Here is a 288,358-nt window from a genome sequence, read left to right as displayed (position 1 = left end):
ATCCTCCAGATGCGACTCACGGTCAGGTATCTCCGTGGCTATCTATGCGAGTCTTTGCGTTACCCCCCTCGGGCCATGGTGACTCAGTGAATTCGGGTAGGCCTACCCTCTCGATCAGCAGAGTTTCTAGGTCCAGAAGGCTTCTTCGCCCCATGTTCCGGGCGCCAGAATGCCCTGACCAGCAGGGCGGTGAACAGGGGCTAGGAACCCAATGAAACCTGAAATGAAGAAACATGAGACATGAGAGAACGACAGCAAGACAAGTTTCTGATCAAGCTGTAAATTTTTATTGAGAATACAGGCATTATAAGGCTTTGGGGAAGGAGAGGGAATGCTGGAGGAGGAGAAGGGGGAGCAAACTTCAAAGCGGAGTGTTCCTTGCAACAAATGGCAGGAACCAAACTGTGTGTTGACTCACTTGTGTTGACTCACTTGATTACTGATAAATGGTTTACCTAAGGGGAAATGGCCTGCCCAGAGGGGAATTAACATTGGTCTTGAGGGGTTCCATTGTCTCAAAGCTTATCATCTATAAAGCAGAGAAATGGCTCCTGGCACAAACTGATTGGGCTTTTCTGTGTTTTGAATTTTTTCTGCTAGCTGAGGAGAAGTTTTTAAGTCAAGGTCTTTCTTCTTCAAATTCAAGGCCTTGCCCAAGCAAGCCAAGCAGAATGGCACATGAAAATCTGTGGCTGTCTATGTTCTTCCCTGCACTCATACAACATAGTAGAGTAAACCCTCCTTTCATCCTCCAAACCCCTCCCCAATGCATTTATATAAGCTGTGAGGAGATCAGAAAGTAGCATCAGCTCCTAAACGTAATGCACCAAACATGCCTTTAGTCTGTTCCTAGAAACCTGTCCATGACCCAGTCTTCATTCTCACATGAAATTTGGCACCAGTCAGGCAGAAATTCGAGGGATATCTACAGTGGCCTTGTCTGCTGCGCCCACTGCACCGCCTCTCAATCAAAGCATTGCACTACCTGGTTCTGGTTCTTGAACACTAATTCTTTCTCCTTAAGCTTTTGATAGCTCCATAGAATCTTGTCCTCTAATACTTTTTTTTCCCCACACTGTAGTATACCGCACTGCTGGCCTTGGCACACTGCATGCACATATAACATTGCTCCTAGAATGACACCATGGGTCTGTTCCTACCTTTTGCTTTCTTACCTTCATACTTCTTCCTGTGGCCCCCAAGACTGGATTTCTCAAGAATGTGTTTGACCAAAGGATGTATGAACAGCCATCAGCAGGATGGGTTTGATAGGCTGAGCCCCTTGGTTTGCAGAAGTGGCTACAATTCTTCTTGTTGTGCAGTGTCCACATCAACTCAGAAACCTGTTCTCACAGCTGTCCCCTGGGAAAGGTGTCAGAGAGATAGCAGGATCGAGGGTCTTTTCTCAGCTTAGTGAGTGCCCAGAGTTTCTGTTTGACTAGGCCAGATTCATTGCACAGTAACAGCACTCTCCGTGTAATAAAACACAGGTTCCCCCTCTCTCTGCCTTCAGAAGGTCTAGTGCTTCCAGTTTTAAGTGCCACCTGGGCATGTGAGCTTCTCTGGTGCTGGAGGGAAGCCAGTCAAGCTGTGGTGGAGTTGATGGCTAGCTAGAGCTTGTCTTTTAAGTCTTGGGTTGTTACAAGATTGTTATCTAAGGCTCCTCTGGCTACTATATGTAAGGCCAGAGATATGGATGGTTGTCGTGAGGTACACGTCACAGACCACCCGAGGCCAGTTCAGTGACATTTGAGAGCCTTTTTGTTTTTGTAATATTCATTTAATTAATTAATGTATTCCCTTTTGTTTCCTTTGTTGTTTTCTATTGTTGTAGCTAGTATTATTGCTATTATTGATGTCGTCATTGCTGGGTAGGACAGAGAGAAATAGAGAGAGGAGGGGGAGAGGGGTAAGAAAGACACCTGCAGACCTGCTTCACTGCCTGTGAGGTGACTTCCCTGCATGTGGGGACCTGGGTGTTAGAACCGGGACTCTTCCACCGGTCCATGAGCTTTGTGCTATGTGCACTTAACCTGTGGTGCTACCACCCAACTCCCAGAAATTTGGGAGTCTTTATTAAGCCACCAGTGACTACACTCAACAGCTAAAAGTACTGCTCATAGTGCTGTCTGGAGCTCAGTGTAGCACAGCCATTTATAGGGGCAGGTGCAAAAGCAAGCTAGGTTACAGAAGCCCAACATGTGGTGGTTAGGGTGGTCTGTTGCTGCAGTCAGGACAACCCGTTACAGAAACAATTAACAATGGACAATTAATAATTTCAGAACACTAGTATCTACTTTTTTCTTGGCAAGTAAAGTGGTTGAATAGGTTGAGGTTAAGTTAAGATGGAGTCAGTTATGTTAAGGAAGTGGGAAGTGTGACCCTGTCACATTTCCCACTGGTTTTAGGAGATGATACCTAAAATCTTTGGCCTACCTTGAAGATTGTCTTTGCCTATTTGACTTTTGGTGTAATATTTTCAGTAATTCTATACAATCTGGTTTTTAACTTGAATTCAGTTCTAGAAGTGGGTCAAAATGTTTGTCTGCTCACTGGACCTGAATAGGGCACAAGAATTCTCAGTTCAGAGCAACACCCCAGCCAGCCTGATAATTCTGAAGTAAGCCTGCTTGTCTTCTGGGAGTGAGTGTCTGGACTTGGTTTTGCAGAAGTCACAGACTACTGTCTAGTGTTTCATTGATGCTTTTTAACTTGAATTCAATTCTAGGAATGGGCCAAAATATTGTTCACTGGATCTGAATAGGACATTAGGAGAATTCTCATTTCTGAGCAGCACCCCAGCCAGCCTGATAATTCTGAAATAAGCCTGTCTCCCAGGATTGAGTGTCTGGATTTGGTTATGCAAAAGTCACAGACTTACTCTCCTTCTCGTTTTAGGCTAAATCTGACTGCTAATGGTCTCTTCTAAACTGAGGTCTGAAAAGGTACTCTTCTGCAGGGTGGGTGGGGATGACTTTGGGTTTTGGTTTCAGTTTGAACATCCTTTTTCTAGTTCTGTCACCAGATCCAGTCCAGTGGTGTCAAAGTGTACTTGGCAGAGAACTTTGGAGGCCAGTGTTGTTAGACACTGATGGAACCTCTGGGGTATTGCACTCATCTAGGGAAGGAAGGAACACTGTTTGGATGACTCTTTGAAGCTTCTGTGTTTGCTATACCTGAACCCACAGTTTGAGGTTTTTGGAGACTAAGGAGAGAGGAGAGTTACACCTGGTCTATAGACCAGGACCTGGATAACTCATAGGCTCCCTGGAAGCAATGCTAGTGGAAGACTTCCTTGGTGGGTGCTCAGTGACTAAAGCCTTGAACTTACCATCCAATAAAAATTTTTCTCCCTACTCTTTTCCTTGATCTAGCTTTCTAGTCTTTTTTTTCCAACGATGACACAAAATCCCCAGAGAGCCTGCATATTAGATGTCAGGCTCAGGAAAAAATTCCTTCTATCTCCTTCCAAGATGGGTCAGAGAAGGTGGACTTATTATGTTACATAAATGATCCCCATAGCACAAGACTTGATCCAGTATTTGGTTCATTAGAGGACTTTATGACACCGGTGTTTAAGAGACTCCATGTCACTCTGGGAAGTTCTCTCTGCACCTTTGAAAAGCACACAGTTTTATTGAGGTCCCCCTCAGCAGGAGGGTGGAGAGAGCAGGTTTTTTTCATTATTAAAAAGTAGGCAGAAATAGACAAAGGCAATCTTTCTGGTTATTGCTATACATCTTCCTTATCTGTGGTGTGCGTAAAGAAAGGGGAGACCTAGTGCCTGGCATGCATCAGTCTAGAGACAGCTCAATTTACTCCCTAGTCATCAGTTAACCTTTAGCACTGCTGTCTGGGGCCCATTAGCTTAGCAATGTGGAGGGAAGGGAGGGATAGCAACTATAGCCACTGTTTTAATTGCCAGGAGAGCAAGCACAAAGGAAATACAGTGTGAGGCTATGTCTCCATATCAAAGAGGTAAGGCACTTCTTCACCAGGCACATAAATTAAAATATCCACATGGGGTAAATCAGGAGAGTATGCACTCTGTGTTCTTCTATCTCCCATAATTATGGGAATAATAATTTTAGCTTAATAGCTATGTTTTATTCATATATATATATATATATATATATATATATATATATATATGTATGTATATATCAAATTGTGCTGCTGAACATAGGTGTACACGCATATGCCCTTGAGGTTTAGGTGGGAAAGTGTTTCACCAATGTTTTCCTCTAAGTATTTGATAGTTTCCAGTCTGACATCCAGGTCTTTGATCCATTTGGAGTGGATTTTTGTTTCTGGTGAGATAAGGTGGTTCAATTTCTTCTTCTGTATGTTACAACCCAGTTTTCCCAGCACCATTTATTGAAGAGAGTCTCCTTCTTCCATTCAATACTTTGGGCCCCCTTATCAAAGATTAGATGTCCATAGGTGTGGGGAGTTATGTATATTTTTAATATTCAAGTTATTTTATTCAGTGTTATGTCCAGGCTTTGGAAATCTATTGTTGGGCACCTGGGTTCCTTCCATGTTTTAGCTATTATGAATTGTGCTGCTATGAACTTAGATGTACACCCATCTTTTTGGTTGGGCATTATGGAATCCTTGGGGTATATCTCCAGGAGAGGAATTACTGGGCCATATGGAAGGTCTTTGTCTATCCTTGTGAGAGTTCTCCAGACTGCTCTCCAGAGAGGCTGGACCAATTTACATTCCCACCAGCAGTGTAGAAGGGTTCCTCTGTCCCCACAGCCACCCCAACATTTGTTGCTGCTGTCCTTTTTGATGTATGCCATTCTTACAGGAGTGAGGTGGTGTCTTCATGTTGTTTTTAATTGCATTTCTCTGACAATCAGCGACCTGGGACATATTTTCATATGTTTGTTAGCCTTCTGCATCTCCTCTGAGGTGAATGTTTTATTCATATGCTCTGCCCATTTTTGAATGGGGTCATTTGCTTTTTTGGTACTAAGTTTGCTGAGTTCTTTGTCTATTTTGGTGATTAGTCTCTTGTCTGATGTTTGGCACGTGAAGATCTCCCATTCTGTGAGGGATCTCTTTGTTTGTGTGATAGTTTCTTTGGCTGTGCAGATGATTTTCAATTTGATGTAGTCCCATTGGTTTGTTTCTGCTTTAGTCTTCCTTGCAATTGGATTTGTTTCATCAAAGATGTCCTTGAGGTTTAGGTGGGAAAGTGTTTCACCAATGTTTTCCTCTAAGTATTTGATAGTTTCCTGTCTGACATCCAGGTCTTTGATCCATTTGTAGTTGAATTTTGTTTCTTGTGAAATAAGGTGTTTCAATTTCATTCTTCTGCATGTTATAACCCAGTTTTCCCAGCACCACTTATTGAAGGGAGCCTCCTTCTTCCATTTAATACTTTAGGCCCCCTTATCAAAGATTAGATAACCATAGGTGTGGGGGTTCAGATTTGGGTTTTCAATTCTGTTCCACTGCTCTGTGTGCCTATTTTTCTTCCAGTACCAGGCTCCTTTGATGATGATGCCCTTATAATATATTTTGATCTGGGAGTGTTATGCCTCCATTTCTATTTCGTTTCCTCAAGATGGTTTTGGCAATTCTAGGTGTTTTCAGGTTCCAGATAAATGAATGTATTTTTGTTCTATTTTCTTAAAGAAGCTTGGTGGAACTTTAATGGGTTTCGCATTAAGTTTGTGTATGGCTCTGGGGATAATATTCATTTTGATTATATTAATTCTTCCAATCCATGAGCATGGGATGTCTTTCCATTTCTTGGTATCAGTTTCTATTTCCTTAAAGAGTGACTCATAGTTTTCAGTATACAAGTCTTTCACTTCTTTGGTCAGCTTTACTCCTAGGTATTTTATTAATTTTGTTTCAACAGTGAATGGGAGTGATTTCTGGATGTCTTCTCCTTCAGGTTTAGTGTTTGCATAGAGAAATACCACAGTTTTTTGTACACTGATTTTATAACCTGACACCTTGCTATATTGCCTAATAACTTCCAGTAGTTTTCTGCTGGATTCTTTAGGTTTTTCTATGCATACAATCATATCGTCTGCAAATAGTGAGAGCTTGACTTCTTCCCTTCCTATCTGTGTTCCTTTAATTTCTTTCTCTTGCCTGATTGCTATGGCAAGAACTTCCAATACTATGTTAAAGAGTAATGGTGACAGTGCACAGGCGTGTCTAGTCCCTGATATGAGGGGAAATACTTTCACCTTCTTTCCATTGAGTATGATGTTGGCTGTAGGTTTGCTATATATGGATTCCACTATCTTGAGGAATTTCCCATCTATTCCCATTATTTGTAGAGTTTTGAGCATGAATGGGTGTTGGATTTTGTCAAAGGCTTTCTCTGCATCTATTGAGATAATCATGTGGTTTCTGGCTTTGCTTTTATTGATGTGGTGAATGAGATTGATAGACTTACTGATGTTGAACCAGCCTTGCATTCCTGGGATGAATCCCACTTGTTCATGATGAACAATTTTTTTGATGTGCTGCTGTATCCGGTTGGCCAAGATCTTGTTTAATATTTTGGCATCTATGTTCATCAGAGATATTGGTCTGTAGTTTGCTTTTTTTGTTGTTTCCCTATCTGCTTTTAGTATCTGTGTGATGTTGGCTTCTTAGAAGGTGGAAGGGAGTATTCCTGTTTCTTCAGTCTTATGGAAATATTAAAAACTATGGGTACTAACTGTTTCCTGAAAGTTTTGTAGAATTCGTTTGTGAAGCCATCTGGTCCAGGACTTTTGTGGTTGGGGAGATTCTTAATAATGGTTTCAATTTCTTTGTCTGTGATTAATGCATTTAGGTTTTGTAGTTCTTCTTGATTCACTTATGGGAGGGCATATGTTTCTAGGAATGCTTCCATTTCTTCCAGATTCTCTAGCTTGGTGGCGTATAGTTCTTCATAGATGTTTCACATGATTTTCTGGATTTCTGTGGTGGCAGTCGTGATATCTCCTTTATAGTTTACAATTCTATTAATTTGCGTCTTCTCTGTTTTTTTTTTTTTTTTTTTTTTTTTTGAGGAGTCTGGCTAGGGGGTTGTCAATTTTGTTTAATCTTTCAAAGAACCGACATTTGAATTCATTGATCTTTTGTATGGTTCTCTTATTTTCGATGTTTATTTCTGCTCTAATTTTAGTGATTTCTGTACTTCTGGTTGCTTTACGGTTCCTTTGTTACTCTTCCTCTAAGTCCTTGAGGTGTGCAGTAAGGTCATTCATTTGAGCTGTTTACTGTTGTTTAATATGTGATTTTTATGGCTGTAAGTTTCCCTCTCAATACTGCTTTAGCTGTGTCCCAAATATTTTGATAGGTTGTGTCTTCATTTTCATTTGTTTCAAGGAACATTTGAATTCCCTGCTTGACTGACTCTCTGACCCAGTGGTTCTTAAGGAGTATGTTATTTAGTTTCCAAGTTCTTTGACTTTTAATAGTTTTCTGTTTGTTGTTATATGTTAGTTTTACTCCACTGTGGTGTGAGAAGATACTTTGGATGATTTCAATGCTCTTGAATTTATTGATGCTATCTTTGCGGCCTAACATGTGGTCTATCCTTGAGTATGTGCTATATGGATTTGAAAAGAATGTGTATTCCAGTGTTTTGGGGTGAAGGACTCTGAAAATGTCCAAGAGGTCTAGTATGTCAATCTCTTCATTTAATTATCTTCTATCTTCGTTGATTCTCTGCTTTGTTGATCTACGTTTGAGAGTCGGATATCAAAGTCTCCCACTATTATTGTATTACTATTGATGTATTTTTGAACTTCTTTCAGTAGGTGCTTGATGTATTTAGATGGTCCCTCATTGGGTACATAGATGTTAACAATTGTTAAGTCTTCTTGGCTCATTTGATCCTCTAATAATTATGCAATGTCCTTGTCTATCTTTTATTACTTTATTTAATTTAAAATCTATTGTGTCTGAGATGATAATTGTTGTTCCTGCCTTTTTTTGTGGTCACTTACCCTGTATGATAGTTTTCCATGCTTTCACTTTAAGTCTGTGTTTATCTTGTAGTGTCAGATGGGATTCTTGCAAGCAGCATATGATTGGGTTATGTTTTCTGATCCATCTCCCCACTCTGTGCCTTTTGATGGGTGAGTTTAAGCCATTGACATTTATTGATATTATGTATTTAATGTATTGTAGTGCCATTGTTCAACAATTTTTGTTTGCTCTGATATATTGTAAGTATTATAGTGATGTTCTTGTTTATAAGAGGTCTTTTAGAACCTCTTTCAGGGCCGGTTTGGTAATGGTTGCCTCCTTTAGCTGTTGTTCGTCTGAGAAGGTTTTGATGACTCCATCTAGTTTGAATGAAAGTCTAGCAGGATACATTATCCTTGGTTAAAACCCTTTTTCATTCAGGGCTCCATAGATATCTTGCCATTCTCTTCTGGCTTTTAGAGTCTGAGTGGAGAAGACTGCTGATAGTCTTATGGGTTTTCCCCTGTATGTGACTTTTTGTTTCTCTCTTGCAGCCTTTAGGATTTATTCTTTATCCTTACTTCTTCTCATTGTGTCTATGATTTGTCTTGATGTCTTCCGGTCTGGGTTGATTCTTTTTGGAACTCTCTGGGCCTCTTGAATCTTGATGTTCTTTCTGTGGTTCAGGTCTGAGAAGTTTTCTTCTATAATTTTCTCTAGAATTTTTCCTTCCCCTTCCTGTCTTTCTTCCTCTGTCAGGCCAGTTATACAAATGTTATTTCTTTTATGATCATCCCATATGTCTCTGTTGTTGTTTTCAGTGTCTCTCAATCTCTTTTTGAGCTCTTTCACATCTTTATTAGTTCTCTCTAACTCATGCTGTGAGTAATTCTGTTTTCTGTTTCTGTTAGTCTGCTTTCCCTTCCATCAACTTCTTTCTTCAGTTCAGCTATTTCAGCTTTCAGTTCTCTACTATTACTACTAGCGTTTGCCCTTCTTCCGTAGCCAGTCAACAGCATCAGGTTGAGCCTGATGTAAAGTTTCGAGACCTCCTTTGAATCTGGAGAGGTGGCAGTCATTGACTATGCGGGTCATAGTCTGTCTGTAGCCGCAGGGGCAGTTCGGGTCGTCTCTGGCTCCCCAGCGATGGAACATAGCGGCGCACTGGCCATGGCCTGTTCGATAGTGATTGAGGAGAGCCCAGTCATAACGTGCTAGGTCAAAGCCGGGTTGACGCTTGCAGGGGTCTGTGATGAGGTGTTTGTTCTTTACCTCAGCTAGCTGCCAGCTCTGTTTCCAAGAGACTGTAACAGAGAAGTTCAGTGTAGGCATAGGGGACCAGATTGGGTGACGAGACGTCAAGCGTTGGACAGGGTGGGCGAAGATATCCGCGTATATTGGCAGGTCCGGTCGAGCGTAGACGTGGGAAATGAACTTAGATGATGCCGCATCCTGATGAATATCTGGCGGGGCGATGTTGCTAAGAACTGGCAGCCATGGAAATGGGGTGGAATGGATGGTTCCAGAAATTATCCTCATGGAGGAATATAATTTGGAATCGACCAAGTGGACATGGGGGCTACGGAACCATACTGGGGCACAGTATTCTGCAGTGGAATAGCATAATGCCAGAGATGATGATCGTAGTGTGGAAGCGCTCACGCCCCATGAGGAGCTGGCCAGACTTGCAATGATGTTATTCCTCGCGCCCACCTTTGCTGCAGTTTTTATGAGATGTTTGTGAAATGACAGAGTGTGATCAAGAGTAACGCCAAGATAGACTGGCTGGGCTGCATGGATTCTCGTATCGCCAAGCTGCACATTAAGCTCACACGAGGCTGAGGCATGGTGTAGATGGAAAACAGATGATACCGTTTTTGCAGTGCTAGGGATTAGTCGCCATTTTTTACAGTAATCAGATATCAGAGACATGTCTTTCGTGAGTGTTTCCTCGAGGATGTCGAACTTGGATGCCTGAGTTGCAAAGCAGATGTCATCGGCGTAGATGAACTTCCTTGAAGAAGTTTCTGGGAGGTCATTGATGTAGATATTAAATAGCGTAGGAGCCAGAACAGAGCCCTGGGGGAGGCCACTTGAGACAAGTCTCCAGTTCTCTAATTGCCTCTAGATAATCAGTTTCATTGGGAGTCTCAACTGTTGTTTCCCTAATACTGCCATTCCTTTCCTCTAATGTTGTTTTCATTTCTGTGATTAATAAGTTTGTTATTGCTTACATACTTTTCTTATCTATGGTTACTTCTTGGTGATTTGTAGTTTCTTCTGGGCTCTTGTCTTCATTCTTTGGAGTATCAGTTTTATTTGTTTTTGATATACTCATTTTTTTGATTTATGTGTTTCTTATTTTTATGTTCTGTTGTTCCTCAATTGTTTTGTTTTGAGTACAAGCAACACTGTACTAAATACATGACAAATGCAATCACCAACCTCAGGAATTATAATAGCAACTGAAGCAAGGATTGAAATAATTTGTTCACTACCAGTTAGCCAAACAATGTCTCCAGTCTGTGAAAAAATGGCAAACAAGTCCAAGTGTAGAAGACAGAGAAAGGAAAGAAGGAATAGCAATAATAGATAATTATGCAAATCCACTATTCACTGTATATTCTAGGGGTAGCAAGAGGAGAAAGGGAAGTAGAGCAGAGATACACACATACAGAGTCCACTCTGAGTCAGATTTCTTTAAATTATCAATGTAAGAAAAAATAGCTTCAGTTTAGTCTTAGGACTCCACGCTTTGTGGTTAACTCTAGTCTGCTGGGGCTGTGTCATACAGCAGGCCTGACTTTGCCTCCATCATTGTCCTCAGGTAATACTTGTGTATTTTCAATATTGCCAATAAGTGTTTAAATTATCAATGTAAGCAAAAAAGTTTCAATTTAGTCTTAGGACTCCCTGCTTTGTGGTTAGCCCTAGCCTGCTGGCGCTGTGCCATACAGCAGGCCTGACATTGCATCTGTCACTCTGCTCTTTTGATTTCTCTCTGACCTATCCAAAACAACAACAGCAATGGCAACAATAACAACAAGAAAAAGGGCAACAAAATGGGAAAAGAATGGCTTCTAGGAGCAGTGGATTCCTAGTGCAGGTACAGAGCCCCAGAGATAACCCTGGAGGCAAAAAAAAATGATTAGAGACAGAGAACTTGAGAGGGGATTAGGACAATAGATAGGGAAAGAGTCAGAGAGACACCTGCAGCACTGTTTAACCACTTGTGAAGTGTTTCCCATGCAGGTTAGGCCAGTGGCTTATACCCTGGTCCATGTGCATTGTAGCTTGTGCACTCCACAAGGCTTTTCATGACCTAGACTCATCTTCAACCCTATCTCTACCTTTATATCTCTAAAAGAGAGGCAGAGTGAAAGAGACCACAGCACCACATCTTCATTTAGTGCTATGGGGACTGGGCTCCAAGCTGGGTTCTGCACATGGCAAAGCAACACACTTTCCAAGTGAGATATTTCATTTCATTGGTGCCCCCCTATATAGTATATGAAAAAGCTACTCCATTAGCATTAAAATAATATGAAAGACAATGCCATCTTTATAGATTTGCTTTTCGCTTTTAATGAGCAGAATCAGAAATGTATAAATTTTCATTTTTGTTCAGTAGCAACAATTAACAACAGATGGAAGCATTTCAGTTGTTGGTTAGATCAGAAATTGAATACAAAGAGCAACGAGCATTCCAGACTGATAATGAAGATGATCATATAAGCAAAACACTTGTGAAAACTCAGATGATCTTTCTTTTTTTATCTATAAACTTACCAGAAAGTTTTCATTAGTGATTTAATATTGGTTTACAAAATTAGAAGGTAACTGGGGTACACCTTTCCCATCAGCATAACTCTGTATCCCTATTCCCTCTACTAGAAACTGCGATATTTCTCCAAAAACACAGATAGAGGTTGACTGTTCTTTCTATAATTCTCTATATTTATATATATTTGTGCCCCCCCCCCTTTATGCTCCTGCCTACTCTTCCTTTCCAAGGCACACCTACTACTTCTGAATGGTTTTATTTTCCCTTGCCCAGTGGGTCCTGGTGGAATTGGAATTCAGAGTCCTCTGTTCATCTTTCCCTCTGGGAGGCAGACAATCTCTTAAATAATTTTCTGTCAAACTGTAAAATTGAATAGTACATATCTGAAGGGTAAAGAGAAGAATATTTTATGATAAAACCTTGGATCTGTGATCAGGGATGTTTGTTGGTATTCCTCTATGTCTCATGGCCATGTCCCAAAGTTGAGGGGACTCAGTGTGTAAATGGAAATTTGGAACATATGTTCTCAAAGAGCATTGGAAGGATATGTATAGAGGTATATTGCTCATTCTAAGCTATGCTTTTAACTCTAAAGCTGATGGTGTTAGAGGCCAGGTGGTTGTGTATCTGTTAGAGCATATGTGTGACCATGCAAGAGAACCCAGGTACAAGAACCGAATTCTCTACTTCAAGGGGGAAGCTTCACTAGTGGTGGAGCAGTGCTACAGGTGTCTTAGTCTTTCTCTCTATCTCTGTATCTCACCCCCTATCAAATAAATAGAAGGGAGAAGTGGCCACTGTCAATAGTGCATTCATCCTGCAGGCATGGAGTTCTAGTGATAACACTGATGGCAAAAAAAAAAAAATTCTGACAGTTTTGTAAATTTTGGATCACTGATGGAACTGCAGGTGTTTTTCTCCCTTCTTCTCCCCCTTTCTCCTTTGATTCTTTTTAAATTTTTAATTATAAAAAGGAAACATTGACAGAAACCATGGGATAAGAGGAGTACAGATGCACACAGTTTCCACCAACAGAACTCTGTGTCCCATCCGTTCCCCTGATAGCTTTCCTATTCTTTATCCCATAATGACCCAGCGTCATTATTTGGTGCAGAAGGTTGAAGGTCTGGCTTCTTTAATTGCTTCCCCACTGAACATGGGCATTGACAGGTCAATCCATACCCCCAACTGGTCTTTCTCTTTCCCTAGTGGGGTGGGGTTCTGGGGAAAGGAGGGCTCCAGTTTGTATTGGTGGGGTCGTCTGTCCAGGGAAGTCCGGTTGGCATGGTGGTAGCATCTGGAACCTGGTGGCTGAAAGAAGAGCTAACATATAAAGCCAAATAAATTGTTAACTAATCATGAACCTAAAGGCTGGAATAGTACAGATAAAGATTTGAGGGTCTTAGTTTTGTAGATAGTAGCCCTATTTTAGTTATATTTCAAAGGGTCTATGACTATACTCCTGTTTTTTTTATTTTTATTTATTTATTTATTTGTTTTTTGTTTTTCTGAGCCTGACATCTGACATGCAGGTGGGCCCATGTTATTTTCTGGGGAGATGTTGTCATGGCTATAAAAAGGACCAGAAAGCTGGATGAGGGATGAAAGTACTCCCAAATATGAGAAACTTTATAAATATTATTGACTGTAAACCCCATCGATTTGATCTGATGTGGGTCCCATATTCGGATTAGGATCCTATGTGATCTCAGCGTCCCTGTAGATCTAAGCTCACATTCTGTGTCATGAGTAGGAACGTTCCAAGCTACCCCAGTTTCAGGAACCATCTTCCTCATGTGGAGCATGGAGTATGATGTCTAGTCTCCCTTCAGAGGATGGAACATTCTCTGCTGTTGCTGATCCACACTGAAAAAATGGTTGTCTAGAATGATCTCATGGATTTGTGCAGACACTGAGCACCTTGGTGACATTGAAGTAAAAAATAAAAAGTATGACACAGTCTGAAGTGAAGCATGTTGGGGTGGCAATCGTTGCATTGATTAGATTGTGATCGGCAGATGCAATATTATTTGATATGGATTGGGAGAGGCATATGGGAAAGTGGGCCCTATCGAAGGGTTCCAGGACTGGGGGAAGTAGATGCTCATAGTGGAGATGTGAGGTTCCTGCTGTCTTAGGGTTCAAAAAGACAATGGATAGTTAATGTTATCATCACATTATTTGGCAATTGGGTTAACTTTGAAAAGTCCTTTTGTAAGGGTTTGCTGTACAGTACCCAGTATCTTGTATACAGCTGTGCTATTGGCTGCTTCTGATCTACTTGGTCTAGGCTTTTGAGAGAGTCTGCATATCAAATACACAGCCTATATATTAAAAAGATTCAGTCTGTGTTTTAAAAAACCTCAAGACATACAATTAATTTCCCCCTCTCCTATTAACTAGTGATTTATATGACTACATTTTACTAGGAGTGTACCTAAACACCATTCCCACCACCAAAAAGACTGTGCCCCATCCCTCCCACCCACTGCCACTCCCCACTGTCCCAGGAAGCTGCATGTCTACCCCTCAGCACAGGGTTTTTACTTTGGTGCCCTACTTACAATTTGGTCAGGTCCTGCTTTTAGTTTTCCTTTCAGATCTTCTTACTCAACTTCTGTTGATGAATGGGATCATCCCATACTCATCTTTATCTTTCTGACTTAGCTCACTTAACATAATTCCTTCTCACTCTGTCCAAGATGGGTCAGAGAAGGTGGGTTCATTGTTCTTGATAGTTGCATAGTATTCCATTGTGTATATATATAACACAGCTTTCTCAGCCACTCATCTGTTGTTGGGCACCTGGGTTGCTTCCAGGTTTTAGCTATTACGAATTGTGCTGCTATGAACATAGTAATACACACCTTTTTTTGGTTGGGTGTTATGGAGTCTTTGGGGTATAACCCCAGGAGAGGAATTACTGGATCAAATGATAGGTCCATGTCTAGCCTTTTGAGTGTTTTCCAGACTACTCTCCACAGATGTTGGACCAATTTACATTACCACCAGCAATGTAAAAGGGTTCTTCTGTCCCCACAACCTCTCCAGCATTTGTTGCTGCTGTCCCTTTTGATGTATGCCATTCTTACAGGCATGAGGTGGTATCTCAGTGTTGTCTTAATTTGCATTTCTCTGACAATCAGTGACCTAGAGCAGTTTTTCATATGTTTGTTAACCTTTTGGATCTCCTCTGAGGTGAATGTTTTGTTCATATGCTCTGCCCATTTTTGGATGGGGTCATTTGCTTTTTTGGTGCTAAGTTTGCTGAGCTCTTTATATATTTTGGTGATTAGTTTCTTGTCTGATATATGGCATGTGAAGATCTTCTCCCATTCTGTGAAGAGCTGAAAGGGAAACTAAAAGCAGGATCTGACTAAATTGAAAGTAGGGCACCAAAGTAAAAACCCTGTGGTGAGGGGTAGACATGCAGCTTCCTGGGACGGTTGGGGGTGGGGGTGGGTGGGTGGGATGGGACACAGTCTTTTGGTGGTGGGAATGGTGTCTATGTACACTCCTAGTAAAGTGTAGTCACATAAAACACTAGTTAATTAATGAGAGGGGAAAATAATTGTATGTCTCAAAGTTTTAAAAACACAGACTGAGTCTTTTTAAGACAGGCTGTGTATTTGATATGCAGACCCTCTCAAAAGTCTCGACCAAGTGGTTCAGAGGCAACCAGTTGCACAGCTATTTACAAGATACTGGATACTGTACAGCAAACCCTAACAAAAGGACTTTTCAAAGTTAACCCAATTACAAAATAATGTGATGATAACCTTAATTATCCATTGTCTTTTGAACCCTAAGACAACAGAAACCTCACATCTCCACTATACAGCCTATATTTCTCCCAGTCCTGGAACCTTAGGATAGGGCCCACTTTCCCGCATGCCTCTCCCAATCCATATCAAATAGTATTGCATCAGCCAATCGCAACCTAATCAAGGCAACAATTGCCACCTCAACATGCTTCAGCTCAGACTGTGTCAGAGACTTCACGTGTGGAATGACAACCCTTCATCTTCATTACTCAGGTGAGAACTTTCCTTTCATAGCTTTCTCTAATTCCATCCCAGGTGGATCTCTTTCTGACAAAGTCCCCAAACCTAGATATACACAAGGTTCTGTGAGAGAGAGCATATGTTGACACGTATCCATAAACAAGTGGAAATATATACCTGAAAGCAGAAGTACACTGGAGTTTGCAGTGACTACCCCCCCCCCCAACACTTCCTCTCCACTATTCCCACCTTTGGGTCCATGATTGCTCAACAATTTGTTTGACTTTGTATGTTAACTCTCTTCAGCCACCAGGTTCCAGATGCCATCAGGATGCCGGCCAGGCTTCCCTGGACTGAAGACCCCACCAATGTGTCCTGGAGCTCAGCTTCCCCAGAGACCCACCCTACTCGGGAAAGAGAGAGGCAGATTGGGAGTATGCACCGACCAGTGAATGTCCATGCTCAGCGGGGAAGCAATTACAGAAGCCAGACCTTCCACCTTCTGCAACCCACAATGACCCTGGGTCCATTCTCCCAGAGGGATAGAGAATGGGAAAGCTATTAGGGGAGGGGATGGGCTATGGAGATTGGGTGGTGGGAATTGTGTGGAGTTGTACCCCTCCTACCCTATGGTTTTGTTAATTTAACTTTTCTTACATAAAAAATAAATTTTAAAAAAGGATTGTTTCCCAGGACTGCTAATATGATTTATACATAAGTGCTTATAACTATACAGCATAGCACATGTTGTGTAATATTATAATTATAACAAGTACCTATGATGTCATTGCAGTTTTCCTAATAATCAAAATTATGATATGCTACTTTTACTGGGTGGTTAGATGTATAGATGAATTACTAGGAATATTAGACATGGAAAATCCTATTCACAGCTGGGGGGACAGCATAGTGGATCTGCAAAAGACTTTATTATTTATTTTTATTTTTTAACTTATATTTATACAAAGAAAACACTGACAAAAAACATACTAAGAGGGATACAACTTTGCACAGTTCTCACCACCAGAACTCCATATGCCATCCCCTCCCTTGAAAGCTTTCCTATTCTTTATCCCTCCGGGAGTATGGACCCAAGGTCATTATGTGGTACAGAAGGTTGAAGGTCTGGCTTCTGTAATTGCTTCCCTACCGAACATGGGCATTGATAGGTCAATCCATACTCCCAATTGTTCTTTCTCTTTCCCTAGTGGGATGGGGTTCTGGGGAAGCAGGGCTCCAGTGTGTATTGGTGGGGTCGTCTGTCCAGGAAGTCCGGTTGGCATAGTGGTAGCATCTGGAACCTGGTGGCTGAAAGAAGAGCTAACATATAAAGCCAAACAAATTGTTGACTAGTCATGAACCCAAAGGCTGAAATAGTGCAGATGAAGAGTTGGGGTGTTTCCATTTTGTATATAGTTAGTAGGTCTATTTTAGTTATATTCGAAAGTGTCCATGAGTGTACTCATGCGTTTTTTTTTTTTTTTTCCTGAGCCTGACATCTGATATGCAGGTACGCCCAAGTTATTGTCTTGGGAGATGTTGTCATGGCTGGGAAAAAGAACCAGAAAGATGAACTGGGAACATTCTCTACCATTGTTGTTCCATGTTGAAGGCAAGGTCTTATGGGGGCCTGAAAAGGGGTCTATTGTGTTGTTCCTGATAAAGATAACCGGTAACAATGGAGAGAGGGATTTATTTGAGGTCTAGGCCCATCATGTCTGTTTGGGAATATGAGGACTCCCAGACTAGGACCCAACTGATTGGGTGGCCTGATGACTAAAGAGTCATTGTTAATGTATGCCAGTCTCTTGCCCTTATTCGGTGCAAAAGACATTCATTTTTGTTTTCTCTGTTGTCTTTTTTTTTTTTTTTTGCATCCAGGTTTATTGCTGGGGCTCAATTCCTGCACTATGAATCCACTGCTCCTGGAGGCCATTTTTTCCCTTTTGTTGCCCTTGTTGTTTATCATTCTTTGTTGTTACTATTATTGTTGTTGTCATTGTTGGGTAAGACAGAGAGTACTGGAGAGAGGAGGGGAAGACAGAGAGGGTCAGAGAAAGGTAGACACCTGCAGACCTGCTTTGCCACCTTTGAAGCAACTCCCCTGCAGGTGGAGAGCCTGGGGCTCGAACAGGGTTCCTTACCCGGGTCCTTGCACTTTGTGCCACATGCACTTAACCCGCTGCACTACTGCCCGGCCCCCAGACTTTCACTTTTGAGGGTCTGAAGTCCCAGGTTTGGTCATGAGCACGACCATAAGCCAGAGCTGAGCAGTACTCTAATCTTTCTGTGTCTGTATTTTTCTCTCTTTTTTAAGAAATTATTTATTTGTTCCCTGTTGCCCTTGTTTTTTGTTGTTGTTGTTGTTGTAGTTATTCTTCTTTTCGTTGTTGTTGGATAGGACAGAGAGAAATGGAGAGAGGAGGGGAATACAGAGAGGGGAAAAGAAAGATAGACACCTGCAGACCTGCTTCAGTGTCTGTGAAGTGACTCCCCTGCAGGTGGGGAGCCTGGAGCTCAAACTGGGATGCTTATGCTGGTCCTTGCACATTGTGCCACATGCGCTTAACCCCCTGCGCTCCTGTATTTTTCTCTCTTATTAAAATAAAATATTTTTAAAAGAAGTGATATTGTGAACATTCCCCATTACCTAACATTACAAAACCTTTTCTTCATCATCTTAGTTCAGGAGAAAGCTAAACTCTCAGCCATGCAAGTACAGCTGTGACTATGGTATGCAATATATCGGCAACTTAAGTATATGGTACAAAACTTTTTTTTTTTTTTTTTGAGAGAGAGAACCAGCTACCACTTTGGTACATGTGCTGTCAGGGACCAAACTCAAGGCCTAATGCTTGAGAGTCCACCACTTTATCCATTATGCCACGTCCCAGAACTGGCACAGAACATTTTGACTAATAACAAGTTATGACTACTCACAAGGTAAATAATTAGTTAGAATTATAATTACAGGGGCTTGGCTGTGGTGCACCTGGTTGAGTCCACATGTTACAGTGTGCAAGGACATATATTCAAGCCCCTGCTTTCCACCTGAAGGGATAAAGTTCACAAGTGGTGAAGCTGTTCTGCAGGTGTCTCCTCTTCTCTCCCTCTTCCCTCTCCACTTCTCTTAGTCTCTATTCAATAATGATAAATAAAGTATAAATAAAGTTTTTTACAAGTATTTTAAACTATTGAGAATATAGTAAGGGCCAGTATGCTGTAGCCTTGGGTGATGGACACTTGATTTGTTCAATAGTTATTGATCCTTGTGAAAGTTGTGAAGAGATCAGAGCACTGCCTAGTTCTGGCATATGGTGGTCTTGGCATATGAAGCTGAACCTCAGGGGTTTCAGTCACACAAGCTTGGTGTGCCTCTTGCAGGGCTACCTCCCTGGCCCTGGCTACTGTTTGGGTAAATAAATTTCATAGGTACACAAGCAGTGTCTGGCTGTCACTGCAGAGCTGAGTAGTGAAGCAAAGAGCCAAATAATAAATATTGAGTGGAAGGCATTGCTTTTGTATGATCACATGCTATACTTTTTTTTTCTTTTTGCCTCCAAGGTCATTGCTGGGACTTAATTCCTGCATTACAAATCCAAATCCATTGCTCTTGGTGGCCATCTTTGTTCCATTGTTGTTGCTGTTGTTATTGTTGTTGTTTTGGATAGGACAGAAAAATTGAGAGGGGGAGAGGAAGACACCTGCAGACCTGCTTTGCTGCTTGTGAAGCAACCCTCCCTGCAGGTGGGAGCCTGGGGCTTGAATCGGGATTCTTGAGCCGGTGCACTTTGCACTATGTACACTTAACCCTGTGTGCCATCACGTCTCCTCACCCCCGTGTAGTTTTTTGATGAAAAGGCTTGTTAAATCTAATGGTATAAAGAGAAATGAGAACTTCTGTGTCAGAAACTTTTATCAGTTCTTGAGAACCCCCATGTGTTGAATTGTAACCCTTTTATTTTTTGAAAACAGTGACTTCTTAACTGACACTAGGTTGATGAAAATGTTTACACTTGTGGGTGGACATATGATTGCAATACCAGCCATCTTCTGCTGGCTGTGGCTGGATCTAGAGGCATAGTTAGCATTATTAATCCCATAACAATGCAGTGCATAAAGGTAGGTTTCTGGTTCAGTTGTAGTGCAGTAGTACTCCCTCCCTCTCTCCTTCCCTGCTTGTCCCCCTTACCCTCTCAGTGCACCCCTGAGTACTACCTCAGAAGTATTTCTCCTCATTCGGGATAGCTTCCTTCAGTACTAGGAGGGTCAGGCTCAAACTGGGGCCAAGTTCATGGCCACGTGAGCATACTATGAAAGTAAGTTATGTTTGCCTGTCCTAAAATATTTTTAAGACCTACAGGTATATTTTTTCTGCTCATGAAAGTTTGAGCTCATACCTTTAAATTTACATGAGATATAAATATTTAAAGTTACAGTATAATCTCATTTTTGTTCTTTACACAGCTGATGTCCAAGTTTTTTAAAATATATATATTTATTTATTTTTCCCTGTTATTTCCATTGTTGTTTATTGTTGTTATTATTGCTGTGGGCGCGAGGAATAACATCATTGCAAGACTGGCCAGCTCCTCATGGGGTGCGAGTGCTTCCACACTACGATCATCATCTCTGGCATTATGCTATTCCACTGCAGAATACTGTGCCCCAGTATGCTTCCGTAGCCCCCATGTCCACTTGGTTGATTCCAAATTATATTCCTCCATGAGGATAATTTCTGGAACCATCAGTTCCACCCCGGTTCCATGGCTGCCAGTCCTTAGCAACATCACCCCGCCAGATATTCGTCGGGATGCGGCATCATCGAAGTTCATTTCCCATGTCTACTCTCGACCGGACCTGACAATATGCGCGGATATCTTCGCCCACCCTGTCCAACGCTTGACGTCTCGTCACCCAATCTGGTCCCCTACACCTACACTGAACTTCTCTGTTCCAGTCTCTTGGAAACAGAGCTGGCAGTCAGCTGAGGTAAAGAACAAACACCTCATCACAGACCCCTGCAAGCGTCAACCCGGCTTTGACCTAGCACATTATGATTGGGCCCTCCTCTGTTCGCTATCGAACAGGCCATGGCCGGTGCGCCGCTATGTTCCATCGCTGGGGGGCCAGAGATGACCCGAACTGCCCCTGCGGCTACAGACAGACTATGAACCACATAGTCAACGACTGCCACCTCTCCAGATTCAAAGGAGGTCTCGAAACTTTACATCAGGCTCAACCTGACGCTCTTGACTGGCTACGGAAGAAGGGCAAACGCTAGAAGAAGAAAGGAGTGAGCCTACAGGACTAACTCATCATCCGGTGCTAGTGCCGTGACGAGAGATGACCCGGGGACTTGTGTCTGATAACAATCCATTTATTGAACAGCACATCCAGAATTATAAGGGGTCATAGGAGGAAGTAAATTATCCATTCCAGATATGGTTTGGGAGAACAGGGGCAAAGAGAGGTAATGGGTTGGGAACAGATCAGAGCATTCCTAGCAAATGTTGAGCAAGGGGTTTAGTTGATCAATGGAATGAGGAAAGTAAGGTTATCAATAAATGGCAGACAGAAAGGGTCTTAAGGGCAGAGAGAAGATAGATAATGTAAAATTAAAGGGACCCGAGTGGGTGGAGGAGTAAGGAAAATGCTCCTAGTTATTGTTTGACGGAGCCAAACAATAATATATGGGTCATATGTGATCAAGAAAGATGAACTCCCATTTACCTCTGAGTAAGTAAACCATCTGGTTTGGGAACAAGGAAATGGGCTGCGTTCAGAGTCTTTGTGAGGCAGGGAGAGTGACAGAAGGGACATTTCCTGGTGGTCGTTTTCTTCCATGCTCACTCTCAGGTAGAGAGAGACTAATAGGAAGGTCATGCCATCTAGACCCCAATTTTTCAACAGGAGGTCCCACACCATGCTCAGCCGTATCCTCACAATTTCCCTACACTAAGATATATACATTTAATCCTACACTGGATCATCAGGTAATTTCACTTTTATTAAAGGATCCTTCAGTCTTCCAAAGGAAGAGTTTACATTCCCATAAGCAGTATAATAAAGTCCCTTTGTCTCCACTACTTTACCCAACATTTGTCATCTCTTGTTTTGTTGATGTAGTTCATTCTCCAGGTTTAATGTGGAATCTCAGTGTGTGACTTTAGTTTGTGTGTGATCAATACTGGGTCACAGGAAATTAGAGGACATAGTTCTACACCACACCCACCACCAAAGTTCTGTGACCCAATCACAACTGTACTCACACAGTATGGGTTTTTTTTCCTTTTTTTTTTTTCTCTTATTCATGAGTATCAGTTCTCTAGATTCCACAAGATTCTAACTATCTGGTAATTGTCTTTTATCTCTTTACTAATTGTCGAATCATCAGGTAATGAAATCTCAGTGGTAAGGTAAGTGGAATCACAGTGTAGTTTCAATATGCAATTCTCTAATGTTACGTATTTCTTCAGGTGTCTGTGGGCCATGTGAACCTCTTCTTTCAACAACTGTTCAGTTATTTGGCCACATTTTTGTGTTTGTTTTTTTTCCTCCAGAGTTATTGCTGTGGCTCAGTGCCTGCACCATGAATCCACTGCTCCTATAGATTATTTTTTTTCCCTTTTGTTGCCCTTGTTGTTTTATCATTGTTGGGGTTATTGTTATTGCTGTTGTTATTGATGTTGTTGTTGTTGGATAGAACAAGGAGAAATGGGTAAAGGAGGGGAAGACAGAGAAGGGGAGGGAAAGATAGACACCTGCAGACCTGAATTACCTCCTGTGAAGCGACTCCCCTGCAGATGGGGAGCTGCGGACTCAAACTGCGATCTGTGATCCGTGCCATGTGTGCTTAACCCACTATGCCATTGCTCACCCCCCTTGGCCACAATTTTTTTAAAAGTCTTCTTAGTGATTTCATCATGATTAACAAGACTACAGAATAATAGAAGGACAACACCACACTTGCCACCACCAGAGTGCCACATCCCATTCCCTATGTTGGAAGATTCCCTATTCTTTATCCCTCTGGGAGTATGGACCAAAATTCTTTACAGGCAATCTATAACCCCAGGCTGTTCCTATCTTTACCTAATGGGGCAAGGTTCTGGGGAGGTGAGGTTCCAGGACACATTAGTGATTCTGTCTGCCCATGGAAATCAGAATGGCATCATTGTATAATCTTCAACGTGGTGGGTGAAAGGCATTAAGATATAAAGCATGACAAATTGTTTAATGAACAGGAACATGAAAGTAAGAAGAGAACAGATAGCAGTCCGGGAGGTGAGGCAGAGATAAAGCTTTGCACTCGCAAGCATGGGATCCCGAGTTCTATCCCCAGCAGCACATGTGCCAGCATGATGTCTGGTTCTTTCTCTCTCCTCCTATCTTATTCATAAATAAATAAAATCCTTTTAAAAAATGATAGAACAGATAAAACCAGAGGTCCTCATATGGAAAGAAACTAGGAAAGTCTATTTTAGGTAGTATCCAAGGCTTGGGTCAAAATTTTATTGCTTTTTTCCCCCTTGTAATTTGTACCAGTTCCCTATAGATATTTAGGATCAGTCACTTCTACAAGTAGGAAGTGCAAATATCTTCTCCTAGTTACTGTGTCACCTGGTTATCTTTGGATAGCTTTTTCAATGTGTAGAAGCTTTTTAGCTTGACGCAGTACAATTAATTTACTCATTTTCATTCATGTCCATAGAGTTGAGTCTCCAAATACATTTTGAAGTGAAGATCCTACAAAATGTTACCAATGAAGGTGACTGTGACAGAGCCCACAGCGCACAACTCTGGATACTTGCTTTTATAGAACACATTCTTGACATTAAAGAAAAAAAATTATTGAGTTGGGGTAGAAAGAAATTGAGATAGAAGATAGAGATGCAGAGAGAAAGAGACATCTGCAGCACTGCTTCACCTTTTGTGATGCATTCCCCCTGCAGGTGGGGGCAGAAGGCAAGGACCTAGGCTTGAACTGAGTGTTTGTGTATTGTCATGTCTGCCCTACCAACTGTGCCACTGCCTGGTCCCCATTCTTGACATTTGTAGATCAACACATCTCTCTTTTCTTTTCCTTTTTTCTGGTACCTGGGACTTTGGAGGCTCAGGCATCAGAGTCTCTCTGCATAACCATTATATTATCTATCCTACCTCTCCCCCTTTATTATCTCTTTAACACATTTGTCACATAGTTTATAACCCATATTTATATCTGTCAGCTAGAGATTATGTGTCATTCTTTGGAAGGCACCAGACCCCAGAAAGAGTGTTAACTTCACTAGAAGGAAGAAGAGTTTCTGTTGCCAGCATGGCTCTCCATTATGTTTCCCCAGAGTTCTCACCCCTGCCTTGAGTGCCTGTGCTCCTGGTGAAACCCGGCTTCCTGTGTGCCTCCCTGAGGAGACTTCTTGACTCCCAAACCTCTCTCTTCCTCTGTGGATCTGCATGAAAAAGGTCATCATGGGGAGTATGATGGTAGTGCAGCAGGTTAAGCGAACAGAAGAACCAAGTAAGGATCCTGGTTAGAGCTCCCTGCTCCCCACCTGCAGGGCAGTAGTCTCTTCACAGGCAGTGAAGCAGATCTGCAGGTGCCTACCTTTTTCTCCCCCTCTCTGCTTTCCCTCCTCTCCATTTCTCTCTGTCCTATTGAACAATGATGACATCCACAACAAAATCACTACAACAGTGTAAAAACAAGGGCAATGAAAGTGAAAATAAAGAATAAAAAATAAATAAAACATTATATATGAAAATAAAAATAAAGGGCATTTAAAATTGTGAAGAAAAAAAGTTTTGGCTGGTATTTCATGTACTTTTTATTCTTACTTCATAGTCACTTAGGTATCACTGGTGCTCAGTGCCTGCACAAATCCATGAGAGCTTTCTAGACAACCAATTTTTTCAATGCGGATCAACAATGGCAGAGAATCTTCCATCCTCTGAAGGGAGACTAGACAACATACTCTATGCTCCACATGTGGAAGACGGGTCCTGAAACTGGGGTAACTTGGAACGTTCCTACTCATGACCACAGAATGTGAGCTCAGATCTACAGGGATGAAGAGGTCACACAGGATCCTAATTCAAATATAGGCCCCATATCAGATCAAATCGATGGGGTTTACAGTCAACAATATTTATTCAGTTTCCCATATTTGGGAGTACTTTACTCCCACATCCAGCTTTCTGCTCCTTTTTATAGCCATGACAACATCTCCCCAGACAATATCTTGGGCCCACCTGCATGTCAGACTTCATACTCAGAAAAACAATAAATAAATAAATAAATAAATAAAAATAAAAATAAACAGGAGTATAGTCATAGACCCTTTGGAATATAACTAAAATAGGGCTACCATCTACAAAACTAAGACCCTCGAATCTTCATCTGCACTATTCCAGCCATTAGGTTCATGATTAGTCAACAATTTATTTGGCTTTATATGTTAGCTCTTCTTTCAGTCACCAGGTTCCAAATGCTACCACGATGCCAACCGCACTTTCCTGGACAGATGACCCACCAATACACACTGGAGCCCTCCTTCCCCAGAACCTCATCCTACTAGGGAAAGAGAAAGACGGGCGAGGAGTATGGACTGACCTGTCAATTCCCATGTTTGGGGGGAAGCAATTACAGAAGCCAGACCTTCAAACTTTTGCACCACATAATGATGCAGGGTCCAGATTTCCAGAGGGATAAATAATAGGGGAGCAGCAGCAGATCTATTTCTCTCCTCTCCTCTCCTCTCCCAGATCAACTAGGAATATCAAAGGGGACCACATGGGACAGAAACCAGACAGGACAAGAATGACTATAGGAACCCACAAAATGACTGGGGAGTACAAACACGTGTGGCTGGTGGCGGAGAGGTGCCTAGGGAAAGACTAAGTGGTTGGTAACAGTCCCTCAGTTGATCAGTTGAAAAACCACCTCCAGTCTTTTCCACCAACAAAGGGAGAGCTGAAGGTAGGAGAGGACTTCCCGGAGACTCACCAAGTGCATCTCTGAGTCTTCATTGCTACTGCACTCAGAATATGGAGCAGGGGCAGGGAGGGACACCAGATATCTAACTGGGAAACCTATACCTCCATGGCAAAGCTGTCAGGCTGTGAAAGTCTCTTTGCATAATCACTGGAGTATCTCTGCCACACTCTGCTTTATCTCTTGGTCAGGAGTCAGTGAATAAGCTAAGAAGCCTATTTGTAGTTTAAAAGCCCTCAGGCTCCCATAGGTAACAGGGAAGAAAAATAAATAGTCTTTTAAACCACTGAGCTCCAACTCAGGGATTAAAAACTATTGAAACAACAGTTAACTTTCACCACTGTGAATCCTTTAATTACCTTATGTAGACACAAGTCAATCCAGGAAATAGTGATCAGTAATTTGAAAAGTATTGAGAGAGGGAACTCATAACATAATATATAAAATGGTTAAACCAACAAGAAGAAATAATGGAGAAACAAACCACGACAAGAGTCCAGTTAAAAGCTCCCCAAAGTGTGAAGTACAAAATAATGAGTTCAACATCCAAACATTAGCCAAGGAAATAATCACAGCAGTGAGTAAAGAGTTTGAAACAATTGTAATCTGAAATACAGGAACAACAAATGAGACTCTGGAAGAAAACACTAACTATCTCAAGGTTATCAGAGAGCCAAAAGCTGAAGTAGCTGAGCTAAGAACACAACTAGCTGAACAAGCTAAAACAGTATCAGAAAAGGGTAACAAAATAGATGAACTCCAGAAAAAAGTAGAGGGCAGAGTGAATAGAACAAATGTGGCTGAAGACAGAATTAGCAAGATCGAGGATGAATTAGAGACAACTCCAAAAAAAAAAAAATAAGAGCTCTCAAAAAGAGATTAAGAGATGCTGAAAACAACAACAGAGTCCTATGGGATGACTTCAAAAGAAACAAAGTACACATTATTGGCTAACCAGAAGAAGAAAGAGAGGGAGAGGAAGAAAGCATTTCTCAGGCCATAATAGCAGAAAACTTCTCTAGTCTAGACAACATCAAAGACATAAAGATTCAAGAAGCCCAGAGGATCCCAAACAGAATTAACCCAGACTTAAAGACACCAAGAGACATCTTATTTAGAATGGAAAGGAAGAAGGATAAAGAAAGGATCCTGAAGGCTGCAAGAGAAAAACAAAGAATCACCTACAGAGGAAAACCCATAAGATTAGCAGCAGAGTTCTCCACAGAAACACTACAAGCCAGAAGAGAATGACAAGATATCTATTGAGTGCTCAATGAGAAAGGCTTTCAACCAAGAATACTATATCCTGCTAGACTGTCATTCAGACTAGATGGAGGCATCAAAACCTTCTCAGACAAGCAACAGTTGAAGGAATCAACTATCAACAAGCCTGCCCTGAAAGAAGTTCTAGAAACATTCAGACCACCATAAATAGGTCATTTATCAGAACACTCTAAAACTCTACAAGAATGGCATTAAAATATCATCAATCTTTGAGAAATGCCAATAAAGTTCAATGGACTGAATTCACCTATTAAAAGACACAGGGTATGAAGATGGATCAGAAAACACAACCCAACAATATGCTGTCGACAGGAAACCCTCCTAACTCAACAAGACACAGACTCAACGTGAAACGATGGAAAACTAACATACAAGCCATTGACCCACAAAAAAGGGCAGGAACAGCTATTCTCATATCTGACACGATATACTTCAAAATAGATATGATTAAAAAAGACAGGAATGGACACTACTTAATGCTCAGAGGATCAGTCAATCAGTCAGTCAAGAGGACTAAACAATTATTAACATCTATGCACCCAATGAGAAGCCATCTAAATACATCAAACATCTACTGAAAGAGCTATAGCAATATATGAACAGCAACACAATCATAGTAGGGGACGCCAATACCACACTGTCTCAACTACAGATTATCCAGGTATAAAATCAATAAAGACATAAGGAAGCTAAATGAAGAGATAGATAAACTAGAACTATTGGACATTTTCAGAGTCATTGATCCCAAGAAACTGGAATACACATTTTACTCAAATCCACATGGGTCATTCTCAAGGATAGACCATATGTTATGCCACAAAGAAAGCATAAGCCAATTCAAAAGCATTGAAACCATCCCCAGAATCTTCTCAGACCCCAGTGGAATTAAATAAACACTTAACAATCAACAAAAGATTAGTAACAGTCCCAAAATTTGGAAGGTCAAAAGTACACTTCTTAACAACTTCTGTGTCAAAGAGGAAATAAAGGAAGAAATCAAACTGCTTCGAGACTTCAATGAAAATGAAGACAAAAGCTATCCAATTATTTGGGACACAGCTAAGGCAGTACTTAGAGGGAAGTTCATAGCTATACAAGCACACATTAGGAAACAAGACAAAGCACAAATAAACAGCCTGACTGAACATCTTAAAGACCTAGAAGAAGAACAAAGGAACCCTAAAGCAACCAGAAAGACAGAAGCCACTAAAGTTAGGCAGAAATAAATAACACTGAGAATAAGAAAACCATACAAAAGATCAATGAAAATCAATGAAAGTAAATGTCAGTTCTTCGAAAGAGTGAAAAAAATTGACAGTCCTTTAGCCAAACTTACAGAACAAAAAAAGGAGAAGACAAAATAAATTGGACACTAAAAAAGAGACACAGCAGAAATTCAACATATCAGGAAAGGCTTCTATGAACAACTATATGCTACCAAGCTAGAGAACCTAGAAGAAATGGATGATTTCCTAGATACCTACCAACTTCCAAAACTAAGTAAAAAGGAAGTGGATAACATGAACAGGTCTATCACAGCTAATGAAATTGAAACAGTTATCAAAGGTCTTCCCAAAAATTAAAGTCCTGGGCCAGATGGTTTTGCAAATGAATTCTACAAAACCTTCAATGAAGAACTAATACCTCTACTTTTAAACGTCTTCCAGAAGATTGAAGACACTAGAATACTCCCTGCCAGCTTCTATGAAGGCAACATAACTCTGATACGAAAAGCAGACAGGGACACATCCAAAAAAGTCACCACAGACCAATATCTCTTATGAACATAGATGCTAAAATATTGAACAAAATTCTAGCCAACCTGATACAGCAGTATATTAAAAAGATTGTTCATCATGACCAAGTGGGGTCCGGCATGCAAGGTTGGTTTAATATACATAAGTCAATCAATGTGAGCCAACACATCAACAAAAGCAATATCAAAAACCACATGGTCCTATCAATAGATGCAGAGAAAGCCTTTGACAAAATACAACATCCCTTTATGATCAAAACAGTACAAAAATGGGAATAGATGGGAAATTCCTCAAGATACTATAGTCTATATATAGCAAACCTACAGCCAACATAATACTCAATGGTGAAAAACTGGAAGCATTTCCCCTCAGATCAGGTACTAGACAGGGCTGCCCACTATCACCATTGCTATTCAACATAGGGTTGGAAGTTCTTGACATAGCAATCAGGCAGGATCAAGGAATTCAAGGGAGACAGGTTGGAAGAGAAGAAGTCTAAGTCTCCCTATTTGCAGATGGCATGACAATATAAACAAAAAAACCTAAGGAATCTAGCAATAAGCTTTAGGAAATAATCAGGCAATGCACTAAGGCTTCAGGGTACAACATTAACATACAAAAGTCAGTGGCATTCCTCTATGCAAACGCTAAATTAGAAGAAGAGGAAATCCAGAAATCAATTCATTTTATTATAGCAACAACAACAACAAAAAAGAACAAGAAAACATCTAGGAAAAAACCAAACCAAAGAAGTGAAAGACTTGTATAATGGAAATTATGGGTCATTACTAAAGGAAATAGAAAAAACACAAAGAAGTGTAAAGACATTCCATGTTCATTGGTTGGAAGAATTAGCATCATCAAAATGAATATACTACCCCCAGAGCCATAGAAAAAATAATTCTATCCCCATCAAGATCTCAACCACATTTTTAAGAGAATAGAACAAATGCTTATTTGGAAGCAGGAAATATCTAGAATTGTCAAAACAGTCATGAGAATACAAGTCCATGAAGGATGATAGAGGGCCTAGTGGGGATTGTATTGTTATATGGGAAACTGGAGAATGTTATGCACGTGCAAACTATTGTATTTACTGTTGAATGTAAAACATTAATTCCCCAATAAAGAAATAGAAACAAAAAAGAAAGAACAGAACTGGAGGCATCACACTCCTAGATCTAAATTGTATTATAGAGCCATTGTCATAAAAACTGCTTGGTAATGGAACATGAATAGACACACAGACCAGTGGAATAGTATACTGAGAGCCCAGAAGTAAGACCCCACATCATGGAAATCTAACCTTTGACAAAGGTGCCCAGACTACTAAGTGGGGAAAAAATGAGTCTTTTCAATAAATGGAGTTGGAAAAAATGGGTTGAAACATGCAGAAGAATGAAACTGAAACTCTATATTTCACCAAATACAAAAGTAAATTCCATGTGGACCAAGGACTTGGACTTGGATTTTAGACAAGTAACTAGCACAACTTAGAAGAAACTATTGGCGGAACTCTTTTCTGCATAAATTTTAAAGACATCTTCAATGAAACTAATCCAATTAAAAAGAAGACTAAGGCAAGTAAAAACCTATCAGACTTCATCATATTTAAAAGCTTCTGCACAGCAAAAGGAACCAATGGGGTGCATTGGATCGACCTTCCCGTGGTGCACCCCCTGAGTACCCATTCATTGGGGAAACTGACGATCCTTCCTAGCCGACTGAATCCACATGGATCCCAGTCACTTTCAAAGCCATTTAACTGGCTACAGAGGAAGGGCAAACGCTAGAAGAAGAAGGAACCAATAGCCAAAGAAAGACAGCCCTCTTTACATGACAAACATCAGAGAAGAGTTTAATAACCAAAATATATAAAGAGCTTGCCAAACTCAATCACAAGAAAACATATAACCCCATTCAAAAATGGGGAGTGAACAGGGACAGAATATTCACCACAGAAGAGGTCCGAAAGGCCAAGAAACACATTAAAAAGTGCTCCAAGTCTTTGATTGTCAGAGAAATGCAAATGAATATAACAAAGAGATACCACTTCTCTCCTATAAGAATGTCATACATGAGAAAAGGTAGCAGCAACAAATGCTACAGAGGTTGTGGGGTCAAAGGGACCCTCCCGCACGTCTGGTGGGAATGTGAATGGTCCAACCTCTGTGTAGAACAGTATGCAGAACTCTCAGAAGGCTAGAAATGAACCTATCCTATGATCCTGAAATTCCACTCCTGGGGATGTATCCTAAGGAACCCAACACACCCACCCAAAAAGATCTGTGTACACATATATTATTGGCAGCACAATTTTTAATAGCCAAAACATGGAAGCAACCCAGTTGTCCAAGAACAGATGAGTGAATGAGCAAGTTGTAGACTGGAGTTGGTGTATTGCACCAAAGTAAAAGACTCGGGGGGGGTGAGGTGGGGTGGGCGGTTGTAGAGTACAGGCTCAAAAAGTATGACAGAGGACCCCGTGGGGTTCTACTGTTATATGGAAAACTGGGAAATGTTATGCATGTACAAACTATTGTATTTACTGTCAAATGTAAAACATTAATTCCCCAATAAAGAAAGTAAAAAAAATTTAGAACAGAAAGACTACATGCTTGAAGATTGGGGTTCAAGCCATTAGCCCCCAACTGTAGGGGGGAGATTCACAAGTGGTGGATTAGTGTTGCAGGTGTCTCTCCTCCTTCTCTATTTGTCTCATCTTTTATCAAAAAAGGAAAATATGGTGGGTAGGAGTGATAGATTTTCTGTGGAGGCAGCAAGCACCAGCAATAAGCTTAATGGGAAGAAGGAAAGAAGAAGAGAAGAAAGAGGAGGAGGAGGAGGAGGAGGAGGAGGAGGAGGAGGAGGAGGAGGAGAAGTAAAAGAAAAGAAAAAGAAAAAAAAGGTGTTTTAGGTTTCATAAACACGATTACAAATGGGAGTGAATCATTTTAAGGCCTTCCATTGTAATGCTCGATGACTTACTCCATTACTCTACTTGGTGAGCATATGCTCGGTTTGTGTTTTGTGTAGTGTCAAGCACACTGTACCATCTTTACAAATCACTAAACACTGCATGAAAAGAATGATCAATTATGCACAGTCAGTAAGTAACTTTTCTTTCTTTCTTTTTTTTTTTTTTGCCTTCATGGTTATTTACTTTTTAAAAAATTTCTTTATTGGGGACATACATTCATTTATGCTGATTGTATGTCCTCAATAAAGAAATTTTTCAGTATCCACACTTGAGGATAAGTAGTCTGATTAGCAACAGAATTTGATAACACAAAAGCATTACATTGTATGGGGTATTTATTTTGGAAATCACAATTTTTCCTCTATCAGACAAAATCACCTTCAGTTCTAGGCCCCTTGGTGTCCAAAGACTTCAATTGGTTTATAGGAGAAAGAAAATTACAAATTGTGTCTGAGAATGCATGGTTCTTCAATATGCGCCCTGCTACTTCACTATTTCATCTTTCCCCACCCAAAAGCTCATTGCATTTGTAACTCCAGGAAATTCACTTCACTGGGCAACTGTTTAGTCATCTTAAGATTATTATGAATACTTACAACTTTATTTAAAGCCTCAGCAAAAAAAAAATATGAAGAGACTTGTAGTCATCTCTGAAAGTAGTGGCTGTTTCACTGCCATAATCAGTAAGGATGTAGGCAGAGAGTGAGTTAACTGCCAGTACCATGCACAAGAATAAAAGCAAAGAGGCAAAGAAGTAAGAGTGAGAACTGATGTTTGCAGAGGACAGTCAGCAGTGTGCATAGGAAATGTATGATTAGAAGCAATGCGTTTTGATGGTGTAAAGAAATGTCACATCAGAGGATCTGGAGAAATACCTCACATGTCACACTGGCTGGTGTTTGAGACCACTGGGGTAACAAAGCTGATGTCATGTGCATAGTGGAGATGAGGCGCAAGCCTAAGAGTATATGGTGAACTTCCAGAACAGGGTAAAGGCAGTGAAAGCTCCATGGTCGTGGAAATGATGATGATGAAGACAATGTGGTAGCTAAACTGAACTCAAGAGTTCGTGAAGACAGCTCTACTATTTGTATTCTGACCTTAATCAGTGCTGAGACACTGAAATGTCACTCAGAAACAATAGGATGCTCCGGATTTCTCCACCCCACCACTACCTTGTATTAAGAAATCAATTAAATAATTTTATAAATCTTTTTCAACCTTATATTTATTTATTATTGAATGCAGAGAAATTGAAAGGGGAGGTGGGGCTAAAAAGGGAAAGAGGGGGTCGTGCAGTAGTGCAGTGGGTTAAGTGCACATGGTGCAAAGCACATAAAGATGATGGTACACAGCCCCCAACCACCACCTGCAGGGGAGTCGCTTCATAAGTGGTGAAGCAGGTATGCAGGTGTATATCTTTCTCTCCACTTTTCTGCCTTCCCCTCCTTGCTGGGCTAGCTTCACCAAAGAAAGAGACGAGGAACTCGTGGCAGTGTGGTCATACAATTCCTTATTGATCCGGTTATCCCAGAATCAGGAGTGAGCACAGTGAGTTTAGGCCACATGGAGCTAGCAAAATAGCCACCTCCCGCTATGCACTCCAGCCCATCTCCTGGTCAGAACTTGGAAGAGAAAGAGAGTGAAACCAGAAGAGCAGCAAGCTTTATAGGGTACAAAACAGAAGTGGCAAGCCTGAAATGGAAATTGCTAGGAAAGGAGGTGGGGAGAGTAAAAAGTATGCTGGGAAGATGGAAACATCCTTAGCAACTGCTGCAATGGTTTTAACTGAATTAGCAATACCCTGCGGGTATAAATTGGTGGGGATCTTTCAGGCAACACAATGATTATGTAAATAGACCATAGTGTCAACAAGGGAGCAGGGAGCAGAGCAAGGAGGACTGGCTTTAAGGCCTGACACCTCCTCTCTTGATTGATCTCTGTTCTATCCAACAACAATGACAACAATAATAATAATAACAATAAACAATAAGGGAAACAAAAGGGAAAATAAATATGTTCTAAAAAGCTTGGACATCAGCTGTATAAAGAACAAAAATAGGATTGTACTGCAACTTTAAATATTTATAACTCATGTAAATTTACAGGTATGAGCTCAAACTTTCAAGAACAGAAAAAAATATACCTCTAGGTCCTAAAAACATTTTAGGACAGGCAGAAATAACTTACTTTCATAGTATGCTTACTTGGCCATGCACTTGTCCCCAGTTTGAGCCTGGCCCCCATAGTACTGAAGGAAGCTTCAGTGCTATAATGGCTTTCCCTAATGAGGAGAAATCTTCTGAGGTGGTACTCATGGGTTTAAGTTTATACTGATATTTGCCACCAGATACTAACCACAGGCATGATAACAAAGTAAAGGGGGTAGCTCAGTTCATTAGATCACTAGTCCATACATCTGAAATCCCAGAGGCTGATGGTTCAATTCCTGGGATTTCTTTAGGTCACAGCTGGACAATGCTCTGGTATATCATAACAATTTAAATAGATAAGTGAAACTTTTAAATATTGTTGAAAATTTTAATTTGACAGCACAAGGAAATCAAGAGAGGAGAAGGCATAATGGTTATGCAAAAAGACGTTCATTCCTGAGGTACCAGAATCTCAGGTTTAATTCCTAGCACCACAAGCCTGAGCTGAATACTGCTCAGGGGGGAGGTGCAGGGGGAACTTCCCTAGTGTGGGTGGAAGCTATGGGTGTGAACCTGGATCTGTTCATAATAATGTGTACACTTGACAGAACAGTAAAATCTTGGGGAGAAGGTTGAAAGGAAGGGGATCATGTAGATGTATAAGATTCCTATATTAAACCCAAAATACCAGGTGCCTGCCTGACACCCTAGACTCAATTCCTGGCATCATACATGACAAATCTCTGCTCTGCTCTTATGTATTCTTTCTCATGAGAAAATACAGGAAGTATTTTAATTCCTTACCATCACTTTTATGGTCCTGTCTCTACACAATGTTCAGATAACAAAGCTCCCAGAGAATTATTATATTATTCTTTAGAGACTGGGAGATGGGGAGTGAGGGGCAAACAGCATTATGGTTATGCAATGAATCCCTTATGCCTGATGCTTCCAAGTCCCAGGTTCATTCCCCCACACCACCATAAACAAGAGCTGAGCAGTTTTCTGGTAAAGAGAGATGGACAGAGAGATAGAGATAGAGATAGAGAGAGAGAGAGAGAGAGAGAGAGAAGAGGATGGGTTAGGGAGGAGAGGGGAAGAGACACCACAGCATTTCTTGACCCTTGTGAAGTCTCCCCCAAACAGATGTTCCCATGTGCTGGTCAGGGGCTTAAATTCTGATCCTCAAGCATGGTAATGTACACTGCTGTCTACAAGGTAAGGTGTCTCCCAGCCCCACAAAAAATAAAAAATTAATTTAATTAAATAGATTTTAAGGAAAAGTCATGGCCCAGAAGGTGGCACAGTGCCAAAAGTGTCGGGTTCAAGAGCATCAGGTTATGTGCAAGAATGATGCTCTAGCTCTCTCTTCTCAACTACCCATGTGTAAATAACTACATCTTAAAAAAAGAAAGAAAAGAAAAAGGTGGGGTACATTGTCACTGATAACCACCAGCAGCAATCTTGATGACAAAAAAGAAAGAAAAAAAAAAAGAGGAAATCACAGGGTCAAAGAGTCAATGGAAAAACACATGCCGACCATATGTGAGGCCCTGCATATAAACAAGGAAAAATAGAACAGAAAAAAAAAATTCAGGCCCAGGTAGTGACACAGCTGCTTAGGCACACACACTATAGTGAGAAAGGACTCAGGTTCAAGGCCCTGGTCCCTACCTGCAAAGGGAGAGCTTTACAAGTTCTTCTAGCGCTTCCCCTTCTTCCGCAGCCAGTCAACAGCGTCAGGTTGAGCCTGATGTAAAGTTTCGAGACCTCCTTTGAATCTGGAGAGGTGGCAGTCGTTGACTATGTGGTTCATAGTCTGTCTGTAGCCATAGGGGTAGTTCGGGTCGTCTCTGGCTCCCCAGCGATGGAACATAGCGGCGCACCGGCCATGGCCTGTTCGATAGCGATTGAGGAGGGCCCAATCATAAAAAAAAAAAAAAAAAGCCGGGTTGACGCTTTCAGGGGTCTGTGATGGGGTGTTTGTCTGTTTGCTTTACAAGTAATGAAGCAGGGCTTCAGGTGTCTCCCTGCCTCTACACAATAAAAAATATTTTAAATCTTTGTTTCTTCTTTATTTTAAAAAGGTACTTATTTATTTATGATAGGAGGGAAAAGAAAGAGAGAGAGCGGGAATTGGTCAGTAGTGCAGCAGGTTAAGCAAGTGGTGCAAAGTCCAAGGACTGACAAAAGGATCCCTGTTTGACCTCCCATCTCTCCACCTGCAGGGGAGTTGCTTCACAAGAGGTGAAGCAAGTCTGCAGGTGTCTATGTCTATATTTCTCTCCCCCTCTCTGTCTTCCCCATCTCTCTCCATTAATCTCTGTCCTATCCAACCACAGCAGCAGCAATAACAACAATAACTACAACATAAAACAAGGACAACAAAAGGGAATAAATAAATATTAAAATATTTAAAATAAAAGAGAGAGAGAGGAAGAACCAGAGAGCATCACTCTGGCACAGGTAATACTAGGATTGAAGGAAGAACCTCAGACTTAAGACTCCAACACATTACCCACTACACCACCTCTATAGTCAACAGAAATTTTATAATTGTGGACAGAAGCTACAGTCCTCTAGTCTTCTTGCTCTCATAAAAAAAAGAAAATAAATAAATAAACCATACCCAAATAAATAGGACTACACGTACTTTTACTTTTCTTACCTTTACTTACTGACAGGAGAAGATTTGGATCCCTTGGGTGGAATTTCAGCTCATTAATAGCATTTCCATGACCAACATAGTACTAGAATAAATTAAACATTTCCAGTTTCACATTTAGACATCAATAAGTTTTCCCTTAGTCTTAAGAGAATGGGGAAATAAGGGTGAGGTAGATAGCATAATGGTTACATGAAGAGACTCTCATGCCTGAGGCTCTGAAGTCCCAGGTTCAAACCCTCACACTACCATAAGCCAGAGCTGAGCAGTGCTCTGGTGTAAAAATAAAAAAATAAAAGAAAGAAATTGGGAAAATAGTTTCACTTTGAACAATACTTCTTAGTCTTGATTATGACTTGAAGTTACCCCTATTCTTAGATGGAAAAAAACTCACAAGACTCACCTATAGCCACTCCAGTTCGGGTTAGATTAGCCAAGGCACAAACAAAGATTGAAAAGAGACTCCAATGTGCCCCAGGATGAAACCTTTAGATTGGCAAAAGTTCTTAGCAAGTCCCAAAACCTAGATAGACACCAGTATCTGTGAGAGAGAACATATGTTCAAATGTATCCATAAACTAGTGTAAAATATATACCTGAAAGCAGAAGTACACTAGAGTTTACAGTGAGTACCCCCCTAACACTTCCTCTCCACTATTCCAACCTTTGTGTCCATGATAGCTCAACAATTTGTTTGGCTTTGTACGTTAACACTCTTTTCAGACACCAGGTTCCAGATCCCAACAGGATGCCAGCCAGGCTTCCCTGGATTGAAGACCCCACCAATGTGTCCTGGAGCTCCGGTTCCCCAGAAACCCACCCTAATAGGGAAAGAGAGAGGCAGACTGGGAGTATGGACCAACCAGTGAACGCCCATGTTCAGCTGGGAAGCAATTACAGAAGCCAGACCTTCCAACTTCTGCAACCCACAATGACCCTGGGTCCATGCTCCCAGAGGGATAGAGAATGGGGAAGCTATCAGGGGAAGGGGTGGGATATGGATATTGGGTGGTGGGAATTGTGTGGAGTTGTACCCCTCCTACCCTATGGCTTTGTTAATTTATCCTTTCTTAAAAAAATAAAAATTTAAAAAATTAAAAAAAATTCTTAGCAAAGCTTCAAGGCAGTGTAGTTCATGTGAGTATCTTGTAATATGGAATCACTCTTCTGTTACTAGTGATTTACGCTTTCAGAATAAGGCAAGAGTGGTCCAGGAGGTGGCACAGTGGCTAAGGCACTTGACTCTCAAGCATGAGGTCCTGATTTCAATCCCTGGCAGCACATGTACCAGAGTGACGTCTGGTTATTTCTCTCTCTCTTGTATCTTTCTCATAAATAAATAAATAAATAAATAAATAAATAAATAAAATCTTAAAAAAAAATAAGGCAAGATAGGAGGGAAAGTGCTTCACAAATAAAAATCTTTGCATTTCCACTTTAATTTTTATTACTCAAAAGTGAAAATTTTTACTAAGGACCTTTCTGAAGGTAGAAATAAGCTGTTTAAACAAAGTCAAATGAGAAATTTTACAGACATTATTCCACTAGCTTTAAATTCAGCACAAGAAGCTTTCTTTCACAGAGATGCATTACAGGGGTGAGGGGGAGGAAGGGGGAGAGAAGAGAGGGAGGGAATGAAAGTGCACTACAACAGAACCAGAAACCTACTTTATGCACTGCATTGTTATGGTGTAGGGAAATTGTGAGATTGTGGTTGAGCTTGGTGTGGGACCTCCCATTGAAAGATGGGTGCCTGGATGGCATGACCATCCTGTTAGCCTCTCTCTCTCCACTAGAGACCAAGCAAGGAGGGAAACAACCAACAGGATCTGCCCCCCCCCCATCAGTATCCCTGCTTCACAAAGACCCTGTAGCCCCTGACACACAGCCCACTTCCTCGTTTCCAAACCAGATGGTTAGCTCTGGGGTTACTGGAAGTTCATCTCTTTGATCGTATATGACCCATACATCATTGTTCTGCTCTCTGTCAAACAGTAATTTCAGGCCCTCTCCCAACCCACTCCGTTCCTTTGATCATACCTGATCCATCTTCTCTCTGCCCTCAGGACCCGTCTCTGTCTTCTGGTTATTGATAACCCCATTTCCTCATTCCTCCAACCAAATAAACCCTTGCTCAATAGTAACTAATCAAACCCTGACCTTTTCTCAACCTCTAACAATTCCCTCGTTCCTTAGATCATTCACTAGAGAAGTCCTGACCCCCTCCAGGCCTCTTGACTTCATACTATATATGGAATATACATGTTACTTCCTCCTATGATCCCTTAAACCCCTGCTTTGCTGTTCAATAAACGGATCATTCCTAAACACAGTCTCTGGGTCATTTTATGTCATGTCACTAGCAACGGACACAGAGAATCCCGTAAGGCCCTACCCCAGCTGCCTCGATTCACATTTTCCTAAGCACCCACTCCTGGTGCACAACAGGGTGGACATGCCAGGAAATCTGTGCCTGAGAGAGGCCTCCCCACAAAATCCTGGCATTATGGTATAATAATCCTAATTATGTCTCTAGATCCAGCCACAGCCAGCAGAGGAAGGCTGGTATTGCTATCATATGTACCATCCTTCTCTCTCTCTCTCTGTCTCTCTAAATTTTACATATATTACTATTTATTTATTTACTAATGAACAGGTACAAATTGAGAGGGGAATAGAGAGACACCTGCAGCTCTGCTCCACCACTCATGAAGCTTCCCACTGTAGGCAGGGACCAGGGACTTGAACCTGGCTCCTTGCACACTGTAATGTGTGTACTCAAACAAGTGTGCCTGGCTCCATGAGGCCTTCTACATGTAGTTACAAGTCACTTCATTCCATAATGACTAAGGAAGACTAAATGGACATCCTTGTCTTTTCTTATTTTGCAAACAGATATGGAAGAAATATCTCATCAAGCATTACGTGGTATGTCTAACCTTTTTTAAAGAATATTTTTACCCCCTTTAAAATCTCAGTGCAGTAGTGTATGCAAATGAGCACACAAGACCCAGGTTCAAGCCCCATCTCTACCTGTGAGGTGGAAGCTTCCCTAGCAGTGAGCCAGTGGTGCATGTGTGAGTCAATGTGTGTCTCACTCTGTCTCCCCCTTCTCTCAATTTCCGTATCTATCCAGTAAGTTTATAAATACAAAATACTATCTATCCATTCAACAATATTCTGTAGTTTTTTTTCCTAGATGAATTTTTTTTCTCTTAAGTCTTTTGAATTAAATATTTTTAAAGCAGCCCATTGTCAGGCATTAAGCCAGCCCTCCTGCTCCCTCCTGCATTGCTGACAGTATGGCCTATTTACATAATGATTGTTTTGCCTAAAATATCCCCACCCATCCCATTGATGTATCTTCTTTTACCTCCAGACCTGCCCTGCATGCAGGGTAACATCAATCCCAAAAGTGTGGTTGAGATCTTGATGGGGAGAGCATTAAATTTGTATATGGCTCTGGGTAGTATATTCATTTTGATGATGCTAATTCTTCCAACCCATGAACATGAGATATCTTTCCACATCTTTGTGTCTTTTTCATTATCCTTGAGTAGTGACTCATAATTTTCAGTATACAAGTCTTTTACTTCTTTGGTTAAGTGTATTCCTAGATATTTTTTGTTTTTATTGCTATAGTAAAAGGAGTTGACTTCTGGATTTCAACTTCTTCTAACTTAGTGTTTGCGAAGAGGAATGCCACTGACATTTGAATGTTAATTTGGTAGCCTGACACCTTACTGTATTGCCTGATGACTTCTGAAAGCTTCTTTTTGGATTCCCTAGGTTTTACTTTTTTAAAAAATATTTTTGTTAATATTTATTTATTCCCCTTTGTAGCCCTTGTTGTTTTATTGTTGTAATTATTATTGTTGTTGTTATTGATGATATTGTTGTTGGATAGGACAGAGAGAAATGGAGAGAGGAGAGGAAGACAAAAGGGGGGGAGAAAGATAGACACCTTCAGACCTGCTTCACCACCTGTGAAGAGTCTCCCCTGCAGGTGTAGAGCCACAGGCTTGAATCAGGATCTGTATGCCAGTCCTTGTGCTTTGCGCCATGTGAGCTTAACCCGCTTCACTAGTGCCCATCTCTCTGGTTAGATTTTTCTATGTAGACTCTCATGTCCTATGCAAATAGGGAGAGTTTGACTGCTTCTCTTCCAATATGTGTTGTTTTAACCGGGCTAGCTTCACAGGTGGGTAACAGAGACGACCAGAGACACACGGCTGAGCTGAGAACGCAGTTTAATCTTTTTTCACGAGTGGGCAAACATGTGCTCCCTTGTCTTTCTCCTCCAGTGGCAGAGAGAGACTCTTAAACTAATCACCACACAGATCTGTCCTGCATTCTTCTCCTCTGGAGGCTGAGGCAGGAACTCAGGAAATATGTAGGGTTGGGGGCAGGGAGAAGGGGAGGCGAGAAACTAGCAGGGGCTAAACCACAATCTTCCAGAGGCAGGGTAGGGGAAACCAAAACCAATGAGAAGCATACAACAAATATGTATGCCTTTAATTCTTTGTTCCTTCCTGATTGCCATGACAAGAACTTCCAACACTATGTTGAATAGCACTGGTGATAGTGGGCAGATTCCATTGCACTTGATGATGACAGGACTTGGGACCTGGTGGTGTCTCATCTAGAAGAGTACACTATCTGCCATTTGCAAAGACCTGTGTTCAAGGTCCTCACGCACAATGGAGATATTTGACAAGTAGTAGAACAGTTTTGCAGGTGCCTCTCCTGCTCTCTGTTTCCCTCTAGTTCATACATTCTATCAAAGAAAGGACTGCCCGAAATAGTGGAGCATCAGGACACCAAGCCCCACATAATATAGTAGTAAATATGGAAGGAATGAAGGGAGGGAAGGAAAGAGGGAGCAAAGGAGGAAGACAGAGAGAGAGAGACTAGCTTTATGGAGGAAGGAACTACCTCCATTTGGGGGAGTCTTCCCCACAGCAGTTTCTTTCACTGTTCTCCTAACCTGCTCCCTGACCCAAATGCTCAGCCTCAGGCCAAGAGCAACTAAATACTCTCTTTCCTCAGGAAATGAAAATGAGAGATATATTCATCCCAGGGTGAGCTGCAGAAGAATGGGAGGTATGAGTATAGGGAAGGCTTTCCGTGATGGCCTGGCCCCTGCTTCCAGTTTGGGACCCCACACTCCTGACCCTGGGTCCTGGGCCCCCAACAGACTGTTGATAAAACTACACTGGGAGGGGTTCCTGCTTCAGACTGGCCCCTTCTTCCTCTACTAACACCACTGATCACAAAGCCAAAGGACATGATGCTGATTGACAACTGTTCCTGGCCACCAAGGCTGTCCTGACGCTAAGCATGGTGGCGATGAAGGGCTGCGTGGAGACCCCAGTTGGCTGGCTGAGATGTGCTGAAGCACTAGCTGTGATGCCCGAACCTTCCCCACTGGAGTCTCCCTGCAAATCCACCAAAACTCACTCTTGTTTGAGTTGCAGCAGTTCTAGTTGCTCCAAGACTTCCTGGTTTTGTTGCTTTTTCTTGGCCAGTTCACAATTGGCATCTCTTTGTTTTAGCAAACTCAGAATAGTCCTCTTGTTTTTGCAGAGATGACAGCAGCATTGGTGATTGGTCTTCAAAGATGTATGAATTCCAAGATGAAAGAGGGGCAGTTCATTTCTTTGAGCTGAGCAAGAAAACAACTGATGGGCTAGTAAAATAGCTGGCTTATACAGTGGCTGCTTTGTCATTGGAGAATTGGGTTTCAGGCCCGGCCCCTCCACACTGAAGGAAGCCTCAGTGCTCTGGTTGCATTTTCTATCTATCTAAAAGAAAAAATAATAATGTTTAAATGTGCGAATGAAGCAGCCACATGTTGAACTCACGTGCTCAAATGAGACTCTGAGCAAAACTTACCAGAAGCAACAGTTCTTTTTTTTCATCCCTATGGTGTGTGTGTGTGTGTGTGTGTGTGTGTGTGTGTGTGGTGTGTAATCAAACCCCAGGGCCACAGGCATGCAACCACAGAGTCTTCCACTAAGCTCTACCCCTGGCCCAAAGTCCTGCATGTTGAACAAAGGCAATACTCTGGACTATTATGTCCAGAATTGTCAGTTTAACTAGATAATGGTTTGAAAATAGGATGATTTAGGCAAATAAAAAAAGAAGCCATAGTGACGAAAAACATGAAAATGATGGTCAGATATGTTCACTACCATCTGAAAAGAGGTTTCTTGAACCTTCTGCACCTATAGCTCACCTGAGGGTCTTAGTCAGGTGGAGACCTCAATTCTGGGGGTGTGGGAAGGGGCCCAAGATTCTATGGAATGAGCTCCCACCCAGAGAGGAAGTATCACTCTTGTAAAGCCCACTGACATCCCTTCAATCTGCCCTCCAGAGGGTGGGTTCAAACATTCCCAGACAGGGTTATATGCAAGAGTGAGGCAGAAACAACTCTTACAGAAAAAGTGGCATTTCTGGTTCCTATGTGCCTTCATAGCATCTGTGACTCCAAGGTTATTAGCTGCATTCTTCATGAACTGTTTTTTTTTTTTTCTGATTGTAGGCCAACATTACAGGGAAAAATAATATAAATAAAAAATTAATAAGTAAATAAAACACATGCTGGAAATGTAGTTCTTTTTGTGGACTACTAATATTTCTCTCTACAAAGGCTATGTTTCATAGGAGTCCAAATTATGGGCTTTTCTGTTGTTGTTTTTTTCCTAGCTGAGAAGAGTTTTTTCAGTCAAGGCCTTTCTTTTTCAAACCTAAGGTCTGGCTCAAGCAAGCCAAGCAGAACGGCACCTGAAAATGTGTGACTGTCTATGTTCTTCCCTGCACTCATGCAACAGAGTAGAGTAAACCCTCCTTCATGCTCCAAACCCCTCCCCAGTGCATTTATATAAGCTGTGAGGAGATAAGAAAGTAGCATCAGCTCCAAAATGTAGTGCACCAAACATGCCTTTAGTATGTTCCTGGAAACAAGGTCATGACTCAAACTTCATTCTTACATGAAATGCATGATTTGGCACATTGCCAGGCAGACATGCACAGGATATCTGCAGTGACCTTGTCTTGTCTGCTGCCCCCAGTGCACCACCTCTCAATCAAAGCATAACACTACCTGGTTCTTGAACACAGCGTCCTTGTCTTCATTATCTGGTATCTCCATAGAATCTCTTGGTCTCTGGATCCTTTTTTTTATGTTTCAGCAGTACAGCAGGCTGTTGGCCTTGGCACGATGCATGCACCCATAGCACAGCTCCTACAATGACACCAAGGGTCTTTCTTACCTTCAGAATTCTTCCTGTGCTCTCCCAAGTCTGGATTACTCCAGGACTGTGTTTGATAAAAAGATGTATGAACAACGATCAGCACAGTGTGTTTGATAGGCTGAGACTTCCGGTTGCAGGAGTGGTCACAATTCTGATTGAAGTGCAGGGTCTACATCAACTCAGAACCCTTATTCTCCCAGCCCTATTTGTGTTGAGTGGCAGACACCCCATCATTTGCTTGTCTGGGGAGACCATTACCTGTCCTGCTTTCTCATGATCCCTACAAGTTGTAGTCTCAGAGGTCTGAAGTTCTGTTTTGGTGTTCTTTGATGAACTATGTGGATGTAGTATGCTATAAGAAAATAACAACTACACAATTACACATCTAGAGTAATGATCATCTTAGAGGCAAATACAGCCAATGGAAGTTGTCTCAGTGGTTCTTTTCTGGGATCTGCATTGCAGAGGTTAGGGATCTATGTGTCTGATAAGACTGGACCTCAATCCCAGCATGCTTGCTTACAACTTGACTTTTGAGCATTATGGACAGCACTGTCTCAGGCATAGAAAATGCAGTCAGTACACACACACACACACACACACACACACACACACACACACACACTGCCTGTGTAATTAACATTTAAAGCAAAGTTACTAAACAATGTAAGTGAAATTTCTAGTGTATTTGGAACTGCTGATGACCATGCAGCCCTAGCTTCCTGCTGAGAGACTGTGAGCCCTGGATATCTCTGCTGTCCTCACTACGGAGCACAAACGCTGGGACACTATGTGAAGGCATGAATGGAAATATCTAATATTCCTGAATCAAGATACAACTCAAAGTACATTTAGTAAAGTGTGCGCCTTTTGGTTCTTGTTTTTGTAAAGACAGACTTATTAAGCTCCAATGTGATAAGTAATGCTACGGGTGCAATATTTCCAGAGGCTGGGATGGGTTTTTAACCTGGAGGTCTAGGTAGAAAGTTGACTGCAGAATTAAGAGAGAGAGTTGGTTTACTTTCAATCGTTTCCTTTGAGGCTTTAGAGGCCATATAGATATACTGAAGAAAGAAAAATAAGATAGGAACGTATAACACATTCTTACTCTACACCAACAATGCTAAGTGCTTAATATAATGCAAAATGGACCAGAGAAATAGCATAAGTGGTTAGGCAAAATTCTTTTTTGTGTCTGATGCTTTGAGGTGTCAGGTTTAGTCTTTGGCATAGAGGGGGAAAGATAGTGAGAGAGGGAGAGAGAGAGAGAAATAGGGGGGATAGGAGAGAATGAAAGAAGATTGCATAAATAGCAACTTAAGATAACAAAGAAAATCTCTAAATCGAAGGACCAGTCCTCAAAAGGTTGTCTGACAACTTCTAGGTATCTCTAGCACTTAAAAAAAAAAACAAAATTGGATTTCTCCATATACTTTAAACAAAGTCACATGAGCCACAGACATGAGGACCCTACTATTTTCTATTAAGCCGCATAGCTCAGTTTAAAACTACAACTCAGGATATATATATATAATGGAACATGTTACATTCAGCTCACTTGATGCATTACTTTTACCTACCTAGGCCATCCTCCTTACCCAGCAGACACCTGAACTTTGACTCTTTTAAGTAGTAGAGAGTCCGCAAAGAGTCTTAGTTGAGAATCTCAGGGATTAGAGTTAAGGTGAGATAGAAAATTCTAGAAACCTCCTAGCTGGCTTGTTCATTAAGTCTATTTCATTCTGTACTTCATGGATATATTCCATTGCTTCCTGTTGCTTTTTTATCAAGCTGCTTTCTGGGGAGTGACGATTTTGAAGGTAGAACAGAAATATAACAAACTCTGCCAGCCATTTTTTCAGAAGAGATCGGAATTGATGGTCAATATCCCAAATTTAGGATTAACATTTGTCAACCACCCACAAGTGTCTACACTGCTTGGAGAAGAGGATGAAGAGGCACTGCATTACTTGACAAGAGTTGAAGTGACAGAATTTGAAGATAGTAAATCAGGTAACAGAATAGACTTTTATTTTGTTGAAAACCCTTACTTTGAAAATAAAGTTCTCTCCAAAGGATTTTATCTGAATGAGAGTGGTGATCCTTCTTTTGAAGGATCCACTGAAATCAAATGGAAATCTGGAAAGGATTTGATCAAATGTTCAAGTCAAACACAAAATCAAACCAACAGAAAGAGACAGCATGAGGAACCAGAGAGCTTCTTCACCTGGTTTACTGACCATTTTGGTGCAGTCGCAAGTGAGTTAGGAGAGGTCATTAAAGATGGTATCTGGCCAAATACACTACAGTACTATTTGGTTCCTGATATGGATGATGAATAAGGTGAGGGGGAAGATGATGATGATGAAGAGGAAGAAGGATTAGAAGATATGAAGAAGTGGGGGCCTGGTGGTGATGCACATGGTTGAACTCACATGTTACAATGTGCAAGGACGTGGGTTCAAGCCCCCAGTCCCCACCTGCAGGGGGGAAAGCTTCTCAAGTGGTGAAGTAGTACTGCAGCTGTCTCTCTGTCTCTCACCCTCTCTATCCCTCCCTTCCCTCTTGATTTCTGACTGTCTCTATCCAATCAATAAATAGATAATATTTTTTTTAAAAAAAGAAGATATGAAGAAGGAGATGAGGATGAAGGAGAAGTTGATAATGAGGGGGAGGAAAGAGAGGAAGATGAAGGATATGACTAATGAAACACTGATGAATTCCAGCCTTTTATAATTTTCTCCTGTCCCTAGGAGCAAGTTGCAGTCTTTTTTCCCCCCATTTTCCCTGCCCCTGTGTGCAGTCACCCTGTCTTTAAGGTCTCCTCTCTCCTTTATACAATGGCTATCAACTTATTTTTTGGGGGGATACCTTGAGAAGAATAAGTTGAATAGATTATCCTTTTCTCTTCCAAACTAATATGTTTTTTCATTTAAAACCTTTTTAAGAAAACCTGTATCTTTCTGCAGTTAGCAGAAAGACAGACAGCTTTGTGGTTTTTTTTTTTGAATTTTTTTATTTATAAAAGCAAACACTGATAAAACCATAGGATAACAGTGGTACTACTCCCCTATCCTTTTTCAACAAAAACTTTTGGAATCAATACCACCATGCTCTGTGGGAACAAAGACCAACTTTCTGCTCCCTTAGCTCTGCTAGAATCTGGGGGCTGTTAGGCCCCTGTGTAGTAGTGCATAGAATTCTAGCTGTTTTCCTTCTTTCTCTCAGATCTTGAATCTGAGAGGATCATATAGCAAAGCAGACACCTTCCCAGTTTTTGTTTGCTTGTTTTTATTTTTGCCTCCAGGGTTATAGCTGGGGCTCAGTGCTGACACTACAAATTGACTGCTCCTGGTGGCCATCTTTTGTCCATTGTTGCTGCTGTTATTCTTGTTATGACTGCTGTTAGACAGGACAGAGAAAAATTGAGAGGAGGGGAAGTTAGAGAGGAGGAGAGAAAAACAGACATCTGCAGACCTGGTTCACGGCTTGCAAAATGACCCCTCCCCCCTTGCAGGGAACTGAACTGGGATCATTGTGCAGGTCCTTGTGCTTCACACTATGTGCGCTTAACCCGGTGTGCTAGCGCCTGGCCCTCATCCTAGTTTTGAGTCATCATTCCCAGACTATTCCAGTCTGACTATTCCAGTCTATTTTCAGTCTGAAAATGTAATTCAGGAACTAGGTGGTGACACACCAGTAGAGTGCATATAACAGTGCAGAAGGACCTGGGTTTAAGCCTCTGATCCCTAGCTGCTGCAGGGAGGGAAGCATCATGAGTGATGAAGCAGTGCTCCTGATGCTACTGCTGCAGATGTTAGTGCTGCAGATGTTCCTTTCCTCTCTTCTCTAACTCCCCCATTCCCTCTCAATGTCTGTCTCTATCCAACAAATAAAGATATGAAATAGTAAAGAAGTGAGTGCAGATGTAAAAATAAAAATGCAATTTCATCAAACTTTGAGCTGTGGGAGTATCATAGACAATGAGCTTTACCAGAGTTTAACTACTGTTAACTGGAAAAGAAAATCATCATAAAATTCCTTTTCAGAATCCAAGTGTTACAAATAATCTTCTCAGTCAAACTGAAAGTCACAATAGATTCAGAACCTGCTACCAACTGCATATCTATCAACAGAGCTTCTTGGCCCATGACAACTAACACTTTCAGTGCAGGTTAAGAAATGTATACATTGGGAGTCAGGGGTAGTGCATCGGGTTAAGTGTACATGGCGCACAGCACAAGGACTGGTATAAGGATCCAGGTTCAAGCCCCCGGCTCCCCACCTGCAGGGGAGTCGCTTCACAAGTGTTGAAGCAGGTCTGCAGGTGTCTAACTTCTCTCCCTCTCTCTGTCTCCCACTCCTCTCTCCATTTCTCTCTGTTCTATCCAAACGATGACACCAATAACAACCACAATAATAACTACAACAATAAAAACAACAAGGGCAACAAAAAGGGAAAATGAATAAATGTTTTTAAAAATCTTTTAAAAAATGTACACATCAAGAGCAGGGTGGTGGCACACTTGGATTACACATGACCATGCACAAGGACCCAGGTTCAAGATCTCAGCCCCCAACTGCAGGGGGTGGAGGAGGGGGGAAGCTTCAGGAGTAGTAAGGCAGTAATATTAGCAGGTGTCTTTCTTCCCACCTCAGAATTTCTCTCTGTCCTATAAAATATAAGAAAACTAAAATAAAGCAAAAGAAAGAAAAAAAAAAAGCAGACACTGTATTACTGAGTCTCCTTGCATAAAAGTTCCTAAAATACTGGTATCTTCCCTTAAAAAATAAATGAACAAAAATGTATAAATTGTTCAACAGATCCTGACAGTATACCAGAGGTTATGAATACACATGCTCACACATAACATATACTCATGATTTCATATCATTACTTAAAAAGAAGCATTATTCTTGGAGGATGTTAAATGGAAATGAACTCCATTTCTGTACTTTTTCTGAAAACCAAAATTATTTATTTATTAGTAAGACAGAGGTTATGGAGGAGGAGACAGAGACAGAGAGAGAACCAGAGCATCACTCTGGCATGAGATGCCAAGGTTTGAACTCAAAACTTCTTGCATGAGAGTCCAAGATCACCTCTCAGGTGCACAACGGCCTTTTAAAAAAAGATTATGTCACCCAGCGTATGACCTCTGATCTCCCTCACAACTAGCGACCTGCCCTGAGGACCAGTACTTCAAGGGCATGTGCCAAGCTCTGCCACTATAGGTGAGTGACAGTCACCTATAGTGATTTTCTTTGGGAGGTGGGAGGGTGCATTCAATTTTGTAAACCACTACTAATCACAATTTTCAAGAAGGAAAAAATAAATGTGCAAGAGGATGTATTATCATGGTCGTTGTTATATAAATAAGGGCCATAAACCTAAAACAAACTTGTCAAAAAATCAGTCTTTGTATTTTGTAGTCACCTGACCTTTCAAACCTGGCTTCAATACCTGGGTTTCATACCTTGGTTCAAACCAGGTATGAAACAGGAGAACCAGAGAGCATAAGAGAACGGGAGGAGTGGGGGGAGAGCTCCATGAATGGTGGCATGGTGCTAGGTGTCTCTCTAGATAAATGGAAAGAAAAAATAGGCTTGGGAGTTTGCTCAGTATGCTCACAGCCAGAGTTTACTCCTCAGGGAACACTTATAAAAATTATATATACATATATATATATAATTTGCAGGCCATTAAAATATCTCACTTTAATAGTGTGGTGTGGGTGGGGGGAGATAGCATAATGGTTATGCAAAGATCATAATGGTGATGCCTCAGGCTCCAAAGTCCCAGGTTCAATCACCCATACTACCAAAAGTCAGAGCTGATCAGTTCTCTGGTTAAAATAAATAAGTAAATAAATAAAATAGATTAATACTGGGATGCTCTGACATGCCTGCAACCTAGGTTCAAGCCCAGCTCCCTCTGCATTGGAGGAAACTTTGGTGATGAGTCTATTTGAAAGCCAGGTCAGAGTAGTGCAGCCATGCTGACAATATTTTAAAACTAAAATTTTTAATAAACTTAAAAATGTATTTACGGTTTAGTGTAGGCTGCATTCCAGGTACTTTACATGTGTTAACTGACTGGATTGATACAATAACCCTATGAAGCTACACTGTAGCTGATTATCCCTGTTCCATACATAAGGAAACTGGAACAAATTCTAAGATACTTATCCAAGGTCAACACATGGCGGCAGCAGAATCTCATTTTTGTTTTGTTTTGTTTAGAAGTAAATAATCCAACCTTTATTTGGCCTGGCAGAAGCACAATTTATGTCCTATACGGAGCTTATACTTTACTACATTGCATTTCTTTTCCAGGAAAAAGAACTACAAAAATAAAGATCATTACAAAAAGGTAAGGCATACATTTATTGCTTTCAACCGTTCTTTTCATCACAATGAAGCAACACAATTTTACAAAAATAAAATTTTATTAAAAGCAGTAGAGTCTGAGCAGGAGACAGTACAAAGAATGTGAACTGTGTAAACATCACTACATTCAGCTCACCTTGATTGAATGCTGACAGACAACTTTAATGGCTCTAAGTGCCCTTACTAGCAAGATACATTAGTTCTCCTGTACTCAGAAAACACACCCTAATTTTGATTAGGAAAAGGTATTTTGTCGAAGTCGGTCCCATCGGCAAATACTGCCATTGACACAAAAAATGGCTATGAGAATGTTGCTGTCTCTACTAAAGCTGGTTTGACAGATAGCAGCACCACATTTATGATGAGACAATGTTGTACATCTAGGGAGAAAACATGACAACAGGTTATACTATTCATGCAGAATGCTGTCATGTTTCATTCATTTACATCTAACTCACTTAAAACTGCGAATGAGACAGTGAACAATGTTCCACCTCATGTAGAAGGCATTCAAAACAAAACAGACTTCACACAAAGACTTCTGTGCAAAATGAGCATATTTTAAATTTAAGATGTACTGTGTAACTTACATAGAGAACTAAGTTTCCTTCACTATACTCCTGAAAAGCAATTAAAAAAAACAAAAAAGTAGGGCTGGGGAGACAGCATAGTGGTTATCTGAAAGATTTTCATGCCTGAGGCTCCAGGCCCCAGTGTTCAAACCATAGCACCACCATAAGCCAGAGCTGAGCAGTGCTTTGGTAAAAACTAAATAGGTGCATCAAAATGACTCTGGAATGATATAAGAATCTCTAAAGTGATAAAACATTTTAGAGAAAAGGGTATAAATTATGAATTTCTAAATATTTACTTAGCTTTGTGAGGATCTTCAGCTTCTAAATCCCAAACATAGAGTCTGCCAACCCAATTGCCCAATGCAAGCATCTGTATAAACCTATTTTTTATAACATCAAATTATCAAAATAAGGCCACTGAGTAGTCAAGTTGTCCAAAGACACCTTTCTAACTTTAGAAAAGTCACCTCTTGAAAATGAGTATATTATCATTCAATTGTGTTTTTTACTTCTGATTTGTAAATGGGTGCGAGAACCATTGTAAATGGACTTGAAATCTCATCTGAACTTTTCCATTCCAGTAATTGTTACCCCATGGCCAATTTTGATAAGAAATTACATGCTATTTGGTGGCAGAGAAACACAGCTTTTATTACAATAATATTGCAACTATCCCTTTGTTATTGCTATTAATCTCTTATTGTGCTTAATTTATAAAACAAACTTCACCATCAGTGTGTATGCATCTTAGGAAAAAGCAGGATATACACAGATGCTACTTGAACTTTGAAAATTAAGGTATTATGCAAATCATTTGGCAATGACTTTACAACTTGCACCAGCTAATTGTTTCTTCTGCTTTAACAGTATAGCCAAAGCTATAGAAAACTCTTTCAATACTTTCATCCTAATATCAAATGTTTTAAGAATTTCAGATGGCTGCTATTTTTGTCTTTGCCTTATATACTGATTCTTTCAAGTTTTTCTGGTAATGGTACACAGATGGATTAATACCCTAGCCTCCAATATTAAATCTTAGTACAGATGTTATGGAAAATATACACCAAACTGCCACCACTGGCAGCTATCAATTCATTCATAATAGCAGTACAGATGGTGAGTGAAGTCACAAAGGTAGAATAGCATCTAAGGTGGAAAAAAAAAAAAGAGAAACATGCAAAGCACTGAGTAAGTTCTTACATGAAACAACAAAAGATGTGCAGAAGAGAAAACAATAATCATAATTTTGTAATTTCATATGTAAATTTTGCTACCTTTTTTCAGAAATCCATAAAACCTCATGTACCAAATGTCATACCGACTGTAAACAAATCACGCAAGGATAGTCACACTGTATTTAATTATTATTTAATTTATTTAGATTCATTGGGTTTAATGTTATCTATATCATCTTCCATCTTGTCAGGTTACCAGGCCACAATGGCATTTCACAAGACTTAAAAAAACAAAGGAGAGGGAGTCGGGCGGTAGCGCAGTGGGTTAAGCGCAGGTGAAGCAAAGCACAAGGACCGGCATAAGGATCCCTGTTCGAACCCCGGCTCCCCACCTGCAGGGGAGTCAACAATACTAACTACAACAAAAAAACAACAAGGGCAACAAAAGGGAATAAATAAATAAATAAAAAGGAGAAAAAAGAAATGTTACGGGGGTTGGGTGGTAGTGCAGTGGCTTAACGCACTGGCGCAAAGCTCAAGGACCAGTGTTAGGATCCCGGTTCGAGCCCCTGGCTCCCGACCAGCAGGGCAGTCGTTTCACAAGCGGTGAAGCAGATCTGCAGGTGTTTATCTTTCTCTTCCCCTCTCTGTCTTCTCCTCCTCTCTCCATTTCTCTCTGTCCTATCCAACAACAACGGCATCAATAACAACAACAATAAAAATAAAGAAATGTTTGCAAAACTCATTATTAAATATAAAAACAAAGTAGCAGGAGTCGGGCAGTAGCGCAGAGGGTTAAACACACGTGGTACTAAGCACATGGACCCTGTTAGGATCCAGATTCAAGCCCCAGGTTCCCCACCTGCAGGGGAGTAGCTTCACAGTCAGTGAAGCAGGTCTGCAGATGTCTGTCTTTCTCTCCCTGTCTGTCTTCCCCACCTCTATCCATTTCTCTCTGTCCTATGTAACAATGACAACATCAATAACAATAAAAATAACTACAAGAAAAAAATTGATTTTCCCGTTGTCATTTTATAAACAAGAAAAAAAAGTTGGTTTTCCCTTTGTCATTTTAGAACTGACAGTTCATGAAACAGGGTAACCCATCTACCAAGAGACAATGACATATATTCATTTAAGCTGATTCAGTATCCACACTTGAGGATAAGAAGTCTGATTAGCAACAGAATTTGATAACAAAAAAGCAATACATTGTATGGGGTATTTACTTTGGAAATCATAATTTTGTCTCTGCCAGACAAAATCACCTTCAGTTCTAGGCCCTTTGGTGTTCAGAGACTTCAAGTGGTTTATAGGAAAAGAAAATTAGAAATTCTGTCTGAGAATGCATGGATCTTCAATATGGGCCCTGCTACTTCACTACTTTCATCTTTTCCCACCCAAAAGCTCATTGTATTTGTAACTCCAGGAAATTCACTTCATCTGGGCAACTGGTTAGTCATCTTAAGATTATTATGAATACTTAAATTTAAACTCTCAGAAAAGAAAAAAAGATGAAGAGACTTGTAGTCATCTCTGAAAGCAGTTTCACTGCCATAATCAGGAAGGATGTAGGCAGACTGTGAGGTGTCTGCCAATCCCATGCACAAGAATAAAAGCAAAGAGGCAAAGAACTAAGAGAGAGAAGTGATGATTGCAGAGGACAGTCAAGAGTGTGCGTAGGAAATTACTTGTTAAGAAGTGTATGATTAGAAGCAATGCATTTTGATGGTATAAAGAGATGTCATATCAGAGGATCTGGAGAAACACCTCACATGTTACACTGGTTGGTGCTCCAGACCACTGGGGTAACAAAGCTGATGCCATATGCACAGTGGAGAGGAAGCTGCAACCCTAACAGTATATGGTGAACTTCCAGAACAGGGTAAAGTCAGTGAAAGCTCTTGGTCATGGAAATGATGATGATGATGATGATGATGATGATGATGATGATGGCAATGTGGTAGCTAAACTGAACTCAAGAGTTTGTGAAGACAGCTCTACTATTTGTATTCTGAACATAATCTGCTGAGACACTGAAATGTCACTCAGAAACAATAGGATGCTCTGGATCTCCCCACCACACCATTACCTTGTATTAAGAAATCAATTAATTTTATAAATCCTTTTCAACCTTTTATTTATATATTATTGTATTCAGACAGAGAAATTGAAAGGGAAGGTGGGGATAAAGAGGGAAAGAGGGGTGTTCGTAGTAGTGCAGTGAGTTAAGTGCACATGGTGCAAAGCACATAATAATCCTGGTTTGCAGCCCCCGACACCCATCTGCAGGGGAGTTGCTTCACAATCGGTGAAGCAGATCTGCAGGTGTCCATCTTTTTCTCCCCTTCTCTGTCTTCCCCTCCTTTCTTGATTTCTCTCTGTCCAATCCAACAACAATGACAGCAACAATAATAATAAAAATGACAATGATAAACAACAAGGGCAACAAAGGGGAAAAAATAGCCTCCAGGACTAGTGGATTTATAGTATGGGCACTGAGCCCCAGCAATAATCTTGGGGGCAAAAAAAAAAAAAAAGAGGGAATGAAACAGAGACACCTGCAGCCTGTGTCATAACTCGTGAAACTTTCCTCCTGCAGGTTGGGACGAGGGGCTCTGAACCTGGTGCCTTGAGCACTGTAATGTGAGCACTTAACCAAGGTGCACCACTGCATGGCCCCCAAATCAAATATTTTTCCAGTGTAATTTGTTGTAACCTGGGAGGTGGCACAATAGATAAAAATCTGGGCTCAGAAGCACAGTGTCCCCAAGGTTGACCTCCAGCAACAGCGTGTGCCAGAGTGACCATACTCTGGTGCTCTCTTCTCTCTACAATAAATATTTTTAAAATAACTCTTGTTAAAACGCACTAGTTTTAGCTGAAAGCAGAAGCACACTAGAGTTTGCAGTGAGTAAGACCCTAACACTTCCTCTCCACTATTCCAACCTTTGGGTCCATGATTGCTTAACAATTTGTTTGGCTTCATATGTTAACTCTCTTTTCAGTCACCAGGTTCCAGATGCTATCAGGATGCTGGCCAGGCTTCCCTGGATTGAAGACCCCACCAATGTGTCCTGGAGCTCCGGTTCCCCAGAGACCCACCCTACTAGGGAAAGATAGAGGCAGACTGGGAGTGTGGACTGACCAGTCAACACCCATGTACAGTGGGGAAGCAATTAGAGAACCCAGACCTTCTACCTTCTGCAACCCACAATGACCCTGGGTCCATGGTCCCAGAGGGATAGAGAATGGGAAAGCTGTCAGGGAAGGGGATGGGATATGGAGATTGGGTGGTGGGAATTGTGTGGAGTTGTACCCCTCTTACCATATGGTTTTGTTGATTAATCCTTTCTTAAATAAAAAAAAAAAAAACACTAGTTTGCTTTCATTTTTACATTTTTTCTAAAATTCACACTAAATTATCTAATATACTGTTCTATAGATGTATTAGATTTAAAAGCAAAAAAAAAAAAATCCCTCTGTGAGTGCTTTACGTGCACAGTTAATGAATGCTTTGGATAAACTGCCTTGCCACCATGGAATATGATAAACCCTTTTCAATTAATCTGTTTATTTTACAGAGTCCATCTGTATGCTCCAGTTACCTAGTTATGTCCTTGAATGTTTTGATAAAACTTAAGGGAGGCAGAAATTTGCACTTCTTATTTTATGTTTACTGCCACCAGGGTTATCACTGGGGCTAGGTGTCTACATGGCCAAAGCCACCACTCCTGGAGGCTATTTTTTCACATTCCTTCCTTCTTCCCTCCCTGTTTTTCTTTTAACTTATTTGACATAGCAGATAGAAATTGAAGGGAGGAAGAGATAGAGAGGGAGAAAGACAGACATTGGCACACCCAGTTAAGCATACTAGTAAAAAGTATAAGGACTCCCTCCTAAGGTCTGAGTGCCCACCCCAACCCCCACAGGAGAATACTTCACAAGTGGTGAAGTAGGTCTGTAGGTGTCTATCTCTCATTTAAAAAAATTTAAATATTATTATTTGTTGGTATGCTTCTAGATTCTGCTTGTGAAGCCTTCTGTTTTTATCATCACATTGGTTTCGCTTTGTGTTGCTTGTGATGAGTTCTGTTTGTGTGTCCACTGTTAGCTGGGCACCCCCCTGCCTCCTGGATATTGGTTTGGCCCTCACTTCCCCTGCCTCTGGAACATTAAGTTTAGTCCTCCCTGGTTCCCCCTCTTCCCTTCTCCACGTCCCCTATCCTATGTACTTCCTTTGTTCCTGACTCTTCCGCCAGAGAAGAGAGATGCAGGACAGAATCGTGTTGTGATTAGAAGAGATTAGTTTTTTGAACTGCATCCCCACTCTTGAATAAAGACTGAACTGCGTTCTCAGCTGAGCCATGAGTCCCTGGTCGTCTCTGTCTCCCGCCCGCAAAGCTAATCCGGCAATTAGTTAGTATTATTGGATAGACAGACATTGAGAGGGGAGGAGGAAATAGAGAGGTGGAGAGACACCTGCAGCTCTATTCCTCCGGCTGAAGAAACTAATAGGGCTCCACGAAGAAGTCCTGCTGTTGTAGATATCTTCTGCGCTCTGGCACCTGATTTCCACTACTAAGTTCATGCCATGGAAGTTGCCTGAAGTGAGGCAAACAAACTGATATTCTTTTTTAAAATATTTATTTATTTATTCCCTTTTGTTGCCCTTCTTTTAGTGTTGTAGTTCTTCTTATTGTTGTTATTGATGTTGTTGTTGTTAGATAGGACAGAGAGAAAGAGAGAGAGGAGGGGAACACAGAGAGAGGAAGAGAAAGATAGACACCTGCAGACCCACTTCATCACTTGTGAAGCACCCCCCCTGCAGGTGGGGAGCAGGGGGGGCTCAAACTGGGATCTTTACACCAGTCCTTGCACTTTGTGCCATGTGTGCTTAACCCACTGTGTTACTGTCCAACTCCCGAACTGAGATTCAATTGAGATGAACACTCATGAACTTCTGAAGAACAGAGAGTAGAGGACTGAACTCAAGTACAGTGTACGCAACCAACTCACCCCTTTACCTAGTCACCCATGACTCACCTATTAAGAACAGCTTTTTTCTAAGTATGGAAAGGCTGTAGAGGTTACTACAGTAAAAGACAGAGGTATTGGGTTGGGGAGATGGCATAATAGTTGTGCAAAAAGTCTTTCTGGCCTGAGGCACCAAAGGTCCCAGGTTCAGTTCTCAACATCACCATAAGCCAGAGCTGAGCAGTGCTCTGGTCTCATGAGACAGGGCCTATATTCACATATATCCATAAATTAGGGCAGACTATATGCCTGAAAGCAAAAGGGCACAATAGTCTGTAGTGAGTCAGTATATGCAGCAAGCAAGTATAAAGACCTAAAGAGACACCATAAAGTTCCTAATGAAATAGTGTCTACTTAGAGTTAGATACCCTCCTCACCTACTTCCTATGATACTTCTCTCAGTCACTCCAAAGCTAACCTTATCAAAGTAAGGACTCCAAAAACTGAATAAAGGCAAGACACAGCGCAAGGACTGCCATAAGGATCCCGGTTAGAGAGCCCCTGGCTTCAGGGGAGTCGCTTCACAGGCACTGAAGCAGGTCTGCAGGTATCTATCTTTCTCTCCCCATCTCTGTCTTCCACTCCTCTTTCCATTTCTCTAGGTCCTATCCAGCAATGATGACGACAATAATAACTACAACAACAATGAAAAACTAGGGCAACAATAGGGAAAATAAATAAATAAATATTTAAAAAAGGCTAGAGACTATTATACTCTAATAATGACTCTTTAGTCACTATCAGGCCATCCCGTCAGCCGATGCCCTAGTCAGGGAGTCTTGAGATTCCCAAACAGACATGATGGGCCTAGATCTCAAATATAACCCTCTCTCCATTGTTAATGGTCATCTCTATGAGGAACAACACAATAGACCCCTCTTTGGGCCCCCATAGGACCTTGTCCTCAATGTGGATCAACAATGGTAGAGAATGTTCTGAAGGGAGGCTGGACAACATACTCTATGTTGCCTGAGGAAGATGGGTCCTGAAACTGGGGTAGCTTGGAACGTTTCTACTCATGACCACAGAATGTGAGGTCAGATCTAAAGAGATGCAGAGGTCACATAGGCTCCTAAGCTGAATATGGGACCAGGATCACATCAAATTGATGAGGTTTACTGTCAACATTATTTATAACCTTTCCCATATTTGGTAGCTATTCTCTTCCCTGATTTGCAGCTGTCTGGTCTTTTTCAAGCCATGACATCATCTCCCCAGACATTAATTTAGATCCACCTTCATATCAGATGTCAGGATCAAAAAAATAAAAATAAAAAACTAGTATAGTCATGGGCCCTTTGGAATATAACTAAAATAGGCCTACTAGCTAACTACAAAATGGAGACCCCCCCCCAACATTTCATCTACACTATTACAACCTTTAGGTTCATGATTAGTCAATGAGACCTCCTGGACAGATGACCCCATCAATGCGTCCTGAAGCCCCACTTCCCCAGAACCCCGCCGCACTAGGGAAGGAGAGAGACAGCATGGGAGTATGGATCCACCTTCCAATGCCCATCTTCAGCAAGGAAGCAATTATAGAAGCCAGACCATTCACCTTCTGCACCCCATGACGCTGGGCCCATACTCCCAGAGGGATTAATAATAGGAAGCTATCAAGGGAGGGGATGGCATACAGAGTTCAAGTGGTGGGAACTGTGCAAAGTTGCACCCCTCTTATTGTATGGTTTTTTGTCAGTGTTTCATTTTTATAAATAAAAATTAAAAAATAAAACTAAATAAGGAAGAATGAAATAGCCACATTTGTTTGTTTATTTACATAAGGAATACACAAACTACAAGAGGCTATAAACAACAATTATTTGGTAGTAATAAAAGCAAGTGCTCACTTCACTGAGCGATTGTAAATGTGGAGTGGGTACATTATATCCATCTTGGAATTATGCTTGGGCCACATGAAGCTCCAAGGAGGGAAGAGAGAGAGAGAAAAACCCCATACCAGGAGAAACGGCAGAAGAAAGAAGTTAAGTTGAAGGGGGGGAAGTTCTGCTCATGACTACCTCTGTCAGGCCACTTGCCAACAAACTTGAAGCCACCCATTCTGGGAGGTACTGTGACATCAAATGACTCACAACACCCAAGTATAAAGAAGTGTACCTATTTCAGTGAAGAAGAATTAACCCAGGGGAAGGGGAGACTGTAAAATGGTTCTGCATAAAATTTAATGCCTGAGTCTCTAAGGCCCCAGACACTACCATAAGCCATACTTGAGCAGTGCTACAGTAGATAGGTAGGACACACTCAGTATTTAAAATTATGTTATGTGGGATCAAGAGAGAGTTCATCACGTAGCGCAATGCCCCAGTCTGAATCCCAGCAATATATGGTGGGTACTATGGAAAAAGTAGCTCTGGTGCTGCAGTGTCTACAGATCTGTGCTGTGGAATTTAGAGATCTGATTTACATGAATTTGCCAAAGTGGTGGTGGGGGAATCCAAACAAAACAGAAGCAAGGAAACTGTCAAGAATTATGAAAACTACAGTGATTATCTTTGGGAGGAGGAAGGGTGGAGATGGTATCGAACTATAAAGTGTATATCTCATAATCTTGTAACTAACGATTAATAATAACTTTTAAAAAGCAGTTCAGAAGGGTGGAATCATTCACACACCAGGTGCAGTACCTAAACACACAAACCTATATTATGTCTTTGGTTGTAGGAAAAATAATGGAGTATTTTCCTATGAAACATGTATCATAACTTTTCTGAAAACCCAATAAATATCATTTAAAAAGACTATCAAGGAAGAATTAATATCATTGACATGAATAACCTACCCAGAGCCATCTACAAATTTAATGATATCTCCATCAAGATCCCAACCACATTTTTTAGGAAAATAGAACCAATGCTACAAATGTTTATCTGAAACCAGAAAACACCCAGAATTGCCAAAACAATCTTGAGCAGAAAGAACAGAACTGGAGGCATCACACTCTCAGATCTAAAAATTGTATAATGGGGTCAGGTCATCAAAACTGCTTGGTACTGGAACATGAATAGACACACTGACCAGTGGAATAGAAGTGAGATCTCAGAAGTAAGCCCCCACATATGGACATCTAATCTGTGACAAAGGTGCCCAGACTATTAAATGGAGAAAGCAGAGTCTCTTCAACAAATGGTGTTGGAAAAAATGGGGTAAAACATGCAGAAGAATGAAATTGAATCACTATAACAATAGTTTAATAATCAAAATATATAAAGAGCTTGCTAAACTCAACAACAAGAAAACAAATGACCCCATCCAAAAACGGGGAGAAGACATGGGCGGAAAATTCTCCACAGAAGAGACACAAAAGGCCACGAAACATGAAAAAAATCCTCCAAGTCTTTGATTGTCAGAGAAATGGAAATAAAGACAAACATCAGATACCACTTCACTCCTGTGAGAATGTCATACATCAGAAAAGGTAGCAGCAACCAATCCTGCAGAGGTTGTGGGGTCAAAGGAACCTTCCTGCACTGCAGTTGGGAACATAAATTGGTCCAACCTCTGGGGAGAGCATTCTGGAGAACTCTCAGAAGGCTAGAAATGGGCCTGCCCTATGATCCTGCAATTCCTCTCCTGGGGATATATCCTAAGGAACCCAACGCACCCTTCCAAAAAGATTTGTGTATACCTATCTACATAGCAGCACAATTTGTAGTAGCCAAAACCTGGAAGCAACTCAGGTGTCCAACAACAGATGAGTGAATGAGCAAGTTGTGGTCTATATACACAATGGAATACTACTGAGCTATTAAAAACAGTGATTTCACCATTTTCAGCCTATCTTGGATGGAGCTTGAAGAAATCATGTTAAGTGAAATAAGTCAGAAACAGAAGGATGAATATGGAATTTCAGGCAGAAGTTGAAAAACAAGATCAGACGAGAAGACACAAGTAGAACCTGGAGTTGGTGTATTACAGCATATTAAAAGATTCTGGATTGGGGAAGGAGGGAGAGTGCAGGTCCTGGAAAAGGATGACAGAGGACCTAGTGGGGGTTGTATTGATATGTGGAAAACTGGGAAATGTTATGCAGGTACAAACTATTGTATTTTCTGTGATATGTAAAACATTAATCTCCTAATAAAGAAATTTAAAAAAGAATATGAAAGAATATGGATCAAGGGTTGGGGTAAACAGCATAATGGTTATGCAAAGATACTCTCATGCCTGAGGCTCTAAAAACCCAGGTTCAATCCTGGTACCACCATAAGGCAGAACTGAGCAGTTCTCTAGTAAAAAAAAAAAAAAAAATGAATATGGCTCAAACACCAAGGAACTTCCTTCAGGTCTTCAACTGTAAGATTAAAAACCTCTATGTCATAAGTCAGTGAAGCTGGCAGATTTCATGAGCAAATCACATTCTTCCTTCTAAGGGAAGAGGCCCACAAGGGTCATGCCCAGCTACATACACCTGAAGGTCATTGCCCTGCAGCTCTCAACTTACAGCACTGAGAACTTCATCTCTGCGCCCTTCCACACCACCAAATATTGCCACCAGAGTGTCTGTCTAGCACAGACAAAAAAAAAAAAAAGGTCAAAATCACTTACATTTAGATACTGACTTTTGTATAGTAACTTGAAAAGTATGGACTTTGGGAGTCACGCGGTAGTGCAGCGGATTAAGTACATGTCTAGTAGAGTACAAGGACCAGCATAAGGATCTCCTATGGAGCACATGGCTCCCCACCTGAAGTGGAGTTGCTTCACAAGCCGTAAGGCAGGTCTGTAGGTGTTTATCTTTCTCTCCCCCTTTCTGTCTTCTCCTCCTCTCTTGATTTCTCTCTATCCTATCCAACAACAATGACAACAGCAATAATCTTCTTCTTCTAGCGTTTGCCCTTCTTCCGTAGCCAGTCAAGAGCGTCAGGTTGAGCCTGATGTAAAGTTTCGAGACCTCCTTTGAATCTGGAGAGGTGGCAGTCGTTGACTATGTGGTTCATAGTCTGTCTGTAGCCGCAGGGGCAGTTCGGGTCATCTCTGGCCCCCCAGCGATGGAACATAGCGGCGCACCGGCCATGGCCTGTTCGATAGCGAACAGAGGAGGGCCCAATCATAATGTGCTAGGTCAAAGCCGGGTTGACGCTTGCAGGGGTCTGTGATGAGGTGTTTGTTCTTTACCTCAGCTGACTGCCAGCTCTGTTTCCAAGAGACTGGAACAGAGAAGTTCAGTGTAGGTGTAGGGGACCAGATTGGGTGACGAGACGTCAAGCGTTGGACAGGGTGGGCGAAGATATCCGCGCATATTGTCAGGTCCGGTCGAGAGTAGACATGGGAAATGAACTTCGATGATGCCGCATCCCGACGAATATCTGGCGGGGTGATGTTGCTAAGGACTGGCAGCCATGGAACCGGGGTGGAACTGATGGTTCCAGAAATTATCCTCATGGAGGAATATAATTTGGAATCGACCAAGTGGACATGGGGGCTACGGAAGCATACTGGGGCACAGTATTCTGCAGTGGAATAGCATAATGCCAGAGATGATGATCGTAGTGTGGAAGCACTCGCACCCCATGAGGAGCTGGCCAGTCTTGCAATGATGTTATTCCTCGCGCCCACAGCAATAATAACAACAATAAACAACAATGGAAATAACAGGGAAAAATAAATAAATATATATATTTTAAAAAACTTGGACATCAGCTGTGTAAAGAACAAAAATGAGATTATACTGTAACTTTAAATATTTATATCTCATGTAAATTTAAAGGTATGAGCTCAAACTTTCATGAGCAGAAAAAATATACCTGTAGGTCTTAAAAATATTTTAGGACAGGCAAACATAACTTACTTTCATAGTATGCTCACGTGGCCATGAACTTGGCCCCAGTTTGAGCCTGACCCTCCTAGTACTGAAGGAAGCTATCCCGAATGAGGAGAAATACTTCTGAGGTAGTACTCAGGGGTGCACTGAGAGGGTAAGGGGGACAAGCAGGGAAGGAGAGAGGGAGGGAGTACTACTGCACTACAACTGAACCAGAAACCTACCTTTATGCACTGCATTGTTATGGGATTAATAATGCTAACTATGCCTCTAGATCCAGCCACAGCCAGCAGAAGATGGCTGGTATTGCAATCATATGTCCACCCACAAGTGTAAACATTTTCATCAACCTAGTGTCAGTTAAGAAGTCACTGTTTTCAAAAAATAAAAGGGTTACAATTCAACACATGGGGGTTCTCAAGAACTGATAAAAGTTTCTGACACAGAAGTTCTCATTTCTCTTTATACCATTAGATTTAACAAGCCTTTTCATCAAAAAACTACACGGGGGTGAGGAGACGTGATGGCACACAGGGTTAAGTGTACATAGTGCAAAGTGCACCGGCTCAAGAATCCCGATTCAAGCCCCAGGCTCCCACCTGCAGGGAGGGTTGCTTCACAAGCAGCAAAGCAGGTCTGCAGGTGTCTTCCTCTCCCCCTCTCAATTTTTCTGTCCTATCCAAAACAACAACAATAACAACAGCAACAACAATGGAACAAAGATGGCCACCAAGAGCAATGGATTTGGATTTGTAATGCAGGAATTAAGTCCCAGCAATGACCTTGGAGGCAAAAAGAAAAAAAAAGTATAGCATGTGATCATACAAAAGCAATGCCTTCCACTCAATATTTATTATTTGGCTCTTTGCTTCACTACTCAGCTCTGCAGTGACAGCCAGACACTGCTTGTGTACCTATGAAATTTATTTACCCAAACAGTAGCCAGGGCCAGGGAGGTAGCCCTGCAAGAGGCACACCAAGCTTGTGTGACTGAAACCCCTGAGGTTCAGCTTCATATGCCAAGACCACCATATGCCAGAACTAGGCAGTGCTCTGATCTCTTCACAACTTTCACAAGGATCAATAACTATTGAACAAATCAAGTGTCCATCACCCAAGGCTACAGCATACTGGCCCTTACTATATTCTCAATAGTTTAAAATACTTGTAAAAAACTTTATTTATACTTTATTTATCATTATTGAATAGAGACTAAGAGAAGTGGAGAGGGAAGAGGGAGAGAAGAGGAGACACCTGCAGAACAGCTTCACCACTTGTGAACTTTATCCCTTCAGGTGGAAAGCAGGGGCTTGAATATATGTCCTTGCACACTGTAACATGTGGACTCAACCAGGTGCACCACAGCCAAGCCCCTGTAATTATAATTCTAACTAATTATTTACCTTGTGAGTAGTCATAACTTGTTATTAGTCAAAATGTTCTGTGCCAGTTCTGGGACGTGGCATAATGGATAAAGTGGTGGACTCTCAAGCATTAGGCCTTGAGTTTGGTCCCTGACAGCACATGTACCAAAGTGGTAGCTGGTTCTCTCTCTCAAAAAAAAAAAAAAAAGTTTTGTACCATATACTTAAGTTGCCGATATATTGCATACCATAGTCACAGCTGTACTTGCATGGCTGAGAGTTTAGCTTTCTCCTGAACTAAGATGATGAAGAAAAGGTTTTGTAATGTTAGGTAATGGGGAATGTTCACAATATCACTTCTTTTAAAAATATTTTATTTTAATAAGAGAGAAAAATACAGGAGCGCAGGGGGTTAAGCGCATGTGGCACAATGTGCAAGGACCAGCATAAGCATCCCAGTTTGAGCTCCAGGCTCCCCACCTGCAGGGGAGTCACTTCACAGACACTGAAGCAGGTCTGCAGGTGTCTATCTTTCTTTTCCCCTCTCTGTATTCCCCTCCTCTCTCCATTTCTCTCTGTCCTATCCAACAACAACGAAAAGAAGAATAACTACAACAACAACAACAACAAAAAACAAGGGCAACAGGGAACAAATAAATAATTTCTTAAAAAAGAGAGAAAAATACAGACACAGAAAGATTAGAGTACTGCTCAGCTCTGGCTTATGGTCGTGCTCATGACCAAACCTGGGACTTCAGACCCTCAAAAGTGAAAGTCTGGGGGCCGGGCAGTAGTGCAGCGGGTTAAGTGCATGTGGCACAAAGTGCAAGGACCCGGGTAAGGAACCCTGTTCGAGCCCCAGGCTCTCCACCTGCAGGGGAGTTGCTTCAAAGGTGGCAAAGCAGGTCTGCAGGTGTCTACCTTTCTCTGACCCTCTCTGTCTTCCCCTCCTCTCTCCAGTACTCTCTGTCCTACCCAACAATGACAACAACAATAATAGTAACAACAAAGAATGATAAACAACAAGGGCAACAAAAGGGAAAAAATGGCCTCCAGGAGCAGTGGATTCATAGTGCAGGAATTGAGCCCCAGCAATAAACCTGGATGCAAAAAAAAAAAAAAAAGACAACAGAGAAAACAAAAATGAATGTCTTTTGCACCGAATAAGGGCAAGAGACTGGCATACATTAACAATGACTCTTTAGTCATCAGGCCACCCAATCAGTTGGGTCCTAGTCTGGGAGTCCTCATATTCCCAAACAGACATGATGGGCCTAGACCTCAAATAAATCCCTCTCTCCATTGTTACCGGTTATCTTTATCAGGAACAACACAATAGACCCCTTTTCAGGCCCCCATAAGACCTTGCCTTCAACATGGAACAACAATGGTAGAGAATGTTCCCAGTTCATCTTTCTGGTTCTTTTTCCCAGCCATGACAACATCTCCCAAGACAATAACTTGGGCGTACCTGCATATCAGATGTCAGGCTCAGGAAAAAAAAAAAAAAAACGCATGAGTACACTCATGGACACTTTCGAATATAACTAAAATAGACCTACTAACTATATACAAAATGGAAACACCCCAACTCTTCATCTGCACTATTTCAGCCTTTGGGTTCATGACTAGTCAACAATTTGTTTGGCTTTATATGTTAGCTCTTCTTTCAGCCACCAGGTTCCAGATGCTACCACTATGCCAACCGGACTTCCTGGACAGACGACCCCACCAATACACACTGGAGCCCTGCTTCCCCAGAACCCCATCCCACTAGGGAAAGAGAAAGAACAATTGGGAGTATGGATTGACCTATCAATGCCCATGTTCGGTAGGGAAGCAATTACAGAAGCCAGACCTTCAACCTTCTGTACCACATAATGACCTTGGGTCCATACTCCCAGAGGGATAAAGAATAGGAAAGCTTTCAAGGGAGGGGATGGCATATGGAGTTCTGGTGGTGAAAACTGTGCAAAGTTGTATCCCTCTTAGTATGTTTTTTGTCAGTGTTTTCTTTGTATAAATATAAGTTAAAAAATAAAAATAAATAATAAAGTCTTTTGCAGATCCACTATGCTGTCCCCCCAGCTGTGAATATGATTTTCCATGTCTAATATTCCTAGTAATTCATCTATACATCTAACCACCCAGTAAAAGTAGCATATCATAATTTTGATTATTAGGAAAACTGCAATGACATCATAGGTACTTGTTATAATTATAATATTACACAACATGTGCTATGCTGTATAGTTATAAGCACTTATGTATAAATCATATTAGCAGTCCTGGGAAACAATCCTTTTTTAAAATTTATTTTTTATGTAAGAAAAGTTAAATTAACAAAACCATAGGGTAGGAGGGGTACAACTCCACACAATTCCCACCACCCAATCTTCATAGCCCATCCCCTCCCCTAATAGCTTTCCCATTCTCTATCCCTCTGGGAGAATGGACCCAGGGTCATTGTGGGTTGCAGAAGGTGGAAGGTCTGGCTTCTGTAATTGCTTCCCCGCTGAGCATGGACATTCACTGGTCGGTGCATACTCCCAATCTGCCTCTCTCTTTCCCGAGTAGGGTGGGTCTCTGGGGAAGCTGAGCTCCAGGACACATTGGTGGGGTCTTCAGTCCAGGGAAGCCTGGCCGGCATCCTGATGGCATCTGGAACCTGGTGGCTGAAGAGAGTTAACATACAAAGTCAAACAAATTGTTGAGCAATCATGGACCCAAAGGTGGGAATAGTGGAGAGGAAGTGTTGGGGGGGGGTAGTCACTGCAAACTCCAGTGTACTTCTGCTTTCAGGTATATATTTCCACTTGTTTATGGATACGTGTCAACATATGCTCTCTCTCACAGAACCTTGTGTATATCTAGGTTTGGGGACTTTGTCAGAAAGAGATCCACCTGGGATGGAATTAGAGAAAGCTATGAAAGGAAAGTTCTCACCTGAGTAATGAAGATGAAGGGTTGTCATTCCACACGTGAAGTCTCTGACACAGTCTGAGCTGAAGCATGTTGAGGTGGCAATTGTTGCCTTGATTAGGTTGCGATTGGCTGATGCAATACTATTTGATATGGATTGGGAGAGGCATGCGGGAAAGTGGGCCCTATCCTAAGGTTCCAGGACTGGGAGAAATATAGGCTGTATAGTGGAGATGTGAGGTTTCTGTTGTCTTAGGGTTCAAAAGACAATGGATAATTAAGGTTACCATCACATTATTTTGTAATTGGATTAACTTTGAAAAGTCCTTTTGTTAGGGTTTGCTGTATAGTATCCAGTATCTTGTAAATAGCTGTGCAACTGGTTGCCTCTGAACCACTTGGTCGAGGCTTTTGAGAGAGTCTGCATATCAAATACACAGCCTGTCTTAAAAAGACTCAGTCTGTGTTTTTAAAACTTTGAGACATACAATTATTTTCCCCTCTCATTAATTAACTAGTGATTTATGTGACTACACTTTACTAGGAGTGTACATAGACACCATTCCCACCACCAAAAGACTGTGTCCCATCCCACCCACCCACCACCACCCAACACTGGCCCAGGAAGCTGCATGTCTACCCCTCACCACAGGGTTTTTACTTTGGTGCCCTACTTTCAATTTAGTCAGATCCTGCTTTTATTTTCCCTTTCAGCTCTTCACAGAATGGGAGAAGATCTTCACATGCCATATATCAGACAAGAAACTAATCACCAAAATATATAAAGAGCTCAGCAAACTTAGCACCAAAAAAGCAAATGACCCCATCCAAAAATGGGCAGAGCATATGAACAAAACATTCACCTCAGAGGAGATCCAAAAGGTTAACAAACATATGAAAAACTGCTCTAGGTCACTGATTGTCAGAGAAATGCAAATTAAGACAACACTGAGATACCACCTCATGCCTGTAAGAATGGCATACATCAAAAAGGACAGCAGCAACAAATGCTGGAGAGGTTGTGGGGACAGAAGAACCCTTTTACATTGCTGGTGGTAATGTAAATTGGTCCAACCTCTGTGGAGAGTAGTCTGGAAAACACTCAAAAGGCTAGACATGGACCTATCATTTGATCCAGTAATTCCTCTCCTGGGGTTATACCCCAAAGACTCCATAACACCCAACCAAAAAAAGGTGTGTATTCCTATGTTCATAGCAGCACAATTCGTAATAGCTAAAACCTGGAAGCAACCCAGGTGCCCAACAACAGATGAGTGGCTGAGAAAGCTGTGTTATATATATATACACAATGGAATACTATGCAACTATCAAGAACAATGAACCCACCTTCTCTGACCCATCTTGGACAGAGTGAGAAGGAATTATGTTAAGTGAGCTAAGTCAGAAAGATAAAGATGAGTATGGGATGATCCCATTCATCAACAGAAGTTGAGTAAGAAGATCTGAAAGGAAAACTAAAAGCAGGACCTGACCAAATTGTAAGTAGGGCACCAAAGTAAAAACCCTGTGCTGAGGGGTAGACATGCAGCTTCCTGGGACAGTGGGGAGTGGCAGTGGGTGGGAGGGATGGGGCACAGTCTTTTTGGTGGTGGGAATGGTGTTTAGGTACACTCCTAGTAAAATGTAGTCATATAAATCACTAGTTAATAGGAGAGGGGGAAATTAATTGTATGTCTTGAAGTTTTTTAAAACACAGACTGAATCTTTTTAATATATAGGCTGTGTATTAGATATGCAGACTCTCTCAAAAGCCTAGACCAAGTAGATCAGAAGCAACCAATAGCACAGCTGTGTACAAGATACTGGGTACTGTACAGCAAACCCTTACAAAAGGACTTTTCAAAGTTAACCCAATTACCAAATAATGTGATGATAACATTAACTATCCATTGTCTTTTTGAACCCTAAGACAGCAGGAACCTCACATCTCCACTATGAGCATCTACTTCCCCCAGGCCTGGAACCCTTCGATAGGGCCCACTTTCCCATATGCCTCTCCCAATCCATATCAAATAATATTGCATCTGCCGATCACAATCTAATCAACGCAACGATTGCCACCCAACATGCTTCACTTCAGACTGTGTCGTACTTTTTATTTTTTACTTCAATGTCACCAAGGTGCTCAGTGTCTGCACAAATCCATGAGACCATTCTAGACAACCATTTTTTCAGTGTGGATCAGCAACAGCAGAGAATGTTCCATCCTCTGAAGGGAGACTAGACATCATACTCCATGCTCCACATGAGGAAGATGGTTCCTGAAACTGGGGTAGCTTGGAACGTTCCTACTCATGACACAGAATGTGAGCTTAGATCTACAGGGACGCTGAGATCACATAGGATCCTAATCCGAATATGGGACCCACATCAGATCAAATCGATGGGGTTTACAGTCAATAATATTTATAAAGTTTCTCATATTTGGGAGTACTTTCATCCCTCATCCAGCTTTCTGGTCCTTTTTATAGCCATGACAACATCTCCCCAGAAAATAACATGGGCCCACCTGCATGTCAGATGTCAGGCTCAGAAAAACAAAAAACAAATAAATAAATAAATAAAAATAAAAAAAACAGGAGTATAGTCATAGACCCTTTGAAATATAACTAAAATAGGGCTACTATCTACAAAACTAAGACCCTCAAATCTTCATCTGTACTATTCCAGCCTTTAGGTTCATGATTAGTTAACAATTTATTTGGCTTTATATGTTAGCTCTTCTTTCAGCCACCAGGTTCCAGATGCTACCACCATGCCAACCGGACTTCCCTGGACAGACGACCCCACCAATACAAACTGGAGCCCTCCTTTCCCCAGAACCCCACCCCACTAGGGAAAGAGAAAGACCAGTTGGGGGTATGGATTGACCTGTCAATGCCCATGTTCAGTGGGGAAGCAATTAAAGAAGCCAGACCTTCAACCTTCTGCACCAAATAATGACGCTGGGTCATTATGGGATAAAGAATAGGAAAGCTATCAGGGGAACGGATGGGACACAGAGTTCTGTTGGTGGAAACTGTGTGCATCTGTACTCCTCTTATCCCATGGTTTCTGTCAATGTTTCCTTTTTATAATTAAAAATTTAAAAAGAATCAAAGGAGAAAGGGGGAGAAGAAGGGAGAAAAACACCTGCAGTTCCATCAGTGATCCAAAATTTACAAAACTGTCAGAATTTTTTTTTTTTGCCATCAGTGTTATCACTAGAACTCCATGCCTGCAGGATGAATGCACTATTGACAGTGGCCACTTCTCCCTTCTATTTATTTGATAGGGGGTGAGATACAGAGATAGAGAGAAAGACTAAGACACCTGTAGCACTGCTCCACCACTAGTGAAGCTTCCCCCTTGAAGTAGAGAATTCGGTTCTTGTACCTGGGTTCTCTTGCATGGTCACACATATGCTCTAACAGATACACAACCACCTGGCCTCTAACACCATCAGCTTTAGAGTTAAAAGCATAGCTTAGAATGAGCAATATACCTCTATACATATCCTTCCAATGCTCTTTGAGAACATATGTTCCAAATTTCCATTTACACACTGAGTCCCCTCAACTTTGGGACATGGCCATGAGACATAGAGGAATACCAACAAACATCCCTGATCACAGATCCAAGGTTTTATCATAAAATATTCTTCTCTTTACCCTTCAGATATGTACTATTCAATTTTACAGTTTGACAGAAAATTATTTAAGAGATTGTCTGCCTCCCAGAGGGAAAGATGAACAGAGGACTCTGAATTCCAATTCCACCAGGACCCACTGGGCAAGGGAAAATAAAACCATTCAGAAGTAGTAGGTGTGCCTTGGAAAGGAAGAGTAGGCAGGAGCATAAAGGGGGGGGGGCACAAATATATATAAATATAGAGAATTATAGAAAGAACAGTCAACCTCTATCTGTGTTTTTGGAGAAATATCGCAGTTTCTAGTAGAGGGAATAGGGATACAGAGTTATGCTGATGGGAAAGGTGTACCCCAGTTACCTTCTAATTTTGTAAACCAATATTAAATCACTAATGAAAACTTTCTGGTAAGTTTATAGATAAAAAAAGAAAGATCATCTGAGTTTTCACAAGTGTTTTGCTTATATGATCATCTTCATTATCAGTCTGGAATGCTCGTTGCTCTTTGTATTCAATTTCTGATCTAACCAACAACTGAAATGCTTCCATCTGTTGTTAATTGTTGCTACTGAACAAAAATGAAAATTTATACATTTCTGATTCTGCTCATTAAAAGCGAAAAGCAAATCTATAAAGATGGCATTGTCTTTCATATTATTTTAATGCTAATGGAGTAGCTTTTTCATATACTATATAGGGGGGCACCAATGAAATGAAATATCTCACTTGGAAAGTGTGTTGCTTTGCCATGTGCAGAACCCAGCTTGGAGCCCAGTCCCCATAGCACTAAATGAAGATGTGGTGCTGTGGTCTCTTTCACTCTGCCTCTCTTTTAGAGATATAAAGGTAGAGATAGGGTTGAAGATGAGTCTAGGTCATGAAAAGCCTTGTGGAGTGCACAAGCTACAATGCACATGGACCAGGGTATAAGCCACTGGCCTAACCTGCATGGGAAACACTTCACAAGTGGTTAAACAGTGCTGCAGGTGTCTCTCTGACTCTTTCCCTATCTATTGTCCTAATCCCCTCTCAAGTTCTCTGTCTCTAATCATTTTTTTTTGCCTCCAGGGTTATCTCTGGGGCTCTGTACCTGCACTAGGAATCCACTGCTCCTAGAAGCCATTCTTTTCCCATTTTGTTGCCCTTTTTCTTGTTGTTATTGTTGCCATTGCTGTTGTTGTTTTGGATAGGTCAGAGAGAAATCAAAAGAGCAGAGTGACAGATGCAATGTCAGGCCTGCTGTATGGCACAGCGCCAGCAGGCTAGGGCTAACCACAAAGCAGGGAGTCCTAAGACTAAATTGAAACTTTTTTGCTTACATTGATAATTTAAACACTTATTGGCAATATTGAAAATACACAAGTATTACCTGAGGACAATGATGGAGGCAAAGTCAGGCCTGCTGTATGACACAGCCCCAGCAGACTAGAGTTAACCACAAAGCGTGGAGTCCTAAGACTAAACTGAAGCTATTTTTTCTTACATTGATAATTTAAAGAAATCTGACTCAGAGTGGACTCTGTATGTGTGTATCTCTGCTCTACTTCCCTTTCTCCTCTTGCTACCCCTAGAATATACAGTGAATAGTGGATTTGCATAATTATCTATTATTGCTATTCCTTCTTTCCTTTCTCTGTCTTCTACACTTGGACTTGTTTGCCATTTTTTCACAGACTGGAGACATTGTTTGGCTAACTGGTAGTGAACAAATTATTTCAATCCTTGCTTCAGTTGCTATTATAATTCCTGAGGTTGGTGATTGCATTTGTCATGTATTTAGTACAGTGTTGCTTGTACTCGAAACAAAACAATTGAGGAACAACAGAACATAAAAATAAGAAACACATAAATCAAAAAAATGAGTATATCAAAAACAAATAAAACTGATACTCCAAAGAATGAAGACAAGAGCCCAGAAGAAACTACAAATCACCAAGAAGTAACCATAGATAAGAAAAGTATGTAAGCAATAACAAACTTATTAATCACAGAAATGAAAACAACATTAGAGGAAAGGAATGGCAGTATTAGGGAAACAACAGTTGAGACTCCCAATGAAACTGATTATCTAGAGGCAATTAGAGAACTGGAGACTTGTCTCAAGTGGCCTCCCCCAGGGCTCTGTTCTGGCTCCTACGCTATTTAATATCTACATCAATGACCTCCCAGAAACTTCTTCAAGGAAGTTCATCTACGCCGATGACATCTGCTTTGCAACTCAGGCATCCAAGTTCGACATCCTCGAGGAAACACTCACGAAAGACACGTCTCTGATATCTGATTACTGTAAAAAATGGCGACTAATCCCTAGCACTGCAAAAACGGTATCATCTGTTTTCCATCTACACCATGCCTCAGCCTCATGTGAGCTTAATGTGCAGCTTGGCGATACGAGAATCCATGCAGCCCAGCCAGTCTATCTTGGCGTTACTCTTGATCACACTCTGTCATTTCACAAACATCTCATAAAAACTGCAGCAAAGGTGGGCGCGAGGAATAACATCATTGCAAGTCTGGCCAGCTCCTCATGGGGCGTGAGCGCTTCCACACTACGATCATCATCTCTGGCATTATGCTATTCCACTGCAGAATACTGTGCCCCAGTATGGTTCCGTAGCCCCCATGTCCACTTGGTCGATTCCAAATTATATTCCTCCATGAGGATAATTTCTGGAACCATCCATTCCACCCCATTTCCATGGCTGCCAGTTCTTAGCAACATCGCCCCGCCAGATATTCATCAGGATGCGGCATCATCTAAGTTCATTTCCCACGTCTACGCTCGACCGGACCTGCCAATATACGCGGATATCTTCGCCCACCCTGTCCAACGCTTGACGTCTCGTCACCCAATCTGGTCCCCTATGCCTACACTGAACTTCTCTGTTACAGTCTCTTGGAAACAGAGCTGGCAGCTAGCTGAGGTAAAGAACAAACACCTCATCACAGACCCCTGCAAGCGTCAACCCGGCTTTGACCTAGCACGTTATGACTGGGCTCTCCTCAATCACTATCGAACAGGCCATGGCCAGTGCGCCGCTATGTTCCATCGCTGGGGAGCCAGAGACGACCCGAACTGCCCCTGCGGCTACAGACAGACTATGACCCGCATAGTCAATGACTGCCACCTCTCCAGATTCAAAGGAGGTCTCGAAACTTTACATCAGGCTCAACCTGATGCTGTTGACTGGCTACGGAAGAAGGGCAAACGCTAGTAGTAATAGTAGAGAACTGAAAGCTGAAATAGCTGAACTGAAGAAAGAAGTTGATGGAAGGGAAAGCAGACTAACAGAAACAGAAAACAGAATTACTCACAGCATGAGTTAGAGAGAACTAATAAAGATGTGAAAGAGCTCAAAAAGAGATTGAGAGACACTGAAAACAACAACAGAGACATATGGGATGATCATAAAAGAAATAACATTTGTATAACTGGCCTGACAGAGGAAGAAAGACAGGAAGGGGAAGGAAAAATTCTAGAGAAAATTATAGAAGAAAACTTCTCAGACCTGAACCACAGAAAGAACATCAAGATTCAAGAGGCCCAGAGAGTTCCAAAAAGAATCAACCCAGACCGGAAGACATCAAGACAAATCATAGACACAATGAGAAGAAGTAAGGATAAAGAATAAATCCTAAAGGCTGCAAGAGAGAAACAAAAAGTCACATACAGGGGAAAACCCATAAGACTATCAGCAGTCTTCTCCACTCAGACTCTAAAAGCCAGAAGAGAATGGCAAGATATCTATGGAGCCCTGAATGAAAAAGGGTTTTAACCAAGGATAATGTATCCTGCTAGACTTTCATTCAAACTAGATGGAGTCATCAAAACCTTCTCAGACGAACAACAGCTAAAGGAGGCAACCATTACCAAACCGGCCCTGAAAGAGGTTCTAAAAGACCTCTTATAAACAAGAACATCACTATAATACTTACAATATATCAGAGCAAACAAAAATTGTTGAACAATGGCACTACAATACATTAAATACATAATATCAATAAATGTCAATGGCTTAAACTCACCCATCAAAAGGCACAGAGTGGGGAGATGGATCAGAAAACATAACCCAATCATATGCTGCTTGCAAGAATCCCATCTGACACTACAAGATAAACACAGACTTAAAGTGAAAGCATGGAAAACTATCATACAGGGTAAGTGACCACAAAAAAAGGCAGGAACAACAATTATCATCTCAGACACAATAGATTTTAAATTAAATAAAGTAATAAAAGATAGACAAGGACATTGCATAATTATTAGAGGATCAAATGAGCCAAGAAGACTTAACAATTGTTAACATCTATGTACCCAATGAGGGACCATCTAAATACATCAAGCACCTACTGAAAGAAGTTCAAAAATACATCAATAGTAATACAATAATAGTGGGAGACTTTGATATCCGACTCTCAAACGTAGATCAACAAAGCAGAGAATCAACGAAGATAGAAGATAATTAAATGAAGAGATTGACATACTAGACCTCTTGGACATTTTCAGAGTCCTTCACCCCAAAACACTGGAATACACATTCTTTTCAAATCCATATAGCACATACTCAAGGATAGACCACATGTTAGGCCGCAAAGATAGCATCAATAAATTCAAGAGCATTGAAATCATCCAAAGTATCTTCTCACACCACAGTGGAGTAAAACTAACATATAACAACAAACAGAAAACTATTAAAAGTCAAAGAACTTGGAAACTAAATAACATACTCCTTAAGAACCACTGGGTCAGAGAGTCAGTCAAGCAGGGAATTCAAATGTTCCTTGAAACAAATGAAAATGAAGACACAACCTATCAAAATATTTGGGACACAGCTAAAGCAGTATTGAGAGGGAAACTTACAGCCATAAAAATCACATATTAAACAACAGTAAACAGCTCAAATGAATGACCTTACTGCACACCTCAAGGACTTAGAGGAAGAGTAACAAAGGAACCGTAAAGCAACCAGAAGTACAGAAATCACTAAAATTAGAGCAGAAATAAACATCGAAAATAAGAGAACCATACAAAAGATCAATGAATTCAAATGTCGGTTCTTTGAAAGATTAAACAAAATTGACAACCCCCTAGCCAGACTCCTCAAAAAAAAAAAAAAAAAAAAAAAAAACAGAGAAGACGCAAATTAATAGAATTGTAAACTATAAAGGAGATATCACGACTGCCACCACAGAAATCCAGAAAATCATGTGAAACATCTATGAAGAACTATACGCCACCAAGCTAGAGAATCTGGAAGAAATGGAAGCATTCCTAGAAACATATGCCCTCCCATAAGTGAATCAAGAAGAACTACAAAACCTAAATGCATTAATCACAGACAAAGAAATTGAAACCATTATTAAGAATCTCCCCAACCACAAAAGTCCTGGACCAGATGGCTTCACAAACGAATTCTACAAAACTTTCAGGAAACAGTTAGTACCCATAGTTTTTAATATTTCCATAAGACTGAAGAAACAGGAATACTCCCTTCCACCTTCTAAGAAGCCAACATCACACAGATACTAAAAGCAGATAGGGAAACAACAAAAAAAGCAAACTACAGACCAATATCTCTGATGAACATAGATGCCAAAATATTAAACAAGATCTTGGCCAACCGGATACAGCAGCACATCAAAAAAATTGTTCATCATGAACAAGTGGGATTCATCCCAGGAATGCAAGGCTGGTTCAACATCAGTAAGTCTATCAATCTCATTCACCACATCAATAAAAGCAAAGCCAGAAACCACATGATTATCTCAATAGATGCAGAGAAAGCCTTTGACAAAATCCAACACCCATTCATGCTCAAAACTCTACAAATAATGGGAATAGATGGGAAATTCCTCAAGATAGTGGAATCCATATATAGCAAACCTACAGCCAACATCATACTCAATGGAAAGAAGGTGAAAGTATTTCCCCTCATATCAGGGACTAGACACGCCTGTGCACTGTCACCATTACTCTTTAACATAGTATTGGAAGTTCTTGCCATAGCAATCAGGCAAGAGAAAGAAATTAAAGGAACACAGATAGGAAGGGAAGAAGTCAAGCTCTCACTATTTGCAGACGATATGATTGTATGCATAGAAAAACCTAAAGAATCCAGCAGAAAACTACTGGAAGTTATTAGGCAATATAGCAAGGTGTCAGGTTATAAAATCAGTGTACAAAAAACTGTGGTATTTCTCTATGCAAACACTAAACCTGAAGGAGAAGACATCCAGAAATCACTCCCATTCACTGTTGAAACAAAATTAATAAAATACCTAGGAGTAAAGCTGACCAAAGAAGTGAAAGACTTGTATACTGAAAACTATGAGTCACTCTTTAAGGAAATAGAAACTGATACCAAGAAATGGAAAGACATCCCATGCTCATGGATTGGAAGAATTAATATAATCAAAATGAATATTATCCCCAGAGCCATACACAAACTTAATGCGAAACCCATTAAAGTTCCACCAAGCTTCTTTAAGAAAATAGAACAAAAATACATTCATTTATCTGGAACCTGAAAACACCTAGAATTGCCAAAACCATCTTGAGGAAACGAAATAGAAATGGAGGCATAACACTCCCAGATCAAAATATATTATAAGGGCATCATCATCAAAGGAGCCTGGTACTGGAAGAAAAATAGGCACACAGAGCAGTGGAACAGAATTGAAAACCCAAATCTGAACCCCCACACCTATGGTTATCTAATCTTTGATAAGGGGGCCTAAAGTATTAAATGGAAGAAGGAGGCTCCCTTCAATAAGTGGTGCTGGGAAAACTGGGTTATAACATGCAGAAGAATGAAATTGAAACACCTTATTTCACAAGAAACAAAATTCAACTACAAATGGATCAAAGACCTGGATGTCAGACAGGAAACTATCAAATACTTAGAGGAAAACATTGGTGAAACACTTTCCCACCTAAACCTCAAGGACATCTTTGATGAAACAAATCCAATTGCAAGGAAGACTAAAGCAGAAACAAACCAATGGGACTACATCAAATTGAAAATCATCTGCACAGCCAAAGAAACTATCACACAAACAAAGAGATCCCTCACAGAATGGGAGATCTTCACGTGCCAAACATCAGACAAGAGACTAATCACCAAAATAGACAAAGAACTCAGCAAACTTAGTACCAAAAAAGCAAATGACCCCATTCAAAAATGGGCAGAGCATATGAATAAAACATTCACCTCAGAGGAGATGCAGAAGGCTAACAAACATATGAAAATATGTCCCAGGTCGCTGATTGTCAGAGAAATGCAATTAAAAACAACATGAAGACACCACCTCACTCCTGTAAGAATGGCATACATCAAAAAGGACAGCAGCAACAAATGTTGGGGTGGCTGTGGGGACAGAGGAACCCTTCTACACTGCTGGTGGGAATGTAAATTGGTCCAGCCTCTCTGGAGAGCAGTCTGGAGAACTCTCACAAGGATAGACAAAGACCTTCCATATGGCCCAGTAATTCCTCTCCTGGAGATATACCCCAAGGATTCCATAATGCCCAACCAAAAAGATGGGTGTACATCTAAGTTCATAGCAGCACAATTCATAATAGCTAAAACATGGAAGGAACCCAGGTGCCCAACAATAGATTTCCAAAGCCTGGACATAACACTGAATAAAATAACTTGAATATTAAAAATATACATAACTCCCCACACCTATGGACATCTAATCTTTGATAAGGGGGCCCAAAGTATTGAATGGAAGAAGGAGACTCTCTTCAATAAATGGTGCTGGGAAAACTGGGTTGTAACATACAGAAGAAGAAATTGAACCACCTTATCTCACCAGAAACAAAAATCCACTCCAAATGGATCAAAGACCTGGATGTCAGACTGGAAACTATCAAATACTTAGAGGAAAACATTGGTGAAACACTTTCCCACCTAAACCTCAAGGGCATATGCGTGTACACCTATGTTCAGCAGCACAATTTGATATATACATACATATATATATATATATATATATATATGAATAAAACATAGCTATTAAGCTAAAATTATTATTCCCATAATTATGGGAGATAGAAGAACACAGAGTGCATACTCTCCTGATTTACCCCATGTGGATATTTTAATTTATGTGCCTGGTGAAGAAGTGCCTTACCTCTTTGATATGGAGACATAGCCTCACACTGTATTTCCTTTGTGCTTGCTCTCCTGGCAATTAAAACAGTGGCTATAGTTGCTATCCCTCCCTTCCCTCCACATTGCTAAGCTAATGGGCCCCAGACAGCAGTGCTAAAGGTTAACTGATGACTAGGGAGTAAATTGAGCTGTCTCTAGACTGATGCATGCCAGGCACTAGGTCTCCCCTTTCTTTACGCACACCACAGATAAGGAAGATGTATAGCAATAACCAGAAAGATTGCCTTTGTCTATTTCTGCCTACTTTTTAATAATGAAAAAAACCTGCTCTCTCCACCCTCCTGCTGAGGGGGACCTCAATAAAACTGTGTGCTTTTCAAAGGTGCAGAGAGAACTTCCCAGAGTGACATGGAGTCTCTTAAACACCGGTGTCATAAAGTCCTCTAATGAACCAAATACTGGATCAAGTCTTGTGCTATGGGGATCATTTATGTAACATAATAAGTCCACCTTCTCTGACCCATCTTGGAAGGAGATAGAAGGAATTTTTTCCTGAGCCTGACATCTAATATGCAGGCTCTCTGGGGATTTTGTGTCATCGTTGGAAAAAAAAGACTAGAAAGCTAGATCAAGGAAAAGAGTAGGGAGAAAAATTTTTATTGGATGGTAAGTTCAAGGCTTTAGTCACTGAGCACCCACCAAGGAAGTCTTCCACTAGCATTGCTTCCAGGGAGCCTATGAGTTATCCAGGTCCTGGTCTATAGACCAGGTGTAACTCTCCTCTCTCCTTAGTCTCCAAAAACCTCAAACTGTGGGTTCAGGTATAGCAAACACAGAAGCTTCAAAGAGTCATCCAAACAGTGTTCCTTCCTTCCCTAGATGAGTGCAATACCCCAGAGGTTCCATCAGTGTCTAACAACACTGGCCTCCAAAGTTCTCTGCCAAGTACACTTTGACACCACTGGACTGGATCTGGTGACAGAACTAGAAAAAGGATGTTCAAACTGAAACCAAAACCCAAAGTCATCCCCACCCACCCTGCAGAAGAGTACCTTTTCAGACCTCAGTTTAGAAGAGACCATTAGCAGTCAGATTTAGCCTAAAACGAGAAGGAGAGTAAGTCTGTGACTTTTGCATAACCAAATCCAGACACTCAATCCTGGGAGACAGGCTTATTTCAGAATTATCAGGCTGGCTGGGGTGCTGCTCAGAAATGAGAATTCTCCTAATGTCCTATTCAGATCCAGTGAACAATATTTTGGCCCATTCCTAGAATTGAATTCAAGTTAAAAAGCATCAATGAAACACTAGACAGTAGTCTGTGACTTCTGCAAAACCAAGTCCAGACACTCACTCCCAGAAGACAAGCAGGCTTACTTCAGAATTATCAGGCTGGCTGGGGTGTTGCTCTGAACTGAGAATTCTTGTGCCCTATTCAGGTCCAGTGAGCAGACAAACATTTTGACCCACTTCTAGAACTGAATTCAAGTTAAAAACCAGATTGTATAGAATTACTGAAAATATCACACCAAAAGTCAAATAGGCAAAGACAATCTTCAAGGTAGGCCAAAGATTTTAGGTATCATCTCCTAAAACCAGTGGGAAATGTGACAGGGTCACACTTCCCACTTCCTTAACATAACTGACTCCATCTTAACTTAACCTCAACCTATTCAACCACTTTACTTGCCAAGAAAAAAGTAGATACTAGTGTTCTGAAATTATTAATTGTCCATTGTTAATTGTTTCTGTAACGGGTTGTCCTGACTGCAGCAACAGACCACCCTAACCACCACATGTTGGGCTTCTGTAACCTAGCTTGCTTTTGCACCTGCCCCTATAAATGGCTGTGCTACACTGAGCTCCAGACAGCACTATGAGCAGTACTTTTAGCTGTTGAGTGTAGTCACTGGTGGCTTAATAAAGACTCCCAAATTTCTGGGAGTTGGGTGGTAGCACCACAGGTTAAGTGCACATAGCACAAAGCTCATGGACCGGTGGAAGAGTCCCGGTTCTAACACCCAGGTCCCCACATGCAGGGAAGTCACCTCACAGGCAGTGAAGCAGGTCTGCAGGTGTCTTTCTTACCCCTCTCCCCCTCCTCTCTCTATTTCTCTCTGTCCTACCCAGCAATGACGACATCAATAATAGCAATAATACTAGCTACAACAATAGAAAACAACAAAGGAAACAAAAGGGAATACATTAATTAATTAAATGAATATTACAAAAACAAAAAGGCTCTCAAATGTCACTGAACTGGCCTCGGGTGGTCTGTGACGTGTACCTCACGACAACCATCCATATCTCTGGCCTTACATATAGTAGCCAGAGGAGCCTTAGATAACAATCTTGTAACAACCCAAGACTTAAAAGACAAGCTCTAGCTAGCCATCAACTCCACCACAGCTTGACTGGCTTCCCTCCAGCACCAGAGAAGCTCACATGCCCAGGTGGCACTTAAAACTGGAAGCACTAGACCTTCTGAAGGCAGAGAGAGGGGGAACCTGTGTTTTATTACACGGAGAGTGCTGTTACTGTGCAATGAATCTGGCCTAGTCAAACAGAAACTCTGGGCACTCACTAAGCTGAGAAAAGACCCTCGATCCTGCTATCTCTCTGACACCTTTCCCAGGGGACAGCTGTGAGAACAGGTTTCTGAGTTGATGTGGACACTGCACAACAAGAAGAATTGTAGCCACTTCTGCAAACCAAGGGGCTCAGCCTATCAAACCCATCCTGCTGATGGCTGTTCATACATCCTTTGGTCAAACACATTCTTGAGAAATCCAGTCTTGGGGGCCACAGGAAGAAGTATGAAGGTAAGAAAGCAAAAGGTAGGAACAGACCCATGGTGTCATTCTAGGAGCAATGTTATATGTGCATGCAGTGTGCCAAGGCCAGCAGTGCGGTATACTACAGTGTGGGGAAAAAAAAGTATTAGAGGACAAGATTCTATGGAGCTATCAAAAGCTTAAGGAGAAAGAATTAGTGTTCAAGAACCAGAACCAGGTAGTGCAATGCTTTGATTGAGAGGCGGTGCAGTGGGCGCAGCAGACAAGGCCACTGTAGATATCCCTCGAATTTCTGCCTGACTGGTGCCAAATTTCATGTGAGAATGAAGACTGGGTCATGGACAGGTTTCTAGGAACAGACTAAAGGCATGTTTGGTGCATTACGTTTAGGAGCTGATGCTACTTTCTGATCTCCTCACAGCTTATATAAATGCATTGGGGAGGGGTTTGGAGGATGAAAGGAGGGTTTACTCTACTATGTTGTATGAGTGCAGGGAAGAACATAGACAGCCACAGATTTTCATGTGCCATTCTGCTTGGCTTGCTTGGGCAAGGCCTTGAATTTGAAGAAGAAAGACCTTGACTTAAAAACTTCTCCTCAGCTAGCAGAAAAAATTCAAAACACAGAAAAGCCCAATCAGTTTGTGCCAGGAGCCATTTCTCTGCTTTATAGATGATAAGCTTTGAGACAATGGAACCCCTCAAGACCAATGTTAATTCCCCTCTGGGCAGGCCATTTCCCCTTAGGTAAACCATTTATCAGTAATCAAGTGAGTCAACACAAGTGAGTCAACACACAGTTTGGTTCCTGCCATTTGTTGCAAGGAACACTCCGCTTTGAAGTTTGCTCCCCCTTCTCCTCCTCCAGCATTCCCTCTCCTTCCCCAAAGCCTTATAATGCCTGTATTCTCAATAAAAATTTACAGCTTGATCAGAAACTTGTCTTGCTGTCGTTCTCTCATGTCTCATGTTTCTTCATTTCAGGTTTCATTGGGTTCCTAGCCCCTGTTCACCGCCCTGCTGGTCAGGGCATTCTGGCGCCCGGAACATGGGGCGAAGAAGCCTTCTGGACCTAGAAACTCTGCTGATCGAGAGGGTAGGCCTACCCGAATTCACTGAGTCACCATGGCCCGAGGGGGGTAACGCAAAGACTCGCATAGATAGCCACGGAGATACCTGACCGTGAGTCGCATCTGGAGGATTGTGTCACAGCGGCTGAGGTAAGCAATACCATGGGACATGAATTTAGCAAACAAGATTTATTTATTAAAGGAGTCACTCAAGACACGAGGAACTAGGGTTAAAAAGAAAGAATTAAAGAAGTTTTTAGATTATATTAAAAATATTTGCCCCTGGTTCCCCCAGGAAGGCACTATAGATGAGAAGCGTTGGAGGAGAATTGTTGATTGTCTTAACGATCACTATCAGTCTTTTGGTCCTGAACGTGTACCTGTTTCTGCCTTTTGTTACTGGAATTTAATTAATGATATCTTAAAAATCTATAATCACCCTGATATTAAAAACCTTATTACAGAGGGTGAAAAGGTCCTCCGGCAACTTTCTAGTCCGCTGTCCAGGACAAAGTCCCCATACCCATGCCCTTCTGTGATTATTGATCTTGATCCCCCAGTACCCAGTCAAAATGAAAGCCTCCCAGCACCCATTGAAAGTAAAAGCCCTGTTCCCCTCCCTACAGGTTCCACCTCACTCACTAAAGTTCCCTTTATTGACCCTCCTATTGCTAATTCACATGAGAATGAAAACCAGCATTCTTTCCCCCACCTCTATCCAGTTTTACAAAACCCTCCCTCTCCTGAAGCACTTCCCGCAGAGAATGAGGCTTTGCTAGAAAAAGAGGCTGCCAGATACTACAATCCCGATTGGTGTCCTCTTCCCTTTAATTCCCCTCCCTATATCCATGACCCTGCTCTCCAGCCTGACCCTCTCCTTGACAATCCTTCTGTCAGGTGGGCATGCTCAGGAGCCCTTCCAGGAATTTCCACCCTCCGCAAGGTCCTTGCTGACCGGAGAGAGCAGCTTCAATTAATGAAAGAAATAGCTGCAGTCACAGAAGAGCTTACATTTTTAGCCTTACCAAAAAACCCAATCCCTAAAACTAAAACTAAGACTAAACCATCCAAATCAAAACCGGTTTTGGCTTTCCCTGTTACTTGGAGCCAGGCTCAAACTGGCTAACCCTAACACCTTCACTCTTCCTTGTCCAGACTGCCTCCCTACACCACCGCCCCTCCGTTTTGTGCTCCGGTCCTTGACTTGGCCAATAATACTGATTTGACCACTTTCTTTAAAACTGTAAAATGTACCTTAGCCCAGAAAAAGAATTCCAAAGATTTTTCTCTGCGTGGCGGCGGTAAACTAAGCCCGCCTGTTCCGCCCTCGCAGCCAATCATGGCACAGAGCTACTGCTCCACAGATTGGCAAATTCAGTCAGTCAATCATTCCCCTAATCCACAAAGCCCCCTCCTTGGGGGGGGTAGAGAGTCTGTGAATTAAGAATCCAAAATCCAAAGCGGTTTTTCAAAGGGAAAATTTTCCTTTCACCAAGAATGTATGTTTTAAGTCTGTGCTAACCTTGTTTTCATTATTGTGTGTTAACCCCTAAGTAACTAAAGTTTGTTTTAAGTTTTAAACAAGATTTAGTTAAGCTAAATGTGGTTTTAAAGATCCAGACTCATAGAGTTGGCACACCTTTACCAGAGTAAAATATAGGACAGTTTCGTCCTTCTGATAGCTAATATCAGCATCAATTCATTAGTTGAAAAGATTTTCTGAGATATCTATGCATGGTAAAATGCCTCTACAGTCTCTCTCACTCTTGTGAAAATTGTAGATATTACCAGCACCTCAATATCAACTGCCACTGTTTGTTAATTTAATTCCATGCTTAAACTGACTTTCTAATAACCCAGTCAGTGTAGAGCAGTGGCCTTGCCAGGAAAAAAAAGGGTTAAACGTGCTATTCCTGGTCTGATAAAAAAAATTTTTATTCAACAGATGTGATTCAACAACATTATTTAGTGTAAAATGGTCATATAAAAGAAATGTTAACAGTAAAAATTTATTTTAACATTTCAGCTATAAGGTTTATCTTAGCTTTTTAAGTTACCTATCCAAATCAAAGTGAAAGATCAATTAAGTTGTGTACCCACCCTTGTTCATAGCTGCCCTAAGGGTGTGATAGCTTTGTGATAAACAAAGGTCCTAGCAAAGAAAGTTTAACATTTTACTTAAAATTGTTTTTAAGACTGGCTTGGGTTAGTAAAAGATAACACAATAGTTATGTTAATTATTTACATGCCAGAGGCTCTTGCGCTGGTTTTCCTCTTTATATCTTCCTGCTTTTAAAAATTATCTGGTTTGTTTTAAGACACTGCCAGAGGTTTATTCTTGATAAATTAAGGTAATACATTGTGTTTTTGGTCTGATAAAAGATTTGTTTTGACAAATCCTGATTTAACAAAATTAATATTTTGAACATTTAAACTATGAGGTTTTATTTTAGCCTTTTAAGTCGCCATATTAGAGTTCTAATAAACAAAATCTATTAAGAGTTTTATATCTATGCTTACTCATGATAGCCTTGTGATGAGTAAAGATCTTTGTAAACTAAAGGTATAATAGTGTGCTTAAACTGTCTAATCAGTTTAAAATAATGCCAAAAAAAATGGTAAACATTTTAGCATGTCAACACATTAGGTATTGACTTTTATAACATATTGGTATATTCTAATAAAGAGCCTTCTAAAATCATAGAAAGTCTCAAGTCAATTCTAACCATTAGATCATCAATTAACTTGGTACAAGTTCTCTCCCTAAGTAAATAATTATAGGTACATCTGCACATGAAGAACTGACTGCTCATATGGTAAGATTTAAAACTAAACATTTTTAATTTTTTATTTATGGGTGTGTGATGACTCCTAAAGTCACTCATATCCTAAAATTTTTCTCATTTTTTTACAAGCCTCTTAAAAAAATTTTAACGCTTGACCTGCCATAGTGAGAACACTTTACTGGCTCCTACATTGTTTAATTAAGATCTTGCTATTCAGACTTTTAAGATTAATCTCCATTGATAAAAGCCAATGCTCTCTGACAGATTGATGTAATTCACCTGCCCATGTTTAGTAAACAAAAAAAACTTTTTTTTTCTCAGTTGATATTTTTTCTAAATTTGTATGGGCTAGAGCTCAAACAAGAAAAACTAAAACCCTTAAGCTTAATTAATAAAAAAGAAGGGAAATGCACCCCCCAGTATTCAGTTGGCTAAAGTGTCAATGAAGTAACATACTAAACCTTTTTAATATTTACAAAAATTTGAATTGTCCATTTATTATATCTCATTGACAAAGCCACACACTTTTCCAGTCATAGAGACATATTCTTTTTATCTTTTTTCAACACTGGATGTCCATGTTTGTTTTCCTTTTATTATGCTGGATGACATTGCTGTTGCAAAATCCACAGAGTCCCTGTTGGCAAGTCCTTACCACAAAGGACGCCATGGCAGTATATACTCCAGCTAACCTCACCAGCTTATCCAAGTCTTCTCTTTTTGCTGACCTACCACTGCTGACTTCATCTTTGCATGTTTATTGACTGCTCAGTTTTCTCAAAATATTCCTCGATGTTCAAGGAACCTCACCTTGACTTCTAATGTGTATGCACCTCCTCTGTGTTTTGGTAAACACCATCCTATATTTTCATGTCAATTCTTCTCTACCTGGTCCTTGCCTCCTAGTTTTGCTTGTTCCACAGCTGACCAGAAGAAGAAACTTTCATCAGTTGGCGCTGACCAGAAGACCAGACGTTCTGTTTCTTCCCCTGGACATCACATCCACTGACTGCTTCCCTTAGACTTGCTGGTGGCACGCTAGGACACTCTATATATTCCTCCCATGAATTTTCTGACAAATTACAACAGGTTATAGACTCCACCATAAATAGTCTTGAGTCACTACAGAGCCCCTTATGAGAACCTTATTAGTCTTTTGTTAATGATTACCTTAAGACCCTTTATTTTTAATAAGATTACTGATTTTATAAAACGGCAGATTGACTCCTTGGCATCAAAACCTTTGCAAATACATTATCACAGACTTGATTTGGCTGACAGAGGCCTGGATGAACCTGAGGATGACAGACCCCCTTTTCGGGTGGCATAAAACTCAGAATTATGCATTGAGACATCCAACCTTGGCAGGGTAAGACACATGGAGAGTTCATGACTGGCCCTAGCTCACCCCACCCTGCTTCTCATCTCACTCTCCCCAGTCACCCTCTTAGGCTGTCCCTTGTCACTCACCCCCTCATGAGATGAGGTTTTAGATCAGTTAATGGAAACGAGCAGCTTTGTGTGGGAATTCATTGACCAGAAGAGGGTTTTGGCTGAAAGTAAGCAGTCCTGGTCCCTTCAATTATCTGAGAAGTAGGGTTCACTGTGTGGGCTCATGGCATTGACTTTTTCTTTCCCTTTTTTTGTTTTGGTGAAAATTTTTATTTATTTTGGATAGAGATAGGGAGAGAGGCAGAGAGAAACCTGCTTCACTTCCCTCCTGAAACTGAGGACCGGAGGCTTGAACCTGGGTCCTTGCACACTGTAATGTGTGCCTTCAACTAGGTGAACCACCACCTGGCCTCCAACTTTACCTCTTATTCAAAATAGTGAGAGCAAAACTAGATTTCCCACTGAATCCAAAGGAGAGAGGACTTGGGGGGAGATGGTGGCAGTGGATGGAGTCAGACTCTTGCCTTCCCTCCAGGCATTTAGCAGAAAGATGTGCAGAAGAAGATCGAAGGAACACCATCAATCAACGCCTGACAAAAGAATGGGATAAAGATGTTGTGCTGAAGCATCAGCGAGATGAAGATGCCAAGGCCTTTGACAAGTAATTGCCTTCTGGGGTTGCAAGTTGCCTCCTCTCCCCATTTCCTCCACTCTGATCTGGGGATCTATAGAGCTTCATGCAAACGAGTGGGGATTGCCAAGGGAACTCTATAGAGGACAGAAATCTGGGTTTAGTGTGGGATAGCTGTGCTGCCTGCTAAATGTCTACCAACTGTGTTTTGGTCTGCCTCTACTCTAGGAAGCTTTGTTTTCCTATTGTGGAGGGTGAGGGATAGAGTGTGGGCATTTCTCTTTGGAAATAATAAGTTTGAAGCAGAGAGAGTGACTTTCCATCCCAGGCTTACTGAGTGTTCAGTTAAGAGGGGAGCTGAAGAATCATGGGTAAATGGGCAGTCAGTTAGGAATGGAGTCATGGGTAATGGGTGCTATACAAAGTGAGACACCCAGCAGGGAACAGGCCCAGACCATCCACCCAGAGGGTGCCTGTCCCCTCTCCTCAGCCCTCTCTCTCTACTCACCACCCAGGAGCAGAGCCTCTAGCCCCAGGCCATGAAGGCTGACAGCTAGCCTGGGAAAGGCTGATGATCTTTTGTCTTATGTTCATTTGTCAATGGGGAAAGTTAACATGTGCCTGACTGAGAATGTGAAAAACTTGACAAAACAGATGGAGCCTATCCCTTCAGATGCTATCAAAGCCTCAATATGCCAAACTTAATTTTTCTGCCCAGTGCTCACCTCAGGCTTATAGTGGAGTTGGGGATCAAACTGGAACATATAAGGAAACAAAAATCATTTGCAAAACCTCTATGCTATATCCCCAGCCCCCAAGTATTCTAAATGACTAGTTAATAAGTTGTTATTGTGGGTAACCCATGGATAACTCCTCATGTTCCTCCTTGCTCTTCTACTCTTCTTCCTCTCTCTACTCCTCCTTCACTCTGGCTGATGATGATACAGAGGATTGAACTTGGGATCTCAGAGCCTCAGACATGCAAGTCTTTTGCAGAACCGTCATGCTATATTTCCCACTAGGATATAATCTCTTCTAGAGAAGATGTTTTGATTTTAGTGGAAGGCATTTTCTCCCCCTCTCCCATGTAGGGCCCATCATTTGTGACAGTGAGTGAGAGGAAAAGGGCAGGCTGGGGGCAAGGGGAACAGGTACTGGGGGGGGGGTGTCACTGTCCTTGTCTCCTTTTCATAGTTTTGAGGAAGGCCTCTCACTATTGCCTGTGCCTCCTCCCCAATTGTCCTGGTATTAGGGGCTAGAGGGTTGAGAGTGGACTGGGGGGCTTGAGGGAGGAGGCACCCAACTGAAGAGGAGGCACCCCACTAAACAACCCCAAATACCACCCCCTACTGGGGATTAATTGAACTGCCTCTACCCCATTTAGTACCCCAAAGCACTCTATCCCATTCAACATCCCCCACCCCAATCACCATCCTTCCACCTTCCCAGTCCACACTCAGGGCAGCTGGGGACAAGACATCCAGCCTAAGACTGGTTGTGGTGTGCTCGCCTAAACCCCTACATCCACCAGTCCACCCCACACCACCCCATCAAACCCCCTCCAATTAGGCCACCCTCTCTCCCCGCAGTCCCCATCCCCAGTCCACCCTCAACCTCACAGCCCTGATACCAGGACAGCTGGGGAGGAAGCACTCAGTCTAACTTTGGATTCCCTATCTGTCCTCCCCCGCCACCCCCCACACCACAGAGAGGAAAAACAAAAGAAGGATCTAGAGGATGAAAAGATTCTGTGGAGATACCACTCTAATCCTAATTTCTTTGCTTTTTCTTTTTGCTCCCTGCCTTATTAGGTCCATTATGACCTGCATTCAAGAGCTATGCTGAGTATCTGTCAACCAGCTTCTCCTACACTCTTACATTCTTCTGCATGTTGGGCCCCGGAAGACCTATTATTACTTTTAACCCCACCCCCATATTGCCCCTGTTTAGCAGGAAGCAGCCAGAATGACCTTGGCACCCTATATGACCAAAAAGGTCAGAATGATAAATCTGGGAGTGCCTGACCATTGAAGGCACTTGTGGCTAAAAACACTCAGTCATAAGAATGTGTTACCCAGCAATACTAGCCCATCCCTGGAATGCCTGCTGGAGGCTAGCAGTTTCCTAAATCACAGACTCACCACACTTAACATCATGGAAAATACCCACTGAACTCTCACCTAAGTTTCTTTTTCTCCTCACCTATAAGAATCTCCCTCCTTGACCCTGGCTGCGACTTCATGCCCACCCCCACCCCCGGCCCACTTGGACCTGAGAACCTTGCCTCAGGAGCACACAAATAAAGCCCTTGTTGATAATATTCATGGCCCGACTTTTTCTGTCAGGTCCATTTCGCCACCACCCACCAGACCACACAATCATGAGATAGCAGGCAGGCACTGGTCTCCACAGACAAGCAAATGATGGCGTGGCTTCCACTGAACACACACAGGGCTGTGAGAACAAGGATTCTGAGTTGATGTAGACACTGCACATCAAGCTGAATTGGGGCCACTCCTGCAACCCGAGGGGCTCAGCCTATCAAACCCATCAAGCCTGGCCGACACTCCTACCTATGATGGTTGTGGGCTTCTCCCACCACACCACCTCCTCCAAGGAGCCCATCTCAGCATTATCCTGGGCAAAAGTCTCTTTCTCAGGGCTCAGATGGCTCCTCCCCTGCAAGAGAGAAGGAAGGCATGTGGCTGTGGGAAACCTAGGCAGTGTTGCTGCAGCTGAGTCACAGAGAGTACTCTGTGTACTTCTGAGAGAGAAAGAAAGAGAGAGAGAGAGAGAATGGGAGTTAAAGAGACCATAGCTCCTCCAGTGTGGTGGGGGGCTGTGCTCAAACCTGGGTTGTGCACAGGAGAAAGGAGAGCACTATCTGAATGAGCTATTTTGCCTGTCTCCCTCAAAGCCCCCACCCTAACCCTGTTTCTTTTGAATATGTGTATATATTTCATATATGCAGTTTATATTTTTTAAAAGATTGTATTTATTTATGAGAAAGAAGGAGAGAGAAAGGACCAAACATCACTCTGGCACATGTGCTGACGGGGATCAAACTCGGGACCTCATGCTTGAGAGTCCAAAGCTTTAACACTGCGTGACCTCCCGGACCACGTAGTTTACATTTCTTTCTAACATTTATTTATTTACTTTATCTTATCTGATAGAGCAGAGAGAAACTGAGAGACAGGGGGAGATAGAACCTACAGCACTGCTTCATCACTTATGAAGCTTTCCTCTTGCATATAGCACAGACCGGGGGCTTGAACTTGGGTCCTTGTGCATGATAATACACACACTTAACCAGGTGCATCACCACCCATACATATATATATATGTGTGTGTGTGTGTGTGTGTGTGTGTGTGTGTGTGTATTTCATATATGTATATTCTAGAGGGATTGCATTATTTACCCATTTATTTTTTTAAACAAAGCACTGTTCAGTTCTGAGTTTTGGTTGTGCTGGGGACTGTACCCGTACCTCAGAGCCTCAGGAGTAAAAGCCTTTTTGTAGAACCACTGCAATGTCTCCTCAAGTTGCTAACCCCCAGATTCTTGGTCACCTGACAAAACCTTCAGACCAAATGGGTCAGGAGGGCTGATTAGTGGGCCAGCCTCCAGTTGAATTATTTATTATAGAAAGGTGGGCTTGTTGGAGGCCTGCCATCATGACTGGCCAGCTGTCACTCTGGGTTCACTGTCAACCCTGTGTCACAGTGAGGCATAGTTTGGGCCACTTAATGGAAGCCACAAGTGGACAGTGGGAGGCATAAAGGTGATGGGACCTGGTGTGCACCCCCCACCCTCCCCCCATGGATTCCCTGGCAGGTACCACCAGGGCAAAACCAGGGAGGACCTGATGGGCTTCCCTCTACCCAGCCTGGTGGGGAGTTGCTGGCCTCCAGCAAGGACTCTCCTGTTACAACCCCCTTTTTGGTGGTCGCTGGGACATTCCAGGTCCCAAACAGAACAGCAGTAATCCCCTGAATCAGAGCCATGCATTTCCTCTAAAGTTCTGTAGAGAGTCAGCCCAAGGATGAAGGACCCAGGCCCCCACCTCCACCTCCCAACCCCAACACCAGGACTGCTTTACTTGGCCTGCTCTGTCTCAGCATGGTGGCAGCCCTGACAGGGCAAGAGGGAAAGGCAGGGGGCAGCAGGTGCAGCATGCCCAGCCACTGGGTTGGTAGTGAGCAGAGCTGCTCCCCAGAGACTCCTGTCCCTGTAGTGTCCCCTGCCTGCAGTCACAGGCCCATGTTGGCCCTGGGGACAGCTATCCAGTCCCCATAGTTGAGGGCTCTACTCTGGACCCTCCTGGGTACTTCCCTCCCAGGACATCCTTGTCAGTGTCTGCAAGAAGCTCCTCCCACATCCTGTAGGTCTTCATGGCCACCAGAAAGGGAACCCATTGCTCACACTTCATCATTCCCTGCAAGTGTAGATACCAAGGATATCTGGTCTTTCGAGACAGAGAGGAGAGGAATCTGTCATATGGCTTCACTGCTCATGCAGCTTCCTGCTTCCTGTTGCAGGAGGACTGTGGTCTTGAACATGGGTCCTTGAGCATGATCACCTGTATGATCTACTGGCCATGCCACCATATGACCCCATATATTAGTGCTTTAAACATTTACTGTATCTGCCCCAGGTCTTTGTTAGCTTTTTCTGTGGACAGAGGCTGAAACTGTGGCTCACAAAGGTGCTCTTGTACTAGCTGGCTGCATTATTTAGAATGCCCTTTACATGTTTCATTCCATTTTTTTTTGCCACCAGTGTTCTTGATAGGGTTCAATGCTTACATGATATATATATATATATATATATATATATATATATATATATATATATGATAGATGTTAAGAGACAGAGAGAGATTAAGAGTGAGAGAGATAGAAAGAGGAGACACACCATGGCACTGCTCCATTGCTCAGGAAGCTTCCCTCTTGTAGGTGCTCCCATGTGGTGTCCAGAGGCTCGACCCTGCGTCCTTGTACAGTCACAGATACATGCAGTCATGTAGTACTCATCTCCCTGGATGCGGCCATAGTCTCCAAGGTCTAGACCAGGGTGCAGTGGCTTAGCAAAGCCCCAGCACTCTCTCCCAGGTCACAGCGAACCCTCAGCCATGAGGCACTGGAGGCCTAGTGGCACGCTGGCAGCAGGTGGTCTACATTCAGCATCATAGGCAGGCACTGGCATGGGATGATGACCCTGCATGCCGTTTAAAGCACCAGCTTGCCCACTCGGATGCCCATGCCGTAGCAGCCCAGGTCCCCCAGGCCAAGGATGTGTTCCCCATCTGTCACCACCACAGCAAGCAAGACAGGGGGAGTGCTCCTGCAGTGGTCCTCCTCTGGATGCCAACCTGCCTGAGCCAATGTGGGCCCTTGTACCCTCGACTCCCTTTTAAGGGTTGGTGGTTGCTGCAGGCTCAGTGGAGGAAACCCATCTGCCATCATCCTTCAGAGAAACCAAGGCTACCCTGCACCAGGATCTGGGTTCAAATCCTCAGCCCCCGCGATACCTGGAGGCCTTGTTCTGACTCACTCTCCCTCTGTCAGGCCTTCCTGTGCGTAGCTGACAGGTGGGTGAGTCAGGCCTGACAGGTGTGCTGACTCTTCCCTTTGGTGCTCTGGTGGCTTTCTTTCTGGTCCAGGCTGAGAGGACCAGTCCAGCACAGAGCAACAGCACAGAAGAGAAGATCCCTACCTTAATGTCATCCTCAGGCCATGAGTTGAGTATGGTGGCAATGTGGCCTTTGTCATGAATGGTGATGAATAGCCCACTAGGAGAGACACAGCCACAGTCACCAGAGGACTCCAGAGCCCAGGCATGCACATAACCAGGCTCTGTCCTCAGGTCTGGCTAGAGGTTGTTATTTAGGAAGCCACATCTTGAGTGCAAACCTCCTCCCACTAGACTGTCTATTCTGTGGGACCAGAAAATACCTGTCTTCTCACCGGTGCCACCCCAGAGCCTACCCTACCATCACCCTCCACAGGGCACTTGTGAGCTTGTTGGATCCAGGACACTCACATACACACAAGTGTACAGGTCTACATCTTACTTTTTTGTTTTTCGTTTTTTCAGTGAATAGAGCCTCTGGACATATGATCAGAGTCACCTCAAAATGAGGATGACATGGGACCAGGGGCATGACCTAGCAGTCCATAAATGAGGGTGGAGTAGCGTTACTTTTGCTAGAGAGTGATACCATAGCCAGGTATTTCCTGCTAACTCCCTGGGGGACTGGATCCAGCTAATAGGCATTTGGAAACCCTAATCCCAGTGAAATTACTTGGAAACTGGGTTTTTTTTCCTGACACATTCAAGGTAAGAGCACCTGTCATCTAGTCTGTTGTTTGTCTCCAGAGAAGAGGGGAAGAGAGGGACACACAGGGAGAGACTGTGGTGGTGGTGGGAGACTGGGTGAATGCAGCAGAATCCACAAACTAAGGAGGGAATAGGCTTGCTTGTGAAGTTCAGAAGCTACAGAGGCAAGACAAGACTCCACCCCCCCCCCAACCCCTGGCATATTTTTTAGAAAGCACATGACCCTGCCAATACCTTCATCCCAGGCTGCATGCCTCCAGCATTGAGATGAGACATTTCACTGTTTGAAGGCAGAAGTTTCTGATGTATTTTTCAGAAATAAGATGCGGAGGAATCAAACTCAGGGGCTCATGCATGTGCTCTGCCTCTGAGCCAGCTCTGCAGACCATCCCCCGCCCCAAGCAATTTTCCTGGGAGAAATAATGGTTTATAGGACAGTTATTGACATCTGAGTACCATTTCTTATATCCTTGTGATAGGTGGAGATCTCCAGGGCCAATAGACACATGAATAAATGTCCAGTCACTGATTATCAGAGAAATGCAAGCAAGAACAACAAAGAGATGCCAGCTGTGAGAATGTTAGACATCAGAAAGGACAGAAACACCAACTGCTGGCAAGGGGATGGGGAGAGGGAAAGCCTTCTATACAGCTGGGGGGAATGAAAATTGGTACAACTCCTGTGGGAAGCAGTCTGGAGATTCTTTTTACTGTTATTATCTTTTCCTTTTATAAATCATCCACATGCCCCATAGGGTTGAGTCTCCACCAATACATCTTGATGTGAATGTTACCAATGTAGGTGACTGTGACAGAACCCACAATTCGCAACTCTGGCTACTTGTCTTTGTTTATAGAACATGTTCTTGACATCTTTTAATTTTTTTTATTATTTATTTATTGAGTAGGGGCAGAAAGAAATTGAGAGAGAAGACAGAGATGAAGAGAGAAAGAGCCACTTGCAACAATGCTTCACCTTTTCTGAAGCTTTCCCCCTGCAGACAGATATGTGTGTGTGTGGACCAAGGGCTTGAAATGGGTCCTTGTGTATTTTAACTATTGTACTCTGCCAAATGCACCACTGCCTGGTCCCCATCCTTGACATCTATAGAGCAACACATCTCTCTATTCTTTTCCCTTTTTTTCTTTATTATTTTTCTTAATGGCTTTTTTCTTAATGGCTTTTTCTTAATCTCTTCTTCTTATTGTCTACTGTGAACAGTAATGACCATTAAAAAAGAAAAAACCGGGATTTCGGTGATAGCGCCGCAGTAATTCAGTGCAAGTGGTGCAAAGCGCAAGGGTAGGAGTAAGGATCCCGGTTCGAGACCCTGGCTCCCCATCTGCAGGGGAGTCGCTTCACAAGCAATGAAGCAGGTCTGTAGGTGTCTATATCTTTCTCTCTCCCTCTCTGTCTTCTGCTCCTCTCTCTATTTCTCTCTGTCCTAATGACGACATTAATAACAACAACAATAATAACTACAACAACAATAAAACAAGTGCAACAAAAGGGAAAATAAAAAAAAAAGAAAGAAAAAGCTTGTAAATGTTGGCACCTATATGGAAGGATTGCAGGGGATTTTGTTCGAAAGATGCCCTGTGGGAGTATGGAGGTAGCGCAGCAGATTAAGCACATGCAGCACAAAGCACAAGGACCTATGTAAGGAGCCCGGTTCAAGCCCCCAGCTCCCCACCTTCAGGGGAGTCACTTCACAAGCCATGAAGCAGGTCTACAGGTGTCTATGTTTCTCTCTCCCTCTGTCTTCCCCTCATCTCTCCATTTCATTCTGTTCTATCCAAAGATGATATTAATAACCATAACAATAAAAAAACAAGGGCAACAAAAGGGAATACATATTAAAAAACAACATAAAAAAATAAATGATGCCCCGTATGTTTATGGTTTTGATTTAAAGCTTTTAAAAAAAATTTTAAATATATATTCCCTTTGTTGCCTTTTTTAAAATTGCTGTAGTTATTATTGTTGTTATTGATGTCATTGTTGTTAGAAAAGACAGAGAGAAATGGAGAGAAGAGGGAAAGACAGAGGGGGAGAGAAAGACACCTGCAGACCTGCTTCACTGTCTGTGAAGTGAATACCCTGCAGGTGGGGAGCCGGCAGCTCAAACCGGGATCCTTACACAAGGGGAAAAAAGGGGGAATAAAAACATCCAGGAGCAATGGATTTGTAGTGCAAGGACCAAGTCCCAGCAATAACCCTGGAGGAAAAAAAAAAAAGAGAGAGAGAACTTCTCTAGTCTAAATAACATCAAAGACATAAAGGTTCAAGAAGCCCAGAGGTTCCCAAACAGAATTAACCCAGACTTAAAGACACCTAGACACTTCATATTTAGAATGGAAAGGGATAAGGATAAAGAAAGGATCCTGAAGGCAGCAAGAGAAAAACAAAGAGTCACCTACAGAGGAAAACCCAGAAGATTAGCAGCAGACATCTCCACACAAACACTACAGGCCAGAAGAGAATAGCAAGATATCTATCTAGTGCTCAATGAGAAAGGCTTTCAGCCAAGACTACTGTATCCTGCTAGACTGTCATTCAGACTAGATGGAGGCATCAAAACCTTCTCAGACAAGCAACAGTTGAAAGAATCAACTATCACCAAGCCTTCCCTGAAAGAAGTTCTGAAAGGTCTCCTATAAACAGTCAGAACACCATAATTATGTCATATATCAGAACACACTAAAAATCTATAACGATGTTAAAATATATTCAATCTATGATATCAATAGATGACAATGGTCAGAATTCACCTATTAAAAGGCACTGAGAAGGAAGATGGTTCCAAAAACACAACCCAACAATATGATATCTACAGGAAACCAACATAACTCAACAAGAAAGGATCCCAAAGGCTGCAGGAGAAAAACAAAGAGTCACTTACAGAGGTAAACCCATAAAATCGGCAGCAAATTTCTCCACACAAACACTAAAGGCCAGAAGAGAATGGCAAGATATCTATCTAGTGCTCAATCAGAAAGGCTTTTATCCAAGATTACTGTTAGACTCTCATTCAGAATAGATGGAGGCATAACAACCTTCTAAGACAAGCAGCAGTTGAAAGAATCAACTATCACCAAACCTGCTCTGAAAGAAATTCTGAAAGTTGTATAAACAGTCAGATCACCTTAAATATGCCATATAACAGAACACTCTAAATATCTACAATAATGATGATAAAATATCTTCAATCTATGATAACAATAAACATCAATGAGGGAACCAGGCAGTGCCACACCTATTTAAGCACTCACGTTACAGTGCACAAGAACCTGGGTTCAAGTGCCTGGTCCCCACCTGCAGGGGGAAGATTCACAAGTGGTAAAGCAGGGCTTCAGGTGTCTCTCTCCCTCTCTATCTCCCCCTTCCCTCTCCATTTCTGTCTCTATCCAATAGTAAATAAATAAATAAATGTCAATGGCATGAATTAACGTATTAAAAGGGGCAAAGTAGAAACATGGATCAGAAAGAAAAAAAAGTCCTATGTTGTCTGTAGGAATCCCACCTATCTCAGCAAGACAAACACAGACTCAAAGTGAAAGGATGGAAAACTATCGTATGAGCCAATGGACCACACAAAAAAGGACAGGAACAGCTATGTGTATATCTGACACAACAGACCTTAAAATAAATAAAATTTTAAAAGATAGGGATGGACATTACTTAGTGCTCAGAGGATCAATCAAGAGGACTTAATGATGATCAACATTTATGCAACCAAGGAGAGGCTATTTAAATATATCAAATATCTACTGCAAGAGCTACAGCAATATATTAACAGCAAGTAACACAGTCATAATAGGGAACTTAAACATACCACTCTATTCACTTGAAAGATTATCCAGGCAGAAAATCAATAAAGAAGTGAGAAAGGTAAATAAGGAGAGTAAAAATGGTGACGTAATCATTTTCAGCCCATCTTGGATGGAGCTTAAAGAAATCATGTTAAGTGAAATAAGTCAGAAACAGAAGGATGTATATGAGATGACCTCATTCACAGGCAGAAGTTGAAAAACAAGATCAGAAGAGAAAGCACTAAGTTGAACCCCAACTGCAGGTGGTATAATGCAGCAAAGTAAGACTCTGGAGTTAATGAGTGGGAGAGGGAGTTCAGGTCTTGGGACAGGATGATAGAGGGCCTACTGGGGGATGTAGTGTTGTGTGGAGGAGTGGGAGGTGTTATGCATGTACAAACTGTTGTGTTTGCTTTTGACTGTAGAGCATTGATTCCCCCCAATAAAGAAGAAAAAATGAATTTGCATCTACAGGGCTGTCGTCATTTGCATTTCTATTAGAGAATGTGCACTAGGTAGAAACCACCGGCTTGCATTAACTGGAGCAGTGGAGCACCAGTCCAAAGACAGTCTGCACTAGACACACCAGTGAAGGGTTTTGTGATCTGGCCTCTGGTTTCCAGTCTAGGGGTCTGGGACTTGGCAGCTCTGTTAGCATGGGGTTACTTACATTTTATCATTTTCAAGACAAGTTCATGCTAACTATGCAGTGAACAAGGGTGTACAAGGACATCTTCAAGGGCCTAGACATGAGTTTATTTGGAAGTAGTTCTACTTTTCCTTTTGTGAGCAACATCTAGTCTGTTTTCCACAGGGACTGCTCCACTTTACCTACCCATCAACAGTACACCCAGGGCCTCTGATTTCTTCTCCTCTCAGCACTCATTTCTGTTTGAATAATATCTACTCTAGCAGGTACTGAGGTTTTGGCTTGCATTTCTCTGGTGAGTACTCAACTTTTCCCACAATCCTGTTGTAGATCTTCTTTGGAGGAATATCTGGTCAGTGGTTTTGCCTATTTACAAACTTGAGTTATTTGGTGTCAGACTCTTTGAGTTCCATGAGTTCCTTTAAGTTATCATTTTGAATATAAACCTGCATTTAGATATATGATTTGCACAGATGTTATCCTATTACATAGGTTGCGTCTGGAGGAGTCACAGATTCTAACTCAACTTAAAATCTAAGAAGAGTAAACTTTTTCTTCCTTTCTCTGCTGCTCATTTGTCATGTCTGCCTTTCAAGTTTTTTTTTTTTTTTAATTTTATTTAACACAGTTCTGGCTTGTGTATGGGGAACTGAAACTGGAATTTTAAAACCTCATGGAAGAGAGTCTCTGCATAACTATTATGCTATCTTTCCATCTCTCAATTTCTATATCTGTAAATTACAATTCTTTTTTTTTTTTTTTTACCAGAGCAGTACTCAGTTCTGGATTATGGTGGTGTGCGGGACTGAACCTGGGACTCTGGAGCATCAGGCATGAGAGTCTCTTTGCATAACCATTTTGCTATTTACTCCCACCCTCTAATTCATTTTGTAAAATATTTTTTATTATTGAATAGAGACTAAGAGAAGTGGACATGGAAGAAGGAAATAGAGAGGGAGAGAGAAAAACCTGCAACACAGCTTCAGCACTTGTAAACCTTTCCCCCTGCAGGTGGGGACCATGGACTTGAATCCAGGTCCTTACACATTGTAACATGTGCACAACCAGATGCAACACAGCCCATCCTCTGTAAATTATAGTTCTAACTAATAATTTATCTTGTAATTAGTCATAACTTGATACTTGTTAAAATGTTCTGTACCAGTGGTATGGGATTTAGCCTACTAGGTAAAGTGTTGGACTCTCAAGCGTTAGGTCTTGAGTTCGATCCCCGGTAGCACATGTACCAGTGATGTCTGGTTCTTTCTCTCTCCCCTATCCCTCTCATAAAAAATTTTTTAAAAGTTTTGTACCATATTCTGAAATTGCTGATATACTGCATACCACAGTCACAGTCTAACTTGCATGGCTGATAGTTTTGCTTTCACCTGAACAAAGATGATGAAGAAAAGTTTTTGTAATTTGTTATGTAACAGGGAATGTTCATAAATAGGACCTCTTTTTTAATATTTTATTTTATTTTAATGGGAGAGAAAAATAGAGATACAGAAAGATTAGAGTGCTGCTCAGCTCTGGCTTATGGTGGTGCTCAGGACTAAACCTGGGACTTCAGATCATCAAGCATGAAAATCTTTTGCAAAGCCACTATGTTGTCTCCCTAACTATGAATATGACTTTCTGTATGTCTAATCTTTCTATCAATTCATCTATACATCTAACCACCCAGTAAAAAGAAGCATAAAAGATCATTTTTATCATCAGGACAACTGAAATGACATCATAGGTACTCGTTATAATTGTAATAACACATAATTTGTGCTATGCTGTATAGTTACAAACACTTTTGTATAAACTGTATTAGCAGTCCTGGGAAACAATACTTTATCCCTATTATGTGTCTCTCACTGACAGTAACCCACTTAGTTGCAAAGTGACTGCCTTTCTGATGAGAAGTAGAGATGGAAGACTTAAACTTTTATTTTATTATCACACTGTCATTTTTTTTCTTTCTTACCAGAGCACTGATCAGCTCTAGTTTATGGTGGTGCAAGGGACTGAACCTAAGACTTTGGAGTCTCAGGCATCAGAATCTCTTTGCATAACCATATGTTACCTATCCTACCACCCACCCCGTCTGTCCTTTATTATCTTCTTAACACAGTCATCACATACTTTATATCCCATATTTGTATCAGTCAGCTAGAGGGTGTGGGTCATTCTTTGGGAGGCACCAGATCCAAGGAAGAGTGTTGACTTCACTAGAAGGAAGAAGAGTTTCTGTTGCCAGCATGGCTCTCCACTGAGTTTCCCCAGAGTTCTTACCCCTGCCTTGAGTGCCTATGCTCCTGGTGAAATCCAGCTTCCTGTGTGTCTCCCTGAGGAGAACTCTTGACTCCCAAGTCTCTCTCTTCCTCTTTGGTTTTGCATGAAAAAGGTCATCTCACTCTCCTTAGTGTCCTAAGCCCACTCACTCTGTACATGCACATTGATAAAATATCTTGTTGGCTGACGGAAGAAAACTATGTAAAAACTGTGTCTTCACCCCTAGCAATAGTCCTGATGGAGGGGGCTGGAGTGAAGCAATTTCTGGGGAAAGCCTCTGCTCTGGGAGGTGAGGGACACTAGTGATAAAGTGGCACTAGTGTCAAGAGAGATCAAGATGCTCTCTGCACCAGTGTTCCCAGTCCATTTCCTTGTGGGCCATATGTATGTAAACTATTCTATTTTACTGGGCCAAGAGCTATGAAAACCTGTGTGTGTGTGTGTGTGTGTGTGTGTGTGTGTGAGAGAGAGAGAGAGAGAGAAGGGGGGGGGGATGGGGGAATAGAGTGGGAAGGAAAAAGAGAGATACCTGCAGCACTCCTCTGAGCTAGTCAAGGCTGGGAGCTTGAACTCAGGTCTTTGTGCCCTACCTGGCATGTCACTACCTGGCCTCCATATAGAATTTATTCCTATAACTCTTACAACAAAATCTGTGATGAAAGGTAGCTGTGCAGGTAGAGTATAGGACTTTGCATTTGTGGTGCAATGGTTTTGTGACCTGGCGTCAAGTATGGGAGAGTAATGCTGTTCTTTCTCTCTTTTTAATAAATAAACCAAAAACCCAACACAAGATACCAATGTCCATGTCCAGTGGAGAAGCAATTACAGAAGCCAGAACTTCCATTTTCTGTACCCCATAAAGAATTTTGGTCCATACTCCCAGAGGGGTAAATGTCAGGGAAAGGTGACTACAGGGCTCTGAACTCCAATTTCATCAGGAACCAGAGAGAGAAGGAAAAGAAAGAGAAAAAGAAAAAAAAAGGGGGGGGGGGGACTCACAAGTATTAAGTGTGACTTAGAAAGGAAGAGGAAGCAAGATCATAGGGAAAATGGGGAAATATATATATAGAGAGAGACTGACAGTTGTACAAATAATAGTCAACCTATATTTGTGATCTTGGGAGAACAAATGCAGTATCCTATGGAGGGCATGGGGATAGAAAACACTGGCAGTGGGAAAAGCATGGAATTATACTCCTGTTATCTTATAATTTTGTAAATCAATATTAAATCACTAACAAAAATATTTTTAAAGTTAGGCATAGAGAACCTATAATTCTATTCTTGAAAATATATGCAAGAGAAATGACAGCACATGCCCATTAAAAAAACATGTATACAGGGGACTGTGAGATACTTTACCTGGGAGGGTGTCTGCTTTGCCAGGTGCACCACCCAGGTTTGAGCTACTGCTACACCACATGGGGGCACTATCACACTGAGGAACGTTTTGTTGCTGTGGTATCTGTCCCTTTCTTTACAGAAAAGTGAGGCCCCAGAGAGGACAAAACAAAAACAAAAAATAAAATAAACCTTGTACATGAATATACACAGCAACATTACTCATAACAGCCAAAGATGCAATCAACCCAAAAGTATGTCTAAAATGCAGTCTATCCATCTAGAGAGACAGCTCAGGATCTAGGTAGGGGACATGCCTTGTCTAATTGTGTGGGTGGGACTCAAGCACTGGCACCAAGTACAAGGTGACATGGAAACAGGGGCAGCTCTGGAATCGTCTGTCTCTCCCCCTTTCTAGCTGAATGAAAAATCAATCTAAGAACAATGAAATTACATATAAATGAGGCCCCAGTTCCACTGAGGGAAATGTGGCATAATCATGAAATGGAAAAGATATTTTTTAGCAAAAAATATGTATTATACATGCTGAAAATGAGTAAATCGGGAAAACATGCTAAATGAAGGAAGGGACTCACAAAAGACTGTACTGTGTGTTTTTGGTTGCATAAAAAACACTGGAAAGGGAAATTTGGGTTAGGAGATTGCATAGTGGTTATGCAAAAGACTTTTTTTTTTCATTTTTAATATTTATTTATTCCCTTTTGTTGCCCTCTTTGTTTTATTGTTGTAGTTATTATTGATGTTGTTGTTGTTGGATAGGACAGAGAGAAATGGAGAGAGGAGGGGAAGACAGAGAGGGGGAGAGAAAGACAGACACCTGCAGACCTGCTTCACCGCCTGTGAAGCGACTCCCCTGCAGGTGGGAATCCAGGGTCCCTAACCAGGATCCTCATTGCAAAAGACTCTTATATCTGAGGCTCTGGGGTCCCAATGAATCTCTGGAACCACTTTAAACCAGTGCTAAATAAAGCTCTGGTGAAAAAAATAAATAAAAATAAAAGGTGATCCAGGAGCTGACACAGTGGCGAAATTGTTGGACTCAAGCATGAGGCTCCAAGTTCAGTCAGTACATGGTAGTGTACATGCTGGAGTGAGGCTCTGGTTCTCTCTTTTAACAAGTAAAATAAAGATAAATTTATATTTTTAAAGACAGATTTGGAAAAAAGTACTCTGGGGGGTACTGGGACACCAGCTGCAAACTGTATTATGTTTTCTAATGTATTGGATCCAGAAAATGGAGACTATTTCTTGCCTTACACATACTGTTTACTCGTATTCATTCATACCTTGTCTTCTATGACAGCTCATTGAATTTGCCTTTCCCAAATCCAGTCACAATAAAACTGCTAAGATGCCTTTCTGCATGAGCTCTTTGGGTTTCCTTCACCTTTCAGAAGAGATAACAGGAGAAATTTAGTTTCTTCAGTATTCTCCAAATCTAAACTGCCTAAACGCTAGCTGAGCTCTCCATTAATAACTGAACTTAACAGAAGATAACTTGGCATATTACCAGAATTTAGCTTGCCTGGGTTAACATATATATATATACATATATATATATATATATATATATATATATATATATATATATATATGACATTTATTAATAAAAAAAATAAGTGTCAGTGTATCTTTTCCCATTCAACTGCTATCACAAATGACCTTAGACTGGGTAGATGGTAACACAAGATTTCTCACAATTCTGGAGACTGCAAGTTCAAGATCAAGGTGCCAGCTTGGTGTGAGCCCTCCTCTAGGCTGCAGACTGCTCCACGTAATCGACATACCAGAAGGCACTAGGATGTCAGTATTCACAGGACAAATGCTTCCAGGCATTTCAAATACAAAGAAACTCACACACATAGATAAATGTACTGATTTATGGTACAGATTCCAGATCTAGAAGTAATGCCACTATCCACTGGAACACAGATAAAAAGGTCTTATCAAGGGAGTAGGGTGGTAGCACAGCAGGTTAATCGCACATGGGGCAAAGCACAAGGACTACATAAGGATCCCGGTTCGAGTTCCAGGGTACCCACCTGCAAGGGGGGAGGGTGGTGGTGGTGGTGGTGGTGGCGTTTTGGGTGTCGTTTCACAAGTGGTGAAGTAGGTCTGCAGGTATCTACCTTTCTCTCCCTCTCTGTCTTCCCCTCCCTTCTCGATGTCTCTATCTTATCCAACAATAATAATAACAAGGGCAACATAAATGGGAAAAATGACCTCCAAGAGCAGTGGATTTGTAGTGCAGGAACCATGTCCCAGTGATAACCCTGAAGGCAGAATAAATAAATAAATAAATAAATAAATAAATAAATAAATGTCTTATCATAAAAAAAAGACACAGAGCAGATATAAGGAGGGAAACGGAAGGGCAGTGGACCATATGTGTAATTTTGCTTTTCTCTTTTTAAGAAGAGAACTGCTTGGAGTCGGTTGGTAGCGCAGTGGTTAAACATACGTAGCGCAAAGTGCAAGACCCAGCATAAGGATCCCAGTTCGAGCCCCCGGCTCCCCACCCTGCAGGGGAGTCATTTCACAGGCAGTGAATGAAGCAGGTGTCTGTCTTTCTCTCCCCCTCTCTGTCTCCCCCTCCTCTGTCCATTTCTCTCTGCCTGTCTAACAATGATGACATCAATAACAACAATAATAAGTACTACAACAATAAAAAGCAAGGGCAACAAAAGGGAAAACAATTAAATAAATTATATTTAAAAAAGAAAGCAGGGAAGAGGGTAAATAGCATAATGGTTATGCAAAGAGACTCTCATGCCTGAGGCTCCAAAGTCCCAGTTTCAATCCCCCACAGCACCATAAGCCAGAACTGAGTAGTGCTCTGGTTTAAAAAAAAAAAAAAAAAAAAAAAACAGAGAACTGCTCAGCTCTGGACCTCTGGGGCCTTTTACATGAAAGTCTGTTGTGTAGATTGCTAAACTACTTATAGCCCAATATTTTATCTTAAAAAAAATGGAAGTAGTGAGGATGAACCTGATAGCATCAGACCTGTGTGCACAGAGGGTCTGAGATTGAGCACTGGCACTATATACACCAAAGATTTTATTGTTTTCTCTCTCTCTCTCATCCATATGCTCTCATCAGTAAGTAAAATGTAGAGAAAAAAAAAAGTAAGTAGGATAATGGTTATGCAAAGAGGCTCCAAAGTCCCAGGTTCAGTCCCCCGCATCACAATAAGCCAGAGCTGTGTCTTGCTCTGGTGTTTCTCTGTGTCTTTCTCTCTCTGCAACTCTCTCAAAAATAAAATAAATAAAATAATTTTTAAAATTTAGAACATATATGTAAAGTATAATAATTAAGCCTAAATGTCATAGAAATCACTATAAACAGAATTCTCTTGTTCTAGCACACATACAAATAAATGTTAAAAAAAACTCATCAAAACATTTACAAATACTAAGATACTTAAGCATATACAAATAAACTAAAAGCATTCATAAAGTCAGTAATTAATGTCATATATCCACCTTCATTTTTTTAACTTTCCAGTACCAGGCTATTTTTTACTATATAAATTTTTTATATTTATTTATTTTCCCTTTTGTTGTCGTTATTTCTCATTGTTGATGTAGTTATTATTATTGTTACATAGGACAGAGAGAAATGGAGAGAGGATGGGAAGACAGAGAAGGGGAGAGAAAGATAGACACATGCAGACCTGGTTCACTGCCTGTGAAGGTGGGAAGCCGGGGGCTCGAACCGGTATCCTTATGCAAGTCTTTGCACTTTGTGCCACGTGTGCTTAACTCACTACCCGACTCCCCACCAGGCTTATTTTTAAAGTATATACTGTTTTTTAAAGGAGTAAGGAAATAAGATGACATTACCTGAGTGAAGGAGTCAACTGAGGACACAGCAGCATTGCCTACAGGAGTTTGCTGAGCCACGCTATCCAGTTATTCCACTGAAATTCCAATCTGAGCAACAGATGGAGTCCACACCATATTCATGGCTCCAAAAGGATGCTGGCTCCCTTCTCCTGGAAAAAAAAAAAGAACATATACACATATTTCAAGCCTAACTGGGGTCCATATAAATTAATTCATAAATAAGTAAGAACTTCCAGTGTAAATGCAGTAAAGTTCTGATATAAGCAGTCAGGGAAATAGCTCCATTGGTAGAGTGCAGGACTTACATGCAGGAGGCTCCTGATTCAATTCCCAGTGCCACACACACCTACTGGAGTGGCACTGTGGCTTCTGTCATGTGAATATAATGGTCTACCACCTATGGAATAAACTCAACCCTTTAAAAATCAGTTCTGAAGCAGACTGGGAGATGGCTAACAGTGTTGGAGTCTTAAGCACGAGGACTTGAGTTCAATGCATGGATTGCCGGAGCAATGCTCTGTTCTCTCAGTTTCATGTTAATTAATAAATTAAGTGGCTTGCTAGGTGGGGTCGGGAATGAAATACTGGGCTTGAAAGCATAAGGTCCGAAATCTTGATCCCTAGTTTCACATGTACCAGAATGATGCTCAGTAGTTCTTGCAGAGTAGTTCAGACAGAGAAGAGGAGAGAAAGATAGACACCTATAGACCTGCTTCACCGCCTGTAAAGTGACTCCCCTGCACGTGTGGAGCTGGGGCTCGAACTGGTATCCTTAAGCCAGTCCTTGCGTTTTGCGCCACGTGTGCTTAACGCACTGCGCTACCACCTGACTCCCAATAAATGTATTTTTATAATTTTTATTTGCCCAGAATTAATCATCTACACCACCATAACCATAGCTGAGCAGTGTTCTAGCTTAAATATATATATATGTGTGTGTGTTATTATTTGAAAGTTTGCTTTTTTAACTGTAAAGAACGAGTTTTTACCATATTGCTAAATAAAAATACAAATCATCACATAACATTTCCCCCACCATAAAAAGTAGCTTTTTCTAAATTGTATTAAATTAGTATAGCTGGAAGTTGACAGAATAAAAAGAGAGAAATCAATGAATGAGAGCAAGTATCAGATAAAAGATTTTCAATGTTAACTCTGAGGGAAGAATGGTTTTAAAGACTTTAAGGACCAGTTTTTAGGGAAGGCGAAGTCACACCAGCTATCTAACAAGATCCAAGCATGGTGGGGGGCCTCTGCAAGGTGAGTGGCCATGGATTGAACTGAAACCACTCTGCCTTTTGTTCCACTAATCATGATATTAATATTGGGTATTATTGGCTATTTTATAAGATTTATTGGTTAATTTCCAAATGACAACTGAGAAAATAGCAAGTTCCTAAGAAGAATGCTGTTTAACAAAAAACAACCCCTTAAAGACCCCCAGACTAAAGAGGTCCAAAACAGCAATTGGCCAATTATCAGATAAGCTGTCTGTAAGGCAATTCCTAGCTCCCCCCGCCCCTTTATCATCCCAGTACCTACACCCCTAGCAGAAAAGGTTAGAGGGAAATATAGAGAGCAGTGGGTTCTTCCCACAGCCTTGAGAAGCTTATAGAAAAGGGGTAGACTGTTAATTTGCTTCATAAAAACTCACCTTTTAGAAACAATAGCTACTCCAGGAAGCTTGCTTAGGGATAATTAATCATAGTTAAAATTAAAGCAAAAACAACCATAAGAGCTCAGAGAGCTTAGCTCAGTGATGCTAAGGCACAGCATCAAAGCCATTTCAATGAAACATGAAAGTTTCATTTACAAAATAAAAAAATGGCACAGGCACTGTCATGCGACCTGCTTGACACAGTAACAGCTTTGCAGGAAGTTCAGCTAGGCTGGACTCTCAGGATAAACTGAAACCATCTTGCCTTTTGCCATGTATAGGTCTTGGGATTAAGCTCTGTGTGGTCTTAATAATATTTACCTATTGCCAAGCTCAGAGCCTGACCAATAACAAAAGTAATGATAAAACCTGCATTGCACCCTGTAAGATTGATCATAACGGAACAAGCAATATCAGTAATGCAGAATTTTTCAGGAGACTCCAAGAGGAAGAATTGTTTCCCCATTTATCTACACCACTTCCTTTAGTAGTCCCCCTAAAACATAGAGAAAGATTGGTGGTTCCCACAGTGGAGGGGGGCACCTTACATAGCCTAATTAATAAATGGAAAGTTAAGGTACCTGCCTAGATACAATGGGCCTTTTAAGCTACCACCCACCATGCTCCCACTTCCTTATACAGGAATAGTACATGAGAACCTAGGTCACATAATAAGTATACAAGAAAGCGAGCTTAATTTTATGGAGTAAAATTAAGTATCACCTTGCTGCCTTCTCAGTAAGGAACAAAACAAAACTCCTTGATCAAACAATGGAACAGATTATATGAAAAATGGGCTGTTCAATTTGTTTAAGGCTCCTAGAAACATAACAAGCTTGCGATGCCTAGGGGCAAGAGGATGGCATAAGCATACTTAATAGGTAGAATATTAATCTTAATCAAAAAGACATCTGACTAGCACACAGGTACAGGAAATAACAAAAGACCTAGAAACTGTGATGTGATCTGTAGGGAGAAAAGTGCCCCTGGAATGTGAATATTCCACAAAGCAGGTGTTCCCTACCTGTGCTGTGCTTACTTGGTGATTTTTGTTTTAATAATCTATACCTTGGTGATTTCTGTATTAATGATCTATGCCTTATGAGACTATAAAAATAAAGTTCTGCTTGAGCATGACAGAGATGTCTGCCTGAGCTTGATTCAGCATCAACTCACTCATCTCTCATTCTTGGCCAACACCCCTCCTTTGGGATCCCTGAGACGTGCTGGGGCTGGCCCCTGGCAGGTTTTAACATTTCCTGAAAATTTCACCAAAGAAAGATCTATAAATGGCCACTTCTACAGATTATACCTCTTAAGAAAAACATACAAGGAAGTTACAATTTTTTACCAATTACCTGATCTTCCTATAACTGTAAAACTTTTAGGTGTTTTACTTTGGTTTTGAATTTAGTTTGGAGAGACCAAAGCATCACTGCAGAATTACAGAGCTGAAGGTTAAACCCAGGGCCTTAAATATGCAAGTCTGTGTTCTAGCTGCTAAACAAACAAGGAAGCTTGACTAAAAAATTAACTAATTAATTAAGTAAGACACTGAGACAAAAAAAAAAACACCTAGTTTTTAGAAAAGTGATCCTAATAACTAGAATATTTACTGAAAATATCAAAACCCTTCTTAAATTTTCAAGCAAATGAGAAAAACCATAAATGTGTTTAAATGCTCTAAAAAACACATTCAATATACATAACTGGTCTGAGATTTTTCAGTGCTTTTAAAATTATTCTAAATTATTTATTTATTACTATTGGATAGAGACAGAGAAGTTGAGAAGGAAGGAGACAGAGAAGATACCTGCAGCGCTGCTTCACCACTCATGAAGCTTTCCCCCTCAGGTAGTGACCAGGGGCTTGACCCTGGGCCCTTGTGCATTATAACATGTGTGCTCAACCTGGTGCATCACCACCTAGTCCCCTTAAAATTATTTTAATTTTACATGTTAACTTTCCAGATCTGTTATTTCTATCAACACTGAGAGAATATACTTCATATAGTCTACCTTTTAGAATATTTTGAGATTTACAGTTAATTCTTTATATACATGGTATGTATTGAGAATTTCAAAATCCTTCTTCCCAGTCTTTTCTCCTGAGCTTTTGTACTTGGTTTGCAGTCTGAACCAATGATACTGCAGTCTCAGGCAGCAATGATGAATACATGCACCCATAAACATTCTGCAGGGACAGGTGACATAGATGCAACCAGAAAGGATGCTTCAGTACTGTGATTTCTTTCATTATAACTCTCAATAAAATTGAATAAAATATTTTTTAAACTTTAATTGATTGGATTTAGACCAAATTAGCAGGGCAGCCTAGCAGAAAGGTTCAAAGAAGACACATCCCCAAAACCTAACTCTGGTTGAACTCAACAAATGATACTCAATGCCTGAACAACTGAGAGAAAATGTAAGATCATCAGATAAAGAAAGGACTACAAAAGTTGGTTAAGGGCAAGAGATTGGCCCACTTAATAATGGCCTGTTTGGTCAATATCGTACCATCTGATCATCAGGGGCCCTACTTAGGGAATCCTTGGATTCCCATACACATATACTGGGCCTTGAACACTAAAAGGTCCCTATCTCCACTACTTCTGGTCACGTCCATAAGGAACAGCCTCTTGGGGGCCTTCCAGGACCTTGGCTCTACCATAAAGCAGTGATGGTAGAGATAGCCCCAGACTCTGAAGGGAAGCTGAGGGTATCCTGCCCTTCCACTTGAAAAAGATTGATCCTGGAATGAGTACAGCCTGCAATGGTCCTCAGATGTGACCATGAGCTATAAGCTAAGACCAACAGGGACTTAGAGGTTACACAGGCTCTGTGCTAAACATAATATATATATATATATATATATATATATATATATATATATATATAGGCCCTGGAAAAGATGGATGGAGGTAAGTAGTTAATTTTAGGCACATATTTTTTCCATAATAATGGGAGCTACTCCCTGGCTTTATCCGACTGTCTAGCCCTTTTCTCTACTCAGACAATATTCTCATCCAACCTCAGACTAGCCACCAAACTCAAGCGCCTTGCCTCTTTGTAGTCAATATCCGATCTATACAACAACTGAAATGCTTCCATCTGGTAATTTTTGCTACTGAACAAAATATGAAAATCTATACATTTCTGATTCTGCTCATTAAAAGCGAATCTTAAGGATGGCATTGTCTTGTATATTATTTCACTGCTCCTGGACTATATATATATATATATATATATATATATATATATATATATATATGAGAGGGAGAGAGAGAGGAAGAGGGAGAGAGAGAGGGAGATAGAGAGACAGAGAGAGCCTGTGAAACATGTCACTTGGAAAGTGTGTTGCTTTGCCATGTGCATAACCCAGCCTGAAGCTGAGTCCCCATAGCATTAAAGGAAGCTTTGGTGCTGTGGTCTCTTCACACTGCCCCCCCCCCTCTCTTTCTCTCTTTTTACCAGAGCACTGATCAACTTTGGCTTATGGTGGTGCGGGGGATTGAACCTGTGTTTTAGAGCCTCAGGCATGACAGTTTGTTTGCATAACCATTATGCTATCTACTCTCACCCATCACTCTGCCTCTCTCTCTTTTTTAAATATTTTATTTGTTTATTTATTTATGTTCCTTTTTTTGTTGCCCTTGTTTTTTTTTCATTGTTGTTGTAGTTATTGTTGTTATTGCTGTTTTTCTTGTTTGATAGGACACTTAGAAATGGAGAGAGGAGGGGAAGACAGAGAGGGGGAGAGAAAGACAGACACCTGCAGACCTTCTTCACCACCTGTAAAGCGACTCCCATGCAGTAATTTGAAAAGTGCTAAGAGACCTCATAATATACTGTATAGAATGGTTAAACCAACAAGAATAAATATTGGGAAAATTAACCAGGATCACAGTCCAACTAAAAGGGCCCCAAAGGGTGAGGCACAGAATAATGAGGTCAACATACAAACACTAGTTAAGGAAATAGTGACAGGAGTGTGTAAAGAGTTTGAAAGAATTCTCACCAGATATGCAGAAACAACAAATGAGACACTGGAAGAAAACACTAATTATCTCAAGGTTATTAGAGAGATGAAAGCTGAAATAGCTGAGCTAAGAACACAACAGGCTGGAGAAGCCAAAACAGTATCAGAACAGGATAACAAAATAGATGAACTCTCACACCAAAGTAAAAGACGCTGGGGTGGGTGGGTGGGGAGAATACAGGTCCAAGAAGGATGACAGAGGACCTAGTGGGGGCTGTATTGTTATATGGGAAACTGGGGAATGTTATGCATGTACACACTATTATATTTACTGTTGAATGTAAAACATTAATTCCCCAAGAAAGAAATAAAAAATATATTTAAAAAATAGATGAACTCCAGAAAACAGTAGAGGGGAGAGAGAATAAAATAAATGAGGCTGAAGACAGAATTAGTGAGTTGGAGGATGACGTAGAGACAACTAAAAATGAAATTAGAGATCTCAAAATGACATTAAGAGATACTGACATAAACAACAGAGACGTATGGGATGACTTCAAATGAAATATTATACGAGTTTTTTGTTTTTTTCCTTTTTGTCCCTGAGCCTGAAATCTGATATGCCAGTGGATCCAAGTTATTGTCTAGGGAGATGATGTCATGGCTGTAAAAAGGACCAGAAATCTGGATCAGGAAAGAGACTAGCTCCCTAATATGGGAAAGGTGTATAAATATTGTTGACTATAAACAACATCGATTTCATGTGATCTGGGTCCCCTATTGAGTTTAGGAGCCTATGTGACCTCTATATCCCTCTAAATCTGAGATCACATTCTGTGGTCCTGAGTAGGAACATTCCATGTTGCTCCAATATCAATCCATCTTCCTCAGATGTAGCAAAGAGCATGTTGTCCATCCTCCCTTTGGAGGACAGAACATTTTCTACCATTTTTTAAAATATATTTTATTTATTTATTTATTTTATTTTTGATAGAGATGAATACACAGAGTGAGAGAGAGAAAGAGAGGGAGAGAGAGAGAGATAAAAAGAAATACCAGAGCACAGCTCAGCTCTGGTTTATGGTGGTGCTCAGGGGGATTGAACCTGGGACTTTGGAGCCTCAAGCATGAGAGTCTGTTTGTATAACCAGTATGCTATCTCGCCTGCCCTCTATATCATTGTTGATCCAAGTTGAGGGCAAGGTCCTACGGGGGCCCACAAAGAGGTCTATTGAGTTGTTGCTATCAGAAATGACCCATAAAAATGGAGAGAAGTATTTATTAGAGGTCTAGGCCCATCAAACTAGTATAGCCACAAGCCCTTTCAAATTTAACTAAAATATTCCAGCTAGCTATCTACAAAATGGAGGACCCTGCCCCCAACTCTTCATATGCACTATTTCAGCCCTTAGGTTCATGATAGGTTATCAATTTGTTTGGCTTTGTATGTTAACTCTCTTTTCAACTACCAGGTTCCAGATGCTAGCATGATGCTAACCAGAATTCCCTGGACAGACAACCCCAACAATGTGTCCTGGAGCTGTGCTTCCCCAGATTCCTTCCTCACTAAGGAAAAAGACAGGCTGGGAGTATGGATGAACCTGTCAATGTCCATGTTCAGTGGAAAAGCAATTACAGAAGCCAGACCTTCAACCTTCTGTAGTCCATATTGACCTTGCGTCCATAATCCCAGAGGGTTAAAGAATAGAAAAGCTATCAGGGGAGGGGAGGGGATGTCATACAGAGTTCTGGTGGTGGGAATTGTGTGAAGTTGGTTGCTCTTATCCTATGGTTTTGTCAATGTTTCCTTTTTATAAATAAATAATTAAAAAATTAGAATAATAATAATATATGTATTATTGGCTTACCAGAGGAAGAGGAGGAAGGGAAGAAAGCATTCTTCAGTAAATAGTAGCTGAGAACTTCCCTACTCTACACACATAAAAGTTCAAGAAGCCCAGAGGGTCCCAAACAGAATCAACACACACTTAAAGACAACAAGACACAGGATATTTAGAATGGAAAGGAAAAAGGATAAAGAAAGGATCCTGAAGGCTGCAAGAGAAAAACATAGAGTCACCTACAGAGGAAAACCCATAAGATTAGCAGCAGACTTCTCCACACAAACACTGCAGGCCAAAAGAGAATAACAAGATATCTATCAAGTGCTTAATGACAAAGGCTTTCAACCAAGACTACTGTATCCTGCTAGACTGCCATTCAGATTAGATGGAAGCATAAAAACTTTCTCAGACAAGCAACAGTTGAAAGAATCAACTATCACCAAACCTGCCCTGAAATAAGTTCTGAAAGGCCTCCTATAAACAGTCAGACCACCATAAACATGCTATCTATCAGAACACTCTAACAATCTACAATAATGATGTTAAAATAATTTCAGCATATGATATCAATAAATGTCAATGGCCAAAATTCACATATTAAAAGTCATTGAGTATGAAGATGGATCAGAAAACAGAACCCAACTATATGTTGTCTATAGGAAACCCACCTAATTCGACAAGACAAACACATACAAAGTGAAAGGATGGAAATCTATCATACAAGCCAAGGGCACACAAAAAAGAGCAGGAACAGCTATTATCATATCTGATACAATAGATTTTAAAATGAATAAAATTTAAAAAGATATGGATGGACACTACCTAACTCAATCAATCAAGAGGATTTAACATTATTAACATTTATGCACTTATTGAGAAGTCATCTAAATACATCAAACATGTACTAAAAGGGGTACAATAATATACAGACAACAACACAGTAATATTGGGGTATCCAACACCCCACTCTCTCAACATGACAGATCATACAGGCAGAAAATCACTAAGGAAGTGAAGGAGATAGGGAGATGGGCGGTTGTGCAGCAGATTACGTGCAAGTAGTGCAAAGTGCAAAGACCAACATAAGGGTCCCAGTTTAAGCTACCGACTCCCCACCCGAAGTGGAGTCACTTCACAGGTGGTGAAGCAGGTCTGCTGGTGTCTTTCTGTCTCTCTCTGTCTTCCCCAATATCTCTATTTATCTCTATGCTATCTAACAATTATGACATCAATAACAATAATAACTGCATCAATAAAAAACAACTAAATAAATAGATAAATAAATAAATAAATAAATAAATAAAAGAAATGAAGGTGCTAAATGAAGAGATAAATCATCTAGAACTATTGGACATATTCAGAGTCTTTCACCACAAGAAACTAATACACATTCTACTCAAGTCCACATGGGTCATTCTCAAGGACAGTCCACATTTTAGGCCACAAAGACAGCATCATCAAATTCAAGAGCACTGAAATAATTCCAAGTTCTTCTCAAACCACAGTGGTATGAAACACTTAACAATCAAGAAAAAAATGACTAATGGTCCCAAAATGTGGAAGCTCAACAGTACACTACTTAACAACTACAGGGACAAAGAAGAAATAAAGGAAGAAATGAAAATATTTCGAGACTATATGAAAATGAAGACACAAGCTATCAAAACATTTGGGATACAGCTAAGGAAGTACTGAAAAGGAAGCTGACAGCCATACAAGCACACATTAGGAAACAAGAAAAAGCACAAAGAAACAGCCTGACTTCACACCTTAAAGACCTAGAAAAAGATGAATAAAGGAAACCTAAAACAATCAGAAGGACAGAAATCATTAAAGTTAGGGCAGAAATAAATAACACTGAAAATAAGAAAACTATAAAAAAAGATCAATGAAAGCAAATGTAGGTTCTTCAAAAGAGTAAACAAAATCCACAAACCTTTAGCCAGAATAACAAAATTGAAGGAAAAAAAAGGGAGAAGACCAAAATAAATCAGATTGTAAATTGAAGAGGAGATATCAAAAAAGACAGCAGAAATTCAACATATCATGTGAGGTTTCTATGAACAACTATATGCCACCAAGTTAGGGAACATGGACTAAATGGACAACTTCTTAGATACCTACAAACATACAAAATTAAATAAAGAGGTACTAAATAATAAAAACAGGCCCATCACAACTAACAAAATTGAAACAGTTATTATAACCTTCCCAAGAATAAAAGACCAGGGCAAGATGGTTTAACAAATGAATTCTACAAAACCTTCAAAAAAAAGAACTCAAACCTAAGGAATCCAGCAAGAAGCTTTTGGGAATCATCAGGACATACAGTAAGGTATCAAGCTATAAAATTAACATTCAAAAGTCAGTGGCATTCCTGTATGCTAACACTAAACTAGAAGAAATTGAAATCCAGAAATCAATTCCTTTTACTATAGCAACTAAAACAATAAAATATCTAGGAGTAAACCTGACCGAAGAAGTGAAAGACTTGTACACTGAAAATTATGAGTCACTACTCAAGGAAATTGAAAAAGACACAAAGAAGTGGAAAGATATTCCATGTTCATGGGTTGGAATAATTAACATCATCAAAATGAATATACTACCCAGAGCCATCTACAAATTTAACGATATCTCCATCAAGATCCCAAACACATTTTTTAGGAGAATAGAACAAAGGCGACAAATGTTTATCTGGAACCAGAGAAGACCTAGAATTGCCAAAACAATCTTGAGAAAAAAGAACAGAACCGGAGGCATCACACTCACAGATTTCAAACTGTATTATAGGGCCATTGTCATCAAAACTGCTTGATACTGGAACATGAACAGACACACTGACCAGTGGATTAGAATTGAGAGCCCAAAAGCGAGCCTCCATACCTGTGGACATCTAATTGTTGACAAAGGGGCCCAGACTATTAAATGGGGAAAGCACAGTGTCTTCAACAAATGGTGTTGGAAAAACTGGGTTGAAACATGCAGAAGAGTGAAACTGAACCACTATATTTCACCAAACACAAAAGTAAATTCCAAGTGGATCAAGGACTTGGATGTTCGACCAGAAACCTTCAGATACTTAGAGGAAAATAATGGCAGAACATCTTTCCACATAATGTTTAAAGACATCCTCAATGAAATAAATCCAATTGCAAAGAAAACTAAGGCAAGAATAAACCTATGGGACTACATCATATTAAAAAGCTTCTGCACGAGGAGTCGGGCAGCAGCGCATCTGGTTTAAGCGCACATGGCCCAAAGCTTAAGGACCAACCTAAGGATCCAGGTTTCAGCCCCCAGCTCCCCACCTGCAGGGGAGTCCTTTCACAGGCAGTGAAGGAAGTCTGCAGGTGTCTTTTTTTCTCTCCCCCTCTCACACTGCATAACAAGAGTGATCCATTATCCACAGCCACTAAGTACCCTTTCTCCAGGCCTCAGATACCATTTGTTTAAAGGGCATTTTAATCCAGGGATTCAGTTTCACTTCTAGTTCCTTCTACAGAAAAACAGTGCTACAAAATATGTGCAAAGACACATGCAAGAATACTTGTTGCAGCATTGCTGGTGAAACGCTAAGGAAATAGGAGGCCACCCCCAAATTTCCAGCAGTTGGAACTTGTTGAATGAGGCATGGTGCTGCTCTTCAAAGTATGACTGTTTACTGCCCACAAATCAGTAGGTTGCCTAAACAACATACTAAACTTCTTGTAACTCAGTCTCTTGAAACAGGAGATATCAATAGCACCACATCAAAAGGTTGATTTTAAAATATAACATAGCTAGTACACAGGACAAGTTTGCAATGTCACATTGCATGGTCAGCATCTATTACCCTTTGACTCTAACCTAAGCAAGATTCTTCAAGTCATCCCAGACAAGTTTTCCTCAAACACCAATGTGAATATAGTCTTGCTCAAATATGTGCCCACCAGAAGGGAAAAAAAATAGAAACCCCCCCTAGTGTGGCTATAACACAACTCAACTCAACTCAACTCAACTCAACATTTATTTACTTAAATATTTATCAATGAGAAAGAACCAGAGCATCACTCTACCACACATGATGCCAGGGATTAAACTCAGGACCTCATGTTGGAGTGTCCAATCCTGTATGCCATCGAATCTACTTGATCTTCAAGACTTTCCAAAAATAACCCTATCATGCCATCCTAAAAGCTCCCTCTCCACTTGAAGGTGCAGATGTTACTAGTTGATGATTCTAACTACTACCAAACGCAGTTGTCATTCTCCCACTTTTATCCCATCCAAGCCCACAGAACACTTTAGAAACGTTACCTTTCATAGATCTGTTTCAACCAGTGCACTGTTTGTTTTTTTTGAATCCTGCTTATCTGTGATATGAATATCCCAAAAACAGTCATCACTTTGAAGCATACAGGCAAATAAAGAGTAGATATTCTTGAGGAATAAGATAAACAACACAGTCCGGTGCAAGGATCCCGGTTCGAGCCCCCGGTTCCCCACCTGCAGGGGAGTCGCTTCACAGGCTGTGAAGCAGGTCGGCAGGTGTCTATCTTTCTCTCCCCCTCTCTGTCTTCCCCACCTCTCTCCATTTCTCTCTGTCCTATCCGACAACTACAACAACAATAATAACCACAACAATAAAACAACAAGGATAACAAAAGGGAATAAATAAATTAAATAAATATTTAAAAAAAGATAAACAACAGTCTTAACCACAAATTCAGATCATTTTTTCTTCAGTAACTTAAATATAAATTCCAAGTATTTCCCTAAGCTTTCACAGTATAGACAGTTTAAAAATCAAGTTATAGCAAACAGACATACAGTACTTATACCACACTACTAGTAACTAATAGCACTACCTGGCAGTTTCAAAAATAAAACAAAAAAAAATGTTTAACCTTGTTAACACTTCCTGATATGTGCTTATATGAATTCATATGTACTTACAAAAGCAAAGAATCTCTATAAAACTCTTTATAAACTTCCAGTAGTTCATTATTTGTACTGAGTTTTCAGTTAAATGTCTCATGCACGTTAGGAAGAAGACACGACCTAAAGACAAAATAGGAAAAGATTCATTTAAACATCCCAAATTCTGTAGCTACAAATCATACTTACGAGAGAAATATATGCAAAAAAAAATAATAAAATAAGACAGATTTTTGTTGGAGGTAGAAAGGAAGGGAAGAAAGTTCCTTCCTGTTTTGAAATAGTGAACCTTTCATTTTACATTCTCAAGATTAGTCCCATGCTAGTTTTTTGTTTTGTTTTTTTCCGGGATTTTCACAGGTCTGTGATAAATTTCTGTTTAACTTTTTCCCAGACAGAAAGGGAAAGGCAAAGTGGGGGTGGGTGGTGGGAGGGTTGGGAGGGTGTGAGAAAGAGAAAGAGAGCAAGTGAGCCACACACCACAGCAGCACTCACTGAAGCTTCCCTCAGTGCTGTGTGACAGATCTTGAATCTGAGTGAATCCTATGGCAAAGCCATAGGCCCACCTATCCCAGTTTTTTGTTTGTTTCTTTCTTTTTGCTTCCAGGGTTATCTCTGGGGATGGTACTGACACTACCTACAAACTGAATGCTCCTGGTGGCCATCTTTTGTCCACTGCTGCTGCTGTTAGAGAGGAGGAGAGAAAGATACCTGCAGATCTACTTCCCAGCTTGCAAAGCGACTCCACCTGCAGGAGACTCGAACTGGGATCACTGCATGAGTCCTTGTACTTCACACTACATGCACTTAACCCAGTATACTATCACCTGGCTCCCCAACCAAGTTATTTTTAAGATAGAAAGAAATCCAGAGAGGGAGGGAAGACAGAGAGGGGGAGAGAAAGATAGTGGTATAATGATTGTAATTGATTATAAAAGATAAATATCTGCCTACCTGCTTCACTACTTGTGAAGCCACCCACCAGCAGGTGGGGAGCCCGGGCTCAAACTGAGATCCTTAATCCAGTCCTTGCACTTTGCACCAAGTGAACTCAACCTGCTACAGGAACGCCAGGATCCCCCAACCCCATCCTAGTTTTTAATCATCATTCCCAGGCTATTCAAGCATCAGTCTGAAAATGTAATTCAGGAGCTGGGTGGTGGCACAACAATAGAGTACATATGACAGTACACAAGGACTTGGGTTCAAGCCTCCAGTCCTCAGCTACAGGGAGGGAAGCTTCACAAGTGATGAAGCAATGCTACCGATGTCCCCCCTCCTCTATCTCTCCCTTCTCTCTCAATTTCTTTCTCTATCCAACAAATAAATAAATTTCCCCGACCAGCAGGGCGGTGAACAGGGGCTAGGAACTCAATGAAACCTGAAATGAAGGAACATGAGACACGAGAGAATGACAGCAAGTCAAGTTTCTGATCAAGCTGTAAATTTTATTGAGAACACAGGCATTATAAGGCTTTGGGGAAGGAGAGGGAATGCTGGAGGAGAGGAAGGGGGACCAAACTTCAAAGCGGAATGTTCCTTACAACAAATGGCAGGAACCAAACTGTGTGTTGACTCACTTGTGTTGACTCACTTGATTACTGATAAATGGTTTACCTAAGGGGAAATGGCCTGCCCAGGGAGGAATTAACATTTGTCTTGAGGGGTTCCGTTGTCTCAAAGCTTATCATCTATAAAGCAGAGAAATGGCTCCTGGCATATCCTCCCTTTGTTATAATTTAAAATTGAGGCTGGAAATGGGGGTGAGGAGCAGAGAGCCTAACAGCAGGTTTGGTGGGCGTAACCAGAGGAGGGAAGTATTGACCTGATTCCTCCTACGGGGTGGGTGCAAAACCAACCTTCCCACATCTTATAAGGCTCTTGGTGTCTTTTTGGGGAGGGGAGGCAGAGCCACAGTTTCTAAGGAAACAATTTTTGTTGCTGACACCAACCTCCATGCAAATCAGGGTTGCTTCACGGGGGACTCAGAGACGGACTATAGGGTCCTCCCCCTGCAGTGCTTTGCCTTACACCCCTTACTGGTGTCCTTACCCTGCCAAGGTTGGATGTCTCCATGCATAATTCTGAGTTTTATGCCATCTGAAAAGGGGGTCTGTCATCCTCATGTTCAGCCAGGCCTCTGTCAGCCAAATCAAGTCTGTGATAATGTATTTGCAAAGGTTTTGATGCCAAGGAGTCAATCTGCCGTTTTATAAAATCAGTAATCTTATTAAAAATAAAGGGTCTTAAGGTAATCATTAACAAAAGACTAATAAGGTTCTCATAAGGGGCTCTGTAGTGACTCAAGACTATTTATGGTGGCGTCTATAACCTGTTGTAATTTGTCAGGAAATTTATGGGAGGAATATATAGAGTGTCCTAGCATGCCACCAGCAAGTCTAAGGGAAGCAGTCAGTGGATGTGATGTCCAGGGGAAGAAACACAGCACGTCTGGTCTGGTCAGCGCCAACTGATGAAATTTTCTTCTTCCTGTCAGCTGTGGAACAAGCAAAACTAGGAGGCAAGGACCAGGTAGAGAAGAATTGACATGAAAATATAGGATGGTGTTTACCAAAACACAGAGGAGGTACATACACATTAGAAGTCAAGGTGAGGTTCCTTGAACATCAAGGAACATTGTGAGAAAAGTGAGCAGTCAATAAGCATGCAAAGATGAAGTCAGCAGTGGTAGGTCAGCAGAAAGAGAAGACTTGGATAAGCTGGTGAGGTTAGCTGGAGTATATACTGCCATGGCGTCCTTTGTGGTAAGGACTTGCCAACAGGGACTCTGTGGATTTTGCAAGAACAATGTCATCCACCATAATAAAAGGAAAACAAACATGGACATCCAGTGTTGAAAAAAGAGAAAAAGAATATGTCTCTATGACTGGAAAAGTAGGTGGCTTTGTCAATGAGATACAATAAATGGACAATTAGAATTTTTGTAAATATTAAAAAGATTTAGTATGTTACTTCATTGACACTTTAGCCAACTGAATACTGGGGGGTGCATTTCCCTTCTTTTTTTTTAATTAATTAAGCTTATGGGTTTTAGTGTTTCTTGTTTGCGCTGTAGCCCACATAAATTTAGACAAAATATCAACTGAGAAAAAAGTTTTTTTGTTTACTAAACATGGGCAGGTGAATTACATCAATCTGTCAGAGAGCATTGGCTTTTATCAATGGAGATTAATCTTAAAAGTCTGAATAGCAAGATCTTAATTAAATAGTGCAGGAGCCAGTAAAGTGCTCTCACTATGGCAGGTCAAGCATTGAAATTGTTAAGAGGCTTGTAAAAAAAATGAGAAAAATTTTAGGATATGAGTGACTTTAGGAGTCATCACACACCCATAAATAAAAAATTAAAAATGTTTAGTTTTAAATCTTACCATATGAGCAGTCAGTTCTTCATGTGCAGATGTACCTATAATTATTTACTTAGGGAGAGAACTTGTACCAAGTTAATTGATGATGTAATGGTTAGAATTGACTTGAGTTTTTTCTATGATTTTAGAAGGCTCTTTATTAGAATATACCAATATGTTATAGAAAGTCAATACCTAATGTGTTGACATGATAAAATGTTTACCATTTTTTGGCATTATTTTAAACTGATTAGACAGTTTAAGCACACTATTATACCTTTAGTTTACTAAGATCTTTACTCATCACAAGGCTATCATGAGTAAGCATAGATATAAAACTCTTAATAGATTTTACTCTTTAGAACTCTAATATGACAACTTAAAAGGCTAAAATAAAACCTCATAGTTTAAATGTTCAAAATATTAATTTTGTTAAATCAGGATTTGCCAAAACAAATCTTCTATCAGACCAAAAACACAATGTATTACCTTAATTTATCAAGAATAAAACATCTGGCAGTGTCTTAAAACAAACCAGATAATTTTTAAAAGCAGAAAGATATAAAGAGGAAAACCAGTGCAAGAGCCTCTGGCATGTAAATAATTAACATAACTATTGTATTATCTTTTACTAACCCAAGCCAGTCTTAAAAACAATTTTAAGTAAAATGTTAAACTTTCTTTGCTAGGACCTTTGTTTATCACAAAGCTATCACACCCTTAGGGCAGCTATGAACAAGCGTGGGTACACAACTTAATTGATCTTTCACTTTGATTTGGATAGGTAACTTAAAAAGCTAAGATAAACCTTATAGCTGAAATGTTAAAATAAATTTTTACTGTTAACATTTCTTTTATATGACCATTTTACACTAAATAATTTTGTTGAATCACGTCTGCTGAATAAAATTTTTTTATCAGGCCAGGAATAGCACGTTTAACCCTTTTTTTCCTGGCAAGGCCACTGTTCTACACTGACTGGGTTATTAGAAAGTCAGCTCAAGCATGGAATTAAATTAACAAATTAACAAACAGTGGCAGTTGGTATTGGGGTGCTGTTAAGGTTTACAATTCTCACAAGAGGGAGAGAGACTGCAGGGGCATTTTACCATGCCTAGAGATCTTAGAAAATCTTTTAACTAATGAATTGATGCTGATATTAGCTATCAGAAGGACGAAACTGTCCTATATTTTACTCTGGTAAAGGTGTGCCAACTCTATGAGTCAGGATCTTTAAAAACACATTTAGCTTAACCAAATCTTATTTAAAACTTAAAACAAACTTTAGTTACTTAGGGGTTAACACACATTAATGAAAACAAGGTTAGCACAGACTTAAAACATACATTCTTGGTGAACCGAAAAATTTTCCCTTTGAAAAACCGCTTTTGGTTTTTGAATTCCTAACTCACAGCCTATCTACCCAGGACCAGATTGCCTAAGGAGGGACATTAGTGGCTAAGGAATGATTGACATCAGTCTTTGCCAATCTGTGGAGCAGGGGCTCTATGCCGTGATTGGCTGTGCGGGCGGAACAGGCGGGCTTAGTTTACTGCCTCGCACAGAGAAAAATCTTTGAATTTTTTTTTTTCTGGGCTAAGGTACATTTTACAGTTTTAAAGAAAGTGGTCTAATCAGTATTATTGGCCAAGTCAAGGACAGTAGCACAAAACGGAGGGGCGGTGGTGTAGGGAGGCAGTCTGGACAAAGGAAGAGCATAGGGGATAGGGCTAGCCAGTTTGAGCCTGGCTCCGAGTAACAGGGAAAGCCAAAACCGGGTTTGATTTGGATGGTTTAGTCTTAGTTTTAGTTTTAGGGATTGGGTTTTTTGGTGAGGCTAAAAATGTAAGCTCTTCTGTAACTGCAGCTATTTCTTTCATTAATTGAAGCTGCTCTCTCCGGTCAGCAAGGACCTTGCGGAAAGTGGAAATTCCTGTAAGGGCCCCTGAGCGTGCCCTCCTGACGGAGGCGTTGTCAAGGAGAGGGTCAGGCTGGAGAGCAGAGGCATGGATATAGGGAGGGAAATTAAAGGGAGGAGGACACCAATCGGGATTGTAGTATCTGGCAGCCTCTTTTTCTAGCAAAGCCTCATTCTCTGTGGGAAGTGCTTCAGGAGAGGGGGGGGGTTTGTAAAACTGGATAGAGGTGGGGGAAAGAATGCTGGTTTTCATTCTCATGTGAATTAGCAATAGGAGGGTCAATAAGGGGAACTTTAGTGAGTGAGGTGGAACCTGTATGGAGGAGAACAGGGCTTTTACTTTCAATGGGTGCTGGGAGGCTTTCATTTTGACTGGGTACTGGGGGATCAAGATCAATAATCACAGAAGGGCATGGGGATGGGGACTTTGTCCTGGACGGCTTACTAGAAAGTTGCCGGAGGACCTTTTGACCCTCTGTAATAAGGTTTTTAATATCAGGGTGATTATTATAGATTTTTAAGATATCATTAATTAAATTACAGTAACAAAAGGCAGAAAGAGGTAAACGTTCAGGACCAAAAGACTGATAGTGATCATTAAGACAGTCACTAATTCTCCTCCAACGCTTCTCATCTATAGTGCCTTCCTGTGGGAACCAGGGGCAAATATTTCCAATATAATCTAAAAACTTCTTTAATTCTTTCTTTTTAACCCTAGTTCCTCGTGTCTTGAGTGACTCCTTGAGTCCTTTAATGAATAAATAGTTTGCTGAATTCATGTCCCATGGTATTGCTTACCTCAGCTGCTGTGACACTCTCCTCCAGATGCGACTCACGGTCGGGTATCTCCATGGCGATCTATGCGAGTCTTTGCGTTACCCCCCTCGGGCCGCAGTGACTCAGTGAAGTCGGGTAGGCCTACCCTCTAGATCAGCGGAGTTTCTAGGTCCAGAAGGCTTCTTCGCCCAACGTTCTGGGCGCCAGAATGCCCCGACCAGTAGGGCGGTGAACAGGGGCTAGAAACCCAATGAAACCTGAAATGAAGGAACAAGAGACACGAGAGAATGACAGCAAGTCAAGTTTCTTATCAAGCTGTAAATTTTATTGAGAACACAGGCATTATAAGGCTTTGGGGAAGGAGAGGGAATGCTGGAGGAGGGGAAGGGGGACCAAACTTCAAAGCAGAATGTTCCTTGCAATAAATGGCAGGAACCAAACTGTGTGTTGACTCACTTGTGTTGACTCACTTGATTACTGATAAATGGTTTACCTAAGGGGAAATGGCCTGCCCAGGGGGGAATTAACATTTGTCTTGAGGGGTTCCGTTGTCTCAAAGCTTATCATCTATAAAGCAGAGAAATGGCTCCAGGCAATAAATAAAATAGTAAAAAGGGTTACAATGTAGATGTAAAAATAAAAATTTAATTTCATCAAACGTTGAGCTGTGGGAGTATCATAGCCAATGAGCTTTATGAGCTTAACTACTGTTAATTGAAAAAAATTTCATCACAAAGCTCCTTTTCAAAATCCAAGTGTTAAAAATAATCTCAGAGAGTTGGGATGTAGCGCTGTGGGTTAAGCGCAGGTGGCGCAAAGCACAAGGACCGACATAAAGATCCCGGTTCGAGCCCCGGCTCCCCACCTGCAGGGCAGTCACTTCACAGGCGGTGAAGCAGGTCTGCAGGTGTCTATCTTTCTCTCCTCCTCTCTGTCTTCCCCTCCTCTCTCCATTTCTCTCTGTCCTATCCAACAATGATGACAACACCAATAATAACGACAACAATAAAACAGGAAGGGCAACAAAAGGGAATAAATAATTTTTTTAAAAAATTAAAAAATAATCTCAAACTGAATTCACAGTAGATTAATTCAGGACCTGCTAGCAACTGCAATTCCATCAACAAAGCTTCTTGAAACATGACAACTAACACGTTCTGAGCAGAGTTAAGAAATGTACACATCAGGGGCTGGGTGGTGGCGCACTTAGATTATACATTTCCATGCACAAGGACCCAGGTTCAAGCTCTCAGTCCCCACTTGCGGGGGGTGGGGTGGGGAAGGGGGGCGGCTCAGGAGTAGTAAGGCAGTGATGCAGATGTCTTTTTCCCACCCCATCACAATTTCTCCCTGTCCTATCAAATATGAGAAAACTACAATCAAGAAAATGAAAGCAGACACTGTATTACAGAGTCTCCTTGCATAAAAATTCCTAAAATACTGGTATCTTCCCTAAAAAAAAAAGTATAAATAGTCCAACAGATCCTGATGGTACACCAGAGGCTATAAATACATATACCCACTTCTAACATATACTCACAATTTCATAATATCAATACTTTAAAAGAAGCATCATTCTTGGAGAATGTTGAATGGAAATCAACTCAATTTCTGTACTTTTTCTCAAAAGCTAAATTATTTATTAGTAAGACAGAGGTTATGGAGGAGAGGAAGACTGTGGTTTTCCCCATGTGGTTGATATTTTCATAATCAGGCAAATCGAAAACAAATTTATCTTCTCCTACTTGCTGTGCAGCTCTTTGCACCTGGAACATACGAAATTCTCCCTTAGTTTATTTCCCACCAAGGTTACTACTGGGGTTTGGTGCCAGCACTGTGAATACAACACTTCCAGCGGCCAGTTTTTCCTTTTTTTCTATTTTGTTGGATAGGACAGAGAAAATTGAGAGGGAAGGGAGTGATAGAAAAGAGAAAAACCTGACACCTGTAGACCTGCTTCACCACTCGCAGAACGTCCCCACAGGATGCGAGAGTATTCCCTGGGCCTTGAGCTTGGTGCTATGTGCACTTAACCAGGTGCACCACCAACCAGTCCCCAGTTCACTTATTATTATTTTTTATCATTATTCTTAACTTCTCTTAGTTTAAAAGTCTGGTAGGTTTCTATTACCTTTATAGTACAGCTGTAAGCTCTACTTCCAAGTATAATCAGTTACAATCATTATACTACTAATAATCTAATAATAGTGAATCTAATATTCCATGTCATTAACAAATATACCAGGAAAGCATAAAGCTTAGTGATCTAAAATAAGTATTTAAGAGATCACTGAGTGAAGGACATCTTTAAATAAAAAACAGATTTATAAGTATCCAAGGAAGCTCTGAAACAGCTGACTCGGATATTTGCCATGCTCAAGAGCCAGGTTCGAGGCCTGGTCCAGCGCACTGGAGGAAGCTGCGCTGCTGTGGTCCTTAACACCATTCAACAAAAAGGCTGCAACACTGAACAGCAGCAAGAACATTTCCAGGCGGCTTCTAAGGTGGCGAGCCAGGCTGCCTCCAGAGTATTCCTGACCATTTCAGGGGGTGACCTCGCCCCTGTCACACAATCTAGCCCAGTGGGCATCCTCTCTGGGGACCTTACAAGGAGGCCTCCTACCCACCAACAGGGGGCGAGTGGGGAGAACCTTAGGCCTGATTGCCCAAGAGTCCTCCAGGCTAAACCAGGCCCTGTAGGTCTACACTGCAGGGGCACGGGGTCTTTAAAAAAAAACAGGGTCCTCAGACCAGATGAGAACTGACAGGAGCACAGGCAGAAATCTACACTGCCACTCATGCAGCTCGCCCTGGTGGGAACTGGAGCTCCGGGAGAGGGCGGCGAGCAATAGCCTAAGATGTGCCTGCAGTGGCCAGGCTCCAGGCCGGCATAGCCGGCTCCCTGCTCAGCTGGGCTCACGCCCCTGCCATCCTCACCAGTCTCCCAGCCACTTAGCAGCGAACATGGCGGCGACCCTGCGCCAGCTGAAGGGCGGCCGAAACCGTCCAGAGTCGCGGGGATGCCAGGCCAGGCAGACCTCTGACCCCCCTCACAACTAGCTATCTGCCCCTGCAACAAGTATTTCCGGGCCTGCGCCAAGCTCCGCCACTATAAGTGAGTGACAATAAATGAAAACTACAAGTCCCAGAAGGCTCCGCGCCTACTTAGAGTAGCTTATGGTCCCTGAAAACACACCCCCGTTGAGAAAATTTGGGCTCCCAAATTCTGGAATCAGAATTGATTGACAGTTGAGTTATTGCCTCTGTGTAGTGTTTAAGAAATTACAGTGCGGGAGCCCGGCTGTAGCGCAGCGGGTTAAGCGCAGGTGGCGCTAAGTTCAAGGACCTGCATGAGGACCATTGTTCAAGCCCAGGCTCCCCACCTCAGGGGAGTCGCTTCACAGGTGGTGAAGCAGATCTGCAGGTGTCTGTCTTTCTCTCCTCCTCTGTGTCTTCCCCTCCTCTCTCCATTTCTCTCTGTCATATCCAACAACGACGACATCAACTACAACAACAATAACTACAACAACATTAAAAAAGGAGACAACAAGTGCAACAAAAGGGAAGATAAATAAATACAATTACAAAAAAAAAAAAGAAAAGAAATTACAGTGCGCCTTTATAAGTATCGCTTCACTAAATCCTTACAGCAGGCATTATCACTCTTTCCTTTAAAGAAATAATTATTCATTAACAAGAAAAAGAACCAGAAGGGTGCCAGGCTGTGGTGCACCAGTTAAGCACACATACCACCAAAGGCAAGAACCTGGCATCGAGCCCCGCTCCCAACCATCACGAAACAAGTCTACAGGTGTCTTATCTTTTTTTCCTCTCTATCACTCCATCCCCTCTCAGTTTCTCTTTGTCCTTCTGAAATGAAAAAAAAATTGTTTTATTTTTTATTTTTTTATATTTATATATTCCCTTTGTTGCCCTTAATTGTTGTAGTTATTATTGCTGTCATTGTTGTTGGCTAGGACAGAGAGAAATGGAGAGAGGAGAGGAAGACAGAGAGGGGGAGAGAAAGAGAGACAACTGTAGACCTGCTTCACTACCTGTGAAGTGACACCCCTGCAGGTGGGGAGCCAGAGGCTCTAACCACTATCCTTCCACTGGTCCTTGTGCTTTGCGCCACCTGCGCTTAACCCTCTGCGCTACCACCTGACTCCTCAGATTTTTTTGTTTTAATTGGCCGCCAGGAACGATGGATTTGTAATGTGAAAAAAGTGGGTAGGGCAAAATGAAAGTCAACTAAAATAGAGGTGGGATAAATTAAAAAACATATATTCAACATGTTGAGGCGCCATTTGTTGAAATTTAACTTTAAAAGGGGCTTGGATCTGTGTTGTAACTTGAGACTTAAAAAGGAACTTAGGACTTGGGTGCTTAAGGATTCACTGTGGGAGCTGAGAACAGTGTTAAGTTGCTACTGACAGAGCCCTATCACAAACTGAGGCTGACACAGGCAATTGACAAAAGTTAAAGTATTTATTCACACAGACACACAAGACACACACACAGGAGAACTCAGCACTGAGGGTCTAGCTGGGACAGATCCCTCAGGCAACTCTAAGACCCCCTATTTACACTCTCGAGGGATGGGGGTTGCACAAGGAGGATGCCCCAAGGTAAAACAGGTACACATTACATTCTAATCTTTGCCTTGAGCAAGGCAAAGCACACATTCCTCCTCAATCTTTACCTAAACAGCACATTCCAATCTCTAGGGATACCAAAGGAGACCACCTGGGACCTAAACAAGACAGTACTAGAATGACTACAGGAATCCACCAAATCACCAGTGAGTGCAGATACACATGGATTGTGATAGAGAGGAGCCTAGGGAGAGTCTAAGTGGCTGTTAACAGTCCGACAGTTTATCAGTTGAGACACCACCTCCAGTCTGTTCCACAAACAAGGGGACAGCTGAAGGGAGGAGAGGACTCCCTGGAGTCTCACCAAGTGCAATTCTAAGTCTCCATTGCTACTGCTCTCAGAATCTGGAGCAGTAGTAGGGAGGGACAACAGGGGGCAGAGATCTAACCAGGAAACAGAGGAGAAGACCTATACCTCTGTGGCATAGCTGTTGGACTGTGAAAGCATCTTTGCATAACCACTGGACTATCTCTGCCACACACTGCCTTATCTCTTGGTCAGGAGTCAGTGCTTAAGCTAAGAAGCCTACTTATAGTTTAAAAACCTTCAGGCTCCCATAGCCTAAAGAGAGAGAAAAAAAAATTAAAAAGAGAGTTTTAAATCACTGAGCTCCAACTCAAGGATTAAAGTACTATTTCACATCTGTTAACTTCCACCACTGTGAACCCTTTAATTACCTTACATAGACACAAGTCAATCCAGGAAATAGTGGTCAGTAATTTGAAAAGTACTAAGAGAGGGAAATCATAACATAATATATAAAATAGGTAAACCAACAAGAAGAACTATTGGAGAAAGAAACCAGGACAAGAGTCCAGCTAAAAGCCCCCCAAAGGGAGAAGCACAAAATAGCAACTTCAGCATCCAAACATTAGCTAAGGAAGTAATCACAGGAGTGAGTAAAGAGTTTGAAAAAATTGTAATCAGAAACATGGGAACAACAAATGAGACTCTGGAAGAAAACAGTAACTAACTATCTCAAGGTTATTAGAGAGCTGAAAGCTGAAATAGCTGAGCTAAGAACTCAACTGGTTGAACAAGCTAAAACAGTGTCAAAACAGAGTAACAAAATAAATGAACTGCAGAAAACAGTAGAGGGCAGAGAGAATAGAATCAATGAGGCTGAAGGCAGGATTAGCAAGATTGAGGACAAATTAGAGACAACTAAAAAAGAAGTAAGACATCTCACAAAGAGATTAAGAGGTGCTGAAAATAACAACAGAGACCTATGGGTTGACTTAAAAGGAAACAATATACACATCATTGGCTTACCAGAGGAAGAAAGAGAGGGAAAGGAAGAAATCATTCTTCAGGCCATAATAGCTGAAAAATTCTCTAGTCTAGACAACATCAAAGACATAAAGATGGGAGACGGGCTATAGTGTAGCAGGTTAAGCGCAGGTGGTGCAAAGCACAGGGACTGGCATAAGGATCCCAGTTTGAGCCCCAGCTCCCCACCTGCAGGGGAGTCACTTCACAGGTAGTGAAGCAGGTCTGCAGGTGTCTATCTTTCTCTCTCCTCCTGTCAGTCTTCCCCTCCTCTCTCCATTTCTCTCTGTCCTATCCAAGAAAGACAACAACTATAATAACTACAACAATAAAAATAATCAAGGGCAACAAAAGGGAATAAATAAATAAAATAAATATTAACAACAACAACAAAAAAAAAGGCATAAAGGTTCAAGAAGCCCAGAGGGTCCCAAACAGAATTAACCCAGACATAAAGACACCAAGACCCATCATTTTTAGAATGGAAAGGAATATGATAAATAAAGGATCCTGAAGGCTGCAAGAGAAAAACAAAGAGTCACCTATAGAAGACATTCCATAAGATTAGCAGCAGACTTCTCCACACCAACACTACAGGTCAGAAGAGAATGACAAGGTATCTATTGAGGGCTCAATGAGAAAGTCTTTCAACCAAGAATACTGTATCCTGCTAGACTGTCATTCAGACTAGATGGAGGCATCAAAACCTTCTCAGACAAGCAACAGTTGAAGGAATCAACTATCACCAAGCCTGCCCTGAAAGAAGTTCTGAAAGCTCTTCTATAAACTGTCAGACCATCATAAATAGGTCATATATCAGAACACTCTAAAACTCTACAAGAATGGTGTTAAAATATCTTCAATCTTTGATATCAATAAATGTCAATGGCCTGAATTCACCTATTAAAAGACAAAGAGTGGGAAGATGGATCAGAAAATACAACCCAACAATATGCTGTCTATAAGAAACCCACCTAAATCAACAAGACAAACACAGACTTAGAGTGAAAGGATGGAAAACTATCATACAAACCCATGGCCCACAAAAATGGGCAGGAATAGCTATTCTCACATCTGAAACGATACACTTCAAAATAGATATGATTAAAAAAGATAGTTATGGACACTACTTAATGCTCAGAGGATCAGTCAATCAAGAGGACTTCACAATTATTAACATCTATGCACCCAATGAGAAGCCACCTAAATACATCAAACATCTACTGAAAGAGCTAAAGTAATTTATTCATAGCAACACAGTCATAGTAAGGGACTTCAACACCCCAGTCTCTCAACTTGACAGATCATCCAGGTATAAAATCAATAAAAACATAAGGGAGCTAAATGAAGAGATAGATACACTAAAACTATTGGACATTGTCAGAGTCATTCATCCCAAGAAACTGGAATACACATTTTACACAAGTCCACATGGATCACTCTCAAGGATAGACTATATGTTAGGCCACAAAGACAGCATCAGCACATTCAAGAGCATTAAAATCATCCCAAACATCTTCTCAGTCCACAGTGGAAATAAACTAACACTTAACAATCAACAGAAGATTACTAATAGTCCCAAAATTTGGAATCTCAACAGTACACTTCTTAACAACCTCTGAGTCAAAGAGGAAATCACGGAAGAAGTCAAAATGTTCCGAGACTTCAAAGAAAATGAAGACACAAACTATCAAAATATTTGGGACACAGATATGGCAGTACTGAGAGGGAAGTTCATAGCTGTACAAGCACACATTAGGAAACAAGAAAAAGCAGAAATAAACAGCCTGACTGCATATCTTAAAGACCTAGAAAAAGAACAACAAAGGAACCCTAAAGCAACCATAAGGACAGAAATCACTAAAGTTAGGGCAGAAATAAATAACATTGAGAATAAGAAAACCATACAAAAGATCAATGAAAGTAAATGTTGGTTCTTCAAAAGAATGAACAAAATCAACAAACCTTTAGCCAGACTCACAAAACAAAAAAGAGAGAAAACCCAAATAAATCGTATCATAAATGAAAGAGGAGCTATCACAACAGACACTGCAGTAATTCAAGATATCATGTGAGGCTTCTATATGCCACCAAGCTAGATAACCTAGAAGAAATGGACGATTTCCTACATATCTACCAACTTCCAAAACTTAGTAAAGAGAAAGTGGATAACATGAACAGGCCCATCACAGCTAATGAAATTGAAGCAGTTATCAGAAATAAAAGTCCTGGACCAGATGGTTTTAAAAAAGAATTCTACAAAAACTTCAAAGAAAAACTCAGACCTCTACTTTTAAAAGTCTTCCAGAAGATTGAAGACACTGGAATACTCCCTGCCAGCTTCTATGAAGTCAACATCACTCTGATACCAAAAGCAGACAGGGACATAAACAAAAAAGAAAACATCAGATCAATATCTCTGATGAACATAGATGCTAAAAATACAGAACAAGAATCTAGCCAGCTGGATACAGCAGTATATTAAAAAGATTGTTCATCATGAACTAGTGGGGTTTATCCCAGGCATACAAGGTTGGCTTAATATACATAAATCAATCTATGTGCTCCAGCACATCAACAAAAGCAAGACTGAAAACCACATGGTCATATCAATAGATGCAGAGAAAGCCTTTGACAAAATACATGGCTTTATTATCAAAACACTACAAAAAATGGGAATAGATGGAAAATTCCTGAAGATAGTGGAGTCTACATATAGCAAACCTACAGCTAGCATTATACTCAATGGTGAAAACCTGGAATCATTTCCACTCAGATCAGGTACTAGACAGGGCTGCTCACTATCACCATTACTATTCAACATAGTGTTGGAAGTTCTTGCCATAGCAATCAGGAAGGAGCAAGGAATTAGAGGGATACAGATTGAAAGAGAAGAAGTTAAACTCTCCCTATTTACAGATGACATGATAGTATACACAGAAAACCTCAGGAATCCAACAAAAAGGTTTTGGAAATTATCAGGCAATACAGTAAGATGTCATGCTATAAAATTAATATTCAAAAGTCAGTGGCATTTCTCTAATCAAACACTAAGCTAGAAGAAATTGAAACCCAGAAAGAAATTCTTTTTACTATAGCAACTAAAATAACAAAATATCTAGGAGTAAACCTAACCAAAGAAGTGAAAGACTTGTATACTGAAAATTATGAGTCACTACTCAAAGAAATTGAAAAAGACACAAAGAAGCGGAAAGATATTCCATGTTCATGGGTTGGTAGAATTACCATCATCAAAATGAATATACTATCCAGAGCCATATACAAATTTAATGCTATCACCATCAAGATCCCAAGCACATATTTAGGAGAATAGAATAAATGCTACAAATGTTTATCTGGAACCAGAAAAGACCTAGAATTGTCAAAAAATCTTGAGAATAAAGAACAGAACTGGAGGCATCACACTCCCAGATCTCAAATTTTATTACAGGGCCATTGTCATCAAAACTGTTTGATACTGGAACATGAATAGACACAGTGACCAATGGAATAGAATTGAGAGCCCAGAAGTGAGACCCCACACCTATGGACATCTAATCTTCAACAAAGGGACTCAGACTATTAAATGGGAAAAGCAGAGTCTCTTCAACAAATGGTGTTAGAAACAATGGGTTGAAACAGGCAGAAGAATGAAACTGAAACACTGTATTTCACCAAATATAAAAGTAAATTCCAAGTGGATCAAGGACTTGGATGTTAGACCACAAACTATCAGATACTTAGAAGAAAATATTGGCAGAATTCTTTTCCGCATAAAATTTCAAGACATCACCAATAAAACAAATCCAATTACAAAGAAGACTAAGGCAAGTATAAACCTATGGGACTACATCAAATTAAAAAGCTTCTTCACAGCAAAGAAACCACTACCCAAACCAAGAGACCCCTCACAGAATGGGAGAAGATCTTTACATGACATACATCAGACAAGAGTTTAATAACCAACATATATAAAGAGCTTGTCAGACTCAAAAACAAGACAACAAATAACCCCATCCAAAAATGGGGGGAGGACTTGGACAGAATATTCACCACAGAAGAGATCGAAAAGGCCGAGAAACACATGAAAAAATCCTCCAAGTCTCTGATTGTCAGAGAAATGCAAATAAAGACAAGATATACCACTTCACACCTGTGAGAATGTCATACATTAGAAAAGGTAAGAGCAGCAAATGTTGGAGAGGTTGTGGGTCAAAGGAACCCTCTTACACTGCTGGTGGGAATGTCAATTGGTCCAACCTCTGTGGAGAACAGTCTGGAGAACTCTCAAAAGGCTATAAATGGACCTACCCTATGATCTTGCAATTCCTCTCCTGGGATATATCCTATGTAACCCAACACATCCATCCAAAAACATCTGTGTATACATATGTTCTTAGCAGCACAATTCGTAATAGCCAAAACCTGGAAGCAACCCAGATATCCAACAACTGATGAGTGGCTGAGCAAGCTGTGGTCTATATACACAGTGGAATACTACTCAGCTCTAAAAAATGATGACTTCACCATTTTCAGCTGATCTTGGATGGACCTTGAAAAAATCATGTTGAGTGAAATAAGTCAGAAATATCAGGGTAAATATGGGATGATCTCACTCTCAGGCAGAAGTTGAAAAACAAGATCAGAAAAAAAAAACAGAAATAGAATCTGAAATGGAATTGAATATTGCATCAAAGTAAAAGACTCTGGGGTGGATGTATGGGAAGAATACAGGTCGAAGAAGGATTCCATTGCTGTGGCTGGGATCCTTGTGACTCTGTGGGTCACCAGAAGCCAGCTCTCTAGCCATGTGTTCATCTTCCAAAGAGCAGGGGAGGTAGGTACTGCCAGGAAATGGAGAAGCCTAGAGGCAGCCTCGCATGATGCCTCATCTGGACACTGCACTCCTTTGCCAGGTGCACGGCCACTGCATTGGAGGAACCTCTAGACCTATAGGCTTTTTGCACCCTCTCTCACTTGAGGATCCCTGCGTCCCCCAGGTGTGGAGGGAGGAGGGCTGGCTGCTGCCTCCCTGGGTCTGAACCTGTCCTGTGTGGCACCCCCAGGCTGCCCTGGGCATCACTCACCTCCTGGTTATGGCCCTGGAGAAGGAAGGCATCCCTGCAGCTGAGGCCACCAAGAAGATCTGGATGGTGGACTCCAGGCGACTCACTGTCAAGATGTATTGGTCTGGGGGCAAGACATGGGGTGTCTTACAGCAGCTGGAGATGGGGTGCTCACCTGTGAGGAGGCAAGCCTGGCAGGCAGGAGAGAGAGGAGGTGAAGGAGGGCAGGGCCTGCTCTTTATTTGCATTGATGGATTGATTGATTTTGCCACCAGGGTTACCATACTGTTTCACTATTCCTGAATGCCATTTTTATTGCAGAGAAAGGGAGAGATAGAGAGGAATACATAGGGAAAAATGAGAGGGAAGTAGAGAGAAGGGGAGACATCTGCAGCACAGAGTGATTCCCCTCAGATGTCACTCAGAGCCTGAATTCAGGTCCCAGATTCCACTAGCATAGAAAACTGGGGAGAGGGACAGGAGAGACAGTTCAAAGGTCAGAGCTTAAAATGAAAAAACCTGGGCTAAGAGTTGACACACCTGGTAGAACACACACGTTCACATTTGTGAGAACCTGGGTTCCAGTGCCTGGTCCTGACCTGCAAAGGAAAAGTTTCCCGAATAGTAGAACAGGCTGAAGATGTCCCTCCTTATTCCCTTTCTATCAGTCTCTGTCTCTATAAAAGAAGGGAGAAAAAAGAAAAGAGAATGCTTCGAGCCCCTGGCTCACCACCTGCAGAGGAGTTGCTTCACAGGTGGTGAAGCATGTCTGCAGGTGTTTGTCTTTCTCTCCCCCTTTCTGTCTACCCTTCCTCTCTCCATTTCTCTGTGTCCTATCCAACAATGACAACATCAACAACAATAATAATAAATACTATAACAAAAAAAATTACAAGGGCAACAAAAATGAAAATAAATCAATATTTAAAAAAAGAAAAGATAAGAAAAGGAGGAGGGAGGGAGGGAGGAAAGAAACAAAGTGGCCACCATGAGCAGTGGAGTTGTGTAACCACTGATCCTGGACAATGACACTGCTGGCAATAATGCTAATAATAAAATTAAAGTTTAAGAACCATGGACACCTGCATCTGAGAGCCATATATTTCAGTGGGCAGGGTAGATACCTTGCCATGCACTTGAATCACATTCAAACCCTAGCACCACATGGGAGAGTGTCACTGTACTGGGAGAAGCTCTGGTGCTGTGGTGGCTCTCCTTCTGTGTGTGTGTGTGTGTGCGTGTGTGTGTGTGTGTGTGTGTGTGTGTGTGTGTGTGTCTCAGAAAGAAGTACGAAGAGTACACTCTGTGGCTCAAATGCAGCAATTTTGCCCGGGTTCCCCACAGCCACATGCCTTCTTCCTCTCCTGCAGGGGAGGAGTCATCTGAGCCCTGAGAAAGAGACTTTTGCCCAGGATCATGCTGAGAAGGGCTCCTTGGAGGAGGTGGTGCAGCAGGTGAAGCCCACAACCATCATAGGTAGGAGGGTATGCCAGGCTCGATGATTTTGGTAGGCTGAGCTCCTCGGGTTGCAGGAGTGGCCCCAATTCAGCTTGATGTGCAGTGTCTACATCAACTCAGAATCCTTGTTCTCACAGCCCTGTGTGAGAGCCAGTGAAGCCACCCCATCATTTGCTTGTCTGGGGAGACCAGTGCCTGTCTGCTGTCTACTGGTTGTATGGTCTGGTGGGTGGCGAAAGGAACCTGATAGAAAAATTCAGGCCATGAATATCATCAACAAGGGTTTTATTTGTGTGCTCCTGGGGCAAGGTTCTCCAGTCCAGGCATGCAGGGTGGGGTGGAGTGGGCATGGAGTCACAGCCAGGGTCAGGGACGGAGATTCTTATAGGTGAGGAGAACAAGGAACTTAGGTGAGAGTTCAGTGGGCATTTTCCATGACATTAAGTGTGGTGGGTCTGTGGTTTAGGAAACTGCTAGCCTCCAGCAGGCATTCCAGGGAGGAGCTGGTATTGCTGGGTTCCACATTCTTAAGATTGAGTGTTTTTAGCCACAAGCGCCTTCAATGGTGAGGCCGTCCCAGTTGTATCATTCTTACCTTTTTGGTTATATAGGGTGCCGAAGTCATTCTGGCTGCTTCCTGCTAAATGGGGGCGACATGTGGTGGGGGTTAAAGGTAGGAATAGGTCTGTGGGGGCCCAATCTGTAGATGAATGTAAGAGTGTAGGAGAAGCTGGTTGACAGATACTCTGCATAGCTCGTGAATGCAGGTCATAATGGACCTAAAAAGGCAGGGAGCAAAAAGAAAAAGCAAAGAAATTAGGATTAGAGTGGTATCTCTGTAGAATCGTCTCATTCTCTAGATTCTTCTTTCGTTTTTCCTCTCTGTGGTACATGGGGGCAGAGGGAGGAAAAATAGGGAATCCGGAATTAGGCTGGGTGCTTCCTCCCTAGCTGTGCTGGTACCAGGTCTGTGAGGTTGAGGGTGGACAGGTTGTGGGGATTGGAGGAGAGATCCTGGACTAATTGGAGGGGGTTTGATGGGATGGTGTGGGGTGGAGTGGTGAATGTAGGGGTTTAGGCGAGCACACCACATCAGTCTTAGGCTTGGTGCCTTATCCCCAGCTGCCCTGAGGGTGGACTGGGAAGGTGGAAGGATGATGGTTGGGGTGGGGGACATTGAATGGGATAGGGTGGTTTGAGGTGCTAAATGGGGCATAGGCAGGTGAACTAGTAGGGATGGGGGTGGGATTTGGGGTTGTTTTGTGGGTTCCTCCAATTCAGTTGGGTACCTCCTCTCTCAAGCCCCCCAGTCCACCCTCAACCCTCCAGTCCCTGCTAGCAGGACAACTGGGAAGGAGACACAGGCAATGGTGAGAGGCCTTCCTCAAAACTGTGAAAAGGAGACAAGGACAGTGACCACCCCCCCCAGTACCTGCTCCCGTTCCCCCAGGCTGTTCTTCTACTATCACTCACTGCCACAAATGATGGGCCCTACATGAGAGAGGGGGAGGAAATGCCTTCCACCAAAATTAGAACATCTCCTTTAGAAGAGATTGTATCCCAGTGGGAAAGATAGCATGGTGGTTCTGCAAAAGACTTGCATGTCTGAGACTCTGAAGTCCCAGGTTCAATCCTCTGTATCATCATAAGCCAGACTGAAGGAGGAGTAGAGAGAGAAAGAAGGGTAGGAGAAGAGGAAGGAGGAGTTATCCATGGGCTACCCAGGATTGCAATTTGTTAATTGGCCATTTAGAATATTTGTGGCCTTTCTCTGACAATCAGTGACCTATAGCAGTTTTTCATATGTTTGTTAGCCTTTTGGATCTCCTCTGTAGTGAATGTTTTGTTCATATCCTGTGCCCATTTTTGGATGGGGTCATTTGCTTTTTTTGTGCTAAGTTTGCTGAGCTCTTTATATATTTTGGTGATTACTTTCTTGTCTGATGTATGGCCTGTGAAGATCTTCTCCCATTCTGTGAGGGGTCTCTCTGTTTGTTTAATAGTTTCTTTGGATGTGCAGAAGCTTTTCAATTTGATGTAGTCCCATTGGTTTGTTTCTGCTTTAGTCTTCCTTGCAATTGGGTTTGATTCATCAAAGATGTCCTTGAGGTGTAGGTGGGAAAGTGTTTTACCAATGTTTTCCTCGAAGTATTTGATTGTTTCTGGTCTGACATCTAGGTGTTTGATCCATTGGGAGTTGATTTTTGTTTCTGGTGAGATAAAGTGGTTCAATTTCATTCTTCTGCATGTTACAACCCAGTTTTCCCAGCACCATTTATTGAAGAGAGCCTCCTTTTTCCATTTAATCCTTTGGGCCCCCTTATCAAAGACTAGATATCCATAGGTGTTGGGATTTATTTCTGGGCTTTCAATTCTGTTCCACTGGTCTGTGTGCCTATTTTTGTTCCAGTACCATGCTGTTTTGATGATGATGGCTTTATAATATAGTTTAAGGTCTGGGAGTGTGATGCCTCCATTTCTGTTTCTTTTCCTCAAGATGGTTTTGGCAATTCTAGGTGTTTTCACGTTCCAGATAAATGATTGTAGTGTTTGTTCTATTCTCTTAAAGAAGCTTGGTGGAACTTTGATGGGTATTGCATTAAATTTGTATATGGCTCTGGGGAGAATATTCATTTTGATGGTATTTATTCTTCCAATCCATGAGCATGGCTATTTTGCTAGCTCTTTGTGGCTAAACCCACTGTGCTGGCTCCTGATTCTGGGGTGTCCGCATCAATAAGAATTGTATTATCACACTGCCACGAGTTCCTCGTCTCTTTCTCCAGTGAAGCAAGCACAGCAAGTTGGGGAAGACAGAAAGAGGGAGAGAAATATATACACCTGCATACCTGCTTCACCACTTATAAGGCTACTCCCCTAGAGGTGGGGATTGGGGGCTGTGAACCATGATATTTATATGCTTTGTGCCATGTACACTTAACCCACTGCACTACTGCCCGACCCCCTTCTTTCCCTCTTTATCCCCACTGGCCCTTTCAATTTCTGTGACTGCATTCAATAAATAAATAAATAAAAAGTTGAAAAGGATTTATAAAATATTTAATTTATTTCTTAATACAAGGTAGTGGTGGGGTGGGAGATCCAGAGCATCCTATTGTTTCTGAGTGACACTTTCAGTGTCTCAGCAGATTATGTTCAGAATACAAATAGTAGAGCTGTCTTCACAAACTATTGAGTTCAGTTTAGCTACCATGTACCTGAGAGAGAAAAAGATGTCTGATTCTCTCTCTTAACATCTGGAAAGAAAAGTCAGGTGATCACAAAATACAAAGACTGATTTTTTGACAAGTTTTTTTTTTTTTAGGCTTATGGCCCTTATTTATATAACAACGATCATGATAATACACCATCTTGCACATTTATTTTTCCTTTTTGAAAATTGTGATTAGTAGTGGTTTACAAAATTCAATGCACTCTCCCACCGCCCAAAGAAAATCACGATAGGTGATTGTGGAAGAGCTTGGCACATGCCCCTGAAGTACTGGTCCCCAGGGCAGGTAGCTAGTTGTGAGGGAGGTCAGAGGTCATGCACTGGGTGGCCCTGTAGTGTGGGCCCTAGAGCCTCCTGCATCTGCTGGACAGAATTCCTCCCCTCCTGGCCTGGCGTATCTGCGACTCATCAAAGGTTTCAGTTGCCCGACAGTTGGCGCAGGGTCTCCACCTTGTTCACTGCTTAGTGGCTGGGAGACTGGTGAGGAAGGGCGGGGTGGGGGTGGTGGTGAGGCCAGGCTGGGCGGGGAGCAGGGATGTCTGGCCCCAAGCCTGGCCTCTGCAGGTGCATCCTGGCTGGGCCTTTCTTTACTCATCACCCTCTCCAGGAGCTCCAGTTCCCACCCAGGTCAAGCTGCGTGGCTGGCAGTGTAGATGTCTGCTGAAGCTCCTGTCACCCGGCAGGCAGTCGGGAGTTCTCATCTGGTCTGAGGACCCTGTTTTTTTAATGACCCCGGTGCTCGGACAGTGTAGACCTACCGGGCCGGGTGTAGCCTGGAGGACTCCAGGGCAAGCCGGACCTGAGGTTCTCCCCAGTCGCCCCGTGTTGGTCGGTAGCAGGCCTCCTTGTAAGGTGCCCAAAGAGGATGCCCACTGGGCTAGATTGTGTGACAGGGGCGAGGTCACCCCCTGAAATGGTCAGGAATACTCTGGAGGCAGCCTGGCTCGCCACCTTGGAAGACGCCTGGAAATGTCCCAGAGCTCTGCTTTCTTGCTGCTGTTCAGTGTTGCAGCCTTTTTGTTGAATGGTGTTAAGGACCACAGTAGCGTGCCTTCCTACAGTGCGCTGGGCCAGGCCTCGAACCTGGATCGTGAGCATGACAAAACTCTGTACTATCTGAGTCAGCTGTTTTAGAGACTCCTTGGATACTTAAAAATCTGTTTTTTATTTAAAGATTTCATTCACTCGGTGATATCTTAAATACTTATTTTAGATCACCTGGGACTTCAGAGCCTCAAGCATGAGTCTCCTTGCATAACCATTATGCTATCTACCCATGCCCTGTATGTCAGTTTTTTTTAAAAAAAGGTCATTGTACACCTGAGAGGTGATGTTGTTGTACTCTCATGCAAGAAGTTTTGAGTTCAAGCCTTGGCATATCATGCCAGAGTGATGCTCTGGTTCTCACTCTGTCTACCTCTCCTCCTCCATAACCTCTGCCTTACTAATAAATAAATAATTTAGGTTTTCAGAAAAAGTACAGAAATTGAGTTCATTTCCGTTTAACATCCTCCAAGAATAATGCTTCTTTTAAAGTATTGATATGAAATTATGGGTATATGTTATGTGTGCGCATGTGTATTCATAGCCTCTGGTATGAATACACATGCATGAATACACTGTCAGCATCTGTTGAACCATTTACACATAAGGGAAGATACCAGTATTTTAGGAACTTTTATGCAAGGAGACTCAGTAATACAGTGTCTGCTTTCTTTTTTTTTTTCTTTTGTCTTTATTTTAGTTTTCTTATATTTTATAGGACCGAGAGAAATTCTGAGGGGAAAAGAAAGACACCTGCATCACTACCTTACTACCCCTAAAGCTTCCCCCCTCCTCCACCCCCTGCAGTTGGGGGCTGAGATCTTGAACCTGGGTCCTTATGCATGGTCATGTGTAATCCAAGTGTGCCACCTACCCGCCCTTGATGTGTATATTTCTTTTTTTTAAAGATTTTTAAAAATATTTATTCATTTTTCTTTTTGTTGCCCTTGTTGTTTTTATTGTTGTAGTTATTATTGTTGTTGTTATTGCTGTCACCGTTTGGATAGAACAGAGAGAAATAGAGAGAGGAGTGGGAGAAAGAGAGAGGGAGAGAAGATAGACACCTGCAGACCTGCTTCACTGCTTGTGAAGTGACTCCCCTGAAGGTGGGGAGCCAGGGGCTTGAACCAGGATCCTTATACCGGTCCTTGTGCTTTGTGCCATGTACGCTTAACCTGCTGTGCTATCCCCCAACTTCCAATGTGTACATTTCTTAACCTGCCCTGATCATCTTAGTTGTCATGGGTCAAGAAGCTCTGTTGATAGAAATGCAGTTGGCATCAGGTTCTGAATTAATCTACTGTGACTTTCAGTTTGACTGAGAAGATTATTTGTAACATTTGGATTCTGAAAAGGAATTTTATGATGGTTTTCTTTTCCAGTTAACGGTAGTTCAACTCTGATAAAGCTCATTGGCTATGATACTCCCACAGCTCAAAGTTTGATGAAATTGCATTTTTATTTTTACATCTGCACTCACTTCTTTACTATTTCATTTCATTATTCATTTGTTGGATAGAGACAGACATTGAGAGGGAAGGGAGAATTAGAGAAGAGAGGGAAGGAACATCTGCAGCACTAACATACGCAGCAGTAGCATCAGCAGCACTGCTTCATCACTCATGACACTTCCCTCCCTGCAGCAGTTAGGGGCCAGAGGCTTGAACCCAGGTCCTTCTACACTGTCATATGCACTGTACTGGTGTGTCACCACCTAGTTCCTGAATTACATTTTCAGACTGAAAATAGACTGGAATAGTCAGACTGGAATAGTCTGGGAATGATGATTCAAAACTACGATGAGGGCCAGGCGCTAGCGCACCGGGTTAAGCGCACATAGTGTGAAGCACAAGGATGTGCACAATGATCCCAATTCAGTTCCCTGCGAGGGGAGGGGGGAGTCATTTTGCAAGCCATGAACCAGGTCTGCAGATGTCTGTTTTTCTCTCCTCCTCTCCAACTTCCCCTCCTCTCAATTTTTCTCTGTCCTAACAGCAGTCATAACAAGAATAACAGCAGCAACAATGGACAAAAGATGGCCAACAGGAGCAGTCAATTTGTAGTGCCAGCACTGGGCCCCAGCTATAACCCTGGAGGCAAAAACAAAAACTGAAAAGGTGCCTGCTTTGCCATAGATTCAAGATCTGAGAGAAAGGAGGAAAAAAGCTAGAATTCTATGCACTACTACACAGAAGCCCCCAGCTTCTAGCAGAGCTGTGGGAGCAGAAAGTTGTTCTTTGTTCCCACAGAGCATGGTGGTATTGATTCCAAAAGTTTTTGTTGAAAAAGGATGGGGGAGTTGTACCCCTATTATCCTATGGTTTTTATCAGTGTTTGATTTTATAAATAAAAAAAATTGAAAAACAACAACAACACAAAGCTGTCTTTCTGCTAACTGCAGAAAGATAAAGGTTTTCTTAAAAATGTTTTAAGTGGAAAAAAATATTAGTTTGCTGCAAAATATATACCTGAAAGCAGAAGTACACTAGAGTTTGTAGTGAGTATCCCCCTCACACTTCCTCTCCACTATTCCAAGCTTTGGGTCCATGATTGCTCAACAATTTGTTTGGCTTTGTATGTGAACTCTCTTTTCAGTCACCAGGTTCCAGATGTCATCAGGATGCCGGCCAGGCTTCCCTGGACTGAAGACCCCACCAATGTGGCCTGGAGCTCCACTTCCCCAGAGGCCCACCATACTAGGGAAAGAGAGAGGCAGACTGGGAGTATGGACCGACCAGTCAGCACCCATGTTCAGCGGGGAAGCAATTACAGAAGCCAGACCTTCCACCTTCTACTACCCACAATGACCCTGGGTCCATGCTCCCAGAGGAATAGAGAGTGAGAAAGCTATCAGGGGAGGGGGTGGGATATGGAGATTGGGTGGTGGGAATTGTGTGGAGTTGTACCCCTCCTACCCTATGGTTTTGTTAATTAATCCTTTCTTAAGTAAAAAAATAAAAAATAAAAAAATATTAGTTTGGAACAGAAAAGGATAGAGATTCTTTTCAACTGTATTCTGTCAAGGTATCCTCCCCCGCCCAAGAAGTTGATAACTATTGTATAAAGGAGAGAGGAGACCTCAAAGACAGGGTGATTGTGTACAAGGGGAGAGCAAAAAACAGAAAAAAATAAAGACTGCAACTAGGTCCCAGGGACAGGAGAAAATTTAAAAATGCAGGAATTAATCAGTGTTTCATTAGTCATCTCCTTCATCTTCCTCTCTTTCCTCCCCCTCATCACCATCTTCTTCTCCTTCATCCTTGTCTCCTTCTTCATATCTTCTTTTTAAAAAAAATATTATTTTTATTTGTTAATTGGATAGAGACGGTCAGAAATCAAGAGGGAAGGGAGGGATAGAGAGGGTGAGAGACAGAGAGACAGCTGCAGTACTGCTTCACCACTTGTGAAGATCTCCCCCCTGCAGGTGAGAATTGGGGGCTTGAACCCAGGTCTTTGTGCATTGTAACATGTGAGCTCAACCAAGTGCACCACCACCAGGCTCCCACTTCTTCATATCTTCTAATCTTTCTTCCTCTTCTTCTTCTTCTTCATCATCATCATCATCATCATCATCTTCCCCCTCGCCTTATTCATCATCCATAATAGGAACCAAGTAGTATTGTAGTGGATTTGGCCAGATACCATCTTTAATGACCTCTCTTAACTCACCTGCATCTGCATGAGAATGGTCAATAAAGCAGGTAAAGAAGGTCTCTGGTTCCTCATGTTGTCTCTTCCTGTTGGTTTTATATTGTGTTTGACTTGAACATTTGATCAAATCCTTTCCAGATTTCCATTTGTTTTCAGTGGATCCTTCAAAAGAAGGATCACCACTCTCATTCAGATAAAATTCTTTGAAGAGAACTTTATTTTCAAAGTAAGGGTTTTCAACAAAATAAAAGTCTGTTCTATTACCTGATTTACTATCTTTGAATACTGCCACTTCAACTCTTGTCAAGTAATGCAGTGCCTCTTCATCCTCTTCCCCAAGCAGTGTAGACACTTGTGGGTGGTTGACAAATGTTACCCCAAACTTTGGCATATTGGCCAACAATTCTGATCTCTTCTGAAAAAGTGGTTGGCAGAGTTTGTTATATTTCTGTTCTAACTTCAAAATTGTCACTCCCCAGAAATCAGCTTGGTAAAAAAGCAACAGGATTCAATTGAATATATCCACGAAGTACAGAATGAAATAGACTTAAGGAACAAGCCAGCTAGGAGATTTCTGGAATTTTCTATCTCACCTTAACTCTAATACCTGAGAGTCTCATCTAAGACTCTTTGCTGACTCTCTGCTACTTAAAAGAGTCAAAGTTCAGATATCTGCTAGGTAAGGAGGATGGCCTAGGTAGATAAAAGCAATTCATCAAATGAGCTGAATGTACTGTGTTCCATTATATATATCTTGAGTTGTAGTTCTAAACTGAGCTATGTGGCTTAATAGAAAATAGTAGGGTCCTCATGTCTGTGGCTCATGTGACTTTGCTTGAAGTTTTTTTTTGTTGTTGTTTGTTTTTTTTTTTAAGGTGCTCGAGATACCTACAAGTTGTCAGACAACCTTTTGATGACTGGTCCTTCGATTTAGAGATTTTCTTTGTTATCTTAAGTTGCTATTTATGCAATCTTCTTTCATTCTCTCCTATCTCCCCTATTTCTCTCTCTCTCTTCCTCTCTCTCTATCTCTCCCCCCTCTGCCAGGACCTGAACCTGTCACCTTCTTCTTCTTCTAGTGTTTGCCCTTCTTCTGTAGCCAGTCAACAGCATCAGGTTGAGCCTGATGTAAAGTTTCGAGACCTCCTTTGAATCTGGAGAGGTGGCAGTCGTTGACTATGTGGGTCATAGTCTGTCTGTAGCCGCAGGGGCAGTTCGGGTCATCTCTGGCCCCCCAGCGATGGAACATAGCAGTGCACTGGCCATGGCCTGTTCGATAGCGATTGAGGAGGGCCCAATCATAACGTGCTAAGTCAAAGCCGGGTTGACGCTTGCAGGGGTCTGTGATGAGGTGTTTGTTCTTTACCTCAGCTGACTGCCAACTCTGTTTCCAAGAGACTGGAACAGAAAAGTTCAGTGTAGGCATAGGGGACCAGATTGGGTGACGAGACGTCAAGCGTTGGACAGGGTGGGCAAAGATATCCGCATATATTGGCAGGTCCGGTCGAGCATAGACGTGGGAAATGAACTTAGATGATACCGCATCCCGACGAATATCTGGTGGGGCGATGTTGCTAAGAACTGGCAGCCATGGAACCAGGGTGGAATGGATGGTTCCAGAAATTATCCTCATGGAGGAATATAATTTGGAATTGACCAAGTGGACATGGGAGCTATGGAACCATACTGGGGCACAGTATTCTGCAGTGGAATAGCATAATGCCAGAGATGATGATCGTAGTGTGGAAGCGCTCGCGCCCCATAAGGAGCTGGCCAGTCTTGCAATGATGTTATTCCTCGCGCCCACCTTTGCTGCAGTTTTTATGAGATGTTTGTGAAATGACAGAGTGCGATCGAGAGTAAAGCCAAGATAGATTGGCTGGGCTTCATGCCGGATTCTCGTATCGCCAAGCTGCACATTAAGCTCATGCGAGGCCGAGGCATGGTGTAGATGGAAAACAAATGATACCATTTTTGCAGTGCTAGGGATTAGTCGCCATTTTTTACAGTAATCAGATATCAGAGACATGTCTTTCGTGAGTGTTTCCTTGAGGATGTCGAACTTTGATGCCTGAGTTGCACAGCAGATGTCACATATTTCTCATCTTACAGAGAAATTCCTATCACCCGCCCAAGCTGGTTTCCGCCCAGGAAGATCTACCTGCGAACAAGCCCTAGCCCTCTCAACTTACATTGAAAATGGATTACAGAAGAATTTAAAGACGGGTGCTGTCTTTGTTGATCTCACAGCAGCCTATGACACGGTCTGGCACCGGGGTCTCCTAGTCAAGATCTCAAGATGCCTGCCTCCATGGGTGGCCAACACTATATCATTTCTTCTCCAAAACAGAAGATTCCGGGTGCATCTGGGTGACAACTCTAGCAGATGGAAACTTGTCTCAAGTGGCCTCCCCCAGGGCTCTGTTCTGGCTCCTACGCTATTTAATATTTACATCAATGACCTCCCAGAAACTTCTTCAAGGAAGTTCATCTACGCTGATGACCTGTCACCTCAAAGCATCAGACACAAAAAAGAATTTTGCATAGCCACTTATCCTCTCTCCTTGGCCCATTATGCATTATACTAAGCACTTAGCACTGTTGTTGTAGAGTAAGAATGTGTTATAGGTTCCTATTGTATAATTCTCTCTTCAGTGTATCTATAGGACCTCTAAAGCCTCAAATAAAAAGATTGTAAGGAAACCAACTCTCTCTCTCTCTCTTAATTCTGCAGTCAACTTTCTACCTAGACTTCTAGGTTAAAAACCCATCGCAGCCTCTGGAAATATTGCACCTGTAACATTGCTTATCACATTGGAGCTTCATAAGTCTGTCTTTACAAAAACAAGAACCAAAAGGTAACAGGCTGTTTTTTTTTTTGGGGGGGGGAGTGCACACTATACTAAATGTACTTTGAGTTGTATCTTGATTTAGGAATATTAGATATTTCCACTCATGCCTTCCTATAGTGTCCCAGCATTTGTGCTCCAAAATGAGGACAATAGGGATGTCCAGGGCTCACAGTCTCTCAGGAGGAAGCTAGGGCTGCATGGTCGTCAGCAGTTCCAAATACACTAGAGACTTCACTTACCTTGTTTAGTAACTTTGCTTTAGAATTTTAATTCCACAGGCAGAGTGTGTGTGTGTGTGTGTGTGTGCTCACTGCATTTCCTATGCCTGAGACAGTGTTGTCTGTAATGCTCAAAAGTCACTTGTAAGCAAGCATGCTGGCATTGAAGTCCAGGCTTATCAGACACATAGATCCCTAACCTCTGCAATGCAGATCCCAGAAAAGAACCACTGAGACAACTTCCATTGGCTATATTTGCTTCTAAGATTATCATTGCTCTAGATGTGAAATTGTATAGTTGTTGTTTTCCTATAGCATACAACAGTCCATCAAAGAACACCAAAACAGAACCTAAGACCTCTGAGACTACAACTTGTAAGGATCCTGAGAAAGCAGAACAGGTACTGGTCTCTCAAGACAAGCAAAGGATGGGGTGTCTGCCACTGAACACAAATAGGGCTGGGAGAACAAGGAGTCTCAGTTGACATAGACCCTGAACTTCAAGCAGAATTGTGGCCACTCCTGCAACCGGAGGTCTCAGCCTATCAAACGCATTGTGCTGATTGTTGTTCATACATCTTTTTATCAAACACAGTCCTGGAGTAATCCAGTCTTGGGAGAGCACAGGAAGAATTCTGAAGGTAAGAAAGAAAAAGGTAAGAGCAGACCCTTGGTGTCATTGTAGGAGCTGTGCTATGGGTGCATGCATCGTGCCAAGGCCAACAGTCTGCTGTACTGCTGAGAGGAAACATAAAAAAAGGATCCAGAGACCAAGAAGATTCTATGGAGATACCAGATAATGAAGACAAGGACACTGTGTTAAGGAACCAGGTGGTGCAATGCTTTGACTGAGAGGTGGTGCAGCGGGGGCAGCAGACAAGACAAGGCCACTGCAGATGTCCCGCGCATGTCTGCCTGGCAGTGTGCCAAATCATGCATTTCATGTGAGAATTAAGTTTGGGTCATGACCTGGTTTCCAGGAAAAGACTAAAGGCATGTTTGATGCACTACATTTTGGAGCTGATGCTACTTTCTGATCTCTTCACAGCTTATATAAATGCATTGGGGAGGGGTTTGGAGGATGAATGGAGGGTTTACTCTACTCTGTTGCATGAGTGCAGGGAAGAACATAGACAGTCACACATTTTCAGGTGCCATTCTGCTTGGCTTGCTTGAGCCAGACCTTATGTTTGAAAAACAAATACCTTGACTGAAAAACCTCTTCTCAGCTAGGAAAAAAACAAAAAACAGAAAAGCTCATAATTTGGACTCCTATGAAACATAGCCTTTGTAGAGAGAAAGACTAGTAGTCCACAAAAAGAACTACATTTCCAGCATGTGTTTTATTTATTCATTAATTTTTTATTTATTTTATTTTCCCTGTAATGTTGGGCTACAGTAAAAAAAAAAAAAAAAAAACAGTTCATGAAGAATGCAGCTAAAAACCTCGGAATCCCAGATGCTGTGAAAGCACACAGGAGGGAGTCGGGCTGTAGGTCAGCGGGTTAAGCGCAGGTGGCGCAAAGCACAAGGACCGGCATAAGTATCCCGGTTCGAACCCCGGCTCCCCACCTGCAGGGGAGTCGCTTCACAGGCGGTGAAGCAGGTCTGCAGGTGTCTATCTTTCTCTCCTCCTCTCTGTCTTCCCCACCTCTCTCCATTTCTCTCTGTCCTATCCAACAACAACAACAATAATAACTACAACAATAAAACAAAGAGGGCAACAAAAGGGAATAAATAAATAAAATAAATATTAAAAAAATAATAAAAAAAAGAAAGCACACAGGAACCAGAAATGCCACTTTTACATAAGAGTTGTTTCTGCCTCTCTCTTGCATATAACCCTGTCTGGGAATGTTTGAACCCACCCTCTGGAGGGAAGATTGAAGGGATGCCAGTGGGCTTTACAAGAGTGACACTTCCTCTCTGGGTGGGAAATAATTCCATAGAATCTTGGGCCCCTCCCGCACCCCCAGAACTGAGGTCTCCACCTGAGTAAGACCCTCAGGTGAGCTGTAGGTGCAGAAGGTGCAAGAAAACTCATTTTAGATGTTTGACCACCATTTTCATGTTTTTAGTCACTATGGCTTCTTTTTTTATTTGCCTAAATTGTCCTATTTTCAAACCATTATCTAGTTAAACTGACAATTCTGGACATACTAGATAGTCCAGAGTATTGCCTTTGTTCAACATGCAGGGCTTTGGGCCAGCGGTAGAGCTTAGTGGAAGACTCTGTGGTTGCGCACCTGTGGACTTGAGGTTTGATCACACACACACACACACACACACACACACACACACACGTACAGGCACAGACACACATGAACACACACATACACACACATACACACACACACACACACACCATAGGGAAGAAAAAAAAAAGAACTATGACCTCTGATCAGTTTTTCTCAGAGTCACATTTGAGCAGGTGAGCTCAACATGTAGCTGCTTCATTGGCACATATAAACATTATTATTTTTTCTTTTAGATAGATAGAGAATGCAACCAGAGTACTGAGGCTTCCTTCAGTGTGGAGGGGACGGATCTGAAACCCAATTCTCACCAATGACAAAGCAGCCACTATAAAAGCCAGCTATTTTACTAGCCTATCAGTTGTTTTCTTGCTTAACTCAAAGAAATGAAATGCCCCTCTTTTATCCTAGAATTTATATATCTTTGAAAACCGATCACCAATGCTGCTGTCATCTCTACAAAAACAAGAAGACTATTCTCAGAATCTGCTAATACAAGATGCCAATTGTGAACTGACCAAGAAAGAGCAACAAAGCCAGGAAGTCTTGGAGCAACTAGAACTGCTGCAACTCAAACAAGAGTGAGTTTTGGTGGACTTGCAGGGAGACTCCAGTGGGGAAGGTTCGGGCAGCACAGCTAGTGCTTCAGCACATCTCAGCCAGCCAACTGGGGTCTCCACGCAGCCCTTCATCGCCACCATGCTTAGCGTCAGGACAGCCTTCGTGGCCAGAAACAGTTGTCAATCAGCTCCATGGCCTTTGGCTTTGTGGTCAGTGGTGTTAGTAGAGGAATAAGGGGCCAGTCTGAAGCAGGAACCCATCCCAGTGTAGGTTTATCATCAGTAGGTTGGGAACCCAGGACCCAGGGTCAGGAGTGTGGGGTCCCAAACTGGAAGCAGGGCTAGGCCATCATGAAAAGCCTTCCCTATACTCATACCTGCCATTCTCCTACAGCTCAGCCTGGGATGAACATATCTCTCATTTCCATTTCCTGAGGAAAGAGAGTGTTTAGTTGCTCTTGGCCTGAGGCTGAGCATTTGGGTCAGGGAGCAGGTTAGGAGAGCAGTGAAAGAAACTGCTGTGAGAAAGACTCCCCCAAATGGAGGTAGTTCCTTCCTCCATAAAGCTAGTCTCTCTCTGTCTTCCTTCCTTGCTCCCTTTTTCCTTCCCTACCTTCATTCCTTCTGTATTTACTACTATATAATGTGGGGCTTGGTGTCCTGATGCTCCACTATTTCGGGCAGTCCTTTCTTTGATAGAATGTGTGAACTAGATGGAAACAGAGAGCAGGAGAGGCACCTGCAAAACTGTTCTACTACTTATCAAACATCTCCATTGCAGGTGAGGACCTTGAACTCAGTCTTTGCAAATGGCAGAATGTGTACTCTTCTAGATGAGACACCACCAGGTCCCAAGTCCTGTCATCATCAAGTGCAATGGAATCTGCCCACTATCACCAGTACTATTCAACATACTGTTGGAAGTTCTTGTTATGGCAATCAGTCAGGAACAAGGAATTAAAGGCATGCATATTAGAAGAGAAACAGTGAAACTCTCCCTATTTGTGGAAGTCATGAGAGTATAAATAGAAAAACCTAACCAGGGAGTTGGGCAGTAGTGCAGCGGGTTAAGCTCACGTGGCACAAAGGACAAGAACCGGCATACAGATCTCGATTCATGTCCACGGCTCCACACCTGCAGGGGAGACTCTTCACAGGTGGTGAAGCAGGTCTGCAGGTGTCTACCTTTCTCCCCCCCTTTTGTCTTCCTTTCCTCTCTCTAATTCTCTCTGTCCTATTCAACAACAACGTCATTAATAACTACAACAATAATAACTACAACAATAAAACAAGGGCAACAAAGGGGAATAAATAAATATTAAAAGAAAAAAACTAGGGAGTCGGACTGTAGCGCAGTGGGTTAAGCGCAGGTGACGCAAAGCACAAGGACCGGCATAAGGATCCTGGTTCGAACCCTGGCTCCCCACCTGCAGGGGAGTCGCTTCACAGGTGGTGAAGCAGGTCTGCAGGTGTCTATCTTTCTCTCCTCCTCTCTGTCTTCCCCTCCTCTCTCCATTTCTCTCTATCCTATCCAACAACGACAACAACAATAATAACTACAACAATAAAACAAGGGCAACAAAAGGGAATAAATAAAATAAATATTAAAAAATTTAAAAAAAAGAAAAAAACTAAAAAAAAAAAAGAAAAACCTAAGGAATGCAACAAGCTTTCAGATGTTATCATACAATACAGTAAGGTGTCAGGCTACCAAATTAACATTCAAAAGTCAGTGGCATTCCTCTATGCAAACACTAAGTTAGGAGAAGTTGAAATCCAGAAGTCAATTCCTTTTACTATAGCAACAAAAGCAATAAAATATCTAGGAATAAACCTAACCAAAGAAGTGAAAGACTTGTATACTGAAAATTATGAGTCACTACTCAAGGATATTGAAAAAGACACAAAGATGTGGAAAGATATTCCATGTTCATGGGTTGGAAGAATTAGCATCATCAAAATGAATATACTACCCAGAGCCATACACAAATTTAATTCTATTCCAATCAAGATGTCAATCACATTTTTAAAGGGAATAGAAAAAATGCTACAAATGTTTATCTGGAACCAGAAAAGAGTTTGAATTGCCAAAACAATCATGAGAAGAAAGAACGGAAGGAGGCATCACACTCCCAGATCTCAAATTGTATTATAGGGCTATTGTCATCAAAAGTGCTTGGTCCTGGAACATGAATAGACATACTGACCAGTGGAATAGAATTGAGATCCCAAAAGTAAGCCCCCACACCTATGGACATCTAGTCTTCAACAAAGGTGCCCAGACGATGAAATGAGGAAAGCAGAGTCTCTTCAATATATGGTATTTGAAAAAATAATGGGTTGAACCATGCAGAAGAATGAAACTGCATCACTATATTTCACCAAATACAAAAGGAAATTCCAAGTGGATCAAGGATTTGGATATTAGACCAGAAGCTGTCAGATACTTAGAGGAAAATATTGGCAGAACTCTTAAAATTCTTCTCAGCATAAATTTTAAAGACATCTTCACTGAAATGAATCCAATTACAAAGAATATGGCAAGCAACAGACCTATGAGACTACATCAAATCAAAAAGCTTCTGCACAGCAAAAGAAACCACTGCCCAAACTAAGAGACCCCTCACAGAATGGAAGAAGATCTTTACATGCCATACATCAGACAATAGGCTAATAACCAGAATATATATAGAGCTTGCCAAACTCAACAACAAGAAAACAATAACCCCATCCCAAAATGGGGAGAAGACATGGACAGAATATTCATCACAGAAGAGATCCAAAAGGCCAAGAAACATATGAAAAAGTGCTCCAAATGTTTAATTGTCAGATAAATGCAAATAAAGACTGCTATCAGATACTATCGTCACTCCTGGGAGAATGTCATACATCAGAAAATGTAGCAGCAACGAATGCTGGAGTGGTTGTGCTGTCAAAGGAACCCTCCTGCACTGCTGTTGGGAATGTAAATTGGTCCAGAATCTGTGGAGAACAGTCTGGAGAGCTCCCAGAAGGCTAGAAATGGACCTACCCTATGATCCTGCAATTCCTCTCCTCGGGATATAGCTAAAATATGAGAGTATAAACAAGTAATTAATAAACAAATTACTAAGATCCCAGCAGTAAACCAAGTTCTAATATTGCACTTAAACTTTTTAAACAGCCTTAAATCATACTAAAAAAAGAGCTTCCAAAATTATAAAGATATTTAAACCAATTCTAATTATCCAGTTATCAATTATAGTAAACTTCTAACTTGGTACAAGTTTTTTTCTTCACAAGTAAATGCTTACAGCTATGTCAAGCCTTCACATGAAGAACCAGCAGCTCATACGGAATCCCCAAGACCATTTGGACTCTGCCCTCTGACATTGTCCACAAGATGGCCCAACTGGGAGTCAGGCAGTAGTGCAGCTTGCTAGTCGCACGGGCGCAAAGCGCAAGGACCCGCATAAGGATCCCGATTCGAGCCCCCGGCTCCCCACCTGTAGGGTAGTCACTTCACAGGTGGTGAGGCAGGTCTGCAGGTGTCTGTCTTTCTCTCCCCCTCTCTGTCTTCCCTCCTCTCTCCATTTCTCTCTGTCCCATCCAACAATGACGACAACAACAACAACAAAAAATATATGGCACAACTACAATACCCCGAAACCCATGATGTGACCTGGCCCAATCTGAAGAACCTGATTCACAGAGTCCAAGGACAAAACTTTCCTACTGCCCTTCTCTTGCCCATCACTGTCTGCCCTTCCTGCTTCTGCATCACCTGTCACCTTTTGGCAGTTTCAGCACACTCTCTAAAGAAAAACAAAATTCCAGTGTCTGTCTTCCCCCTCCAAGTTAAGATGTGTGGTGTTTCTTCCCCTGGTTGATGGCATTGGACAGACACTTCTTTTTTTTTTTTTTACTTTTATTTTTTAATTGGGGAATTAATGTTTTACATTCAACAGTAAGTACAATAGTTTGTACATGTATAACATTCCCCAGTTTCCCATATAACAATACAACCCCCACTAGGTCCTCTGAATCCTTCCTGGACCTGTATTCTCCCCACCCACCCAACCCAGAGTCTTTCACTTTTGTGTGATATGCCAATTCCATTTCAGGTCCTACTTCTGTTTTCTTTTCTGATCTTGTTTTTCAACTTCTGCCTGAGAGGGAGATAATCCCATATTCATCCTTCTGTTTCTGACTTATTTCACTCAACATGATTATTCCAAGGTCCATCCAAGATAGGCTGAAAACGGTGAAGTCACCATTTTTTAGAGCTGAGTAGTATTCCATTGTGTATATATACCACAACTTGTTCAGCCACTCATCTGTTGTTGGAAACCTGGGTTGCTTCCAGGTTTTGGCTATTACAAGTTGTGCAGACAAGAGTTCAATAACCAACATATATAAATAGCTTGAAAAAATCAACAATAAGAAAACAAACAACCCCCTCCAAAAATGGGGGGAGGACATGGACAGAATAGTCACCACAGAAGAGATCCAAAAGGCTGAGAAACACATGAAAAAATGCTCCGAATCTCTGATTGTCAGAGAACTGCAAATAAAGACAACAAGGAGATACCACTTCACTCCTGTGAAAATTTCATACATCAGAAAAGATAATAGCAGCAAATGGACTGACAATTCTATCAGATTTGCTGGTGGAGCTCTTAGAAACTCCCTTTACTCTGCTATTCTTCTCGAGGACCAACTGTAGCAGTCCATGCAATTTACAGCCAGCTGTCTCAGGACCCTGCAATGCCAGATCACCCCTCTCGCCCCTTGGCCTATCAGGCTCCTGCTCCTCCACCTAACAGGAAGTGCTTCTTCCACCCACTAGGCAGCCCCTCTCCACCTACCAGGCCTCCCCTCAGCATCACACTGGCCCTTGCTACTCTTACTTATCACTCCCTGTCTTATCCCAGTTCTTTTTAAAACACCTGCACTATATCACTCAGGTTTCTACACAAAAGGTTTCTGTTCACCCCTACACTGCTATTCCTCTGAGAGAAATGGAGTCTTTTACAACATTGACCCATTTAAATATGACCATTAGATAAAATGAAAGGGGGAGATGTCAGAAAATTGTGAGGATGTGGTTGAGCTTGGCAGGGCTTGATATGAGGAGTACATCTATACTGTCAATCTCTCTCTACCAAGAGGTTGAGCAAGAAGGGACAGGAGTAAGCCCTAAGGTTTGCCCCATCTTAGCAGACTATGGCCATACTGATACTATGGCCATTAGATAAAAAGAAAAGGGGTGATGTTGGGAAATTGTGAGGAGCCTCACAAAGCACCCTGCATTTTTCTGCCTCCAGGAACCTGGCACTCCTCAAAACATTAAGCCAGCTCCACCTGTTCCACCCTGCATTCCTGATACTATGGCCTCTCTACATAATCATTGTTTTGGCTGAAAGATCCCCACCCATTCCATTCCTTAGATCTATTTTCTTTCAACTCTCAAGACCCTTCCTGCCTGCATGGTAGCATTACTCCTACCAGATAAAACTTTCACAACAGTTGCTAAGGGAAGTTCCTACCTTTCCAGTCCCTTTTGCCTTTCTCCACCCCTTTCATAGCCATTTCCGTTTCCGAGTTGCCACTTCCGGGTCTGCCCTTTAAAAACCTGGGCTCTCTGGTCAATAAATATATTGCATTGCCTCACCGACAAGTGTCTGACTTGAGTCCTTCAAGTCGCTGAGTGAGTAGCAGCCCAGGCACGCTTCAGTTGAGTTCTCTCCAACCTAGAGATTATGCATTCAGGAAGAGGTACTGCTATGCTAGCCTTGCAAAACAGAAGATCAGAAGGGAAAAACACAAGTAGAACCTGTACTGGAATTGGTGTACTGCACAATAGTAAAAGATGTGGGTGTGTGTGTATGTGTGTGTGTGTGTGTGTGTGTGTGGATCAGGCCCAAAAAAGATGACACAGGAACCAGTGGGGGTTGTATTGTTATATGGAAAACAGGGAAATGTTATGCATGTACAAACTATTGCATTTACTGTTGATTGTATAACATTAATCCCCCAGTAAATAAAAAAAATTCTTGTGTGGAGGGTAGAATACTGGGCACCCACAAACCCACCTGGTTTCCTCATGTGAGTTTAGGATGCCCTGACTCTTTCCTATAAATAGTGGCTCTGTCAGTGTACCCCAATCCTGCATCCTTCACTGTGTCTCTCTCTGTTCCAGCTGAAACACAGACCTTACAGACTGCCTGTATATGAGCCCATGAGCACCTTCACCATCTTTGGGATGAATGAGATGACCCTGGAGGTGAGAAATGGCAGTGAAACATAGATTGTATGAAAGAGCAGATAGAAGACACTACAGGTGACAAAAGAAAGACTATCCTGAGCCACATTAAAAGTCGTCAAAAAGGCAAACACATGCTACAGAAAAACCAAGAAAAGTAAGGGGCCTGGGCCTTCCTTCCCCACCACAATACTCTCCTCCCTTTCCTCCCTCTCCTCCCCGCTCTCCCTTGACACCTTACTAGAAACATGGGTGGACACATGGAGAGTTCATGACTGGCCCTTGCTCACCCCACCCTGCTTTCTCATCTCACTCTCCCCAGTCACCTCTGAGGCTGTTGCATGCCACAATCCACCCTATGATATGAGTTTTTGTGGGACTATGTGAAAGCTTGGTAGAGCTTAGGGAAGCTCTCCCATCATTGGATGGAGGTCTGGAAAGACACCACACTTGTTAGCCTCTCTCATCAAAGAGATGAGCCAATATGGAAAAGTCTCCCAGACTCAGTTTCTTCTTGTTAGACTCTCAAGCTCGCAGAAATTTTACAGTTTCTCCCTGCTAGCAGCAGACCACATGGCTGCCTGATTTAAGGTTCATTCAAAGTTCACATACTCACTCAAAGTTCACACATCCACTTCACCATTTAATCACAGAGGAGAAAACACTCTATCATATACCTCCCCACCACCAGACAGAGAAAACCCCAAAACTCCATTTCCTGATGGTTTTGGATATCCATGGTTTACATCAAGCCTTGATTCTCTTCTCTCTATCTTACCTTACTGGTTAACCCCTATGCTTCTCTCAAATGCCTTTGGATAATTAACTTGACTGAATTTTGGAGGAATAGTTGTCTTGACCTTTATGTATCACATCAATTCTTGTCATACTAGCCCCCTACCATAAGGGCAAGCTGACCTTTAAAAACCTGTAATTTCAGACGTATTTGAAAAATGTTCTTTGTTTAACTTTCTATATATACTCAAGCCCACCCTCAAATAAAACAAGTGTTTGTACCAAGATGCTCCCTGAGCCCTTTTTCTTTTTCTAATCCAGCGTGACATAATTTTATTTTTATTTTATTCGTATAGATCTACAAACTTATAAGGTAACAAGGATATAATTCCGCACCTTTCCCACCACCAAAGTTCTGTTTCCACATTCCTTCCATTGAAAAATTTTACTTGTTCTCCTAAGATTATAGATATGGATTGACTATTACTTCTATAATTATACATCTATACTTTTCTTTATCACGCAGTCACTAGAACTGGTGAGAGAGGAACGGTAATCTTACTTCCTGGCTGGATCCACCCAACATGAGCCCCAACAAGTTTTTAGACCAGTTAAAAGAAATGAACAGCTTTTAGGTGAGGATGGATTGACCAGAAGAGGGTCTTTGCTGAAAGCAAGCAGTCCTGGACTCCTCAGTTATCTGAAAGCTAGGGTTCTTTGTATTTGCTCATGCTATTGACTCTTTTTCTTTCATTCTTCCCTTTTACTTTTATTTATTTATTTTGGATAGAGATAGGGAGAAAGGTAGAGAGATACCTGCTGCACTTCCATCCTGAAGCTGAGGAACTGAGGCTTGAACCTGGGTTCTTGCACACTGCAATGTGTATACTTCAAGTAGTTGCACCACCACCTGGCCTCTGCTTTTACCTCCTGTTTCAAAGAGTGAGAGCAAAACCAGATTTCCTACTGAATCGAAGGGTACAAGGACTTTGGGACGGTGGTGGTAGTGGATGGAGTCAGACTCTTGCCTTCCCTCCAGGTATTTAGCAGGAAGGTGTGCATAACACGATTGAAGGAACAAAATAAATTTAAGCCTACAGAAAGAATGGGATGAAGATGTGCAGAAGCAGCAGCGAGATGAAGATGCCAAGGCTTTTGACAAGTAATTGCCCTCTGGGGTTGCAAGTTCCCTCCTCTCCCAGTTCCCTCCTCTCCTCCCTCTGATCTGGAGGTCTATAGAGCTTCATGAAAATATATGGGGATTGCCAATGGAGCTCCATGAAGGATAGAACTCTGGGTTTAGTGTGGGGACAGTTGTTTTGCCTGTTAAATGTCTACCAACAGTGCTTTGGTCTGCCTCTACTCAAGAGATCCTTATTTTCCTTTTGTGGAGGGTGGGAAAACCTGGGTGGAAGAAGGGGCAGCACATTTCTCTTTGGAAATAACAAGTTGGAAACAGGGCGAATGACTTTGCATCCCAAAATTATGGAGTTGTCAGTCAAGAACAGAACTGAAGAATCTTGGGTAAATGCATGGACAGTTAAGAATGGATCTGAAGAGTCATGAGTAATGGGTACTATACAGTGTAAGACATCCAGCTGGGAACCTGCCCAGACCATCCTCCCAGAGGGCACCTGTCCCCTCTCCTCAGCCCTCTGGCTCTACTTAACACCCAGGAGCAGAGCCTCTATCCCAGGGCCCTTGAGGTTAATAGCTAGCCTGGGAAATGCTGATGATCTTTCATCTTATTTTCATTTGTCAGTGGGGAAAATTAACATGTGCCTGACTGAGACTGTGAAAAACTTGCCAATAACAGATGGAGCCTATCCCTTCAGATACTATCAAAGCATCAATATGCCAAACTTTTTTTTCCCCAGACTTAGGTCAAGGTTATAGTTGAGCTGTGGATCAAACTGGAACATAAAAGGAAATGAAAGTCATTTTCAGAACCACTGTACTATCTCCCCAGCCCCAAACATTCTAAACAACCAATTAACAAATTGTTATCATGGGTAATTGTTATCATGAGAACTCCTCCTCCTCCTTCCTTTTCTCCTACTCTTCTTTCTCTCTCTACTCCTTCTTTCTGGTTGATGATGGTACAGGGGATTGAACCTGGGACCTCAGAGCCCCAGATATTCAAGTCTTTTGCAGAACTGCCAAGTTATCTTTCCCACTGGGATATAATCTCTTCTAGAGATGTTTTGATATTGGTGGAAGGTAATTCCTCCCCATCTCCAATGTAGGGCCCATCTTTTGTGGCAGTGAGTGAGAGGAGAAGGGCAGGCTGAGGGAAAGGGGAGCAGGTACTGGGGGGGTCACTGTCCTTGTCTCCTTTTCACCATTTTGAGGAAGGCCTCTCACCATTGCCTGTGCTTCTTCCCCTCAAGGGCCCCAGACAAACTATTTATTTTGGATCAGTGTAATGACTACAAACGCTGCGGTGTCAGTGAGTCCCGTCCAACAAGGGCGAGACCCACTTCTGGCCCTACAACAAACACTTGCCAGGGTCTTGCATGCTCATGTGAAGCCAGAGTCTGGTCCTTGCCTCCCAGTTGTCTTGGGACTCCAGCAGGATGCCAACTGGGAGTTTGCAGAGGAGATTGTATCTGTCCTCCCTCCCTTTGTGAATCCATGTGTGCCTGACAACCCCCAGCCTCCCCCCAGTCCACCTGCACCCCAGAACATAATTTGACAGCTCTGGGGCAGAGTTATGTAGCCTCACCCTAGGGTGGAGTGCTGTTTTCCACCCCCACCCCGGACACCAGTCCAGCCTCAACCTCACAGCACCCGCTGCCAGGGTGGCAGGGGAGTAGGCAGCTAGCCTCACCTGAGCTGTGGTGCACTGCCCTCAAACCTGCCTCCCCACGTTTCCTTCCCTCACAGTCCACTGGCCATCCCCTCAAACCCAAGTCCACGTCTACCCCAGCCCACCACTCTCCTTCCAGTCCACCTTCCTTCCCCCCATTCACCACCTTCCCCTCATCCACCACACTCCCTGCAGTGTGCCTCCCTTGCCCCAGTCCACGTCCACTCAGTGTACACTACCTACCCCCCTCAGTCCACCGTCACCATATACCACCCTGGCTGTGGTGTGCTGTCCTCATCCTCATTCTACCCTCCCCTAGTCTACCACTTCAGCTCTAAATCCACACCCTTCCCTTTACTGTACCTCTCCCCTCTTATTCCACCACCCACCAATCCAGATACCTCACCTCCACTGGACTCCCACTGTCAAAACACCCACCCATTACTCCACCCTCCCTCAACCCTCCACTCCCTGTCCATTCTCAGCCTGAAAGCTACCCACTGCCAGAGTGGCTGGGGAGAAGGCACCCAGCCTCCATTTGGCTTTCCTGTGCTGCCAACCCCCAACCAGTCCAAACCCCCACCTCCTCACTTCTGTCCTTAAATTAATCCCTTACAGGAGTCAGGGGACATTCAGTGAGTACTGGGCTTTATAACACCAGGAATGTTGGTCAAGATTCATGGTCAAGACTATTATGTATTTATAAAGATTTTATTTATTGATTCATGAAGAATGATAGGAGGAGAGAGAGAGACCAAAAACCAGACATCACTCTGGCACATGTGCTGCTGGGGATTGAATTCAGGACCTCATGCTTGAGAGTCTAGAGCTTTATCCACTGTGCCACCCCTTGTAGCACAGATTCTATTTTTTATTTTATTTGTTTTTTGACTTATTTACCAGACCACTGCTCTGCTCTAGCTTAGAGTGGTCTGGGGATAGAACCTGGGATCTTGGAGCCTCAAGGCATGAAAATCATTTGCAACACCATTATGCTGTCTCCTAAGCCAATGATATCCCACAGTGAATTTGCACATCTTTATTAGCACATCCAAACTCCTTTGTTCCTGCCTAAAATAAAACCAAATGGACTGGTTCATGCTGGCAATTCATCAGGACCTCTGCTTGGCACTTCTGATCATTAGAATATGAATGTCACAGATGCAAGGCTTTTTAAAAAGAGATTCCTTCAGGAGCATCTTGGGTCAGGCATCCATGAGAGCAATTCCAGGCTTGGGCTCTCCTTATCTGAGATGTTTGATCAGGAGCCCGGCCTGAGTGTTCCTGCATTGGTTTTACACCCACAGAGCACTGTGCTGGCTGTCATTTTGTCACCCACATTGGAGAGAAGGCTTCATATCACTAAGGACACCACCACATTAGTGTCCTGGATCCTGCATAGGCTCCCATCCAGAGCTCTTTTAACAACTCAAGCTATACAAGGCTTAGTCCTCAGGTCTCTGGGACAATAGTAACTTCCTGCCTTGCAAATGAAAAGACTTGTCATAGTCTGGGGCACACATGTGCTCTGTGAAAAACTCCACCATTCACTTTATTTTTTCATCCTTTCTCTTTATTTTTTATTTATTTATTTTTTCCCCTCCAGGGGTATTGCTGGGCTCGGTGCCTGCACCATGAATCCACCACTCCTGGAGGCCATTTTTCCCCCTTTTTGTTGCCCTTGTTGTTTAGCCTCACTATGGTTATTACTATTGCTATCGTTGATGTTGTTTGTTGTTGGATAGGACAGAAAGAAATGGAGAGAGGGGGGAAGACAGAGAGGGGGAGAGAAATATAGACACCTGCAGACCTGCTTCACTGCCTGTGAAGTAACTTCCCTACAGGTGGAGAGCTGGGGGCTCGAACCGGGATCCTTACGTTGGTCCCTGCACTTTGCACCACATGCGCTTAACCCACTGTGCCACTGCCTGACCCCTCCCCCCTTTATTTTGAGAAGACTCTGGCATAACAGAAAGAAACAGGGTCTGTAGCACATGATATGCAACCCTTTCAATAATTTGATCCTTTGTTGGCACCATACTGTCCCTTTTTCCCCCCTTGGAATGTTAGCTTGCCTCTCTCTGTGGAGTGAGGCTTGCTCTGTCTTTGTGAAACACAGCGCCTGCAAAAGAAAACTATAGAAACTGGATGCTTGAAGGAATGATGTTCTTGGCTAATTTTACCTTAGTGTCAAACACTTGTCTAGGTTGAAATTTTTTTTCCCAGAAATTAAGTTTTAATAAGATTTGCAGAAAGAATATTATAGCAAGTCGTCTCATTATTTTTCCTTATTATTTTTTTATTTAAGACAAGAGACATTAAGAAAACCATAGAATAAGAGGGGTACAGTTTCGCACAATTCCCGTAACCCGATCTCCACATCCCATCCCCTCCCCTGATAGCCTTCCCATTCTCTATCTCTCTGGGTTTTATTTTTAAAAGTATCTTATTTACACATTTTGAATAGAGCCAGAGAGAATTTGAGAGAGGGAAGAGGAGTCAGAGAGGGAAATAGAAAGGGAAATACCACAAGTGCTATTTAATTGTTCATAAAACATAACCCTTTCACTTAGGTACTGGGGGCTTGAACTAGTCCTTGCTCATAGTAATATGAGTGCTCTACCAGGTGCCACTGCCCAGCTCTCTCATTCTTTAAAAAAATTTATTTGTCTATGATTTTTTTTTTTTGGATGGAGACAGAGAAATCAAGAGAGAAGAGGGAGACAGAGAAAGAGAAAAAATGAGAGGCACCTGCATCACAGCTCATGAAACTTCCTCTCTGCAGGAGGGGACTGGGGGCTTGAACCCAGGCCATAGAATATTATAAGATATTTGTTCTACCAAGTGTACCACTGCCGGGCCCCTGACAACTCACTCTGAGTACATTTCTTGTGTTACCTGGACAAAGGTCACATCATGTGCTCTAGTCATGAAGCTACAGACAGCAAAGAAAAGTCCAGGGAGTGGGAGGTGGATCACCCTTTACAGCACACATTTTCACACGTGAGAACCTGAGTTTGAGCCCCAAGTCACCACATGGGAGTGTCTGCTGTGGGGAAGCTTTATGATTGGCAGAGGAGTGTTGCAATACCTTTCCTTCTCTCTGCCTTTCACTCTGTCAGAAAAAGAAATGGCCACCGGGAGTGAAGGAGTCAAGCAGACACTGAGCCCCTATGGTGACCTTGGTGGGAGAGAGAGAGAGAGAGAGAGAGAGAGAGAGAGAGAGAGAGAGAGGGAGAGAGGAGAAAAGAGGGAGGGGTAGAGGAAGGAAGGAAGGGGAAGAGGGAAGGACAGGGCTAGGGGAAGAGAATCCTGTAATGAATACACATTTTCTGGAATGAAAAGAGACTTAGAAAGCTAGTGGCCTTGCCAAATTGTAAAAAGCATCAGTTTTATACCATGACTTTCCCAAGTCTTTGATCTTGTATAATGTCCTACAGTGTAATTGGAGTTACTGCCTTTAATACACTTCTTTTCGTAAGAGTGGATTTTCATAATGGAGACCACTACCAGAAACATCTCATGTAATTACTCTTCAAGGGAGGAAGACTGAGAACACATTTGCATCCATTTAGCTGAGGGTCTGTAGATCTGAGGGACTCTTAGGCCCCGAATTTCCATGGAGGAAGCGTTTATTTCATTAACTTCATCTCTTAAGCCCACACAGACAGGAACTGCTGTGTTAGCATCTTTGGTCAAAGTACTTCACTCAAGTCCTTTCTTTTGGTTTCTGTGTTCAGATACCATTTCTGCTTCAAACTTGTGAGTTTTACTACTGTTGTTTTCTCTATTTTCCTTACCAAGTGTGTGAGGAGATGACTCTCCTACTCTTCTCTTCTGCTTGATATTTACCCCATTAGAATTGCAAAAGGGGATACTAGGACTTCCAGAGGTGGAGCTACAGAGTAGCAGCAGCTATGTTTCTCTCCTCTCCTCACTCTGGCCAACTAGGAATATCAAAGAAGATCATTTGAGGCTGCAACAAGACTAGACTAAGACTGCCTTGGGAACCCACCAAGTCAACGGTGAATGAAAACACATGTGACTCGTGGACAGAGAGGGGTCTAGGGAGATATTCCTGGGGCTGAAACCCATATCTACTCCTGAGCAGCTGGTAACGGTCCGGTCCAGCAGTTTGCCTGTTGAGGAGCAACCTCCAGTCTGTTTTTACCAACAAAAAGACTGCTGAAGGGAGAAGAAGACTCTCCTAAAGCTCACCAATCACAACTGTGAATCTCCATTGCTACTGCCTCTCGGAGACTGGAGCAACAGTGGGGAGGCCCTGTGCTAACATCAGGGAGCAGAGAACTGACAGGGAAACTCAAGAGAAGATCTACATCCCAGTAGTCTAGAGGTGGAGCTGTATAGTGGGAACCTACTGGGATGAATAATTAATTGCCTCAGAACCAAGGGACTATAAATGGGACTTGTTTAGAAACTCACAAGACCAAGCAGAACTGTGCAGCTTGGCAGCTTGGCTCTGGCTACTGGCAGAGAAGCTGAATTGAGCTCGAGTCTTTGGATCCTTGAGGTGTGGGAGTCTCTTTTCATAACCACTGTGTATCTCTCCCCCACTCTTCTTTATCTCTAGCTCAGGAGTGAGTGATTAAGCTAAAAATATTTACTTATAGGTAAAAAGCCCTCAGGCTACCATAGCCTACAGGGAAGAAAAAAGAGGTTTTGGACATGGATATTTACAGTTCTGTTGGGCAGATCTTCACACTTTTTTTTTCTTTATTGGGGGAATTAATGGTTTACAATCACAGTAAAATACAGTAATTTGTACTGTGTAACATTCTCAGTTTTCCACATAGCAATTCAACCCCCTCTAGATCCTCTTCTACCATCATGTTGTAGGTCCTGGCCCTTGCCCCTACCCCACCCCAGATTCTTTTACTTTGGTACAATATTATTTTTCAGTCTCTCTCTCTCTCTCTCTCTCTCTCTCTCTCTCTCTCTCCTCTCTGATTTAATACTGATAGAAAAGATTGTGGGATAAGAAGGGCATAATTTACACAACTTTCACCATCAGTGTACCAAATTGCATCCCCTCCACTGGAAGCTCTCCCATACTTTATCTCTCTGGAAGTATGGACCAAAGATCTCCACGAGGCACAGAAGTTCTGGCTTTTGTAATTGCTTCTCCTCTGGACATGTTGACAGGTTGATCCATATCCCAAGACTGTCTCTAACTTTCCTGAGTGGGGTAGGGATCCAGGGAGGTGGAGGATCTTCACATTCTTGAAGGGGTGATCTAGCTTCCTGGAGCTTGATGTTTTCATGAGAGATACCTGCAACACTGCTCCACCACTTATGAAACTTCTCCCTTGAAGGTGGGGACCAGGGCCTTGAATCTATGTCCTCACTCATAGTAACCTGTGCACTCCAATGAGTATGTCATCACCAGCCACTACTAATGTTTTTGTTTGTTTGTTTTTTTAAAGGATATAGCCAAAATGACCCATAGGGAGGCAGAGCCAGGCTGAGGTTTTCTGCAGAAACTGGAAGCCAGGTAATTCAGTTAAGACAGAGCCACATCTGGAAGTTTAGTCCCAGATCTCATCTTTTCCCTTGTGGATATTTCTAGGGCCTCTCTGTTTAGTGCCTGTAGTGCCTTCTCCTCACTTCCTCCTGTCCCTGGTCTGACATGCATTTTTCTCTTTTATCAGTGCCAGTTCATGTCATTTCCTCTGGAACCCTTCCCAGGCAGCTCTGCCCCAAATGTGGGCACTGTACCTCCACATTTCTCCATTGAATCTCCCTATTTGTCTCACCACCCTGTTCACACCCTTGTTTTTTATCACACCCACCTTTATGGACTCCCCAAGGACAGTGACTGTTGGGTCTGTTGTTATGGCTCCAGGAGCCTGGGTTGGCGCTGTACATACAGCACAGCTGCCTCCTGGTGCTTGCTGAGGGAATAGTTCCTATAGCCCTGCAAGGACTCAGGCTTCTTCTCTCTGCCATGGGGGCTGTGATCCAGGCTTCTCCCACTGAGTGTCTACCTTTACTGCCCAGCTCCACCTCCTCTGCACTATGAGAACTCTCTCTACCAGGGACAGATCAGGAGAAGCAGAAGAAGAAAGCAGAGAGGAGTTGAGTGGTAGCGCCGCGGGTTAAGCACATGAGTCGCAAATCACAAGGACTGGGTAAGATCCTGGTTCAAGCCCCCTGGCTCCCCTCCTGAAGGGAGTGGCTTCACAAGCAGTGAAGGAGGTCTGCTAGTGTCCTTTCTATCTCCCCCTTCTCTCTCAATTTTTCTCTGTCTCTATCCAATAAAAAAATAAAAAATAAATAAATAAATAAAAAGAAAGCAGAGGGCTGGGAGACCATCACTAAGCACTTCCAGCATGTTGGGGGGGCATGTTCAGATTATCCAAACCTAACTATTTTCAGTGCTTCTGTGAAGAATGAAGTGCAGACACCACCACCCCTGGGGACTGGCAGCAGGACTCTGTCTGAATTGCCTGTCATTGTCCCTTATCACCCACCAGCTTGCAGGGATGGTCAAGGACAATATTCAAAGGGGCCTGCCAGAGCATTTGCCAGAGAGACTGCAATAGATAGAAGAGGATTATCTACTAGCCTCTGGCTGGATTTGTTGTTTTTGTCCACTACCACCACCATCCCCAAAACAGAAAACAAAACATTCAGCAAATACAAAAGCCAGGACCCTTTTCAGCAGGAATGTGATCCTTACTCTTGGGCAGGCTGGAACTAGGATGCCACCAGCCATGCTCCTTGTTTTCCCAAGGCAGGGTTGGGTACTGCAGCCCAGATGCCACAACTGAGCACTTTGGAATCATGGGGTGTGATCCTGAGTCTGATGTTGGAAGGACTCTCCTGGAGGTGCTAAAAATGAAGTTTCTGGAAGGTGCTATACTCAAGATTCAGGCCCAGGAGATTGTCATCAGATGTGTTTGAGTGTCTGGTCTCCTTGGTCTTAGTTTATCAATTACTTGATTGAGAGAGAGAGAGAGAGAGAGAGAGAGAAAGAGAGAGAGTCTCTGTTGGACCCCCTTGAAAGGTTCCCTTGACTTCCAGCCCCACTGATGGCCCTGGTGGCAAAAACAAATAAAGAAATCTATACAAAACACAAAAAGATCAGTCCCATGCTGAGTCAGCCTTTCCCACCCATCCCCCAACTCCCCTTCAGCTTTGCAGAGTGCCCTGTTGTTTTTAAGAGCTGATTTCCAAAGCTAATGCTGTCTTTAAGAAGTCAAGCCCATGGGCTCACCCCACAGTTTTCTCTGGAAATAAATTCAGAAACCCACTGACAAAGTCGTGGAAGAGTCCCCACTGCAGGAAATGGGATGACAAAGGACTGCATGTTCAGGGCCACTGACTGGACAGGCTAGAGAGGCTAGCCATTCTCATGACCCTGTGAGAAGATAGCAGGGCTGTGGTTTCCAGCCCTAGGCTTTCATTCCTCACAGAAGACAATTGCTGGGTCAGGCCCACTTAGTCTTCTGCATCAACAGCTGACTTTCTAGGGAGCTTGTGTGTGTGTGTGTGTGTGTGTGTGTGTGTGTGGAGGTGGGGTTTGAGAGAGAGGAGTGTGTGTCTCCCAGGCCCCTCCCTACAGAGAGAATTGAATTCTGAGAGTGCTGAAAAACAAGGGAAAAAAGTGAAGATAGTGGGGACTACAGGATAGTGCAGCAAGATAAGCACACATGGCTCAAAGCGCATGGACCAGCATGAAAATCCTGGTTTGAGCCCCTGGCTCCCCACCTGCAGGGGGGTGGCTTCACAAACAGTAAAGCAGGTCTAATAGTGTCTATCTTTCTCTCCCCACCTCTGTCTTCCCCTCCTCTCTCAATTTCTCTCTGTCCTATCCAACAACAGTAACAACAAAAATGACTAACAGCAAGGGCAACAAAACAGAAAAACTAGCCTCCAAGAGCAGTGGATATGTAGTGCAGGCACAGAGACCCAGAAATAACCCTGGAGACAAAAAAAAAAAAATGAAGACAACTGCCCAGGATGTGATGCAGTGGCTAGAGCACTGGAGTCTCAATGTTGAGGTCTCAAGTTCAATCACTGGCATCACATGTGCCAGCATGATACTCTAATACCTCTCTCTCTCTGTGTGTGTGTGTGTCTCCTCTCATAAATAAGTATGTCTCTAATAAAAAGAGTAAAGAAAAGTTGAGAGAGAGACAGTAGGGGAGTGGTCTTCAAGCTATATATACATATTTAAAGTTTTTATAAAATGAGAACACTGACAAGACCAAAGGATAAGAGAGCTACAATTCCATACAATTCCTGCCACTGAAACTCTATATCTCAGACACACCCCATAGCTTTCCTATTATTTATCCCTCTGGGAGCATGGACCCAGGGACATTATGGGATGCAGAAGGTAGAAGGTCTGGTTTCTGTAGTTGCTTCTCCACTGATCATGGGTATTGACAGGCCGATTCACACACCCAGCCTGTCTCTCTCTTTCCCTAGTGAGGCAGGAATCTGCGAATATGGGACTCCAGGACACATTGGTGGGGTCATCTGCCCTGAGAAGTCCAGTTGGCATAATGATAGCATCTGGAATCTGGTGGCTAAAAATGATATAAGATAGAAAACAGAGCAAATTGTTGACTAGTCATGAACCTAAAGGAAAGAATATTGTGGATGGAGGTCTGGGGTCTCCGTTTTGGAAAAAAGCTAGTAGGTCTATCCTAGGTACATTCCAAGGGGTCCATAAGCCAAGCAGTTCTTGCCTATACCTGACATCCAATATGTATGTGACCTATGCTATTGTCTGGGATTTTTAATAATGACTTGATCTTTGAAATATTAAATCTCCTAAAATCTTAGACCAGGGAGAACAAAAGCAACTGGTGATGTTCCTTTATAAGGTAGAGCTATAAGTAAATAATGTAAAAGGACATAAATTATGGTGAGGTCTTGTATGTTACCGCAATCCTAATAATGGGATTTTCAAAGTTAACCCAAGCTGTATTTTTATAAGAAGTATATTAATTCTGCTTCAGTCTCTGTTTACTGGATTGGAGGCATCTGGCAGGTAGATGCTGGAACTCTACCACACTTGATCCAGATTCAGACAAACAAAATTGAAAGCCAGAGTGATGCAGACAACCCTCACACAGTGGCAGCAGGCAGGTCCAGGGGAAACCCAGAGTCAGGGGCTGGGGGCCCCTCAGAATGCTCTAGCTTCTTGATTCTCTTCATGTTAGAAAGACTTCTGAACTAGGAATATCAAAGGAGACCACCTGGGACCACAACAAGACAGGACTAGAACTACTTTGGGAACGCACCAAATCACCAGAGCATCCAGAGACCACAACTCTGTGCAGACCCCCAGCTCTATCCAGTTGAGAAACTTCTCCAAATGACAAGAAATATCAAAGATCACCTGAGACTGCAACAAGGTGAGACTGGGAGCCCACCAAGTCATTGGTGAGTGAAAACACATGTGGGACAGAGAGGAGCCTAAAGAGAGATTCCTGGCGCTAAAGGACATATCTATTCCTGAGTGGCTGTTAACAGTCTGGCAGTTTTCAGTTGAGGAGCCACATCCAGTCTGATTTACCAACAAAATTCTGCTGAAGGGAGGAAAGGACACCGATAAGACTCACCAAATGCAACTGTGAGTCTCCATTGCTACTGCCCTCAGAGGCTGGAGCAGCAGGGGCGAAGTCCTGTGCTGACATGGGGCAGGGAGGGGGGCAGAGAATGAACCAGGAAACTCAGGAGAAGATCTACACCCTGGTGGTCTATTAGTGGGACCCTATAGTGGGAGCCTATCCACATTGTTCTCCTGATGAGAACATGGGGAATAATTGCCTCAGAACCTACAGACTATAAACAAGTCTTGTTTAGAAATTCACAGGGCCCAGCAGTGCTGCCCAGCTTGACTCTGACTGCTAGCAGAGAAGCTAAACTGAGCCCAAAGCTTTGGATCCTTGGGGTGTCAGAGTCTCTTTGCATAACCACTGTGCTGTCTCTCCCCCCACCCAGCTTTATCTCTTGATCAGGGGTGAGTGATTAAGATAAAAAAACTAATTACAGGTAAAAATCCCTCAGGAGGGGACCAGGCGGTAGCGAACTGGGTTAAGCACACATGCTTAGACACATGTAAGGACCCTAGTAAGAACCTAGTAAGGACCCTAGTAAGAACCCCTGGCTCCCCACCTGCAGGGGGGGGAATCACTTCACAAGTGGTAAAGCAGGTCTGCTGGTGTCTATCTTTCTCTCCCCCTCTCTGCATTCCCCTCTTCTCTCCATTTCTCTCTGTCCTATCCAAAAACAACTATATTAATAATAATAACCACAACAATGATAATAAAAGGGCAACAAAAGTGGAAAAAACAGTCTACACAAGCAGTGGATTTGTGGTGCAGGCACCAAGTCTCAGCAATAACCCTGGAGGCAAAAAATAAAAATAAAAATAAAAATAAAATCCCTCAGGCTACCAGAGCCTGCAGGGAAGAAAAAGAACAAAAGAGGCTTTAGTAGCCGCTGTGTTTCAACTCAGGGACTGAGATAACATTGAGAGAACTGTTACTTTCCACAACTGTGAACTCTTTAAGTACGTTACTTAGACACAAGTCAATCCAGGCAAGAGTGATCAGGGGACTGAAAAGTACTGAGAGAAGAACTTCATAACACATGATAATAATGGTTAAAACAAGGAGAAACATTGGAGAAATGAACCAGGACAAAAGTTTGGCGAAAAGACCCTAAAGGTTGAAGCACCGAACAATGAGGTCAACATCCAAATGTTAATTAAGGAGTTAATCACAGGAGTGAGGAAAGAGTTTCCAAGTATAATCATCAGAAATGCAGGAACAACAAATGAAACTCTAGAAGAAAACACTAACTATGTCTAGGTAATTAGAGAGCTGAAAGCTGAAATAGCTGAGCTAAGAACACGCTAAACATAGCTGAACAAGCTAAAACAGTATCAGAAAAGGATAACAAAATAGCTGAGCTACAGAAAATAACAGAAGGGAGAGAGAACAGAATAAATGTGGCAGAAAACAGAATTAGCAAGATTGAGAACAAATTAGAGACAACTAAGAAAGAAGTAAGGGATCTCAAAAAGAGATTAAGAGATACTGAAAAAAGCAACAGAGACCTTTGGGGTGACTTAAAAAGAAATAATCTATGCATTATAGGCCAACAGAGGGAGAAAGAAAGGGAGAGGAAGAAATCATTCTACAGGACATAATAGATGAGAATTTCCTTAGTCTAGGCAACACCAAAAACGTAAAGGTTCAAGAAGCCCTGGTGAGACCTTTCCTTTCATAGTATTCTCTAATTCCATTCCAGGTGGTCCACTCCCCAATAAAGTCCCCAAACCTAGATATAGTCCAGGTCCCCTGAGATAGAGCATAGGTTCACATGTGCCCATACCCATAAACTAGGGGAAAAATATATACCTGAAAGCAGAAGTACACAAGAGCATCCAGGGAATACCCCCCAACACTTCATCTGCACTATTCCAGTCTTTAGGTCCATGATTGTTCAACAGTTTGTTTGGATTTGTATATTAACTCCCTTTTCAGCCACCAGGTTCCAGATGCCAGCAAGATGCTAACCAGACTTCCCTGGACAGACGACCTGATCAATGTGTACTGGAGCTCCACTTCCTCAGAGCCCCACCCTACTAGGGAAAGAAAGAGGCAGACTGGGTGGATCGGTCAGTCAATGCCCATGTACAGCGGGGAAGCAATTACAGAAGCCAGTCCTTCCACCTTCTTCAACCCACAACAACCCTGGATCCATACTCCCAGAGAGATAGAAAATGGAATGGCTATCAGGGGAGGGGAGGGGATATGGAGATCGGGTTATGGGAACTGTGTGGAATTGTACCCCTCTTATTGTATGGTTTTGTTAATGTCTCCTTTCTTAAATAAAAATAAAAATAAAATAAAAAATAAAAAAGAAGCCCAGAGGGTCCCAAAGAGAATTGACACAGACTTAAAGACACCAAGACATATCATATTTAGAATGAAAAGTAATAAGTGTAAACAAAGGATCTGGAAGGCTGCAAGAGAAAAACAAAGAGTCGCCTACAGAGGAAAACCCATAAAATTAGCGGCAGATTTCTTCACACAAACACTACAGGCCAGAAAGGAATGGCAAGATATCTATCGAGTACTCAGTGAGTAAGGCTTTCAACCAAGACTACTGTATCCTGCTAGCCTGTTAGTCAGATTAGGAGGCATAAAAACCTTCTCAAACAAGCAACAGTTAGAAGAATCAACTATCACCAAGCCTTCCCTGAAGTTCTGAAAGGTCTCCTATAAGCAATCAGATCACCTTAAACATGTCATATGTCAGAACACTCTAAAAATCTTCAAAAAGGGTGTTAAAATATCTTCATTCTATAATATTGATAAATGCCAGTGGCCTGAATTCACCTATTAAAAGGCACACAGTAGGAAGATGGGACCAGAAAACACAACCCACCCATATGTTGTCTGCAAGAGTCCCAAAACTCAACAAGACAAAAACAGACTCAAAGTGAAAAAATGGAAAACTATCATATAAGCCACAAAAAAGGGGGGCAGGAATAGCTATTCTCATATCTGGCAAGATAGACCTTAAAATAAATAAAATTTAAAAAGATAGGGGTGGACATTACTTAGGGCTCAGAGGACCAGTCAATCAAGAGGACTTAATGATTATCAACGGGAGTCAGGTGGTAGCACAGTGGGTTAAACGCACGTGGCGCAAAGCAAGGACAGATGTGAGGATCCCGGTTCAAGCCCCCGGTTCCCCACCTGCAGGGGAGTCGCTTCACAGGTGGTGAAGCAGGTCTGCAGGTGTCTGTATTTCTCTTCCCCTCTCTGTCTTCCCCTCCTCTCTCCAATTCTCTCTGTCCTATTCAACAATGATGACATCAATAACAATAACAACAATAACTACAAGAATAAACAAGGGCAACAAAAGGGAATAAATATTAAAATAAATAAATAAATAAATGATTAGCAACATCTATGCACCTTTTGAGAGGTCATCTAAATACATCAAACAGCAATATATCAGTAGCAGCACAGTAATAGTAACACCCCACTCTCTCAAATTGACACTTCATCCAGGCAAAAAATTAATAAAGAAAATGAGGGAGATAAGTTAAGAGATAGATAAACTAGCGCTATTGAACATTTTCAGAGTAAAACTGGTGATTTCACCATTTTCATCCCATCTTAGATGGAGCTTGAAGAAACCATGTTAAGTGAAATAAGTCAGAAACAGAAGGATGGATATGAGATGATCTCACTCACAGGCAGAAGTTTAAAAACAAGATCAGAAGAGAAAACACTAAGTAGACTTAGACTGGAGCTCATGTAATGCACCAAAGCAAAAGACTCTGGGGTGGGTGGGGAGAGTACAGATCCTGGTACAGGATTGCAGAGGATCCCATGGGGTTGTATTGTTGTGTGAAAAAATTAGAAATGTTATACATGTATAAACTATTGTTGACTGTAAAACATTAATCCCACAATAAAGAAATAAAAATAAAAAATTATAAAAAGAAATGCAATTTCTCCTCCTCCTCCCCAATTTCTCACATAGACTGCCCCCAGATCCCAGGCTTATCTTAGCTTACAAAAGATACAAGTTCTGCCTTCACATCATCTCAATGCTAAATTATGAGAGAAAGAATAGGATACTCCAATTGGAAGGAAGGACCACACATCTTGGTGTGACATACTGGAGTGTGAGCTGGATGGTGGTGGAGACCCTGAGCTGGCAGACACTCCAAGGATGTCCACTACATTTACAATAGGGCATTTTTATTTCCGCCTATCCACAATGCATCTGAACACACAGAATACTTGGTGACTGCTGTTGAATGGGAATATCCATCAGAGGTACCTATGAAAGGGACTATTGGGGGCTGGATGGGTGGTGCAGCTCATAGAGTGCACATGTCCCTGTGCATGATGTCCCTGGTTCAAGATCCCAGTCCCCACCTATGAGGGGCAAGGAGGTTTCAGAAGTGGTGAAGCAGTACTACAAGTTTCTCTCTCTCTCTCTCTCTTTCTCTTCCTCCTCCACCTCCTCCTCTCCTGTTTTTCCTCCTCTTTATCTCTTCCTATAATACATTAAAATTTTTTTTAAGGATTCAGGCTTCACTGGGTTAAGTGCACATGGGGAAAAGCACGAGGACTAGCGTAAGGTTCCTGGTTCAAGCTCCCAGCTCCCCACCTGCAGGGGAGTCACTTCACAAGCAGTGAAGCAGGTATGCGGGTGTCTCTCTTTCTCTCCTCCTCTCCCTTTCTCTCTCCATTTCTCTCTGTCCTATCCAACAACAAGAATAACTACAACAATAAAACAACAAGGACAACAAAAGGGAATAAATAAATATTTTTTAAAAAGTAAGGGTAAAAAAGTCCTGGGAGTGGTGTACAGGCACTAAACCACGGTGATAACCCTGGTTAAAAAAAAAAAAAAGATTGAGAAAGGGAGGGAGGGAGGGAGGGAGCGAGGGAGAGAGAATGTAAAAATCAATTGATTGAAATGCAGGTTAAGTTGTCTTTTTATTTATTTATTTATTTGTTTATTTTTGTCTTCTGTGCAAGAACACTGTTCAGCTCAGGCTCAGGCATAAGAGTCTCTTTGCATAACCATTTTGTTATCTCTGCATAAGCTGTTATTTCTCTAACAATGCCCTGGTTGCTTGACTCTTGCCTGACTGGTCGCCTCAATAGCATATAATTAAAACTAACAATAATAGCAAAGAATCATATAGCACCTTAATAGGTCATATCCTGTCCTAAGTTCTTTGATTTTTGTCAATCCTTTCAAATGATATAATGCATACAATGATGATGACATAGTTCAGCAGACAAATGTCTTTTGCTCCTTTCTAATATACCTGGAAAAAAAACCAAATTCCATGAGGTGATGCTATTTGCAAAGTGGTATGGTCATTTACCCAGGTCACACTTGTCAGTGACTCTGTGGTCAAGATTTCAGTGCAACAGCTAGAGAGTCAGTGCTTCAGAGCCAATGCCTGAAGGCTTCAAATACAAAGCTGGAAAACCACACTGGCTGGGCCACTTTACCGAGTTTGAAAAAAATATCCCTATCATGGGCTGATGATGGAGATCAAAGATAAATGCCAGAGGTCACAGATGCTACCCCAGCATTGCCATATGCCAGAGCTGAGCAGTGTTTTGGTGTTTTGGTGTTTGGGAGTCAAGAACAATAGGCTTACAAACAGATTCTTGGAAAGCAGGGAGCTGGCCACAGGGAATTCTGTTTAAGGAATGATTCACCAGCCTTTCAGAGCACTTCCTTTGTTTGGACAGGACACCATCCCAGCAGTGCCAAAGATTTCAGGGAAAGACTCAACCTTTCTTTCCACATTGGTTCACAACCAACAGCTTTGCAAAACAAGTCATCTACAGGCAAAAAATGAACAAAAAATAAATAAATCCTCATTCTCAAGTGCATTTGAACTGCCTGTGCTAACCATGTGACTTTGTAGTACTGTAGACAGAGATGAGCCTCAGTTTACCCTTCCATAAGTGCTGTCAGAACCCCTCTGTCCTGGTTGGGGTCAAATGGTCTGAATGGCAGGGGCCTGGGCACACCCAGTAGAGCACATACCACCATGAGCAAAGACCCTGCTTCAAGCCCCAGGCCCCACCTGCAGGGGGGAGCATCATGAGCAGTGAAGCAGTACTGCAGGTGTCTCTCTTTCCCCCTCTACTTCCCTGTTCCCTCTCAATTTCAGTCTGTATCATACACAAATAAATTTAAAATGAAACTGTAAAGCAGTACAAAGCTGCAAGGCAGCTTTTCACATCAGCAGGGAGATGTGGCAAAATCCTGCAGATAATTGCACACTGAGTTTTAATTTTACGAAACACTTAAATGAATAATAGAGAATATACGGTGTGGCAGTGGTGCAGTGGGTTAAGCACACAAGGTGCAAAATGCAAGGACCAGCATAAAGATCCTGGTTTGAGCCCACAACTTCCCACCTGCAGGAGGAGTCCCTTCACAAGCGGTGAAACAAGTCTGAGGTGTCTATATTTTTCTCCCTCTCTCTGTCTTCCCATTCTCTCTTGATTGCTCTCTGTCCTATCCAACAACAACAACAATAATAACAACAGTGATAAACAAAGGCAACAAAAGGGAAAAATAATGGAGAATATAAAATCAGTCTGCTTTTTGACAATTAAGTTCATGCTCTCTTTTCTTTCTTTCTTTCTTTCTTTCTTTCTTTCTTTCTTTCTTTCTTTCTTCTTTCCTAAAGTACATCTTTCCTTGTTAGTATAACTCTTTCTCTCTCTGTCTCTTTATGTCTTCATTCTCTCTTTTCTCCCTTCACCCTTTGCCATCAGTGTTATTTCTGAGGCTTCACAATCCCCAGTGGCCATTTTTTAATAGTGGTAAGACACAGAGAGAGGAGAGAGAGAAAGAAAAGGACAGATACTTGCAGCACTGTTTCACTGCTCCTAAAGTTCCCCTTCCCCATCCAATGCAAGTGGGGGCAGAATTTAAGCCTCTTGTGTACATAAGAGGCTTTCAAATGCTTCTGCTGTGCTAGCTGGACTTCAAATAGCACTGAACACCCAGGAGATGTTTAGTGGTATTGTAAGGGTAAAAGAAAGTTCACTTGGATAGTGTGCTGCTTTGCCATGTGCACAACCTGGATTCAAGCCCAGCCCCATCACACTGGAGGAAGCTTTGGGATTACGGTCTCTTTCCCTCTCTCCTTGCTTCTCTCTCTCTCTCTTAAAAATTATCATATTGGAGCCAGTGAAGCCCCCCAGCAACAGCAATACATAAATTATCATGTTTTTTTTGAGAAGTAGTGGAGCCCCAGTAATAACAAAAAAATAAATTAATTAAAAACAAATGAAAGAGAGTGCCAATCTGTGTGTATCTTCTATCCTATTCCTCTCTCTCTCTCTCTCTCTCTCTCTCTCTATATATATATATATATATATATATATATATATATATATATATATGTGTGTGTGTGTGTGTGTGTGTGTGTGTATGTGTATTTCCTTTTTTTTCTGTAAAGCTAAAAGCTATATCAAGATCAACTAGGTACAACACAGTGATGACCCAAACCCCAGGCAGTTCACAAGCAGAGATGGTGCCCCAATTCCCAGGAGGAAGCTAAGGCACAGAGTAGACCCTGACTTACCTGTGCCAGGTGGTTGAGTCAGCAGAGCTGGAGTTCAAATGCAGCTCCAACTCCCCACCCCCACTCGGAATCTGCAGGGAATTCAGGGCTAGATGGTGGGGTTCTAGATACCCATGGGTCTGCCTCTCTTCCTCCTCTCCAGGGCATGGCCTTCATGCTAGAGGAGCAGCTGCAGCTGTGCATACATGGCTTGACCCCGCCCTGCTTCCTGAGCCAGGACGTGCAGCTGCTCCGTGTCATGAGGTCCTACGAGCGGCAGCAGAGTGACCTGGATAGATAAGTGGTGTCTTCTGGCCAACTGCTTTCTAATACACTCCTGCAGGCACCCCAAACCCAACCTGGCCCCCAGAGCAGTGCAGGTCCCCCTAAGGTTCTATCTGTTTGACTGGGAAGGATTCCATCCATGAAAACCCAGAAAGCCCCTTAAAAAGAGGTGGCATTTGAGTCAACCAGAGAGAAGCATGAATGAATGCCTTCATTGAACTGTGTGGATTTTCTGGTGGGACCCTCGGCTCCTGGAATGAGGAGAATGACGCTGTGTGGGGTGGAGGGAGAGAAGAGGGTTCCTTGCCTCCAGGATCCCACTGTCACATGTGATACTTGTGAAACCTGCCCCCAACAGGACAGATGGGGTTCTGGGGACATCAGTGATCAGAGTGGTAAATGGAATTGAAGCTTACTTCCAGCCACTCAGAGACTAAAGCTGAATCTTGAGACCAAAGCACAGCCTCAAGGACTAGAATCCTACTGGTCTTAGGACAGATAACTCAGCTAGGTAATCTCTGCCATGTGAGTCACCCAGGTTTGAGCCTGGCCCCCAATCACTGGACAAAGCTTCAGTGCTGTGGTCTCTCTCCCTCTCTCTCTCTCTCTCTCTCTTTCTCTCTCTCTCTCTCTCCCTCTCTCCCTCTTCCTCTCCCTCTGTCTTGAAAGACAGAAAGTCCACCTGATGGTTTTACCCTCTTGAAACAAACAAACAAAAAAAATCAAGACCCTTTGTGAACTGAAGTCTAGGAGGAAGTTTTGAGACACTCTACTCCCAGAGGTAGGAAAATGCAAGGTGTTTGGCTTCTCTCTGCTTGCCCTAAATCAGGTTAAAATCTTTCCAGTCCTTCCCATGGCCATTCTTAAGGGAGGGGGAGGTGAAATGGGGTTTCCTGAATGTCATGTGTGAGTGTGTGTGAGTGTGTGTGTGTGTGTGTGTGTGTGTGTGTGTGTGTGTGTGTGTGTGTGTGAAAGAGAGAGAGAGAGAGATTCAGACAGAGAAAGAGGGAGACACACCACAGCACCAGAGCTTTCCTGGTGCTCTATCACCCTCCTGTGTGGTGCTGGGACTCCAACCTGGGCCACATACATGTCAAGGCAAGTCCTCCCCAACCAGTGAGATATTTCTCTAGCCCCTTCCTCTATTTCTACCTACCTAGAAGGAGCGAGTGCGTCAGGTAGTGGATTTCATGGACTCTATCTCTGATTTCCAAGTTCAAGTGACAATAATGCAAATATCCTTTCATGTCAAAGCTGGCATGTGACAGCATCCAGCTTTCAGGAAGGGAAATGTTTGCTGCCTACATGAATCCACCATCCTGTCCACCATTTTTTATAATGAGTGACAAGTAAGAGAAGGAAAATAAGGGAGATATCTGCAGCACTGCTACACCACGTGGAAAGCTTCCCCTTCAGGTGGGGGCAAGAGAGTCAATCCTGGACCCTCACAAATGGGGATGGGATGAGCCACCACCAGAGCCCTCAGCCTGGTTCTTGTCTTCCTTCCTGAGGTACATCATCCCCATGACGCTCCAGAATCAGAATGAGAAACTCTTCTACCGGGTGCTGACGTCTGATGTGGAGGGTTCATGCCCATTGTGTACATGCCCACCATGGGGCTGGCCTGTCAACACTATGGCCTGACCTACCGGAGGCCACAGTGGGTCCTGGGGATGGTAGTAGAGGTGGAGACATCTCCTGGATAGGACCCCATTCCTTCTGCTGGCTTTGGCCACTGGACTTCTACTTGCCAACTCCTGATCTTAAAAATAGTTCTTATTTTCTTTTCACCATGCCTGGGGCTTCTCCTCTCCATGCCACCTTTTTCAGAGAGAGAGACAGACAGAGACAGAGAGAAACCACAGCATTGAAGCATTGTCCAATATGTTGGGGACCAAAATTGACCCTGGGCCACATACAGTACAGGGCAAAGCAGCTCACTATCCAGGTGAGCTCTCTTGCTAGCCCAAGACATCTACTTTTCAGCACTACCCAATAAATAAAGAAATAAAAGGGAACAAGGAAATAAACAAATTTGACAGCACTGACTATACTAAATGCATCACATCCCAAAGACAATGTCTCTATGGAACTGTGGGCTGCATCTGCAAAACCCCACCACCTCCTCGGCTGATGGAGGCAAGGGTTGGGGGACCACTGGAGGCCCATGGAGGTACCAAGGGCCAGGCGTGGTCGTGTGGAGACACGAACTTCTGGGAGTACTTCAGAGAGACAACTCAATTTTATTGGGGTGATAACAGGTATATATATATATATATATATATATATATATATATATATATATATATATATATATATATGGTTAGAAAAGGAAGAAAAGGATTTGGGCGGTAGCACAGCAGGTTAAGTGCAGGTGGTACAAAGACAAGGACCAGCATAAGGATCCTGGTTTGAGCCCCTGGCTCCCCACCTGCTCACAGGGGAGTTGCTTCACAAGCAGTGAAGCAGGTCTGCAGGTGTCTGTCTTTCTCTCCCCTTTTCTGTCTTCCCCTCCTCTCTCCATTTCTCTCTGTCCTATCCAATAATTATGACAACAGTAATAACTACAACAACAACAACAAACCAACAAGGACAACAAAAGGGAATAAATAAACAAATAGAAAAAATAAAGAAATAAAAGTGGCAAAAAAGGGAGAGAACTAATAGAAGAGGATCACTCCAAATAAGGAATATTGGGGAAAGGCCCATTGCTAGTATGCTGAACAAAGTGGCTAGTAAAGGAATTTATGATCAGGCTGGTCCTGGAGAGTAGGGCTAATCTTATCTCTGGCCAGGGGGAGGGCCTCTTTTATTGCAGGTCAGTGGTCCATTCAGCTTCTTGTAAGCTGAGGCTGGAAGCACATGCTGATCTCTTTGTAGAGGGAACCTGGGGTTCAACCCCCTCAAGGCTTAGGGACCACTCTCCACATGGAAGTAACAAGTTGAGATGAGAAAGTTTTGACAAAAGCACTGCAGAGCTCCCCCAGCCCTGACTAAGATCTGACCGGCAAGTGCCTCATTCAGAGCTGTGTTGCTGTCTGTTTTTCTCCCCGTATCTCCCTCTCACCTCCCCACCGCCTGTTTCCTGGTCATTTCTGAAGGAAGGGAGGTGAGCTTGCCTGCCTGCTGGGTGTCACTGATGGATCACTGAATGTTTGGATTCCAAAGACAAGAGTTCTCAGGCTGACTCAAAGAGCCAAACACCCTCCTTTGTGTTTCACTCTAATTTCACTTCAAATGTGATTTTATTAGGGTGGGGCAAGAGGGGACAGGGGTTCCAACTTCTTTCAGAAACAAAGATTTCCAGGAACATTTCCTAAAGCGATCCCTCATGGGGGATTTGTGTGTGGGGGGGTTGTTTTCATAGTGTATTCATGCCCCTGCCAACGGGACATGAACATGGGCTAGGAACCCAAGAACCTGAAATTGAAGGAACAGGAGACACAAGGAATGACAGCAAGACAGGATTCTGATCAAGCTGCAAAATTTTATTGTGTTCACAGGCATTATAAGGCTTTGGGGAAGGGGAAAGTACTGGAGGAGGAGGAGGAGGGGGAGCAATCATCAGGGTGGAATGTTCCTTGCAACATACAATAGCGAAACCATGTTTGTTACCACAACTATGTGGTGTGTCACTTGCTTTCTGATAAATGGCCTACCTGAGGGGAAATTGCCTGCCCGTGGGGGAAATGAAAACTTGTCTTGAGGGCTTCCATTGTTTCAAAGCTTCTCAAGCAGAGAATGGCTCCTGGCATCTCCTCCCTTCGTTACAATTTAACTGAGGCAGGCAATCATGGGTGAGGTATAGAGACCTTAACAGCAGTTTTGGTGGGCATTAACCAGAGGGAAGAAGTATTGACCTGATTCCTCCTGTGGGGTGAATGTAAAACCAGTCTTCCCGCATCTTATAAGGCTCTTGGTGTCTTTTTGGGGAGGGGAGGCAGAGCCAAAGTTTTCAGGGTGTAGACAACTTCAAGGAAGTTTTTTCTTGCTGACACCAACCTCCATGCAAATCAGGTTTGCTTCACGGGGGACTCAGAGGTGGACTATAGGGTCCTCCCCCTGAAGTGCTTTGCCTTGCACCCCTTCCTGGTGTCCTTTCCCTGCCAAGGTTGGATGTCTCAATTTATAATTCTGAGTTTTATGCCATCCGAAAAGGAGGTCTGTCACCCTCAGGTTCAGCCAAGCCTCTGTCAGCCAAATCAAACCTATCATAATGTATTTGTAAGGGTTTTGATGCCAAGGAGTCAATTTGCCATTTTATAAAATCAGTAATCTTATTAAAAATAAAGGGTCCTAAGGTAATCATTAACAAAAGACTAATCAGGGGTCCCACGACTGAAGGCAGCCAAGAAGGGGTAATTCATCCATGATTGTGCAGAGGAAGGGTCATATCTATTTCTCAAATCTCGACTAAGTGTTTGTAGGTTTTTAACATTTTGTTCTATAATTCCTGATTCATTAATATAAAAACAACATTATTCTTTAAAGCTAAGCAGGTTGCTCCCTTTTCTGCTGTGAGAAGGTCAAGGACTCGTCTGTTCTGTAAGTAACCTTTGTCAGAGATGTGATCTGTCTCTGTAGTGACTCTAGACTGTTTGTGGTGGAATCTATGACTTGTTGTAATTTGTCAGAAAAGTCATGGGAGAAGTAAATAGAATGTCCTACTGCCCCACCAACTATGCCTGTAGAGGTAGCTAAACCTATGCCAACTATCAATGGGAGGAAAACAGATCTTTTATGAGTGGAGTGTAGGAGCCATGCAAACTCATCAGGTTCATATAAAGTGAGTTGGGGGACTATAGCTACCATGAGGCAGGGCCCAGGGGTAGTGGTATTTATGCTAGTCAGAAGTGTCCCACAGCACCAGAAGTAAGCTAATTGTGGTGCTTCATGGACAGTGCTTACAGAAACATTATGGGTGCAAGTGAAATTAACAGGGCCAGTGTTGTTGGTATAAAGGAATACCAGTATAAATGAATTGCCTATGTGTTCTAGAAAAAGTGGGACTGAGGAGACGGAGGGATGGGGCCCCATAGGGGGTTCATTTGTGGTTGCATCTAGAAAAGTTGGCAGTGTGTTGTTTAAAGGTTCTGCTGCAAGAATGGGTCGTGAAAGGGATGCACATAGCAAGCAACGGGAAATGTTGAGAACAATCTGAGAATAACTTAAAAGGTTAATTGCATATTGGAGATATAGGGGCCAAGTAGCCCATTTTTTAGTGACTTCCATGGCCGCATTTGTTTGGAAAGCCGAATGGAGCTTATTCTCTGTTTCTATAATGACTTGATTTACTTGTTCTCTATGCTTGGCCAATGCCAATTGTCTGGAGATATGTATAGTTACTGTAGGATATGTGGAGTATCCATTATTATATAATTTACCTGTAACTCCCTCTTGCCAATGGGTATCCCAGGGATCAGAAATCTGAATAGTAAACTGGGACCCTTGTAATCTGAGACTACTGGGCTTTCCTGTTTTGGTTCTTGGCAAGTGGGCATCATGGAGAATGCAGGACCAATAGCGGCAGCCTCCACAAGTGGAAACATCAGTAAGGCATCTGCTCCGGTCCTTATTATCAAAAAGAAAGCAGGCATAAGGCCGATGGGTGCTAGATATAGTCTTGGGAGAAATATTAATGACAACAGTCTCCCGGAAACCTTTAGGAGGATAGCGTGCTGTGCCAATGTTTTGGACTGTAGTGTGAGAGTCTTTGGTTTGTGTCTCTCTAACCTGGAATTCCCACTGATAAACAAGGGCTGTACAAGTGGGAATGGCCAATATTAGGGGCATGTAGAGAAGACAAGGAAGCATCACACGGTTGGACTTCTTTGGAACCATCTTCAGATTTTAGTGTTGTTTTCCTGAAAGACAAAAGAAGAAAAAAGGGCCTCAGGAACTCACATTCTTGGGCACGGAATACATTAGTAATTCTTGGGGCTTTAGGGAAGTGTATCAACACTGTTTTTAGGAAGAGCAGGGCAATCTCCCCTTGAGGGTGAGATTCCATTGACTTGTCTAACAAGCCTTTCAGGAAGCCACGTAGGAGCTCCTTCATTTTGATCATATATGCAGGCCGAGCCACGTCCCCAGATGAGGACAGGGTCAGGACCTTTCCATTGTGAGGGGGTCATGCCACCTGAACATGGCTTGTCTATTATGGGTCTCAGGATGCCAGAGATGGTTAGCAGCAGATCTTTCTTGTGCATCCAGATTGAGAAAATTAAGAACAAAAAGAGCATGGTTGAGGCTATTACGTGGCACTCCACGAGTTTCATAGATGGAAGTCTTTTTGAGTTTATGTAGAGTTGCCTTAAGCATTTGGTAGGGTTCCCATCAATACGTAGGCTGCAGTTCCATTAACAGAGCCGTCAGTAAATACCAAGGAGGTCTTATTAAGAGGCTGGGTAGCTGTTATCTTGGGGAATACAAAGGGATGCACAGCAGCAAATTGTAGCAGGGGACTGTTGGGATAATTATTATCAGTGGTGCCTGAGAAGGAGGCACATGCAATAGGCCAGTCACAGAGGCTTGGAGCAACCAATCAAGCTGATTTTTAGTGTAGGGTAAGATAAGAGAGTCAGGATCTTTTCCAAAATATTGACGGCTCAGTTTTCGTGCTTTTATAATCTGCTGTGCAACCAGGAATGGATATGTGGCAAGCACCTTTTGAGGGGAAGCAGGCAGATGAACCCATAGTAGGGGGTGCCCCTTATCTTTGGCTTTAAGTGAGTTTTTCCAGAAAACACCAGTGGGTGTATGAGAAGTGGAACAGATAACAAATAGCAGGGGTGTATTATAGTCAATTTGAAAAACAGTCTGCTCTTGTATAGTGCGGTTTAAGGAAGCTTGGGATTCAGCGGAGAGCTTTCTGGGAGACAATGGGTTTGGGTCACCGTTAAGGACTTCATTTAGGGGGAGCAGGGAATGAGTGGGCAATTTTAAATATGATCTAAGCCATTGAATATCACCTAGAAGTTTTTGGAAGTCATTTAAGGTCTGTAAATGGGAGGTGCATAGTTGAATTCGAGAGGTTAGCATGCGATGGTGAAGCAATTCATATCCCAAATAAGTATAAGGGTCAGCTATTTGTACTTTATCGGGGGCAACTTGAAGTCCTCTATTTGAAAGGCTGGCTGTCAGGTCTTCTAGGCATTGAAACAGGCTGTCCTTTTGGTCAGCAGCCAAAAGTATATCATCCATATAATGTAGAATATATATGGAAGGCCATTTTTGTCTAATTGGAGCAACAGCCTCATCAACAAATTTTGGACAAAGGGTATGGGTATTGGCCATGCCTTGTGGTAATACTTTCCATTGATAATGGGGCATAGGGCCCTGAAAATTTATTTGGGGTATGCTGAAGGCAAAATGGGGCCTGTCATCAGGGTGTAAGGGAATAGTGAAGAAACAATCTTTGAGATCAATAACTATTTTAAGATAGCCAGAGGGGATTGCTACAGGGGAGGGTAGACCTGGTTGAAGGGTCCCCATAGGGAACATTACTTTGGTAATAGCTCTTAAATCCTGTAATAATCGCCATTTTCCTGATTTCTTTTTTATGACAAAAATTGGGATATTCCACGGGGAGGTAGTTGGCTCTATGTGACCTACAGCAAGCTGCTCCTGCACTAGCGTCAGTGTTGCTTTGGCTTTTTCTTGTGTTAAAGGCCATTGATCAACCCATACGGGGACACTTGTTTTCCAGGCAATTTTTTCTGCTTGGGGTGCAGGCATGTCAACGGCCATTAGGAAAAAGGCAGAGGGGGAGGGATACCCAGCCCAGACTGATCTGTCCTTTGGACGACTGTAAGGGGTTCTCTAATTCCTTGAGAGTTTTTTTACAAGTCCACTTCCCGGGAGAAAACCTTGATTTAACATCTGCCGGGACACCTTTTCGTTGGGGCTGCACATAATGACATTCATTTGAGATAGAATATCACAGCCCCAGAGATTAACTGGCAGCCCAGGGATAACAAATGGAGTAACAGAGCCAGTATTGCCCTGTTCATCTGACCAAGTAAGAGCCTGGGAGCTGACTTTAGGGTCAGTGGACTGGCCTATGCCTTTTAAGTGGGTGTGAGAGGCCGTTAAGGGCCAAGTGTGTGGCCAGTCTTTTTCAGAAATGACTTTGGCATCAGCCCCTGTGTCTATAATACCAGTAAAAGGTTTGCCATTTAAAAATAGTTTTAAGGAGGGGCGGTCGAGAGAAACCTGTTGGACCCAATATGCGTCTGAGGACCCAGGGGGGGTCATCGAGATGGGACTGTTTATGGAAATTACTATTAAGGTGCTGTAAGGGAAGTAATATTAGTTGTGCTAAATGCTCACCGGGTGGAATGACCTGTGTGCCTTCTTGAGAGGAGGCGATAACTTTAATTTCTCCAGTGAAGTCATTGTCAACAACTCCGGGGACCACATGTAGACCTTGGAGTGTGGAACTAGCTTTTCCTAGTATTAGGCCAAACAAATTTTGAGGGAGGGGGCCAAAGACTGCAGTATTTATGGTCAGAGGGCCTGTATCAGGGGTTAATACTGTGAGGGAGGTGGCACAGAGGTCTAGTCCTGCGCTGCAAGCGGTGGCTCTCCAGAGACTAGAGACCGATCTGCGGAGGCATTGGGAGTTGGCTCGGGAGGGGGAAGCAGCTGGGCTGGAGCCCGAGGGACAAACCTGATAGCCCCAGGGGTTGTCCTTTGTGTGGGGGCCAGGGGCCAGCCCCGCAGGAAGTTTCCCAATGGTCGGGGGTTTAAGAATTGACCCTGGATGTTACTTCTAGATCTACATTCAGAGGCCCAGTGCTTGCCTCTTTGGCAGCGCAGACAAACTGTTGCTGGAGGAGGGTGCCCCAGTACAGGAGGTTGGGCTTGGGCGGTGGCCATACACTCTCTGATAAAATGACCAGGCTGTTTGCAGTTAAAGCAGGTCTTGTTTTGTTGGCCGGCGCCTGCAGAAAAATTGTTACGGAGGGTGACACCAATGGCAAGCCCAAGAGCATGTGTAGTGCCAATGCCAGAGCAAAGCTTAACATAATCAGCAAGAGTGCCACGCTTGTGAAGACAGATGGCATCTTGACAAGCGGGATTAGCATTTTCAAAAGACAAATGTTTAACACAAGGATTATCAGTTTCATCACCTCTGAAAAGCCTTTCTGCTTTTGATTTAGCCTCATTTAAGTGGCTAATAAAATCACTATAGGGCTCTCTGGGCCTTGTCAGGTGCTTTCATGCTTTTTAAGCCAGCCTGTTGTATCTGGGTGAGCAAGCCGGGTGGGAAACGGGCTTGAACCTCGTTGGAATTATAGGGGCTCTCACCTATGAGTTTTTTAAGAGTCCAAGTCTTTGAGGAATCTTTTTTTCTCATTGCGCTGAGCCAGGTCCCTACAGTTTTCTATAAACTCAATTCTCCAGGAGACATAATTGCCTCCATTAAGAGCAGTGCGAGCCAGCCAATTCCAGTCATTGGGAGTGAACCATTTATCACTAAATCCTTCTAACAAAGCTACAGTAAAAGGAGCGTTTGGACCATAGTTAGCAACCACCGCTTTAAATTTTTCTAAGTATTTAAAATTTAGATTTTTATGTTTTTGAGAACAATTATCATCATTATCACCATCTGAACTTGATTGGGCTTTGTCATTTTTAGTTTTAGAGGGGGTGGAAGATTGTGGGAGATTATTGTCGCTATCAACATCTGAATCTGGAGGTTCTTCAGGGTCTTCTATTTGTATAGAAACCTTATGTGCAGGGTCAGTTTGAGTCTGGCTCCGAGTGACAGGGAAAGCCAAAACTGGTTTTGATTTGGATGATTTAGTTTTAGGGATTGGGCTTAGGTTTTTTGGTGAGGCTAAAAATGTAAGTTCTTCTGTAACTGCAGCTATTTCTTTGATTAATTGAAGCTGCTCTCTCCAGTCAGCAAGGACCTTGTGGAGGGTGGAAATTCCTGTAAGGGCTCCTGAGCGTGCCTGCCTGATGGAAGGATCATCAAGGAGGGGGTCAGGCTGGAGAGCAGGGGCATGAATGTAAGGAGGGGGATTAAATGGAGGAGGACACCAATCAGGATTGTGGTATTTGGCAGCCTGTCTTTCTAGCGAAGCCTCCTCCTCCACGGGAAGTGCTTCAGGAGAGGGGGGTTTTTGTAAAACTGGATAGAGGCGGGGGAAAAATTGCAGGGTTTTATTCTTTTGTGAATTAGCAATACGAGGGTCAATGGAGGTAACTTTAGTGAGTGAGGTGGAACCTGTAGGGAGGGGGACAGGGTCTTTATTTTGGCCGTATACGGGGGGATCAAGGTCAACAATTACAGAAGGGCACTGGGATGGGGTCTTTGTCCTGGAGGGCAGGCAAGAAAGTTGCCGGAGGACCTTTTCACCCTCTGTAATAAGGCTTTTAATATCAGGGTGATTATTATAAATTATTTAAGATATCATTAATTAAATTCCAATAGGAAAAGGCTGAAACAGGGACATGTTCAGGACCAAAAGATTGATAGTAGTCATTAAGACAATCACCAATTCTCCTCCAACGCCTCTCATCAATAGTGCCTTCCTGGGGAAACCAGAGGCAAATATCTCCAATATAGTCTAAAAACTTCTTTAAATCTTTCTTTTTAACCCTTGTTCCTCGTGTCTTGAAAGACTCCTTGAGTCCATTAATAAATAAATCCTGTTTGCTAAATGCCTGTCCCATGATAATGCTTACCTTGTGCCTCTGTGACACTCCTTCAGATCTGACTCACGGCCGGGCAGCTCCATGGTGATCTATGCGAGCCTGTGCATTACCTCCTCGGGCCACGGTGGCTCAGTGAATTTCAGATAGCAGCAGCATTCCAAGGTCCAGAAGGCTTCTTCACCCCATGTTCGGGCGCCACATGCCCCAGTCAGCGGGGTGTGAATAGGGGCTAGGAACCCAAGAACCTGAAATTAAAGGAACAGGAGACACAAGGAATGACAGCAAGACAGGATTCTGATCCAGCTGCAAAATTTTATTGTGTTCACAGGCATTATAAGGCTTTGAGGAAGGGGGAAGTACTGGAGGAGGGAGAGGAGGGGGAGCAATCATCAGGGTGGAATGTTCCTTGCAACATACAATAGCCGAAACCATGTTTGTTACCACAACTATGTGGTGTGTCACTTGCTTTCTGATAAATGGCCTACCTGAGGGGAAATGGCCTGCCCGTGGGGGAAATGAAAACTTGTCTTGAGGGCTTCCATTGTTTCAAAGCTTATCAAGCAGAGAATGGCTCCTGGCATGTTCAAAATATCCTTTTTTTTAAAAATTTTGCAATTGGGGGCTGGAAGTAGCCTACCTGGTAGAGTACACATTACCAAAAGTAAGCGCCCGGATTCAAGACACAGGACCCCAGCATGGGGCGGGGGTAGGAGGGACACTATATGAGCAGTGAAGCAGTCCTAAATGCTGTCTCTTTCTCCCTCTCTGTCTCTCTCTCCTTCCTTCCCTCTCTCATTCTACCTTTCACCTTCTGTTTTAAAAAAAAGCCACTAGGAATGGTGGAGTCAGGCAGGCATATATCAGTGATAACCCTGAAAACCCTAATGACAAAAAGAAAGGGCAGCAGTTGGGGGGCCAATTGGACATATACCTTGTCATCCCCATGACACAGGCACCACATGGGAAGTGCTATGACATGACAGCAGAGGAAGCTCCAGTGCAATGGTGTCTTTATATGAAAGAAACAGTTGCCATTAATTATGAAACCATATATGTAGAAAACTTCAGCTATGAAAAAAATTAAAATTTAATACATAAAAATAATGAGAGAGGAAGTCAGGCGGTAGCAGCAAAGCAAGTTAAGTGCACATGGCAGAAAGTTCAAGGACCTGCATAAGGATCCCAATTCAATCCCCAGCTCCCCACCTGCAGGGAGAGTCACTTCATAGGCAGTGAAGCAGGTCTGCAGGTGTTTATCTTTCTCTCCCCATCTTTGTCTTCCCCTCCTCTCTCCATTTCACTCTGTTCTATCCAACAAAGATAATGACTACAACAATAAAACAAGGACAAAAAAATGAATAAATAAATAAATAAATATTTAAAAACAATTTTAAAAGAAAAGGAACACCCACTGCCCTAGTTTCTTCCTGAGTTTCTTTCATTTTCTGCCTACCAAAGACTGGCTGACGCTTAATGCTATGGCTCAGCCACTGGCACTGGGCCAGAGCTGAAGAAGTGGCCTAAGGGGGATTTAGAGGGTCTGTCAGCAAAATCCCATCTGATCCCCCAATCACTGTCATACTCTGCAGGAGAGAGCTGGGTGCAAGAGACAGGATAGTGTGGGGCCACTTACCCTGGGGCTTGACTCATGGGTTTCAATCACTGGATGGACTAGCTCTTATTAAAGTACAGTTCTGTATGCAAGAGAGAGATCATCTGATCACTGCACTGGCCCATAGAGAATTCAAGTCCTGCACTCTGCCATTTGAATATATATATATTTCATTTTATTGAGAGAAAGACAAGAGCACTGCTCATCCCTGACTTTAGGTGGTGTTGGGTGTTGAACCTGGGACCTCAGAGACTCCAGCATGAAAGTCTTCTGCATGAACATTGTGCTGTCTCTCTTCCCCCACTCCCACCCCTAGTCAGTATTTTTTAAAGGCATGTGGAGATTTACATACACAAAATAACGTCTAAGATGTACATGAGTGGAAATTTTTTGGCATACCGAAGGAGCAGCTTGTATTTGGGGAGGCAGGGAACACCCTACATGCTCCTATGAGTGTGGACACAGGGACTGGAGTGTCAGGGGACTGGCAGGCCTCATGTAGATGCATTCCTATTTCCCACTGGAGCCAGAGGGGGATGAAGTTTCGCAACTCCAACAGGATGTCCTGAGCTTGAGACCCTTCAGCTAAAGGCAGAGCTCCCTGGCAATGGAAACAAATGGACCTGAGTTTCCTTTTGATCAGCCCTTGACCTTTTCTTCCCTTGGTCCTGGCCATCCTGGCTACAGCAATCAAAAGAAGAGGTGTAGGGAAAATTTCCTAACCCAAAAGGGAAATGTGTGTATGCAGGCATGTGGCCCAGACCTTTCCTCAGATAATCTTGCTCTCCTACTGACTTGTGAAATGCCCTCAACCTGATGTCCCCTCAAGCTGACCAAAGCCTCCATCCCAAAAGAGAAGCTTATTGAAAGAGGCTGCAAAGGGCATAGGTGTTCTCAAAGGTTCTAGACTAGGGCGTGAGTGAAGCCTCATTGTAGAATAGCTTCAATGAAAGTACAGACTGCCTGTTCAGCAAAGAAGCTCAGCACCAACCAACTGGTCTACCCAGTTCCAACTTAGACCCCTTCTCTGTGTGAGTCCACTGCACTGGATGGGATTCCTTTAAATTCTCCTATTAGAATGTCCTCAGAGGTTTAAAAAATGTTTTGTTTGTTTGTTTATTCATGGAGATGAGAAAGAGAACCAAAGCATCACTCTGGATACTGCCATTCCAGGGATGGAACTTAGAATTCATGCTTGATAGTAGTGCACCTTATAGCAGCATCTTCAGAGACACAGAGCATATTTTCAGAGATCCCGGGCAAGCTGAGAGCACTGAGTGCAAAATGCATCCTGGAGCCTGTTGACCTCTCCCACCTGGTGAAAGGTCAGGGGGGAACGAAGGTCATGGTCCACTTCATCCTGACTTAAGAGCACTTTCACTGGGGCCAAGCAGTAGTGCACCCACTGAGCACACACATTACCAGGTGCATGGATCCAGGCTCAAGCTCACGGTGGTCCCAACCTGCACAAGTCATAAAGTAGTACTGCAAATGTTTTTCTTTCTCTAGCCCTCTCTATCCCTCTTTCCCTCTCAGTTTCTACCTATCCAAGTATACATGTTCTAGTATTCTCAGAGCCTTTCAGTAACTGGCAGATAGCACATGACCAATCAATTAGCTTGGTTTTTCCCCTCCTTCATACAAACTCTTGCTTCCTTTTTCAAGTCCTCCCAAACATCTTCACCTCTGGCCACCTGCCCCAGTGTCTGTCCTTCCCTGGCTATTTCTGTTTATCCCTGTGGCTCTGCCTGGGCATAAGCATGGAACAGACAGATTCATTGGCTGCTAGTGACTTACAAGGTATGTCTTCTCTCTGTGTCTCTGTCACTCATCTTTGGATCTCTGTTCCTACCTGTTACTACTACCCCACCACTACCACCACCATGCTCCTTCCCCACCCCTCCACTTCCCTGTACTCTTCCCTTCCACACCCTCACTGATGACCTCTGAGCAGGGGACCTCTCAGACTCCCAGTTCCACACATTTCGTTGTCTCTAAGTTTGGCTTCCTGTGTCCAGGACATATGTTTCCTTCTCTCCTCACTAAGTACTTCACTCTGTTCTCCTTAAAACTCTAGTTCTTGGCACCAGGAGTCTGTGAGCTCTGTCTAGCCAAGCTTCTGAGATAAATTAAAGTGGGAAGAGCCCTCCCTCCACTCACAAATAACTTCAAGATTGTCCTCAGACCTCTGCATGGAAAACTACCCCTTTAATGACAGTGTGAAATGGGACTCTGGGTGTGGAGGAAAGCAGTTTAACCTTGGCTCCCAAGCTGCTGCCTCAGTGGGTCTTGAGAGCATCTCCCCACACCTGTTTCACCCCTCAACAAATAATAAAAACAGAAAACAAAAAACTGAGGCACAAAACACAAACATGAATGACTAAGAGGACAAAAGTAAACCTGGTCCACTTTGTAAAAAACAAGCCAGTAGGGTCTTTTTCTCTTACTGTCTCATTCATACTTACACATAAGTCACCTATTTGAGTGGGCCACTGGGTCAGAAACATACCAATTGCAGGCTCTTATGTATAAGGAATACTTGCTTTGGATAAACCAGAAACTCATGTTAGAGCAGAGCTGTGTTCCAAAAGGCATAATGCCCAAAGGTCCATATTATGTTCAGGCTTTCTACATGTTTTCTTATTTTATAAAGTGGTGGTGTGAGGGGGTCTACAGCATAGCTTTGAAAGAACGTTGTGACATGTTAAGTGTGACTTCTTGAGATGGGAAGGGGGTATTCAAAGCCTCTGCTATTATTATTTTTGGAGTCATAAACATTCCAGTAGAAAAAGAAAACCCTTTGTAACTCATTCTGAGTTTTCTTGTCACTTTTTACGGTTGTCACATAACAGCTGAAACCACATTGACCTCCCCTACTCTAGATGGAAGCATCTGGGAGTTGCCAAATGAGGATTTTCAAATGCTGAAGTCATCTGATGTTTGGGCTGGGGTGTCAGGTTAAGCAGAAATTTTCATCTTTGGGAGCCTTTCTGATTCTTCTGTTGCTTATAAACTGTGCCATTGGCTGTGATAAGATCCTGTCAGCTTTTCAATGAGCATTCGCTTGTCTGCATGAGCACAATATGTTTCTTCTCCAGCTGTTTGCACACCTTATTCTCTCCAAGGAGAAGAGCTGGAAACATTCCCCCATAATCCTTAGAATTTGACTTCATTTTCTCTTGCAAGAAAAAAAATAGCACCTTAGGACCAAAGCCGCTAAAGTAGTAGATAATGTTTGCACATTTCAGGAAGGAATAAAGCATCAAAATGTCAAGAAACCTGTTTTAGCTTCTTCTGTGTTAACAGAGACATATCTTCTTTTTTAATTTTTTATATTTTATTTATTTATTTTCCCTTTTGTTGCTCTTGCTGTTTTTGTTTTCAATTGTTGTTGTAGTTATTAATGTTGTTATTGATATCATCGTTAGATAAAACAGAAAGAAATTGAGAGAGGAGGGGAAGACACATAGGGAAAGAGAAAGACAGACATATGTAGACCTGCTTCACACCTGTAAAGTGACTCCTATACAGGTGGGAAGCCAGTATGACAGTCCTTGCACTTTGTGCCACATGCACTTAACCCGCTGTGCTACCACCTGATTTCCAGAGATCTACTTCTAAAGGGATTACTGTCTTAAGAATAATTCCCAGGAGCTCCACTTCCTCAGAGCCCTGCCCTAATAGGGAAAGAGAAAGACAGGCTGGGAGTATGGATCAACCTCTCAACGTTCATGTTCAGTGGGGAAGCAATTACAGAAGCCGGACCTTCTACCTTCTGCACCCCATGGTGACCCTGGGTCCATATTCCCATGGGGTTAAAGAATAGGAAAGCTATGAGGGGGATGGGATATAGAGATCTAGTGGTGGGAATAGTATTCCTCTTATCCTATGGTATTGTCAGTGTTTCCATTTTATAAATAAATACATTTTAAAAAGAAAAAAAGTGAAAAACTCACACCCAGGGACCAGGCAATGGCATACTTGGTTAAGAACACACATTACAGTGCACACAAACAAAGGTTTAAGCCCCTGGTCCCCACCTGTAGGAGGAAAACTTTACAAGTAGTGAAGCAGTGCTGCAGGTGTCTCTCTGTTTATCATCATCATCATCATCATCATCATCATCATCATTATTATTTTACCAGTATACTGAATAACTCTGGTTTGTGGTGGTGTGGTGTCAGTGAAAGTTCACGGCACCAGTATGCTGGGCTAGCTTTGTAGAGGGAGACAGATGACCAGGGACACATGGCTGAGCAGGGAAGCAATATTTCTACAGGGCCCTCTGACTCTCAGGCATTAAAAACATTTCCTCACTGGTTCTAAGAGGACAGGTTCCCTTTTGCCAAAACATGTGTGGAATGGAGGTTTTTGTCAGCAACAGAGAGCCTTTGTTGCAGAGTTGAAGATACAGACACACCCCTCCCCACCACCCCCCGATTTCATTAAGTTTTCCTTTTGTGTTTGACCCAATGTCAAGAATCCCAGTCCAATGTTTTCTGTTTGAGTGAGTTTTGTCAGTCTCTCTTGTCTAATTCTATTTGAGGAGAGTTCTAGGGGTCACTCACTCCTTTGCAGGCTTAGATAAGGCCTAAGGGACATTTACATTCTCCTAAGTGGAATGGTCTTGGTTTCTTTTTCCTCTCATGTAACTTAATTCTGAAAGTTGAGAGTTTTTTTCTGGCTCCTGATGGAAACTTCAGATGCTGCTGTGATTAACAGGCCTCTTTTGGGTGGAGATAGCATTGCCTGTAATTCCCCTTATGAAATCTCAGCAGACCAGATTCTAAGAAATGCACCATATGCCAGCACTTGAGTTCAAACCCCCAGTCCCCACCTGCATGGGGAAGCTTCATCGGTGGTGCAATAGTGCTATAGGCTCTCGTCTAAGTATCTTGCTCTGCCTCCCTCCCTTCCTACTTATCTCTATCACTTTTCCTCATGATCTCTCTCTCATCTCTATCAAAAAGAAGGGAAGAGTGACAAGAGAAGAAAGAGGGGAAACTGTGGGTGCCTCTGCTCATAGCTGCCACATGGTTGTTGTATTCACTTCCTAAAGTTACCTCAACAAAATGCCCAAAACTCTGGCCAGAAAGGTGGATCCACAGGGAGAGCATATGCCTCCAAGCATGAGGCTCTGGGTTTGATCTCCAACACTACACAACAGCACCATGGACAGAGACAAAAGGGATTCATGAGTAGCAGGGCATGGCTTTACCCTCCCCCACACACACTCTCTTTCCTTCTCTCTCTCTCTCTCTCTCAAATGTATAGTAAAAATTGGATCGCATGCATGAGCAGTATTCCATTTTGTAAACAGACCACAGCTTTTCTAGCCACTCAACTGTCATTGACATCTGGGTTAGTTCTGGGTTTGAGCTGTTACAAACTATGCAGCTGTGAATATATGTGTTGTTTTTGCCGGGGCTGGCTTCACGGTTGGGTAACAGACGACCAGAAACACACGGCTGAGCTGAGAATGCAGTCTAATCTTTATTTATGAGCGGGAAATGTGCTCCTCCATCTTTCTCCTCCAGAGGAAGCGTGGAACTCAGGAAGTACATAGGAAAGGGCGTGGGGAGAAGGAAGAAACTAGCAAGGGCTAAACCAAATCTCCCAGTGGGGGAGAGTGAGACCAAAGCAGTATAACAGAAAAGACTATGTAAATAGACCACAATGTCAAGCAATGTAACAGAAGCAGAACTAGATCCCAGAAGCAGAACTAGAAGCATACCAACATATATGTGTATAAAGATCTCTTTGGAGCTGGTGTTTCTGTGTTCTTTAGCAAGATCCCTAGGAAAGGAACTGATAGATCAGAGGACATATCTGTTTCTAGTGTTCTGAAGAGACTACAGGGGCTGGGTGGGGGCACACCTGGTAGAGCACACACATTACACGGAGCCTGGTTTATTTTATATGTGTCAACAACTATAGTGTACACCATTATCCCCCAATAAAATGATTAAAAAGATTTATAAAAAGAAAGATAAGAATAATCAAAAGAATCTCCAAACTGCTTCCCACAGGGCTTGGATTTGCATTCTCCCAGCTGTATAGAAGGCTTTCCTTCTCCCCATCCCCTTGCCAGCACTTGGTGTTTCTGTCCTTTCTGATGTCTGACATCCTCACAGCTGGCATCTCTTTGTTGTTCTTACTTGCATTTCTCTGATAACCAGTGACTAAACGTTTATTCACATGTCTGTTGGCCATCAAGATCTCCATCTATCACAAGGAGATAAGAAACTGTCCTCAGGTGTCAGTAACTGTCCTGTAAACCATGATTTCTCCCAGGAAAATTGCTTGTGGTGGGAGATGGACTACAGAGCTGGCTCAGAGGCAGAGCACATGCATGAGTTTGATTCCTCAGTATCTTGTTTCTGAAAAATACATCAGAAACTTGTGGCTTCAAACAGTGAAATATCTCATCTCACTCCTGGAATGAAGGTAGTGGTAGGGTCATGAGCTTTCTAAAAGCTATGGGGGGGTGTCCTGTCTTGTCTCTGTAGCTTCTGAACTTCACAAGTAAGCCTAGTCCCTGTTTAGTTTGTGGATTCTGCTGCATTCACCCAGTCTGCCATCATCACTACATGTCCATTTCTACCTGTGAGTCTCTCTCTTCCCCTCTTCTCAGGAGACAACCAACAGACTAGATGACAGCGCCTCTTACCTTGAATGTGTCGGCAAAAACCCAATTTCTTTTTTTTTTTTAATTTTTTATTTAAGAAAGGATTAATGAACAAAAACATAAGGTAGGAGGGGTACAACTCCACACAATTCCCACCACCCAATCTCCATAACCCACCCCCTCCCATGATAGCTTTCCCATTCTTTAGCCCTCTGGTAGCATGGACCCAGGGTCATTGAGGGTTGCAGAAGGTGGAAGGTCTGGCTTCTGTAATTGCTTCCCCGCTGAACATGGGCGTTGACTGGTCGGTCCATACTCCCAGTCTGCCTCTCCCTTTCCCTAGTAAGGTGTGTCTCTGGGGAAGCAGAGCTCCAGGACACATTGGTGGAGTCTTCAATCCAGGGAAGCCTGACCAGCATCCTGGTGGCATCTGGAACCTGGTGATTGAAAAGAGAGTTAGCATACGAAGCCAACAATTTGTTGAGAAATCATGGATCCCAAGCTTGGAATAGTGGAGAGGACGTGCTAGGGAGGTACTCACTGCAAACTCTAATGTACTTCTGCTTTCAGAAAAACCCAATTTCTAAGTAAGATCACTGGGATTAGGGTTTCCACATGTCAGTTAGCTGGATCCAGTTCCTCCGAGGGGTTCGCAGGAAATATCTGGCTATAGTATCACTCTCTAGCAAAAGTAACCCTCCTCCATCCTCATTTATGGACTGCTAGGTCATGCCCCTGGCACATTTTATTCCATGTCATTCTCATTTTGAGGTGACTCTGATCGTATGTCCAGAGGCTTTATTCACTCAAAACAAAAATACAAACAGAAACATAAGAAAAGATGCAGACCGGTGCACTTGTGTGTATGTTAGTGTCCTGGATCCAGAAAGCTCACAAGTGCCCTGTGGAGGGTGATTATAGGGTAGGCTATGGGGGTGGCACCAGTGAGAAGACAGGTATTTTCTGGCCCTACAGAATAAACAGTCTAGTGTGAGGCTGTTTGCACTCAAGATGTGGCTTCCTAAATGATAACCTCTAGCCAGGCCTGAGAACAGTATGGTGATGTGCATGCCTGGGTTCTGGTGCCCTCTGGTGACTGTGGCTGTGTCTCTTCTAGTGGGCTGTTCATCACCATTCATGACAAGGGCCACATTGCCACCATGCTCAACTCCTGGCCTAAGGATGACATTAAGGTAGGTTTCTTCTCTTCTGTGCTGTTGCTTTGTGGTGTACTGGGTCCTCTCAGCCTGGACCAGAAAGAAAGCCACCACAGCACTAAAGGGAAGAGTCAACACACCTGTCCCAGTTATGACAGGCTCACACACCTATCATAGCTACGCAGGGAAAGGCCTGACAGAGGGAGAGTGGGCCAGAGCAAGGCTTCCAGGGATATCAGGGGCTAAGGTCTGAACCCATATCCTGGTGCATCGTAACCTTGGCTTCTCTGAAGGATGATGACAGATGGGTTCCCTCCACTGAGCCTGCAGCAACCAAAAACCCTCAGAGGGGAGTCGAGGGGACAGAGGACCACGCTGGCTCAGATAGGCTGGCATCCAGAGAAGGACCACTGCAGGAGCACTCCCCTGTCTTGCAGGCTGTGGTGGTGAACACATCCTTGGCTTGGGGGACCTGGGCAGCTATGGCTTGGGCATCCCTGTGGGCAAACTGGCACTATACACAGCATGACGGGGGTGTCTACCCACACCAGTGTCTGCCTGTGATGCTGGATATGGGCACCAACAACCAGATAATGCTCCCAATCTGGGTCACAAGGGCAGGGATGCTTCTGCCTCAGGGCACCTCCTCTGCACAGGCCACACAGGAGAAGGATAGAGAGAGACACACAGGCAGAAAGAGAGAGATGCCAGGTCAGGAAACATATGTAGATGCCAGGCCAGGCAACATATGTGTCAAGCAATGAAGTAGTTACAGAAGCCAGAACTCCTTTGTTCTGTCTCCCCAAAAGAATTTTGGTTCATACTACCAGAGGGGGGAAATGTTAAGGGAAGATGACCTGAATTCCACTGCGATCTGAAATGTTTGTCACCAAGAATCTTTATTTCTATACCATCACTGAGAGGGAAGAGAATCTCAAAAAACAGAGGAAGTCAGGTACTGTTTTGCTTCTCTGGGAGAAAAGAGGGAAAAGGAAGGACATTTGGAAAAAGTAATAGGTGTAAATGTGACTTAGAAAGGAAGTGAATAAATAATAGAAATGAATAAAAGTGGGCAAAAAATAAAACTACATACACACGTATATAGACACACACACATACACACACATACACACACACACACACACACACACACACACACACACACAGAGAGAGAGAAATATATACTCAACCCACACCTATGACCTCAGAACTATGGCAATTTCTGCAGTAGATGGATGGAAACACAGAACTCTGGTGGTAGGGACGGTATGGAATTAGACCTCTATTATCCTATAATTTTGTAGCACACTATTAAGTCACTAATAAAACATCAAATTAAAAGGAATCAGGAAAAGAAGCCAGACCAAGTAAGACAAGGGCCTGGCCCAGGTGTGAGCCCCCACACCAAACAGGGATGCTTGGCACTAAGGGAAATTCAGGTGCTGTGGTATCTTTTCTCCTCCTTCACCACCTCCTCCTTCTCATTCCTCTCTCTCTCTCTCTCTCTCTCTCTCTCTCTCTCTCTCTCTCTCTCTCTGTCTTTCTCTCTCCCTCTCTGAAAAACTTGGTCCTGGGCAATGAAATTGTGCATGCCTTAGTCCTGGTTACAAAAAGCTAAAGTCATGGAGAACATGGAGAGAAATGGTGAAAGTAGCATAGTGGTTCCCATTCTAGACTCTTTTCTTCAGTCTTTTTTCCACCAAAGCCATCCTTAAGTCCAAAGATACCTTTCCCAGCCACTAGAATTCAGCTGTTTGTTTGCTTGTCTGTCTGTCTGTTTGATTGTTTTACCAGGGCACCAATCAGCAATGGCTAAGGATTGAACCTGTGACCTTGGAGACTCAGGCATGGGGTGTTTTTGGTATTACTATTAAGCTGTCTCCTTTGCCTCCCCACCCAAAGGTGTCATTTGATTGGATGCTGGGTGTATCCAGAGTTCCATAAGGAAATTCCCTTCCACAACCGGACTCAGGAAGTTTCTCATCTCCTGGCAAATAGAAACCTGGTTCTAGCACTGAGTATCTACGGATCAGTGTTTGTGTTCCATCCTGATTATCTTCTTACGATAAATTCTTAGAAACATAAGGCTGGGAGGGATAGCACAGGGATTCTACACAAATACTTTCCTGCCTGAGGCTCTGAGGTCACAGGTTCAACCCCCAATCACACCATAAACCAGAGCTAAGCAGTGTTGAAGGGGAGGTAGAAAGAGAGAAAAGAAAGAAGGAAGAAAGAGAGAGAGAGAGAGACAGAGAGAGAGAGAGACAGAGAGAGAAAGAAATGAAGGAAGGAAGGAAGAAATAAAAGGAGAAAGGAGAAGAAAGATCCTGCAGGTGTGGAGGGGAGGCAAACGTTAGAAGCTGTACTCCAGTGTCTCTCTTCTGTCTGACTCTCTCTACCTCTGAACCTGTATCTAAAAGAAAAACAGTTGTGGAGAGAGGCAGGCAGTGGTGCCCCTGGTTTAGCACACACTGCAGTGTGCAAGGTTCTGGGTTCAAGCCCCTGGTCCCCACCTGCAGGGGCAAAACATCACAAGTACTGAAGTAAAGCTGCATGTGTGTCTCTGTCTCTTTCCTTCTCTATCTCCCTCTCCCCTTTCAATTTCTCTCTGTCTCTATCCAGCAATAAATAAAAAAATGAAGTTATAAATTACAAAAAGGAAGAAAAACAATTGATTGCTGGAACCAGCAGTTTTGTTGTGCAGGAACCGAGCTCCGAAACCAATGCTGTGTCAAAATTTAAACAAAGAAACAAATAACTGAGCTGGCTTGGAGGTGCAGAGTAGCCCCCTAGGCTGGAAGCTTAGCCCCCAGGCCCCTTCAGCACAGATCATCACCTCCCAACCCCACATCCATCCTTCCCACTGGGCTGCCATCCTGAATAGTCTGTCAGTCTGTCTGTCTGCCCCAGGAGCTGCTGGGTGACCCCCTGTACATAGCCTGTGGCAGGAGCATGTACATGGGGAAGATTAGGATTAAGACCAGATGCTGGATGAGTTCATGGATGCAGTCACCCACAAGTGAGAGACACAAGCCCCTGGGATGGTGTGGGGCAGGAAGGGGCTCTGAGAACAAACTGAGGGGGGGATTGCTCAGGGGGGATGAGGAATGGAGACTGCCTCACCTTTGAACTCAGAGACAATCAGGGCCATCAATGGTGAGTGTGTGTGGGGTTTGGAGGTGAGTGGTTACTGAAACACATGGGGGAGGGAACCCAGCATCTAAAGTCCAAAGAGGGAAACCTCCAGGCCTGAGCTGTTGTGACTGGAGGCAGGCTATAGGATATTATGAGTGGAGGGGAAATGTGTCCTTCCCACAGAAGGTTCTAGCATTTAGGATGCCTCACCCCTATCTGGGGCCAGGTTGAGTAAGTGAGCAGGTCCTGTGGATGCTGGCTGTAAGATTAATGAGGGGACATCTCTGCCCTGGAATGATGGTGCCCTCACTTTGCGGAGAACTGCCCAGAGAAGTCCAGCTAAGGCCAGTGAGTTGCTCGCTCTGTCTTGCCCCAAATCCCATCAACCAGCTACACACACATACTTGGAACCAAAAAGAAAGATCCAGAAAAAGGAGCTGAAAATGTACCTGAAGGGACGAGTATGCTGAAGAGGACACATGAGGCTGAGGCTCAAAGGGGCAGGAGTGTGGTGGATGTGTGGAGAAGAGCCAGAGGGATGTCATCCAGAAATGCCCACAGAGGTTGTCCTCTGGCCTAAATAAGCCAGCGCTGCCCACAGTGCTCTGGCTTCTCTTGGAGCAGAGCCCCCCGACACAGGATGAGGAACTGAATGAACTGCGTGTCTCAGTGGCTCTTCAGGGACTCTTCAAGGAGCTGGGAGTAGCTGAAAGTGCTGGGTTCAAATCCCAGCACCACATGGGAGCATCCCAACACCAGGGGAACTTTATGCCTGGTGGACCAGTGCTGTTTCTTTCTGTTTTATGCCCGACCCCCAACAAAAAATAGGGAGCAACAAGGCACTATGGGGCTTGTCTGGTAGAGTGCATATGTTACAAGGCTAGAGGACCCTGGTTTGAATCCCAAGCCACTATCTGTGAGCACCTGCAGGGGGGACACTTCCTGTGCAGAGGAGCAGTGCTGTGGAAGTGTCTCCCCTTCTCTAGCTCTCTATCCCTTTCGGTATGTCACCCTTTCAACTCATTGCTGGGGCTCAGTGCCTGCACAGCTCCATAGCTCCCAGAAGCCATTTATTTTTCTTTCCTCTAGATAAAGGGTGAGTTACAGAGAGATAGAGAGGAGAGACATAGATAGGAGAAGAGAAATCACAGCGCTGGTCCATTACTTGTGAAGCCACTCCCCCCTCCACTGGTGCCCCCATGTTGTGGCTGAGGTTCAAACCCAGGACCTCTTGCATAGTAGCATATACGCTCACTGACTTCTCCACTCAGATACGGAATCCACTGCCATGTCCAGTTTGAGGGCATCACCAATGCCAATGCCTACCTTCTGCTAAACAAGTACTGAGACAAGTACTGCATGTTAAATGATGACATGCAAGGTAGGTTCTGCCTTGGGACTGAGTATCTAGGACTGATTCCCTCACACAGGACCACCTGCTGCCAGCGTGCTACTGGGGCTCCACTGCCTCATGGCTCAGGTTTCACTGTGACCTGGGAGAGAGTTCTGGGGCTTTGCTAAACCACTGCTCCCTGGTCTAGACCTTGGAGACCATGGCTGCATCCAGGGAGATGAGTATTACATGACTGCATATATCTGTGACTGTGTACAAGGTCATAGGGTCTAGCCTCTGGACACCACATGGGATAACCTACAAAAGGGAAGCTTCATGAGCAATGGAGCAGTGTTATGGTGTCTCTCCTCTTTCTATCTCTCTCACTCTTAATCTCTCTGTCTCTTGATGTCTATCATATATATATATGTATATATATATATATATCATGTAGGTATTGAGCCCTATCAAGAACACTGGTGGCAAAAAATGCAATAAAACATGTAAAGGGCATTCTAAATAAAGCAACCAGCAAGTTCAAACTGGACTAGGACAGAGCACCTTTGTGAACCACAGTTTCAGCCTCTCTCCACAGAAGTAGCTAACAAAGACCTGAGGCAGATACAGTAAATGTTTAAAGTGCTAATATATGGGGATCATATGGTGGCATGGCTAGTAGATCATACAGGTTATCATGCTCAAGGACCCAAGTTCAAGCCCCCAGTCCTCATCTGCTGCAGGAAGCTTCATGAGTACTAAAGCAGTATGGCAGATGTCTCTCTCTCTCTCTCTCTCTCTCTCTCTCTCTTTCTCTCAACCAGATGTCCTTCATGTTTACATTTACAGGGAATGATGAAGTGTGAGTAGTGGGTCCCCTTTCTGGTGGCCTTGAAGACCACAGGGGATGGGAGGGGCTGCTAGCAGACACTGTCAAGCACGTTCTGCATTGGAAGTGCCCAGGAGGGTCCAGACTGTGTCCAGGGGCCCTCAACAGTGGGGACTAGAAAGCTGTCCCCACAGCCAACACATGGGCCTGTGACTGCAGATAGAGGACACCCCACAGGGAAAGGACTCTCTGGGGAACAGTCCTGCTCACTGCCAGCCCAGTGTAAGAGCATGCTGCACCTGCTGCCCCTGCTTTTCCCTCTGGCTCTGGCAGAGCTGCCGTCATGCTGAGTCAGAGCAGGCCAAGTAAAGCAGTCCAGGGGTTGGGGCTGGGAGGTGGGGTGGGTGCCTGGGTCCTGCATCCTTGGGTAGACTCTCTTCAGAATTTAGGAGGAAATACGTGGCTCTGACTCTGGGAACTATTGCTGGTCTGTCTGAGACCAGGAATGTCCCAGAAGACACCAAAAAGGAGGTGGTGATAGGAGAGTCCTTGCTGGAGTCCAGCAACTCCACACTAGGCTGGGGAGAGGGAAGCCCACCTGGTCTTCCCTGGTTTTGCCCTGGTCCCTGTGTCCATGGGGGTAGATGTGAGTGAGGGCACACCCGGTCCCATCACCTTTATGCCTCCCAGTGGCCACTTGTGGCTTCCATTAAGTGACCCAGCTTATTGACACGGAGCTGACAATGGGCCCACAGGGACAGCTGGCCAGTCACTATGGCTAGCATCCGACAAGCCCACCTTCTACAATAAATGGTTCAACTGGAGGCCACATTGGCCCACTATTCAGCCCTCATTCCCTAGTTGGTCTGAAGGGTTTGTCAGGTGACCAAGAATCTGGGGCTTAGCATCCTGAAAAGACATTGCAGTGGTTTTGCAAAAAGGCTTTCACTCCTGAGCCTCTGAGGTACAGGTAGAATCCCAGCAGAACCATAAGTTTGAACTGAGCAGTGCTTTGTTTAAAAAATAAATGGATAAATAATGAAATCCCTCTTGAATATACATATTTGAAATACACACATACAGATATATGAAGTATTGGGGCCTGGGTGGTGGTGTACCTCGTTAAGGGCTTTATTATCATGCGCAAGGACCCAAGTTCAAGTCCTCAGTCTGTTGCTACCTGCAAGGGGAAAGCTTCGTAGGTGGTGAAGCAGTGCTGTAGGTTCTCTCTACCTCCCCCCTCTCAGTTTCTCTCTGCTCTACCAGATAAAATAAATAAAGTAAATAAAAAATAAATGTTAGCAAGAAAGATAGACTACATATATATGAAATAAATATACATATTTGAAAGAAACGTGGTTAAGGTGGGAGGCTTTGAAGGAGACAGGCACAATAGCTCATTCAGATAGTGCACTCCTTTCTCCTGTGCATAACCCAGGTTTGAGCCCAGCCCACACACACTGGAGGTGCTATGGTCTCTCTCTCTCTCTCTCTCTCTCTCTCTCTCTCTCTCTCTCTCTCTTTGTCACCAGGGTTATCACTGGGGTTCAGTGTCTGCCTGACTCCACTACTCCCAATGACCATTTTTTTCCTTGAGATGGAGAATGAAAGACTTCAAGGGAAGGAGAGATACCACTGTACTGTTCCACCACTTGAGAAGCCCCCACCCCTCTGCAGAAGCTCCCTTAGGGTGGCTGGGGGACTTGAACCCAGGACCTTATATATGGTAATGTGTACACTCTACAGGGTGAGCCAACTTCTGATCCCCCCCTTTCTACATCCTTAATATGTCACCCAAGAGCCACCCCCAACCCCCATGAAAGTCAATGTTGGAGAAAAAAACAAACCTTCTGTTGTAGAGCTCAAGACTTGTTGTTCAGCCTTTGAGGTTCTGGGCTGAACTGTGTGTTGTGGGGGGAGTAACTTTTTCCTCCAAAGGGAGCCTCCAATGGCACCCCAGGGAGAACACCCAAGGCCAGCAAGGCAGCCAAGGTGTTGGGGGGCTCAGGAAGCCACATACACTGCTGGGGTAGAGAGTACCAATGTTCAAAGGTCAAGGTGCTGCTCAGAGTTCTAGGAAAAGTATATTTCGTGACCTGGGGGAGCAAACTGGGTGCAGTAGAGCAGGAAGCAAGGTGGCAGTGGATACTATCAGGGTTATTCAGATTCCAGCCACCAGAGAGAACATTCCACTCTCAGGACCAAGGCCCAGCCTTGAGGCTGTTCTGCTGATAGTCTTTGAGCCATCTGCTGGTCAGAGCACAATCCCTCCTCCGAGAGGCAGAAGGCTGCGCTGAAATAGGTTCCCAGGCTGAGGAAACCCTGGAATTCTAGGGAAGATTTACAGGGGCTCAAAAATCATCAGGTTGGCAGAAACACATCTTTATACTCCAAGAAATTAATATTAAAGACGGTTGGCAGGAAATACCTATTCAAAAAGGGGACCAGAGACTTCTTTGCTGGATTTCGAGGGCCTCTCGTCATTCAGGGAAAGATATCTATCTTTTGTGTCATAAGATCTGTGAGTTCAGATTTGTGACTCCCTGACTTGGCCTTGGAAGTTTCTTTGAGTTGAATATGATTTCATGAGCCCAAGAGACCTCCTACTACTAGGCCCCCAGACAATATACATGCTATGCAAACCAAGCTGTAAATTCATGTTAAAATCTATTCTCCTCTGTCTGCAGTAGTGTTAGGCCCTGCTGATCCACTGGGCATAAAATGTAGGCCAAATACTGTGCTTGAGTCCCCACACAGCAAATCAATATAAAGGGCTGGTGTGTGTGTTTGGGGGGTAGGATGCTGGGAGAAAGAAAATCAGTATCCCTTGACCCTGATTTCCTACCTCTCCCCAAAGAGCCTCTCTTCCCTTCTGGTTCCCATTCATTGGCTTTAACATCCACAAGATTATCATTATTTGATCTGGTCCATTCCTGTGTTTGCTTCTGAGTGGGAGGGCTACACAGCAGCTTCTGTCTTTACATAACAGACTGCTACTTAGGTCTTCCTCGGTCTCTCTGGGAGCCAGCTGGACACATGGGGCACCCCCTACCCCCACCAAGTAGCTGAGCCCACTCTGCTCTGTCACAGACACAGCCTCCCTGGCAGTGGCTGGGATCCTTGTGGCTCTGTGGGTCACCAGAAGCCGGCTCTCTAGCCATGTGTTCATCTTCCAAAGAGCTGGGGAGGTAGGTACTGCCAGGAAATGGAGAAGCCTAGAGGCAACCTGGCACGATGCCTCATCTGGACACTGCACTCCTTTGCCATGTGCACGGGCACTGCATTGGAGGAACATCCAGACCTGTGGGCTTTTTGCATCCTCCCTCATTTGAGGATCCCTGCGTCCCCCAGGTGTGGAGGGAGGAGGGCTAGCTGCTACCTCCCTGGGTCTGAGCCTGTCCTGTGTGGCACCCCCAGGCTGCCTTGGGCATCACTCACCTCCTGGTCATGGCCCTGGAGCAGGAAGGCATCCCTGCTGCTGAGGCCACCAAGATCTGGATGGTGGACTCCAGGGGACTCATTGTCAAGGTGGGTTGGCCTGGGGGCAAGACATGGGGTATCTTACAGTAGCTGGAGATGGGGTGCTCACCTGTGAGGAGGCAAGTCTGGCAGGCAGGTGAGAGAGGAGGAGGATGAGGGCAGGACCTGCTCTTTATTTGGATTGATGGCTTGATTGATTTTGCCACCAGGGTTACCATTGGGCCTCAGTTCCTACACTGCTTCATTAGTTCTGGCTGCTTTTTTATGTAGAGAGGAAGAGATAGAGAGAAATAGAAAGGGGAAAAAGGAGAGAGAAACAGAGAGAAATGTAATTACCCTGCAGCACAGAGTGACCCCACTCAGATGTCACTTAGAGCCTGAACTCAAGCCCCAGATTCCACTAGCTTAGAAAACTGGGGAGAGGGACCCACGAAACTGTTCAAAGGTCAGAGCTGAAAATGTAAAAACCGGGGCTAGGAGGTGGCACATCTGGTAGAGTGTTGGGACTATGTGTAAACCTGATAGAGCTTAGGGAGAACCACCCCTGTCCTTGGATGGAGGTCTGAGAAGATAACCTCTTGGTAAGTCTCTCTCAACCGAGATGAGCAAAAGGGGGGAAACTCAGACTTAGTTCTTTCCTTCTTGACTCTCAGGCCCACAGAAACCCCAATACTACCCTCTATTAACTGCAGGCCACATGGCTGCAGATTCACTTATTCAATGTTACCTTCTGATCACAGAAGAACACACTTCATCACACACCTCAGACCCCAGACGAGAAATTCCAAACTATATGGCTTTTTGATATCCATCTTCTCTCTGTCTCACCCTTCTGGTTTAACCCCTATGCTTCTCTCAAATACCCTTAGATTATTAAGTTGCTGCATCATGGAGAATAACTGTCTTGTATCTCATCAATTCCTGTGATACCAGCCCCCTACCATAGGGCCAAGCCGGCCTTTAAGAAACCTGTAATTTCTGACATATTTCAATAATTCCCTTTGTTTGGTTTTCTATTAAACTCATGTCCACCTTGCTAATAAACGAGTTCTGAGCACGCTAGAGAGCTCCCTGGTGTCTTTTACTTCATGTCACCCCTGTCGTGAGCGAGAAAGAACTGGTCCGTTACCTTTCCCCCCGCCAGAGACGCGACAGTAGAGCACCCCGCCAGAGACGCGACAGTAGAGCACACACGTTCCCACTTGTGAGAACCTGGGTTCAAGTGCCTGGTCCTGACCTGCAAATGAAAAATTTCCCGAATAGCAGAACAGGCTTAAGATTTCTCTCCTTATTCCCTTTCTGTCACTCTCTGTCTCTATAAAAGAAGGGGAGAAAAAAGAAAAGAAAAGAAAAGGAGAAGAGGGGAGAAGGAAAGAAAGGAAAAAGGAAATAGAGACCACCAAGAGTAATGGAGTTATGTAAGTACTGAGCCTGGGCAATAACAATGCTGGGAATAATAATAATAATAATAATAATAATAATAATAATAATAACATTAAAGTATAAGAACCATGGACACCTGCATCCAAGAGCCATATATTTCAGTGGGCGGGGTGTGTGCCTTGCCATGCACTTGAATCACATTCAAACCCTAGCACCACATGGGAGGGTGTCGCTGTACTGAGAGCTTTGGTGCTGTGATGGCTACCCTTCCGTGTGTGTGTGTGTGTGTGTGTGTGTGTGTGTGAATTTCTCTCTCTCTCTTTCTCTATTTCTCTCTCTCAGAAAGAAGTACAGAGTACTCTCTGTGGCTCAAATGCAGCAACTCTCCCCAGGTTCCTCACAGCTACACCCTTTCTTTCTGTCTTTGCAGGGGAGGAGCCATCTGAGCCCTGAAAAAGAGACTTTTTCTCAGGACTGTGCTGAGATGGGCTCCTTGGAGGAGGTGGTGCAGCAGGTGAAGCCCACAACCATCATAGGTAGGAGGGTCGGCCAGGCTCGGAGGTATTGAGACTCCATGCTGGCAAAGCTCTCTCTGCTCAGGCCACAGCTTTTGTTGAGCAGCTACAGGGTAAAAGTCTTGGGACTATGGGGACAGCAGGAGCCCTCCTGGCAGAGTACACATGTGACCAGACTTGAAGGCCTGAGTTCAAGTCCCATGTCACCAAAGGGAGCTGCTACAGGAGGGGAGCTTCTCAAAGGTGGAGCTATTCTGCAGTGCCCCCCTTCCCTCTGTGTTTCTCTTTGGAGGAAATAGGGGAAAGGGGGCCACTGGGAGCGGTGGAGCTGTGCAGACATAGAGTCCCAACAAGAACCCTGATGGCAAAAAATAAAATAAAATAAAATGAAATATTATAGTATTACAGGATTGGACTGAGAAGAGAGAGTTTGAGTCACCTGACTCTGGGTTCAAGCCCTGGTATCCTGCCACCAGGAGAGCTCCATGGATAATAGGGTGATGCCATGGTGTCTTTCTCTCTCTGTCTTTATCACCTCTCTCTCAGATATTACATGGAGGGGATTGACTGGGGTGTAGGTGGTATCACATGTGACAGTGTTCCCCACCCTGTTCCAACGCCAGAGCACTGAGGCTTCCAGCAGGGCTCAGATACCTTCCATGCCTGAGGCTCTGAGGTCCCAGGGTCAACCCTGGTGTCACCAGAAGCCGTAGTAGTAGCAGTAGCAGTAGCATTAGCAATAGCAGTAGCAATAGTAGTAATTAACACATTTAGCTATACTGGCCAAGATCAAATAATCTAGCTGTGACTCCTCTCTCGTGTGCCGGCTCCCAGGTGTGGCAGTCATGGCTGGTGCCTTCACAGAGCAACTCCTCAGGGACACGGCCTCCTTCCACGAGCGTCGCATCATCTTCGCCCTGAGCAACCCCACCAGCAGGGCCGAGTGCACAGCTGAGCAGTGCTACCATGCCACCCAGGTCAGCAGGCCCTTACCAGGCGGGCAGACGAGCTCTCCAGGGGAAGATGACGATGGGGCCTGGGAGCCTGGAGGAGGCATGGACATGGCCCAAGAGCAGTGGGGCTGGCAGGCAAGTGGGTGGGTGTCCAATTGGACAGGTGAATGGGCAGGCAGGTGGGCAGCTGGAGGGCAGGTAGGCGGGCAGGCTGAGATAGGCAGGTTCTAGGACCTAGCAGGGGGCTCCCAGCTCTGTCCCCCTACCCCCACCCCAGGGCTGGGGCATCTTTTCCAGCAGCAGCCCCTTTGAGTGCATGACCCTGGAAGATGGCCACACCTTGATTCCTGGGCAGGGCAACAACGCTTACATGTTCCCAGGGTTGGCATTGGGTGTCATCGCAGGTGACGTGTGGAACATCCCTGATGAGCTCTTCCTCCTCACTGCAGAGGTAGGCCACCTGCTGAGGAAGCCCCCAGAAACTTTCCAGAAGCAAAGGTAGGGTGCATGTCTGAGTATCTGTCCCAACTCAGAAAAAGGGGGTGGATACCCCTCCAGGTAACGTGTGGACATGAAGGTCCTTTCTGTTCTTGTCACCAGCTTCAGAACATTGGGCTAACTTTTTCAGATAAAGGAGGGAGAGGGGAGAGGCCCCATAGCCCCAAAGCTTCCCCCTTCCCCCGTGCTGTGGGAGCTGGGCCTGGACTGGGTTTCACATCTGGGAAAGCCCCTATGTTCCCAGGTGAGCTAACTCCCGGCCCTGATATAGTCACTGTAGTTTGTGTGTTGGTTTGAATTGATTTGCTCATTATGGAACACTGCTCAGCTTTGGTTGATGGTGGTGGGCAGGGATGGAACCTGGGATCTCAGAGCCTCAGGCAGGAAAGTCTTTTGAAGCACTATGCTTGCTGTCTCCTTGGCCCCAGAAGATTTTTTTCCCACTTTTTAAAATTTGTGATTAATAGTAAATTATAAGATTTTACAGTGTATAGTTTCACACCACACTCATCACTAAAGTTCTGTATCCCCACCCTTTCACCTCCCAAAGATAACCACCATAGTTCTCACAAGTCTTACAAAATCTGCTGCTTCAGGTGCTGCTTCTCCTCCTACTACTATTCCTCCTCCTCTTTCTTATCCTCCTCCTCTTTTCAAGTTCATCTGTACCCACTCTCTAGATTTCACTTATGAGGGAAACCATCTGATAGATATCTTCTATCTTATTTATTTCACTAAGCATAATCACCTCTAATTCCATCCATGTTGTCCCAAAGGTCATAATGTCAAGTTTTTTTTGGTCATAGAGTAGTATTCCATGGAATATATATCTTGGAACTTGCTCAGTCCACCATTTCTTGATGGGCATTTAGTCTGCTTCCACTCTTAGAAGACTCTGCACTGGACGTGCTTCATGGATTTTTTTTCTGGGAAACTCTGGGCATTCATAAGACCAGCTATATTTGACTAAATATTTATTTTGATGGTGGGGGAGAGGAAGAGAGGGGGAGAGAGACTGCTCAGCTCTGGCACATGCAAGGCGCACCCTCAGGCTTGGGGGGCCTGTACTCAACTGCTGGAGTGTCTCCCTGTTGTAGTGAGTGATGCTGAGTGTTTCTGAGAGTTTATTCAGTGCCAACCTCCCCCAAACACTCCCCCCCAGAAGCCAAGGCTCAGACTTTGCCTTTGTTCTGGAAATGGCCAAACTCAGCTTATTTCTCTCTTCCCACTCCCTCCTCCCCTCCCCAACCTCACCGACCCCCCCAAGAAATTTCCCAGGAGGTGTCTGAGCAGCACCTGTTGCAGGGGAGATTATATCCGCCCCTCAGCTCCATCAGAGATGTGTCTCTTCTTCTTCTTCTAGCGTTTGCCCTTCTTCTGTAATGAGTCAACGTCAGGTTGAGCCTGATGTAGAGTTGGAGACCTCCTATGAATCTGTAGAGGTGGCAGTCATTGACTATGTGGGTCATAGTCTGTCTGTAGCCGCAGGGGCAGTTCGGGTCGTCTCTGGCTCCCCAGCAATGGAACATAGCGGCGCACTGGCCATGGCCTGTTCGATAGCAATTGAGGAGGGCCCAATCATAACATGCTAGGTCAAAGCCGGGTTGACACTTGCAGGGGTCTGTGATGAGGTGTGTGTTCTTTACCTCAGCTGACTGAAAACTCTGTTTCCAAGAGTCTGGAACAGAGAACTTCAGTGTAGGCGTAGGGGACCAGATTGGGTGATGAGACGTCAAGCGTTGGACAGGGTGGGCGAAGATATCCCCGTATATTGGCAGGTCTGGTCGAGCGTAGACGTGGGAAATGAACTTAGATGATGGCGCATCCCGACGAATATCTGGCGGGCCGATGTTGCTAAGAACTGGCAGCCATGGAACCAGGGTGGAACGGATGGTTCCAGAAATTATCCTCATGGAGGAATATAATTTGGAATCGACCAAATAGACATGGGGGCTACGGAACCATACTGGGGCACAGTATTCTGCAGTGGAATAGCATAATGCCAGAGATGATGATTGTAGTGTGGTAGCGCTCACGCCCCATGAGGAGCTGGCCAGTCTTGCAATGATGTTATTCCTCGCGCCCACCTTTGCTGTAGTTTTTATGAGATGTTTGTGAAATGACAGAGTGCGATCGAGAGTAACGCCAAGATAGACTGGCTGGGCTTCATGCCTGATTCTCGTATCGCCTAGCTGCACATTAAACTCACTTGAAGCCGAGGCATGGTGTAGATGGAAAACAGATGATACCGTTTTTGCAGTGCTAGGGATTAGTCGCAATTTTTTACAGTAATCAGATATCAGAGACATGTCTTTCGTGAGTGTTTCCTCGAGGATGTCGAACTTGGATGCCTGAGTTGCACAGCAGATGTCATCGGCGTAGATAAACTTCCTTGAAGAAGTTTCTGGGAGGTCATTGATGTAAATTTTAAATAGCGTAGGAGCCAGAACAGAGCCCTGGGGGAGGCCACTTGAGACAAGCCTCCATCTGCTAGACTTGTCACCCAGATGCACCTGGAATCTTCTGTTTTGGAGAAGAAACGATATAGTGTTGGCAACCCATGGAGGCAGGCATCTTGAGATCTTGACTAGGAGACCACGGTGCCAGACTGTGTCATAGGCTGCTGTGAGATCAATAAAGACAGCACCCGTCTTTAAATTCTTCTGGAATACATTTTCAATGTAAGTTGAGAGGGCCAGGGCTTGTTCGCAGGTAGATCTTTCTGGGCGGAAACCAGCTTAGGCAGGTGATAGGAATTTCTCTGTAAGGTGAGAAATACGTGACAGAAGCAGCCTCTCAAGGAGTTTGTAACACACAGAGAGGAGAGAAATTGGTCTATAGCTGGCGGCCAGTTTTGGGTCTTTCTTTGGTTTCAAAACCGCTATTACCTTCGCACGACGCCAAACTTTGGTCATAGACTCAGATTCCAAGATGTGGGAGAGGAATGAAGTGAGCCACTTCTTTGCAGCAGGGCCCAGGTTAAGAATGATTTCTGGGGTTATGTTATCATAGCCAGCAGCTGTTCCCGGTTTAACCCTCTTCAAAGCGTCTTCCAGTTCAGACAGTGTAAACGGAGAGAGTTTTGGAGATGGACAAGATAACCGGAAGTGGGATGACCACTCCTGGGAAATTTCTCTTTTCCAGACTGGGTTGATCTTAGCACGTCCAACTTGAGTTAGGTGACTGGCCACTGAGTTTGGAGATACGGGAGTCTGGGAGACTGGAGGGGGTTAGCTACTGGCACCCAGACTCTGAAGAAGCTTCCAGGCCTTCCTACTTGAGTGGGTGAAGTTCAGACTTTCCGTGAGTTGTTGCCCCTCAGCTATATCTGCCCCTCAGCTCCATCAGAGATGTGTCTCTGAGAATCGCCATCAAGGTGAGGACCTCTGCCCTGTGACACTGGCAGAGAGGCAAGTGGCCTTCTCTGGCTTGAGGGAGGAGGGGAGAATGGTGCAGAGGATGCTGGGAATGTGCTGCCTGGGCTAAACCCTCCTTGCTTCCTGTCAACCATGCTCTCACCCAGGGCTCCCACTTATGTTTGTGCACACACAGGTATGTGAGGACATGGCTGCACATGTGTACACATGTGCATCTTATGCATGCACATATGTGTGAATGCACACGTGTATACACAGAAGACTGTATGGAACCAGAAATGGAACCTGAGAGCCCAAGCCATAAACATAAATCAGAGGTGCCAGGTGGTGGCTCACCTCGCAGAGAGCACAAGTTACCCAGGTTCAAGCCACAGATCCCCATCTCCAGGGGGAGCTTCATAAGCAGTGTAGCAGTACTGCAGGTGGCTCCCCTTCTGTCTCTCCCTCTAATTCTGTCTCTTAATTCTATCTCCCAGTATCTCTGTCTCATTAAAAAATAATGGCCACAGGGAATAGTGGAGTTATGCAGGCACTGAGCCCCAGAAATATCCCCGATGGAAAAAACAAATGTGAAGCAGTGAAGTTAACTTTGATGATTCCAGGAGTGCTGAGGACATTATTATATTGTTATTTCTATTAATATACATATACATGTATATCTTTACATCATTTTTGTTGATTAAACCAATTTTTTACTGTTTTGTTGTCTGGATAGTGGTTTACAGGACAGTTGTGGACACATGGGTACAATGTGTCATCTGCAGAACACTCTCAATTCTAACTTAGGTCCTTCTGTTCCACCGTGCACCAGAAACCCTCCCTCCAAGCTCCCCACAGCCCTTTTGCTGCCTCCTTCCCAAAAATCCTTTGCTGTTTTTGTGCAATACATGAAACTCAGTTCAATTTTACTTGTTTTCCCTTTCTGTCCTTGACTGTTAAGATCAGCCTGTGAGTGACAACATCCATTATTCATCCTTCTATTTGGGGCTGATCTCACTTCACATGATTTCTTCAAGTTCCATCCACATGAGGCAAAGGAGATGACCTTGTCATTTTTAACAGCTGATCAGTGTCCCACCAGTGCTCCACTTTCTTAGCGACTCATCTGTCATTGGGCATCTGGTTGCTTTGAAACTTGGGTTGATACAAATAGTGCTGCTATGAAAATACCTGTAGTATTTATTTCCCAAGTCATTTTAAATATTTGTAATATTTATTGGATAGAATGTGAAATTGAGAGGGAAGAGGGAGATGGAGACAGAGAGACACCTGCAGCACTGCTCTATCACATGTGCAGCGTGTCCCCTGCAGATGGGGACTGGGAGCCTGAGCCCTGGTCACTGCACATTACAATGATAGCACTTTTACCTGGCCCCATATTATTGTTTGTGTTTTTTCATTTCCTAGAATTGAGGAGCTTCATAGTATATAGTCCTCCTAACTGTCCCTGCTCCCCTACCTGTTGCCCTCCTTAGGGGCACACTAAAGGCCCTTCATCCTTCATCCCCACCATCTCACAGGTCCTCACATATGCCTACAAGCACAACCTGGACGCTTACTACCCGGAACCTTTGGACAAGGAGGTGTTTGTTTGCTCCCTGGTCTACACTCCTGACTATGACTCCTTCTCACTGGACAGCTATACCTGGCCTAAGGAAGCCATGAGTGTACAGATGGTCTGATGCCATTTCTGCAGGGCTGGGGGCAGGGGCAAGGGAGGGACACCCACAATACAGATGACCTCTGATGGCTGTTCTTGTCACTGTCTATCCCTAAACTCTCTGTGCAAGAGCAGAAGCCCAGAGGCATCTTGTCCCACAGGCCCTAAATGCCCATATTTTTAGAACCTCCCTCCACATCTGGCTTAAGGATTTCTCCAGACTTTCTGTTGCCAGCCCTGAACCTAAGCTTGTGAGAAATCTAAAAGCCCCACCTGGACCTCGGCCCTGGCAGTGCCCACGACTGCTGGTGGGGAGAGAAGTGTGGTGTGGGGAGTCACTTGGCCAGGAGGAGAGTGGTTCAGGGCATGCAGCTAAGCAATGAGAGAGCAGAGTGGTGGAGCAGTAACTAAAATACACGAGTCACAAACATGAGATCCTGAGTTTAATCCTTGACATCGAGTGTGCCAGTGATGTCACTGCATGACACAGGAAGCAGACACTCAGGAAACCCCTGCTGCCTGCTCTGCCTAGAGCCACACTGCCATCTGTCAGCCACAACAGGCCCCTTTGGCCCAGGTCTTAGTCTCTCCATATCTCCCAGTGTGCTGACACTCAGTGTAGTGTCCCCAAAGCATAGCTCTGTCCCATGACTCCTGGATTCGGGCTAAAGATTCATGGGGGTTGGGGGTTGTTCCAGAACATTTATTCCTTCAGAAAAGTCCAGGCTTGGGGAGGCATGATAAGATTCACAAGTGACTGTTCTGGAGGAGAGAGGCAGAACATAGCTCTTCATACTAAGGCCTTGGGTTCGAACCCCAGTACCACATGGGAGCACCATGAATGGTAAAAGGGTTGGGGAGCTTCATGGTCAGGGGAACAGTGCTAGGGTAACTTTAGTCTCTCTCCCCCTCTGGACACAGTAAAACATTTGAAGCTGGAGGCCTCTGAGCAATGGAATTACACTAGCACAGGGCCTTGGGCTTCTTGCCTTTAGCTACAGAAAGCTGTTACAAGCAGGGACCCAGGAGGGGGCTGTGATAAAGCCTTGATATAGGAGGCCCAAAGTTGGAGACCTACCACTAAATGGGAGCACCCTGGACAAAGGCCAGTGGAGGGCTGGCAGAAAAGCTTCCCTGAACAGAGGCCTGCTTGGCCCTACACTTAGCCTTGGCTAGAGCCCAACCCCTACCACACTGGAGGAAGCTGCCCTGCTGGGGTCTTTCCTGCTCTCCCTCTGTCTGAAAGAATTGCCTGGAGTGCTGAAGCCCTGGATGGGGCTCCATGGATGGTGGGACAGTACTTTGATCTTGTCTTCTCTCTAAAAATACAGACTTACAGATTGTCTGGGAAGGTAGCTCAGTCACAATGAGCAGGCATGAGGCCCCTGGTTTCCTCCTGGAACAAGGCACCACATTAGATAAAAAAAACTATGAACTGGAAAAATAGCTTAGTAGAACAGTGTGCTGCTTTGTCATGTGCATGGCCCTGGTTCAAACCTGGCAACCACAGAATTGAGGGAAATTCAGTGCTGCTTCTGTCTCTCAAAAAGTCAGCCCATAGTGGTTAAGTCTTGATGAGAAAAAAAAAAAGATTAAGAGCAAGCAGGCACATAGAAATGCTTTATTATTTTAACATAAATTCCAAGAGGAGGTTGTGCTTTTTTAGAAAAGGACGGGGGTGACACACAAGGAGGGTACATGCACAAGCAGGAATACACCCCAGGCGAGGTGAGGCTGGGTGCCTCTTCCCCAGCTTCTTTGGCAGATGCTCTGGGGAGCATGGACTGGGTGCCAAGGGCATGAGAATGAAGACAGCACTGCACAGCTAGGGGGTAAGGCTGGGGTCCCCCTCCCCAGCTGCCCTGGAATTAAGTGATATGGGTGAGCTTGGAGGACAGGAGGCTGCACTGGTGGACAAGAGGGGTTGGAGTGGACTGAGGGGAACTGGTGGAGTGGGGGGAAGGAGTTTGGTGGAGTGAGGTGGAATGGGGACAGTTGGAGTGGGGGGAGAAAGGTGGATTTGAGAAGGGAGTGGGTTGGAGGAGGGGTAGAATGTTGGAGAGTGAGTGGAATGGGGGACACAGTAAAGTGGGGAGGGGTGATTTGGGGGAGGGTTAGAGTGGGGGAGAATGAGTGGAATGGGGGAGGGCGTGAAGTGGGAAGGAGTGGGTTGTGGGAGGGATAAAGTGGGGGAGAGGGATTGGAATGGGAGAGGGTTGGAGTGGGGAGGGGGTGGGTTCAGGGAGGAGTAGAGTGAGGGGGTGTGGAATTTGAGTGGGGGAGGGGTGGGATGGGGATGGGCTAGAATAGAGGAATGGGGAGTCTTGAGGGGAGGGGTTTAGACTGGCAGATAGGGGAGTTTAGTGGGAAGGATGAGAGTGGTCTGGTGTGGGGTGGGGGTGGGGATAGATGCATAATCCAGAGTTAGGCTGGGAGCACCCTCTCCATCTGTCCTGGTATCAGGGCTGTGAGGTTGACAGTGGTGCTGGACTAGTCCCAGGGGATCTGGGGCCAAGAGAGGGATGGACTGGTGGGTGTAGGGAGTGAGGAGAGCTCACCACATTCAGTATGAAGCTGGGTTCCTTCTTCCCAGCTGCCCTGAGGGTGCACTGGGAGGGTGTAAGGAGGGTGGTTGGGTTGGGGGTGCTGAAAGGGGTAGAGGCAGGTTGAGTGGTGGGGGTAGGGGGTGGGGGTGAGGGTTTGTTGAGTGGGGTGAATCCTCCCTCTACCCCCCAGTCCACCCCTAACCCCCAGGACCTGCTACCAGGACTACTGAGGAGGAGGCACCCAGCCTAACTGGCTGTGATGTTCAGTCTTGGTCCTCAATGCCCACCCCCCCACCACTCCACCCCTCCTCCACACTCAACACCCCTTCACCCCAACTACCCTCCTTTCACCACCACCCCATCTCCTGTCCACCTTCAACCCCATGGCCTTGGCTGCCAGGGAAGCTGGGTGCCTCCCAGCTGCTCTGGCAGCAGGTATTGTGGGCCTGAAGGTAGAAGGGAGATGGGGTGGTGGAAGGAGGGCAGGGGGTTGGAGGGGTTTTGAGTGGGGGGAGGGGTGCAGTGGTGGGGGCCGGGGTCAAAAACAGCACAGCACAGCCAGTGTTAGGGTGGGTGCCTTGTCCTCAGCTGTCCTGGTAGCAGGTGCTGTGGGGTTGGGGGTGGACTGGGGGGGGGTGGGCAGAGGGTGGACTAATGGGAGATGGGGAGGAGGGGTTTGGTAAGAGAAGGAAGATAGACAGGTGGGGGGTGGAGGGAGGGTGGACTAATGGGAGTGGGAAGGGGGTCTAATGAGGAAGGGGAGAGCACTGGTGGGAGGAGGGGGTTGAAACATCAGTCAGGGTGAGGCTGGGTGTCTCCTTCCTGGCAGCAGGTACAGTGGGTGAGGATGGACAGGGAAGGTGGAGGGAGGAGGCTGGACTTAGAGAAGGGGTTCAAAAAGGGGAATTTTGGTTGCACTGGTTAGGGCGGAGAAGCAATACACCAAAGCCAAATGGAGGTTGGGTGGCTCTCCCCAGCCACTCTGGCAATGGGTAGCTTTATGGCTGAGAATGGACAGAATGTGGGGGTGTAGGGAGGGTAGAGTAATGGTTGGGTGCTTTGTAGGGGGGAATCCAGTGGGGGTGACCTGAATGGACTAGTGGGTCATAGTGGACTGGGAGGGGAGGGGTGCAGTAAGGGAGAGGTGTGGATTTGGAGGGGAGGGGGTAGACTGGGGGGGTAGAGTGAGGGTGAGGACAGCACAGCACAGCCAGTTTGGTGTGGGGTGAGGATGGACTGAGTCGGGCGGGTAGTGGACTCTTGAGTGGATGTGGACGTGGACTGGGGCAAGGGAGGTGGACTGCAGGGGAGGGTGGTGGATGAGGGGAGGGTGGTGGATAAGGGGAGGGTGGTGGATGGAGGACTGGGGTGGACTGCAGGGATGGTGGTGGATGAGGGGAGTGTGGTGGATAGGGAGATGGGAAACAGACTGCAGGGAGGATGGTTGGCTGGGGTAGGGTCAACTGGGGTATGAGGGGATGGCCAGAGAGGGATGAAGTAGACTGTGAGGAGAGGGGTTGTGGGGGGGGGCGGGTTTGAGGGCAGCGCACCACAGCTCAGGTAAGGCTGGGTGCCTTCTCCTCTGCCACCCTGGCAGCAGGTGCTGTGAGGTTGAGGCTGGACTGATGTCAGGGGTGTGGGTGGAGGACAGCACTCCACCCTAGGGTGAGGCTACATAACTCCTCCCCACAGCTGTTACATTATGCTCTGGGTACAGGTTGACTGGGGGGAGGCTGGGGGTGGTCAGGCACACATGGATTCACAAAGGGAGGGAGGACAGACACAGTCTCCTCCTCAAGCTCCTAGTTGGCATCCAGCTGGAGTCCCAAGACAACTGGGAGGCGAGGACTGGACTCTGGCTTCACATGATCATGGGAGACCCTGGCAAGTGTTTGTTATAGGGCCAGAAGTAGGTCTTGCCCTTGTTCGATGGGTCTCGCTGACACTGTTTGCAGCGTTTGTAGTCATTACACTGATCCAAATTAAATAGTTTTTCTGGGGCCCTGGAGGGGAGGAAGCACAGGTGATGGTGAGAAACCTCCCTCAAAACTGTGAAAAGGAGAAAAGGATTGCAACCCCTCCCCAGTACCTGCTCCCTTAGCCTTCAGCCTGCCCTTCTCCTCTCACTCACTGCCACAAATGATGAGCCTACCTGGGAGAGGGGGAGGAAATGCCTTCCACTAAAATCAAAACATCTCTAGAAGATATTGTATCCCAGTGGTAAAAATAGCATGGCAGTTCTGCAATAGACTTGTATGTCTGAGGCTCTGAGGTCCCAGGTTCAATCCTCTGTATCATCATTAACCAGAGTGAAGGAGGAGTAGAGACAGGAAGAAGAGTAGCAGGAGAGGAAGTGGAGGAGTTATTCATGGGTTACCCAGGATAACAATTGGTTAATTGGCCATTTAGAATATTTGGGGCTACTGACAGTGCACTGTGGTTCTGCAAGTGACTTTCATTTTCTTTTATGTTCCAGTTTAATTCCCAGCTCCACTATAAGCCTGACCTAAGGTCAGGGGAAAAAAAAAGTTCGGTATATTGAGGCTTTGATAGCATTGAAGGGACAGGCTCCATCTGATTTGGCAAGTTTTTCACCTTCTCAGTCAGGCACATGTTAACTTTCTGCATTGACAAATGAAAATAAGACAAAAGATCATCACTCTTTCTCAGGCTAGCTGTCAACCTCCATGGCCCCGGGACTAGAGGCTCTGCACCTGGGTGGTGAGTAGAGAGAGAGGGCGGAGGAGAGGGGAAAGGCATCCTGTGGAAGGATGGTCTGGGCCTGTTCCCTGCTGGGTGTCTCACTTTGTATAGGACCCATTACCCATGACTCCATTCCTAACTGACTATTCATTTACCCATGATTCTTCAGCTCTGTTCTTAGAACAGTCCATAAGCCAAGGATGTAGTCACTCTCCCTGCTTCAAACTTGTTATTTCCAAAGGGAAATATCCCACACTCTGTTCCTCACCCTGCACAAAAGAAAAAACAAAGCTTTCAGGGAGCCAGGCTGTAGCGCAGCGGGTTAAGCGCAGGTGGCACTAAGCGCAAGGACCAGCATGAGGATCCCAGTTCGAGCCCCAGGCTCCCCACCTGCAGGGGAGTCGCTTCACAGGTGGTGAAGCAGATCTGCAGGTGTCTGTCTTTCTCTCCTCCTCTCTGTCTTCCCTTCTCTCTCCATTTCTCTCTGTCCTATCCAACAACGACGACATCAACTACAACAACAATAAAAAGACAACAAGGGACTGGGAGTATGGACCGACCAGTCAATGCCCATGTTCAGCGGGGAAGCAATTACAGAAGCCAGACCTTCTACCTTCTGCAACCCTCAATGACCCTGGGTCCATGCTCCCAGAGGGCTAGAGAATGGGAAAGCTATCATGGGAGGGGGGGGGGGGGTTAAGGAGATTGGGTGGTGGGAATTGTGTGGAGTTGTACCCCTCCTACCTTATGGTTTTGTTCGTTAATCCTTTCTTAAATAAAAAATTAAAAAGAAAGACAACAAGGGCAATAAAAGCGAAGATAAATAAATAAAATAAAATAAAAACACAAAGCTTTCTTGAGTAAAGGCAAACCAAAACAGCTGAAACCCTCTTCCCGTCAATGAATCCCCACTCAAAAGTGGTTTGCTTCCTTTAACTCATCTAAAATCTCATCTCATGGACCTACACTATGATCCTGCAATTCCTCTCCTGGGGATATATCCTATGGGAGCCAACACACCCATCCAAAAATCTGTGTACACATATGTTCTTAGAAACACAATTTGTTATAGCCAAAACCTGGAAGCAGCCCAGTTGTCCAACAACAGATGAATGGCTGAGCAAGTTGTGTTCTATATACACAATGGAATACTACTCAGTGTTTAAAAATGGTGACTTCACCATTTTCAGCCCATCTTGGATGGAGCATGAAGAAATAATTTGAAATGAAATAAGTCAGAAACAGAAGGATGAATATGGGATAATCTCACTCCCAGGCAGAAGTTCAAAAACAAGATCAGAAGAGAAAACACAAATAGAACCAGAACTGCAGTTGCTGTATTGCACCAAAATAAAAGACTCAGGTGCAGTCCGGTGAGAGTTCATGTTCAAAAACGATGAAACAGCACCTAGTGGGGTTTGTATTGTTATGTGGAAAACTGGGGAATGCTATGCATGTGCAAACTATTGTATTTACTGTTGAACGTGTAACATTAATCCCACATCCCATAAGCTGAGATATATACTCATTCCATAAGGTGGCCTGTGATATGCAACAGCCTCAGAAGTTGACTGGGGAGTTGAGATGAGAAAGAAGCAGGCTGGGGCGAGCTAGGGGCAGTCATGGCTCTCGATGTGTCCACACATGTTTCTACTAAGGTCGGTGTCAAGGGGTGGGGGATGAGAGGGAGAGAAAGGAGAAGAGTGTTATGGTGGGGAAGGAAGGCCCAGGCCCCTTACCTGTAATGTTTCTGGGTCATTTCTTTCTTTTGCTGATGACTATTTGTTTGGCTGGGGATACTTTCTTTCTTGTCACCTGCAGCGGCTTCCACCGGATGTTGTACAAATTGAATATTTCTCTGCCACTTCTCAGCCTCCAGAGTGTTCTTATTTTTGCCTCTTATAATAAAGTCTCCTATGGGCTCGTAAACTGGAAGTATGGATGATCTTTTTTTTAACTGTAACAGAGAGAGCCAGTGTGAAGGCCGCAGCATTGGGGTACACTGACAGACCCACTGAGAGAGGAAGCATCACTCTTCTAAAGGCCACTGGCATCCCTTCAACCTGCCCTCTAGAAGGTGGGTTCAAACATTCCCAGACAGGGTTATATGCAAGAAAAGCAGAAGCAACTCTTACAAAAAAAGTGGCATTTCTGATTCCCCTGTGATTTTATAGGATCTGCGACAACAAGGTTATAAGCAGCATTCTTCATGAATTCTTCTTTTTCTGATTTTAGTCTCAACTTTGCAAGGAAAAAGAAAATAAATAAAACAAACACACACTGGAAATATCATTCTGTTTTTGCAGGCTACTAACCTTTCCTTCTACAAAGACTGTGTTTCAAATGATTTCAAACTGATTGGGCTTTTCTATGTTTGTTTTGCTCACTGAGAAAATGTTTCAAAGTCAAGAACTTTCTTTTTCAAACCAAAGGCCATGGTGGCTCAAGCAAGCCAAACAGAATGGCACCTGAAAATGTGTGGCTGTCTATGTTCTTCCCTGCACTCATGCAACAGAGTAGAGTAAACCCTCCATTTATCCTCCAAACCCCTCGCCAATGCATTTATATAATCTGTGAAGAGATCAGAAAGTAGCATCAGCTCCTAAATGTAGTGCACCAAACATGCCTTTAGTCTGTTCCTGGAAACCTGGCCATGACCCAAACTTCATTCTCACATGAAATGCCTGATTTGGCACACTGCCAGGCAGACATGCGCAGGACATCTGCAGTGGTCTTGTCTTGTCTGCTGCCCCCACTGCACCACCTCTCAATCAAAGCATTGCACTACCTGGTCTTTGAATGCAGTGTCCTTATCTCTCATTATCTGGTATTGATGTAGAAATTGTTTGTCCTCCTCTTCTTCTTTGTTCTTCTCGATATGAGAATATAGTGCACTGTTGGCCTTCGTGCACTGCATACACACGTAACAAAGTTCCTACAATGACCAGGGGTTTGTTCCTGCCTTTTGCTTTCTTACCTTCACACTTAGTCCTGTGCTCCCCCAAAACTGGATTTATCCAGGAGTGTGCTTGATAAAAGAACATATGAACAGCAATCGGCACAATGGGTTTGATAGGCTGAGTCCTTGGGTTGCAGGAGTGGCCACAATCCCACTTGATGTGCCGGGTCTATGTTCACTCAGAACCCTTGTTCTCCCAGCCCTGTTTGTGTTCAGTGGCAGACACCCCATCATTTGCTTGTCTGGGGAGACCAGTACCTGTCCTGCTTTCTCATGATCCCTACAAGTTGTAGTCTCAGAGGTCTTAGGTTCTGTTTTCATGTTCTTTGATGGATTGGGTGGATGTGGCACGCTATAAGAAAACAACAACAGGGAGTCAGGTGGCAGCACAGCGAGTTAAGTGCACATGGCGCAAAGTGGAAGGACTTGTGTAAGGATTCCGGTATGACTTCCTGGCTCCCCACTTGCAGGGGAGTCACTTCACAAGTGGTGAAGCAGAACTACAGGTCTCTATTTTTTTCTCTCTCTCTCTCTGTCTTCCCCGCCTCTCTCCATTTCTCTATGTCCCATCCAACAATGACGACAACAATAAATACAACAATAAAGCAACAAGGGCAGTAAAAGGGAATAAATAAATATTAAAAACAAGAACACAATTTCACATCTAGAGTAGCAATCATCTTAGAGGCAAATACAGCCAGTGGGAGATATCTCAGTGGTTCTCTTCTGCATTGCAGAAATTAGTGTCCTATGTGTCTGATAAGCCTGGACTTCAATCCCAGCATTCTTGTCTACACTTGACTTTTGAGCATTACTGACTGCAATTTCTCAGGCATGGGAGGTGCAGTGAACACACACACACACACACACACACACACACACACACACACACACACACACACATACCCTCTGCCTGAGGAATTAACATTCTAAAGCAAAGTTACTAAACAATGTAAATGAGGTCTCAAGTGTATTTGGTACTGCTGATGATCATGTACACCTGGCTTTCCCCTGATAGACTGTGAGCCCTGGACATCCCTGCAGTCCTCACCATGGAGCACAATGCAGGGGCACCATGTGAAGGCATGGATGGAAACATCTAATATCCCTGAATCAAGATAGGACTCAGACTACAGTTAGTAAAGTGTGATCCCCACCCCCCCCCCCACAAAAGACCAGTGTGTTGTTACCTTTTGGTTCTTGTTTTTGTAAAGACAGTCTTATCAGGTTCCAATGTGATAGGCAATATTACGGGTGCAATATTTCCAGATGCTGGAATGGGTTTTTGACCTGGAGGTCTAGGTAGAAAGTTGGCTGCAGAATAAGAGATAGAGTTAAGTTTCCTTTGAGGCTTTAATGGTCATATAGATACAATGAAGAGAGAAAAAATACAATAGGAACCTATAACACATTCTTACTCTACAACAACTGTGCTAAGTACTTAATATAATGCATAATGGGCCAGGGAGATAGCATAGTGGTTATGCAAAAGAATTTTTTGTATGTGATGCTCTGAATTTGCAGGTTCAATCCCTGGCAGAAAGAGACAGAGAGAGAGACAGAGAGAGAGAGAAAGGAAGAAAATGAAAGGAAAAGATTGCATAAATAACAACTTAAGATAACAAATAAAATCTCTTTATTAAAGGAACTGTCCTCAAAACATTGTCCAGTAACTTCTAGCCATCTCTATTAACTTAGAAAAAATAAAGAAAACCTTTGTATTTCTACGTATGTTTCAACCAAAGTCACATCAGCTACAGATATGAGAACCCTGCTATTTTCTATTAAGCCATATAACACAGTTGTAAAACTGGTACTCAGAATATATATATATATATATATATATATATATATATATATATATATATATATATGGAACATGTTACATGCAGCTCACTTGATGCATTTCTGTTACCTACCTAGGCCACCCTCCCTGCCCCGGTAGCCATCTGAACTTTGATTCTTTTAATTAATAGAGAGCCAGCAAAGAGTCTTAGTCGAGAATCTTAGGGATTACAGTTAAGTAAGGTGTGATAGAAAATTCTAGAAGAGCTGATTCTTAGAAGAACATATTTCTTGGGAGTCAGGGGATTACGCAGCTGGTGAAACAAACGTAGCACAAAACACAAGGACTGGTTTAAGTATCTCGGTTCGAGCCCCTGGCTCCCCACCTGCAGAGGAGTCCCTTCACAAGCAGTGAAGTAGGTTTTCAGGTGTCTGCCTTTCTCTCCCACTATCTGCCTTCCCCTCCTTTCTCCATTTCTCTGTCCTATCCAACAATGACGACATCGATGACAATAACAACTACAACAACAATAAAAAAGGGCAACAAAAGGGAAAATAATTTAAAAAATTAAAAAAGAAAATTCTAAAAGATCTGTTTCTTAGAAAGACACATTTCTTATAACTCTAATTGTACTGACTTATGGCATAGGAGTTGCTCAGCAACAACGCCCTGCTGCTTAGCAGTAAAGAAATGATAGCTACCATCTTTGGCCTACCTTGCACATCGTCTTTGTCCAGCTTCATTTTTAACACGGACTTTCTCAGTTTAGATGTTTCCGTAGTTTCATTATTTTGTTGTGATTTGAATTCGATTCTAGGAATGGACCAAAATGTTTGCCTGCTCACTGGATCTGAATAAGACACTAGGAGAATTCTCAGTTCTGAGCAGCACCCCAGCCAGCCTGATAATACTGAAATAAACCTACCACTCTGCCATGAGTGAGTGCTTGGACTTTGTTATGCAGTAATCACAGACTGAAGACTCTTTTCTTTGTAAGCCTGAATCTGACTGTGACCTGCCTCTTCTGAACTGAGGTCTCAAAAGGTACTCATACTCTGGGGAGGGAGGGGATGCCTTTGGGTTTTGGTTTCAGTTTGAATGTGACTTTTCTAGTTCTGTCACCAGATTCAATACAGGGCTGTCAGAGTGGTATGTGGTTGGCAGAGAGTTTGGGAGGCCAGGGTTGATAGGTCCATGGAACCTGTGGGGTAAGGCACTCACCTGGGGAATGAAAGAACACAGTTTGGACTTCTCTTCGAATTTTTGATGTTTGCTAAAGTTGAATTTACACTTTGAGATTTCTGGAGAAAAATGAGAGAGGAGATTTATACCTGGTCTATATTCCAGGACCCAGATGCCTCACAGGCTCCTTGCAAGCAATGCTACTGGAAGGCTGGCTTGTTGAATGCTCAGTGACAAAAGCCTCAAGCTTACCCGCCCCCCCCCCCATTTAATAACGATCTTCTGACTCTTCTCCCAGATCCAGCTTTCTAGTCCTTTTTCCAACTATGACACCATTTCCCCGGACAGTAACCTGCATCCACCTTCATATTAGCTGTTAGGCTCAGGCAATAATGGACCCCTTGGAATAAACCTAAAATAGACTTACCTGCTTTTCCAAAATAGAGACCCCAAATCTTCATCTGCAATATCCTTGCCTTTAGGTTCATAATTAGTCAAGAATATGTTCAGCTTTCTATATTAACTCTTTTTCAGCCACCAGGTTCCAGATGATACCATGATGCCAACCTGACTTCCCTGGACAGAGGACTCTACCTGGAGCCACACCTATCTCAGATCTCTGCCCCACTAGGGAAAGAGAGAGACAGGCTGGGAATATGAATTGACCAGCCAATGCCAATGTTCAGTGGGGAAGCAATTACAGAAGCCATACCTTCCACTTTCTGTACCCCATGATGATCCTGAATCCATACTCTCAGAGGGATAAAGAACAGGGAAGTTTGTTCCCTATTTCCTATTATACTTACTGCCAAGATATCCTTATCAAAGCAAGGATTGCAAAAGCTCAATAAGGGCAAGAGACTGGCATACTTTAAGAATGACTCCTTAGTCACTATCAGGCCACCCCATCAGCTGGGGCCCTAGTCTGGGAGTCCTGAGACTCCCAAACAGACATGATGGGCCTTGACCTCAAATAAATCTCTCTCTCCATTGTTACTGGTCTCCAGGGACAACAAAATAGATCCCTTTGTGGACCCCTACATGGCCTTGCCCTCAACTTGTATCTACAAAGATAGAGAATGTTCCATCCTCTGAAAAGAGGCTGGACCACATACTGTATGCTACAACTGAGGAAGATGGGTCTTAATTTTGTAGCAGCTTGGAATGTTTTTACAGATGACCACAGAATGTGAGGTTGAATCTACAGGGATACAGAAGTCAAATAGGCTCCTAAACTGAATATGGGCCACAGTTCAGATCAAATTGATGGGGTTTATAGTCATCAATATTTATATACCTTTCCCACAATTGGAAGCTACTCTCTTCCCTGATCCAGCTTTCTGGTCCTTTTTCTAGTCATGACATCATCTCCCCAGACAATAACTAGGATCCATCTGCATATCAGATTTCAGGCTCTGGGGAAAAACAACTAGTATACCTACAGGCCCTTTGGAATATAACTAAAATGGAGACCACCCACAACTCTTCATCTGCACCACTCTACCCTTTAGGTACATGATTAGTCAACAACATGTTTGGCTTTATATGTTAACTCTCTTTTCATCCACCAGGATCCAGATGCTAGCATGATGCCAACTGGACTTCCCTGGACAGACAATTTCACCAGTGTGTCCTGGAGTTCATATTCCTCAGAACCCCACCCCACTAGAGAAAGATAGAGGCAGGCTGGTGTTGCTGAGGAGTTATTCTGATGCAGTCTCCACCCCCAGGTTTTAGTATGCCCCGCGAAATCCTAGCATTGCCCCCTTCAACCAATCCTGGCCCTACATGTCACCCCTGGTTGTCGCCCAATAAAAAGCCCCCTCACTCCCCCTCTCTCTCTGGGCTCTCAGCTCTCCCTCTCTAAGTCTCGCTCCCTGCTCTCCCCCCGTGGTCAGGTAGTGGGCACGGCCATTGCCGGCTGGATCCACGTGGTCTGAACCAAACCCCCCCATCCTATAATAAAGATTTGTGTACCCCTTTGTTCTGGACGTCCACTCTCTTCTCTGCGGTGCAGCCCGACACAAGACCACCACAACAACAGGCTGGGAGTATGGATCAGCCTGTCAACACCCATGTCCAGTAGGGAAGCAATTACAGAAGTCAGACCTTCCACCTTCTGCACCCCATAATGACCTTGGGTCCATACTCCCAGAGGGTTAAAGAATAGCTATCAAGGGAGGAGATGTAATACAGAGTTCTGGTGGTAGAAATTGTGGGGAGTTGTACTCCTCTTATCCTATGGTTTTGTCAGTGTTTCCTTTTTATAAATTAAAAATATATTTAAAAAAAGAATGTTAGGTTCCATGCAGTGGTGCGCCTGGATAAGCACACACATTATAGAGTATAAGTACCCAGGTTGAAGCCCCTAGTCCCCACCTGCAAGGGTAGAGATTCACAAGATGTGAATGAGGGCTGCAAATATCTCTGTCTCTTTCACTCTCTCTCTCCCCTGTCAATTTATCTCTGTCTCTATGCAACAATAAAAATTGAAAATCTTTAAAAAAAGAATAGGGAAGCTATCAAGGGAGAGTAGTGAATACAGAGTTCTGGGGGTGGGAATTATGTGGAATTGTACCCCTTTAGTATGTGGAATTGTACCCCTATAGTCTTTTCAATATTTCCATTTTATAGATAAAAACTAAAAAAAAGGAAACAAAAAGAATGATATCCCTTAAGCTCTATGCACAACCTCACACAAGGGTCCCCATCAGCTACATGATAGTAGCAAGGATGGGGCTAGGGATGAGGTTGCTTTCACAACATGGCAACTTAAAGGTGAAGGTACATTTCCTGGACTTGCATTAGTATTGGTTGGTGATTTTCATTTTAGATAATCAGCAGCGAAAAAAATATTTCGGAAACCTGTTACAGTCCTAACAGCACCATGACTAGAGGCTTCCCACATTACCTTCTAAGCCCTTCCTTGTCTCTCATTCATAACATTGTAATGGCAACTATACTTGTTTTAGGAAGTTTTGAGATTTATATGAATTATGTGTGTGAGACTTCTGGAGGTGGGGCTATGTTGCAGCAGCAGCTATGTTTCTCTCTTCATTTCTGTTCCAGGTCAACTAGGAATACCAAAGTAGATCACCTAGAACCACATCAGGACTAGAACGACTTCAGGAACCCACCAAATCACCAGTGAGTGCAAACATGTGTGGTCTGTGGACAGAGAGGAGCCTAAGGAGAGACTGAGAAGCCGGTAACAGTCCAGCAGTTCACCAGTTGAGGCAACACCTCCAGTCTGTTTTACCAACTAAAAGACTGTTGAAAGGAGGAGAGGACTCCCCTAAGACTCACCAAATGCTACTGTGAGTCTCCACTGCTACTGCCATCAGAGGCTGGAGCAGCAGGGGGAGGCCCTGAGCTGACATCTGAGAATAGAGAACTGAGGAGGAAACTCAGGAGAAGAGCTACATATACATCTCAGTGGCCTAGTAGTGGGGCTGTATAGTGGGAGCCTTTCCATGTTTTTCTCCTGATGAGAAAATGGTGAATAATAATTGCCTCAGAACCTACAGACTATAAATGGGACTTGTTTAGAAACTCACAGGGGCCACCAGTGTTGCCTGGCTTGGCAGAGAAGCTCAATTGAGACTGGAGCTTTGGATTTTTGGGGTGTGAGTCTCTTTCTGCAACCACTGTGCTATCTCTCCCCAACCCTGCTTTACCTCTTGGTCAGCAGTGAGGGATTAAGATAACAAGCCTTATAGTTTAATAGCTCTGAGGCTCCCATAGCCTAGAGCGAAGAAAAAGAACAAAAGAGGTTTTAACAGCTACTGTGCTCCAACTCAGGGACTGAAATAATATTGAAACAAGTGTCAAGTTCCACAACTGTGAGCTCTTTTTTTAATTTTAATATTTATTTATTTATTCCCTTGTGTTTCTCTTCTTGTTTTTTCAATTGTTGTAGTTATTATTGTTGTTGTTATTGATGTCATCATTGTTGAATAGGACAGAGATAAATAGAGAGAGGAGGGGGAAAAAGAGAAGAGGAAAGAGAAACACTTGCAGAGCTCCTTCACTGCCTGTGAAGTGACTCTCCTGCAGGTGGGAAGCCAGGGGCTCAAACTGTATCCTTAAGCTAGTCCTTGTGCTTTGCACTATCTGTGCTTAACCTGCTGTGTTACTGCCCAACTCCCTTGTGAACTTTTTAAGTACCTTACTTAGACACAAGTCAATCAAGGCAAGTGTGATCTGTAATATGAAAAGTACTGAGAGAGGGACCTCATAACATACTATATAGAATGGTTAAACCAACAAGAAGAAATACTGGAGAAAAGAACTACGTCAAGAGTCCACTTAGAAGCCACCCCCCAAAAAAAGGTTGAAGCATAAAATAATGAGGTCAACATCCAAATACTAGTTAAGGAAATAATCACAGGAGTGATTAAAGAGTTTGAAAGATTTGTCATCAGAAATGCAGAAACAACAAATGATACTCTGGAAGAAAACGCTACTTATTTCAAGGTTATTAGAGAGCCAAAAGCTAAAATAGATGAGCTAAGAACACAACTAGATGAATAAACTAAAACAGTATAAGAACAAGGTAACAAAATAGATGAATTCCAGAAAACAGTAGAGGGCAGAGAGAATAGAATAAATGAGTCTGAAGACAGAAAGAGCAAGATGGAGGATGAATTAGAGACAATGAAGAAAGGAGTAAGAGATCTCAAAAAAGAGATTAAGAGATTCTGAAAACAACAACAGAGACTTATGGGATGAATTCAAAATAAATAATATGCACATCACTGGCTTACCAGAGGAAGAAAGAGAGGGAGGGGAAGAAAGCATTCTTCAGAACATAATAGCTGAAAACTTCTCTAGTCTAGACTACATCAAAGCCATAAAAGGTTCAAAAAGCCCAGAGGATCCAAATCAGAATTAACCCAGACTTAAAGACACCAAGACACATCTTATTTAGAATGGAAAGGAATAAGGATAAAGAAAGGATCCTGAAGGCTGCAAGAGAAAAACAAAGGTCACCTACAGAGGGAATCCCATAAGATTAGCAGCAGACTTCTCCAAACAAACACTACAAGCCAGAAGAGAATGTCAAGATATCTATAGAATGCTCAATGAGAAAGACTTTCAACCAAGACTACTGTATGTTGGTAGACTATCATTCAGACTAGATGGAGGCATAAAAACCTTCTCATATAAGCCACAGTTGAGACAATCAACTATCACCAAATCTGCCCTGAAAGAAGTTCTAAAAGATCTCCTATAAACTCTCAGGACCACCATAAGTATGCTATATATATGAATACTCTAAAAATCTACAATAGTGATATTAATATATCTTCAATCAAAGATATCAATAAATGGCAATGGCCTGAATTCTCCTACTAAAAGGCACAGAGTAAGAAGATGGATCAGGAAACACAACCCAACAATATCCTTTCTACAGGATATCCACCTAACTCAACAAGACAAACACAGACTCAGAGTGAAAGATGGAAAACTATCATATAAGCCAATGGCCCAACGAAAAGGGAAGGAACAGCTATTCTCATACCTGACATAATAGACTTTAAAATAAATAAAATTTAAAAGACATGGATGAACATTACTTAATACTCGGAGGATCAGTCAACCAAGAGAAATGATCAATTATTACCAAATATGCATCCAATGGGAAGCCATTTAAATGCATCAAACGTCTACTTAAAGAGCTGCAGCAATACTTTAACAGCAACACAGTCATAGTAGGGAACAACAACACCCCACTCCCTCTCTCTGACAGATCACCCAGGCAGAAAATCAACAAAGACATGAGGGAGCTAAATGAGAAAGATAAACTAGACCTATTGGACATTTTCAGTGTCATTCACACCAAGAAACTGAAATGTACATTCTACTCAAGTCCACATGGGTCATTCCCAAGGATAAACCATATGTTAGGTCATAAAGACAGCATCAGCAAATTCAAGAGCATTGAAATCATCACAAGCATCTTCACAGATCACAGTGGAATTAAACTAACACTTAACAATCAACAAAAGATTAGTAATAGTCACAAAATGTGAATGTTCAACAATACACTACTTAAAAACTACTGGGACACAGAGGAAATCATGGAAGAAATCAAAATATTTTGAGAGTTCAATGAAAATGAAGACAGAAGCTATAAAAATATTTGGGACACAGCTAAGGCAGTACTGAGAGGGAAGTTCATGGCCATACAAGCACACATTGGGAAACAAGAAAACACACAAATAACCTGATTGCACACATTAAGGACTTAGAAGAAGAAGGAGGAGGAGGAGGAGGAGGAGGAGGAGGAGGAGGAGGAGGAGGAGGATGAGGAGGAGGAGAAGAAGAAAAGAAGAAGAAGAAGAAGAAGAAGAAGAAGAAGAAGAAGAAGAAGAAGAAGAAGAAGATGATGAAGGAGAAGGAGAAGGAGAAGGAGAAGGAGAAGGAGAAGGAGAAGAAGAAACCATGGTCCATGAGAATGAGCAGTGGAGAAACCTCTAACCAAACTCACAAAACAAAATGGAGAAGACCCAAAAAATCAGATTGTAAATGGAAAGCAGATATCACAGCAGACATTGAAGAAATTCAATGTATCATGCAAGGATTCTATAAACAACTATATGCCACCAAGCTAGAGAAACTGGAAGAAATGGATGATTTCCAAGATACCTACAAACTTCCAAAATTAAAGAAAGGGCACTAGATAATATGAACAGGCCCATCAAAGTCGATGAAATTGAAACAGTTATTAAAAACCTTCTCAAGAATAAAATCCTTGGACCAGATTGTTTTACAAATGAATGATACAAAATCTTCACGGAAGAGTTCATTCATGCCTGTACTTTTAAAAGTCTTCCAGAATATTGAAGACACAGGAATACTACCTTACAGCTTCTATGAGCCAACATCAATCTGATTCCAAAAACAGACAGGGACACAACCAAAAAAGAAAACTACAGACCATTATCTCTGCTGAACAAAGATGCTAAAATATTGAACAAAATTCTAGCCAACTTGATATACTCGTATATTAAAAAGATTGTTCATCATAACCAAGTGGAGTTTACCCCAGGGATGCAAGGTTAGTTTAATATATGTAAATCAATCAACGTGATCCACCACATATACAAAAGAAAGACCAAAAGCCACATGCAATAGATGCAGAGAAAGACTTTGACAAAATCCAATATCCCTTTATGATCAAAACAAGACAAAATAGGAATAGATGGGAAATTCCTCAAGATAGTAGAGTCTATGTATAGCAAATCTACAGCCAAAATCATACTCAATGGTGAAAAACTGAAAACATTTCCAGGCAGATCATGTACTAGACAGGGCTGCCTACTATCACCATTACTATTCAACATAGTATTGGAAGTTCTTGCTGTAGCATTCATGCAGGAGCAAGGAATTAAAGGCATAGAGATTGGAAGAGAAGAAGTCAAAATATCCCTATTTGCAGATGACATGATAGTATACATAGACAAACCAAGGAAATCCAGCAAGAAGCTTTAGGAAATCATCAAGCAATACAGCAAGGTGTCAGGCTACAAAATTAACATTCAAAAGTCAGTGGCATTCCTCTATTCAAACACTATGTTAAAAGAAGAAAAAGTGATAAATCAATTCCTTTTACTACAGCAAGAACAACAACAACAACAAAAAATATCTAGGAATAAACCTAACCAAAGAAGTGAAAGACTTGTATACTAAAATTTATGAGTCACTACTCAAGGAAATTGAAAAAGACACAAAGAAGTGGAAAGATAATTCCATGATCATGGGTTGGAAGAATTATCATCATTAAAATGAATATACTAACCAGGGCCATATACAAATTTAATGCTATACCCATCAAGAATCCAAGCACATTTTGTAGGAGAATAGAAAAATTCTACAAATGTTTAGCTGGAACCAAAAAAGACCTAGAATTGTTAAAACAATCTTGAGAAGAAAGAACAGAACTGGAGGCATCACACTCCCCAATCTCAAATTGTATTATGGGGCCGTTATAATCAAAACTGCTTGGTAATGGAATATGAATAGACACACTGCCCTGTGGAATAGAACTGTGAACCCAGAAATAAGCCTCCACACAATGGACATCTAATCTTTGACAAAGGTGCCAGACTATTAAAAGGGGAAAGTAGAGTCTCTTCAACAAATGGTGTTGGAAAAATGGGTTGAAACATGCAGAGGAATGAATGTGAACCACCAAACACAAAATTAAATTCTAAATGGATCAGGGGCTTGGATGTTAGACCAGAAACTATCAGATACTTAGAGGAAAACATTGGAAGAACTCTTTACCGCATAAATTTTAAAGACATCTTCAATGAAATGAATCCAGGTACAAAGTCGACCAAAGCAAGTATACACCTATCGGACTTCATCAAATTAAAAATCTTCTGCACAGCAAAAGAAACCAATACGCAAACCAAGAGATCCCTCACAGAATGGGAGAAGATCATCACATGCCGTGCATCAAATAGGAGGATAATAACCAAAATATATAAAGAGCTTACCAGCCTCAAACACAAGAAAACAAATGACACCATACAAAAATGGGGAGAGGACATGGACAGAATATTGACCACAGAAGAGATCCAAAAGGATGAGAAACACATGAAAAAATGCTCCAAGTCTTTGAATGGCAGAGAAATGCAAATAAAGACTACCATTAGATCCCACTTCACTCCTATGAAAATGTCATACTTCAGAAAAGGTAGCAGCAACAAATGCTACATAGGTTGTGGGGTCAAAAGAACCTTCCAACACTGCTGGTGGGAATGTAAATTGGTCCAACCTATTTGGAAAACACTCTGGAGAACTTTCAGAAGGCTAGAAACGGACCTATCCTATGATCCTGCAGTTCCTTTCCTGCAGATAAATCCTAAGGAACCCAACATGCACATCCAAAAATATGTGTGCATACCTATGTTCAGGCAGAAGCTGAAAAACAAGATCAGAAAACACAAGTAGAACCTGAACTGGAATTGGCGTATTTCACCAAAATAAAAGACTCTGTGGTACAGTGTTGGCTGAGTACAGGTCCAAAAGGGATGACAGACAACCTAATGGGTATTGTACTGTTATGTGGAAAACTGAGAAATGTTATGCATGTAAAAACTATTGTATTTACTGTTGAATGTAAAATATTAACCACCCAATAAAGAAATAAAACAACAAATTATGTGGGTGAGATACTTTTATCTATTATATATATATATATATATATATATATATTCCCTTTTTATTGCCCTTGTTTTATTGTTGCAGTTATTATTGTCATTATTGATGTCTTTGTTGTTGAGTAGGACAGAGAGAAATGGAGAGAGGAAGGGAAGACAGAGAGGGGGAGAGAATGACAGACACCTGGAGTCCTGCTTCACTGCTTGTGAATCGACTCCCCTGAAGGTGGGGATCCGGGGGCTTGAACCAGGATCCTTATGCCAGTCCTTTTGCTTTGAGCCAAGTGTGCTCAGCCTGCTGCACTACTTCCCAACTCCCAGTGAGATACTTTTATACTATACTTTTCTCCTGACCTTGGCTCAGACCTTCAGATTTTTAGCCCTTCTGACCATTTTGTCTGAAGAAGTCACTTAGAAACAAGCATTTCTTTGCCCATGGGGCGCTCGTCACTTAAGACAGGTCAATAACTGAAGGATGACAATTCAGAACTGTAAGAAAGAGAAACAAGTAGATGGTCAATATTACCTTTGCAATACCTTTCTCCAGATTGCCACTTTTATCTGTTGCAGACAAGAAGTCCTTAAAAAAATTCATTTTTACTTTGTCATTTTCAATTGTAAGGATACCGATTCCTTGGAAAGTAAATTCAACTTTCTTTCGTGTGCAGATTGATCGTGATAAGAGCTGCACAGTTTCTTTAATGCATCCTTCGACTGTGTCCCTTCTATAATGCCCCGCTATGGCAACCGTGATAAAATTCAGTGGTTCAACGGGGATATCCCCTGGAAGAGAAAAAGACAGTTGTGTGGGGGAAAGACAGTGAGCGGATGGCAGATACTCAGAAGTAACTGTCTCTCTTTAAATGGGAAAGGTTGAGCCAGTAGAGCTACTTACTAGCTGTGTGGATCTTAGTTTGTTGTAGTCCATGCAGCTGCAATAGCTTCTCTGACATGATAAAGATCGGTATCTGGATAAAGCTAAACCTGTTCCCAACATATAGTTTTTGCCTCATAAAAGTAAATGTCCCAAAATCAGGTAAGTAGACCCCCTAGAAACAAAGCAAAAAGAAGGTGGGAAGAAAATAACCACATGCTGACTTCACTGAAGGGATGATAAAGAAGAATCCTGAGAGAATTTTAGACTCAAATTTTCAAATGATTTTTGCATAAAATATAACCACTTTAAGAGCTATGATACCTTTTTTCACATTTTAAAATTTCTTTATTGGGGAATTACTGTTTTACATTCAACAGATTCAATAAATTCAATAGTTTGTATATGCATAACATTTCCCAGTTTTCCATGTAACAATACAGCCCCCACTAAGTCCTCTGTCATCCTTCTTGTATCTGCATTCTCCCCTCCCTCCCACCCTAGAGTCTTTTACGTTGGTGCAATACGCAAATTCCAGTTCAGGTTCTACATGTGTTTTCTTTTCTGATCTTGATTTTCAACTTCTACCTAAGAGCGGGATCATCCCATATTCATCCTTCTGTTTCTGATTTATTTCACTTAACATGAATTTTTCCAGGTCCATCCAAGATCGGCTAGTAATGGTGAAGTCACCATTTTTAACAGCAGAGTAGTATTCCATTGTGTAGATATACCACACTTGCTAGCCACTCATCTGTTGTTGGACACCTGGGTTGCTTCCAGGTTTTGGCTATTACAAATTGTGCTGCCAAGAACATATGTGTACACAGATTTTTTGGATGGGTGTGTTGGCTTCCTTAGGATATATCCCCAGGGGAGGAATTGCAGGATCATAGAGTAGGTCCATTTCTAGTTCAAAGGCTAAGATATTAAGACAAAATATAGGGATGCCATAGTTGCATATATATATATATATATATATATATATAGAGAGAGAGAGAGAGAGAGAGAGAGAAACAGAGACAGAGAGAGGTGAGAGAGCATGATACCAGAGCACCAATCCAGCACAGTCAGTGCCAGGCTTCAATCTCAAGACCTCAGGCATGTGTGCAGGGTTGGTGCTCCACTGCCAAGTCACCTTCCGAAGTCCTACCTTTTGCAGCCTCAGCTGTCGTAGAATAAAGTCAGAAACGTGGCTCCATATCATAGAGACTTCTGAAATTCAAAGAAAACAAAAACAGAATTTGATTTATGTAAGTGTCCCTGTCACTGTCCAAAGGCAAATGCAAAAGACTCCCTCAAATAGCAAGTCATTCTCAGCTAGGAACAGACAGAAATAAGGTCCTTCCTGAAAGTCAGTTTCCCTGATTGTTTAACTTTACCCCTGGTAAGCTCTGTAAACATGTAAGAAATAGTACATCATGATGTGTGCTTGAAGAAAATCTTTCTGGAGTAAAGCAAACTGCTCAATTCATTGGAATATTCCCTCCACCCCCAAACTACTACCCAAGACAGAGATACCACAGTCTTTCACTTCCAGTATGTGGAGGTTATACACAGTTCTTTCTGATGTCCTAGGAAGGAAGCACAGGTTGTTCAAGGAGAACTAGTAATTGCTCTTATGGATATTGGAGACAAACTGGGTGGTGGAAACTTACCCCAAAACATGTGCTATGGTAAGCCAAGTACTAAAGGTAAGTAAGTCAAAGACTAAGATTTTGCCCTATCCTCTCTACCATGCTCTAAATCATGGCTAATCAATGTACTAAAACTGATCAGGGGATGTGAGGGTGATCTGGTTGTGACAGTTGTCACCCCATTGATTTCCAGGTTGATTTGGCTGATCTGGCTGGCTAGGCGGGTGTCCCCTTCCTCCGTCACCACTCCATGTGTGATCCTCCAGAAGCCTTGCACTTGGTTGAAGACTGACGGCCTACCGAGTAGAGGTCACCAGTCTTTGGTTGAGGGTATATTAGTAGCTGTGCTCCCCTGCTAGAACCTGATCAGATATTTCCTCTATCCTGTCATATTTTCATCACCAAAATAATTCTCCTCCTGGAAGCTAAGCACAAAGGAGATACTCCAACCTAGTCCAACTTGTACCCTCCAAGTTAAAATTTTCATCATGATCAAATATACACAGGAATAAAATAGAATCTCACTATCTGGATATAGGGGAGCTCTTTCCAAGTTAGTGTGTCAAAACTATTGTCTTTATTTTTAAAATTTTTTTTTATTTCAGAGAGGATTAATTAACAAAACCATAGGGTAGGAGGGGTACAACTCCACACAATTCCCACCACCCAAATTGCAGTGAGTACCTCCCTAACACTTCCTCTCCACTATTCAAAACTATTGTCTTTCATGTGACAGGTAGCTCAGATTTCAGGAAAAACATCTATTCAAAAAGGAAATGACCTAGTTGGGACCCAGAGAAATGATATTCCTTGCAACCAAATGCAAGTAGAAAGGTTTGTGAAAGCTAAATTGGAAATGGAAGAGTCATGTTTCTTCATCTAGGTATTATACCAACACACTGTGTGGTTTTGCTTTTAAGAATCTAATAGATGTTCTAATAAGATCAGCATTAAATTCCTTTGACCTGGTATTTCCTACTTCTCATTGAAGACAGAGAACACATGCACAGTATTCACTCTAAAAAGTTTTTATTTTTTTATATTTATTTAATTTATTTATTCCCTTTTGTTGTCCTTGTTGTTTTATTGTTGTAGTTATTATTGTTGTTGTCGTTGTTGGATAGGACAGAGAGAAATGGAGAGAGGAGGGGAAGACAGAGAGGAGGAGAGAAAGATAGACACCTGCAGACCTGCTTCACCACCTGTGAAGCGACTCCCCTGCAGGTGGGGAGCCAGGGTTCGAACCGGGATCCTTATGCCGGTCTTTGTGCTTTGCACCACCTGCACTTAACCTGCTGCACTACAGCCCGACTCCCTAAGAAGTTTTTCTTTTTCTTTCTTTTTTTTTTTTTTTTCCTGCAGGGCTATTGGAGCTTAGTGTTTGCACTATGAACCTTTTCTCTCTCTTTTTTATTTTATTTTTTTTTGGATAGGACAGACAGAAATTGAGAGGAGGAGAAAATAGTGCAGAGAAGAGAAAGACAGGCACCTGCAGACCTGCTTCACCACTTGTGAATCAAATCCCCTGCTTGTGGGGAATCAGGGGTTTGAAAGAGGATCATTGTGCAGCTCCTTGCAGTTTGCACTATGTGCACATAAGCCGGTGGGCTACCACCTGGCCCCCTCTAGAAAAGTTTCAGGCGTCTGCAATTCAGTTGGACTAGACTTGGAAACCTTACAGACTCTTGATTTTGCACTGCTTTTTCTGATGCCCCAATATGTCAGTGTGTCAGGGAACTGGAATTTATTTTACATGTGTTTAAAAATATGACTTTTATATTTAAAAATACTTCTCTGCCCTTCAACCAGTGAGGCTTTTTCAGGAGTCACTAACACTGTTACCTTGCCAACAAGCTCACTGGATCTGTACCCACTGTGCCCTGGCGATGAGGGCTTGTGGCATCAAAGGTTGGCTTTGTGGCACCATTCTCTCTTGGGAATCCCTGTGTCTCTCTGCCATTTCTTCTCAGTTCCCTTAGCAGGTTCACTTGCTCAGTATTGCACTTGTTGAGGTCTAGCTCCACATTCTCTTTTTTCCCTCCATGCCCCCTGCTTACATCATGCCCAGGGCCTTGCGAACCATCACTATGCAGATCACTGCCAAAGGCAAATTCAGAAGCCTAGGTTCCCTCCCTCCAACCCCCTACCGCCAACTCACACACAATCACCTTTTTGATCCTGTGCATGTGACTTCCTACCTGAATATCCCACAATCAATATGCTTGGACTGGAGAAATAAATAGCACAATGGTTATAGAAAAAGACTCATGCCTGAAGCTCTGAGGTCCCAGGTTCAATCCCCAGTGCAACTATAAGCCTGCGAAGCCCAGTGCTCTGGGGAAAACCACACACAGCTCACTCAAACCCAGAATCAAGCTTCCTTTAAATATTGTCTTTGAGTCAGGCTTTTTGCTCTTGACAAAGAGCATCATCACTTGATTTACTTGCATAGACCCAAACTCAAAAGCTGCTTGGGAAGTTCCTTTCTGCTATATCCTGTCATTTACTCCATCACCACAACCAATAGATTTTCATGTCCCACAGGCCTTTAACTCTGTCCACTCTCTACACTTCATTCTACCAATTCAGGCCAAGTCACCATTCATTCTCTCTTAGATAACTCTGAAAGGAAACAGTTGTTCTATGTTAAGTCATCCATTGTTGCCTGAGTGGTCCACATGCTTTTCTATTGCATGGCCTTTTCATTTTCCTGATTAAAGTTTAAAACAGGGGGGTGCGGATAGGGAGGAAAAGAAATAGTAGAGAGAAAGAGACAGAACCAGAGAACTATTCTGGCACATAGAATGCCATGGAATTATTATCAAGACCTCATGCTTAAAAATCTAACAACCTGGGTCAGCAAAATGCTCCCTTGGACACTGAAGTGCTTTGCCATGTGTGCTATCCAGGGTTAATCCCAGCCTCCAACTCCTTAAATGAAATTTTGTTCTTGTGAGCTTTTGCACTCTCTGTGCAAACAAATAACAAATATATGAAACAACATCCAACATCTTATCCACTGTGCCACCACCTGACCTCCACTTAATTCTCCACACTACCACCTGAGCCAGTGTTTCCCAGCACAGATCTTGGGGGGTCACTCCTCTTCTACCCCCTCATTAGGATTATCCTCAATGCCAACCTATGTGATTTGACTGACAGTGCCCCAAATAACCTGACTTTTTCCTCTCATTAAACAGACACTTTGGCTGGGTGTCATGCACCCAGTTAAGTGCACATCATTTTTTTTGTGCAAGGACCTGAGTTTGAGTCCGGGATCCCCACCTGTAGTGGGGATGTTTCACAAGCACTGTAGCAGTCCTGCACGTGTCTATCTTTCTCTCTCCCTACTCTCTAATTTCTTCTGTCCTATTAAAAAAGAAAAGGAAAATATGGCTGCCAGGAGTGCTGACTTTGTATTACCAACACAACACCCCAAAAATAAGCTTGGTGGGAAAAAAATCACATACTTACATGCCCAGTCAGACAGCAGCCATAGTGTTGTCTTTCACCTCCTTCCACAAAGTGTCCACCCACCCTCAGTCAAGTGTGTTTGTTCTCCTTGTTCCCTCTACCAAAGAAAATCCTCCCCTCCTGCTCCACTAATCCTTATTCTCACTTCACATCCCCCCCCCTTCTTTAGTCAGCCTTGAAACATACCCCACCCTCGCCCTCTGTAAAAATCTTCCTTGTAGTTCAGGTCCTGGAACATGATGGCAGAGTACCTAGTGGGGGTTGTATTGTTATGTGGAAAACTTGAGAAATGTTATTCATCTACAAACTATTGTACTTACTGTTAACAGGAATACATTAATCCCCCAATAAGGAAATTAAAAAATTATTCCTTGTAACCATACAAATTATGACTCACACTCACTGTACATGTGTGTTTACATCTGTGTTTACTGAGTTTTGTTTATCTCTCCCCACTAGGTTATAAATTCAAAAAATGTTTGACTTTGATGAGTAACCCAGTACCCAGCACATAGCCATACACTTGGTGGTGCTGGGCAATGTCCACCTTTATGACCTGGGACTTGGCATCCAGGCTGACCTTTGTCACATACTGGTCTCCCCAGCAATGTCCACCTTTATTACCTGGTGACTGGCAGTCAGGGTGGCCTTTGTGACATACTCATCTCCCAGGCAACCTGACCTCTAGCCACACCAAGTCACAGTATGGGCTCTCCAAATGGCTTGATGAAAGGACAACTACCAAAAATTAGAAAGAAATCAAGAAAAAAATGGAGAAATTTGCCCAGACATAGATTTCTTAAGATGCAGAAGATCGGGAGTTGGGCAATAGCGCAGTGGGTTGAAGGGGTGAAGCAGGCCTGCTGCAGGTGTCAACTTTCTCCTCTCTTCCTTTCTCTCTGTCTTATACAACAACTATGACAATAATAGCAACAACAACAATAATAATAAAACAACAAGGGCAACAAAAGGAAATAAGTAAATAAATACTTTAAAAATATCTTTTTTAAAAAGATCATTACCTGTGATGTTTCATTTCAGAATTTGTTTGGGGGGAAAAATCAACTGGTGTTTTGTAAGAAATGTTTTAACTATAATTTAATGGAAATGTGAAAACTGGGAAAGTAATTAAATGTCACACAGAGGACGACGACTAACAGTGACAGCAGAATAAAGTTCTTATAAAAATATGGAAGTAGAACAGATGCCAAGGAAGAGAAAGAAGAGATGCCTCTCCCTGGTTTATCTCAAATCATTTAGTGAGACTCTGGACAAGAGCCCCAATGACATAATGATAATGGTGGTGACATTCCTGAGGCACCTGTTTTGCCAAGAGCTCAGCGCCCCCTTGGGGTTCTCTTTCAAACAAGCCTAGAAAGTCTTCTAGGAGATGCTGCTCTGGTCCTCTCCCAAACATTAAGTCACTATTTTCATATTCACCCCTGGCTTACTTTCCAACAGAGGGGCAGAGAACGTGCAAGAGCGAAACTGAAGAGATACCTGCAGCACTGCTCCACTGCTCCTAAAGATCTCCACCCTCTGAAGGTGGGAACTGGGGGCTTGAACCTGGGCCTCCTCACCCCAGTTTCTTAACACAGCCCCAGGAACCAGGGATGCCACTGGCTGTCTAGTCCTGGCCAGGAAGCCTGGAGGTGGCTGTGTTGAGTGGCATTTATTCGGCACAGACTTGGTGTCAGTAAAACAGATCATATCAGAGTTTGGGGCACCCCAGGCTTTCAGGGTGTAAGTTCCCCCTCCAGGGCCCCCAGCCCTGCCAGCCTGCCCAGGAAGAGAGGCACAGAGGGATGGGTGGGTCCTTACCATCCCAGCTCAGTCGAGCTAGGGTGTGCAGCTTGTTGTTACTCATGTGCTGTTGCCAGACCGTCAACTCTTCTGCTGTGGCGCCCATGGCCCCGAAAGGGCCGAGGCCAGTCCTGTCTGCTGGGCGCATGGTTCCCCCCGCCCCACCGAAGGAGGTGGGCGGTGGGACTCGCCCACCAAGGCAGGCACTGGGGTTGTCCGACTTCTGACTGTGCCTCGAAATTACACTATCTTTGAGTGATCAAATTGATTTTTTTAAATATATATGCAAAGGCTCTTCCTTGCTTCCCCTCAAAGCCCCTTGAGCTAAGTATTTAGGGAAAGAGAGCCAGAAGGGCAGTGCCACAGCTGAGCCTGGTTCCTACCCTCCTGCTTTCCAGGGATTCAGAGAGAATATGCAGGGCAACCTGGTGGAGGGGCGTGGCCAGGGAAGCAAGCAACAAAGGCTCAGAGGTCATCATCTGGGCCCCAAGCCCCACCCCATTGCCAGAATGCTGCAACCCTATCTGCTCCACAGGCTGTCACTCTGGCTCTCTTTGTTGCCTTTTTTTCCCTTTCATATTGTTTTTTTTATTTTTATTTTGTAAATTTATTTATTGGGGGATTAATGTTTTACATTCCACAGTAAATACAATAGTTTGTACATGCATAACATTTCTCAGTTTTGCACATAACAATACAACCCACACTAGGTCCTCTTGTCATCCTTTTCCAGGACCTGTACTCTACCACCCACCCACCCCAGAATCTTTTACTTTGGTGCAATACACCAACTCCAGTTTAGGTTGACTTTTTTTTTTTAATGTTTTTCTCTTAAATTAAAAAATGAGTTTACAGCTGGATGAACTTTTTTCACTATTATAATTATCAGTGATCTGATAGTGGCTGACAAGATAAGATGTTAAGATTACAAGGGAATAGCTGCACATTTCACCCATCACCAGAGTTATGTGACACCCTACCCCCACACCAAAATAACCATAGTTCTCACAAAGTTTATTTGTTTTTTTCCTTTTTTCTTCTGGGGTTATGCTGGGGCTCAGTGCCTCCACCAGGAATCTACCAGTCCTGGAGGTTTTTTGTGTTTTTTTTTCCTCCTTTTTGTTGCCCTTGTTGTTTTAATATTGTTGATGTTATTGTTGTTATTGACATTGTTGTTGGATAGGTTAGAGAGAAATGGAGAGAGTAAGGGAAGACAGAGAGAGGGAGAGAAAGATAGACATCTGCTGACATGCTTCACCACTTGTCAAGCAACCCCCTGTAGGTGACTAGCCCGGGGTTAAAACCAGGATCCTTACACTGGTCCTTGTGTTTCTCGCCATGTGCGCTGGGGCGCTACCACCCGACCCACCTCACAAAGTCTTAGAGACAATTTGACTCCTCTTCCCACCCACCCTGTTCATCTCTCTCCTCCTTTCTTCATTCTCCTTCATTATTCATATTTTCTCCTCCTCTTTTCCCTTTTCCTTCCGTCCCTCCCCCCACTCCTTTCCATAGTTTGTGTTTCAACCCTCTATATTCCACACATGAACAAAACCAAATGGCAGCTGCCTTTCACTCCCTTATTTCACTCAGCATCATCACCTCCAATGGTCTTTGTTTTTAAATTACAAAGCAGTATTTGTCTCATCACATTTGCAACTTCTTTATCCAGTTGGCCCTCCATTCCCTTACCAGCCCCACCATCCTGCACTGTTGCTTTTTTACACTCTTCACTGCTAGCTGTGAATTCTCACACATTAAACACAGTCAAGTAAACCTAGCCTAAAGCAAGAATTAGAAATTCATCAGTGATAGAAACAGCTGCTCCAGGGAGCTGGGCGGTATAGCTGCGGTTTAAGCACACAGGACACAAAACTCAAGGGCCAGAGTAAGGATCCCGATTCGAGTCCGGCTCCCCACCTGTGGGAGGTCGCTTCACAAGTGGTGAAGCAGGTCTCCAGGTGTCTATCTTTCTGTCCTACTCTCTGTATTCCTCTCCTCCCTCCATTTTTCTCTGTCCTATCCAACAACAACAACAGCTATGGCAACAAAAACAACTATAATAAGCCCAACAACAAGGGCAACAAAATGGGAAAAATAGCCTCCAGGAACAGAGGATTCGAACTGCAGGCACTGAGCCCTGGAGAAGAGAAAAGAAAAGAAACAGCTGCTCCATCCTGCTCCCCAACAGAGACTAGGGACTAGCTGGACTCTACTCAGAGTGTAGACCACACAGCCTTCAGTGCACAGCAAAGCGAGGGCACCCTGGCTATTCCCCTGCCAACAATCTGCTCTGAAAAAAACAGGAGAAAAGTTCAGTGGGAAAAGTGCCAAACTTATATGCCAGGTGGTACAAAGATAACTGCTAGGTTTGGTCCCTGACACAAGTATATTATCCAAACTTGTATCAGTCTTTGAGGACAGATACACAAAAGTGTTGACTGTGGTTGTTTGGGGACCATGTGACATTGTATGTGAAGGGGGAGGAAGAGTTCAGGGAACTATTTTGCTCATTTTTCTCTCTTATTTACTGATCACCAAGAGTATGGATTACTTTTCAAGTGGTCCAAGTGTTGGCCAAGGTAAGAAACACACAGAGTGAAGTGCAGGGAGAGTATAGGGAATTAAGCAAACACAGACAGAAATGAACTGGGTCAGAGTTTTCTAAGCTGTCTCAATGCACATATGCTTTTCTGCAAGCTCTGATGTGCCTTGCAAAACCCACATGACAGTCACTTTTTCATTCAGACCCCTCAGCAGCCACACAACCCAAAGACTCACACTCTGAATAAGGACAGCCTGGGGATGTATCTGAAAGAGAAGACATTTACAATTCCCTCACTTTTGTATTATTCAAAACCTGTCAGAAAGTTAACCCATGTCTACTGAGCATATATTAGCTTTTGCCAGGCACTTGTCTGGCTGCTAAGAGACATGAGGTGAGATGGTGGGACAGAGAGAGAACCCTCCCTGCAAGAGGTATAAAATTCATTTATTCCCATTTAACACATATTTATTGAAGAAAAAAAATACTATAATGTAGGAAAAAATGGGAGCACTTAATATCTCAAGGAGTGGTGGGTAAAGCAGGGGAGCACAGGGCCTGCAAACATGAGGTCCTGAAGTCAATGACCCAGAACAGTGACCTTTCTCTCTCATTAATAAATAAATCTTTAAAAAAAAAGGTGGGGAATGTGAGAGAAAGGCATTGGCACATACAGTAGAATGCACACATTGATATGCACAAGAACCCAAGTTCAAGCCCCCAGTCCTTACCTGCAGGAGAATGTAAAGCTTTCTTTTAAAAAAAAATATCTTGGGTGGGGTAAATAGCATAATGGTTATGCAAAGAGACTCTCAAACCTGAGCCTCCAAAGTCCCAGGTTCATTCTCCACACCACCTTAAACCAGACCTGAGCAGCACTCTAGTGAAAAATAAATAAGTAAAAATTCTCTTCAATATTAGCTATTTTAATGTAAATGTCTTGTCATTCTTTCATGTTAAAATATTTCCAGGATCAATAAATATGTTTTATGTAGCATGTATTTATTAATGAACATCAAATAATATAGCTTTATGAACTTCTGCATTATATTAATCCTTGCATATTAAATTAGTGTATATAGTTCACAGAAATACATTTAATTAAACTATTTCATGTATGGGGTAGAACTTGCTTTCAAACTACCTATCAGGAAGTAGCTCTTATAACTACCCTTTCCTTTGGTGTCCTTCATGGTCTGGTCTTCTAGTAAAGATCTATTCTAAGCATAATGGTTATGCAAAGAGACTCTCATGCCTGAGTCTTCAAAGTCCCAGGTTCAGTCCCCCATACCACCATAAACTAGAGCTGAGCAGGGCTCTGGTTAAATAAATACATAAAGAAAACAAAAAAAGCAAAAAGATCTATTCTAAATTTGTTTCAACTGCATTTGTTTCAGCTGATCAGGTGATAAGAATATATATGTTGAGAGTCGGGCAGTAGCTCAGCGGGTTAAGTGCACGTGGCGCAAAGCACAAAGACTAGGGTAAGGATCCCGGTTTGAGCCACTGGCTCCCACCTGTAGGGGAGTTGCTTCTCAGGCGGTGAAGCAGGTCTGCAGGTGTCAAACATCTTTCTCTCCCCCTCTGTCTTTCCCTCCTCTCTCCATATCTCTCTGTCCTATCCAACAACAATGATATCAATAACAATAATAATAGCCACAATGACGATAAAACAAGGGGGGAAATTTAAAAAAAAGAATATATATGTTGAGAAACATATTTGGTGAATTGGTTTTCCTTTCTCACTCTTTCAACTCATTGATAATTGAAAATAGATAACATCTTAGAGACGAGTTATCAAGACTAAATCAATGGTGGTATATTTGTAGGACTTCAAAATGAGACATACTTTTCAAAACCCAGAAACTTCTTGCTTTGTTTTACCTAGTAAATAAAGTACAACATTGTCAATAAAACCAGTATGTTTTGAATCACTTTGTAAAACAATAACAGTAAGAACAAAAACACCGCCACCAACAAAAGCTAAACAATGAATTGAACCATTGTTAAATTCATTTGTTTTGAATGTTCCAAAAAATGCTATGAGTTTTGAGTTTCCAAAATATGTTATGACTTTCTATATTAAAATACAATGATGAATGTTCTTTATTCTAAATTACTAACTCTATTAGGGATGGAATCTCTTCTGTCCTCATTAAGAGTAAATGCAAATTATAAGAACATGACTTCTATTTGATGACAGCAGAAATTGAGAGGTGATACAGGGATAGAAAGGAGAGACAGAGAGAAAACTGCTGCCCTCGTGAAGCATTCCCCCTTCAGGGGAACCAGGGGCTTGAACCCAGGTCCTTGTGCACTGTACTGTATGCTCTTATCCAGGTGCACCGCTTGGCCCTATGATTCACACTTGTTGCTTAATTGGTAGGATACCAGTCACCAATCAAGAGAAAATGAATGGCTATGTGTATGTGCCCAAATAAAATTGTGTGTGTGTGTGTGTGTGTGTGTGTAAAAAGTGGTCTGGGGTGGTAAAATCATTGCATGAGAGCCAGTTTTTTTTTTTTTTTAAATAGAGGCAGAGGGAGAGGGAGAGAGAGACAGACAGACACACCACAGCACCAAATCTTCCTTCAAATTAGTGGGGGCCAGGTTTGAACATGGGTGCACACTTGGCAAAGCAGGAGACTACCGTGAGCTATTTTTGAAAAAATAAATGAATAAGTAAATAAATAAATAAAAATAACTTGTTTTATTGAATAGAGATAGAGAGGAATAGAGACAGAGGCACCTGTCGGAACATGTGGAAACTGGGGTGCTTAAATTTTTTTACATTGTAATGTGCGTGCCCTTAATGTTCAGGGCTCCAGCAGGCTGGGCTAGCTTCACGGTGGTAGACAGAGATGACCAGAGACACACGGCTGGGCAGAGAAGCTTTATTCACGAGCGGGCAAACATGTGCTCTCCTGTCTTTCTGCTCTGGTGGCAGAGAGAGACCCTTAAACTAATCACCACTCAGATCTGTCCTGCATCCTCCCCCAGCGGTTCTGCCAGAACTCGGGAACTACATAGCATAGGGGGCGGGGAGAAAGGGCCCACAAATCTAGCAAGGGCCAAACCAATTCTCCTGGTGTGGGGAAGGAGACCAAACCAAGATGAAACATACCAACAGTGCTTACTTGGCCAGGTGCACCACACTTCCGCCTCCCCCCCAATTGAGAACTATTTCACCACCCACCTTCCTACTTTTTAAAAACAATTACGGGAGTCCTAGGTGGTAGTGCAGTGGGTTAGGTGCACATGGTGTGAAGCACAGGGACCAGCATTAAGGATCCCAGTTTAAGTCCCTGGCTCACCACCTGAAGGAGGGGGTTATTTCACATGTGGTGAAGCAGGTCTGAAGGTCTCTCTCTCTCTCTCTCTCTCTCTCTCTCTCTCCATCTTCCTCTCCGCTGATTTATCTCTATCCTATCCAACAGCAATAACAACAAGGGCAACAAAATGGGAAAAATGGCCCCCAGGAGCAGTGGATTCATTGATCAGGCACGGGCCCCTGGGACAACCATGGAGGCCAAAAAGAAAAAAAAACTTACACAAATGAGAGAAAGGGAAATAATCAGAGTGTTCCTCTGGCACAAGCGAAGCTGGACACTGAACTCAGAATCTCATGCTTTGGATTATAATGTTTTAACCATTGCCTGTCTTCAGGACCATAAAAATTTATTTTCTGAAAAGGAAGACAGAGACAGAACCAGAGTTCTGGCATTTTAAAGTCAGGAATCAAACTTATTTATTTTTTCTTTTATATTACATTTGTTATGATTGGTTAAAGACAGAATACAGAGAGGGAGGGAAGAAGGGAGAGAGGGAGAGAGAGAGAGAGAAGAGAGACCTGAGATACTGCTTTACTACTCCTCAAGCTTCCCTGCTGCATGTGAGGACTGGGGGATTGAACTGGAGTTCTAGCACATGGTACTATGCATGCTGAACCAGGTGCTCCACAGCCCAGCCCCCCAGAAAGCAAATTTCTTAAGTCCAGAGTTAGAGCACAGTGCCACCTTATGCACTGTGAAGCCCCCTTAAATGATTCTTGTTCAGCTCTCCTGAGACTTGAACTGATACAAAGACTCAGTGTATCAGCTGCAAGCTAAATGAAGGAGCTTCTGAAAGGTGGGAAGATGGTGTGCCAGGAAGATGTGGAGGGAAATTACTTCTAGCTGAGATGACCCACCGGAATGCTAAGCCAGTCACTTCAGGCTTCATTTAAAAGGTGTAGTGATTCCTGAAAACCCTGGGATAAGAGGGTTAACACTTAACACTCACAGACAAATTCTTCAATTCTTTAGCATTGCATTAAAATGGACTTTGCATTTCATTGGCATGGAACAAATACTTTATATGACAGTGACACTCAGAGGAATTTCTAAGAGAGATGAAGTGGCATCAAACACCTGAAAGATTAAGTATTCTAAGTATTGCTATAGTGAAAACTGATTATGACTTTTTTATTTTCCTTTTTGCCATCAGGGTTATAACCAAGGCACAGTACCTGAAGACTCCACCATTTACAGAAGCCATTATTATTATTCTCCTTATAATTATTTTTAATTATTTTATTTATTTTATGGAGACAAGGAGAAAAAGAAAGATACTATAGCACTGTCTACCACTGATAAAGCTTCCCTGGGTCCTGTAGATGGTCCCATGTGGGACCTAGGACTTGAACACGAGTCCTCATGCATGGTAATGTGTGCACTCAGAAGAAGCCACCTGCCAGCCCCTTACTACCTTTGGGTGGACAAAACACAAAGGATTTGATTCAAGTGAAGAAGGGTCAGTTATATAATGTGACCAATGAGGGTGTTGTGAGATGAAGATTTGGTTAGGGTTTGGGCACTGGAGCTGTGGCATCCATAGACACCAATTAGCGTTTGAAAAGTTAGACGTCATCAGCCCTGCAGAGCAGTTAGGCCATGGGATGTGCAAACCTGAGGCAGCTACAAACTTGGCATGCTAAGATGCTGTACTTCTTGTGGGGATGCCTCTTCTTGGGCATAGACTCCTGGCTTACCTGTCCTGCTGTACACCAGATGCAGGGTTCTAGGAGAATGTTCCATGGCAGCAGGAGTGAGCCTACAGGACTAACTCGGCGTCCGGTGATAGTGCAGTGACAAGAGATGACCCGGGACTCGTGTCTGATAACAATCCGTTTATTCAACAGCAAAGCAGGGTTTATAAGGGGTCGTAGGAGGAAGTAAGTTATCTATTCCATATATAGTTTGGGAGAATAGGGGCAAAGAGAGGTAATGGGTTGGGAAAAGATCAGAGCATTCCTAGTAAATGTTGAGCAAGGAGTTTAATTGATCAAAGGAATGAGGAAATTAAGGTTATCAATAACTAGCAGACAGAGAGGGGTATTAAGGGCAAAGAGAAGATAGATCATGTAAGTTTAAAGGGAGTGGAGGAGTAAGGAAAATGATCCTAGTTATTGTTTGATGGAGCTGAACAATAATATATGGGATATGTGATCAAGGAAAATTAACTTCCATTTACCTCTGAGTAAACAAACCACTTGGTTTGGAAACAAGGAAATGGGCTATGTGCAGAGTCTTTGTGAGGCAGAGCGACTGACAGAGGGGACATTTCCTGGTGGTCGTTTTCCTCCATGCTCAATCTCAGGTAGAGAGAGACTAATAGGAAGGTCATGCCATCCAGGCACCATTTTTCAATAGGAGGTCCTACACCATGCTCAACCAAATCCTCACAATTCCCCTACACTTAAGATATATACATTTACTCCTACACTGGATCATCAGGTAATTTCATTTTTATTAAAGGATCCTCCAGTCTTCCAAAGGTGCTGCAGAGTTTACATTCCCACAATCAGTGTAATAGAGTCTCTTTGTCTCCACAACTTTACCCAACATTTGTCATTTCCTGTTTTGTTGATGTAGGTCATTCTCCAGGTTTAATGTGAAATCTCAGTGTAGATTTTAGTTTGTGTGTGATCAATATTGGGTCACAGGAAATTAGAGGATATAGTTCTACACCACACCCACCACCAAAGTTCTGTGTCCCAATCGCCACTGTACTCACACAGTATGGGTTTTTTTTTTCCCTTTTCCTTTTTTTAAAAATCTTATTCATGAGTATCAGTACTCTAGATTCCACAGGAGTGAAACTATCTGGTAATTGTCTTTCATCTCTTTACTTATTGCTGAGTCATAAGGTAATTGAATCTCAATGGTAAGGTAAGTGGAATCTCAGTACAGTTTCAATTTGCACTTCTCTAATGTTAAGTATTTCTTCAGGTGTCTGTGCGCCATGTGAACCTCTTCTTTCAACAACTGTTCAGTTATTTGGCCACATTTCTTGTTTGTTTTTTGCCTCTAGAGTTATTGCTGGGGCTCAGTACGTGCACCATGAATCTACTACTCCTAGAGGCTAATTTTTCCCCTTTTGTTGCCCTTGTTGTTTTGTCATTGTTGGGGTTATTGTTGTTGTTATTGATGTAGTTGTTGATGGATAGAACAAGGAGAAATGGATAATGGAAGGGAAGACAGGGGAAGGGAGGGAAAAACAGACACCTGCAGACATGCTTCAGCTCCCTTAAAGCAACTCCCTTGAAGGTAGGGAGCCAGGGGCTCTATCTGGGATGCCTGAGCCAGTCCTTGTGCTTCCTGTCATGTGCACTTAACCCACTGTGCCATCACCAAGACCCGTTGGCCACAATTTTTTTTAAAGTTTTGTTAGTGATTTAGGCTAATAGGGGGGCAACTCCATACTTGCCACCACCAGAGTTCCACAACCCATTCCCACTGTTGGAAAGTTCCCTATTCTTTATCCCTCCGGGAGTATGGACAAAAATTCTTTACAGGCTGCACAAGGGAGAAGGTCTGGCTTCTGTAATTGCTTCTGCTCTAAACATGATCCTAGGCAGGTCGATCTATAACCCCAGGATATTCCTATCTTTACCTAATGGGGTAAGGAGGTGAGGTTTCAGGACACATTAGTGATTCTGTCTGCCTATGGAAATCAGGATGGCATCATGGTAGCATATTCAACTTGGTGGCAGCAAGATATCAAGCAGGACAAATATTTTAATAAACAGGAACGTAAAAGTAAGAATAGAACAGACAGTAGTCTGGAAGGTGAGGCAGAGATAAGCTTTGCACTCGCAAGCATGGGGTCCCAAGTTCGATCCCCGGCAGCACATGTGCCAGAGTGATGTCTGGTTCTTTCTCTCTCCTCCTATCTTTCTCATAAATAAATAAGATGCTCTAAAAAAACCACAGAACAGATAAAACCAGGGCTCCTCATATGGAAAGAAACTAGGAAAGTCTATATTAGGTATATTCCAAGGGTTGGACCATATATTTATTGCTTTTTTCCCCCTTGTAATTTGTACCAGTTCCCTATAGATATTTAGTATCAGTCACTTCTACAAGTAGGAAATGCAAATATCTTCTCCCAGTTACTGTTGTCATCTGGTTATTATTGGATAGCTTTTTTCAAAGTGTAGAAGCCTTTTAGATTGATGCAGTACAGTTTATTTACTCATTTTCATTCACGTTCATAGAGTTGTCTCCAAATACATCTTGATGTGAAGATCCTACAAAATGTTACCAATGAAGGTGACTGTGACAGAGCCCACAGCTCAGCACTCTGCTACTTGCCTTTGTTTATAGAACACATTCGTGACATTCAAAAAAAATATTGATTCATGGCATAAAGAACTTGAGAGAAGATAGAGATGCAGAGAGAAAGAGACACATGCAGCACTGCTTCACCTTTTTTTAAAATGTATTTTTTATAATTTTATTTATTTATATTCCCTTTTGTTGCCCTTGTTGTCTTTTTATTGTTGTTGTAGTTATTGTTGTTGTAGTTGATGTCATCGTTGTTGGATAGGACAGAGAGAAATGGAGAGAGGAGGGGAAGACAGAGAGGAGGAGAGAAAGACATATACCTGCAGATCTGCTTCACCGCCTGTGAAGCGACTCCCCTGCAGGTGGGTAGCCGGGGGCTCGAACCGGGATCCTCATGCTGGTCCTTGTGCTTAGCACCACCTGCGCTTAACCCGCTGCGCTACAGCGTGGCTCCCTCTGCTTCACCTTTTTTGATGTTTTCCCCCTGCAAGTGGGGGCAGAGGTCATGGACCGAGGGATTGAACTGAGTCTTTGTGTATTGTCATTTCTGCCCCACCAACTTCACCACTGCCTGGTCCAGGTTCTTGACATCTGTAGATCAACACATCTCTCTTTTCTTTTCCTTTTTCTGGTTTCTTCTTTTTCATAATGGCGTATGGCTTACTGTATATAATGACCATTGAAAAGAGGAAAAAGCTTGAAAATTCTGGTGCCAGTATGGGAGGCTTAGAGGGCATTTGTTTAAAAGATACACTATATGTTTATGACTTACATTTAAAGTTTATATTGGGGTTGATTGGTCGTGCAATCAGTTGAGCATACACATTTCTAAGTCCTTTTACCTTATCCTTTAATTTTTATCAATAGAGATAGACACCTTCAGTCCTGCTTCACTACTTGTGAAGCTTTCCTCATGCATGTGTGGACCCAGGGCAAGAACATGGGTCCTTGTACACAGTAATGTGTGTGTTTCACCGGGTGCACCACCCCCTGGCCCCTTGGGCTTTTTTTCTTTTTTTTAAAGCCACCAGGTTTATTGCTGGATCTCAGTACTGGCACTATGAATCCACCGTGCTGGGTGGCTATTTTTTCTTTTCTAATTTTCTAATTTTCTTGTTTTATTTGATATGACAGAAAGAAAAATTGAGAGGGAGTGGGGGGATACTGAGGGAGAGAGAAAGAGGCACAGGGACCTGGTTCAAGCCCCTGGTACTCACCTGCAGGGGAGAACTTCAAAAGCTGTGGCACAGTGCTGCAGGTATCTCTCTTCCTCTCTCCTTCTCTATCTCTCCCTCTCCTCTCAATTTCTCTCCGTTCATTTTTCAGGGAGGCCTTATCAAGACTTAGAATGAGCATTTACTGGGCTGTTGTCCTTTGTTTTTCTATTATAGGATGTGCACTAGGTAGAAACCACAGACTTGTGTTAACTGGAGTGGAGGAGCACCAGTCCAAAGGCAGTCTGCACTAGACACACCAGTGAAGAATTTTCAGATCTGGGCTTTGGGTTCCAGTCTAGGGGTCTGGGACTTGGCAGCTCTGTTAGCATGGGGATACCTACATTTTATCATTTTCAAGACTAGTGTATACTAACTATGCAGCGAATAAGGGTGTGCAAAGACCTCTTCAAGGGCCTACATTTGGAAGTAGTTCTAATTTTCATTTTGAGAGCAACATTTAGTCTGTTTTCCACAGGGACCTCACCACTTTACCTACCCACCCAGGGCTCTGATTTTTTCTCCTCCCTGTTTGAATAATATCCACCCTAGCAGGTACTGAAGTTTTGGCTTGCATTTCTCTGGTGAGTACTCAACTTTTCCCACACACAAAAAGTATCTGTTGTAGATCTTCTTTGGAGGAATATCTGTTCAGTGGTTTTGCCTGTTTACAAACTTGGGTTATTTGGTATTTGACACTTTGAGTTGCAGGGGTTCCTTTAAGTTATCATTTTGAATATTAAACCCACATTAGATATATGATTTGCACAGATGTTATCCTATGACATGGGTTGCCTCTGAGGAAGTCACAGATTCTAACTCAACTTAAAAATCTAAGAAAACTTTTTCTTCCTTTCTCTGCTGCTCATTTGCCATCTTTCACTTTTTACATTTTCATTTAACCAGGGTACTGCTCAGCTCCGGCTTGTAGTGGTGTGGGGAGGTGAAGCTGGATGAGAGGCTCTGCATAACTATCAAGCTATCTCTCCATCACTCAATTACCATATCTGTAAATTATAAGTCTTTATTTTTTCTTTTAACCAGAGCACTGCTCAGCTCTGGCTTGTGGTAGTGTGGGAGCTGAACCCTGGACTCTGGAGCCTCAGGCATGAGAGTCTCTTTGCATAACCATTATGCTATTTACCCCCACCCTATACCTCATATTAAAAATACTTTATTTATCATTATTGAATAGAGACTAAGAGAAGTGGAGAGGGAAGAGGGAGAGAAGAGGAGACAACTGCAGAACAGCTTTACCACTTGTGAACTTTCCCCCTGCAGGTGGGGAGCAGAGGCTTGAATGTGGGTCCTTGCACATGTGCATTCAACCATGTGCACCACAGCCAAGCCCCTGTAATTATTATTTTAAATAATTATTTATCTTGTAAGTAATCATAACTTGTTATTTGTCAAAATGTTCTGTGCCAGTTCTGGGAAGTGGCACAACGAATAAACTGTTGGGCTCTCAAACATTAGGCCTTGAGTAGTGTGATCCCTGACAGCACATGTACCAGAGTGATAGCTGGTTCTCTCTCTCTCCCTGCTATCCTTCTCACAAAAAAAAAAAAAGTTTTGTACCATATACTTAAATTGCTGATATATTGCATACCACAGTCACAGTCTAACTTGCATGGCTGAGAGTTTAGCTTTCTCCTGAACTAAGATGATGGAGAAAAGTTTTTGAAATGTTAAGTAATGGGTAATGTTCATAATATCACTTCAATTTTAAAACATTTTATTTTATTTTAATCAGAGAAAAATACAGGGATTTTGGGGGTAGCACAGCAGGTTAAGCACATGTAGCGCAAAGCACAAGGACCAGCATAAGGATCTTGGTTTGAGCCCCCAGCTCTCCACCTGCATGGAAGATGCTTCACAGGCACTGAAGCAGGTCTGCAGGTGCCTTGTTCTCTCTCCCACTCTGTCTTCCCCTCCTCTCTCCATTTCTCTGTGTCCTATCCAATACGATAAGAAGAAGAATAACTATAACAATAAAAACAAAAAAAGGGCAATTAAAGGGGAAAATATGCCCACTGAAAGTCCTATGGCAATATTTTACATATTGAAAAACAGGTTAATAATTATTCTGTATCCAACTGTAGTCAGGAGATAGCTCATGAAATAGATGAGCTTATTGAGTGTGAGTTCCTGGGTTCAAACCAGGTATGAAACAGGAGTACCAGAGAGCACATGGAGAGTGGGAGGAGTGGCGGGAGAGCTCCATGAATGGTGGCATGGTGCTAGGTGTCTCTCTAGATAAATGGAAAGAAAAAATGGGCTTTGGAGTTTGCTCAGTATGCTCACAGCACAAAGTTTATTCCTCAGGGCACACTAATAAAGAATATGTGTATATATATATATATATATGTATATACATATATACATACATATACATGTTTGTATATATGTATGCACACACATATATGTGCATATATATTTAAAATTATATATATATGAGAAAACAAAATAAAAATTTCAGACCATCAAAATAGCTCACTTTAATAGTGTGGTGTGGGTGGGGGGAGATAGCATAATGGTTATTCAAAGACCATAATGGTTATGCCTCAGGCTCCAAAGTCCCAGGTTCAGTCCCCCACACTACCAAAATCCAGAGCTGATCAGTTCTCTGGTTAAAATAAATAAACAAATAAATAAACAAACAAATAAAAATAGATCATTACTGGGATGCTCTGACATGCCTGGAACCTAGGTTCAAGCCCAGCTCCCTCTGCACTGGAGGAAGCTTTGGTGATGAGTCTATTTGAAAGTCAGGTCAGAGTATTGCAGCCCTGCTGACAAACTTTTAAAGCCTATTTTTTTTAATAAACTTAAAAAATGTATTTACGGTTTAGTGTAGGCTGTGTTCCAATTACTTTACATGTGTGAACTGACTGGATTGGTACAATAACCCTATGAAGCTTATTATCCCTGTTCCATACATAAGGAAACTGGAACAAATTCTAAGATACTTATCCAAGGTCAGCACATGGCAACAGCAAAATCTCATTTGTTTTTTGTTTTCTTTTGTTTTGTTTTTAGAAGTAAATGATCCAACCTTTATTTGGAATGGCAGAACCAAAATTAATGTCCTACTCTGGAGATTATACTTAACTACATTGCATTTCTTTTTCCAGGAGCAAGGACTACAAAAATAAAGATCTTTACAAACAGGTAAGGCATACTTTTATTACTTTCAACAGTTCTTTTCATCTCAGTGAAAATAAGCTAGAGTAACACGATTTTACAAAAATATTTTTTTAAATTTAGTTCTTATTTAAGATAAATTAACAAAACCATAAGGTAGAAGGGGTACAACTCCACACAATTCCCACCACCCAATCTCCATATCCCATTCCATCCCCTCCCCTGATAGCTTTCCCATTCTCCATCCCTCTGGGAGCATGGACCCAGGGTCATTGTGGGTTGCAGAAGGTGGATGGTCTGGCTTCTGTAATTGCTTCCCCGCCGAACATGGACATTGACTGGTTGGTCCATACTCCCAGTCTGCCTCTCTCTTTTCCTAGCAGGGTGGGTCTCTAATGAATCGGAGCTCCAGGACATATTGTTGGGGTCTTCAGTCCAGGGAAGCCTGGCCAGCATCCTGATGGCATCTGAAACCTGGTGGTGCAAACTCTAGTGTACTTTTGCTTTCAGGTATCTATTTTGCACTTGTTTATGGGCACGTGTAAACATATGCTCTCTCTTACAGAACCTGGTGTATATCTAGGTTTTGGGACTTTGTTAGAAAGTAAACCACCTGGGATGGAGTTAGAGAATGCTATGAAAGGAAAGGTCTCACCCTAGTAATGAAGCTGAAGGGTTGTCATTCCACACCTGAAGTCTCTGGACACAGTCTGAATGAAGCATGTTGGGGTGGCAATAGATGCGTTGATTAGGTTGCAATCGGTTGATGCATTATTATTTCATATGGATTGGGAGAGGCATGCATTTAAGTGGGCCCTATCCTAAGGTTCCAGGACTGGGAGAAACAAATATAGGCTCTATAGTGGAGATGTGAGGTTCCTGCTACATCAAATTGAAAAGCTTCTGCACATCCAAAGAAACTATCAAACAAACAAAGAGACCCCTCACAGAATGGGAGAAGATCTTCACATGCCATACATCAGACAAGAAACTAATCTCAGGGGAGACTTCTGGAGGTGGAGCTACGAGCAGCAGCAGATCGCTTTCTCTCCTCTCCTCTCCTCTCCCTGATCAACTAGGATACCAAAGGAGACCACCCAGGATCAAAACAAGAGAGGACTAGAATGACCACAGGAACCCACTAAATCACCGGTGAGTACAAACATGTGTGGCTGGTGACAGATAGGAGAGAGAAGCATAAGGAGAGATTAAGTGACTGCTCACAGTCCAGCAGTTTATCAGTTGAGACACCACCTCCAGTCTGCTCCACCAACAAGGGGACAGCTGAAGGGAGGAGAGGACTCCCCAGAGACTCACAAAGTGCAACTCTGAGTCTCCATTGCTACTGCCCTCAGAATCTGGAGCAGCTATAGAGAGGGACACCAGGGGACAGAGATCTAACCAGGAAACTCAGGAGACGACCTATACCTCGGTGGCATATCTGAGGGGCTGTGAAAGTCTCTTTGCATAACCACTGGATTATCTCTGCCACACCCTGCTTTGTCTCTTGGTCAGGAGTCAGTTATTAAGCTGAAGCCTATTGATATTTTAAAAGCACTCACACTCCCATAGGCTACAGGGAAGAAAAAAAAAAGAGGCTTTTAAATCACTGAGCTCCAACTCAGTGATTAAAATACTATGAAACAACTGTTAACTTCCACCACTGTGAACCCTTTAATCAACTTACTTAGACACAAGTCAATCCAGGCAATAGTGATCAGTAATAGGAAAGGTACTGATAAAGGGAACTCATAAAATAATATATAAAATGGTGAAAATAACAAGAAGAAATATCGGAGAATCGAACCAGGACAAGAGTCCACTAAAAGTCCTCCAGAGGGTGAAGCACAAAATAACGAGTTCAACATCCAAACATTAGCTAAGGAAATAATAACAGGAGTGAGTAAAGAGTGTGAAAAAATTGTAATCAGAAATACAGGAACAACAAATGACACTATGGAAGAAAATACTAATTATCTCATGGTTATTAGAGAGTTGAAAGCTGAAATCGCTGAGCTAAGAATGCAATTAGCTGAACAAGCAAAAACAGTGTCAGAACAGGGCAACAAAATAGATGAACTCCAGAAAACAGTAGAGGGCAGAGAGAATAGAATCAATGAGGCTGAAGACAGAATTAGCAACATTGAGGATGAATTAGAGACAACTAAAAAAGAAGTAAGAGATCTCAAAAAGAGATTAATAGATGCTGAAAACAACAACAGAGTCCTATGGGATGACTTCAAAAGAAACAATATACGAATTATTGGCATACCAGAGGAAGAATGAGAAGGAGAAGAAGAAAGCAGGCCATAATAGCTGAAAACTTCTCTATTCTAGACAACATCAAAGACATAAAAATTCAAGAAGCCCAGAGGGTCCCAAACAGAATTAACCCAGACCTAAAAACAACAAGACATATCATATTTAGAATGGAAAGGAATAAGGATAAAGAAAGGATGCTCAAGGCTGCAAGAGAAAAACAAACAGTCACCTACAAAGGAAAACCCATAAGATTAGCAGCAGACTTCTCCATACAAACGCTACAGGACAAAAGAGAATGGCAAGGTATCTATCAAGTGCTCAATGAGAAAGGCTTTCAACCAAGAATACTATATCATGCTAGACTGTCATTCACACTAGATGGAGGCATCAAAACCTTCTCAGACAAGCAACAGTTGAAGGACTCAACTATCACCAAGGCTGCCCTAAAAGAAGTTCTGAAAGGTCTCCTATAAACAATCAGACCATCAAAAATAGGACATATGTTGGATAGTATGCCAGCTCCCCCTGGCTTCTGCTTAACCATATGCCTATATAGGGATAGATTTAATCCCATTCAAAGCTTTGGTCTATTTAAATAAATCACTTTTACATTTACATAAAGCACCACACTCCCTCCAGGGCATTGGTGGTTCAGTGATAGGACTCTCGCCTGCTCCGCCCCCTCCTTGTCACACTCTGATTTTCACCAGTCACTTTTCTCTCCACCCTCTCTATATCACATCCTGTTTCCACCCTACCTGGAGAGTATAAAAACAGCTGCTCTTCTGACTAAAGACACTTGGAAATTGCTTTCTGGCTCCGAGAGTTCCAGAGTGTATCTCCTGCGAAGTTAGTGTGGCACGAGTTCCTGATCCCTCTCCCACGCAGCAGCCTAGATCGGCTCCAGTTGAGTTCTCTCCAACCCAGAGAGCACTAGCTCGGGAAGAAGTACCCTCAAGCTATCTCGGCATCTGGAGCCCGAAAAGGGACACGTAAGCAGCAGATTTACAAGAAGACATCCTAGATAAGTACACACCCTTTGGGTATCTGCAATATTGTGTTAAGGCGCAGTGATTTTTTTCTTTCTTATTGTTTTCCTGACATCTCTCCACCATGGAAAATCTTTTCCAAATTCTGCATTCCTTTTCCAGTACACAATTTTTATATATCTGGGACATTTTCTCGGGGCTGCACCTTATATCCTGTTTATCATCATAGCAGCTTTTAAGGGATATATAGGGCAACCTCTCAAAACGCTTAAGGACCTAGAGGCTGAGGTCCAAGAGATAAAGGAAGTGATCATAGAACTTAACCAGCACCTTAAAAACAAGAAGAAGCAAAGGCTTGTCATGATCCTGACCCACCTGAATTCCTCTGCATCTTGCCCTGAGGCCCCTATTTTGGCATCTTGCCCTGAGGCCCCTATTTTGGCAGACAAGTGTCCTAATTCCCCTTTGGACTCCACAGCCACTTCTTCAGCCACCCCCATTTTGGCAGACACGTGTCCAGAACCTCCTGCTGCCTCCACGGCTGCTTCTTAGCACACACCCGTTTTGACAGACACATGTCCGAATTCTCCTGTAGCCTCCAAAACCACTTCTTCAGCCACTTGTCCAGAAGCTTCCACTTTGGTGACTCCTCCTACTGCTACACACTTATCAGAGCAAGTCTACACATTTCTGGTCAATGTTGCCCCCAATAGACAAAAACCTCAGGCCTGGTATCCATATTCCGCCACAGACCTGAAGGAACTACGCCAGGCTATCAAGGATGACGGTGTTCATGGCCCATTGACCAGGTCCATTTTACAATACCTGCTTCAGAACCTTAATACCCTAATACCCCCCAAGATTGGAGGGATGTAACTTGCGCTACGCTCCCAGGTCCCCTCTTCCTGCAATGGGAGGCATTCTTTCGCGATGAATGTTCACAACAATCGTGGAAAAATATTCAAAATCAGCCAGTGGGGAATTTTGATGCATTGCTTGGAACAGGCCAATTAGAAACAGGGATTCAACAGGCGGAAGCCAAGTTTCCACCGGGGTATTTTGGTCAGGTACGCCTGTGTGCATTAAAAGCATGGGAGCGATTAACACCACCCATGGGAGCAGCCTCAGCCCCCATTGTCTCCCTGCAACAAGAACCTGATGAATCCCTCGCTAAATTCATTGCCAGGGTCCAGTCGAGTTTGGAAAAGAAGATTTATAATCCTGACGCTCGTTTTCTCCTCCTGCGATCCATAGTCTGGGATGGAATGCAGAGACAGAGACAGAGACAGAGAAAGAGACAGAGAGAGACATCTGCAAACCTGCTTTACCACTAGTGAACCATGGAAGCATGCATGGTAATGTGTGCACTTAACTAGGTGTGCCACTGCCCAGCACCCTAAAATCAAAATAGAGAGGCTATGTTCACATTCACAAAGTTGTATGTACTTTTATGCCATTAGATTTTGGAAATGTCATGACATATTTTTCCTATGCAAAAACGCATCATGTTTCTGACAACCCAATGTTGACAAGATGACACATATTCTTGTCATCTTTTTACATTTCCTCACCATTAAAAAAAAAAAAAACAGGTTTCCAAAATGCAGTCTAGTTCATACAGCATTTCTGATTAGTAGCTGCAAAAATATGTTAAATATTTCTCAACACCAGAGGGGTAGACTTAAAATTTAGCAGGAGGCCCCAAGTTTTACTCCTAACATCACATGTCAGAGTGGTGCCCTGGCTCTCTCTCATGTTAGTATTTTAAAAGCAAAATAAAGAAAATCATAAAATATATTCTGACCACAATGGAATCAAACTATAAATCAATAAGACAAATATAACAAGGGGCTAAAGGTAAATTCATAGCACCAAATGCTTATCTTAGTATAAAGTTTCAACTAGGCAATAAATTCCGACTGAAGAAACTCATATTCCTCCAGGAAGAAGTCCTGCTGCTGTAGCTATCTTCTGTTCTCTGGCACCTGATTTCCACTACAAAGTTCATGCCATGGCAGTTGCCTGAAGTGAGGGAAACAAACTTAGATTCTTTTTTAAAATATTTATTTATTTGTTCATTCCATTTTGTTGCCCTTATTTTATTGTTGTAGTTATTATTGTTGTTGTTATTGAGTCATCCTAGTTGGATAGGACAGAGGGAAATGGAGAGCAGAGGGGAAGATAGAGAGGGGGAGAGAAAGATAGACACCTGCAGACCTACTTCATCACTTGTGAAGCACAGCCCCCCCCCCCCCCCCCCCCCGCAGATGGGGAGCCAGGGGCTCGAACCGGTGTCTTTAAACCAATCCTTGTGCTTTGCGCCATGTGTGCTTAACCTGCTGAGTTACCACCCGACTCTGGACCTGAGATTCAATTGAGATGAGAACTCATGAACTTCTGAAGAATAGAGTAGTGGGCTGACCTCAAGTACAGTGTAAGCATCCAACTCACCCCTTTACCTAATCACTCATGACTCATCTATTTAGATGAGCTTTTTTTCATCTTTTTAAATTTTATTTATTTATTCCCTTTGTTGCCCTTGTTGTTTTATTGTTGTAGTTATTGTTGTTGTTGTCGTTGTTGGATAGGACAGAGAGAAATGGAGAGAGGAGGGGAAGACAGAGAGGAGGAGAGAAAGATAGACACCTGAAGACCTGCTTCACCATCTGTGAAGCGACTCCCCTGCAGGTGGGGAGCCAGGGTTCGAACCGTAGAAGAGCTTTTTTCTAAGTATGAAAAGACTGTAGAGTTTACTACAGTAAAAGACAAAGGTATTGGGTTAGGGACATGGCATAACAGTTATGCAAAAAGATGTTCTTGCCTGAGGCACCAAAGGTCCCAGGTTCAATCCTCAGCATCACCATAAGCCAGAGCCGAGCAGTGCTCTGGTTCCGTGAGATAGGGCCTATATTCACATGTATCCATAAATTAGGATAAAAAATTTAAAAAAAAATTAGGGCAGACTATGTACCTGAAAGCAAAAGGGCACAATAGTCTGTAGTGAGTCAGTATATGCAGCAAGCAAGCAGAAAGACCTAAAGAGACACCATAAAGTTCCTATTGAAATAGTGTTAGATACCCTCCTCACCTACTTCCTATTATACTTCCCTCAGTCACTCCAAAGCTAACCTTATCAAAGTAAGGACTACAAAAGCTGAATAAAGGCAAGAAACATCGCAAGGAGTGGCATAAGGATCCTGGTTAGAGCCCCTAGCTCCCCACCTACAGGGGAGTCGCTTCACAGGCAGTGAAGCAGGTCTGCAGGTGTCTATCTTTCTCTCCCCCTCTGTCTTCCCCTCCTCTCTCCATTTCTCTCTGTCCTATCCAACAATGACGACAACAATAATAACTACAAGAACAATGAAAAACAAGGGCAACAACAGAGAAAATAAATAAATAAATAAATAAATAAATATAAAAAATTAAAAAGGCAAGAGACTGGCATACTTTGATGATGACTCTTTAGTCACTATCAGGCCACCCCATCAGCTGGGGCCCTAGTCAGGGAGTCCAGAGTATCCCATACATACATGATAGGCTTAGATCTCAAATAGATCCCTCTCACCATTGCTAATGGTCGTATCTATGAGGAGTAACACTATATACCTCTCTGTGGATCCCCATAGGACCTTGTCCTCAATGTGGATCAAAAACGGTACAGAATGTTTCATCCTCTGAGAGGAGGATGGATAAAATACTCTATGCTACACCTGAGGAAGATGGGTCCTGAAATTGGGGCAGCTTGAAACATTCCTACTCATGACCACAGAATGTGAGCTCAGATCTATAGGGATGCAGAGGTCACATAGGCTCCTAAGCTGAATATGAGCCCAGGATCAGATCAAATTGATGAGGTTTACAGTCCACAATATTTATACACCTTTCCCATATTTGGGAACTACTCTCTTCCCTGATACAGCTTTCGGGTCCTTTTTCCAGTCATGATATCATCTCCCCAGACAGTAACTTAGATCCACTTTCATGTCAAATGTCATTCTCAGGAAGAAAAAAAACACAACTAGTATAGTCATGGGTCCTTTGGAATATAACTAAAATAGGCTTACTAGCTATCTACAAAACAGAGACCACCCCAACCCCAAACTCTTCATCTGCACTTTTACAGCCTTTAGGTTCATGATTAGTCAACAATTTGTTTGACTTTATATATTAACTCTTTTTTCAGCCACCAGGGTCTAGATGCTAACATGATGCCAACCGGACTTCCCTGGACAGATGACCCCATCAATGTGTCCTGGAGCCCCACTTCCCCAGAACCCCACCCCACTAGGGAAAGAGAGAGACAGCCTAGGAGAATGGATCAACCTGCTAATGCCCATCTTCAGCAGGCAAGCAATTATAGAAGCCAGACCTTCCATCTTCTGGACCCCATGACCCTGGGTCGATACTCCCAGAGGGATAAAAAATAAGAAGCTATCAAGGGAGTGGATGGGACACAGAGTTCTGGTGGTGAAAAGTTTGTGGAGTTGTACCCCTCTTATGCTGTGGTTTTAGTCAGTGTTTCCTTTATATAAATAAAAATTAAGATATAAAACAAAATAAGGAAGAATGAAATTGCCACATTCATTTGTTTGATCACTTACATAAGGAATGCACAAACCACCAGAGGCTATAAACAAAAATTATTTGGTAGTGATAAAAGCAAGTGATCACTTCACTGGGGGATGAAACTACCTCGATAAATCTAAGCATTGTGGGGCCGGGTGGTGGCGCACCTGGTTGAGCGCACATGTTGCAGTGTGCAAGGACCCAGGTTCAAGCCCCTGGCCCCCACCTGCAGGAGGAAAGCTCTGCGAGTGGCGAAGCAGGGCTGCAGGTGTCTCTCTGTCTATCTCCCCCTACTCTCAATTTCTGGCTGTCTCTATCCAATAAGTAAATATAATTTTAAAAATTTTTTAAAAAATCTAAGTATTGCAAATGTGGAGTGGGTACATTACACCCGTCTCAGAATTATGCTTGGGCCACATGAAGCTCCAAGGAGGGAAGAGAGAGAGAAAAACCCCATACCAGGAGAAACAGCAGAAAAAAAGTTAAGTTGAAGGGGGGATTCTTCTCATAAGTAGCTCTGTCACTTCACTTTCAAACAAACCTGAAGCCACCCAGTCTGGGAGGTACTGTGACATCAAATGAGTCAGAACACCCAAGTATAAAGAAGTGTACCTATTTCAGTGGAGGGGAATTAACTCAGGGGAAGGGGAGACTGCAAAATGGTTCTGCATAAAATTTCATGCCTGAGTCTCCAAGGCCCCAGGCTCAGTCGTCAGCACTGCCATAAGCCATAGTTGAGCAGTGCAATGGTAGGTAGGTAGGACACACTTAGTATTTAAAATTATATTATGAGGGAACAAGAGAGAGTTCATCACACAGCGCAATGCCCCGATCTGAAGCCCAGCACTATATGGTGGGTACTATGGAAAAAGGAGCTCTGGTGCTGCGGTGTCTCTCCTTCTATCAGAACAAAAAAGCATCCCATTCAAGTGCCAATTAGAAGGGACATATGCACCTCTATGTTCACAGCTGCGTTATTCAAAATAGCCAAAGTGGAAGCAGTCTGGATGACCCTCATCAGATGACTGGCCAAAGAAGTTATGACATATATATTCAATGGAATACTACTGTGCAGTTAAAAAGATGATATTGTGTCCTTTGGGACAAATGGATGGAACTGAAGGTGATTATGCTTAGTGAAATAAGTAAACAGATGAAAGAAAACTACCAGATAGTTTCACTCATATGTAGAATTTAAAGAACTGATTTACATGAACTTGTCAAAGGGTGGGGCATCCAAACAAAACAGAAGCAAGGAAACTGTTAAGAATTAAGAGAACTACAGTGGTTAGCTTTGGGAGGTGGAAGGGTGGACATGGTATGGAACTATAAAGTGTATATCTTATAATCTTGTAACCAACTATTAATAGTAAGTAACTTAAACCCAGTTCCTTAACACACAAACCTGTATTATGTCTTGGGTTGCAGGAAAAGTAATGAAGTACTTTTCTATGTAAAATGTGTCATGACTTTTCTGACAACCCCACACATATCATTAAAAAACACTATCAAGCAAGAATTAACATCATTAATGTGAATATACTACCCAGAGCCATCTACAAATTTAATGATATCCCCATCAGGATCCCAAACACATTTTTAGGAGAACACATGTTACAAATGTTTATCTGGAACCAGAAAAGACCTAGAATTGCGAAAACAATCTTGAGTAGAAAGAACAGAACTAGAGGCATCACACTCCCAGATCTCAAAATTGTATTATGGGGTCACTGTCATCAAAACTGCTTGCTAATGGAACATGAATAGACACACTGCCCAGTGGAATAGAAGTGAGAACCCAGAAGTAAGCCCCCACATCATGGACATCTAATCTTTGACAAAGGTGCCCAGACTATTAAATGGAGAAAGCAGAGTCTCTTCAACAAATGGTGTTGGAAAAAATGGGTTGAAACATGCAGAAGAATGAAACTGAATCACATAACAATAGTTTAATAATCAAAATATATAAATAGCTTGCCAAACTCAACAACAAGAAAACAAATGACCACATCCAAAAATGGCGAGAAGCCATGGGCAGAATATTCACAACAGAAGAGACTCAAAAGGCCATGAAACACATGAAAAAATTCTCCAAGTCTTTGATTGTTAGAGAAATGCAAATAAAGACAACCATCAGATACCACTTCTCTTCTGTGTGTATGTCATACATCAGAAAAGATAGCAGCAACAAATGCTGCAGAGGTTGTGGGGTCAAAGGAACCTTCCTGCACTGCTGGTGGGAATGTAAATTGGTCCAGCCTTTGGGGAGAGCATTCTGGAGAACTCTCAGAAGACTAGAAATGGACCTGCCCTACGATCCTGCAATTCCTCTCCTGGGGATATATCCTAAGGAATACAACACACCCTTCCAAAAGATTTGTGTTCACAGAAGCACAATTTGTAATAGCCAAAACCTGGACACAACCCAGGTGTCCAACAACAGATTAGTGAATGAGCAAGTTGAGGTCTATGTTCACAACGGAATACTACTCAGCTATTAAAAACAGTGATTTCACCATTTTCAGCGCATCTTGGATGGAACATGAAGAAATCATGTTAAGTGAAATAAGTCAGAAACAGAAGGATGAATATGGGATGAACTCACTCTCAGGCAGAAGTTGAAAAACAAGATCAGAAGAGAAAACACAAGTAGAACCTGAACTAGAGTTGGTGGATTACACCAAATTAAAAGACTCTGGGTTGGGGGTGGGGGGAGAGTGTAGGTCCTAGAAAAGGATGACAGAGGACCTATTGAGGATTGTATTGTTATGTGGAAAACTGAGAAATGTTATGCATGTACAAACTATTGTATTTACTGTGGTATGCAAAACACTACTCTCCCAACAAAGAAATAAAAAAAAGAGTATGGATCAAGGGTTGGGGGTAGACAGCAAATGGTTATGCAAAGGTACTCTCATGCCTGAGGCTCTAAAGACCCAAGTGCACTCCCTCATACCACCATAAGCCAGAGCTGAGCAGTCCTTTGGTAAAAAAAAGAATATGGAGCAAAAACCAAGAAACTTCCTTCAGGTTTTCACCTGTAAGATAAAAACCTCGATTCTATAAGTCAGTGAAGCTGGCAGATTCCATGAGACAAATCATATTCTTTCTTGTAAGGGAAGAGGCCCACAAGGGCCATGCCCAGCTACATGCACCTGAAGGTCACTGCCCTGCAGCTCTCAACTTACAGCACTCAGAACTTCATCTCTGTGCCCTTCCACACTACCAAATATTGCCACCAGAGTGTCTGTCTAGCACAGACAAAAAAAAAAAAAGGTCAAAATCACTTACTGTAGACTTTTATATAGTAATATATAGTAACTTGAAAAGTTTGGACTTTGGGAGTCAGGCGGTAGCGCAGTGTGTTAAGTGCAGGTTGAGCAGAGCGCAAGGACCAGCATAAGAATCCCAGATCTAGCCCATGTCTCCCCCACCTGCAGGGGAGTTGCTCCAGTGGTGAAGGAAGTCTGTAGGTGTTTATCTTTCCCTCCCCCTTTCTGTCTTCTCCTCCTCTCTCGATTTTTCTCTGTCCTATGCAACAACAATTACAACAGCAATAATAACAACGATATGCAACAAGGGAAACAACAGGGCAAAATAAATAAATTTTTTTTTAAAAAGCTTGGACATCAGCTGTGTAAAGTACAAAAATGGGATTATACTGCAACTTTAAATATTTGTATCTCATGTAAATTTACAGGTATGAGCTCAAACTTTCAAAAGCAGAAAAAAATATACCTTTAGGTCTTAAAAACATTTTAGAACAGGCAAACATAACTTACTTTTATAGTATGCTTACTTGGCCGTGCACTTTTGAGCCCAGTTTGAGCCCCCAAAGTACTGAAGGAAGCTTCAGTGCTATGACAGTTTTCCTGAATGAGGAGAAATACTTCTGAGGTAGTACTCAGGGGTGCACTGAGGGGGTAAGTGGGAGAAGAGGGGAGAGGGGAGAGGAGAGGGGGGGAAGTGCAATTGCACTACAACTGAACCAGAAACCTACCTTTATGCACTACATTGTTATGGATTAATAATCCTAATTATGCCTCGACATACAGCCACAGCCTGCAGAAGATGGCTGGTATTGCTATCATATGTCCAACCACAAGTGTAAACATTTTCATCAGCCTAAGATATGTCAGTTAACAAGTTACTGTTTTCAAAAAGTAAAAGGGTTATAATTCAACACGTGGAGGTTCTCAAGAACCGATAAAAGTTTCTGACACAGAAGTTCTCATTTCTCTTTACACCATTAGATTTAAACAAGTCTTTTCATCAAAAAGCTACATGGAGGGGTGGCACACAGGGTTAGGAGCACATAGTGCAGAGTGCGAAGACTGGCTCAAGAATGCTGGTTCAAGCCCCAGACTTCCACCTGCAGGGAGGACTGCTTCACAATGGGCAAAGCAGATCTGCAGGTATCTTTCTCTCCCCCTCTCAATTTCTCCATCCTATCCAAAACAAAAACAATAACAATAGCAATAACAATGGAACAAAGATGGCTACCAGGAGCAATGGATTTGGATTTGTAATGCAGGCATTAAGTCTCAGGGATGACCCTGGAGACAAAAAGAAATATCTACAGCATGTGATAAACAAAAGCAATGCCTTCCACTCAATATTTTTTTTATTATTTGGCTCTTTGCTGCACTACTCAACTCTGCAGTGACAGCCAGACACTGCTTGTGTACCAATGAAGTTTATTTACCCAAACACTGGCCAGGGCCAGGGAGGCAGCCCTGCAAGCTGCACACCAAGCTTGTATGACTGAAACTCCTGAGGTTCAGCTTCACTCCAAGACACCACCATATGCCAGAACCAGGCAGTGCTCTGATCTCTTCCCAACTTTCACAAAGATCAGTAACTATTGAACAAATCAAGTGGCCATCACCCAAGACTACAGCATACTGGCCCTTGCTGTATTCCAACTAGAGCCAGTCAGAAATAACTGAATGACAAGTCACCGTTCTTCCTTTCTCTTTTAATATTTTATTTATTGTAATGAGAGAGATACAGAGAGAAAGACCAGAACACTGCTCAGCTCTGGTTTTTAACGGTGTTGGAGACTGTACTGGAGACCTGGGAACTATAGGGTTCTCAGGTCAAAAATAAACAAATAAAAAACCAAACATACATATATATATACACTCATACACACATATATGGTTAAAAACAGAGCACTGATTAGCTCTGGCTTATGGTAGTGCAGGGGACTGAACCTGGGACTTCAGAGCCTCAGACATGAGAGTTTCTTTGCATAACCCTTATGCTATCTACCCCCCACTGAAATAATAAAATATAAAAATCTGTCTCATGACAGGTTAGAATTATGAATCTCTGCCCTTGTGAAGCAATTACAGAAGCCAAACCTTCCATGTTCTACACCCCATAATGATCCTGGGTCCATATTACCAGAGAGATAAACAATAGGGACGTCTTCAAGGGAGGGAATGGGATAGGGAGTTCTGGTGGTGGGAACTGTGCGCAATTATACCCCTCTTATCCTATGGTCTTGCCAATATTTCCACTTTATAAATGATAAAAAATAATGTAAAAATTAGAAAACAAATGGCTTATAATTCTACAGAAATTAAAAAGAATATGAGAGGGAAAAAAACTCCCCTGAAAATCCAAATAAATATAAAAGTCATTAATACTAGCTTTGATAGGACAATTTTTTAAAAACAAACTAGCCTGAGAGATGGCACAGTGTCTAAAGCCTTGGGATCTCAGGCAAGAGGTGCTGATTTCAATCCTGGTATGCATGTGACTGTAATAATCTGGTTCTCTCTCTCATTGATAAACAAATAAATATTCTTTAAATTTTTATTGTGGGTGGGGGTAGATAGTATAATGGCTATGCAAAAAGACTCTCATGTCTGAGGCTCCAATGCCTTGTACCACTATAAACCAAAGCTGAACAGTGGTATGGTAAAACTATTAAAATAAAACAAATCAATAAAAGTTATAGTGGAAAGAGACAGAAATTAAGAGGAAAAGGAAGGCAAACACACCCACAACACTGTTTCCGCACTCATGAAGCTATTCCCCCTGTAGGTGGGGGTTGGCGACTTGGATCAGGGTCTTTACACACTGCACTCTACCAGGCATGCTACAACCCAGCCCCAGAAAGAAGAGTCTCTTTGCATAATCATTCTGTGATCTGCCCTCACCTGATAGGACAATTTCTAAAGTACTTCAGTTTTTAGAATATATATATATATATATATGTAAAATTTAATTAAATATATACATATATATATATTAAAATTACTTAATCAGAGACTGAGACTCCAAAACCAAAGCACTGCTCAGCTCTGGCTATGGGTGATACTGGGGTTTCTATCTGGGTCCTTAAAGAGACAGAGATGAATGCCTTTTGTATAATCATTTTGATATCTCCTGAGCCTGTAGCTTTATACAAAAAACAGCCAAGCCAACTACATAAACTTCAAAGACATCACAATTCAGTATTTATGCACACACCTGCATCGACCAGCTCACATCCAGGAAGACTTACTCTGTTGATTCCTACAGTTGCGAACACTAATGGATCCCTTCTTTACTGAGCCAGTTAAACTGAACCCCAAACAGTGGCTGGTTGTGACCTTCCTATAAAATAAACATGAAGCAAAACAAATGAATATTTTAGAAATCAAAAACAGGGTAAGCCACTTGACCATTTCTCCATACAACATTCTTCCAAAATTCTGGAAGCCACTGTTTTATATATCATCATTTTCTGATACCTAAAGAGACTTAACAGTCCAGTTATGACATTTTGAAGAAATTTATTTTATTTATTTAATATTGGATAGAGATAGAGAGTAATTGAGAGGGGAGCAGAGGGAGAGACTGGGACACTTGTAACTCTGCTTTACCTCTTGCGAAGCTCTCCCCCTGCTTGTGGGGGGGACCAGAGGCTTGAACCCATGTCCTTGCACACTGTACTGTGTGTGCTTAACCAGGTGCCCCACCACCTGGCCCCCAGTTATGACATTTTCAAACACTGGCTGCATGGTAACATTTTGTTACAAAGACTTAACTTAGAGGCTTGGTGACAAGTACTTATCTAGAAAACTGCTTGAAACTTGCTTTCTATTTTCTTAAACCATCATAAGATTTTGAATCAAAATCAGTACTTTTAATGACTCTTCCTCTGTGTGCTTTCCCCCTACACCTCAGTCAGCTTCTCAGCCCTTCTGCTAAAGAATGTGGTCTTCAGGACATCAGTGGGCTTTGGGAGCTCTCCCTCCAGAGCCCTGTAGCAGCCCTAACACACCACATCAGGTATGGGAGTAGCTCCAGTCTTAATTCTGGCAGCGTTTTCCAGTGTCTGCACTCTGCACAAGGTCCAGTGTTTAACAGGGTGGACAACTGAGCAAAAGTTCTGACTCCTCTTTAAGTGGTAATGCTTCTTACCAACTTTCCCAAAGTAACCTTGGTGTAATGGAGGTCTCCCATGCAAACCTAGTGGTCAAACCACTAAGGAAGTGTCCTGATATCTCCCTCTTGTGGACATCATTTTTAGTACATATCAATGTAATGCATATCCCTGCCCTGGTGACTGACTATGCCAGGAAGGCCACAGCAAGAGAATAAGGTCAGCAGTGACCCTCCAAGGACCCAAGCACACTAAGACAAAAGATGGTACCCAAGAATGACTCTGGTTTCAATAACCCACAGCTCCAAAATGGAAAAGGAACAGATGTAGAGGAAAACACCTAAAAGCACCAGTCAACCCTCCCTCTTATCAATAGAATCTACTGAGGAAGCAATTTTCACCACCCCCAGGGTTATCGCTGGGATTCCGTGTCAGCACTACTAATCCACCTCTCCCAGTGGCCATTTTTTGTTTTCATTTTTTCCCCAATTTGACAAGACAGAGAGAAATTGAGAGGGGAAGGGGAGATAGAGAATGGGAGGGAGAAATATGTGCTTCACTGCTTGTGAAGTGTGACCCTGCAGGTGGGGAATGTGGGCTCAAACCTGGGTCCTTGCACTTGCACTTGGAGATAATGGGCACTAAATCAGGTGTGCCACCACCAGTCTCCCCTGAGGGCATAATTACTTATGTAACCTAGTCTGTCTTCCCCAAATACTCAACAATCAAAAATGTATTACATTTATACCCTCTCCTTACACACACACTCGCACCCACCCACACACACTTGTTTTTACTTCTGCTCAGCTCTGGCTTATAGTGGTGCTGGAGAGTGAACTTGAGATCTTTGGAGCCTCAGACATGAAAGTCTCTTTTGCATAACTATTACGCTATCTCCCCAGCCCACATTTATACCCTTTTCTTTGAAAGCAATCACAAGCAACAAACAAAACATATATGTATGAACTGCACAGAAATATCACTCGATTCATAGAGACTTAAGGTTAAATGGTCAACTATTTTTACAAACAAGTGCTCCTTATATTTTTTAAGATTTTTATCAAAAGAGTAACATTTCCCACAATAGCTAATTTGAATAAAAACATAGACAAAATAGTCTGCTGTGCCAAGTATTACCCATTTAAAACAAAGCAAAGCAAAAAGTTAAGCAATACAAAATGACTATGTATCTCAACTACAAAACAGAAAACTTGAGAGTAATGTAAATTGGAATTACTCTAAACTGGACAGTTTCTTAAAGATGCTTTCCACTGCAAAGTAACTGTAATGCTGAGTGTTCAGCACGTACCTTGAGACTATTCACACAGTTGAAGGAGGATTTACATTTCTTTGACTTCCATTTCCCTTCCACCAGCTTTTCCTTCCATGTGTATTCAGGGTATTTGTAGGTGTATTGGGGCATTCTGTATTTGTGCCACTTTCTACACTGACAGCATCATCCTGCAAGGAATAAGTTTAGGGAAAAAATCCACCAAGTGTTAACACTCTTTTTTAGTAGCAAATTACTTTTACTGGATAGCCTGACTGATCTAAAAAGAAAAAGCATTTTCTAAGAAACAGACTTTTTTGTTTCCAAATAAAGATTAAAAAGCATACCAGCTGGTGTCAGCAGGCTCACCTGTGGAGTGTACAGGCTACCATGTCTAAGACCCTGGGTCTGAGTCCCAGGCTACCATAGAAGACAGATTGTGGGGTGGGGGTAGGGCTTCAGGAGTATTGGAGATGTGCTGTGGGGTCTCTCCTGTCTCTCTCTCTCTCTTATATCTCACCTATCATCTAGAGAAAAGAAAAAAGGGGAAGGTTGGGGTCAGCAGATGGCTTACCAAGGTGCCAGCACAAGTCACCACATGGTAACATCTTGGATGGATGGGGGGTTTGCCAAGTGGTGGAGTGGTGTTACAGTCTATCTCATTCTCTGTCACTTACCCTTTATCACAAGAAGAAAAAAAGAAGAAACTGGACACTACAAACAGTAGAGTCCTCTAAGCATTAAAGTCCCAAGTGCATTCTAGAATTGTTGACTTGACATATCAGCAAAAAATACAAAGAAAGCACCCCCAGTGAGAATGGTCGGAATGATACTACCTCTATGTGGCCTCATGTGTGCCAGTCTCTTTAATATTCTGGCTTATTTCGCATAACTGATCTTTTGCTTGGGAGGGCTGCAGGTTTCAAACTCACTTGCGCTTAACCTGCTGTGATACCTCCGACTCCCTATCTGTGGGAATTCTAACCTACTAACTGTATCCAGTCTCGGCTTCTAATCACTACAAAAACTTGCCTAACAAAATTTAAGAGAATAAAACATTTTCCAAGGACAGGAGTAAAAGAGGTAAAAAATGTCAACTCCTGGTGGTGCAAAACACAAGGACTGGTGTAAGGATCACAGTTCAAGCCCCTGCTTCCCCTCCCGAAGGGGAGTCGCTTCACAAGCAGTGAAGCAGGTCTGCAGGTGTCTTTCTCTCCCCCCTCTGTCTTCCCCTCCTCTCTCCATTTCTCTCTCTGTCCTATCCAACAACAACGATATCAATAATAACTACAACAATAAAACACGGGCAACAAAATGTAAACTCCCAATACAGAGTAATATTGGAACTCAAGCAGGAAAGGAAAAATGATGTAAAATGCAGTCTCCAGAAATTTCAAGTACAAATACCACAGACAAGCCCCCACTATCTTGTATACTTTGAAAGTCAAGGCCTAGCTTGCAAAGGCTGTGTCTGTGCTGGTGTATTTCAGTGATGGAGACTCTAGGGACTAGATGTGTAAGATGTAACCTTACTCCTAACAGGGGTCCAAAGCAAATAAACATCACACACCCTGAGAAACTTACACCAGCCTCCTGTGACAAACCAGTTTAAGCTATGATCTTGCGATCTATCAGAAGAGGCTTCATATTTTTGAAGAGCAACTTTGAACACATCGTCACTGAGACAGTTTGAGGACCTCACTGGATAGAAACTTCACAATGAAACTGGGCTTAGTGGTAATATTCTTTTTTTTTTTCTTTTCCTTTTTATCAGAGTATGGCTCAGCACGGGCTGCTGGTGGTGCTGGGGGCTGAATTTGGAACTCTGGAGCCTCAGGCAGAAAAGTGATTGTGCAGAACCATTATGCAGGTCTCCCTTGCCCTAATAATGCCAACCTGTTATTATTATTCCATGTCTCGTGACTGCCTCAACACAGTCAGTCAATACAGGCCTAGATGATTCACCAAGGTTCATGGCAGAGCTTAAAAAATTTAGTAATTGTCATCATAATCATAACAGTAATAGATCCGACTCTGGAAGTTGGGGAGGAGACACAGCAGGCAGGGTGCAGGTTTTGCAAACGCAAGGTCGCAGGTTCGAACCCCCAGTCCGCACATGCCAGGTTCCTGCTCCAGTCTCATTAACAGAACTTTTAACAATGTTTTAGAAAATTATCAATGTTATTTATTTTATTAATTTATTTTATAAATTTAATTAATTTAATTTATTAAATTATCAATGTCAATTATCAATGACCAGGGGTGGTGAAAGAAGGGGAAGGGAAGAAAGGGAAAGGGAGATAAGTCTGTAAAAACCAGAACCTCAAGAAGCCAGGAGTCCTTGCTCAGACTCCCTGCTGCCAGCGGGGTGGGAGCAGAGCACAGCCAGAGCCCTGTGCTGCCAGCCCCAGCGCCACACTCACAATCTCATCCCCAGACAGGTCCCGGTTGCTGTTCTCCTCTCCTAGCTGCTCAGCTTCTGCTTCTTAGCGGCAGGTATGTAGCTTCCTGCCTTCACAGCTGCCTCCCTCTTGGACATGTTCCCCTGCTGCCACCACTGTGGCAAAGGGCTCCCAGCCTCCATGGGCGGGCGACCGCCACACTGCTGACAATGGGGCACAGGGCGCCTGCCCGCACGTGTCTGGCCCGTCCACGACTGAGAGTGATTGCCGGGCTCTGAAGGCAGCGCCTCGCCTCGCCTCGCCTTCTCCTCTTAGGACCCCTGCAGGACCCCTGGCCACCGGTGCTTGGACAGCAGAGGCGGGCTCCGAGGGTCTCCCCTCAACCCCAGCTCCTACGCAAACGCTACAGGAACACTGCCCAGCCCTCTGCGCTGGGCCTCATTGAAGACACTAAAGTCTGGGTTGTGGACTCGCCCATTCGGCCTTGGTGGCCCACCGCAATGCTCCATATTAAAACCCTCACGTTATGCACAGGGATGTTCACAGCCCAACTTTTTAAACTGAGACCGGCATTGAAAAGCTAGAGGAAGCCGGACTGGCCTCCCCCATCCTGTTAGTGGAGGAGTCTCTGGCAGGTGCGCAGGCACCAGTTGAGTTCTCCCGTGGGCGCTGATCCAGGCCACGCCCCATCGGGCCAAGTCCCCTCTGGGTTGTGCTCTCAGACCAGGGAGATGTGACCTGGGATGGGTTTCTTGGCGCCGCCCCTTGTTCTGCTCAGGGCCGCCCTATTCAGCCCTCGTGGATATTTATGAGACTGAGTGATAGGTGTCCTCCAGGTGGTGCTCCTGCTGGGTCAAGTGGAAGAAATCAATCTAGAACTAGGAATATTGGTCTAAACTCTCAAGTGCTCTTGTTTATTATTTATTTATTTATTTATTTTTAAAAGTTAGCCAGAGCACTTTTCAGCTTTCCTATTCTTTACTCCTCTGGGAGTATGGACCCAGGGTCATTATGGGGTGCAGAAGGTCAATGTCCGACTTCTGTAATTGCTTCCCCGATGAACATGGGCATTGGCAGGCTGATCCATCCAGTCCTATACAGGACAAACGCCCTGAAATGCTCCTGCACCCGCATAAGATAATGTCACATGTAGAGCAAGCCCCGTTGTTCTTTGAAATGCCCCCTGCAGACCAGCATAAGATAAAGTCTTGTGCAGGGCAAGCCCTATGCGGCCCCTGAGTTCTCTCAAATGCTTCTTACACCAGCATAAGATATTATAGTCCTGTGCAGGGCAAGCGCTACATCTGTATAGCCTGATAAAGTTAGACGTACATGTCACGAAGCCCCCAATTTTCATTGACTGGAAATGACCTAATCCACACTCCAGCCTAGCTCAGGAATAAAAAGCACCAGACTTTTGAACATGGATGGCAACTTTTGAACTGCATGGTAGTCTGTAAATACAGAAGCCCCCATCCAGCATACCCCGTGGCAATCAACACACTGACATCAGTCACGGAGGCATCTGCAGATTCCGAACCAAGCCAGTAAAGGATTCAGACCATCTCCCTGGACCAGAAATGGACCAGATCAGGACCAAAACCAGACCAGATCAGGACCAGAACCAGGACCCAGCCGGACCAGAACCAGGACCCAGCCGGACCAGAACTCTGCCTGGACCAGCTTTCTCAACCTGAGGACATCACTTGTTGTGACCTTACCTGCGCACCTACCTGTCTTATACTGAGGAGGTATTTGGGATACATAATTGTAATTATAAGAATTTGATGTCAGAATATTATTGAGATTTATAAACTGCATTTCAATAACTTAATGTAAGAGTGTGATGTTAAAGTGTAACATAGTGTTAGAGCCGCCCCATCTAGTGTCACTAAATGAGTACTGCAGCACTTATAAAATAACAGCCTTGGTCTCCACTGGCAGAATTCTTTCTCCTATTTAATTAATGAATATCAGGGTCATTTTTTCGGTCTATGCTCACGACAGTCTGGAAATTGGTAGCTGAAAAAGAGTTAAGATATAAAGAAGATCAAATTTTTGACTAATCATAAACCTAAAGGCAAGAATATTGCAGATATAGATTTGGGGTCTCTGTTTTGGAAAAAGCAGATAGGTATATTTTATTTACTAGTTTTTGCCTGAGCCTGAGATCTGATATGCAGGTGGACCCAAATTATTGTCTGGGGAGATGGCATCATAGTTGCAAAAAGGACTGGAAAGCTGGATGAGGGAAGAGAGTAGTTCCCAAATATGGAAAAAACTATATAAATATTGTTAACTGTAAATCCCACCAGTTTGATCTGAGGCCCATATTCATCACAGGAGCCTATGTAACCTCTGCATCCCTGTAGGTCTGAGCTCAGATTCTGTGGTCACTACTACAAACACTCTAGGCTGCACTAATTTCAGGACCTATCTTCCTCGGCTGGTAGGTAGGGTAAGTTATCCAACCTCCTTTTGGATAATTGAACAGTCCTACCATTGTTGATCTACCTTGAGGGAAAGGTCCTCAACATAAGAGGCCCACAAAGGGGTCCATTATGTTGGTCCTGATGGAGATGACCAGTGGCAGTGGTGACAGGGATCTCTTAGAGGTCTAGGCCCATCGTGTCTCCGTGGGAATCCCAGGACTCCCTGACTAGGGTGATGGGGTGGCCTGGTAGTGACTAAAGAGTCATCATTAAAGTATGCCAGTCTCTTGCCCTTTTTCAGCTTTAGTAGTCCTTATTTTGACAAGGTTAGCTTTGGAGTGATGGAGGGAAGTGTAATAGGAAATAGATGAAATAGGTATCTAGGTCTAAGTAGAAACTATTTGATTAGGTACTTTATGGTGTCTTTTTAATTTTTCTACTTTGTTTCACTTATAGACTCACTGCAAAATATTGTGCACCTTTGCTTAAAGGTATTTATTCTCCCCTAATTTATGAATACATGTGTATATATGCCCTATCTCATGGGCCCTGGTCTATATCTAGGTTTTGAGACTTTGTTAAGAAGTAGACCACCTGAAATGGAATTAAGGAGACCTATGAGCTAGGAAAGGTAATGAAGCTGAAGAGTTGACATTCAACGCCTGACGCCTCTGAACACAGGCTGAAGTGAAACATGCCAAGGTGGTACTGGTTGCATTGATTAGGTTGATGCAGTATCAGTTGGTATGACTTGAGAGAAGCATGCTGGAAAGTGAGCCCCACCCTTAAGGTTCCAGGACTGAGAGAAATACTAGCTTTATAGGGAAAGGGGAAGGTTCCTGATGTCTTAGGGTTTAAGAAGGCAATAGATTGCTCTAACCAAATTATTTGGCAATTGGGTTAACTTTGAGAACCCCATTCTTAAGATTTGCTATATCATAGAAAACCTTACCATAATTTATGTCCTTTAATGCTATTTTTATAAAAACCATGTCTTAGAAAGTAATGCAAACAGTTGTCTCTGTACTCCTTGGTCTAAGCTTTTAGGAGATTTAATATTTCAAAGAACAAGTCATTATTAGAAATGTGTTAGCAAATGAGCACATCCAAAAATGGGCAGAGGAGATGAGCAGACTATTCACTACAGAAGAGATAAAAGGTTAGCAAACATAGGAAAAATTGTTCCAGGTCACTGATTATCAGAGAAATGCAAATAAAGACAACAGTGAGATACCACCTCACCCATGTAAGAATGGCATATATCAAAAAGGACAGCAGCAACAAATGCTAGAGAGATTGTGCAGACAAAGGAGACGTCTTATAGTGCTGTTGGGAATGTAAACTGGCCCACCCTCTGTGGAGAGCAGTCTGGAGAACTCTTACAAGGCTAGACATGGACCTTCCTTATGACCCAGTAATTCCTCTCATAGGGATATACCCTAAGGACTCCATAACACCCAACCAAAAAGATATGTGTACACCTATGTTCAGCAGCACAATTTGTAATAGCTAAACCCTGGAAACAACCCAGGTGCCCAACAACAGATGAGTGGTTGAGAAAGTTGTGATATTTACATATATATGTTCATCTCTTTCCCATAATAGTTATTTTTAATATTTTAATAGCTACATTATATATATATAATGTATATATATACATTATATATAATGTAGCTATTAAAATATAATAATAAATAAAATATAATAATGTATATATATACATTATATATATATAATGTAGCTATTAAAATATTAAAAATAACTATTATGGGAAAGAGATGAACATAGAGTGCATACTCTCCTGATTTACCCATGTGAATATTTTAATCTATGTATCTGGTAAAGAAGTGCCTTTCCTCTCTGATATGGACACATAGCCTCAGACTGCATTTTCTTTGTGCTTGCTCTCTTGGCAATTAAAACAGTGGCTGTAGTTGCTACCCCTCCTCCCCTCCACATTGCTAAGCTAATGGGCCCCAGACAGCAGTGCTAAAGGTACCTGATGACTAGGGAATAAATTGAGCTGTCTCAAGACTGATCCATGATAGGCACTATTTTCTCCCCTTTTTTAACCAAACCACGGATAAGGAAGATCTATAGCAGTTACTGGAAAGATTGCCTTTGTCTGTTTCTGCCTACTTTGTAATTGTGAAACAAACCTGCTCCCTCCACCCCTCTGCTGAAGGGGGCCTCACTAAAACTGTGTGCTTTACAAAACTGTGGGGAGAACTTCTCAGAGGGACCTGGAGTCTCTTATACACCGGTGTAATAAAGTCCTCTAATGCACCAAATACTGTCTCAAGTCTTGCACTTTGGGAATCATTTCTGTAAAATAATGGACCCACATTCTCTGACCCATCTTGGAGGGAGATAGAAGGAATTTTTGCCTGAGCCAGACATCTAATATGCAGGTGGACCCAGGCTATCTAGGGATTTTGTGTCATAGTTGGAAAAAGGACTAGAATGCTGGGTCAGGGAAAAGAGTAGGGAGAACATTCTTTATTGGATGGTAAGCTCAAGGCTTTAGTCACTGAGCACCCAACAAGAAAGCCTTCCAGTAGCATTGCTTTCAGAAAGCCTGTGAGTCATCTATAGACCGGCTGTAACACTCCTCTCTCCTTAGTTTCCAGAAACCTCAAACTGTGGATGTAAGTATAGCAAACACAGAAGCTTCAAAGAAATATCCAAACAGTGTTCCTTCCTTTCCTAGGTGAATTTAATGCCCCACAGGTTCCACGAGGCTACCAACACTGACCTCCAAAGTTCTCTGCCAAGTGCATACCACTCTGACACCACTGTACTGGATCTGGTGCCAGAACTAGAAAAAGGACGTTCAAACTAATACTAAAACCCAAAGTCAACCCCATCCACCCTGCATAAGATTACCTTTTCAGACCTCAGTTTAGAAGAGGCAGGTCACAGTCAGACTCAGGCTAAAAAGAGAATGGGTCTAAGGCTGTGACTTCTGCATAACCAACACCAGACACTCCCTCCTGGGAGACGGGCTTATTTCAGAATTATCAGGCTGGCTGGGGTGCTGCTCAGAAATGAGTATTCTCCTAATGTCCTATTCAGATCCAGTGAACAACATTTTGACCCATTCCTAGAATTGAATTCAAGTTAAAAACCAACAATGAAACATTGGACAGTAGTCTGTGACTTCTACATAACCAAGTACAGACACTCACTCCAGGAAGACAAGCAGGTTAATTTCAGATTTATCAGGCTGGCTGGGATGCTCTCAGAAGTGAGAATTCTCCTAGTGCCCTATTCAGGTCCAGTGAACAGACGAACTTTAAAAAAAAAATTTTTTTGTAATTTTATTTATTTATCTTCCCTTTTTATTGCCCTTGTTGTCTTTTTATTGTTGTTGTAGTTATTGTTGTTGTAGTTGATGTCGTCGTTGTTGGATAGGACAGAGAGAAATGGAGAGAGGAGGGGAAGACAGAGAGGAGGAGAGAAAGACAGACACCTGTAGATCTGCTTCACCACCTGTGAAGCGACTCCTCTGCAGGTGGGGAGCCGGGGGCTCGAACCGGGATCCTCATGCCAGTCCTTGCGCTTAGTGCACCTGCGCTTAACCCGCTGCGCTACCGTCCAGCTCCCGAGATAAACATTTTGACCCACTACTAGAATTGAATTCAAGTTAAAAACCAGAATTATATCATTGGATAATATTACTGAAAATATCAGACCAAAAGGCAAACCAGGCAAAGACGATCTTCAAGATTTTAGGTATTATCTCCTAAAACCAGTGGGGAATGTGGCACGATCCCCACTTCCTTAATGTAACTGACTCCATCTTGACTTAACCTGAACCTATTCAACCACTTTACTTGCCAACAAAAAGTAGATACTAGTGTTCTGAAATTATTAATTGTTGATTGTTGATTGTTTCCGTAACAAGTTGTCCTGACTGCAGCAACAGACCGCCCAACCCCCACATCTTGGGCTTCTGTAACCTAGCTTGCTTCCTGCACTGGCCTCTATAAATGGTTGTGCTACAGTAAACTCCAGACAGCACTCTGAGCAGTAATTTTAGTTGTTGATATAATAAAGACTCTCAAATTTCTGGGCGTTGGGCAGTAGCACTGTGGGTTAAGCACACAGGGAACAAAGTGCAAGGACTGGCTGAAGGATCCGGTTCAAACCCCGGCTCTCCACCTGCAGGGAAGTCACTTCACAGGCGGTGAAGCAGGTCTGCAGGTGTCTGTCTTTCTCTCCCCCTCTCTGTCTTCCCCTCCTCTCTCCACTTTTCTCTGTCCTACCCAGCAATGATGACATCAATAACAGCAATAATAATAGCTGCAACAATAATAAAAAAGAGCAACAAAAGGGAATACATAAATAAATATTTTTTTAAAAAGACTCAAATTTCACTTAACTGGCCTCAGGTGGTCTCTGATGCTTACCCTAAAACAACCTTACATATCTCTAACCTTACATTTGTGGTCAGAGGGTCCTTGGATAACAGTCTCGTAAAAGCCCAAGACTTCAAAGACAAGCTCCAGCTAGCCATGGACTCCACCACAGCTTCCCCGGCTTCTCTCCTGCACCAAATCTCCTCACATGCCAAGGTGGCTCTTCAAAATTGTCCTGAAGTAGACCTTCTGGTGGCAGAGAAAGGGGGGAATCTGTGTTTTCTTACAAGGAGAGTGCTTCTACTATGTTAATGAATCCGGCCTAATCAAGCAGATATTCTGGACACTCATAAAGCTTAGCAAAGACCTGTGATTCTACCATCTCTCTGCCACATCCCCAGAGGACGACTGTGAGAACAAGGATTCTGAGTTGATGTAGACACTTCACATCAAGCAAAATTGTGGCCACTGCCACAAACCAAGGAGCTCAGACTATCACACCCATCTTGCTGATTGCTGTTGATACCTCCTTTAATGAACCACACTTCATGAGAAATCCATTCTTGGGGGAGCACAAGAAGAAGTGTGAAGGTAAAAAAGCAAAAGGTAGGAACAGACACATGGTGTCATTGTAGGAAATATACTATCTCTGCATGTAATACGACAAGGTCAATAGTGCGGTATATTACAGTGTGGGCAAACAAAAATGGAATTAGAGGATGAGCAGATTCTGGAGATATCGGATGCTTAAGGAGAAGGAAGCAGTGTTCAAGAACCAGGTAGTGCAATGCTTTGATTTAGAGGTGGTGCAGTGGGGGCAGCAGACAAGACAAGGTCACTGCAGATGTCCTGCGCATATCTGCCTGGCAGTGTGCCAAATCAGGCATTTCATGTGAGAATAAAGTTTGGGTCATGGCCAAGTTTCCAGGAACAGACTAAAGGCATGTTTGGTGCACTATGTTTAGGAGCTGATTCTACTTTCTGATCTCCTCACAGCTTATATAAATGCATTGGCGAAGGGCTTGGAGGATGAATGGAGGGTTTACTCTACACTGATGCATGAGTGCAGGAAAGAACATAGATGGCCACACATTTTCAGGTGCCATTCTGCTTGGCTTACTTGGGCCAGACCTTGGATTTGAAAATTAAAGGTCTTGACTGAAAAACCTCTCCTCAGCCAAAAAACAAAACAAACAAACAAAAAACACAGAAAAGCCGATAATTTGGACTCCTATGAAATGTAGCCTTTGTAGAAAGAAAGATTAGAAAATTAGTATTCTGCGTGAACAGAATTACATTTCCAGCCTTTCAAAATTTATTTTCTTTTTCCTTGCAAAGTTGAGACTAAATGCCAAAAAGGAACATTTTATGAAGTGTGTGGCCTAGTGGTCCAGAGGTGGCATAGTGGACAAAGCTCTGTTTCACAAGCATGAGGTCCTGAGTTCAATCCCTGGCAGCACATGTACCAGAGTGATGTTTTGTCCTTTCTGTCTCTCTCTCTCTCTATCACTCTCTTTCTCATTGATAAAAATAAATAAATATTTAAAAAAATGAATGCAGCCTATAACCTCAGCCTTGCAGAAGCTATCAGAGCAAACAAGAACAAGAATGCCACTTTTATGTAAGAGTTGTTTCTGCCTCTCTATTGAATATAATCCTGTCTTGGAATGTTTGAACCCACTCTCTGGAGGGCAGATTGAAGGGATGCCAGTGGCCTTTCAAGAGTGACACTTCCTCTCTGGGTGGGAGCTTATTCCATAGAATATTGGGCCCCTCCCCATACCCCCAGAACTGAGGTCTCCACATGAGGAAGAATCTCAGGTGGACTGTAGGTGCAGAAGGTTCTAGAAGCCTCATTTCAGATGGTAGTGAACATGCTTCACCACCATTTTTATGTTTTTAGTCACTATGCCTTCTTTTTGTATCTGCCTAAATCATCCTCTTTTCAAACCATTATCTAGTTAACCTGACAACTCTCTGGACATGATAGATAGTCCACTGTATTGTTCACCATGCAGGGCTTTGGGCCAGGGGTAGAGCTTAGTAGTGAAAGACTCTGTGATTGCACACCTGTGGATCTGGTGTTTGATTGCTCACACATACACACACACCCCATAGGGAAGAAAAAAAAAAGAAATACAACTTCTGTCTGTCACTGTAGCCCAAAGCTGCAGCCTTCACAATGGCTCTATGTTCCAGCTGAGACATAGACCTTAAAGACTTTCCATCTATAAGCCCATGGGCACCTACACCATCGTTGGGAAGAAAGAGAAAGCAGCAGTGAAGCATAGAATGTATGAAAGAACAGACAGAAGCCACTGTAGGAGACAAAAGAAAAAAAATTATCTCGAGCCACATTGAAAGTCAGCAACAAGACAAACACATGCTGCAGAAAATCTAATAACAGTAAGGGGTGTGGGCCTTCCATCCCCACCATAACCCTCTCCTCCTTCCCCTCCCCCTCCTCCCCCACCCCCTTGACACTGTAGTAGAAACATGGGTGGACACATGGAGAGTTCATGACTGGCCCTAGCTCACCCCACCCTGGTTCTCATCTCACTCTCCCCAGTCACACTGTGAAGCTGTCACATGTCACATGTCACCCTATGAGATGAGATTTTAAATCAGTTAAAGGAAATGAACAGTTTTGAGTGGTAATTGATTGACCAGAAGAGGGATTTGGCTGAAAGCAAGCAGTCCCGGACCCCTCAGTTATCAGAGAGCTAGAGTTCGCTGTTCCTTCTCATGTCATTGACACTTTTTCTTTTTTTCCTTTTATTTTTTGAAAAAAAATATCGATCTTGTATAGAGATAGGGAGAGAGGCGGAGAGAAACCTGCTGCACTTCCCTCTTGAAGCTGGGGACATGAGGTTTGAACCTGGGTCCTTGCACACTGTAATGTGTGCCTTTAACTAGGTGCACCACCACCTGGCCTCTGCCTTTACCTCTTATTTAAAAGAGCGAGAGCAAAACCAGATTTCCCACTGAATCCAAAGAAGAGAGGACTTGGGGGTGCGGTGGTGGCAGTGGATGGAGTCAGACTCTTGCCTTTCCTCCAGGCATTTAGCAGAAAGATGTGCAGAACAGGATAGAAGGAATAAAATCAATTTCAGCCTACAGAAAGAATGGGATAAAGACTTTGTGCTGAAGCAGCAGTGAGATGAAGATGCCATGGATTTTGACAAGTAATTGCCCTCTGGGGTTGTAAGTTGCCTCCTCTCCTCGTTTCTGCCACTCTGATCTGGGGCTTGACAGGGCTTCATGCAGGTGAGTGGGGGCTGCCAAGTGAACTCTATGGAGGATAGAACTCTGGGTTTAGTGTGGGGATAGCTGTGTTGCCTGTTAAAAATCTACCAACAGTGGGGGTTGGGCGGTGGCGCAGTGGGTTAAGCACATGGGGTGCAAAGTGCAGGGACCTGGATTCCCCCGCTCTCCACCTGCAGGGGAGTTGCTTCACAGGCGGTGAGGCAGGTCTGGAGGTGTCTATCTTTCTATCCCCCTCTCTATCTTCCCTTCCTCTCTCCATTTCTCCCTGTCCTTTCCAACAACGAACAACATTAACAATGGCAATAATAATGACCACAGCGAGGCTACAACAACAAGGGCGAAAAAAAGGGGTAAAAAATGGCCTCCAGGAGCAGTGGATTCATGGTGCAGGCACCGAGCCCAGCAATAACACTGGAGGAAAACAAAAATATACCAACAGTGTTTTGGTCTGTCTCTACTCAGAGGAAATTGGTTTTCCTTTTATGGAGGGTGGGCAAACCTGGGTGGAATCAGATGACAGGGCATTTCTCTTAGGAAATAACAAGTTGGAAGCAAGGAGAGTGACTTTCCATCCCAGGCTTATGGAATTTTCAATTTAGAGCAGAGCTGAAGAATCATGGGTAAATGGGTGGTTGGTTAAGAATGGAGATGAACCCTATGGTTTTGTTAATTTATCATTTCTTAAATAAAAATCAATTTTAAAAAATGGAGCTGAATAGTCATGGGTAATGGGTGCTATACAAAGTGAGACTCCTAGCAGGGAACTGGCCCAGAACATCCTCCCAGAGGGCTTCTGTCAGCTCTCCTCAATCTTCTGTCTCTACTCACCACCCGGGAGCAGAGCCTCTAGCCACGGGCCATGGAGGTTGACAGCTAGCCTGTCTTATTTTCATTTGTCAACAGGGAAAGTTAGCACGTGCCTGACTGAAAATGTGAAAAACGTGCCAAAACAGATGGAGATGCTATCAAAGCCTCAATATTCCAAACTTTTTTCCCCCAGAGCTCAGATCAGGCTTATAGTGGATCTGGGAATCAAACTGGAACATAAAAGGGAATGAAAGTCGTTTGAAGAACCACTGTGCTATATCCCCAGCCCCCAAATATTCTAAATGACCAATTAACAAATTGTTATCATGAGTAACCCATGGATAACTTCTTCTCCTCCTTCCTCTCCTCCTACTCTTCTTCCTGTCTCTACTCTTCCTTCACTTGGGTTGTATTCAATCTGTATTCCTTTGATTTCTTTCTCTTGCCTGATTGCTATGGCAAGAACTTCTAATACTATGTTGAAGAGTAATGGTTATAGTGGGCATCCCTGTCTAGTCCCTGATATGAGGGGAAATGCTTTCAACTTCTATCCATTGAGTATGATGTTGTCTGTTGGTTTGCTATATATGGGTTTCATTATCTTTAGGAATTTCCCATCTATTCCCATTTTTTGTAGAGTTTTCAGCATGAATGGGTGTTGGATTTTGTCAAAGGCTTTCTCTTCATCTATTGAGATAATCATGTTTTTTTTTTTTTGGCTTTTCTTTTATTGATGTGGTGAATGACACTGATTGACTTATGGATGTTGAACAAGCCTTGCATTCCTGGGATGAATCCCACTTGGTCGTGATGAACAATCTTTTTGATGTGCTGTTGTATCCGGTTGGCCAAGATCTTGTTGAATATTTTGGCATCTATGTTCATCAGAGATATTGTTCTGTAGTTTTCCTTTTTTGTTGTGTCTCTATCTGCTTTGGGTATCAGAGTGGTGTTGACTTCATAGAAGGTGGAAGGGGGTGTCCCTGTTTCTTTGATCTTATGGAAAAGTTTTAGGAGTATGGGTATTAACTAT

At 42.8% G+C, this 288,358-nt stretch overlaps 1 long non-coding RNA gene, 1 other non-coding gene and 3 pseudogenes across 2 annotated transcripts; 3 read left to right on the top strand and 2 right to left on the bottom strand.

Moving 5' to 3' along the window:
- The first annotated feature begins 45,563 nt into the window (after positions 1-45,563).
- On the top strand, positions 45,564-46,517 carry LOC132533792 (protein SET-like; annotated as a pseudogene).
- A 16,297-nt stretch (positions 46,518-62,814) lies between these two features.
- Positions 62,815-276,595, bottom strand: LOC132533791 (polycomb protein EED-like; annotated as a pseudogene).
- Positions 147,418-148,510, top strand: LOC132534066 (uncharacterized). Its single transcript, XR_009545768.1, has 2 exons — positions 147,418-147,494; positions 148,392-148,510. It is a non-coding gene; the product is annotated as an uncharacterized LOC132534066 (long non-coding RNA).
- LOC132533979 (NADP-dependent malic enzyme, mitochondrial-like) lies at positions 177,598-214,963 on the top strand (annotated as a pseudogene).
- On the bottom strand, positions 272,950-273,079 carry LOC132534180 (small nucleolar RNA SNORA3/SNORA45 family). The gene has a single exon (XR_009545853.1). It is a non-coding gene; the product is annotated as a small nucleolar RNA SNORA3/SNORA45 family (small nucleolar RNA).
- Positions 276,596-288,358: the final 11,763 nt, after the last annotated feature.

Source organism: Erinaceus europaeus, chromosome 17, assembly GCF_950295315.1.
Source record: "Erinaceus europaeus chromosome 17, mEriEur2.1, whole genome shotgun sequence".
Classification (NCBI taxonomy): domain Eukaryota; kingdom Metazoa; phylum Chordata; class Mammalia; order Eulipotyphla; family Erinaceidae; genus Erinaceus; species Erinaceus europaeus.
The sequence above is the reverse complement of the archived record's forward strand: the minus strand, read 5'-3'. Positions and strand labels throughout refer to the sequence as shown.